The sequence below is a fragment of the Haliotis cracherodii genome, unplaced genomic scaffold (assembly GCF_022045235.1).
Source record: "Haliotis cracherodii isolate W230 unplaced genomic scaffold, xgHalCrac1.p SCAF_6, whole genome shotgun sequence".
In the NCBI taxonomy this organism is placed as follows: domain Eukaryota; kingdom Metazoa; phylum Mollusca; class Gastropoda; order Lepetellida; family Haliotidae; genus Haliotis; species Haliotis cracherodii.
In genome coordinates this window covers 20,705,839-20,947,624 of record NW_027266319.1, presented here as the reverse complement: position 1 = coordinate 20,947,624, position 241,786 = coordinate 20,705,839, and the positions used below count along the sequence as shown (strand labels likewise).

The window sequence follows — 241,786 nt, the reverse complement described above, 5'->3', positions numbered from 1 at the left end:
TGTTTGTACAAGCCCCGGTGATGTAACATAAGATCATGGTTGTTTACAAGTTTTCCTTCTTTCATGTCTAGTAGAATGCACCCGAAGTGTCTTAAGTGTCAGCCGAGTGCCACAACGGATCTAACGTAAACGCTCATTTATGCGCCGTCATCATCATCATCATCACAAAAATAAGTAGAATAACAAGAGTGAAATGCACCGACATTAAAGCGTTGCTAACCTCGTCGTCAGAAATACAATGTGTCCAAATGTTGAACTCTCTGACGCTTTATTTCGGAAAACAGGACACCTCTCCCTGATAGATTGAAACAAAGTTGTACAAATAATAGAAATGTAGAAAGTAATAACACAGATTATGAAGCTTCATTAACGCAACACAGATAAGTAAACAAAACAACAAAGATAGTCTTATCCCATTTGGCGATTCATAGTATATTTGATTTTATTGCTTAAGAACTAAGTATAAAAACAGGATTCGCCCGCCAAATAATTTCATAATATACAGCAGACTAACACGATCCACTTACATAATTTGGAGACCACTTTCGATTTCATCCTAAATGATGGATAACGCGTCCCGCGGGTACAGGTATAGTTTGTATACATACGGCGCATGTTGTGCGGCAACGAGCTAACGGCACAGGTGTTTCGGGGTATTTAGACCCTGGCTACAGATGTCTATATACAGAAGTCACAGCCCACCTTAAAATGTTTCAAGCAAACTCTAGTTAGCAATCACACAAAGGGAATCACTGACGTACTTTGCATGTTAAGAAATAAACTGAGAGGCAAAAGAAAATATACCGAATATATATATATTTTTTTTTTGTATGTAAATGAAAATTTAAATAACTGTTGTTAAGTTTGATTATTTCTACTTAGCCATAACTTATTCCTGCAACAGTTTGTAAACAATAATCTGTGGCTGGGTAATTTTATGTAGAAATACATAAGTTCAATGTTCAAGTTCAATGAAGACTGGAGTGATAAATTAATTTGCAACAACATGACCCTTGTCAAGTTTGAAATGTCAGTTTGTGCATGCCGAAGAAAGCAAATTTATTTATGTTCACAGATAAAATGTCTAAGGTACCTTCAGCAGTTGTGTATTATGCGATTTATTTCATTAATTTTTAAAAAGTTTTAAATCAAATGATATTGAAAGATTAAATCACGCAGAAGTATTCTTTGAGTGCTGTCAAAGCGCCAGTACAGATCTTTTATTATATAATATCGCTAACTTGAGATAGTTTCAATTGAACATCAAACATAGGATACATCCATCTGAGATGTATGGTTTCTTTTGCTCCTCAGTTAAACTCCAGATTTCACACTGAGTTCCTCCATTGGTGCTACTTCATTTATACACACACAAAACCATTATATTTTCTAATTTAAAATGACATTAAAACACAAATGATTACATTTTTAAAATGTCGTGTTGAAATGTGCAATATTTCAGTGAAATGTCACAATCTACACACAAAGAAGTCTGTCAAATTTTTGCTCTCTACCATACTGGGATAATATGATAATCAACAGTTTACCGGTGTCAACCAATCACAGCTGACCTCTGCTGTATATTACATAGTTATCCGCCAACTGTGTGTTTGATACGTTATTTATTCAATAGATGAAGATTGTGAGTGAATCAAATGCTTGTGTACACACACACATAAAAGGTCAGACGGAGATCAGTCACGTTAACCTTTGGAGCATATATACCATTACACAATTTAACCACCCCTGTGCTCCCAACACTAAAGTTCAAGCCCACATCAAACAGAATAACTATGAAAAAAATATCGAATGCCTCTCGCACAAGATTGACAAACAACAAGTTACATAACAACATGGCGGCTAAAGTGTGGTAAACTGTGTGGTGATAATTTGTCTAATTAAGGTCGCGTATTTAGCGCCCGGTCAATTATCGCATTATGTCATCCCAAGGAGCGAGTAGACCCTATCTAGACATCCCACAGACCCCCTATACAGCGTGTTTGTGACAAAGTCCCATATAGCCTAGGGCCAGGGACAGTCGTTTGCCACCAGTTTACTGACAGACTGGTTTATGGCGGTGATAAAATGATTTGTGTGAAAAGAACTCGATGTCTTTAATCTGTCGTATTTCCTATACAGATAAAATACACACACATGATTCACCCACAGACGCCTATATATAGCACTTAAGTAGTTGTTTAGGTTGCGTTTAATATCTGAACGCGCCTGTGGTAATTTTTTCCCAGGGGGAACACATGTGTGGTAATTATGTAAAATGATATATATCATGTATAACACATCAGCGGTGTGTTGATATCAGATAAGAAGACATGTGGTAATTGTATATTTTTGATCACAGACTCCTGTGAAGATTTGATATTAATGAATATGTTTCGGCGATAATTTCATATCATGGAACAAACACCAGCGTCTTTCAACATGTTTATCATGGACACTCATGGTAGTGTTATCAGGGAAAGTTTCGATTAGGAAAACAAATATCCTCCATAGTCTTATATCGGGATATATACATACACAGTACTGATACACTTTATAACATGAATACATGACACTTTTTCCGGGTAGAGAATAGGTCATCAACAACCAATGCTTACCGTAACAGGCTACTATGCTTGTCGTAAGAGGCGACTAACGGACCGGGTGGTCAGGCTCGCTGACTTGTTTGATGCATGTCATCGTATCCCAATTGCGTAGATCGATGTTCATGATGTTAATCACTGGATTGTCTGGCCCAGAATCGATTATTTACAGACCGCCATCATATGGCTGGAATATTGCTGATTACGGCGTTAAACAATAAACAATTAAGGCACTTTTTTATGGAAAGCAACTTCTTTTAATGTTTGTCACGACGTTTCAGAGCTACTTCTTGCTGCTTCGTCTTCTGTTCGTGAAATGTCGTGACGAAGAATAAAAGCACGGAGGGCGGTTTGGATTGTATATGCAATACAGGACAATACGATCTATGCATGGCGCGATGTATCTAGGAGCTGTGCAAGCTTGTGCCAGCAGACTAAGGGTGGTTTAAGTGACCTGATGCAAACATGGTGATGGTTGTAGTGCTTCAACTCCATACTTTAACATAGACTGACGGTAGTTGTTGCGCTTCTGGTGGTAGTTGTAGCGCTTCAACTCCATACCTTAACATAGACTGACGGTGGTTGTAGCGCTTCAACTCCATACTTTAACAAAGACTGGCGGTAGTTGTAGCGCTGCAACTCCATACCTTAACATAGACTGACGGTGGTTGTAGCGCTTCAACTCCATACCTCAACATAGACTGATGGTAGTTGTAGCGCTTCAACTCTATACACTAACATAGACTGACGGTGGTTGTAGCGCTTCAACTCCATACTTTAACATAGACTGACGGTGGTTGTAGCGCTTCAACTCCATACCTTAACATAGACTGACGGTGGTTGTAGCGCTTCAACTCCATACCTTAACATAGACTGACGGTGGTTGTAGCGCTTCAACTCCATACTTTAACATAGACTGACGGTAGTTGTAGCGCTTCAACTCCATACTTTAACATAGACTGACGGTGGTTGTAGCGCTTCAACTCCATACTTTAATATAGACTGACGGTAGTTGTAGCGCTTCAACTCCATACCTTAACATAGACTGACGGTAGTCGTAGCGCTTCAACTCCATACTTTAACATAGACTGACGGTAGTTGTAGCGCTTCAACTCCATACTTTAATATAGACTGACGGTAGTGTTAGCGCTTCAACTCCATACTTTAACATAGACTGGCGGTAGTTGTAGCGCTTCAACTCCATACTTTAATATAGATTGGCGGTAGCAGTTAATGTCTGTGTGTTTAATTTAGCGGTTAGCAATATTTAGCTATTTCACGATATCATATTAAAAAAATACCACCAACCTATATTCACCAGACCTATGCAATCAAGTGTCTTTTAACAGATGAGGTGTACATTTTTATACGGATACAGATACGATTAGTATGATATGGGTTTGCGGACAAAATATAATCAGTGTCTTGTGTCCAAACACAGCCCCGCAGGTAAGGGGAGATAACTTCGACAGTTGAGATCACACTGACCCATCTGTATCCGAACATCGGCAATGTATTCAGCCCGAATCGCATGTACATCTAAAAATCGATATCGGCAGGACTTTGTCATGCACGCACAAATATCTTGTGTTTAGTTGTATTTTTATCTCAATTATCCCCGAGAATGGCAACAAGCTCTTAATGATGTAGTATCCTGTTTATGAATAGCGTGGCGCTGACGACATTGCTTGCTGGGATCAAACTGTATCGTCTTTATGTCTATATCGTGTTCTCTGCTTGGAATGACAGGCAATTCTATAACATATAAGTTACATGTGGATAATGTGAAGCATTTATCGTAAAACTACTTAATACATCATTCTAAAAAATAATTTAAAAATGTATTGCAGTGGATAAGAAGCTATCCGTGGACATTCCTATGTATTAAACCAATATTACATGGCATGTCCCTTTAATGAAATAAAAATGGCGACATACATTCAAGCGCCACGCGCGAGCTGCAGCGGCTTGTATACAAGATGCAAGTGACCCCCATCATATGGTATTGTATTACTGTTATCTCTCGCTGGTTGTTAAATGACACAACTACAAAATCAATACATATTAATTATTAAACACACTCACGGCTACAGTTGTGATGTATCGGATAGTATAGCTTTTGATGCATTGGGTGTTAATCTAAGATTGTCCAATAGCTCAATAATGATAGATGGATAACTGTAAATTCCATGATAAGCAGTTTAAGACCCTTTTTTTCAAATATAGTGAAAGCTACGGACCCCGTTAATTTGAACACCCCTACAATATGAATTATCATAATTCAGGGGGCGGTGGGGTAGCCAAGTGGTTAAAGCGGTCGCTCGTCACGCTGAAGGCCCTGGTTTGATTCCAGAGATGAGTATGATGTGTGAAGCCCATATACGGTATCGCTCGCCATGATATTGCTGTATTATTTCTAAAATCGGCGTAAAACCATATCCACTCACTTTAATAATTCAATACCCAATATAACATAAATATATTTGCTTAACTCAGTAACCAAGAACCACCCATTGATTAATGTTCTATATGCAGCACTGTCGTTCTGTCGTTCACGCTTTAAAAAGACTAGCAACGCCTGTCTCACTGTACAGGTTCCACTGTGTACACAACACAGTACAAAATGGGACCCGTGAATATCCGGGGTAGAACAGGTCTTCAGCAACCCATGCTTGCTGTAACAGGCACTATGCTTATCGTAAGAGGCGACTAACGGAATCTGGTGGTCAGGCTCGCGGAATCAGAACATGGAGGCTTAACGGCGTAGTGCCGTCAGAGGCGACGCAGTGGATCGGGTGGTCGGGCTCCGTGACTTGGTTGATTGGTTGTATCCCAACTACGTGGATCGATGCTCACGATGTCAATCACTAGATTGTCTGGTCCAGACTCGATTATATACAGACCGCCGTCATATAGCTGGAATATTGCTGAGTGCGGCGTTAAGCAACAAACAAACAAACAGAACGAAATGTAGGAAAACGTTGCAATCTTACACGTTAACAACATAAATCACCGATAATAATATTATATGCTCTCATACAGACTAAATTATCTGAAAGCTCCCAAGCAAATCTACAACACTTTGTCAAGCTTAGATATCAACAGTTTCAGACTGCAGTTGAAGAGATTCTCTGACCTCTTTTCTGTTAAATATCAAAAGATATTTAACAACGAATCTTATCAAGGGCGTCGATAAAACAGTTTATGCTCATCCCAGCTTCGAAAAAGAAGTTTTAAAGGTTCCTCGTACTTAAAAATTTCATACAAGATTACAAAATAAAAATTACAATTTAAAATCAAATGGGATTTTGTTCAGTTATTAAAGGCTGGCGATGAGACTCAATCCTCGTGTGTGGTTTTACAAAAACTCTCTCATGGACAAGGAACCCAGTTTCATTGAAGCCCGAGTTTACCTCAGCCTCTACTCCACCTGTACCAACACTCTCTCAGCATAGGCGCTATACATTCTCCGCTGTGTAAAGCCGGGTGGGTGGACTTCTCAAACAGGTCTATGTACCTGGCCCTCAACACTACGATTTAAATTAATTATGGTGTACTTTGATGTATATAAGCTGTTAACCAAACAGGCGTGTTTTATTGTCGAGAAAACCTGCATACAAAGCAATAAATAAGGCTGAAAAAATATTCAGTGCATATACTTTCGTTTACACGTATAACATTCGAGCGATGCATGTACACAATCAGCTTCTATGTGTACAATATACTGTAGATCCTGCCTGTCGGTGTTATATGTATTCACTGTTTAGTTTAATAGGACAGGGGCAAAGTGTGAAGAAGCAACGATATATTGTAAAGGGCGGTTGCCATAAAGGCAAAGTTTCTTATGATATAAGATACAGATTTATAAGATAATTAAACTGCAGGGCAAAAGAAAGTATATTCGATCATGCTTGATGGTGGTTAAAAATGAAATAAGAAAATGGTTATTCGATGGTGATGTATTTGATATGGGTGTAAGGATATATGTTTTAGTGCCTTCAGTTTGCAAAGTTTCAGCGACTGTTTTCAGCCTAATAACGTTTGTACTGGTTTGGTCAAATCCAGTTTTTCAAGGTTATACTTTCTTATTTCTCGATGACAATTTGACGACAAGAGCATCCGTATATATATGCAGATACAATATTGTCGCGGGGTAAGATTGGCCGACTGTCTGTAGTACCTATTTACATCAGCTTTGTTTGTCTGTTTGTGTTTTGTTTACCGCCGCACTCAGTAATATTCCAGCTATATGACGGCGGTCTGTAAATACTCGAGTCTGGACCAGACAGTACTTTGATTGACATCATGAGCATCGATCCACGCAATTGGGATACGATGACATGCATCAACCAAGTCAGCGAGTCTGACCACTCCATCCCGTTAGTCGCCTTTCACGACAAGCATAGTCGCCTTTTACGACAAGTGTACGTTGATGAAGACCTATTCTACCCCGGAATCTTCACGGGTCGCTCCTAACGTAAGATGAACCACGAGCAAACATTTGCAGCCAAATCTAAGTGAAGGTTGCGTAAGTTCTGGAGACAATCAGGTGTCAGCTTTCCTAAGCGATTCTAATAAACGAGCTAATATCCACAACAATATAATGCGAACTTTATTATTTACATTCGGTACAGGCCGTTTCAATTTGTTTTTCGCGATACAGAAATAATATATACTAGTTTAAATGCATTGTGGCGGGAATTTTGAATCCTCAACGTTGATTGGCTGATTATAAAATTCGCCTGACGCGACCTCGTGTGGAAAGTTTGTCCCTACTTCATGCAGAGAGGCATACAACAACAATCATGCAAGCTACGTTAGGAGCCTTTTGGTTAAAGCGTTTGCTTGTCTCGTCGTAGGTCCGGGTTGGATTCCCCACGAGGGTACAATGTATAAAGCCCATTTCTTATGTCCCCCGCCGTGATATTGCTGGATTATTGCTAAAAGCGGCGTAAAACCATACTCACTCACTCACTCATCTGACGCGATATTCTATGAAAGGGTTGTCAGAACTTGACGCATAGAAATGTCGTATCGGCGTAAAATCTGATGTTAATAATATTCGGGTTTCACCAAAGTGCATCGTGACCGACAACGGCCTGCATCACTTTGGGCTTTCCTCCCGACAGTGGTTTGACTGAAATAACGTTCAAAGCGACCTCAAACCCAAATCACTTTAACTTGTACCATTATATAAACAGAAATGAATGAATATACATTTATCTGTATGAAATGAGATGAAATGGGGTTTAATATCGCGTCCAGGACTATTGAACTTATATAGGGACGTCAATGTGTGTGTGTGTGTGTGTGTCCATGACTGCTTGTACTAGGCGAGCGCTAGGCAAGGTCACAAGTACTATCTTGTAACGTCTTTTGGTATGACGCGGCCGGGGATCGAACCCTGGACCTTTCGCTCTCCGGACAGACGCTCTACCACTAGACCATGGAAGCGGTCATATCTGTATGAAAACCGCCCCAGATACAAATTTCAAAGTCTTTGTAACACGACATTTTAAAACAAACATCCATCTGGCTCAAACCCGGAAATATACAGATTTATTCCGAACACTAACTGTTATTGTTTCGCGAAAGCACGAAGCAGCACTACAATTCAAGCAAGCACTATTTAGCCATAAAAAATCTGTCACAATAACAAAAACGTGGACATTGTTATACCTGAATAGGGTCAACACGTGTCATTCATATGTAAATGGAAACAAAGAAACATCAATATCATGAAACCGGGAAAAATAACAACTCTCCATTATTCTGCTGCTCATAGATATCTACTGTTTTAGAAATTCAAGTATTCCTCCAACTGGACCCTCCGTGAAACAGCGTGGCCGGTGACGCATGTTCAAATGAAGCCTTCTCGTAAAGGTTGTCTAAATATGGATTATCCCCAGTCGACAACAATGCTCGCGGAAACTCCTGAGCATTCCGCGAAACATTTAACATTTAATTATTTTCTACAGTGGTGGTCTTCATGTGACAATGAAAAGGCAAAGCACACATCGTAATATAGTAGGTCACATTTAATGGTTTGGGGATCACTAAGACTTTTATCCCCCTTCACTGTGTATTTCTATATCCCGCTCGTCAAATGGAGTCATGCAAAGAGCATGCGCGTTTGTCGGGCATATATGCAAATATGGGAGGTCAAGAGACAAGCACCTGCAGGTCAAAATTGGCTGCATGTCGGGTGTTGTCACTGCGTAGACAAGCAGACAAGGCAGACATGCAGGATGCCCGATAGTATTTGGCAGGTGGATTAAATTGACTAACACACACACTAATAATGATGCTTGCTAACTTGATAGGGGTTTTGATGAGCAAAATCACTTCTAACTTACCTTGCTTGAAACGGTGTTAGAACCTGCACCGAAACGTCGCTCTTAATTGTAACGAAGAAGTTGTTCATCCATAAATTCTTATCCTTACCTACATGTAGGGTTGACTAAAACACAAACAGCGACAGGAATGGAATTGAATGCCTTCTTGTTATCGAACAACCCTCTCTGTACAGATTTCATGGTAAAACGGCATAAAATTCATCATCTTAATTAGAACTTCACATTTCAGAGATTTTGTGTGTCTCATGTTTTGCTTTTGTTTGTTAGTTAACGCCTTATTCGTCAATATTCTAGCCACAAGACGGCGCTGTGTTGATAATCGAGTCTGGACCACATAATCTAGTGATATCATGAGCATCCAACTACGCAGTTGGGATATAACCAATCAACCAAGTCACGGAGCCCGACCACCCGATCCTCTGCGTCGCCTCTGACGGCACTACGCCGTTAAGCCTCCATGTTCTGATTCCGTTTCAGATTACTATATTGTATGAGGTATAATCATTATAAACCCATGCAATGCCTATACTTTATATGGTATAATCATTATAAACCCATGCAATGCCTATACTTTATATGGTATAATCATTATAAACCCATGCAATGCCTATACTTTATATGGTATAATCCTTATAAACCCATGCAATTACTATACTTTATGGTATAATCATTAGTATGATATCCTGTCCCATTAGTGGCACCCGTCACAAACACACGCAAAGGCAAATCAATTGTTCACCTGAAAAAAACCACGGGAATACATGGAAACCATTTAAGTCACTAATGTGTCAAATTTGGAAATGTCCTCTACGTGTTTCCACCTTTTGAAAACTTAACTGAGGCCTTGAATGTTGAGGCCCCGATCAAACAACTTTTGAGCAACGGTCGTATGGCGCTCTTTGAAATTTTCGTAGAAGGAGCATGTACCTTAAACGTTGTGAAATGTAGAGTGAGTGAGTTAATATTTAACGTCACATCGGCAATATTCGTGAAATGTAGACAGCAAAGACTTGAGTCATTGGAATAATACACGACATCAATGGAAGGTTGACTATTGGAAAAGCGTCCCTCTTACAGTCTTGTGAATCTCTATGCACAGATCTCAGAGGGAACCAATGAGGCGGTTTCACTGGTATCCTTAATTTCTGTCATGGCGGTAAATCAGTGGAAGGGAATTGGCTACTTGACTGTTATTGAGGGATATCAGATCATCGATACACCCAAAGCTTAAGTATAAGCCCATGTAATTACTATACTTTATGGTATAATCATTAGTATGATATCCTGTCCGATTAGTGACACCCGTCACAAACACATGCAAAGGCCAATCAATAGTTGAATGTTGGGGCCCCGATCAAACAACTTTTGAGCAATGGTCGTATGGCGCTCTTTGAAATCTTCGTAGAAGGAGCATGTACCTTAAAAGTGAAATGTAAACAGCACAGACTTGAGTCATTGGAATGATACACGACATCAATGGACGGTTGACTATTGGAAAGTTGAAGTCGTCCCTCTTACAGTCTTGTGAATCCTTATGCACAGATCTCAGAGGAAACCAATGAGGCGGTTTCACTGGTATCCTTTATTTCTAGGTCATGGCGGTAAATCAGTGGAAGGGAATTGGCTACTTGACTGTTATTGAGGGATATCAGATCATCGATACACCCGAAGCTTAAGTTAAAATCATAGCTAAAGTTCCTTGATTTGATTTTGACAATCTTATCCCCAAATGTCACTTAGATTTCACGTATTATTTTCTCGGTAAGCTTCAGATGAAATTTGCTTCTATTTTTGATAAATTTGCCCGAACCTTTCACGATAGATATATAACTATTTCTATGGACACAATTTTTTGTAACAAATGGCACATGACAAGTTTTTTGTTATGTTTGTCGTGTGGGATAGTAGTGTAAAAGTTGAAAGATGAAATGTTTTGACAGAACTGATCTTGGTTCTTTTGAACCCGCGCAATGGCCATACTGTATATGGCAAAATCATCATAAACCCATCACAGTGCGTAACAGGCCATATACCATGAGCGCCACTCGTCGATTAGCCTCTAGAGCGCATGCCTGAGATCCGATGACCCTACCAGATTGTTGACAACTTGAACCATCGAATGATGGGCCTGACAGACGAGCTTTAGGCCCCGCCATAAAACACCCGGTTCAAAGGGTATACCATACTCAGGCTTGATTTAAGGAATCATAAAGTCATGATTGAAGACCCAGGGATCGCCGGCTCACGTGCACCCGACCCCAGGGTCACGGACGGTGCGCTCCGTCGCGACAATCATTTTCTCATTGATCATAACGTCAAGATGGCTGTCACGTTTTATAGAGGATGTAAGCGAGGTATACTGCATGGCAGGGGGATTTCCGTGAGATATGAGCAGAGTTGCCTTGAAATGGTCGCTGGTTACAGTGAGTGAGTCAACAGTAATATCAGACAGACAGACAGACAGACAGACAGACAAACAGACAGACAGACAAGACAGACAGACAGACAGACAGACAAGACAGACAGACAGACAAGACAGACAGACGGACAAGACAGACAGACAGACAAGACAGACAGACAGACAGACAATACAGACAGACAAGACAGACAGAAAGACTAGACAGACAGACAAGACAGACAGACAGACAGACAGACAAACTTATTCGGTACTTCAGGCCATCGGCCCATAATACAATGGAAATATACAGTATATACTGTATATATGCAGTGATATCATCAGATATAGGACCCCGTTGAAAAAGATTTTAGTGCGACTGTCAGTGTTCAAATATGGAAGTTGTTTTCTTTGTTTGCTTGTTGTTTATAAACCCCGCAGTCAGCAGTATTCCAGCTATATGACGACGGACTGTAAATAATGGAGTCCGAGGCAGACAATCCTTTGACTGATATCATACAAGTCACCGTGCCTGACCACCCGATCCCGTTAGTCGCCTCCTAAGACAAGCACGGGTTGCTGAAGACCTATTCTAACCCGAATCTTGACGGGTCCGAATATGGAAGTAACCTTCCAGCTTAAGATCGCTTTGAGGAACGGGTTCAAGCCTAATATAAGGCAGGTGACGCAGGGCGTAGGTTCTGATCGGAGCGAATCTTGGTCAGAAGTTTCGTTGCTGGGGTGGTTCGATATTGTTGTCTTTGAGGATATCTGAGTTTAATCACAATGATCAAACTGTTCTACGCTTACAGCATGTTATGCCCAGAACGTGGAAGGGATATCTTTGTGGTATCTATATTAGATATTTTGTACGTGCCTGCTTGTGTTTGGTCTGTGTTGGATAAGCTGTTTGAGTGTTTAAGATAGAAATGTACAGTAACATGTCTGGCTCCGTTTTTATTTCCCCTGGCTACAACCCTGGGCCCCTTTCTTGATCTAGTTCCAGTCTGTAAAATACATGACTGGTGTCCAACCAAGAAGTAGTATCTGTGTAGCCAGGGTAATCATCAACTGCTTTGTTGACGTACTTTGCCGTAAGACCCGTGAAAATCCGGGGTAGAATAGGTCTTCAGCAACCCAACCTTGCCGTAAAAGGCGACTATGCTTGTCGTAATAGGCGACTAACGGGATCGGGTGGTCAGGCTCGCTGACTTGGTTGATGCAGATTATCGTTTCCCAATTGCGTGGATCGATGCTCATGATATAAATCACTGGATTGTCCAGACCCGGCTATTTATAGACCGCCTTCATACAGCTGGATGTGGCGTTAAGCAACAAACATACAAACAAACAAATTACAAAAGAATTGGGCATTCCGCGGCCTGGTATACGCCTTTCCGCCAGCTGATTGATGGACACGGCCACGCTATGCAATGGGATCATAGTGTCCATATTGGGAATCGAACCCGGTGAGGCGAGCGAACACTTTAACCACTTGACTATGCAAACCAGAAGTCGAAGCATCCGAGTCATGGAATGAACCAGGAAAGGGAACTGTTTCAACTACCGGAAAATGATGTAAGTTTATTAAGGAAATCAGCTCAAACTGTTTTCAATTTGATTTTTTTCAGAGTAATTCATTAACGAGGTTTGCAATGAAACGTTTTGAAACAACCTGACCAAGACACCCTCTAACAGTTCAGGAGTTATCTCAACGACTACAACGACTACTGCACACCTTCTCCGACACGACCAACACCACACCACCACCGCAACACGACTTGAGCCACCACGTGTGCTACGTATGTACACACAGTGCAGACAGCCCATCACATACTACAGTACACTACGGTTATAACGATCTCAAAGGGACTACTAATTTTAGTTCGTTATAACCGTAGTTCGTTATAAGCACATATACAGCAGAACTATAGCAAATAGTCGGGACCAAAAAACTAAGTTCGTTATATCCGTCAGTTCGTTATAAGCGTGTTCGTTATAACCGTAGTTTACTGTACTTGCTTTATAACAACTTCTAGTTTACTGCATTTAGCAACGTTTCGATGTTGACCCTTACACCGTTATCAAGCTGGAGTGACCACAACCAAGTGATGAGAGGTATATATATACATGATATGTTGTGGTACACCAGGTTAACATTACCAACAACAGGTAATGGTATACCCCCCTTACACGGAAAGATCTGTAAATCTGGAGCAGTGGCGAACTACATTATATCTTTGAGTGTAATTGTTATTCTTACCCGTTTATTGTCCTAGTCGTCCCAGCTTGTGTAAGTCACAATCTGTTCACAACCAGTAACATTAAGGTATTATGTCCCCTGAACAAATGTATCAAATGTATATTTGATAAGTCAAAATGCCTTTACGAATGTCGAATTCTAACATTGGTCAACAAGGTGTCCATGGTTTATAACCTTACAGCATAATACCTCATACTGTTATCTTAGTGATGCCATTATATGTACCGTGTACCACTGTGGGCTAATGGTGAAATAACCAATACTTTGTATACTACACTCATTCTACTTTTACCATTTCTACTAAACTGCCGGATAAAAGAAAGTATACACCTATGTTTGATGGTTGCTAATAAATAAAACAAACAAGAAATGGTTATTCGATGGTGATGTATTTGATACGGATATCACGGTCGTGTTTTGGACCTTAAGCTTGCAGTTTTCGGCAACTGTTTTCAGCCTGATAACATTTGTATAACGTTTTGGTCACATCAAATGCGTCAACGAAAGTCCGAATTCTAGTTGTTTGTTTGGTTGGTTGTTGTTTAACGCCGCACTCAGCAATATTCCAGCTATATGACGACAGTCTGTAAATAATCGAGTCTGGACCAGACAATCTAGTGATTGACGCAATTGGGATCAACCAAGTCAGCGAGCCTGACCACCCGATCTCGTTAGTCGCCTCTTACGACAAGCATAGTCGCCTTTTACGGCATGTCGAATACTAACGTTGGTCAGTAAGGTGTCCATAGTGTATACCCTTACAGCATAATACCTCATACAGTTATCTTCATGATGCCATTATATGTACCGTGTACCACTGTGAAATAACCAATACTTTGTAGTCTACTACACTCATCCTACATGACATACATTTCATTACTAAATTGCCGGGCAAAAGAAAGTATACACCAATGTTTGATGGTTGCTAAAAAATAAAAAAAACAAGAAATGGTTATTCGATGGTGATATATTTGATACAGTCTTCAAGCCTGATAACATTTGTATAACGTTTTGGTCAAATCCAATTGTCAAACTTTCTTATGCCCGGCAGTTCAGTACTGATTATTTTCGTCTTTTATATCTATCGACGAACGAGCTACCAATATTATACCACGACGAGTGTCACATCGGCGTATTGCGCGTCATCATCTTCGTCACTATAATTATTACGTCACACGTTTCATCCCTACACTGAAGCACGTGTAGCACAAGAAATGTCAGATTTAAAAAACTTTTTTTTTAAAATGTACCTCTATTCACCTAGCAGTGAATGGGTACCCGGTAGGATGATATCTTATGTGACTGTGAACCTTATAGCGGCTCACATGCAGCTTGGGTTGTATACTCCCTAGGTAGCTTAAAAAGAAAATTGAGTGTACGCTGATCGATTGGTAATGACGGTGTTAGCGCATTGAGAATGCGTCGACGGATGGCCTAAAGCGTATTACAAATATCCATTTATTATTATTACTATCCCCGTGTTTGGTTCTGCTTGTTATGGGTAAATATGTAACGCTTCACACCTCTTTTTCCCAAAAGTTAAACAAATATCACTGTTGCGGTGTGACCACATTAGGAATAGAACCAATGGTTACGATGTGACGACCGAACTACTGAGCTACCACACACACCTTCTATACTTGTTCGGAACACACGGAGCTCGCCGGTAAAATGCAATATTCGTTACGGCCTGCTATGAATACATAACACCAACAAAACGCTTTCCAGTAATGAGTGTCAGCCTATCCGTTAATAGCAGTTCATGTTCAGCCCTGGGGGTCGTGCCACTATAGCCGAGGGCGCGTCTCGGTTTTAATCATCGCTGATCTTCTCCCCGTCCCTATAAGTAGGCTTGAATTGTGACACCCTGGACATATAGGTTATAGAACAAGAACAATACAGGAACAATACAGGAACAAAACAGGAGATACCAGGGACATATCAGTTTCCCTAACTACTAATTAGCCTTGGTCATGTTGTGTTCTGAGGAACAACCTCAGTGAGGTAATGCATGTGATGTATGTGGGTGTTGGAATGGAGGGGGTGGGGGGCTATAGTCGTGATTAACCTGGAAAGCGATATGCTTGCTTCACGTGATGTATTCTGACATTCAACAGCCTAAACCTGCCAATATTACCACACGGATTTGACAGTCTGGTACTCGCTTGACTGGCCATGACAGAAACGTTGCCTCCAGTAACTCTCTCTCTCTCTCTCTTCTCTCTCTCTCTCCCTCCCTCTCTCTCTCTCTCTCTCAGTATCACATAAAAACCGTCTACCCTACACAAATACAAGCATCTAACACCTTGCTTCCTCACTGTATACTTTCTGCACTTTTAGCTCCATATGAACGAAAGTCTTTTTGGACACAAAATCCATTCTCACGGTTGCAAATAAATATTCATACATTTATATAAGGACATGGCTCCATTATGACAGGCTCCGCCATCATGCATGATAGCGGAGCTTCAAATTAAGACAAGAGATATTATTGGATGAAATGGTCGCGGATGTGGAGGTACTGGTGGACTACGGCAATGAGCTTAACCCCTGTTAAGCAACCCCAACTGCAGCAACCGCTGCCCTGCAACAACCGTTGCCAAGCAACCCATGTTGCTTACCGATGCAGCATCCGCTGCCCCGCAACTACCGTTGCCAAGCAACCCATGTTGCTTACCAATGCAGCGCCTGCTGCCCTGCAACTACCGTTGCCAAGCAACCCATGTTGCTTACCAATGCAGCGCCCGCTGCCCTGCAACTACCGTTGCCAAGCAACCCATGTTGCTATGCAGCTATCGCTGCCAGGCAAGTACCATTGCCAAACCATGAGCGAGGGCAACTATTGTTGCCAAGCTGACCATCCGCTGTAAAGCGGACACTAAGCCATCTGCTGTAAAGCAGAATGGATAAATTGGTTCCTGCTGTAAAGCGGGTAACCCTATCCTAAATAATTTATAATTTGGGATGTATCCCAAGACGCCAAATGTAACTTGTAATGCAGTCCACCAGCACCCCGCCCATCCGCAACATTTTATTCATGACAACATCATTATTTACAAACATTATGCTCCAGTAAAATTCCACCAATTGACAACTGCAAAGCTTGAATAACTTGGAATTAAGGACAACAGGGTGGGTGGGTGGGTGCAACGAACTCTAGATGAATGCGCGAATATAACTATGTGTTGTACGGCTGAAAGCTGGAGAGCAAGTGCTGCGTGAGCTGATGTCACGCTACAACAGGTCATAGAAAATATAAACAAACGCTCCTTTACCGGACGTGCCAAGAGCGGATCTAGGCCAGAGACGATGGCACCATGCAAAACGGCACGTAGCCGCACGGAATGAAGGTATTTCGCTGTAATAATATTAGCAACTGTGCCAAGCCTAACATAAAGGCATTTAGTTCTAATCACTAAATGCTATTATATAAGGACATGGCTCCATTATGACAGGCTCCGCCATCATGCATGATAGCGGAGCTTCAAATTAAGACAAGAGATATTATTGGATGAAATGGTCGCGGATGTGGAGGTACTGGTGGACTACGGCAATGAGCTTAACCCCTGTTAAGCAACCCCAACTGCAGCAACCGCTGCCCTGCAACAACCGTTGCCAAGCAACCCATGTTGCTTACCGATGCAGCATCCGCTGCCCCGCAACTACCGTTGCCAAGCAACCCATGTTGCTTACCAATGCAGCGCCTGCTGCCCTGCAACTACCGTTGCCAAGCAACCCATGTTGCTTACCAATGCAGCGCCCGCTGCCCTGCAACTACCGTTGCCAAGCAACCCATGTTGCTATGCAGCTATCGCTGCCAGGCAAGTACCATTGCCAAACCATGAGCGAGGGCAACTATTGTTGCCAAGCTGACCATCCGCTGTAAAGCGGACACTAAGCCATCTGCTGTAAAGCAGAATGGATAAATTGGTTCCTGCTGTAAAGCGGGTAACCCTATCCTAAATAATTTATAATTTGGGATGTATCCCAAGACGCCAAATGTAACTTGTAATGCAGTCCACCAGCACCCCGCCACAAGCACCAAGGTGCTTCCCCACAACCACGACCATTCGCGCTCATGTACACCCACCGTGTTATCCTATACTGAAAATGTTTCCTAGAAGCATACCGCGGAAAGGGAGCTGCCAATATTTTGTGTGAAAAGATCAAGTCCGGCCTTATTTTTTTTACAGAAAATCAAAGAAGTGTCCAATGGTGCGAGATACTTTGATGGGACTTTGCGTTTAAGTAAACGGCACTAAAACTGGAGGATATGCGGGCATATAAAGCCCCAATTGTTCACGTGCAGTGTATCACACCTAATAGTGCATAGTCGGTGTTGAGATGAAAGAGAATAGGTTATATACTACGTGTAACGGGAGTGGGAACACAAAGGCCATGCAGTGTGATATCAATACAGTATGTATTTTTAATTGCTCCACGTCTGTGATATAATGTAAGGTGATGTTATAATGGCTGACGGTGCAGCTTCATCGCTTCCAACACTCACAACTCACACCTATTACAAGTAGAAAGAGACTGTGTAAGTTCTTTTTTCTTTTAAGTACAGACGCTTTTTTTCTTCTTCTCTTTCAAGGTTTATATTGTAAAAAGATGTGGCCTCTTAGTTACTCCTTATAGAATATGAAGTGTTCAGTTTGTAAGTTTAAAAGGTTTAACAAGTGAAATGGGAAAGGATTGTTAACGCGGAGTAATGTGCTATTACGCCAGGCACGCATAGCTAGCATCTCTTGTACTAATACATCCAATATAGCACATACAAGTCATACAAGCACATACAAATGTGAAAGCCTATTGCTGCTTCAGAAAATGAAGAGAGTCTCTTGGCTCATTTTTATTATATACATTTAATTCAGATACTTTAAAACTGATTTTGCTGTAAAATATTTTCATTTTAGAGACTAGACGTTAGTCTATGTTATAAGGTTCATGGTAGGGAAGTTAGTCCTATATCAGCGTGTTTTCTAAAGCGTTATACACCGTTGCGTCCCTTCGTCGTGCCATGATTCGCTGATCACGGGTTCGATTCCCCGATTCGCACGGACTATGATCCTCGGCCGCAATACCCGTGATGCTGGGTTTCCCAGATGTGGTCAACGTGTACAACCTGCGCCACATGAAGGCGAGACGATGCTCCTCGGTGTCGTCTCCTCCGTCAACAGGTACTTTGTTTCAGTTTAGTGCCCTGTGTGAAACTGAGATATGCTTTCCATGTATCCAGTAGGGAAGAAACGATACATAGGTCGCGATACGCATATTTACGTCAAATAGGATGAAATATCTTGACTATAAATATTTAGTGTTTAATGAAACCTTTGTTTTTTGGTAATATATATTATATTTCTGAGTCCCTGTTACAGATAAGACCTGACACCTAGGGTAGTGCCTGGCCCAAGCAAGACTAGATATGCAGAAAACACAGGCAAGGTTATTAAATCAATTCCAGGAGCTATTTTTATGCATGTTGATATTAATCGTAACCATTGATATTGGAAATATGGATATTGTGGATTTTTAATATTGGACATTGACATAAAAACTCATTCCCACTCACATTCACTCACTGTCTGTATTACCCGTGTAGATCCGGGGTAGAATAGGCCTTCAGCAACCCATGCTTGCCGTAAAAGGCGATTATGCTTGTTGTAAGAGGCGACTAGCGGGATCGGGTGATAAGGCTCGCTGACTTGGTTGATGCTTGTCATCGATCCCAATTGCGTGGATCGATGCTCATGATTTTAATCACTTGATTGTCTTGTCCAGACTCGATTCTTAACAGACCCCCGTCATATAGCTGGAATATTGCTGAGTGCGGCGTAAAACAGCAAACCAAACCAGTGTCTGTACTAGCCCAAAGAAGGGTTTAATATAGTTACATCAAAACATAAATTTAAGTTAGCAAGAACAATTATACATATGAATTCAGGGTCACTGGACTCCAGATGTAGTCACACCTACATGAGTTAGTTCATGGTGTCCACTTGGTATAGAACTTATCTTGTTGGATTTTGCTTTAAGAAATATCTCTTTCAATGACATACCTGGTGTGAATATAATGTTTATAGTGATTAAAATTGATATTTTCCCCACCTACTATATATTTCAATAACAGGCTTTCAATATAAAATAATGACACTTTCATCCAATTGGACAAAAGATGTGGGTTTACTTATTTTCAACGTGTCTTGGTATTTCTTTATAACTTTGATTAGCCCATGATAATGAAGGACGTTGACATTAAGTTCAAGGGGGTATTGGAATTGCTCAAATTGGTTGGTTGGTTTGTTGTTTAACGCCGCTCTCAGACATATTCCAGCTCTATGACCTATATACTCAGATGAGTAAGTGAGTGAGTATGGTTTTACGCCGCTTTTAGCAATATACCAGCAATATTACGACGGGGGACATAAGGAATGTGCTTTTTACATTGTACCCATGTCGGGAATCCAACCCGGGCCTACGACGAAACAAGCGAACGCTAAAACCACAAGGCTCCTAAAGTGTTGGCTTCCTGTTTAACGCCGCACGGAGCAATATTCAAGGTTATATGACGGCGGTATGTAAATAATCGAGTCTGGACCAGGCAATCCAGGGATTGACATCATGAGCATCGATCCTCGCAATTGGGATACGACGACATGCATCAACCAAGTCAGCGAGCCTGACCGCCCGATCCCGTTAGTCGCCTTTTACGACTAGCATGGAATTGCGCAAGTGTTAGGTAGTTTCCTTCAGGGTTGATAAAGTCTAGTACTTAGCCGACACCTCTATCAAACCATTTAGAGTAGAAGATAATCTCTTTACCAATAGTGATGTCTTTGTTGTAAAAGATAAGTTTTGTAATAAAGTCATCAAATGATTCTGGCTGTATTTGCTGTGAAAACTTTTCAAAGGCAATTGTGGTATCCTACCAAAAAACATTATCGATTCTTTGAACTTTGTAGTTGGAAAAGCGAAAAAAACACAGTTGGGAAAAGAAGTAAAAAAATAATTAGATTCAGATGCATGTGTGATGTCCAACAGTTTTCTCATTCTGGATAGCTTCAGAGAATTTAGACTGGAAAAACTTCAATCATACTATGTCCACCCTCCTTTGCGGGTTTATATATAAGAGTTCTTTTAATCTGATCTGGTTTTCCACAGTTTATTTAACTCTTTCAGAAAATGACCAGGAGGGTTAGGGGATGTAAGAAATAGATAAGTGGATTTTGAAATGAGCAAGACCTTCATAATTGTAAATCTACCAAGAGGAGTAAAGATTCTTTTCTTACATCTGTTTATTATTAATTGAATTTCAAATAGTTTATTTTCAAAATCCTTCTGAGCCATGACACTTGAGTCTGTTGAAAAGGTTACCCCTATTAACTTAAATTATTCTTCGTTTCACGCAAGTTTCAATCTTGGAAAATACCTCACTAAACCTTTCTTCCTAGCACCTATCCATATTACCTGAGATATTTCATAGTTAATTTGTAAGCCTGACATATCAACAAACATGTTGAATGTGTCAACTGTAGCATCAAAAGACTATTGGGAGACCTCTCTCTCTCTCTCTCTCTCTCTCTCTCTCTCTCGTTAGTCTCATCTGCATACTGTGTTTACAGGTACTCTTCATCTCTTATGCTAAGTCCTTTGATATTCACATTCTTCCTGACAAGTCCAGCCAGATCTTCAACACACAAGATAAAGATGCAAGGAGACAGCGGATCGCCTTGCCTGCAACCACGTTCAACAGAACACCAAGGAGACAATGCGCCATTGACAACGAAACAAGATTTGGTATAATCATACAGAATATTGAACCGTTTATGCATCTCATTGCCAAAGCCAAAGAAAGACCCAAGATTTTTTAAAAGAAATGACCATTCAACAGAATCAAAAGCCTTTCAAAGTCTATTCAGAACAGCATCCCACGAAGATTGTTGTTAGATTGTGTATAATTCATTAATTCATATATCAATCTTATATTACCACCAACATATCTGCCAGTTTGTTTGTTATTTAACGCCGCACTCCAGCAATATCCCAGCTATATGATATTTGAAACCAGTTTTATCAATACTAATCAATTCAGGAAGAACCGATTTAATCCTTTCAGCAAAAAAAAGAAAAGAAGCTTGTATGTTAAATGAAACTTGCTTGGACTTACGAGTTACGAATTTGGTCTACCTTTAAGACACGCCGTGATATAGTTGAAATACTGTTCAAAGCGGCGTTAAACCAAACTCACTACCCGACTCACATAACACTTTACTCAACAGTTGTAACCTTGAGCACGGGCCTACATAACGTTGTTTATGTCCGTGCCTTGAGGTATCTACGGAATTTGTCAAAACATTAAATCATTAAACAATCCACCTGGACAGTCCCTGGCATCCCTCACAACAGGTAGGGCCAGTCGAGGGGTACTCTATCCAGGGAACACTTTCTCAGGTCGGTGTAATCTGGTGTGACATAACGTCCAGTCCCTTGAAATGCCGTATCTCCTCATCAGGGACTCCCCCTCGGCCTCGTCTGTATCCCAGCATACTACCTCGGGGTGGAGGACGACTACACACACGCCGCCAGGCTCCGCGGCTGACACAAGAGGATGAGAGAGCTACAGGGGCTCCCCGACAGCTAATCCTGCTCCGCATCAATGTACGTGTCAAGCTATAAGACCCCCGCTGTTCCACGTGTACTTACAAAGAACTTACCTGCTAGACTGACATATTGTCTGTGCAGTTTTATTACATAATGCATTTCTCTCCTCTCAAAAATAATCCTGAGTGGAACAGAGCCGGCCCGGCTTACTTTTTCATAATCAATGCCTATATGAAAAATAAAGTACGAGGTAAGCCCCATTTTGTCCAGTGGAAAATGTTAAATTGGAAACTTACGGATAACTTTGTAATATCGATATGAATGTTTTTAGATAAGTTCACCTGACTGACAAGCATTTTCATTTTCAAGTTCCGTTCGTGAATCGAAATCGAAGACTGGTCGGATTGGAGTGTGGTCTTCATGTTAAAACTGCAGCATGGTATCTCAGTGGGCTAGCACTATAAAACCGGCATTAGTCCGGACTAGTACAAGCAGACGCACGCACGCACGCACACACACACATACACACATCGCTGTATAGGGGCAACGTAGACCCCATGTCACCTCAACTTCATTTGAGTTGAATGGAAATAAGTTTTCTTCTAATATTTACACATGAGGAGTCCTTGACCCCCAGATGATTTTTCAAACGTATGTTTGTGCCGACTTTATCTTCATCCCCATGGATCAAAGACAACATACAAACAATCAAACAAACAAGTCAAAATCGTTCACAGTAACCGCAGCTATCTAAAGGGGCGTGGTCCTGAAAGTCACTGTGTAGTACATGTATTTATAAGATATTAGAGCGGGAAGTAGAAGTTTATGTACTATAGACTCCCCCTGGTTATTGCAAGGGGGTCTATATCCCCCCCCCCCCATCAACACCAGCGTCTTTTGAAGATGTGTGTTCCTCATTGTGACCGTGACATCGGCATGCGAGGGTGTGAGCCGAGGGAAGAGCTGTTCTCACTGCTTGACCAGCGAGGCGTATGTGAAGTTAGCCGACACAGCGGCGGGCGACCTTTAATGTCGTTATAACCAGTCTTGCAATAACATCAAACAGTCGGAGTGGCTCAAGGAGACACCATCGACACGACCAGCGTGATCGCCTACACGTTAGTGCTGAAGGGAAAACTCACCGTGTGCTAATGTTTATGTTAGTTGACGCATGCGGAATAAACTTCGGAAATTATCAAATGAAACCTTTGTCTTGCGGTATGCACTGGTGCGGGTTTGTCTTCGTGAGTTGCGAGAGGTGTCCATTACTGATGGTGCGGTCTAACGGCACAACACACACTGTCAGCACGAGTCTTCCACGTGCTGTGCACAATACGCCCGGTGAACATCTGTTAAACCAGGGAGTCTATATGCGACATCTTCCCGAGGCAAAGGAGTTTCCACACTTGCCGAACGTGGCTGGAGCTCTGGGCCCCGTTCCTGAAAGCGATCTTAGCGCTACGATGATCGTAAGACTATGCTAAGGTATGGGACTTACGATCACCTTAGTGCTAAGATCGCTTTGAGGAACGGGGCCCTATTTTGGACACTGGTGGCGCTACGATATCTGAGTCACGAAATTCCCGCCTAGTTCGGCAAGGGTGGAAACTGGACTTTTGTGGCCAGTTAACACCCTTGCCTCGGGAAGATGATATGCGAGAGTTCTTTGTGTCGTCTCCCTGGTTTAGTATGTGTAATAGTACATCGCAGGTGAGTTGATATATGATCTAAATAAACTATTCTTAAAAACGTGTCTCTTCTCACTTCCGGTATATGTCAAGACATGACGGATTGTTCTGGTATATATGGCTTGTACGAAATAAGTGAAATATATTTATTCATACCTTCAATACGTGAAATATATTTATTTGTACATTCACTACGTGAAATATATTTATATATACATTCAATACAAGCGATAGGGCCGGTGGGGTAGCCTAATGGTTAAAGCTTTCGCTCGTCACGCCGAAGACCCGGGTTCGATACTCCACATGGGGAATGTGTGAAGCCCATTTCTGGTGTGATATTGCTGGAATATTGCTAAAAGAGGCGTAAAACCATACTCACTCTCTCACTCACAAGCGATAATACACATACAACTAAACAAAAAACTACGCCAGCGCTGGGGAAACCAGCGATGACGTAATCACATCAATGCAGCTGCTGAAGTCGATAACGTTGAGGTAAGATAACGCCAGCGTTGGACCTCCTTGCTCCGCCAGCTGATATACACAGTGAGGGACAGCGTGCACATATAAGGGGCGTAACCCAGGAATGTGGTGTAGAATACAATGCAGTGAGGGAAGGGCCCGTATTTCTGTTGTTTAACGCCGCACTCAGCAATATTCCAGCAATGTGACAGCGGTCTGTATATAAAACAAACTGGACCAGACAATCCAGTGATGGACATCATGAGCATAGATCTATGCAGTTGGGATACGATGACATGCATCAACCAAGTCAGCGAGCCTGACCACCCGATCCCGTCAGTTACCTCTTACGACAAGCATGGATTGCTGAAGACATCTTCTGACCCGGAATCTTCACGGGACCCGAATACAGAGACCCTGGTCTGTATGGTGACGCGGGTCTCCCTGATCTTGGACATTTTCAGATGGTGCCATGATGCCACTCCCGTGCCGGGACATTGAGCTCGAGGCGACGTTGAATTGCCTTGCCACCTACGGTATGCTTGTAGTTCACGAGTCTACCAACAGCGTTATTTCTCACATTTTTACTGAGATTTGGCATCTTGACAGTCAGACTGGTTAGGCTAGTATTATTATGCAATTATTGAACATTACGAAATGCCACGCCTGTCCGAAAATGAGCGTCTGCGAGCCATTGCTCGACTTGTTCAGGATTCTCGTCAACAAAACAACGTGAATGTCATCCCCTGGCCGGCTTGTTCCCCTGATCTCTCACCGATCGAGCACACGTGGGATGAGATGGATCGACGTCAACCACGTGTTCCACAGACACTCCAGGAACTTCTAAACGTGCTCCAGCAGATATGGCCAGATCTCCATCTTTGCTCGACGCCTGGTCCATTCCATGAGACGAAGAAGAGGTGGACACACACGCTATTGATTTGTAAATGACATTTTGGCATGTTCATGTGTTTTTGTTTTTTATGAAATCACGCATTTTCTGAAGTCAGTATGGCAAATAAAACCATTTGAACACTTACAGGAGTATTTTATCCGTTGCAAACCGAAATTGTTTCAGATTTGGTAAAAAACATAACTTAGCATTAAATCTTATTCAATGTCACAGGTACGTTTGTTGTTCAGTATATTATTATTGTTGTTGTTGTTGTTGTTGTCGTTATACTAAAGTAAACTCATTCACTCATATTTGACACCTAAATGCATGCTTATTACCGGTGCACCATGAATATACTATTTGTTTGTAAACAATAAATGTCGAAGGGGACGCCAAGCACAGATACCTGTGGGCATGGGCTTGTGCTCCATCTCAATAAGTTATACTCCAACATACGCAGCAGCAACAATTGCTGGGTTGATCCTTTGATGTCCATGTAAACACGTCGATGTTGCTGTAAAACAGGGAGTGATCAGTCTGTCTGGACACATCACTTGTCAGGGATGTGATAGACGAGGTGTGGGAGCGTGACAACAGTCAGTTCATCAGTCAGACTGTCAGGAGAACGGATTCGTGTGCATGGATGGTATTGATTTTCCGATACATCACTAGAAACAAAACAACACCTTGGCCAATGCCCTTGGTCCACCTTCAGAAAACCCTACACACGTCAAACACCCGAACCTGCTTCAGAAAAAATAAAGACGTTTCAATCTCGTACTTTTTCCACCTTCGGGACTGAGGATTCCAGTCGACTATGGAGACGCTTTTCCTTGTGCAGAGTTACGTCCCTTGGTCGTGCCAGCAACCTATGGTTGTAGGTACGAATCCCAGCGTCTCCGTATTAATGGGTTTGTCAGCACCATACCGATGCTTGTGGGTTTCGTCAAAGTGGTAAATGGCTGAGACCTGCATCACTTCCGGCTTTTCTCCCACATCAAGCTGACATGTCGTGAGATAACTGGAACACTGTTCAAAGCGACGCTAAAAACCAAACTGACTTAATCCAACTTCAATCGCCAATCTCATCTGAAGATCAATCATCACAAAAAAACTTCCGTCAAAATCTTACCCCTAGAACAACCTCCACAATACACATTTGTCAATCTTGTCCATCACTACCACCACAAAACACAACCGTCAATCATGTCCTTCGTCAACCCCCACAAAATACAACCGTCAAGCTTGTCCGTCACCAAACCCCACAAAACAAAACCGTCAATCCTGTCCGTCACCAATCCCCACAAAACACAACCGTCAATCTTGTCCGTCACCAATCCCCACAAAACACAACCGTCAATCTTGTCCTGTCCAATTGCGTGTCATCGTACTCCGACGACGTGCTCATATCAATCACTGGATTGTCTGGTCCAGACTCGATTATTTACAGGCCGCAGTCAGAGGCAGGCAGAGTGGGCGGCTTTACAAAACAAATATAAGTCATCAAATTGGAAGCAGTTAGTGACAAATGGTAATCTTGTTAGATGTAACTTATCTATACTTAAAAGACACGGTATATAGAGAATCAACATTTTAAAGGTTATTTGTAATGCTACGTTACCTGCTGATTGCGTGACGCCATCTGCTTCAGTACAGCACGTTATAACAGCAGGAGGACAATCGATTCTCAGAAACATTACCCCGTGTTTCAGTCATGATCATGATTGATGTGGAATAACCATCTTGTCAATTAACCAGGCTTTATTTCAAACATGACGGAACATGCATTATTTATTCAACTAACCATACCTGAAAATATAAGGAGTGTATTATCCAGAGGCGGCTCCATGGTTTTGAAAGAGGGAGGGTGCACATATACCCGGGCATCTTGACCAAGGGCGCTGTTAACATGGAAGGTGTATAAGTTTTAAATGCTTCTATCTTCGAACTGTGTAATATTACTTAGAAACATCTGCAAATATAATACTATATAAGATATTAAATTATGATATATTATTTATGTACCATATGGATAAATCTTTGTGTGGGGGCTAATGACATCATACGAATGAAAGACACGTGACGCTGCATGGAATGACATATATTGCAGATTGTCGTGGGGATTCCTGGTTACAAATGGCCCCCAGCAGTCTATGAGGTGACTAAATGGATAGCATGGTAATCTCGGTGACTTGGTTGGTTACGCGTCATCGTACCTTCGCGACGTGGGACGTTGCTCACAATACCGATCACTCCATGGTTGTCTGGTCCAGACTTGTATACTTCCTGGCCGTGATGTTGCATGATTTTGCTGATTGAGTTAAAAGAGTTTGCTGAGTTAAACAACAAATACAAAACAACTCATAATCTAAGCCAACATACGTCCAGACACTAAAGTTTCTTTCCCATACCTGCAACATGTGTTACAATAGTGAAGAGGAGAATTATCTCCCTTGGCCGGGAACTCGCGTCCAGCTGAACTCTACCCGTACTCGAGTGTCCGACAGAGCCCTATTCCTAACCTCAGAGGAACGATCTTCGAGGCTCAAAGAAGTTTATGGATGTATGTTTCGATAGCCATGCCGGGGATCGAACCCGGTGCTAAGCGTGACAAACTGACACATACCCCAATACACCTGTCAGACACACACGTGGACATTATCTATACACACAGACCCACCAGTAACTGTTTCACAGCCCAGTGTTTCGTGGTAGCCTGTATCCTATCATTGCATGGAAACGCCCCCATTACCAGCAAGACATACATACAGACATTCTGACCACACAGTCGAGTGAGTGAGTGACGTTTTACGCCGCCGCCAACTAAAAGAAAGGGATGTGCACTGGACATAAATGGCCTATACATATTTTTTTCATATTAGTATAAAAACCAGGTCTTCAGCGTGTCGAGCGAACGCTTTAACCACTGGGCCACGGAAGTAACTTCTACCAACAAGGTTTATGTGTATAATGGTGAAGCATGAATGTGTAAATATATATTACCTGCAGACGGATGCTGTCATCATGATATGCTTTTATTCCCAACTCAACGTACAATGTTGATGCATTGTGGTGCAAGTATTACCTCCATTAGAGCAGGGGCGGTGGGGTAGCCTAGTGGTTAAAGCGTTCGCTCGTCACGACGAAGACCCGGGTTCGATACTCCACGTGGGTAATTTCGCCGTGATATTTCTGGAATATTGCTAAAGGCGGCGTAAAACCACACTCACTCCAATAGAGCAGAATCTAGGCCGAACATTGTGATGACAAAGTCAAGCCGTGAAACAGGTGTACCAGCTGCTTGTGTCGCTATCTCTTAGCACCACGTGGCATAAGTCGTATTTCCTGCTTTTATCGACAATAACAATGTATCACCACCATTACAGTCGAACTTCTGATTCACCCCAGACTTTGCTGATACAGCCTGCACACCCCAATCCCCAGGTAGAGATGCATAGAACCAACACCTTAAGTACATTCACTAATGAGGTAAAACCACCTTGACATTTCCGTGTTTGCGACGTGACTGCGTGTGTCCACGTAACGGCAATGCGTTCAGGCAGGAGCGGGCACTTTCTCACCTTTAATTTTTTCGCGATACGGAATCTGCATATTGCTGACAATCAAAACGAGACATGTTTGTTTCTGTTCATGTCGTATTCGTGTTGACATACATAGATTGATATGGGGATATTTTCTTATTAAGTGCCTGGTGTAGTGATAAGTATACTCCCTAGGGAGCTGAGAATGGTTGTTCAGTGCACACTGATCCAGTGACCGGGGTTATAATAGATCTCTGAGCATGCTCCTGTGTTGTGTGGAAATATGCGCAATATAGATGACCTATTATTGATATATCATCATCATCATCATCATCGTCGTCGTCGTCGTCATCATTATTATTGTTGTTGTCGTTGTTTTTTTAATATTATTATTATTATTATTATTATTATTATTATTATTATTATCACGATCATCATTGCCTGCCGCCGCTTCCAGTATGGCTAATTATTACATCTCGCATCCGACACCGTTTCCACTTTCGGGACTCTAAAATCTCCTCGTCATCTGATTAGTGACGCTCGTGAACGAAGTAACGAGATTCCCAGTGTCCATATCTACTATGTAGCGAAACCACAGTCCCCTCAGCACGGGCATGGTGTTGACAAACCAAGATACATGCGCATGGGTTTCTAGAACGCCTAAGGGGCGCAACTCTGCAGAGGTAACTGTGATCTGATATGAGGAATAATTGCATCCGTCATATAGACGCGAGAAAAGAATTTGCAAGGTGACCCTAACAAGGTATTTACCTCACATATTGCTAATCAATCACAGTAGTAACTGGGGGCACAGATGGCCCAGTAGTCTAAGGCCCCGCAATTCGCTGTGCAGAATTGTGTCCCTCGTGCACGCCAGAAACCTATGATCGTGTGTTCGAATCCATGTTCGCCTCGATTATGTTTGTAGGTTTGTCAGAACCATACCCGTGCTCGCGGGTTTCACCAAAGTGGTAAACGTCTGAGACCCGCATCAGTTCGGACTTTCCTCCCACATCAAGCTGCCACGCCGTGATATAACTGAAATACTGCCCAAAGCCGAGTTAAACCCAACTCACTAACTCTCTCAGAAGTAACTATAGTAATGTAGGCGATCCTTGTATTCAATGATTACAATCATCTTGTCCTTGGTAAACTTGAGAGTAACTTTATCGTGAAAGATTGCATACTGATGGCACTGATGTGTTGCAATGATGTAGTTTTGAGAACAAAAACGATTCAGGTTATCGATAACTGAACTTGAAGCATTTGTACTTTCAAAACTACATCATATCCAAGTATTGGCAGTGTGTTGAAAAGTTGATACCTCTTTGCCTATGCTACCCGGATGATCCTGTCGGAATACCAGCGTACATATACTCATTGCTGGAGGCTTAGGCTGTACCGACTGACTCGTAGAGGTCAGAACTTCTGCAGGTGAGAGCAAAGAACCGGGCGATACGGCAGATTTTATTTTGCTTCATACAGTAAAATAGTTTTTTTTCATAAATTCAATAAATTTTGGTTTCCATAACTCGGGTCGTTTGAGGCGGCCAAATTCCCTGTTTCCCAGATAAAAACAATGCAATAACCCTTCAATTTTAGAACAACACAAGAAAAAAAAGTCAGTTTATCATTTTTAACGGCAAGCAATAATAAATATTCTTCTTACTTCCCTTTACCGGAAGTTTTGTGCCACGTTAGCGCACTTCCGTCATTTTCAGAAGTTGGAGAAAATTTGTCGGCGTGTTTATGCTGGCGAAAACGAACACTATAAGAGAGTGGTACATTGTGAAATTGATAGTGGACTTGTTCAACTTGCAATTATGGTAGGTTTTTTGTTTGTGCTGAATATTCTGTTGTACATACTACTTTTATGGTCGACAAGTCGCTTAATCGTTGTTTCTGTACCGGCTGTTCAGTCAGTGATTTAATTGTGTACTAATTAATACCACGCGTCTGTTTACACAAGTTTACTGTATTTTTAAAACAGATTCCACTGAGTTTTCCTACCCTTCTCTGATCTGTTGTGAAAGAAATGGGCTCCATCATCTGTTTAGAAAAGCCCTTCTTTATTAATGAAATTAGAATATGATATGTGTGATATGTCATGTGTAGAGCTGAGTTGGTGCTGAAGATCAGTGTGTATACAATTAATGTGACACAATACTTGAGTTTGTCTTCTGTATTTTCTGTGTGGCTGAAGATAGTGAAGATCTGATCTATGAACTGGTATTATATGTTTGTCTTCTTTATTCCATTTTGACTTTTTGAGGCTGTTTTGACCCGCTCCCCCTGACAGCATATTCAGTTAATTTGTGCCTTGTTCATGTTGTTTGCCTCATGTCTAGATTTGTGGACAAGTTTACTCCTAGTAATCCGCTACAGACTGCATTTTGGGCCGATAATTATTTTGAACAAAACCATGACAACAGTTCACAGTGCATGAGCTTTACCATGTTTGCAGATGAATTTTCTTACTGATCCAAATTGTAATATTTCATGTAAATATAGATTGTGAAAGATTGCTTTTAATATGCAATTATAATTCACAATGTTCTACTCTTGTAAACATCATGAAGGATAAGGTTCAGTTCAGTATGGCTTTTGACAGAGCTGTGAAAATTGATGTCTGGGTACTCACTATTTGGACATTAAAAAACATGGTGTTTGGACATATTTTGATCTAAGCAATGTCATACAAGAACAAAAATCTGCCCTGTAAATGCTGTCAGATTGAGTTTTAAAGGCGTAGGCATGTTATCAATGTTATCGTCAATCACTGCACGTGTACAAAATGCAGTCGCGTGATGTTTTCAAAATTATCAGATTCATAAGTGACAGTTGTGATTTGAAAGGTTTATTTTACATTGTTTTGACTGCTGACAGATTATTTCATAGTTGCAAGATTACATGAACACAGGGTTGGAAGTTAAAACAGGAACCAAGTAGTGGAAGTTACAGAATTGACCTGTATACCCAGGTCGCCCTTCCTAGCCCCAGCTTCTGGACGGTGTGTGCAGAGTATGACCCATTAACAATGAGAGTGAATTAAGTATTGCTGAATACTGTGTTCATGTTAGCTTTTCTGTTTCAGGTGTCTGTCATCAACTCTATCGATACAGCTCATGAAGACATGATTGTAAGTTATTGTACATATCCAATGATAGACGTAGGCTGTGATTCTGCGATATTCTCTCATAGATAATGCATCAACATTAATTCAGTGCGATTGAAAATCGTGTACAATTCAATAATTTATCCGCATTGACACTCTTATATTCACCTACAAACATCGAAAAAGTCGTATTGCTTGAATAAAATTATCTACCAGGGATAATTCTAGGCCCACATTTTCAAATACATTGAGGCAATTTAACAATGTGTGGTATGCACCTCCCTCAGGAATATTTGAAATTTTCACATGAAGGGCCCATGTCAGAAACTTCCTTGAGTGAATGCTGATCTAATGTGCCTGAAAATGTCAATAAAAAACTTACTCGATAGTTTCTTCAATCGTCAAAAGGGGGCACGGATGGCCCAGTCGTCTAAGGTGCCGCGATTCGCTGTGCAGAGTTGCGTCCCTTGGGCACGCCAGAAACCTATGATTGTGGGTTTGAATCCCAGTTCGCTTCGATTATTTTTTTAGGCTTGTCAGCACCATACTCTTGCTTGTGGGTATCGCCGAAGTGGTAAACGTCTGAGACCTGCATCACTTCGGGCTTTCCTCCCACATTAAGCTGGCATGCCGTGATATAACTGGAATAATGTTAAAAGCGGCGTTAAACCCAACTCACTCAATCATCAAAAATTGTCATTAGAAACAGCAATTTGCATACTTGCAACACTGCATGCCATCTCTTACTGTGCATAACTGATTCCTATATCACTGCGTGGAGCTTTGCACTACATTTTTTTATACCTGATTGTCAAATCCTATTTGGTGATCAAAAAGTTTAGATCAATTTGGTAATAAATCCTGTTTCCTTTATTTCAGCATGATGCTCAGTTAGATTACTACGGCATCAGGCTAGCCACATGTTCATCAGACAGATCAATCAAAATATTTGATGTAAGGAATAATCAACAGACTTTAGTCTCGGACCTGCGAGGGTGAGTATACCACGCACACAGACGAACATAGATATATATATGAACCTGTATGACAACCTATGCTGGATGAAATGGATCATGTAGTCAGACTCAGTGTTATGTATGATGCCGTGTCATCACAACCCAACGGCGTGGATTGTCCCTCACAATGTCAGTCCAGACTCATGTCCCAACTGCGTAGGACTGCCTCCGTGGTCTAGTGGTAGAGCTTCCGCCTGGAGAGCGGAAGGTCCGGGGTTCGATTCCCGGCCACGTCATACCAAAAGACGTTTAAAGATGGTACTTGTTGTTACCCTGTCTATCGCTTGACGTTAAGGGGCTAAAACAAGGACTGGTCGGCTCGGAGTCAGTATTCTGTGTCTGAGTGGGGTATTCATGTTAAACTGCGGCATGGTATCTCAGTGAGCTAGCTCTGTAAATCGGCATCAGTCCGAACTAGTACAAGCAGCCACACACACACACACAGACACGTACATGCATGTCGCTATAAGTGCAATAATCTTGGACGTGACGTTAAACCCCATTTCACCTCACCCAATTGCGTAGATCGATGCTCAATATGTCAATCACTGGATTGTCTGGACCAGACTCAATTATGTTAAACAACAAGCAAGTTGTGTCATATTGACACTTATCAAACCATGGTTACCACAAAACTGTTTACGTGAACGATCTGCTGCTTTAGATGGAGGTTATTTCCCCTTGTTCCCTTCTCCCTTGAGGTTGTCGTAAAAGGCGACTAATGGGATCAGGTGATCAGGCTCGCTGACTTGGTGGATGCATGTCATCATATCCCAATTGTGTGGATCGAAGTTCATGATGTCAATCACTGGATTGTCTGGTCCAGACACGATTATTTACAGACCGCCGTCATATAGCTGGAATATTGCTGAGTGCGGTATTAAACAACACACAAACATACAAACCCTTGAGGTAGCCTGTTTTGTATGGGGGGCATGGGTGGCCCAGTCGTCTAAGGCGCCGCGATTCGCTGTGCAGAGTTGCGTCCCTTGGGCACGCCAGAAACCTATGATTGTGGGTTCGAATCCAAGTTTGCCCCCATTATGTTTCTAGGTTTGTCAGCACCATACCCGTGCTCGTGGGTTTCACCGAAGTGGTAAACGTCTGAGACCTGCATCACTTCGGGCTTTCCTCCCACATTAAGCTGACACACTGCGATATAACTGGAATAATGTTAAAAGCGGCGTTAAACCCAACTCACTCACCCACTCACTGTTTTGTATGTTGCTCCTGTTTCAACCTTCTTGTATATGAAGCCTCTGTGTTGCAGACATGAAGGGCCGGTGTGGCAGGTGGCATGGGCGCACCCCATGTTCGGCAACCTCCTCGCCAGCTGTGGCTATGACCGGAAGGTCATCATCTGGAAGGAGACCAGTGGCACGTGGGGCAAGCTGTACGAATACACCAACCACGACTCGTCAGGTCAGCCACCTTCTTGGTTTTTGTCATGATCATGACTTGGACTCCCATTTTCTGTGACTCTTCTTTGAACTAACATAACTGAGTGCATGAGGGGCACACTGTTGGTCTAAAACTCCACACAAGTTGTCTGCTTCAGCTGCACCAGGATCCTCTGATTGTGGTTTTGAATTACAATTTAATTAGATTTTCTCTGACCTTGATACATGTAGGTTTCATCAAAATGGCCAACACATGAAATGTTTATCTTTTGATCTTTCCACCCACACAAACACGATGAAGCTGACAAGCCATGGTTTTACTGAAATAGTGTGCAAAGCCCATCGCCTTAAAATCTGATGTTAGTTCTCGCTACCGCTGAACAAATATCTAGGGACTTCCCTTTACGGGTCACACCTGAAGGACCTTTTGTCCGACCAATCAGATCATCACTGGAAAGTGACAGTTAAATCGTGTTTTGTAATGCTCATTCATATGTACATTATCCTTACTTAGTATCCCAACCTCTAAATGCCTCTCAAAGAAGGTAAATACAAAGTCTGCAATAGATCATGCCTCATGTAAGTGTGGGATGGGATGTTGCAGCATGCCATTTGTCAGCCATCGCCTTCACTGATGAATAATAGGTTTCCTGGGTTGATGTTTCAGTTAACTCCGTGTGTTTTGCTCCCCACGAGTTCGGCCTGATGTTGGTGTGTGGCAGCTCCGATGGGTCCATCTCGGTCATCTCCAGCACAGGTAACTAGGTCATGTCAGCCAGTGTGATAGCAGAGGTCCATCCCAGATGTCGTCATCTTGTTGGTCAGACTAGGATGAGGGAGACAAGGTAGACCGTCCGTGTCAGTATTTCCGAGGTTGATTTGAGAGAGACAAGATAGACTGTCTGCGTCAGTATTTCCGAGGTTAATTTGAGAGAGACAAGATAGACCGTCTGCGTCAGTATTTCCGAGGTTGATTTGTTATATCACCATGGTATGGTGGGTAGCCTAGTGGTTAAAGCTTTCGCTCGTCACACCGAAGACCCGGGCTCGATTCCCCACATGGGTACAATGTGTGAAACCTATTTCTGGTGTCCCCCGAATATATCTAATATCTCACTAAGTGTTAGACCTATCATGTAAGATAAAATATGCTGCAGTTTTTACGTACTGATGTTGTAATCTTCATTAAATGACATACATTTGTCATGTAAAGTCAAACCTAGCTATGTTCGTACAGCTGGTGTGATATCATGGGGGAGATAAGTAGTCAGAAACAACATTCAAATTACCTCCCTTGCAGTTAGGTTCAATGTGTTAAGCAAGGAGTAACTGTTCTTGACTGACAAAGAACATTTTTATCTTTCTTGGTGGAACAAGAAACTGTTTCAATGATAGATTTGGAAATTATTGCTTGGCAAATGTGATACCCCAATGTTTGCTTCCCATCCACCATGTTTGTCTTGGTTAACTTTGGTGTAACTGAAGCGAGGTATTCTGTTTCAAATACAAAATACTACCAGCGTTTGTGGAAGCAGAAGATGGAGTGTGGTGCAATGATTGAGCAATGAATTCATCTGTATTTATGGCACTATCATGATTTTAAAAAATCCCTTTCAGGTGACGGCGCTTGGGACTCGAAGAAAATCAATAATGCACATACGGTAAGTTATTTATGTTGATGTTCAGTCCTCGCTATCATGTTCTGTTATTTTCACATAATGCAAGTTCTCATCTTAAAAAACCTGCTGCAGTTCAAAGCTGCTTCTATTTGGCATGTGTTGTTGTTACCATGACAATAAAACAAACATTTTGGAAATGAATTTTGACGTCTATGTCATGAGTTCATTTCAGTGTCTTCTACATGCATTACATCTGCTTAGACCTGTAAAGATCTAGAATAGAAAAGTTCAGCAGCCCATGCTTGCCATTGGGTGGTCGGGATCGGGTGGTCAGGCTCACTGAATTGGTTGATGCATGTCATTGATCCCAATTACGTGGACTGATGCTCATGATGTCATTCACTGGATTGGCCCAGAATTGATAAGTTACAGACAGCCGTCATTTAGCTGGAATATTGCCAAGTGCGGCGTTAAACAACAAACAAACAACAAAAACATCTGCTTGATAGAAGAATCAAGTAATAACTCTTCACAGTAAACTATCAGTTCGATCAAAAGTTTGTTCTGCCATGGTCAAAGTTGTCCGATGTTTACAGAGTACTTTAGTTACAAACTGATATGGTCCTTCAGGACTTGTTCACTCACTGAAATCAGGGACTGAAACAATCCCTGTCATGTGATATATGGAAAGTGGAAAGTTAATGCTGTTGTGTCCAGTTGCTTGTGTATTTTACTGTGATATCTGTACACTACTGTTATTTATGTGCATTTCTACTTAGATTGGCTGTAATGCTGTGAGTTGGGCTCCGGCCACAGCCCCCAATGCATTGTTTGAGCAAGGAGCTCGTCAACAAGCGGTGAAGAGATTTGTATCTGGGGGATGTGACAACCTGGTCAAGTTGTGGAGGTGAGGAGGACTGAATTCTGGAAGTTCTGGTTCTGTAGGGGTTAAAAAATCTCATAGCTTGATGAAATCGTATGTGGAATTAGTTTGATGAAATTATATGTGGAATTAGTTTGATGAAATCGTATGTGGAATTAGTTTGATGAAATCGTATGTGGAATCAGTTTGATGAAATCGTATGTAGAACCTGCTTGATGAAATCGTATGTGGAACTTGCTTGATGAAATTGTATGTGGAATTATTTTGATGAAATCGTATGTGGAATTATTTTGATGAAATCGTATGTGGAATTATTTTGATGAAATCGTATGTGGAACTTGCTTGATGAAATCGTATGTGGAACTACCTCGATGAAATGGTATGTGGAACTAGTTTGATGAAATCGTATGTGGAACTGATCGTCAGGACGCACTAACTCAACATTATTAAACACCACCACAATAAGAATACCACTATGGACACCATGAAAAAACCTCTGCCACGCTTTGACTGGTAATGTCCTAGTTGTTATGGTAACTAGGAGGGGTGGTGCTGTCACTGTCGACCACTTGTTTGCCTGGCACAGACCTAGTTATGACAGGCTGCTGTGTTGTATGTTGACTACTTGTGATTGCATCGTTCAATCCCTCAAATCAATTAAGAAGCTCCTTGCCATTTTTAATTGAAAATAAGTTAACTGGTTTGTTACTAAATAACTATGATATTATCAACGCAGGTTTTGAAATTAGGGGTGGAGGGTCCTTGATGTTTTCTCCTACAGCATGTGAATTTAGGAATTCCCTCAATCATTAACTTTTAACATTGGACAAGGGATCCTTGACTTTCATGCTCAATTTTGAACTCTCTTCTTGTTATTCACTGAGTTAGTTGTATTTGTCTTCCATCACTGTAGTCGAAACTCCAGGTTACGTATTTTGTATTTACATTTTTGTGTGGCAGAGAGGAAGATGGCCAGTGGGTAGAAGACCAGAAGCTGGAGGCCCATAGTGACTGGGTCCGGGACGTGGCTTGGGCGCCATCTATAGGCCTCCCCAAGAGCATCATAGCATCGTGTTCACAGGTAGGTGTTGCTAGGCCCCCCTTAGAGCATCATAGCATTGCGTTCACAGGTAGGTGTTGCTAGACCTCCCTAAGAGCATCATAGCATTGTGTTCACGGGTAGGTGTTGCTAGGCCTCTCTGAGAGCATCATAGCATCATATTCACAGGCAGGTGTTGCTAGACCTCCCCAAGAGCATCATAGCATTGCGTTCACGGGTAGGTGTTGCTAGGCCTCCCTAAGACTAAGAGCATCATAGCATTGCATTCACGGGTAGGTGTTGCTAGGCCTCCCTAAGAGCATCATGGCATTGCATTCACGGATAGGTGTTGCTAGGGCTCAAGAGCATCATAGCATCGTGTTCACAGGCAGGTGTTGCTAGGCCTCCCCAAGAGCATCATAGTGTGTTCATAGCTCAACAAAACTAGGCCACCCAAAGATATCTTGTTTATGTTGAGCAGTGCTTCAATATGTTCAGGGATAGAAATTACCTGGTAGCACTGATCACTGTTCATGCCAGTAGACTTTCAAGGTTTGTATTGTTACCACTGCTAATGTTCTCGTGGTGGCGGGATGTGTGGTCCTGTGGTCCAAGGTGCTGCAGTTCACTTGACTTTGCAATTCGGGAGGTCAGTTTGAATTAGGATAGAAATATATCTGTCTGTCTGTCTCATCAAAGGGGTGGTCGGGTAGCCTAGTGGTTAAAGCGTTCGCTCGTCACGCCGAAGACCCGGGTTCGATTCCCGACATGGGTACAATGTGTGAAGCCCATTTCTGGTGTCCCCCACCGTGATATTGCTGGAATATTGCTAAAAGCGGCGTAAAACCAAACTCACTCGCTCACTCACTCACTCACTGTCTCATCTAAGATGTGGCAACTAACAGTTAGAATTTGTGTGATCCCTTGACCCTGCCCATTATTGTTCTGTTCTGTTCCAGGATTGTCGTGTGCTGATCTGGACGAATGACGGCACCAGCAACACATGGACATCGAAGATCTTGCACAAGTTTAACGACGTTGTCTGGCACGTCAGTTGGTCCACAACTGGGAACATCCTCGCCGTCTCAGGAGGAGATAACAAAGTAGGTCCCAACTTTTAGTCAATAACATGCTATGATTCTGTTTTGTTTGTGTATGCCAGAACGATTCCTCACTATGGCACAAGGAGCGGTGGGGTAGTCTAGTCGTTAAAGTGTTTGCTTGTCAAGTTGAAGACTTGGGTTGATTCCCCACATGGGTACATTTTGTGAAGCTCATTTCTGTTGTCTCATGCCATGATATTGCTGGGAAGTTTGCTAAAAGTGGCGTAAAACCATACTCACTCACTCACTCACGCACTGTATCACAAAACAACAGTGAATCATTTCCCTGCATGGGTACAATGGGTTTTGTACTTACTCTGCTGTCCCCCGTTGTGATATTACTGGAATATTATTATTAAAGGGGCGATATTCTGCATGAACTTATTCAATCTTGGTGATTACATATCTGCTTGAGAAAGACCACGAGGTACAATATGATGGTACCCGTGAAGATCTGGGTCAAAATTGGTCTTCGATATCACATTCATGTCATAACATCGGATGGTCAGGCTCGCTGACCATGCTGACTTGTTTGATGCATGTCATCATATGACAATTGTGTAGATCGATGATCATGATGTCAGTCACTGGATTGTCTGGTCCAAGCTCAATTATTTACAGACTGCCGTCATTTAGCTGGAATATTGCTGATTGCAGGGTTAAACAAACAAAAAGAACCAACACAATGATGGAGTACTAACCGTGTGTCTTTCACTCACTCACTCACTCACTGTTTGTCTTGTTGCAGGTGAGTTTATGGAAAGAGTCACTGGAGGGCGAGTGGGTGTGTATCAGTGATGTCAACCAAGGTCAAGGCCAGATAGGCGATGGTCAACGACCTTCATCGGGCTAGATTTTTGTGATCATGTGACTTGTGTGTTTGTGGACAGTGGTGCTCTATGACGAGAATTCGCTCATCATCCTTCTCGACTGGAGACTGTCAGACTTTCATTTCACATAAAATTGTCGGTTTCTGTTGCTGGTGGATGAAGACGTGGATGAATGCAACTGGAACTCAGTTGGTCTTTACATAAGATACCAAACAACTTCATGAACTCATCATGTGATATTAATTGATTGCGAATTGAAATGACCCTCAGACTGAAAGCAGTTGATCTGGAAACTGGACAAAAATATGTAAACAGTTTATTTCCCCATGTTGTGACACCATGAATGTATGTTGCTAATTTGGTGTGGTACACTAGTTCCAAAATTAAAATAAAGCCACACTCCAGGATTTTTCAAAAACTATTTGTTTTAGCCTAAAAAAATTGGTTTCCATGGAAACGTTTCTCTTATAACAATTTATCTGCCAGGTTGTCTGTAGGTTGAACCTGTTGGATCATCAGGAGAATGTTACACTGATGCTGTCAGTGTTTGTATATAATCTGAATAAATAGTTGTAGTGTCAGATGGTTGTTCTGTCTTCATTAGGGCAGTGGTTGAAGTGGTCGCATGTTACACCTAATATCAGGGTTTGAGGCTCCACATGGATACATTGTGTGAATACTTTCATGATGCCATAAAAGGCGACTCAGCTTGTCATAAGAGGCGACTAACGGGATCAGGTGGTCAGGCTCGCTGACTTGGTTGATACATGTCTTCGTATTCCAATTGCATGATACGATGCTCATGATGTCAATCGTTGGATTTTCTGGTCCAGACTCGATTACTTTCAGATTGCCGTCATTTAGCTGGAATGTTGCTGAGTGCAGCGTTAAACAACAAACAACCAAAGAAACAAACACAACTTTTCTTGGTGTTCCTGACAAGATCTGGGAGGTATGTTGTCATGACAACATAGACTCTTACTCTCTCACTGTGTTTGACAATGCTGGTACTCTCAGGAAATGACAATTATTTTGGAAACCTCATTGATCTGATGACGTGCAACAAAATGGGGTCATAGCCGGAAGCTGAACTTGTTGGAAAACACATTGTCATTCAAGAATAAAATCTTTAGTTCTTGTTGGGATTGTTTGGGATTTTTTAAATTTTTATTTTTATGCTCCCGGCATATAATGCGGGGGGATATAGCGATCAGCCAGTCTGTCTGTCTGTCAATAATCATTTCCTTTTCAGGCTATTTAGGAATTTTATTAATTTTTATTTTTTTAACCTTTCCATGTCAACAAGTTGGACTTAGGTTCTATAGGGTAGAGTTCGTTTCCGGAGCATAACTCAAAACCCATTCAAAACTTTCTAACAAAACTTTGCATGTCTATCAGACTCATGCTGAACTGGTGCCTTTTGCTATTTAGGAATTGTATAAATTTTTATTTCTTACGTTTCCATGGCAACAAGTTGCATTTAAGTTATAATATAGAGTTGGTTCACGTATGGAGTAAAACAAATAAACTGTGAAACATTTCCTTGCCAAACATTGCATGTCTATATATATATACTGAACTGGTGCCATTTGATATTAAGGAAATTAATAAGTTTTAGAAATGTTTATTTTAGAATTTCCATTGCAGCTTTTTTGACATGGGCTAAGAGAAATGTTGGGTAACTTACCTGGTTTGGGACCATAACGTATTAAAATGGGAGGGGGATATAGATGACTTTGTGACTATACGCTTGTTTAGTTATTGTTTCTTGTAATTTGTCATTTGTTTGCATAAAAAAACAACAGAATACAGAATTGCACATTTACTTGTGGTTACTTTACAGACAGCTGCCGGGGGGATACGTCATCTTTCTGATGACTCTTGTTTCAATATCAGTGTGGCACCTCATCCCTTTAGATCAAAACAAGACCAGTCATCAAGATTCCCATTTTGCATTTGTCAGTTGATTTGCTGGCCTCATTTATAAATTGGGAAAAAACATGCACAATTTGGTAGACTCAAAAAGTGCCACAGCACTTGACAAGGGAGACCTTGACCTTCTTTTCAAGGTCATGAAAAGCAATTTACAAAGTAGCCATGTGTTAACAAGATAATTCGTGATTTTCATTCAAATGCTAAGCAAACCTGTGTGGATTCTGGGTAAGAATATTGGTCGCCATCAACCTATTCATGTCATAGAGGCAACTAAGGGGATCCGGTGGTCGGACTCGGTAACATATCATATCCAAATTGCATGGATTGATGCTCATGATGTCAGTAACTAGATTGTCTGGTCAATACTCAATTATTTACTGTCATTTAGCTGGAATATTGCAGAGTGCAGACAATGAATTTTTATACTGTTATACCAAGGTTCCGTCCGTCCGTCTGAAAACTTTGTCTGCGCGATTTCTCTTAAAACTATTCAGGGGATTCATCTCAAACTTAGTACATATAATCTGTGTCATATGTAGGGGTGCAGTCAAAAGAAAAAAATTATATAATAATATATAATATGTAACATTGAAAGGTCATGTGGGAAAATTTACAGGTTCCACGGTGGGGTAGCGTAGTGGTTAAAGTGTTTGCTCGTCACGCTGAAGACCCGGGTTTGATTCCCGCTCATGGGTCCAATGTGTGAAGCCCATTTCTGGTGTTCCCCACCGTGATATTGCTGGAATATTGCTAAAAGCGGCGTAAAACCATACTCACTCCACTTATTTACAGTGACCTTTGACTTTGACTTAGTTTTCAAGGTCTTGTGTGTCCCGCCTTTGAATGTATGGCCTCCCTTTCTCAAGAAGCAACCTGAAGGTTTCCCTCTTCATTCATAGATAGTTGACACAGGCATGAGAACCCTTTCTATCCAATTCTTGGAGAAAGTAGGCACTAAGCTGGTGCCTCCTCTGCAGCCACTCCTGGTACCAGTCCTTGCCTACCGCCACCTTCTCAACATGACAGCAATATTCCAGCTATATGACAACAGCCCATGAAACATTTAGCCTGGACCAGACAGACCATTGATTGACATCTTGTCAGCTCTTAGGACAAGGTAGCTGGGGACCAACTCTATCCTGCCCTATCAAACAAGTGCATTGTAGAAACAGACACAACAACTGGTTTCGACTGTGGAATGCTATTTATTTAATCTGCAAGTTGAAAACAAGTTATTGCACATTAGGTATAGTTAGTTTGCATATTGATAAATAGTGAACAGGAAGTAAATGAACTCAACAATAAGCATGCCTTGAGAAGGGAAAGTGTAGGGTTCTGAATGTGTAGCTACTGGGGGTGGCATCGTTTGAGCGGGGTTACTGTCTAAATCACATCGCTGCCTAGTACCAGCACCAAGACTCTTCCCCCCCATCAGTGGAGTCCCTGGAGTGTCCAGACGAAGAGCCCTGGCTACCTAGTAACAGAACCAAGGCTCTCATCCATCAGTGTGGAGTCCCTGGAAAGACCAGTCGAAGAGCCCTGGCTACCTAATATCTACATGTAACATACAGGATGACACAGAGAAAGACAAGATATCGTAGCGTGAAGTATTGAGTTACACTATACTGTGCATGACACATCACCTACATTACTATTCCTATATAGTCTCAAGACTACTAGAAGTTTAGAAAATAGAATAATTTCAAACTGTGTGTTGAGAGGTACCAAACCTATAGAAACTCTTGTTCAGAAATTGACTAGATAACATGGTACATGTTTGATGTTTTTTTCTCCAAAAGTTCTCTCATACTGACAGATCATGGCCAACATGATCATATATAAACAAAACATCGAGCATTTTGATATTTGTTTGGTCTTTGATTAGTCAACGAACCAATAATCACACAAAAGATAATTCAGAGCAGAGAGTAGAATAGACACAGATCCCAGTTCCACATCAGGTTCATGTTTAATTTGAGCAACCGATTTCTTTCATACGTTAAAAAAATAAACACAAAGAATAGAGTAAAATTAATATTGATACAAAGGTCAACCAAACGAAAAAATAAAGTCATAAATGTTATGGAAATAACTGTTATATCTTTCAAATTTACAAGGAAGTATTTTCCTGTCTAAGACTCACTGCATAAGGCAATGCTAAGTGGTGACTGATCTCCTCTTCCCCATCGGTATACCGTACATAAATATTGAGATGTAGTACACAGATCTGAATAATGCAATATATTAGAAAATGTATGCATAATATACAAATATATTCAGCCATAGTCAAACTTTCAAACACAATAGTGTCAATACATAAACATTTCTGTAACTAGTAAAATCCTAGATATTTTTTATATTTGTATACTTATCCTGCATTACTCCTTAATGCATATTACTGCTTGTTCTTGACAGAGAAAAGTGTTGTGTGAAGGTCTTTGCTTGAAGAAGTTGTTCCAACTAGCTGAGAGGCCAACCCTATCACGCAGCTCCCACCTGACAAAAGGAAGTGATGTCACAGATCCTTACATTACTATGGAGTCCGGGCATCGTGGGGAGGTAGATCTGCGATGGGTGGGTCCCTTTAGACGCAGTAATGCAGGATAAGTATACAAATATAAAAAAAGGATTTTACTCAATTTTTTACTTATCCTGCATTACTCCTTAATGCATCTTTATCGGACGGAACCGGAGGCGGGCATACCTTCAGATGTGGACTTTCATCTTGTATTTCCAGACTGTTCCCTAGCCAACCCTAGGCTGTGTGGTCGTCTTCGGGTGACCATTCCATGTATGGGAACCTCCAATTCCCTCAGCCTGCCCTCGGCTGTGTGGTCGGCATCAGGTGACCACTCCATGTATGGAAAACTGCGCAGCCAGACAATAACTCTCGGTTAGGTCGAGACTGGAGTACCGAGCTGTATGTAAGTGGGGTATGAACCTTCTAGTCCAGGGCTTACGCCAGGGGAGGTCGAAAGGCTGGCTCTGGACTTGGAGTCGAGGTCAGTGACGTGTAGTAGAGGAGCCTGTTGGGCACTACTAACAGACCAAGTTGTGCGTGCCTAGCACATCCTCCAATGCGACATCTCGCATATGGTGACTGGCGACGAATGTGTTTGATCGCCAGAACACCTCTCCATGATGGCAAGTAGAGCTCAGTAGCTGTTTAGCCATGGTGGAGGCGATCGCCTGGGTCTCATGTGGGTTGTTGGAGCCTGGGGGTCCAATCCTGTGGCCTCGTAGGCCTGGAGAATAAAGGCTCGGGATTTAAATCACTCGCCGATCTTCTGGAACTGCCCTTGAGTTTACACTTGTGACGCAGATGGAGCATGAACTCGGCCAGGATTTGAGGCGATGCAGATGTGGGTTCTTGTTGCTTGCCCCTGCAAAAGCTCTCGGAGGATTGCCACTAATCATTACAGAGGCTCCTGGTGGTTGGGCGATGTGCCTTCTTAATGGCCCCAGCTGCTCTGGCCGAGTAGCCTTTGGCGTTCAGTGCCAATCTGGAAATGGCAGTGGGTTGGGCCGTAGGCGGGGTGCCTGTTGGGCGCCATGCGTCTGCCCAGTGGACTGGATAGGCGTTGTTAAGATAGATGTAGTAGTGGTCATCAGGGAGCTCTGAGTAGAGACTGAGACCATGGGGCCCGACATCATGGTAGTAATGAAGGTCGGGGAGTTGTCGTCCGAGATATCAGATCTGGTTGTGGGCGAATACTTGGATAAGTCAGACATCTGGCACCGCTGTTTTCCTGGCCTGTTGCGTTCTCCGTTTCCTGGACCTATGAAGGTACCGTCTGAAAGCTGTGGGGAAAGCGGAGACAGTCTGTACATCTATGACCCTGGGGACATGTAGATGTACAATTAAGGCACAGGGGGTGGGGATCCCACGCTGACATATTACACCGGCACTTTGAGCATGTTAGCATGATATCTGCAATGAAGCAGTGTAAAATCACAATGCCTCCCCTCCCGATTATGTATGCTATAATTTGTTAATCCCACTGCGTGGGTTTATGAAACAAATATCATGACAAACGTAAGACAACATACAAAACGAAGACAAAATACTTGCGAGGGTATGCCAATGGAGGGGTACAAAGCAAGAAGAGAAGCAAGCCAGTTAATAACTGGCCAAATATTCAAGATGGCTACTTGAAACAACAAGACACCTGGGTTTACCATTGCTTTCTTTCTTAAGAAAACGCCAGCAGGTGTACAAAAGTTATGCACATGTTAAAACATACAATGTTTTTCAAGTTACAAACCGTGTGCACAACACAAGCACAAACGAAAATTAACTCAAGAAGCAAAACACGTAAGGGTTTGAACAAGTTTATGCTACAGATCAAAAACGGGTCTTCTTTCAGCAAGTGACAAGAGTAATGTGAGGATCCGTGACGTCACGTGGGAGCTGCATGATAGGGTTGGCCTCTCAGCTAGTTGGAACAACTTCTTCAAGCAAAGACCTTCACACAGCTCTTTTCTCTGTCAAGAACAAGCAGTAATATGCATTAAGGAGTAATGCAGGATAAGTAAAAAATATAAAAAATACAAAAATAATCACAAACCATTGAAAGAATAATACTTAATAATAAAACTGGATTTCTCGAAAACACAATAAACTTGTATAAAAAATCTACAATTATCCAACAGAAACAATGAGACAGTTGGGACGAGTTAGAGCGACAGTATCTCATCTATAAACCGAACAACGGCTGGACACAAGGTCTAATGGTTTGACGACTCACTACCTTGTAATTGTCTGAACTAAACACTGTACTGAATAGCTGGTTAACATAGCCTTAAACTACAATCGCAGTTGTCAATAAGATTGCATGGCTACAATAAATTGTAACAATATTGGATAAATATCCAGAAATATTACAAATCTATAACAGTACAATAGGCTATTGAGTTATACTGATTAACAAGTCAATATGCACCAACAAGGTCTTCATAGAGAAGTTTGAAGAGATATATGGGTAAGTAAATAATTTGTTACTGGGATAGTATATTTGTGGGTATACTAACGAGTCCCCTACCAAGAGCAACGCGTCCCGAGATTCTGGCTCTACTATATACAAAGACTTGAGTCTACACTGATGGTCGGGTGGTGACTATCTACACTATGTCATTACACTAGGAAATATACAATAATCTACAAATCTTACATAAGTTACATATCATATCTAGGGGCAACATGGTAACAGTAACAGGTGAATGCCTCCAGCTTTGCTAGCTAATCCGGAAGAACCTACCATATTCGCCATATTAAGCGCCCCGCCTCAATTATCACCCCCTGACCAACATCCAGACCCAAATGCAAGTAATGTTATAAGGGCCATGTACAAAGCCCAATGTTAACATGAGTCCATATTTTCTTGTGTATAATACACACTTTTTACAGCAAATACATCTGTGTAGAAAGGAGTGCATATTATACATGGAGACATTGAGCTTGGACTTTCTAATGCCCACGTGAACACAATACCGCCGACATGTTAACACCGGAAATAGTAACAAACTCGTGAATGGTGTTAATAAACGCTTCGTTTGTCAATTAAGCACCTGGGATGCTTAATATAGCGAATATGGTATACAGCATTGATGATGTGTGAATATCTAGAATTTCTACCTGACTATTCTCTTCACAGACATATATCAAGAAAATTGTATGAGTTACTCTCTGAATATCTGACAGCCTAACTGCTGTGAGTGAGCCCATGGAGTAATTATACATAAGACTTTCAGCAGCAGCATCACTCATGGATGACCATTAACTCCATCAATTTTCACCATTATGATGATGCATTTCTAAAGTCTTTGATATTTTTATTAGACATTAGAAGTTATCACATTATGTAAATACTTAGTAATTTATGCTAACGGGATGGCTCATCACGGGAATATCAGAAACATAATTGATGAAGACTGAACTATCTGCTTCTCTTCAGGATCAAATCAGGCTCCTCTTGTTCCAGGTGCAACTTAGGTATGGATTTAATCAATGCATATTACACTTGTCCAAACTAATTCAATAAACTAAGACTAAAAATGGTTTGCAGTCGAGAACATCACACTAAAAACTGTTCCCAGTAAAGAAACTAAAAGTAAACACGGTTACCAGTCAAGAAACTAAGATGGTTCCAAGTCTAGAAGCTGAGACAGTTCCCAGTCAAGAAACTAAGATGGTTCCAAGTCTAGAAGTTGAGACAGTTTCCAGTCAAGAAACTCAGATGGTTCCCAGTCTAGAAGCTGATACAGATCCCAGTCAAGAAACTAAGATGGTTCCAAGTCTAGGAGCTGAGACAGATCCAAGTCAAGAAACTAAGATGGTTCCAAGTCTAGAAGCTGAGACAGATCCCAGTCAAGAAACTCAGATGGTTCCCAGTCTAGAAGCTGAGACAGATCCCAGTCAAGAAACTCAGATGGTTCCCAGTCTAGAAGCTGAGACGTATCCCAGTCAAGAAACTAAGACGGTCCCCAGTCTAGAAGCTGAGACAGTTTCCAGACAAGAAACTAAGACGTATCCCAGTCAAGAAACTAAATGGATCCCAGTCAAGAAACTAAGAAGGTTCCTTGTTTTCCAGGTGTTGCTCATTTTCCACTGGATTTGTGACAGATCTGACAGGCGTGGACATGAAGGGGGCCTATGATCTGTGAGGATGGAATTAGATGCCAATGTGTTAGACATGCAGGTCAAAGTGTGTTGGGCAGAAAAGCAAGAAGCAATGCCTTAAAGGTACATCACCAGTTTGAAGACGGTTGGGTAGACATACACCATACTCACTGACTCCAGATACGACATACAAGCTTTATCAACACATGAAACAGAACAAGTAATAGGGATGGATAACATCGGATTCATACTAATGTCTATGACAACTTGATAAATGTATGTATTTTACCATTGGGGAACAATAATGTGGGAGCAGTATGCACAGTGGCTGTGACAGAGTCAGGGAGTGAGGGAGTTGGGTTTAATGCCAATTTGAACAGTATTGTTAGTAATATTGTGGTGTGGCAGCTTTAGGTGGGGGGAAAACCCAAAGTGATGCAGGTCTGAGATGATTTCCACTTTGGTGAAGCATAGGTATGGTGCTGACAAATGTCTGCGATACTTGCAATACAGCGCCAACATGTCAACTGACAGGACAAGGCACATTCTGCCTCCACTAGGCACCATGAGGCAGGTGGTGTCTCTGTACCTACTTGCATGTTAGGTCTCACTTGTTATATTTCATGGCTTATTGTGTTTTTGCTTACATATAAGACTTCACTTCACATTCATGGGAAACATTGTATGTTTGTCACAGACAGGATATTTTGCAATCACTGCTTCAAAACAAAGATGTAAGAGGGATGGTGATGGTGATGTGGGAGGGAGTTTAGAGGGCTGGTGATGTGGGAGGGAGGTTAGAGGGCTGGTGATGTGGGAGGGAGGTTAGAGGGCTGGCGATGGAGGGAGTTTAGAGGGCTGGTGATGTGGGAAGGAGTTTAGAGGGCTGGAGATGTGGGAGGGAGTTTAGAGGGCTGGTGATAAGGGTGGGAGGTTAGAGGGCTGGAGATGTGGGATTTAAGAGGGCTGGTGATGTGAGAGGGAGGTTAGAGGGCTGGAGATGTGGGAGGGAGTTTAGAGGGCTGGTGATGTGGGAGGGAGGTTAGAGGGCTGGAGATGGAGGGAGTTTAGAGGGCTGGTGATAAGGAAGGGAGTTTAGAGGGCTGGTGATGTGGGAGGGAGGTTAGAGGGCTGGAGATGTGGGATTTAAGAGGGCTGGTGATGTGAGAGGGAGGTTAGAAGGCTGGTGATGTGGGAGGGAGTTTAGAGGGCTGGAGATGTGGGAGGGAGGTTAGAGGGCTGGTGATGGAGGGAGGTTAGAGGGCTGGTGATGGAAGGAGTTTTGAGGGCTGGAGATGTGGGATTTAAGAGAGCTGGAGATGTGGGAGGGAGTTTAGAGGGCTGGAGATGTGGGAGTTTAGAGGGCTGGAGATGTGGGAGCGAGTTTAGAGGGCTGGTAATGAGGGAGGGACTTTAGAGGGCTGGTGATGTGCCTTTAACTAACTATACCTAGGCTAATGAGCGAGCGCCAGGTGACTACAACAGGTAGGGCTACCAGCACTGGGCGTGACATCAGTCAACAACACATGGTTCAGACAGTTCAACAAACATTTCGTACTGCATAACTCATCATCTACAATACTAAAGTGGTTGCATATTTTAAATGAATACTCTTTAATAACCAGTGTAAACCTATGCACAGTTTAACACAACATAATATCAGTTGTTCCCATTGATATCTCTGGCAAAAAGAAAACAAGTACAAAACTCAAATTAATAACTATCCCCACAAACCAGAGCATTTCAAGTAAACAACATACCGGGGTAATGTCTCACCTTTCACAAATCAAACACAAAACACTTTATTTCTCATACGTGTGGTTGCTACTTCTTCAGTTTGCACATAATGTACACCATATTGTTTCACTGAAACCCTGTGGGATGAGGGTTTTCTCTAGAATAATCTACCGAGCAGGTGCTTGCTCTTCATGCAACCACATTATCAAGTATAAATAACTGTTTCTATTTACAAAAAAGACTTTCCACTCAATCTCTATAGAATAAATAATGTAAATTGTACAATTGACAACTGTATAAGGTTATCACGAAGGAACAGAAAATATTGCACAATTCTCACAATCATTGAAAATCTTGAAACTTTAGAAGATAAAATTTTCAGTAAATCAACATAGTGTATTGAATCCTGAGGCAACAACCTTGTGTTAACATGACACCACTAGTACCTCACAATGTCAACACTCACCATCTTGTTGGATACAGGATAGCACACTTGAGGATACCACAGTACTCTTTATTTCCTGATTCCCTTAGGTAATGAATATATACTAGGAGTAATGTCCAGAAACATTAATGAATGGAATGATTTAGAAGATATTCACATCATGGAATTACACTTATCTTGTAGCAAATGTTTAAGAGGGTGCCAAGTTTTATTTTCGTGTTTATCATTGCTGATTAGGATTTCAACTTATAACTCAAACAGATACACAATGTTTTATTTCTTTCACTACAAATCCTAATTGCAAAAACATACTTTATTAAAAAATCCACACACTCAACAATACAGAGTTTTCTCCCTTTAAAAAGGTGCCATGTATGTAACGAGTGTGTATGGTTTTAGCATTATTCCCATGTTGGGAACAAAGACTGGACTATCCCACAGATTTTCTGTGTGAAGAAAAATTTGCAATAATGCTAAAAGGTTCTTTCGAAAGATTTTCTGAAGTTATACGGTTTCAGCAAACACAGGGCTGTCCATAAACCTGAAAACTATAGCCCCGCAAGGAGTGTGGTCCAGGGTGCATGTCGACAGAGGTGTCATGGAGAACTACTAGCTTGTACAATAGAAGAATTTAGGGATCACATGTATCACATTTTCACTCAAGAACACACAAAACACAACAAGTTTAAGGTTTAACCTCAGTTGACAAGGAACTATCATAAAACAGTCAACAAAACATCATAAAAATGCATGGCATGTAACAAAACATTTTCCCAAACAAAGTTGTATATCACTTGGAATGATTATGTTCTATGTAACAACGGAATGGATGCTGGTGCAGTCCGACCCAACTGCGGCGGGAGTAGATCCACACACATCATTACAACTCACGACACAGGAATTCAGGTACAAAACTGTCCTAGAAAGGCCTACAATTCACTTCAGTATACACACATAATCAGTGAAACTATTAAAAAATGACTCTACCAACACAATTGTCTTAAGATGGTAAACAGTTTGTCAATATTACAAATATGTATCTGCGTTCTTCTTGACGGCTAACTGTGTGACTCTTAATGCCTAACTGTGTGACTCTTAATGCCTAACTGTGCGACTCTTAAGCCTAACTGTGTGACTCTTAATGCCTAACTGTGTGACTCTTAATGCCTAACTGTGTGAATCTTAATGCCAAACTGCATGACTTTAAATTCCTAACAGTGAGACTCTCTTTTATGTGCCACTTGCGTGATGAATGACTATATTACTGTGTGAAGAAGGCATTTTGTTCTTAAGCTCTTACCTAGATTCTGAATAACTGAGTCTTCACACAGGTTCTGCTGTACATGATGACCAGTTGATATCTATGGGAATATCAGTACCCTTTCAATGATGTGGTGGCAACACTGCATTTCCAGCCCAATGTAAGGTAGCTGACTTCTAATGAGTGACTTTAACTGTGGTGTAGCCTGAAGGAGCTAGTCTAACATGGACAAGACAGCTGATGGAACGCTTTCGCTAAACATTGGATGGAACACTATGACTAAATAGCCAATGGAATGCTTTGCCTTACTAACAGCTGATGGAACGTTATGGCTTAACAGCTGATGGAACACTATGGCTTAACAGCTGATGGAACATTATGGCTTAAAGGTAGATGGAATGTTATGACAATACATTGTAATATGAAAAGTTGACATTTTTAACAGCCTTGTTCTAACACAATGAGATTTGATACACTTGTGACTTGACGATAATCTACTGAGTGAGATCATATTCCACACACCTTCAGAAGAAAGCACTCAATGGATTGGATTAATGTTATGTGTTTGAGGAGATGATAGCAATTTTGACTACATTAATGCTGAGAGCCGTTAGCATGGTCTGACTAATAGCAAGGACGAATCTACTGCATGACTTTCTTCATCCACCTATTGGACCTTTGTGGCTTGGTCTGTCCAACACTGTGGTGAAGGATGTGTCTGCAGACAGTGCTGGCTGGTGAACATGTCTGCAGACACTCCGTCTCAGTTCTCCTTGTCCATACTGACACATTGCAATAAACTGACACCATATTATCTTTAAGGACAACTTTGTCCATGTCATGGGACACTGCCCAGCCTGACTGTCAGGCGGACCCAAGATCAGAGACCGGCAGCTCTACCATCATGGCGACCAGTCGCACTCATCGGTGTCTAGTCTGACTCATCTCCGCTGTCGTTGTGCACCTTCCCCAGGAATGTTGTGCGACTGCTGCTTTCTGATTGTGTCACCGATTGGGTGGCCTCCTCAACCTATACAATAAAATACACAGTCAACAACCTTGATAAAAAATCTAGCTGTCTGATTATAGTATTAATAAATTTGTTACAAGTTATGTTGTCGCAGTCAGCAATATTACAATCTATCACGACAAAATGTAAATCATCAAGTGTGGACCAGGGACCCATTTGGCACAGAATCCCCATAGGGAGACAAGTATGGACTGCCTGAGGCCTGTTCTGATACAGAATCCCCACAGGGAGACAAGTGTGGGCTACTGGAGTCCTGTTCTGACACAGAATCTCCACAGGGAGACAAGCATGGACTGCCTGAGGCCTGTTCTGACACAGAATCCCCATTGGGAGACAAGCATGGACTACTGGAGGCCTGTTCTGACACAGAATCTCCACAGGGAGACAAGCATGGACTACTGGAGGCCTGTTCTGACACAGAATTCCCATTGGGAGAAAAGCATGGACTACTGGAGGCCTGTTCTGATACAGAATCCCCACAGGGAGACAAGCATGGACTACTGGAGGCCTGTTCTGACACAGAATCTCCACAGGGAGACAAGCATGGACTGCCTGAGGCCTGTTCTGACACAGAATCCCCATTGGGAGACAAGCATGGACTACTGGAGGCCTGTTCTGACACAGAATCTCCACAGGGAGACAAGCATGGACTACTGGAGGCCTGTTCTGACACAGAATTCCCATTGGGAGAAAAGCATGGGCTACTGGAGGCCTGTTCTGACACAGAATCCCCATTGGGAGACAAGCATGGACTGCTGGAGGCCTGTTCTGACACAGAATCCCCATTGGGAGACAAGCATGGACTGCTGGAGGCCTGTTCTGACACAGAATCCCCATTGGGAGACAAGCATGGACTACTGGAGGCCTGTTCTGACACAGAATCTCCACAGGGAGACAAGCATGGAGTGCTGGAGGCCTGTTCTGACACACAATCTCCACAGGGAGACAAGCATGGAGTGCTGGAGGCCTGTTCTGACACAGAATCCCCATTGGGAGACAAGCATGGACTACTGGAGGCCTGTTCTGACACAGAATCTCCACAGGGAGACAAGCATGGGCTACTGGAGGCCTGTTCTGACACAGAATCCCCATAGGGAGACAAGCATGGACTACTGGAGGCCTGTTCTGACACAGAATCCACATAGGGAGACAAGCATGGACTACTGGAGGCCTGTTCTGACACAGAATTCCCATTGGGAGACAAGTATGGGCTACTGGAGGCCTGTTCTGACACAGAATCCCCATTGGGAGACAAGCATGGACTACTGGAGGCCTGTTCTGACACAGAATCCCCACAGGGAGACAAGCATGGACTACTGGAGGCCTGTGTTAGCCTGGAAACATGAGTCACAGGGCAGGTTAGGGACAGCATTTGAGTTGTGGGTCACAAACCTGCAGCCGGCTGCAGATGGTGGTGTAGGTCTTGCAGTTGAGGACATTTTCAGGCACACCTTGCAGCTCGAAGTCGGAGAAACATTTCTGTTAAAAAACACACAAGAAATTGGTTTCAAATAGACAAACAAGAGTCATCAGGCGATGACACATCCCCCCCAACTCCCTGATCTGGTGGACTTTGGAAAAGGTGTTTGACTACTAACACCCAACTTTTGCCTCATTGCCACTGAATACCTTCAGTTAAGAGAAGAAAAATTATTTTTTAGGGTAAAACATCATATCCTGATTCATACTAATTGCTTATCTCTTCTCATTCTTGAAAGGTAGTGGAAACTTCTAGTGCTGTGCACCCATCTCACCCAAATGCACCTTCCCATGCCCAGGCGCAACAGAAGCACTTGACCAAGCTATGTGACTCATCACTCTCTCCATTTTCCTACTCTTTACTGGCCGAACATTACATCAGGGAAAGAAGGGATGGCTAGGTGGGTGCTTCAGTGTATGAGTCAGGGTAAGTATAACTGATATTTTTACCCTAAAAATAATATTTTACCATATCCTGACTCAAAGGGCTCACAGTTGGTGGTGGGTCTCACCTCGATATGTGATTCTGACATTGTCTGTTTTGATAGCAGGGGTGGAGAGACATTACTAAAGGAGTAGAGGCCTACCCTGTTGACGGTCGTGAGACAGTTGAGCTGGTAGGGGTGGAGATACATTACTATAAGGAGGAGTAGAGGACCTACCCTGTTGATGGTCGTGAGACAGTTGAGCTGGTAGGGGTGGAGAGACATTACTATAAAGAGGAGAGGCCTACCCTGTTGATGGTCATGAGACAGTTGAGCTGGTAGGGGTGGAGAGACATTACTTTAAGGAGGAGAGGCCTACCCTGTTGATGGTCGTGAGACAGTTGAGCTGGTAGGAGTGGAGATACATTACTATAAGGAGTAGTAGAGGACCTACCCTGTTGATGGTCATGAGACAGTTGAGCAGGTAGGGGTGGAGAGACATTACTCTAAGGAGTAGAGGCCTACCCTGTTGATGGTCATGAGACAGTTGAGCTGGTAGGGGTGGAGAGAAATTACTATAAGGAGGAGTAGAGGCCTACCCTGTTGATGGTCGTGAGACAGTGGAGCTGGTAGGGGTGGAGAGACATTACTATAAGGAGGAGGAGAGGACCTACCCTGTTGATGGTCATGAGACAGTTGAGCTGGTAGGGGTGGAGAGACATTACTATAAGGAGGAGAGGCCTACCCTGTTGATGGTCGTGAGACAGTTGAGCTGGTAGGGGTGGAGAGACATTACTATAAGGAGGAGTAGAGGCCTACCCTGTTGATGGTCGTGAGACAGTTGAGCTGGTAGGGGTGGAGAGACATTACTAAAGGAGGAGAGGCCTACCCTGTTGATGGTCATGAGACAGTTGAGCTGGTAGGGGTGGAGAGACATTACTATAAGGAGTAGAGGCCTACCCTGTTGATGGTCATGAGACAGTTGAGCTGGTAGGAGTTGAGAGACATTACTATAAGGAGTAGAGGCCTACCCTGTTGATGGTCGAGAGACAGTTGAGCTGGTAGGGGTGGAGAGACATTACTATAAGGAGGAGTAGAGGCCTACCCTCTTGATGGTCATGAGACAGTTGAGCTGGTAGGGGTGGAGAGACATTACTATAAGGAGGAGTAGAGGCCTACCCTGTTGATGGTCGTGAGACAGTGGAGCTGGTAGGGGTGGAGAGACATTACTATAAGGAGGAGTAGAGGCCTACCCTGTTGATGGTCGTGAGACAGTGGAGCTGGTAGGGGTGGAGATACATTACTATAGGGAGTAGAGGCCTACCCTGTTGATGCTCATGAGACAGTTGAGCTGGTAGGGGTGGAGAGACATTACTATAAGGAGGAGTAGAGGCCTACCCTGTTGATGGTCATGAGACAGTGGAGCTGGTAGGGGTGGAGAGACATTACTATAAGGAGGAGAGGCCTACCCTGTTGATGGTCGTGAGACAGTGGAGCTGGTAGGTGTGAAGAGACATTACCATAAGGAGGAGAGGCCTACCCTGTTGATGGTCGTGAGACAGTTGAGCTGGTAGGGGTGGAGAGACATTACTAAAGGAGGAGAGGCCTACCCTGTTGATGGTCATGAGACAGTTGAGCTGGTAGGGGTGGAGAGACATTACTAAAGGAGGAGAGGCCTACCCTGTTGATGGTCATGAGACAGTTGAGCTGGTAGGGGTGGAGAGACATTACTAAAGGAGGAGAGGCCTACCCTGTTGATGGTTGTGAGACAGTTGAGCAGGTAGGGGCGGAGGGACATTACTATAAGGAGGAGGAGAGGCCTACCCTGTTGATGGTCATGAGACAGTTGAGCTGGTAGGGGTGGAGAGACAGGTCCAGTCTGTCAGTCAGCCAGTCACACATCATCTTCATCTGATCACTGTACCATTGCTGTAAACAAACATTACAACACATCAAGCAGGATATGTGTCACAACATTCAAGTCAGACTGCACAGCTGGCAGAGACATAATTTGATTTTCCTATTATCACTTTGTCTTTACATTTACATAATTCTAAGGTACATAACTAGAAGGTACATGATGCACACAGACATATATAACTACCTCAAACAATGTGAGAGTGTAGAGTTCATCAGTGATCTTCTGTCTCATCTGATCGAGGTTACCTCGCATGAAGTCAACGTAGGACTTGCCCAACTCGTCTACAGGTTTCTACAAAACACATTGTACACTCTTGACATCTTGCATGGCATCATATGAATGCAGGCAACAGTCTTTAATTCAAATCAAATCATCATACCCAGTGAGTAAGTTGGGCTTGGTTTGAGGCAGGTGTTAGGTAAGTCAAAAGTGAACTTGGAAAAATACATATATGATTTTAATGAAACCAACAAGCATGGGTACATGATCAAATCTAGGATTTGAAAGAACGACAGCAAATTGAGATGCCTGACTCACCTAGGCCACCCATGCTACCCTACACACTTTATAAGTCAGGCATTGTTATTTCAAGATAGGTATGTTTTAGGGTACTGACTGTAAGAGAGAGAATGGAAGCAAAGAACGTTCCCTCGTCGTATCTGGCCAGCTTGCTCAGTACAGACTCCAGCACGGACAGGAACTGCAACGCAGGATTACACACACATCAACATACGTTATCACACGTCAACATACATCATCACACGTCATACGTTATCACACATCAACATACGTCATCACACGTCAACATACGTCATCACACGTCAACGTACGTTATCACACGTCAACATACGTCATCACACGTCAACATACGTCATCACACATCAACGTACGTTATCACACGTCAACATACGTCATCACACGTCAACATACGTCATCACACGTCAACATACGTCAACTTACCTCATCACACGTCAACATACGTCATCACATGTCAACATACATCGACACACATCAACATAAGGTGGACTTGCTGTACATAAAGATCAAGGGCCAACAAGTACTTGCAATACACAATTACACTCGACATACATCCACATACACTTATAATACCAATACACTTATAATGCTGTACAATGATATCAGTGGCTAGATGTTCAAGTTGATGATACTACAAGACTTATTTATTCATGTATAATACGCACTTGTGTGTTATATGCACCCTTAATCATGGGCAATTAAATCCTGGAAAAATATATATGTCGTATATAAACATTTCAGGTTGTAAGCATAAACCACGAAATTTACGTACTTTCAACTCTGTTTTTTTCACCCAAATAATATTCCAATAAGAGCCCCCTATTTATAATTTTGAGAGAGCCCTGGGCGCTTATTACATCGAATATGGTCAGTAGGATGGTGCTACTATGAGTTTAGAAAGAGTAAAACAGTCTTTGAGTTATGCTCCAGGAACAAACCCTATACTCATTTGAACTGGTTGGGTAACCAATTTCTTGTAAAGAAACTGGACAAAACAAACAAATTGAAACTTGCTAAATAGCAAAAGGCAGCAGTTCATGGCTAGGCTAATATATATGTGCAATGTTTGCAAAATTCATTTATGGACAGTTACATTTGGTAAAACATCTGCATACTACTATTCATTTGGTTTAAGATTATTTAAAGCACTGTTAAGAAACAGATTTGAAGTTAAAACACCCAAATGTAAAGAAACATGAGGGTTAAAAAAAATTGAATCCCATCTAAAAATGGTGGATGCGCAATAGAAATCAAACCCATTGGTAAAATACCCAAATAACCAAAAGCTTATCTGTAGCGCTGGGCCCAATTCCAACCTGGAATCCCCCACGCAGGTGTGAGGTACCAACATTGGCATATATGGCTATTTACCCACCTTCTCCACAAGACACTTGACCATCTGCACCTGGACTCTCTCCAGGAACTCGTCAATCTTGGTGTGATACTGGTGCTGAAACAATATAGGCAATACATGGCAGGCAAGCAGCGTCCCATGCTGTCGATGTCACACACTGTAACCTTTACACCCTCAACAGTCAGGCACGGGCTACTGGGGACGTTAGCAAGTCTGATTCAAGTACATTTTAACAAAATTGTGAAGCTGAGATTGTTGTTGTAAACTTCAAAATATTGTCACAGAGTAGCTCATAATTTAACCCTGTGGTAGCGCTAACTCATAAACACAGTCATAACACAAATTTACTTTCTAAAACAGGGCTGGGAAATGTTTTAATCTCTACATGGTGACTGTCAAATCATACTTACCATATTTGATCCACTGTCCAAGGCACACAGATGAAGAGCCTGAGGAAGAACAAGGTGACATGTACATACACAGTCACTCAGTAGTCATGAAACATCAATACTCATGGAGGACATTCTTATTAGTGTTGCGACAATACACCACTGCATCTGTGGATCTCGATTTTTTACTTCTTTATACAAGTAACGATGACAGTTGAACACTAAGTAAACAGTATCGATTCTTACCTTAAATGTTTTCTTGAATAAGTGTTCTTACCTTAAATGTTTTCTTGAATAAGTGTTACACCAAAAACTAATTACTAGTGAAAATGAGAAGTGAATATGTAAATATTTTCTTCTTTGATAACTTCTTTGATAGGCATCAACTACTGAACCCTAGGACCATGTTCAACTACCCCCTAGGACCATGTACAACACCTCCCCCCCCCTAGGACCATGTACAACATCCCCCTAGGACCATGTACAACACCCCCCTAGGACCATGGCCAACACCCCCTAGAACCTTGTACAACACCCCCTAGGACCATGTACAAACCCGCATAGAACTATGTACAACATCCCTCAGGACCATGCACAACACCCCTAGGACCATGTACAACACCCCCAAGGACCATGTACAACACCCCCCTAGGACCATTTACAACACCCCGCTAGGACCATGGCCAACACCCCCTAGGACCATGTACAACCACCACACACACACCCAGGACCTTGTACAACACACCCCTAGGACCATGTACAACACCACTCCTAGGACCATGTCCAACACCCCCTAGAACCTTGTAGAATCCCCTCACTGACCCTATACATGCACCCAGAATACAAGGACAGAAACAGCCAGAGAGGTGGCAACTAGAGCCTAGATGAGTGAAGTGAACACATACCTTGTTCTTGCAGTCGATGATGACGTTCATCTGGGTACAGATCTCAGAGTAGGTGTTGTAGTCTGTTCCCTTCCCACCCTTCCTCAGCCAGCTCTCAAACGCCTTCAGGGTTCTGTATCATAACATGTAAACAACTTCAAGTTTCCCACATATTTGCACTACTAAGCAAGTTTCATTATTGAACTATTTTGAGTGTCACAGGGTTTTTCTCTCCATCAGTGTGTAAAATTTAAAAAACAGTTTCAAAGATGCTTTAGGTCCAAATTCTCCAGTTCACACAACCAGAGCTTGCTTATCAAAAGTATCATCAGTGAACAGTAAGATACATTGGACTCTTCGGTACCATGTGTGTTTCGTGGGATAGAAAGGTATTTGTTTTTCAAGTGTGCCAGAGAACACTCATAATGATGTTTAGGAGTGCCCTTTGGGATTCAAGTATGCCAAAAGAAGAATACTTTTGATCTACATTTGAACTTGCTGAACGTCATTAAACATGAGCAAGAAAACAGGGACTTGTACTTTATAACAGTTGCCCCTTTCATTCCATGTCACTGACCCTTTTCAATTCCAGATTGCAAGATTTAATTTGTGTATGACACAAACGGTGTTCATATGTTTATTTTCCATGTACTGTATTCGACGTAATAAGCGCCCCGCTCCAATAAGCGCCCAATATTTGCTAATATATTGGCTAGTGAACAATCCCAATAAGCACCTTTTCCGATTGATCAATGTACACAAGACTTATTCATTTGCGTATAATACGTACTCGTCTGTTATATGCACCCTTAATTATGGGCAATGAAATTCTGGAAAAATATATCTGTCGTACATAAACATTTCAGGCTGTCATCCCTGGCCGCTCATTACGTCGAATACGGTATTTGTCCAGTTTACTTGTGTGAAAGCATATTTGGCACTGGCAATACAGGATTCCTCAAAGTTAACTCCAAGAAATGATTCAATCTATGCACTACTAGTCATATCACTTGCGCAGAAAGGTAATTCCACGGTGATGAAATTAGGTTACACCCAACTCTACGTCATGCTACATTCTGCTGTCTTGATGGAAATCTGTGAGTGGGTGAGTGAGCTGCAAGGGCGGATCCAGCATTTTTGAAAGGGAGGGGTCTAAAATATCAAAACACTCTCAGTCAATTTTACTGCCTACAAACACTACATTTGGTGGGGTCCAGACATCCTGGACCCCTCTGGATCTGTCTATGAGCTGGTTTTAATCCCACTTTGAATAGTATCTCAGTCCTAGTTATGTTGCCTCAAAGCACACACACACACAAAAAAATTGTAAATCAGCTTAATTAATGAAAGCATGTTTACCTCTTGGCTGCTGCTTCTATCATGTCGGCGGCCATGAGCTTGAGGCGATGGTCCAGATGCTCAGCGAACACTTCCTCGGGCCAGTGCAGGTCTCGGATGAAGGACTGCAGGGCGTCCAGCTTCCACAGCATGTCTTCCGACGTTCCACACCCATTCCTGGATGCAGCATGATATTTATTACATAAAGAAGCCAGAGTGATCAGTATTTCAATTACATAAGGAAGTGTCAGATGAAGTGAGTGAGTGAGTATGGTTTTATGCAAATTTTAGCAACATCGGTTTGCAAGAACTGCAGCATATTTTATCTTGTGAGTATTGTTTTACGAAGCTTTTAGCAATATTCCAGCAATATCACAATCGGGGACACCAGAAATGGCCTTCACACATTGAGCCCATGTGCGGAATCCAACCCAGGCCTTCTGTGTGACGAGTGAACGCATTAACCACCTGGCTCTCTCCCTGTAGAACATATTTACCACTTGTGTGAAATCCATGAGCATGGTATGGTGCTGGATAATCAAAGGACATACTAGGGCGAATATTTGATTTTAATCCACAGTCAAAAGTTATGGCATGGCCAAGGACGCAACTGTATAGCGAATAGCAGCACCTTTAGTCATTGAGAAGTGTATAAGTGGCATTATCATTTCCTATTCCAGTTGACTACATACCCTTGCTGATCCCACTTCTCCCTCTCGAAGCCCTTGTGTATAGACTGTGCAATGGATGACTCCATGAGGTCCACATACCGCACAACCTGGGGTGCAAACACGTCTCTCAGCTGCTGGTGGAACCGGCCGTTGCATAGGTTCTCTACAAGTACAGACACGGCCATCATAAAACCAAACAAGTCATCATACAAAAAGACACATCCTTAAGTTTTTAGCTGTCCATCTCCATGTCTATGTTTATTTCTTTCTCATCATATTTTTTTCAAAACTGGTAGTTTCAGGTAGTTCGGAACACCTGAGATCCTCCAAGGTAAGTGAGTGAGTATGGTTTTACGCTGCTTTTAGCAATATTCCGGCAATATCACGGCAGGGGACACCAGAAACTGGCTTCACACATTGTACCCATATGGGGAATCAAACAAGGTCTTCGGTGTGACTAGCGAATGCCTTAACCACTAAGCTACATGGGACAGGGTCCAGACTAACAGGGTTTCACTGTATACGGAAAGTGTGGTATTGATGTAGAATATGGGACAGGTCCAGACTAACAGGGTTTCACTGTATACAGAAAGTGTGGTGGTGATGTAGAATGTGGGACAGGGTCCAGACTAACAGGGTTTTACTGTATACAGAAAGTGAGTTATTGATGTAGAATGTGGGACAGGGTCCAGACTAACAGGGTTTCACTGTATACAGAAAGTGTGGTGGTGATGTAGAATATGGGACAGGTCCAGATTAACAGGGTTTTACTGTATATGGAAAGTGTGGATGCATGACTGACCATCTGTCCTCAGATAGTCGTTGAGCAGCTGGAAGAGTGGGAAGCTGTCCCATGTGTCCGGTGGCTGTGCCTCCAGTACAGCATTCATGTCCACTCCAAACAGCGACCAGAAGATCTCCGCATGCTCCACCAGCAGATCACTAAACCAGGCAAATGCCTGTAGAACACACAGTAGCAGTGTTAAAGCTGGAGACTAGTACCATGTCAGAGCATGCTGCCATCTACACTTTCTCCACTGTGGTCAGAACATCTTCCAATCTACATTTGATCTACATTAACATTTAAAAAAAACAGACCTGTCTTGTCGCTTTGCTCATTTTTGTATTCAAACCATTTAGAATTTCAACAAAATCACTAGATAGAAATGTGGGTAAATTCCTTCCGAATCTGGGGAGAAATGATCCACATATTCATAAAAACAAATTTCAGAATAGTGAGGAGTAGACGGCAGGTGTGGTATGAGGTAAATTCTTGACTGGTCCCTGGGCGCAGGCCAGATGTCTATCCACTGCTTGCACAAAGCAGCTCAGTCCACACAGGGAAAAAGGCAGAAGGTGTAAACTCAACACACAGACCATGGAAATACTTAACAAATATTGAAACAATTGTTTCATAAGAAGTGACAAATTGTTATGAAAAGATTAGTAGCTCAGCAAATCGCATCACACAGGCCATCAGAATTTGTGTAGTGAAAACACTCAACAGTCTTCAGAGCTAGAGTAACAGAAAATCGAAAATAAATCCAACACAGTACACTACGGGCAATTTACACACATCTTGTCACTAAAATTTTGCTTTAAATTTAAAACATTTTTCAAAAAAAAAATTAAGAATGAAATTACAAATTGACATAGGTTTTATACTTGATGATGGAACACAGAGTCTAGACGACTAAGAAAAGATTAATTGAAAGTGGGAAGCATGTGACTAACTTCATGCATATGGTACAGGCATCAGTTACGGCTTGTGTACATTCAGTTTCAAGTGCACAGTTTATTACAGCTGGATTATAGAAATGCAGATTTACATGGATGTGCAATAGGAAAAATACAGAGCTTTGGACTTTACCTGCAATATACATAAAAACAATATCATAATTACATTATTTCATCTTATTTCAGCTTACTTCAGCTTTTAGATTTAATTTTGGTCATGCATGTGACTATAAACTTCTAACAACCTACAAGCTAATAAAAGCAAAAAAAAAAAAAAAATGTAAAATGAAACGTGTAAAAATTGTGATTTTCTAGTAAGTAACGCTAACTGCATAAATCGTGAAAATTATTCTATGAAAAATGTGAAATATCTATCTAAAAATGTCTGTCAAAAAACAAAGATGTTTCATAAAGCAGCGCTGTTTCAAAAGAGGAAAAAACAAATGAGCAAGCAAATTAACCCTTTAAGCGTGGACCATTTGACATGGTATTATGTGAGACTCTCCTCCACGCTGAAAGGGTCGTGTTGAAGTAACAAGATGTGTGTGGGACAAGAGCAGGAGACTCACCGATCGAAACGCCTAACAGCAGATGAGGAGAAAGCACAATTGCAAGTTATTCATTGTCCATGCAATATTCAGTTGACAAACAGGAGGTATTGTACACAACACTATTGGGTCTCACAGTGAAGCAAACGCCAGACTTGTCAACTTACTTACAATGTAATAAATTAGGCCTCAGTCTGAATTTGTTGTTTTTCTGTCTCACTATCACCGTTTTGGTTATTTTCATGGATATCAAAATGCAAATAATTGGTTTTCATGATGTTTATGTTTGAGTTGACAAGTCTGTTTGGGTACAATATGACTGGTGTTTGACATGGTACACAATACATGGCAACAGGGCGCATAAGCATGTTGGTCACATGGACTAACAACCTGCCTGGTCACACCATCACATCGTACAGATTAACCCTATCTAGTCCAGGTGACACCTTTACATCACACAGATTAACCCTATCTAGTCCAAGTGACACCTTTACATCACACAGATTAACCCTGTCTAGTCCAGGTGACACCTTTACATCACACAGATTAACCCTGTCTAGTTCAGGTCACACCATCACATCCAACAGATTAACCCTGTCTAGTTCAGGTCACACCATCACATCCAACAGATTAAACCTGTCTAGTTCAGGTCACACCATCACATCCTACATATCAAATCTGTCTAGTTCAGGTCACACCATCACATCCTACATATTAACTCTGTCTATTTAAGGTCACACCATCACATCCTACACATTAACTCTGTCTATTTAAGGTCACACCATCACATCCAACAGATTAACCCTGTCTAGTTTAGGTCACACCATCACATCACACAAATTAACACTAGTTCAGGTCACACCATCTCATCACACAAACTAACACTAGTTCAGGTCACACCATCACATCCTACATATTAACTCTGTCTATTTAAGGTCACACCATCACATCCTACATATTAACTCTGTCTATTTAAAGTCACACCATCACATCCAACAGATTAACCCTGTCTAGTTTAGGTCACACCATCTCATCACACAAGTTAACACTAGTTCAGGTCACACCATCAGATCACACAAGTTAACACTAGTTCAGGTCACACCATCAGATAAGATAAGTTAACACTAGTTCAGGTCACACCATCAGATAAGACAAGTTAACACTAGTTCAGGTCACACCATCAGATCACACAAGTTAACACTAGTTCAGGTCACACCATCACATAAGACAAGTTAACACTAGTTCAGGTCACACCATCAGATAAGACAAGTTAACACTAGTTCAGGTCACACCATCAGATAAGACAAGTTGACACTAGTTCAGGTCACACCATCTCATCACACAAACTATCACTAGTTCAGGTCACACCATCACATAAGACAAGTTAACACTAGTTCAGGTCACACCATCAGATAAGACAAGTTAACACTAGTTCAGGTCACACCATCAGATAAGACAAGTTAACACTAGTTCGGGTCACACCATCACATAAGACAAGTTAACACTAGTTCAGGTCACACCATCTCATCACACAAACTAACACTAGTTCAGGTCACACCATCACATAAGACAAGTTAACACTAGTTCAGGTCACACCATCAGATAAGACAAGTTAACACTAGTTCAGGTCACACCATCAGATCACACAACTTAACACTAGTTCAGGTCACACCATCAGATAAGACAAGTTAACACTAGTTCAGGTCACACCATCTCATCACACAAACTAACACTAGTTCAGGTCACACCATCACATAAGACAAGTTAACACTAGTTCAGGTCACACCATCAGATCACACAACTTAACACTAGTTCAGGTCACACCATCAGATAAGACAAGTAAACAATAGTTCAGGTCACACCGTCAGATAAGACAAGTTAACACTAGTTCAGGTCACACCATCAGATAAGACAGAGGTGTTTATTGCAGGAAGAGGCATCACCCACTGCCATGCTCAGTGGGTGTGTCAAGTTAATATCATCATATCAACAGTCAGCGGTGTAGTACCCACTGCCATGCACAGTGGGTGTGTCAAGTTAATATCATCATATCAACAGTCAGTGGTGTAGTAAAGGGTAAACTGACAAAACCTATTATACATGTTCTTATGATCAAATTATGATATATTTCCTTGATATGTTGATGAATAAACTTTCAGATTTGCTACAAATGATCAAAGGCCACCACAAACTTATATAACTTATTCATTGCTAAGTCAGTGTGAACAGGGGTTTCTCAATATTCTGCAGACAGCACAATAATTCCCCAAAAATAAAAATAAAATCTAAAGATGTAAAATCTTGAATTGACGTCTTTAAACCTTTGAATCAAATTTGTTTACTGAAAAATATTTCAATATTGAATAGAGTATCATTTGCAGCTGGAAAGGTGACAGGGAGAATGCATATAAATACCAAACATGGATAAGAATATGAATTTGTATGCAAAAAAAGAATGTACAGAGCATATAATGGAGATGGTGGATCCCTGTTTACATTGTACACTTTAGACTGCGCCATCTTCCGGAGCGATCTGTCCACATCAGACTACAAAGGAGTGCACACATCGGTTATTTGGGGAGAGAAACTCAGCCTTGTGGCATGAAATAAGGACTCACTTGGTCACTAGGATATTCTGTTGTTAAAATACAAGTACACCTCTATTCTTGTTCAATAAAGTTTAACTTTAACACATAAACAGATGAAAATACGCAGGCAACTTCATCACCATTTAACAACAGAGAACAGACACAATGCCAAAACACACATGTTTGTTATCCTCTGCCTGTCAGTGCCCTCCCAACATGAGTCAACTGTATGCTGTGAAATCCATACACAACTTTCAGAGAATTTTCCTACAGAAATATCTGAATCCATTTCAACAATTCTTCTTCAATTCCTCAGAATTCCCACCCTTTGTAACATATCCATCCCAAATGTAACTGACTTCTGTATTCCCTGTGTGCTACTGACCCCTGCATCCCCTGTGTTACTGACCCCTGCATGCTACTGACCCCTGCATGCTACTGACCCCTGCATCCCCTGTTACTGACCCCTGCATCCCCTGTGTGCTACTGACCCCTGCATCCCCTGTGTTACTGACCCCTGCATGCTACTGACCCCTGCATCCCCTGCGTTACTGACCCCTGCATCCCCTGCGTTACTGACCCCTGTATGCTACTGACCCCTGCATCCCCTGTGTGTTACTGACCCCTGCATCCCCTGTGTGCTACTGACCCCTGCATGCTACTGACCCCTGTATCCCCTGTGTTACTGACCCCTGCATCCCCTGTGTGATACTGACCCCTGCATGCTACTGACCCCTGTATCCCCTGTGTTACTGACCCCTGCATCCCCTGTGTGATACTGAACCCTGCATCCCCTGAGTGTTACTGACCCTTGCATCCCCTGTGTGCTACTGACCCCTGCATGATACCGACCCCTGCATCCCCGTGTGTTAATGACCCCTGCATCCCCTGTGTGCTACAGACCCCTGCATGCTACTGACACCTGCATCCCCTGTGTGTTACTGACCCCTGCATCCCCTGTGCTACTGACCCCTGCATCCCCTGCATGCTACTGATCCCTGCATCCCCTGTGTGCTACTGACCCCTGCATTCCCTGTGTGCTACTGACCCCTGCATCCCCTGTGTGCTACTGACCCCTGCATGCTACTGACTCCTGTATCCCCTGTGTTACTGACCCCTGCATCCCCTGTGTGCTACAGACCCCTGCATCCCCTGTGTGCTACTGACCCCTGCATCCCCTGTGTGTTACTGACCCCTGCATCCCGTGTGCTACTGACCCCTGCATGTTACTGACCCCTGCATCCCCTGAGTGTTACTGACCCTTGCATCCCCTGTGTGCTACTGACCCCTGCATCCCCGTGTGTTACTGACCCCTGCATCCCCTGTGTGCTACTGACCCCTGCATCCCCTGTGTGCTACTCACCCCTGCATCCCCTGTGTGTTACTGACCCCTGCATCCCGTGTGCTACTGACCCCTGCATGTTACTGACCCCTGCATCCCCTGCATGCTACTGATCCCTGCATCCCCTGTGTGCTACTGACCCCTGCATTCCCTGCATGCTACTGACTCCTGCATCCCGTGTGCTACTGACCCCTGCATGCTACTGACCCCTGCATTCCCTGTGTGCTACTGACCCCTGCATGCTACTGACTCCTGCATCCCGTGTGCTACTGACCCCTGCATCCCCTGTGTTACTGACCCCTGCATCCCCTGTGTGTTACTGACCCTTGCATCTCCTGTGTGCTACTGACCCCTGCATCCCGTGTGCTACTGACCCCTGCATCCCCTGTGTGTTACTGACCCCTGCATCCCCTGTGTGCTACTGACCCCTGCATCCCCTGTGTGCTACTGACCCCTGCATCCGCTGTGTGCTACTGACCTCTGCGTGATGCTCCTCGTGCTGCTGCAACACCTCTATACACAGCTCCGCAAGGTGCATGATGTCCTCCAGCTTCTTCTTGGAAGAGATGTCGTCACTCAAGGCATCTACAACAGTGGACTTGGCATGAACCATTAATGATCAACAACACACAACATCTTGCTATCACATCTAGGTATCCTGCCTATGACTATCATACCTTGTTGTGGTCACCTGGGGCGCTGCCTCTGAATGCTTCTCATGCTCTAGAATACCCTAGTTTGAAAATCTAGTACCAATTACCTTTGATAAGTTAACAAACATGCCCACAATGCTACCAATTTGCAATGTTGGCCAATACACACTACACTGGTATTATATCTTGGAAATACGTACAAAATACCCACTGTATAGATCAACTTTACCTACAGTCTTCAATTTGTGAAAGCTAACTTCAAAGTCATAGAGCTCAATGTCTCCTTCATTTTTTTATATAACGAAAAAGGATCATATTTTGTCAAAGCTAGGAGTGAATTGCCACTTTCAACAGTACTTCAGTCACAGAAAGTGCAAACTAACGAATGCTTTCCAGTTCGGTGAGTGAGGGAGTCAGTTGGATTTATCACCGTTTCGAAAAGTATTACAGTTAGTGTTATACTTGATGTGAGAGGAAAACCCAAAATGATGCAGGTCTCAGACGTTTACCACTTTGTTGAAACCCATGAGCACAGGTATAGCACTGACAAAACAAGAAACATAATCGGGCAAACCAGGACTTCGAACCCGTGATCACAGTTTCAGGCGTGAGTTTCTGCACAGCGAATTGCCTGATTTGGGGGGAAAAGCGTCAAAAGACAAAAATCGTAATCCTTTTTAATATATCCAATCCATGAGCAGCGGATCCTTGCAATGCAAAGGACATAACTCTGCATCTGTAAATTGCAGCTAAACTAGAAACATCAAGGTAGGGGAAATCATGTACAGTCACACCAACACAGGCCACACATATAGGTGAGAAACAAAATCTGCTTGATGACAAAATAAAATGTACATAAATGTCAAGAATAACAGCATGAAACTAAAAAATGAGAGGGTAGAGAGAGGTGGTCAGTGTGGGCGGATACCTACCACTGTTTCCTATAGTCATCATCATCAGCAGCAGCAGCACAAGGCAAACATATACAGTCAGACAGTGCAACAAGAGCCTCTAGCAAGTCTAGACTTCATGTCACATCAACATTAATGTTTTCTGGACCAAATAACTTAGGGGTCATCTCAAAAGTTCACAGACAAATGCTTCAACTTATCCCTATACCGTATTCGACGTAATAAGCCCCCGCTCTAATAAGTGCCCATGGCGATATTTGCTAGTATATTGGCTAGTGAGCAATCAGCACCCTTCCGATTGATCAATGCACACAAGACTTATTTATTTGTGTATAATATGCACTTGTGTGTTATATCACACTTAATTATGGGCAATTAAATTCTTGAAAAATATATCTGTTGTATGTAAACATTTCAGGATGTTAGCATAATCCACAAAATTTATGATCTTTCATCTCAAAATAATATTCTAATAAGCGCCCCCTGTTTCTAATTTTGAGAGCACCCTAGGCGCTTATTACGTTGAATACGGTAAATCAGTACGTAGGTATTTTGAGTCCTGTTCATTTTGGCCTTTTTTCTAATGTCATTTAGTTATACTTTTGAAAAATTCTTGTTGATGCTGTCCTGGCTCTTCCAGGAGCATTCAGTTTGATCAACGATCAATGACAAGTTGATCCAACCTATGTACACATTATTGTTAAGCTTAAAAACAGGTGTTAGATATTTTGCATGTCAATATCCCAGACTGGTAATATTCGTAATTTAATTTTGAGAAGATGCTTAGACATGAGACTTATTTTTCTAATTACAACAAAAATTGGTGTCAAATGTGTTCGTGAACATGCTTTATTTATCTCTGTGAAAATGGTGAAAAAATGGCTACTTAATTGCATGATAACTTCAATAATCACTGATGTAAACTTGTGTGACATGTTGTGCAGTATAGCTATAACATGGTGAAAAGTGGTAGTGTCCGATTGACTGATTATCATTATCTAACAAACATTTTCAAAACATATTTTCATGTTGTTGATAAAAAACTAAACATATGGTTTTAGTCATGCATTAAAAAATGAACACCATTTAGTCGTCGTACAAATCTACAGCATGTATTTAGCTAGCTGCATCCTGTCACAGTGACACTTAATCCAGAGATGCCAACGCCAGGGATAATTTTAGGGTGGGGCCTTGTGCATTAGCCCCTAGATTTGAAAAAAAAACCCCATCTACATTTTCAAATACAATGGGCATTTTAACATTGCGCTGTATGGGCGTACCTCTGGAATATTTGAAATTTTCATATAAAGGGCCCATGTCAGAAAATGTCCAGAGTGAACCCTGCAACTCAAGTGGGAGGCAACTTGGAATACTGGGGACAGTTAGTGTTTTGTAATTACAAAAAAAGAACAGTAATCACCAGCAGATTACATATGGTCTGATGAAAAGCAATGATATTATCACCTAAACTCAAAATCTGTACTGTCCAATTATAAGCTAAAACGTGTGATAATTAATTGGTTAATAATTGGTGTCATATGTGGCAATGCCTGTAGTGAAGTATTAACTAGTCTAAATTAAAAAATTAGTGGCGATCATTTATACAAAATCTGTGAGACATTTCACTTAATTATATCGATGTAAATGAGTGCAAAATATTTAAAGGATTCAATCAGCCAAAAGCCTAATGTTTGGCATCCCTGCTTAAAAAGTTCTTTGAAAAGTTAAGGGAAGATCACTGGCACTGGAACCTATTTCATAATACAAGTCTACTGATCAGACAAGTAAGTGAATATTGTTTAATGCTGCAGTCAGCAATATTCCTGCTCTGTGCTCCAGCCTGTTAAGTTCAGAGTAGGCCACTAATGACTTCAAGCATGTGACTTAGGCACGATAACATTGTCAGCCTAGTCACCCAAACTCCATCTCAATATGCATGATATACTGGAGATAAATTCTTCCTCATAAGGGGTAAGACAAGTGTGATGTACCCAACAGGGTAGTGGTGATAAGCCTGATGTACTGGGGACTAATTCTCCCTGGAATCCTAACAAGGCGGTAACAAACACTATTTACTGGGGGCCAATTCTTCCCTGGAATCCCAACAGGGTAGTGGTGACAAGCCTGATGTACTGGGGACTAATTCTCCCTCAGAATCCTAACAAGGCGGTAACAAACACTATTTACTGGAGGCCAGTTCTTCCCTGGAATCCCAAAAGGGTAGTGGTGACAATTAAGCCTGATGTACTGGGGACTAATTCTCCCTCAGAATCCTAGCAAGGCGGTAACAAACACTATTTACTGGGGGCCAATTCTTCCCTGGAATCCCAACAGGGTAGTGGTGACAAGCCTGATGTACTGGGGACTAATTCTCCCTCAGAATCCTAACAAGGCGGTAACAAACACTATGTACTGGGGGCCAATTCTTCCCTGGAATCCCAACAGGGTAGTGGTGACAAGCCTGATGTACTGGGGACTAATTCTCCCTCAGAATCCTAACAAGGCGGTAACAAACACTATTTACTGGGGGCCAATTCTTCCCTGGAATCCCAACAGGGTAGTGGTGACAAGCCTGATGTACTGGGGACTAATTCTCCCTCAGAATCCTAAGAAAGCGGTAACAAACACTATGTACTGGAGGCCAATTCTTCCCTGGAACCCAACAGGGTAGTGGTGACAAGCCTGATGTACTGGGGACTAATTCTCCCTCAGAATCCTAACAAGGCGGTAACAAACACTATTTACTGGGGGCCAATTCTTCCCTGGAATCCCAACAGGGTAGTGGTGACAAGCCTGATGTACTGGGGACTAATTCTCCCTCAGAATCCTAACAAGGCGGTAACAAACACTATTTACTGGGGGCCAATTCTTCCCTGGAATCCCAACAGGGTAGTGGTGACAAGCCTGATGTACTGGGGACTAATTCTCCCTCAGAATCCTAACAAGGCGGTAACAAACACTATGTACTGGAGGCCAATTCTTCCCTGGAATCCCAAAAGGGTAGTGGTGACAAGCCTGATGTACTGGGGACTAATTCTCCCTCAGAATCCTAACAAGGCGGTAACAAACACTATGTACTGGAGGCCAATTCTTCCCTGGAATCCCAAAAGGGTAGTGGTGACAAGCCTGATGTACTGGGGACTAATTCTCCCTCAGAATCCTAACAAGGCGGTAACAAACACTATGTACTGGGGGCCAATTCTTCCCTGGAACCCAACAGGGTAGTGGTGACAAGCCTGATGTACTGGGGACTAATTCTCCCTGGAATCCTAACAAGGCCGTAACAAACACTATGTACTGGGGGCCAATTCTTCCCTGGAATCCCAACAGGGTAGTGGTGACAAGCCTGATGTACTGGGGACTAATTCTCCCTCAGAATCCTAACAAGGCGGTAACAAACACTATGTACTGGGGGCCAATTCTTCCCTGGAATCCCAACAGGGTAGTGGTGACAAGCCTGATGTACTGGGGACTAATTCTCCCTGGAATCCTAACAAGGCGGTAACAAACACTATGTACTGGGGGCCAATTCTTTCCTGGAATCCCAACAGGGTAGTGGTGACAAGCCTGATGTACTGGGGACTAATTCTCCCTGGAATCCTAACAAGGCGGTAACAAACACTATGTACTGGGGGCCAATTCTTCCCTGGAATCCCAACAGGGTAGTGGTGATAAGCCTGATGTACTGGGGACTAATTCTCCCTGGAATCCTAACAAGGCAGTAACAAACACTATGTACTGGGGGCCAATTCTTCCCTGGAATCCCAACAGGGTAGTGGTGACAAGCCTGATGTACTGGGGACTAATTCTCCCTCAGAATCCTAACAGGGGATAACAAACACTATGTACTGGGGGCCAATTCTTCCCTGGAATCCCAACAGGGTAGTGGTGACAAGCCTGATGTACTGGGGACTAATTCTCCCTCAGAATCCTAACAAGGCGGTAACAAACACTATGTACTGGGGGCCAATTCTTCCCTGGAATCCCAACAGGGTAGTGGTGACAAGCCTGATGTACTGGGGACTAATTCTCCCTCAGAATCCTAACAAGGCGGTAACAAACACTATGTACTGGGGGCCAATTCTTCCCTGGAATCCCAACAGGGTAGTGGTGACAAGCCTGATGTACTGGGGACTAATTCTCCCTCAGAATCCTAACAAGGCGGTAACAAACACTATGTACTGGGGGCCAATTCTTCCCTGGAATCCCAACAGGGTAGTGGTGACAAGCCTGATGTACTGGGGACTAATTCTCCCTCAGAATCCTAACAAGGCGGTAAAAAACACTATGTACTGGGGGCCAATTCTTCCCTGGAATCCCAACAGGGTAGTGGTGACAAGCCTGATGTACTGGGGACTAATTCTCCCTCAGAATCCTAACAAGGCGGTAACAAACACTATGTACTGGGGGCCAATTCTTCCCTGGAATCCCAACAGGGTAGTGGTGACAAGCCTGATGTACTGGGGACTAATTCTCCCTCAGAATCCTAACAAGGCGGTAACAAACACTATGTACTGGGGACTAATTCTCCCTGGAATCCTAACAAGGCGGTAACAAACACTATGTACTGGAGGACAATTCTTCCCTGGAATCCCAACAGGGTAGTGGTGACAAGCCTGATGTACTGGGGACTAATTCTCCCTCAGAATCCTAACAAGGCGGTAACAAACACTATGTACTGGGGACTAATTCTCCCTGGAATCCTAACAAGGCGGTAACAAACACTATGTACTGGAGGACAATTCTTCCCTGGAATCCCAACAGGGTAGTGGTGACAAGCCTGATGTACTGGGGACTAATTCTCCCTCAGAATCCTAACAAGGCGGTAACAAACACTATGTACTGGGGGCCAATTCTTCCCTGGAATCCCAACAGGGTAGTGGTGACAAGCCTGATGTACTGGGGACTAATTCTCCCTCAGAATCCTAACAAGGCGGTAAAAAACACTATGTACTGGGGGCCAATTCTTCCCTGGAATCCCAACAGGGTAGTGGTGACAAGCCTGATGTACTGGGGACTAATTCTCCCTCAGAATCCTAACAAGGCGGTAACAAACACTATGTACTGGGGGCCAATTCTTCCCTGGAATCCCAACAGGGTAGTGGTGACAAGCCTGATGTACTGGGGACTAATTCTCCCTCAGAATCCTAACAAGGCGGTAACAAACACTATGTACTGGGGACTAATTCTCCCTGGAATCCTAACAAGGCGGTAACAAACACTATGTACTGGAGGACAATTCTTCCCTGGAATCCCAACAGGGTAGTGGTGACAAGCCTGATGTACTGGGGACTAATTCTCCCTCAGAATCCTAACAAGGCGGTAACAAACACTATGTACTGGGGACTAATTCTCCCTCAGAATCCTAGCAAGGCGGTAACAAACACTATGTACTGGAGGACAATTCTTCCCTGGAATCCCAACAGGGCAGTGGTGACAAGCCTGATGTACTGGGGACTAATTCTCCCTCAGAATCCTAACAAGGCGGTAACAAACACTATGTACTGGGGGACAATTCTTCCCTGGAATCCTAGCAAGGCGGTAACAAACACTATGTACTGGGGACTAATTCTCCCTGGAATCCTAACAAGGCGGTAACAAACACTATGTACTGGAGGACAATTCTTCCCTGGAATCCCAACAGGGTAGTGGTGACAAGCCTGATGTACTGGGGACTAATTCTCCCTCAGAATCCTAACAAGGCGGTAACAAACACTATGTACTGGGGGCCAATTCTTCCCTGGAATCCCAACAGGGTAGTGGTGACAAGCCTGATGTACTGGGGACTAATTCTCCCTCAGAATCCTAACAAGGCGGTAAAAAACACTATGTACTGGGGGCCAATTCTTCCCTGGAATCCCAACAGGGTAGTGGTGACAAGCCTGATGTACTGGGGACTAATTCTCCCTCAGAATCCTAACAAGGCGGTAACAAACACTATGTACTGGGGGCCAATTCTTCCCTGGAATCCCAACAGGGTAGTGGTGACAAGCCTGATGTACTGGGGACTAATTCTCCCTCAGAATCCTAACAAGGCGGTAACAAACACTATGTACTGGGGACTAATTCTCCCTGGAATCCTAACAAGGCGGTAACAAACACTATGTACTGGAGGACAATTCTTCCCTGGAATCCCAACAGGGTAGTGGTGACAAGCCTGATGTACTGGGGACTAATTCTCCCTCAGAATCCTAACAAGGCGGTAACAAACACTATGTACTGGGGACTAATTCTCCCTGGAATCCTAGCAAGGCGGTAACAAACACTATGTACTGGGGGCCAATTCTTCCCTGGAATCCCAACAGGGCAGTGGTGACAAGCCTGATGTACTGGGGACTAATTCTCCCTGGAATCCTAACAAGGCGGTAACAAACACTATGTACTGGGGGCCAATTCTTCACTGGAATCCCAACAGGGTAGTGGTGACAAGCCTGATGTACTGGGGACAAATTCTCCCTGGAATCCTAACAAGGCGGTAACAAACACTATGTACTGGGGGCCAATTCTTCCCTGGAATCCCAACAGGGTAGTGGTGACAAGCCTGATGTACTGGGGGCCAATTCTTCCCTGGAATCCCAACAGGGTAGTGGTGACAAGCCTGATGTACTGGGGGCCAATTCTTCCCTGGAATCCCAACAGGGTAGTGGTTACAAGCAGCTTGTTACAGATGCCAATGTCTCCTTGTCCAGGATGCAGCTTTCTATATGCAGCTGTGGTTCATTTGACATCACTACCATACCATGAAAAATGTAACCAAAAAGGCTATATGAAGAAACTTATAGATATTGACTACAAATAAAAAATATATGCAACTCCAATCTTAGAAAGCAAGACTGACATGTTCATTCTCATAATCTTTGAGAACTTGCTTTGTAAAATTGGTCGTGTACATCTCATAATATTCAGCACACACTACAATTATCAGTTGTGCAGAGAAATCAACTAGAAAATGTTAACACTGATCTATTTCAGCAAAATAAAGGAAAGCAATAGTCTATGAATTGTTTCAACAGAGTGAAATGTATAACACTCTTCACCTTTCTTGCGTCCTGAAGGGTCAATGTGAAATGGACAAATAGTTGTTTAACTTGGAGTGACACATTCAATTTCACAACCAAATTTCAACGGTAAAGACATCAAACAGTTTTCTTGACAGACATTTTACAAGTTGTTATTAAAATAAGAAAACATCTTTTTAAAAAAAAGTCATTAGTTCATTTTAATAAACCATGTCATAACTACCATATTTTCTTGTGTACATCAATGAATACTTCTTATTTACAGAAAATTAACTTTTCTGTACAAAGGTGGATAAAATATACTACTAAAAAAAGTTAAAGAACACCTAGTTCATTCATATTACTAAAATTAATCTGACACAATCAGTATTCTTAACTTCTTTTGAGTAGTATATAAAATCCAACTCCGTATAGACACCCTCCCCCCAGCAAAAATCTTACTGCCAAAATCTTACGTCAACAAATCCATAGTAAAGCATGCCACTTAGGCTTGACACAGTATATTGTCCAGCAATGCCGATCGTGGTGAGAAATAAGTTGAAAATAACCATGTCACGTCAACCTTCATGACACATGTTACATTTCCACTGACGAAATCTGTTCTCTCCCACTGGCTCCAACCAAAACTTAACACAGAGACAATTTGACTGCATACAAGATCACTTTTTACCCTGTTAAACCAAAATTGGCCTGCGAATTGGTGATGCACATTATACACTTGAGAATATGGTAGTTTGATTAACAGTCACCCTCTACAGACTGGAATAAATGTCCTGCTGTTAACTGGGGTACTGGTAAGTGTACTATGTTAGATTAATATGAAATGTTATATAAATACATGACACTTCTCCTATGGATAACAACAACTTTATCACACCCAACCGCATCACTACACCTTCATTGTGTTGATTGCCTTCTCTCCCCAACATTAATCCTACCCTGTTGAAACATATTAGCATGTAAATATGTATTGGTATTGGGAGAAAAGGTACAGGTAATTAACGTGAGGATTGTGAGAATATGCTGGAAATACCCACCTGTGCATAAATTGGACTTGTGTGACATTGCCGAGGTCAGATTCCATTGAGGGAGTCTTCATTATTAAAATTTGGGTAAATATTTTTAAAGATTGTACATTTTATCATCATCCTTAAAGAGGCTGTACATAATGTTGATATCTCTCACAAGAAATAAACGGGTTGTGGTCATTGTTTATCTAAAAAAAACACTGCTGGAGAATAAACAACTTGAGGCTGCACCCCTCATGGTTTACTCTCCCTGCAGTGTTTTATTGTATGAAAAACAACTCATACTTGTCGTTTATTTCCTAAATATATATCAACTCAATACGCTTACTCAGTATTCACCAGATGAAGGGGCAAGATGTAGCCCTTAAACATCATTACAAAGAAGACAAGAAGTTGTTATCCATAAAAATCGTGTCATGTATTCATGTTCTTCCAAATTCTAAATGCCTATCAAAGACTTGAAAAGTTCTATGTAAGGAAAGAAATGAGGCCTGCAGGGCTTCATAACAGCATCACTGCAGCTCATCATGGAGTCTCTTACCCTCAATCTTTGCATATTCTGAGATTCTGGTGTAGTTGACGAGTGCAGCGTTCTCCAGACACTTCTTGATGACCTGGCGAACCTCCTCAGGGGAAACAGGGGTTACAATATCCTTCATTAACACCTGGAATAGGAACTTTAACATCAGGTCAGTCCAAAGTTCTAGCCTACCTCACTACCGGAAGGGCGTCGGTGTGAAGGTCTAAGGGTGAGGTTGGTCGGGCCCTGGGTGGGGTCTCTTTTGTAGGGTCAGATGTGAGTGGTCATATGTAAGGGGTAGATGGGTGGTAGCCGGTAACACTGCATGGACACTAGTTACCCCAGTATATAGAGGCAATATAGGAATGTAGGAATGTCACCGACACTTGTTAACCCAGTATATATAGGAATATAGGAATGTCACTTACACTAGTTACCATAGTATATATAGGCTATATAGGAATATCACTGACACTAGTTACCCAAGTATATATAGGAATGTCATGGACACTTGTTACCCCAGTATATATAGGCTATATAGGAATGCCACTGACACTTGTTACCCCATTATATATAGGCTATATAGGAATATAGGAATGTCAAGGTCACTTGTTACCCCAGTATATATATAGGCTATATAAAAATATAGAAATGTCATGGTCACTTGTTACCCCAGTATATATATGGGCTATATAAAAAGATAGGAATGTCAAGGACACTTGTTACCCCAGTATATTTACAGGCTATGAAAGAATATAGGAATGTCATGCACACCAGTTACCCCAGTATATATATGTAGGCCATACAATAATATAGGAATGTCATGCACACTAGTAACACCAGTATATATTTAGGCTATATATATAAATATAGGAATGTCATGCACACCAGTTACCCCAGTATATATCTGTAGGCCATACAATAATATAGGAATGTCAAGCACACTAGTAACACCAGTATATATTTAGGCTATATATATAAATATAGGAATGTCATGCACACCAGTTACCCCAGTATATATTTGTAGGCCATACCATAATATAGGAATGTCATGCACACTAGTAACACCAGTATATATTTAGGCTATATATACAAATATGGGAATGTCATGCACACCAGTTACCCTAGTATATATATGTAGGCCATACAATAATATAGGAATGTCATGCACACAAGTAACCCCAGTATATATTTAGGCTATATATACAAATATAGGAATGTCATGGACACCAGTTACCCCAGTATATAATATGCTATATAAAAAAAATGTCATGGACATAGCGTTACCTTTGAGCAAAATGCAAATATATCCCTGCTGTGTTAGTTGATAGGATTGTCATAGATAGTTGTTACCCAGCAGTATATACAGTATAGAAATGTCAGGCATTCAAGTAACCTACCATCAAATACCCCAATATATATCTGTTGTTAGAGTAATACGATTTTCATGCACACTAGTTACCTAGCAACAGATATCCCTATATCTCACTGTTAATACAGTAATACAATTTTCATGCACACAAGCAACAAATTTTCAATTATATCCCTGGCAATAGAATGGTCTCACAAACACATTAGTTACCTAGCAACACATATCCCAATATATTCCAGCTATTACAACAATATTCTCGCATTATCATGCACACTAGTTACCTAGCAACAGACATCCAAATATATCCCTGATGTTACATTGCAACTTATAGTTCAAGGTATCCCCTTCGACCTTGTTACCTACTGTTTACCCCTCTGTGTTCATAATTAAGCATGAACGTCAAGGCATCCTTGTCATAGCACTAGCATAGACTTATGTGGTCCTAAGATTCAAATACCATTGCAGAAACTATAGGAATACTGTGCCTTCAACCCCTGGTAATGTTGCTTGTACTTATACAAATACTATTAAAACTCAAAACTACTTTCTATGCTACTACTTCTATAACTGCTTCAATATTTATATAAAACCTATTACTACTACTACTACTACTACTATCCTGCTACTCTACCACTACTACTACTACTATCCTGCTACTCTACCACTACTACTATCCTACTACTCTACCACCACCACTACTACTACTACTACCCTGCTACTCTACCACTACTACTACTACTACCCTGCTACTCTACCACTACCACTACCACTACTACTACTACTACTACTACTATCCTGCTACTCTACCACCACATCGTCACCTCACAATGGCCTGGTCTAACTAAAATGTCAATATTTACCCTTTCCAGTAGCGACAGTGTAGCTTTCAGTGCTCCCTCAGGTCGGCCGAAGGGGAAACAATATCTGGAAGAAGATGTATTATGTCTGCACTGAAAAACATGGTGACCAAAAATAAATAAAATAAAACAAATTTACCATCACCCCAAAGTGACTATGTTTCTGTGTATGTGTGTATCAGGAGCATTCATTGCATTATTCTGTTGGTTATACTGGATGACAGATGATAGTAGCTAAAATGGAACGGCGCCGAAACAGAACAGCCAATATTTTCCTGGTCCATATAAACTAACAGTGGTCTGTTTTGACAAGACAAATGGGACATTATGACCAAATTGGATGGTCCATTTGGGGATGGTTTTAACTGGCACCCGAAGACAATGACCATGGGCTAAGGTACCCAAATTTGTACTGCTGTTGTTAAAAATGTTAATAAATGAAAATAATATCACATAAATTATTCTGCTATTACACTTGAAAACTCAAATACCTGAAGTGGGTGATCTGGTTCTCTAAAAGAATTCGTAGTCGCTCCTTGATTTCATCAAACTTTGCCTTCTCCCGCTGAAGAACAGTGCCTATCCCGTCCGGCCTGGAAAAGTGAGCGAGAGTCAGTGATTTGGGTTTCATGCCGCTTTTAACAGCATTCCAGTTATATCATGCTTGTTGGCTTAAAGTGGGAGGAAAGACCCAAATGATTGGAGTTTATGATGTTTACCACTTTGGTGAAACCCACGAGCACGGGTAATCACAATCATAGGCTTCTTGCGTGCCCAAGAGATGCAACTATGTACATAACTGCAGCACCTTAAACAACAGGGCTATCCATGGCAGATAGGTTCATTCTGCCTCCATGAATATTATGTACCGTTACTTCACAGCAGAGCCAGACACCAAGAATACATAAAGAGTAAGGCAAAGGCACCCTTGACATTGTTGCTGAACAATACTACCATATTCTGGAATCTCTCCACATAGCAGTGTTTGTTTGCGAGAAGTGGCAAAAAGTTTGCATTGCAATATATTGAGATACAGGTAACTGTATTGCAATTCGTATTGTGATATATTGGGAGTGTTTGAAAGCGATTGACCATGATCATATATGCTATTTTATACATACTAAATAAATATTGTGATGTCATTTCAGGCTGAATGATACAAATAATCACAAGACTTGATATATTTTTTAAGCTAATTTACCAGAACATAGACACAATACGTTTGAAAAACATATTACAGCATAAGGGTATACCAGTGTTACTCTGCAGTCCTGGGTGCCGTTGTACAAAGAGATCTTAGCGCTAAGGTGATCGTAACTCCCACACCTTAACATAGACTTACGACAGTCGTAGCGCTAAGGTTGTTTTGTACAACGGCACCCTGAAAACCAAACAACCTAGATACAGTTCTGAACTAACCACAACCAGGTTGCACTAACCTGTTCCCATGAACATGACTTGCGCAGAAAGCAAAGCTGTAGTGGATGAGGGTCGGGTCGATGAGGATGCCCTTCTCCGCTCTCTCCAGCAGGTCACTAAGGTAGCACAAGTGTCGGTGACAACCCCGAACCCCATACCGGGCACAGTACTCATCCAGACAGAACAGCTGCCCCGGACTGAACCATCCCTGCAACAACACGTTTTTTGGGGATGAGGAAATGTATTAAGCATTGTTTAGATGTAGTGCAATCTTGTTGAGCTGGACAGTTCCGTTTATGATGGATATCTGGATTAACGAACAATGGGGACAGAGTACTGTACTTTGTGTATTTGGCGAAGTAGGTGGTAGTCGTCTGGGAAGCTGGTTTGGAGGCTGAAAGGTTTTAACTGTATTGAGATAAACATTGCATATATTGAGATGCTCTTTGCTTGTATTCCAACATCAGTGGGAGTACCTGGAAAAGTTGAACATGACAGCTGTTTTAACTGACAGTGGTCTGTTACGACCTGATGAACATAGGTCAGATGATGACTTGGAAAAGGTTAAAAAGGCTGTATTTGTATCTGACAACACCGCCTTCTATGCTGACAACAGTGAGTGTGAGTGTGAGTGTGTGTGTGTGTGTGTGTGTGTGTGTGTGTGTGGTTATATGTTGCTTTTCGCAGTATTCCAGTAATACCACAGCGGGGGACACCAGAAATGGGCTTCACACATTGTACCCATGTAGGGAATTAAACCCAAGTCTTTGGCGTGACGAGTGTATGCATCAACCACTGGGCTACCCACCACCACCTGACACCATAGTGCTGGATAGTGATGAGCAGTCCATTTGACTGCCAGAAAGGCTGTGTTGCTGATCAGGTAGCACAGAAAAGTAAGGGCCATTCCTTACACTAACTGGTATCAAATCCAGGAAGCATATCCAATCTTTGTTCAATCTTCCTTAAGACATCTTATATCACTTTCAGCGACAAGCCAGGGCCCGGGATCATGAAAGTGGTCTTAGCTCAAATTTTGCTATACAAGCACGAATTTTGTCTTAAGATTTTGCTTAGCTAAGATTCGGTCTAGGACTGGATCTTGAAACAGTCTTAGCAAAATCTTAGCTAAGTCTAAGTCTAAGAACGTCGCCATAGGGACACGCGCACGTTAAACCGTACTACGGTAATCATTGGAACTCTTCAGTGAATGGAGATGCGAAATTCGTGTTGTTTGTAAACACAGCTGTCGCGTGTCGCGTGTGACATGTCGTCTGCAGTAGCTGTCAACCATGGATGACAAGAAACGAAAGGTTAATTGGACTAAGGAAGAAGAGGTGCTTTTGGTGGAGGAGGCTTTAAAAAGGGAGGGCATTCTGTTTGGAAAGCTTGATGGATGTCAGCAGACCAGACAGCGGAAGATCAAGCTTTGGGAAGAGATTTCTAGGATCCTAAACTCGTGAGTTAATTCAAATTTACAGATTGAAAGTTATCTTTGCTTGTAAAATTTGTATCCACATCCTACTCTTGTAAAGACATATACTGTTCTTATGGTCGATGAAACGATATTTGCGGTCATCTATTTATGCAAAGCTACGTCGTTTTACAGCTGATTTACAGCTGATGTATACGGGTGTACAGCAGTGGAACTACCTTATGTCCTCTCTCTCCCTCTCTCTCTCTCTCTCTCTCTCCAAGCTTCCGCCGTGCTTGACAATAGCATATGAAAATTGGCTAAACTGTTACACAAAGCTATGAATAAAGCTTGAATAATCATATCACATAATCCATGATAATCAGGAAAAGGTACATTATTTAACACCTAACATGAAGGCATAAACAAGACATAATTATTTACATGTGAGCCAACATTAGTTTACTGATATGGATATGAAAAAAATGAAATAAATAAAATTGACGGAAAAGCTCGACAGAAGCACAAACCAGGAGGCAATATCACTACACTCGTAACGGTCTATATTTACAGATGAGGCAAGGCCATCATCATTTGAAAAAATAATGCAAACACATGTTGCAATCAGTTTTCATGTTTATTTTTGTGTTATTGACATCAAACAATGGCTAGCAACATTCACCCTCTCATTTCTAAATTAATACTTATCATAATTAGAGATGATGGTTTGACAGGTACATTGACAACTTGGTTCTTCTGAATGCTGTTGAATACACCTTTCCTACAAGTTATTAACCTTGAGCATGTTAAGATCACAATAACATTTGTAAAGTAATCATCAATGAAAAGGTTTATGAAGTGAAATGTAATATTTAGCTTGAACAATGACTTCAGTATCCTCCATTGTTATGATTATTTGTCATTTTCTGTATTGGATTATTCTTACAGAAGAGGCACTTCCAGAAATCGGTCGATTGGGGAAGTGAAAAAGAAGTATCAGAATATTAAGCAGAAAGGTAATTAAATAATCAATTTTACACACTACATACCGTATACTATAGATGTATAAGTCAGTCCAACCTACTGACCATCCAACCAGAGCATACAGATTATGAAAAACTCATTTGTGACATAATAATAAGTATCTGACTTTTTTAACAATTATATTAGGATTTATGACTGTAATACTTCACCAATAACCATTAATATTGGACAATGTTATCTTCATTGATTTTAAGACAGAAACAACTGTCATTAGGAAATTGTCTGATTTCATCAGCTTTTTAGAATAAATTATTCTATATCTCATTAACAAGTTAACAAAATATCCTTAAGACATTTGGAAGACAGTTTATTTCTAGAATCTAAAAACTGTTTATTTTGATGGAATTTTTTTTTTCAATATTACATGTATTAGCAAAGGCAAAGAGGAGTGCTGCAGTGCGACCCCAAACAGGTGACGGTCCTCGTCCAGCCTCACCTACCCTGCCACAGTTGGTGCTGGACAATATGGAGGGAAGACCAAGTCTATATGGCATTGAAGGGGGCATAGGTACTGAAGGTAAAACTGAACTCCATGTCCATAAGATGTTTTGTCTCTCCATGCAATTAATTGAAAAAATATTGATGGCTAAAACCAAATGCCATGCTTATATATGTAGGTCAAATATCATCTTGTAAGAAGATGAATCATCACATGACATTATCACAATAAACCATGTCACAGTTATGCTAGAGGTGTGATATGTGTGAAAGCTGGGAATCTCATCACCCTGTATGAACAATTTCATAATTTTTACCTAAGGCTAAAAAAGAAAAAAGAATTGGTTCTCAGGCAATGGTTTTTGAAAATATAGTGCGGGCGGTGTCTTTTGTTGTTGTTGTTGTTGTTGTTCAAACTAGTATGTGGCCAATAAACAGTTGTGTAATCAATAAGCAATTGTGTAAAATCAACCTGGGAAAGGCATCCCTATATAAATGTATTCCTTTATGAGTAAAATACTGGAATACAGTATTTGACTACCGTTGGATTTGGAATATTTAAGGATTTTTTCATTTTTTTTAAAAATGGATAAAAAACCTGAAACGTGCAGCTATCTTTGCCGCCGTGCCTGAGAAACAAGACTATTTTTTTAGCCTAATTCAAAGAAACTTCAACTTAATCTTCTCATTGTGAATTTTATCTCTCTCTCTCTCTCTCTCTCTGTCCACACAGAGTTGACAGTACAGAGCAGACAAAATTGGCTCAGCTGAAACAAAAATTAACAATCCTGCAAATTGGACAAATTGACCCATTTTTTATTGAATAATGTCCCCATAATGTCATGCCATCTTTCATAATTAGTGCCCACCTGTTAAATTGTTTCATACACAAGTTGACAAAGAAGAGACAATTAATGTGTTCTCTGGCCATCTTGACCTTACAGTATTATTCTCCTGTTGTCGTTGTTTAAACTACTCATGTTTATCTCTCCGACATATGCAATTGTTGTTACTGTTAATCCTCCATCAACACTAAGTATTCTGTACCATGTTCATTTTTCAGCCTTGATTGACAATGGTAAAAGGATCTATTCAGAAATGTCACCCTTACAGTAAATGAAGAAGTTGTTATCCTTAAATTGTCTCTACTGTGCCCACATGGAAGACTGATTTAGGTTGTGGGTTTTTTTCTAACTGAAGTAGCTCTGGGCAATGTGGTCTCTGATGCCAAAACCATCATTTCTCCGAAACTGCTGCTGTTGCTGATCTGGACCCTGAACTGTCTACTCATCTACATGATTAATTACTATATCCTGTTTCAAAATTCCTATATTATGTAGAATTGCACAGGAAACAACATATTTACATGCTCTGGTTGGGATTGGTTCTCAGTCCCAAATATAGACAGGGAAAGGGTCTCTTTAAAATACCAAAAGTTCAATCAATCAGAACATGTGTTCTGCAGAGAGAATAATTATATCTGTCTCTGTGTCTGATATTGCCAGTGTTGTGGTAGGGAGTCATCAGGTATCATCTACAGGGGTGTCCAGAGTCACCCAGCAGGAATCCATCATGAACACCTGAAATATATATGTGTAAAATGTTTTGATATGTTTTTAAACTTAGTTCAGAAAGGACAACTATGATAAGAGCCCAATTTTACCTACAATTTCCAAATATGAAACTTGGTTATGTAGTTATGTTCATGGTAATAGTAATTAGTCTTTGTCTTTTTGGATGTTTTGGACTTGAGTCAACACTGAATATAGATGCAAATATTCATAGAAATCTTTCTAGTATGGTTGACATTTCAGGGAAACCTTTACTGATTTTCTAAGGATATGGATAAAGAATTCATCTTGGGTCACAGAATATCCAGTAAAGTTGGATACCGTATTTGACGTAATAATCGCCCAGGGCGCTCTCAAAATTAGGAATAGGGGGCTCTTATTAGAATATTATTTTGGTGAAAAAAACCCAGAGTTGAAAGATAAATTTCATGGTTTATGCTGAGAGCCTGAAATGTTTATATACAACTGATATATTTTCCCAGAATTTAATTGCCCATAATTGTGGGTGCATATAACACACGAGTGCGTATTTTACGCAAATAAATAAGTCTTGTGTACATTGATCAATCAGAAGGGGTGCTAATTGGGATTGTTAACTAGCCAATATATTAGCAAATATCGCCGTGGGCGCTTATTAGAGCAGGGCGCTTATTATGTCGAATACGGTATATGTGTGTAGAGGTCTACCATGTGAGTAATATCATTGACCACATGTATTACTGTTTGCAAAATGTCTATTGGAAACATATTTACATTCTAATTTGCAGGGGTATTGTTTACTGTATGTTAAGGATTTGTTAAACTTCACTATTCTCAGATTGATCATATTTCATGATGTGTGCTCTTGAGACATAACATTATTTGAAATCAACATCATATCCTGGTTTATGAAATTTATGTAAAATCTATTAGTGAAACTTTACAGGATTTCAGAAGCGATGTTTTGGAGTGAAAGAAGCTCACATAAAATACAACTGTTATTGAATACATCAAGGGAGTGCACTCTTGAATGAAATGAATTTATGTGAGATTAATGTGGATTTGTAAATCCAAAATAGCTCTGTAAAATGTCCAATATCTGACTCACACTTCATCGACCAACATGCAACATGTATTTTTTCACTATTTATTAAGGAAGGTATTGAAATTAATTGTCTTGCACTACCTAGAAAGACAAAATCTCTTATGATTAATTAACCCTCACTTAACCCTCAAATAGTTACCATTTTCCCAATTATCGCAGAGTTTACTCTCCCTGAAATATGCGGGCATCATGGCATGATCCAGGCCAGTGGGCCACACAGTTAGTAATAATAAAGTTGGGGTCGCAAACCATCTATATATAAGAAATATACAATCTGTATTATGAACAATCTTTGATGATATGAATGATTGGTGGGAGAATGGAAAATCATCTTGTTTGTCAGTTTAAAAACTTCCTTCAACATTTATTTTGTGTCAGGCAACATATTTTTCAAAAGTCTGAAGCATAAGCAAATTGTTGGACATTGTATTTGTTTAAAGGGCAAGTTCACACGGAAATGAACCTTTTTTTCTTGTACTTTTTCCACATTAAAAGTGTTAACATAGAAGTGTCATAGACAAAAATATAAAAACATCATATTTAATTAACATATTTTTTGCACTAAAACGATTTATATTTTTCACATTTACCAAGTGTTCTATTTCCATAACAAAAACACCATGGCTTATGTCCCTTGCAATATGACGTCATTGGTGCCAATTGATAAACATTATGACGTCATCATGCTTTGTTAGAGCCGCTTCACGTGGTGTAGGTACAGTTTTGTGATTCTAGCATCTCAGATGCCAGCCAGAATTGTGTTATGCTGAGTCACCACTGCGCCGGAGTGTGTCGTAGACCATGTTGTTTTACCGCAAACTGGTCCTTGATATCTTTTGCGTTGAGAATAGACAGGGACCCAGTTGAATTGGCACCAATTACGTCATAATCTAAGGGGGATAACTCAGGCCTATTTCGCTCGTAAAACGAAGGCCTCATAACGGCATATCACTTTCACACTATTGTGAGCTTCCTACTTTCACTGTGAAAAAAAATGAGTGTATATTTTCAAACACAGATACTAACTAATTCTAAAATTGCGTTTTGTTTAGAAAAAGAAAGAAAGTGATTTTTGCGTGTACACTTCCCCTTTAATGAAACCTCAGCCTGTACGTGTACATACACCCATTGTATTTGTTTAATGAAATCTCAGCCTGTACATGTCCATACACCCATTATATTTGTTTAATGAAATCTCAGCCTGTACGTGTCCATACACCCATTCACAGGTGCGGATTTTATATCAAATTTACCAAAACATATGTTTTGGGTATTGTCAAATTAATATAGCAGATGCTAAAAATTACATACACATCCATTTGAAAGCTTTGTATTTATTTGTGTATTAATAAATTATGTGTCATTGTGAACATGCACCTTGTTTTTAATTCAGTGATCATAAATGCTATAATCTGACCTGTACTGTAGTATCATTCATACACATATTTACAGCGGGTGTATGAATTCAATGTTTATGGAAATTTTTCAATTTACGAAAAATCCTTTTTGAAAACAAACATCATTTGTTATTTCAATTACCTAAACATTCAGAGAATGAAATCCCTTTCTGTTGACAAAGTTAGCCTTGTTGACCTTTGGCGTTTGAATTTAAATCTGTGTGCCGTCAACACAGCCAAGCACATTTGGAAATCCTAAATAAAGTAATTCATTAAATATTAGCAGTAATCTGAGCATGCTTGTGGAACTGAAGCAGAGCAATGTAGTTTCATAACTTTTAGCACGAATACGGTAAAGTAAATTATAGGTGGCACCAGTGTCGTGTTTAGATCAAAATGGCTGCCTCCGGAGACTCGGGGAAAACACCGTATGTATCCTTATCGTGTATGTGTTTATTCAGAGTGTTATATTAATGCTCAAATGTCAATTTTGGGTGTATTACTTACCGGCAATAGCATTGAAGGCAAGTTTCACGTCATGTGATCTTTGGCCTGTCGGGAAAGCGATGAAGCGAGATGACAGCTGCCGGCTGTTGCTTTGCTGATACACAACGACTGAGCAACTAATAAGTGAAAAGCTCCAGTGGCAACAAACTGAAGGAATATCAGAATAATAGGTGGGAGACTGTGGGAACGCTGAGTGGGGTGTGCCAGTTCATCACCGATTAAACCAACGATGAAAAAAATGGTAGAATGACAAATTCTTTATCTCCCGAAGAGCTCTTCGTCGTTGTACAGATCAAGAGGGTTGAATCGGTCTCGAAATGTCCGATGAATTGTTATTTTGTACTTTTCAGCCCTTAGGCGACGCATGAGGCGAACAACCTCCGCCATCTTTCTTGCTACAAATATTGTCTTAAGTCTAGTCAGGTTCAGTCTTAGGACTTAAGATAAAATTTGGTCTTAGACTTAAGATATTCTCATAGATTAAGCCTTGTGATCCCCAATTTAAGACAAAATTTGGTCTTAAGTCTAAATCTTAAGAGTTAAGACAAAATATGGTCTTAAGTTAGTTTCATGATCCCGGGGCCAGGTGATCAAACTGCAGACATAATTTGTGAAACTATTTCTGAAAAGAGAAACACTTAATAAAGTAGGGAAGCATCCAGCTCACCAGACAGGTGTATGCATCGTTGAGTCGGTAGTCTAGTGTCAGGGTCTGCAGTGTCTTGAAGAGGTCGTGGTGTTCAAATATGCAGGGGTTGGCCTGTACAAACTCATCCAGACCGTGTTTCCGAGCCCGGTCCGCATCTGAAACCACAAACGGGTGTGAACATCAGCATGTAATGCTTGGGCTTGAGGAATTCTAGAAATCAAGCAGCCGTCAGAACTGTAAGAGATCACTTAAGTTGGTCATTTAAATTTTCTATAAAACTATAAAAAACTGAATGACATCAGGGAACCTTGCATAAAGTCGAAGCGCTAAGATATCTGTTGAAAGCAGCAACATATTTGATCTTATTTGCAGGGTCTTTGCCTTGTAGATTATTCTAAGGTATCAAGATTTCCTTCAGGAGAGAAACACACCCAAAATGGTGGTTATCAGAAGCACCATATTTCCAATTTTGTAAATTTCTGCATTGCAATTTATCCATGAAAAGATAATAACGTGTCATACCAAAAGAAGTTAAAAGATGGTACTTGTTGTTACTTGCCTGGCGTTTGGCATTAAGGGGTTAAAACAAGGACTGGCCCTGTTCCACAAAGCGATAAAGCGCAACAACTATTGTAAGCTTATGTTAAAGTATATGAGTTATGGTCACTTTAGCGCCAAGATTGCTTTGTGGAATGGGGCCCAATTTCGCTGGGAAACCCAGAACCCTGAAGGGGTCTATTTCTTAGGTGTGTTTCACTGTTCGTTGTTTAATGCTATATTGCAGCTATATGACAAAGTCTAGGCTGGTACCTCCTTGCATTCTGGAGATCTGCGTGTTGCTTATCTTGTTTGTCTGGACAACGGGAGGCGTTGGTTTGTGGGTTTGTCCAGTGGCTCTGTAGATCGCCTGCACCCACAACGTTCTCTCAGACTCATCGTCTGTGGCAAACATCACATTGTCACCCTCCTTCACCAGGTTGAAGAAACACTTGCCGCCCTCCAGCTCTGCAGATGTAGAAAGATGCAGTAAGGTATGTCACTTAACCACATGAAACCCTATCTTGCACCCAGTCAGCTTCTCAGAAGCATTGACAGGGTAGAGGAACAAAATACTGCACTAAAGAGTTGAGGTAATTACAGAATAATTATATATTCTTATTTCCATTTATAAAATCCAAATTCTGGAAACAGTTGTACAATCAGGGAATGATCAGATGTTGTTTTTAGTCGCAGTCATCAATATTCCAGGTTTATCCTAGCGGTCTGTAATTAAACTCTAGGTCAGACACATCTGGGGGTCTGCTTGCATGAGCAACAAACGCTCCATGTTAATGGAGCACGATGACCCACACCGGGCCAGAAACTGTAACCCTCCAATCGTAATTTTGGCCATAACAATTTATAAACTTGGTCAAGATGTCAATGAAGATGAAAATTTTGCCATTAAAGATCATGAGATCTAACTAATAATTTTAAGTATATTTCCCGTTTAGCTAGGTATTTTATGTGGGTCAATAACACGGAAAATGACCCAGAAAATGACCCAGAAATGTGTACCTACATTTTGGTCTCATGATCTATGAGTGGTCCACTTAAACATACCCTAGTAATCAGTCAAAGAGATAGTTTGTGCATTTTGTGGGCATCAAAACTTATTATCTGCGTTTGTAATATGCACCCCACTCTACACAGCTGCATTTTTTTGGTTACAATGGTATTCAGTTATGCACGAAGGTATGGATGAATGCTGTACACACCTGGCAGAGGCTCGCAGTAGTCGACAGTGAAGCCATCCAGTTGCATCATTTCTGTTGGGTCGGGCTTCTTCTCCCGGTAGCTGCACATGGCAAATGTGTACTGGGACACCTACAACCACAGAAAGCAAAGTTTGTTTGTTGTTTAATGCTGCAATCAGACATATTCCAGCTGAAGGATAATGGAGACTGAAACAAACAATCCAGTGATTATCACCAAGCCCTGCTACACAGACAACGGACAGTCCTGGCAAGTGTGATGTAACACACTCAAAATTTGTTTTGTTCACCTGCTAACTGAGAAATTTTAATGCATATATCCATCCAACAGATAACAATCACCCAAATCACACAGTCATTAGACCATCTCCATCTCACATAGAGCATGATTATATGATTATAATTCCTGGAGCATTCTATCTCAGTCCATATTGTGTAATAACATTGCTAAGTAGGCCAACATCAGTGTATGACAGTTATCTCCCTTTGTCAACTGTACTGCATTCAGTGACTTACTTGAACAAGGACGTAATATCGCCTCTTCCACTTCTTCCAAACTGTCTTCCCTAGGCCGTACAAATAACTGAAAGAAATAGTGAAACAAACTAAATATGTAAAAATGTTATTCCATCAAAGAAGAGAGTGAGAGTGGATGAATCTGGATTTACACCAGTCAGTATGTGATGGTGATAAGGCTTGAAAGCTCTAAACACCAAACAAGAGCAGGCTTTGAATGTAAGGGGGTTCTACTTGTATTTAAATCTATGGACCCTGTCATAAAGTAATTGAATGAATGCAATTCAATAATAATAAGAATAGTAAGGCTATTCGCCTATTGCCAATGCTGTGTCCATGTGATGGGGTGTAATTTTGTTTGTCTACAATTTTGTTGCCGGTTCAACACATATATGCACCCGATTTGTAGCACCAAATTCATATTTTTTTATGTAACCACGTGCTGTTGACATTGTGCCTTGCCTTGACTTGCCTTACCTGTATGACAGTGAAATAAGAAACTGACAGTAAATTGTCTTATATTATTACCGTCTTCTTTCAAATCAATTAATCAAAAAGTCAAAACATGTTCCACATGCCTTGGGCAGGAAATAAAATGAGGTAAAACTCACCCGCAGTGTTTCATGTTTTGAGGTTTATCCATGCGTACAGCTATTTTTATTGTCAAGTTGTCAGGGAAATTCTTGGCCGTTGTCATCTTGTAGGTTTCCGCCATGCGACTACTATTGGCTGTTGGTCGAATCACTACCTACAAAGTAGGAACATCTCAGATGAAACGACATCAAAATTTTGGGTCCTTTGCATTGTTTCTGGTCACTAATTCATGTGAGGCGAGGCTGAAAATAGCCTGAAGACATCACCTCGATGGTCTATAGGTGCCGTAACGATACATACCTCACATACTTTTATAATTGTACATGCAGAAATAAAATAATAATATCTAAAATAGACTGCTTTTAATAGTGAAAATGAGTGATTGAGTGAGTGAGTTTGGCTTTACGCCACATTTAGAAATATTTCAGCAATATCACGGCAGGAGACACCAGAAATGGGCTTCACACACAGTACCCATGTGGGGAATCGAAGTTGATCAATGCCATACTCTGCAATATTCCAGCTACATGATTGTGGCCTGTAAATGTCTGGACCAATCAGACTAGTGATGGCTATCATGATGTTGGATATTTGTTGTTTAACGCCGCACTCAGCAATATTCTAGCTAAATGACGGCGGTATGTCAATAATCGAGTCTGGACCAGACAATCCAATTATTGACACCATGAGCATCAATCCACACAATTGGGATCGATGACATGTATCAACCAAGTCAGCGAGCCTGACCACCCGATCCCATAGTCGAATTTTACGGCAAGTATGGGTTGCTGAAGACCTATTCTACCCCGTAATCTTCACGGGTCTGGCTATCATGAACAACGTCCTACCCATTGGGATACAATGATCAACCTGGGCACAGAGTCTGACCACCCAATTCATTTTGTAAAAAGACAATTTGAAACAACCTGAAATACCTTTGCAATTGTACATGCAGAAATAGAATGATAATTTCTAAAAAAGACTGCAACACCCACACTAAATAACAATAGAATCACAGACACTTCAAGTTCATGTCAATCAACAAGTCTCTTGGTAATCACAGCTTTGGCTCTTGTTGGTGAAGTAGTCATGAGAATGATGTTGTTGATCAGGTTCGATTGATGTTCAATGCCATTCTCAGCAATATTTCAGCTAAATGATGGCGGCCTGTAAATGTCTGGACTATTAAACCAGTGATTGATATTATCAGCAACGTTCCACCCATAGGGATACGAGGACGTGAAATAAACCAAGGCACTGAGTCTGATCACCTGATTCACATGGATGCCCAACAGTATGATGGGGACCTGGGACCACTTGCACAAAGCGATCTTAACGCTAAGATGATTGTAACTCCCATCCTTTAACATAGGCTTACGATAGTCTTAGTGCCAAGTTGATCGTAACTCCCATTCTTTAACATAGGCTTATGATAGTCTTAGCGCTAAGTTGATCGTAACTCCCATTCTTTAACATAGGCTTACGATAGTCTTAGCGCTAAGTTAATCGTAACTCCCATTCTTTAACATAGGCTTACGATAGTCTAAGTGCTAAGATCGCTTTGTGCAAGTGGGCCCAGCTCTCCTGTGTGGAAAGGTGCAATGTAATGGAGTCCTCACTTTGCCCAGCTCCTTGTCCTCCAGGCTGAGCATGCCGGAGCTCTCCGTATACAACTTCACCTTCACAACTGGCAGTGGGTGTGTAGTGGTGAAGTCACCCTGTGTATCCCAGCTGAAACAGACAGGGTAGCAGAAGTAATAGCCTATGCTTCACGGGGTGATGGAGATCTAGTCTACCCTGGAACATTCATGCAGCAAAAGAGTACTAATACAGAATCATAACACTTACTCAAACACTACGTATGTCACCATACAACTATCTCCCGATAGCAAAAGAGTTCTAATACAGAATCATAACACTTACTCAAACACTACGTATGTCACCATACAACTATCTCCAGATAGCAAAAGAGTTCTAATACAGAATCATAACACTTACTCAAACACTACGTATGTCACCATACAACTATCTCCTGATAGCAAAAGAGTTCTAATACAGAATCATAACACATACTCAAACACTACAGATGTCACCATACAACTATCTCCCGATAGCAAAAGAGTTCTAATACAGAATCATAACACATACTCAAACACTACAGATGTCACCATACAACTATCTCCCGATAGCAAAAGAGTTCTAATACAGACTCATAACACATACTCAAACACTACGTATGTCACCATACAACTATCTCCCGATAGCAAAAGAGTTCTAATACAGAATCATAACACTTACTCAAACACTACGTATGTCACCATACAACTATCTCCCGATACCAAAAGAGTTCTAATACAGAATCATAACACATACTCAAACACTACGTATGTCACCATACAACTATCTCCCGATAGCAAAAGAGTTCTAATACAGAATCATAACACATACTCAAACACTACGTATGTCACCATACAACTATCTCCAGATAGCAAAAGAGTTCTAATACAGAATCATAACACTTACTCAAACACTACGTATGTCACCATACAACTATCTCCCGATAGCAAAAGAGTTCTAATACAGAATCATAACACTTACTCAAACACTACATATGTCACCATACAACTATCTCCCGATAGCAAAAGAGTTCTAACACAGAATCATAACACTTACTCAAACACTACGTATGTCACCATACAACTATCTCCTGATAGCAAAAGAGTTCTAATACAGAATCATAACACTTACTCAAACACTACGTATGTCACCATACAACTATCTCCTGATAGCAAAAGAGTTCTAATACAGAATCATAACACTTACTCAAACACTACGTATGTCACCATACAACTATCTCCCGATAGCAAAAGAGTTCTAATACAGAATCATAACACTTACTCAAACACTACGTATGTCACCATACAACTATCTCCTGATAGCAAAAGAGTTCTAATACAGAATCATAACACTTACTCAAACACTACGTATGTCACCATACAACTATCTCCCAATATGATCTTGCGATACATTGTCCACGACATGATACATATCGCGGTACTTAATTTGCAGTTATTTTGCATGAATTTTATATTTCATGGGACATCAACACTATTTAAAAAGGCTTGAAACTTTCTGAATATCTGGTCTCATATAAATATCAAACACTACAGATGTCACCATACGACTATCTCCCAAAATGATACATATTGCGATAATTTGTTCACGATATGATACATATCGCATTACATAATTTGCAGTAATTTTGCAGTAATTTTCTATTTCATGGGACATAAACAGTATTTAAAAAGGCTTGAAACTTTCTGAATATCTGGTCTCATATTTGAGAATAGATAGACATTTCAATCAATTGTATGCAAATTTCAGTTAAGACTGGAGTGTTAGTTAGAACAAGATTCATCTGGAGCGGACATATCCCACAGTCTGGTGCAACTCGGAAATGTAGTTCTGCTACTTATACCCCACATTTGGTTCATTGCCATTGTGTACGTTCAGTTCAGTGGAGAAAAATATAATGCTGTTCAGTATTTTTCAAAATCCCAAATCATCAAAAGGCTCCAGTTCATCACTAAACTCAACTGTATAGCAAGTTTCATCCGGATATATTCAATGGACGGATGGATGGAGGGACATATACTGATTACTAAATTCCCCCGTGACATTCAATCTAACAGGTGTTTTCTACCAATTTTCAGTTTGTTTTGATTCTTTTACAAGGGTAGATTGAAACATTTATAAAACATCTCTTTCATTTAATCAACAAATTATCTTCTATTAGGATGAAAAATAAATGATAAAACACAACAACCATTTCATCTTGCAAAGAGCTCTTCTGATACAATAATTTAAACGTTTTCCAAAAGTAATGTTGAGGTGAGGTGAGGTGAAATTGGGTTTTTACGTCGTGTCCAAGATTATTGCACTTATATAGCGACGTGCATGTACGTGTGTGTGTGTGTGTGTGTGTGCATGCTTGCATGTGTGCATGCGTGCTTGTACTAGTCCGGACTGATGCCGATTTATAGTGCTAGCTCACTGAGATACCATGCCGCAGTTTAACATGAATACCCCACTCAGACACAGTATACGGACTCCGAGCCGACCAGTCCTTGTTTTAGCCCCTTAATGCCGAGCGCCAGACAGGGTAACAACAAGTACCATCTTTTAACGTCTTTTGGTATGACGCGGCCAGGGATCGAAACCCGGACCTCCCGCTCTCAGGGCGGACGCTCTACCACAAGACCACGGAGGCGGCTAATGTTGAGGTCATAAGTACAGTGTATGTGTTGCTGACATACCATGGCTTAGATGCCTCGGCCTGGTCTGTCTGGAGTTTTTCCCCTCCCTCCACCTCCATCGTGCAGTATACAATCTTGTTGGGGGCCAGGGACTTCAGACCCTTCACCTCGCTCACATGCACCTGTTAGACACAAATACACACTCTATAACTGTGAGAACTTAATTTTGTTTTAATGACATATTGCTATTTGAAATGAAAGAAACTTTTATTTGATCTCAGTAGGGTGAAACTCACAAAAAAGAATAATTTCTTGGGAGTTTCATTTTATGGCAAGAGTTATTTCCCTTCCCATATGAAACCTGAAGGTTTTGATTATTACTGAAATCTGTTAATAGCGTTTTCAAAAATAATTCTGCTCCATATTTGTATACATAGGGTGGTTGGATTTGTACATCCTTGTGTACTTTGTGGTGTGTTCAGTCTTTGATGTATACACCACTGTGTACTGTGTGGTGTACTGTGTGGTGTGTATGCTGCTATGTGTGCCGTGTGGTGTGTATGCTGCTATGTGTACTGTGTGGTGTGTATGGTGCTATGTGTGCTGTGTGGTGTGTATGCTGCTATGTGTACAGTGTGGTGTGTATGCTGCTATGTGTACCGTGTGGTGTGTATGTTGCTATGTGTACAGTGTGGTGTGTATGCTGCTATGTGTACTGTGTGGTGTGTATGCTATGTGTACAGTGTGGTGTGTATGCTGCTATGTGTACCGTGTGGTGTGTATGCTGCTATGTGTACAGTGTGGTGTGTATGCTGCTATGTATACTGTATGGTGTGTATACTGCTACATGTATTGTATGCTATGTGTACTGTATGGTGTGTATGCTATGTGTACAGTGTGGTGTACTGTATGGTGTGTATGCTGCTATGTGTACAGTGTGGTGTGTATGCTGCTATGTGTACAGTGTGGTGTGTATGCTATGTGTACAGTGTGGTGTGTATGCTGCTATGTGTACCGTGTGGTGTGTATGTTGCTATGTGTACAGTGTGGTGTGTATGCTGCTATGTGTACCGTGTGGTGTGTATGCTGCTATGTGCACTGTATGGTGTGTATGCTGCTATGTGTACAGTGTGGTGTGTATGCTGCTATGTGTACCGTGTGGTGTGTATGCTATGTGTACTGTGTGGTGTGCATGGTGCTATGTGTACTGTGTGGTGTGTAAGCTGCTATGTGTACTGTGTAAGCTGCTATATGTACTGTGTGGTGTGCATGCTGCTATGTGTACCGTGTGGTGTGTATGCTATGTGTACTGTGTGGTGTGTATGCTGCTATGTGTACAGTGTGGTGTGTATGCTATGTGTACTGTATGGTGTGTATGCTGCTATGTGTACCGTGTGGTGTGTATGCTATGTGTACAGTGTGGTGTACTGTATGGTGTGTATGCTGCTATGTGTACAGTGTGGTGTGTATGCTGCTATGTGTACCGTGTGGTGTGTATGCTATGTGTACTGTGTGGTGTGTATGCTGCTATGTGTACAGTGTGGTGTGTATGCTGCTATGTGTACCGTGTGGTGTGTATGCTATGTGTACCATGTGGTGTGTATGCTATGTGTACTGTGTGGTGTGTATGCTATGTGTACTGTGTATGCTATGTGTACTGTGTGGTGTGTATGCTATGTGTACTGTGTGGTGTGTATGCTATGTGTACTGTGTGGTGTGTATGCTATGTGTACTGTGTGGTGTGTATGCTATGTGTACTGTGTGGTGTGTATGCTATGTGTACTGTGTGGTGTGTATGCTATGTGTACAGTGTGGTGTGTATGCTATGTGTACTGTGGGGTGTGTATGCTATGTGTACAGTGTGGTGTAGCTGCTATGTGTACTGTGTAAGCTGCTATATGTACTGTGTGGTGTGCATGCGGCTATGTGTACTGTGTATGCTATGTGCACTGTATGGTGTGTATGCTGCTATGTGTACAGTGTGGTGTGTATGCTGCTATATGTACTGTGTGGTGTGCATGCGGCTATGTGTACAGTGTATGCTATGTGTACTGTATGGTGTGCATGCTGCTATGTGTACAGTGTGGTGTGTGTGCTGCTATGTGTACAGTGTGGTGTGTATGCTGCTATGTGTACCGTGTGGTGTGTATGCTATGTGTACTGTGTGGTGTGCATGGTGCTATGTGTGCTGTGTGGTGTGTGTGGTGCTATGTGTACTGTGTGGTGTGTATGGTATGTGTACTGTGTGGTGTGTATGCTGCTATGAGTACCGTGTGGTGTGTATGGTATGTGTACTGTGTGGTGTGTATGCTGCTATGTGTACCGTGTGGTGTGTATGCTATGTGTACTGTGTGGTGTGCATGGTGCTATGTGTACTGTGTATGCTATGTGTACAGTGTGGTGTGTATGCTGCTATGTGTACTGTATGGTGTGTATGCTGCTATGTGTACAGTGTGGTGTGTATGCTGCTATGTGTGCTGTGTGGTGTGTATGCTGCTATGTGTACTGTGTATGCTATGTGTACTGTGTGGTGTGCATGGTGCTATGTGTACTGTGTATGCTATGTGTACAGTGTGGTGTGTATGCTGCTATGTGTACAGTGTGGTGTGTATGCTGCTATGTGTACAGTGTGGTGTGTATGCTGCTATGTGTACTGTGTGGTGTGTATGCTGCTATGTGTACAGCGTGGTGTGTTTGCTGCTATGTGTACTGTGTGGTGTGTATGCTGCTATGTGTACCGTGTGGTGTGTATGCTATGTGTACTGTGTGGTGTGCATGGTGCTATGTGTACTGTGTGGTGTGTAAGCTGCTATGTGTACTGTGTTTGCTGCTATATGTACTGTGTGGTGTGCATGCGGCTATGTGTACTGTGTATGCTATGTGTACAGTGTGGTGTGTGTGCTGCTATGTGTACAGCGTGGTGTGTTTGCTGCTATGTGTACAGTGTGGTGTGTATGCTGCTAGGTGTACAGTGTGGTGTGTATGCTGCTATGTGTACTCTGTCGTGTGTAGAGTCAGGTTCTGCCTGGAACTGACCTCCAGTGTGAAAGACAGCACCACATCAAGTTTGGACAGGCCTGGTTCATTATCTTCACTGATGTCTAGCTTGGACAAAGAGGAGTGCTGTGCTCTGAAACAGATAATATAGCACACACTTCAAAACAATGGGAAGTCAATACAACACAGCCTTTTATGGATTACGGCTGTAAGGAGTATTTTCCTAGTATGGATTACTCTGGAAGCATAGGATTTAGTCCCTTGCAATTATTCTTGTTCTAAGATCGGTGATAATCAAACAGTGGAATTCTAATGTATAAGAACTCTGAACTCAAAATATAAATCAAGAACACCTTTCTGCAAAATAAACATTTTGTAGATTTAGTGATTCAATATCTCCAAAACTTCTATTAATCAAAAGCATTAATGGAAGATATTAAAAATGATCATATCATACCACACAATTACTTCCAAATATTTCTACTTGCATTCGTCTACCACCATGAGCCATAAAGTGACAGTGGTCAGGAACAGTATACAGGAACTATATATATGCCTGTGAAAACAACATTTCAGTCTACAAACCTGGCCTCATATTTTCACTACAATGAATTTTGATTGTATGGACTATTAGTGGCAAAGATAACTGGACTGAAATAATCTTGTCTAGACCCGGGATTTGGACTTGTGGTGATATTCACTGATTGCTATCATGGCTTATTTAACCGAGAAAACAGGGGTCAACAATCAGAGGTAGGGCTAGTAAGTACTACAGGTCATATCATGCAGCCATTGTGACATCTTGATCCCCCATTACTCGGGACCTAATCTGTTACAGAATCTTCACCGATACCCCCATTACTTGGGACCTAATCTGTTACAGAATCTTCACCGATACCCCCATTACTTGGGACCTAATCTGTTACAGAATCTTCACCGATACCCCCATTACTTGGGACCTAATCTGTTACAGAATCTTCACCGATACCACCATTACTTGGGACCTAATCTGTTACAGAATCTTCACCAATACCCTCTTTACATGGGATATAATCTGTAAGAAAATCCTCACCGATACCCCCATTACTTGGGACCTAATCTGTTAGAGAATCTTCACCGATACCCCCATTACTTGGGACCTAATCTGTTACAGAATCTTCACCGATAGCCTCTTTACATGGGATATAATCTTTAAGAAAATCTTCACTGATACCCCCATTACTTGGGACCTAATCTGTTAGAGAAACTTCATCGATACCCCCATTACTCGGGACCTAATCTGTAAGAGAATCATCACCGATACCCCCATTACTTGGGACCTAATCTGTAAGAGAATCTTCTTCTACTCATTTTGTTGGTCTATTTACACCTTGATTTAACCATAGTGTTGGTCTATTTACATCTTGATCTGGCCTTACTGTGTGTCTATTTACATCTGGATCTGGCCATAGTGTTGGTCTATTTACACCTTAATTTAACCATAGTGTTGGTCTATTTACACCTTGATTTAACCATAGTGTTGGTCTATTTACATCTTGATCTGGCCTTACTGTGTGTCTATTTACATCTGGATCTGGCCATAGTGTTGGTCTATTTACACCTTAATTTAACCATAGTGTTGGTCTATTTACACCTTGATTTAACCATAGTGTTGGTCTATTTACATCTGGATCTGGCCATAGTGTGTGTCTATTTACACCTTGATTTAACCATAGTGTTGGTCTATTTACATCTGGATCTGGCCATAGTGTTGGTCTATTAACACCTTGATTTAACCATAGTGTTGGTCTATTTACATCTTGATTTAACCATAGTGTTGGTCTATTTACATCTGGATCTGGCCATAGTGTTTGTCTAGCCCTGAACCAAGGATGCTGTATTAAATACACAATATCATGCATATAAACCCAGCACCGTGTTGCATCAAAAGTGGATGAAGGAAAAAAGAAGGAGAAATCTTATGAATAATCATAGAAATATCTTTAAAAAGATAAGAACAATAACCACCACAATATGCTTCTTCATGTCTCACAGAAATATTACACAGAAAAAAACAATCCAACTGGGATAGATCTGAAATGAAAATTGAATTAACAATTTCATCACAAAACAGATATGTTAAATTTGCAGCATTTACATTTGATTAACATACTATCTGGAAAATCACAACCATATGATTCAATATTATTCTGAAAGCAATCTTTGAGGGAGTACAATATCACAATAACATCTTGCCTCATAGCCCAGCACGTGGAGCCCAGCCATCGTTAATATGGCCATAATGCTCTACTTCTACAGCCGGTGGATACAGATTTATTGACCTGATTCATAATTCATAACGGGAATATTGAGAAATGTCTGTATTTATTTCCATGGAGTAAACAGTTCACCTGTGCATGACAGGTTAATTATTCACAGCATTGATTGGACTGACCGCTACTAGGCACACCAAGGTGAACACAGTGTTACTGGAGGTGGTCTGCTCCAGGAACAGGTCACACAATGTCGGAGGCATCATGAGAGTGAGTGCATATTGTTTAATACCATAAGCAATATCATAGCTTTATCACAGCACCCTGCTAGTAATTGAGCAAATGCCTGGAAACCAGGGACAGAAAGCATGATCCAGGCATTTGGGCAACAACCAGGGATTGAAAGCATGATCCAGGCATTGGGGTGACAACCAGGGACTGAAAGCATGATCCAGGCATTGGGGTGACAACCAGGGACTGAAAGCATGATCCAGGCATTAGGGTGACAACCAGGGACTGAAAGCATGATCCAGGCATTGGGGTGACAACCTGAGACTGAAAGCATGATCCAGGCATTGGGGTGACAACCAGGGACTGAAAGCATGATCCAGGCATTGGGGTGACAACCAGGGACTAAAAGCATGATCCAGGCATTGGGGTGACAACCAGGGACTGAAAGCATGATCCAGGCATTGGGGTGACAACCAGGGATTGAAAGCATGATCCAGGCATTGGGCTGACAACCAGGGACAGAAAGCATGATCCAGGCATTGGGGTGACAACCAGGGACTGAAAGCATGATCCAGGCATTGGGGTGACAACCAGGGACAGAAAGCATGATCCAGGCATTGGGGTGACAACTGGAGACTGAAAGCATGATCCAGGCATTGGGGTGACAACCTGAGACTGAAAGCATGATTCAGGCATTGGGGTGACAACCAGGGACTGAAAGCATGATCCAGGCATTGGGGTGACAACCAGGGACAGAAAGCATGATCCAGGCATTGGGGTGACAACCATGGACTGAAAGCATGATCCAGGCATTGGGGTGACAACCATGGACTGAAAGCATGATCCAGGCATTGGGGTGACAACCTGAGACTGAAAGCATGATCCAGGCATTGGGTTGACACACAATAAGATAAGTCACATAGCCTGAGCACCCATTTCCTATTTCTGTCGTCTCTCACAACAAGCACTGGGGACCTGCAGTGACCCTGATTCCTAACAGGATTTCATGGAATGAAAGAGGGAGAAGTAGGGTTTGATTGAGATGGGTTTAACACCGCTTTGAACAATATTCCAGTTACATCACGGCGTGTCAGCCTAATGTGGGAGGAAAGCCTGAAGTCATGAGCACATGTATGGTGAATCTAGAAACATAATAGCGTCGAACCAGGATTTGAACCAACAATCATAAATTTTTGTCATTCAGCTCTGCAAAGCTCCTTATGACACGAAATAAGTGTGAGATAAAGAGAGGGTTAAATGCTGTGCCTGCCAATATTGGAGCTGTATCTCAGCATCACACCCAGTGAACCCATGTTCCATGAAGGGAACTGAACTAGAGTTGGAGGAACCAACACACACCAACAACTGGGACAGCCTTTCGGCTTCTGATTAAATACTATGAAGGAAGACTTGATGCTGTGTTGATATGCTGACACTGTCTCATTCCAGTAACTAGTCCTCATAACGACGCCTCTAAGGAAACATTTTAAAAGACATTTCTACTACTGACTACTTAACCATTGAGCAACTTGCATTGGGTCAAAGGACCAGTTTCAACTCGGCTCAATTCATTTCAGCCAATTACTACAGAATGACTTCTTGATTTTCTAAAACAAATGACATACAGACATTTGCAAGATATAATCATCTTTGGAAAGGATGTTTTGGAACATAATGTCCCAGAAAATGTGTATGGTTCATTTGTTTTACCAAAGTTTACCAATTCTGTTTAGACCACAATACCATGTGTTGTTAACTCCAAATAACACTGAGATGGTCCTAACCATGAGGGATAAACACCAATGGCAGTATTCAACAGTGTTGAGATATATGTTCGCACTATCAGCACATGTAAAACCTGTTCTGCTGCTATGAAGTGGACAAGCCAAGGACCTGTAGAAGAGAGTGTGCCACTGACACCAGGTGCAATGTGCCCCTTAAACGCCATCATGCATTGTGTTATACTTATGAATAATATTTTAGTGCATTAATCAAATCACCCCACCTCAAAACTGAAAGCTTCTAAACATGTTGTAATAAACAGCTTTACAACAATGTCTTGGACAAGTTGTAATATTGAATTACTCCAGCTGTGCATTTCCTGACCAATCATGCACGCACTCAGTTAAAAAATATTCATAAGTTTACAAAAAAAGTATTCTTTGAAATGATAAATTAAATTTAGAGTTCCCAAATGGTTAGTATATTGATACAACTATCTGAAATTTCAGCGAACCAACTGATAAATTTTCTGAGTGAATGCAGAGAATGCTCAGCTGAACCCTTGAGGTTTTTCCAATCCTGACTGGAAGGCATCTATTGGAGCCAGTGAAAAAAAAATGCCAGACAACTATGGGTATATTCTAGCAGCAGGACGAACACATGCAGCCAATTTGACTCCCTCCACACGCCAGCCCTAGAGCCAAACACTTGTCTGCAACAACCTGCCATGCCACATGGACATCAGAATTAATCACTGATAAAAAACAATCTAGTCCTATGATGAAATGGAGTATGAAATAACACAATTCTTTTGGATTACTACTTTCTTATAACATAGATGGGTTTTGGCAGATTACCACCAGCTCTTGTAATTCAAAGTTACTCTTGGGACACCAGTTACTTGAGATGGGGGGTTTCGGCAGACTGGTCATGAATTTCCTGTTTTGTCTTACAGTGCTTCAGTTTTTGACACAGCAAGTCATCATGTCTTTGGATTGCAACCTGATTTATCACATTACACAATAAATTTTGTTTGGACAATTTCCCTTTTCTCCAAAAAAGATTTAAATTAAACTTTTCAAATGGGCAAGACAGGTTAAAACACACAATATTTGTCACTTTGATAAGTGAATCCAGTTGGTGATACCTGCAACACATGATGAATAGCCACACCAGGCTGGTGTACCTGAAAGAGAGACCACCCATCTTTCAGATACGCAAAATGATACCTACATCACACATCATGAACAGCCACACCAGGCTGGTGTACCTGAAAGAAAGACTTCCATGCTTTCAGACACACATGATGGTACCTACATCACACATGACACCTACATACCACATCAAGGACACCTACATCCCACATACAGGACACCTACATCCCACTTCAAGGACACCTACATCAAGAATACTGACATCCCATATCAAGAACACCTACATCCCACATACAGGACACCTACATCCCACATCAAGGATACCTACATCCCATTTCAAAGACACCTACATCCCACATCAAGGATACCTACATCTCACATCAAGGACACCTACATCCCACTTCAAGGACACCTACATCCCACTTCAAGGACACCTACATCCCACTTCAAGGACACTTACATCCAACTTCAAAGACACCTACATCCCACTTCAAGGACACCTACATCCCACTTCAAGGGCACCTAAATCCAACTTCAAGGACACCTACATCCCACTTCAAGGACACCTACATCCCACATCAAGTCCACCTACATCCCACTTCAAGGACACCTACATCCCACTTCAAGAACACCTGCATCCCACTTCAAGGGCACCTACATCCCACTTCCAGGACACCTACATCCCACTTCAAGGGCACCTACATCCCACTTCAAAGACACCTACATCCCACTTCAAGGACACCTACATCCCACTTCAAGGGCACCTAAATCCCACTTCAAGGACACCTACATCCAACTTCAAGGACACTTACATCCCACTTCAAGGACACCTTCATCCCACTTCAAAGACACCTACATCCCACTTCAAGGACACCTACATCCCACTTCAAGGGCACCTAAATCCAACTTCAAGGACACCTACATCCCACTTCAAGGACACCTACATCCCACTTCAAGGGCACCTAAATCCAACTTCAAGGACACCTAAATCCAACTTCAAGGACACTTACATCCCACTTCAAGGACACCTTCATCCCACTTCAAAGACACCTACATCCCACATCAAGTCCACCTACATCCCACTTCAAGGACACCTACATCCCACTTCAAGAACACCTACATCCCACTTCAAGGACACCTACATCCCACTTCAAAGACACCTACATCCCACATCAAGTCCACCTACATCCCACTTCAAGGACACCTAAATCCCACTTCAAGAACACCTACATCCCACTTCCAGGACACCTACATCCCACTTCAAGGACACCTACATCCCACTTCAAGGGCACTTACATCCCACTTCAAGAACACCTACATCCCACTTGAAGGGCACCTACATCCCACTTCAAGAACACCTACATCCCACATCAAGGACACCTACATCCCACTTCAAAGACACCTACATCCCACTTCAAGGACACCTAAATTCCACTTCAAGGGCACCTAAATCCCACTTCAAGGGCACCTACATCCCAGTTCAAAGACACCTACATCCCGCTTCAAGGACACCTACATCCCACTTCAAGGGCACCTACATCCCACTTCAAGGGCACCTACATGCCACTTCAAGGGCACTTACATCCCACTTCAAGGGCACCTACATCCCACTTCCAGGACACCTACATCCCACATCAAGGCCACCTATAGTCCGTTAGACTCAGAATGAGAACGATGAATTGCAAAATAACTCGAAATCCAGAAAAGTGCATGAAACATCAATACGGTACTTGACCATGAATACCCTGTTCCAAACAAAATCTGAATTTTGTTTATTTTAAGACCCATGACGGATGAAGTTCTTTAAGAAACTATCATGTAATTTAGTATAGAAATGTGTACATGACACATAGGGGGGACAAACCGTGGAAGGCACAGCGCAAGCACGCATGCACTGCACGTTCTGTGGTAGGGGAAATGACAGAGCGTTAGAGGGGCCGTCTCATGATAATTTCAGTCGCAATCTAACTCGCTCATGCCATAGATCTGGTCGTTGGAACTGCTGGTGCCTGAACCGACTGCCACTATTATAGGTTGGACTGTTGCTGGCCGTAGTCCATCTCATGACCAGAAACATGGCTCTATCTCATCAACGACTGTGGCCACACAATGCCTCCATGTTTCTACTGTTACCCGACCAAGGGATTCCTTTACCAGTTGTTCAACGTCTCGTAATTTGAACGTAGTGTTCTATCGTCAAACGTCGACCTTGACGATGCCCCATACCAACTCGATTGGATTCAGGTCGCAGTGATAAGGTGGCAGTCGTAAGACAGCGTGACCCTGACCCTTGATGTAACTGTCAACTTTATACACGGGGTCAGCTTTCATAGTTTTGATGATTTCATAGAGATGTGGTTTCGTTGCTCGAGAAGGAAAGGTAATGTTCCTCCGTTGCAGCCAAGTAACCATGTCTCCTTTATGGTTATTAGAGGTTGGAGTCTTGCTTTCTGGATCCTGCACACTATGATACGGTGCATTGTCCATGACAATGAGTGACTTGGTAGGCAAAGCAGGGACTGATTTATCTTTCACCCACTCCAGGAATACATTGCCGTTCATTTCTGTGAGGTAGTCCCTGTTGTCTTTGGCCTTGGCTCTAAAGACGAGGTCACAGTCTGGGAGAAAACCCTGACTAGCAGAACCAGCATGGAGAACTATGAGTCTTTCACCCTTTCCCATTGGTAACTTTCTACCAGACTCCTTACAGTCACCACTGGGTACCCACTGACTGCTGGCTGCGTGTGACGCATTTACCCATGTCTCCTCTAAGAAGACGGGCTCATATCCTTCTTCACGTTTCTGCGTGATGGTACCAAGGTAATGATTTCGGTGGTGGACAATGTCAGACCGTTCACACAACACAGCCCTATTTTTCTCCAGTTATCTTTTTGTATTTGTAACCAAATGTATGCAACAGCTGCCATAGTTTGTACTGTAATTGTAACACGTAAATCATGGTCAGTTTCTAGGTGTTTCTTCAAAATTCTTAGGGACAGGTACTTATTTTCTGAGTGCAGTTTAACAATTGCACGTCTGACTTGATCCCTCTGAAAACTGTCTAATTTATCAACCTTGCATGGTTTTGACATGTTCCCTACCTCCTTGGCCTGACTATTTGTATCTCATCGACTAACAACATTTTTAAGTTTCTGAGGGGACATACCAAGAGCTTCTGAAGCTCGTTTCAAGAATTTATTAATAGCATAAAAAGGCTTTGCTCTTTCTGCTTCACTTCTAAAGAAAACATATACATTCAACATCAACTGTTTAACATCTGCTGAGTAACGCATCTTGTCATTGAATGAACACGGTCACTGTGTAGCACGTGCAGACTGTGCTTGCGCTGTTCCTTCCACGGTTTGTCCCCCTACGAGTCATGTACACATTTCTATACAAAATTACATGATAGTTTCTTAAAGAACTTCATCCGTCATGGGTCTTAAATTAAACAAAATTCATGTTTCATACACTTTTCTGGATTTCGAGTTATTTTGCAATTCATCGTTCTCATTTGGAGTCAAACGGACTGTACATCCCACATCATGACAGTGACATACATCACTCTCATATACAGTTACACTGATCTCAACATCACACATGAAAGATGGTGATGGAAAAAAACATAACTGATGAGTTTGAAGAAGGAAATACACTTTAGCAGATGAAGGAAGCAAATGGAAGTTTGAATACAAATACCAAACTGTCTCATAAGCTTAAAAGGATCCTGGCATATAGAAGGAAGATGACGATATCAGTTTTGTGTGCAATAGTTCATAGTTCATATTTTTTCCTTTTCTTAGCTCATCAGCAAGACTAATAACTACCAAATGACAAAAAAACCATCTGAGAGTAATTGAACAGAGCTTTCAGGGTAGATGAGCGTGGTGACTTGTACCACCCACATAATACAGCCAATGTTGTCACATAGAACCTCTAAAGTTAATCCATCACGACTCCCTGGAGAATATCGACCGATGCATTATTTCTTTACTCTTCATCATATTATAAGATAAGACATCGAAACAAAGGATAAATCTTTACAAGGTACAAATATAATAACCAGCGTAGTTGAAACAAGTTCAGAAATTAAGCTCCAGATTTTAAAAAGACATTGATGGCCATATCTTTCCTCTTTATTTACATCATACATTTTGGTGCATCCTGTAGCAGAAATATTGGAGACATGCTGAACTTTAAGAGAAAATCACATAAAAAAGAGACCAGTCTCTCTGAGATAACCGTGTTCAAAGTTAACAGAATCCCCTGTAAATCAATGTGTTGCAAATAATCACCTCATAACACCGTAGTTAAACACAATGATGTGGCTAATGATTTTATCATGTTGCTGTTCCATGATGAAAAATTGTTAACAAGAGATGAGCTGTGTTGGGCAGCATCCAATCAGCAGTGGGATCAAGCAATGATTTAAACAGACATGTTTTACTGGGGACAAAACAGTGAGTAAACCATAAATCAGACTGTGAGAATCAATAAGCTTCAGCCTAAGATAACAGCAGCCCCAAGATCATTAAACCATCCCTTGTTCGTACAAATAAAACACATAAAGACACAAGAGACCACATGTATAAAATGTACCTCTCACGAGATTTAAGGATGTGTACTGAGATGTTGAAAATGTTGTCTGATATAGATTCCTAATTATCTGTGGCTTAAATACGACAGTTATTTGATGATAACAGATGATATGACATGATGATAGCATGTAGAAGGTGTGTGGGTGGGATGATAAGAGTTATCTCCCCTTCACTCCTCTCACAAGAAGCGAGATTTATATGTTGATTGCATGTTTAGAAAATAGAGAGAAGTAAAAATGTATCGCAGATATTGAACCACTCGTGGTTGTTAGTGCCAGGGTGCTTGTAAACAAGCTTAAACCAGACAAACCAAGGATGAATTGTGATTTCTATCATCCCCATTGATGTGATGATACACAATGATGCAGTTTACAGTTCAGAGCTGTTTTTCCCTGGGGGGCCATCCTTCCAGTAAGAGTGTTTGGTTCAACATTAAATATTGTTTTAGTAAAACTGACAGGTTAGTGGAGGAGGGAAGCCCAAACAGACGCAGATCGTAGCCATTCATCAGCATGAGTACAGTGCTGAAAGATCAAGGATCATATTCAGCAAAATTCTGGGACTCAGACCCTGCAACAGTGCATCCTGGCACAGCTAAGGCAGTTAACTCCACATAGCACCTCAGAAATATATCTCCAATGCTCCCTTGTTTACCAAAAGCTGATGTCGTAGTCTTCAATCCCCATTTTATTTGCCTTCTATGACAAGCATGGGCTCCGTCCTTAACTGTCCAGAATGCATGTAGTCCAGTCGCACAAGGTCTCACTGTAAGTCCAATACAATTCACATATACATGACATGATAGCAGTATCCCTGTAGTTTTCTCTACCTGAAAACAATTCCACATGCTCTGTATACACTGACAGTAAGATGTCAAGATTTGAGGGACAGCCTTTCTGACAGCAGGAAGAGGAGAGGTCCCAAATGCCAGAGGTTTCAGTGGCCTGGAAAAATGTTCACTTACAAATCTGTGAAAGAGCTGATAAAATTCACAGCACCGTGAGATGCCATTACTGACATTTCACCTAGTTCACCTAAAATGCTGAAATAAAATTTCATAAAAAAAAGTAATCAAATCTTCTCTATAAGATGGGCAAAAGATAGAAATAAAATCAATTTTATTACCAGTCTTGACATAAAAGATCAATCAAAATTGACCCAAAGTTATTGGCAAACTGAGAATACTCTGAAATGATAATCATTTGTCTTGTATAAATATTGATAACCAAAAAAAGAAATTTGGTCCCTTATACAAATTCCTAACTTGTCCATAATACAAATTTCTAGTAAGTCCTAATACAAATTTCTAGTAAGTCCTAAAACAAATTTCTAACTAGACCCTCTCATACAAATTTCCAAATAATCCAATTGAGAGATTTCCTACACGATGCAGACATTGAGAGCCTGTGGTCCACATTCAGAATCTAAGGCGAGGAGGAGGGCACATTAAGGGTAATGTCACAAGACGGAAATGTCGCTGCTGCAGCCAGTGTGGGAGGAAGTAGGATGTGACATTAAACCCAGTCAAATCATAAAGCTATGAGAACATATTGCTCATCAATTGCCACATCCTCAATGATCACAAATATGGTCAAAGAAGGAGTCCACCCCCATCAAAACGACCTACTCAGTTTATGGCGAATTAAGTGCAATCAATGTCTCTGTATGATGTTAGTGAGGACACAATAACTCCTTGGGTTTATATTATTATTCAGATTTAAACATTTATTGGATGATACTTTTTATATAATCCAACTCAAATAATGAGTTGGAATTGTAATTTTCTTCATATGTTATCAAATACTTTTGGTAAAGTCAAGCATATATACAGTATATATATATATATATATATATATATATATATATATATATATATATATATATATATATATATGTCATGAAAAAATTGAGGGTTCCTTAACTTCTTTTGAGGAATATACCACTCAAAAGAAGTTAAGGAACCCTCAATTTTTTCATGACATGACAGATTAACTAAACTAAATAGGTTGGATGTTCTTTTACTTAACATGAGTAGTATTTATTGGTAAAGTCAAGTCAATATGTGAGACAGTTTAGGCAAGTGACTTTCTTCAAGGTCTGCTTCTGTTCACCCAGCTGTAAGTGGGTACCTCACAGGCAGCATGGGTTGTATACTGCCCAGGGAGCTGAGAATTGAAATCGAGAGCACACTGATCGATTAACCTGGATAATAATAATGTAGACCCATGAGCATTCACATGGTGAATGGAATTTGGCGCATCATAAATGGCCATTTTATTATTATTTTACATAGCATTTACTTATTATTTCTCTGCCGTGAATGTCTATCAAATTAATACCAACAAGTTTCTCTGAAGACCTGGAAGTATCATTTTGCATGCTGTTCCTGTCCCAGGGTTCGTGGCACTGTAATCCCATCACCGTCCTTGTAAACCCCTGCCTAATTCTTTGTCATTCCATGGAGTCACAAAGCTGATGACTACTGTCTGTTGCAGACAAGCATGCATGATGGCACTGACGGTCGTCATGGAAATAAGAGTATGTTTCTTGATTGTTTACCACTTATGAATAAATAGTTTGAATAAAAGATCAATGTGTCAATTGCTTTTTTCATGATAGATTGTGTGACAGTTCTGTATTATACCAAAATACAATTATTCATTCCTGCCTCTTTTACAAGAAAAATAACAATATATTTGAATAAAAAAAAAATATTCCTTTACGCCAAATCAAACTTCATACATGCAGGGTTATTGTAAGAGGAAAAGATAAGATGTTAAAAAATTAGAAGAGAAATTGTTTGTCTCGATAGAATTAACACCTACATTTATCTGCAAAATATAATTTAGTCATTTGAAACCTTTTATTGAAGGTCAGCGGATATGAAAACCAAGCAATAGCATTAGCATGCTCTAATTGCCGTACATATTGAGTGGGACAGGAAGTAGTTCTTTGCCCAGTTGCGGAGAATAATGTATTGGTAGGTATGGCCGAGACTTGGAGAAAAAACCTTTCTCTGACGATAATTACACCACAAATAGCAGCTCCATCTGTCCAGGCAGCACAGCTGAGTCTACAACAAAGCTGAGTCACACGACTCACGCCACTAAAGAGAATTGCACCAGTTTCTTTTCAGAGTTGACAGTTTCATTAAAATCTTATTTTTTTAGTTAGGTGCTTTAAGTATTCTCCTTCTCTGTCAATCTGTTTAGATATCTGTGGAAGAAGAATACATGTCGGACCAAATAGTCTTTTCTAGAGATACACTCCACTAACATTTCATTCATGAAGACAGCCATAATCAGCTTACACCAAGCAATAAATTTCCAAATTTGAATATAGAACCTTCTATTTTGCATGTTCTTAAGAATATGTATGGTAACAAACAAACTTCTCATCCACAAAAGAACATCCCGATATTTGCCTTCCAAAGGTCTTCATTGATTGATCTAAATCATATTCCCCTTAAAACAATTCAAATAAATTTCCGTTTTCTACGCTTGAATATTCATGCATCTCTTTTTATAAAACCCCAAGTATGATTTCTTTCTAGCCACAACATCCATTGTATTTTCCTGTTTCTTTGTCCATTTTATTCCACCAAGCTGACATCAGGTAGAACCACTACAGTCACTAAGAAATGTGAATAATGCCTGACAGAAGAATCGACTAACTGGAGGCAAAATAGCCGTTGGCTGCATATGCAGCTGGAGATAACTGCTATCAATCTGTCTCAGAAGATGTAATCAATGTCAGTTCGACACCGTGTCATGACATTCTTCCTGAACACCCTCCTCATAATCTCCCATACCGTTATGGATCTTTACTCATCAATTAAGTCTAAAATACAAACATGAATCCAATGGATTTCAAGTTCGATGAGCACGTTATTTTTTATGGAAATGTGTGCATGTTTACACCTAGTTTACGCGGGGATTGTTATGTATTGATGAAAGAAGTGCTACAGAACTGTAGCTCAATCTGTAGTCATCGGTCTCAAATGTGAAAAGGCAGTAAATTTACAAAAGTTGTCACCATTGATATTCAAAACATTTCTGCTTTAATATTTCCACTGAAATTTTGAAAACAATATGTCTAAAGATTTCTGGGGAGATGTTGATGTGAATGTGTTGTTTTCACTGAAATAAGCTGCTGTGGATGCCATATCGAATTATTAAAATGAAATGTTTACTTCACCTTTGATCAGGACATCCAGAATATTTTAGGTGATAATGACATTGATATCTTATGCAGCTTTGGAGAAGAAGAGATATTTAGTTTAACAGATGGACAATGTACACTTATGAAATAAGGTCACTTTGAAAATGTCACTGTGAGACAGCAATGGTGGATCATGGTACTCATAATGTTTCTATTGGCTATGCGAGCTCTACTTATAACAATCTATACTAAAGTATACAGGGTAAAAATATGGAATTAACCCAGGCAAAACCATTCACTAGTCCTGGTAGCTATTGTCCATTTATGTTTGTTTGTTTGTTTGTTGTTTTACACCGCTCACAGCAATATTCCAGCTATATGATGGTGGTCTGTAAATAATCGAGTCTGGACCAGACAATCCAGTGATTGATATCATGAGCATTGATCCACTCAATTGGGATTTGATGACATGCATCAACTAAGTCAGTGAGCCTGACTGGCCGATCCCATTAGTTGCCTCTAAAGACAAGCATACCGTATTCGACCCATTAAGCGTCCTGGGCGCTTAAAAATAGCTATAATATATCTGACTATAAAAAGTGTTCTTTGTATATCTGGACTTTTGTTTGTAACTTATTTCATTAATTTTATTCAAAATTCCTTTTAATATTGTTTTAATTAATTTCGTCGGAATCGTGTGTGAAGCGATCAGAAGATCGCACAACTCACCGTTATTAACAGCAACCACGGTCAGATTACCACTATTGACGCCTTGAAACAAACTTTAGTTGACAGAGAATGGATACATTTATCATAAATGCCATACTTTGATTAGTTAAAAGTTATATTTGTTTTTTGTTGGACGATTCTATGTCAACACATAATTCTCGTGATCACACGATCTCGTGCACGGGAGCCTTGACGGTGACTGGTCAGACTGGTTCCATGTAAAAAATAATAATAGCGATCAGCTGCTTCGCTTAGGGTTATTATTATTTTGAATATGTTTAGTAAAAGCTGCATCTAAATTAACAAGATATTGGAATATATTATTCCTGATAAAAAAATAGTTTCAGATACAACTTTTGCCGATCCATGCATTTAAAATTCTGTAAAGTTATATCATTGGGTGTGTCTTGACCGAATCACTGGTAGATTCCAAGAAAACGTGTGTACAGCTGATTGCTGTGTCCGGCTTAGTTTACGAGAAAATGCACAAGGTAATCTTAATCCCTTGATATAAAACAATGCCTGGCTGAACAAAAAATACAATTTAAACGGTAAATCAACATGTCTGGTGATTTTTTTATCTCAAATTTCGAATTTGTACTGAGGAAGTTTCTCATCACCCGTTCGTTTGCCGGACTTCGCTGAAGGGGTACAGTGTAATTTTTTTCTGCGCATAATATTCAAAGTAACAAATATCTAAAATAAACAGAATACAGTCATGCCCCGCTTATACGGACTTCAAATATCCGGAAACCTCGGTTCCCGGACGATTTTCATTTAAAACGAAATAATTACTATTTAAATTTTCGGAACCAGAAGGGGCGCTTATTGGGTCGAATACAGTAGTCGCCTTTTACGGCAAGCATGGATTGCTGAAGAACGAACCTACCCCGGATCTTCACGGGTCGTCCGTTTATGTACATTCATTTCACAAATAATCTATGAAATTTGTCTGTGATCAGTATTGATTGCAATGGCTTCGTGTAAACAACACAAGGGATGTACATACACCACCACCAGCTGTTGCATGTAATGATTATCACATACATGGTCATATGCAATAAAAACAATACTTACAATATTAAGTTCAATGTTAGTGTAATATGGAATGAATAGTTTTCAAGGCAGGTTTGAAATCATTTTAAAACTCAACAAGACAGTCGGGCATCTTCAAAGTTACATGCCTAAATTCAGCCATTATAAATTTTGAAAATCACAAAAACTAAGAGAAAAATCACGTCTTCATTCAGTTGAAATAATGGAAACAATGAATTGTGATATCAGACAAAGTAGAATACATACATACATACATACATACATACATACATACATACATACATACATACATGCCAAAATATGATACATATTCTGATAGTCAAGTAAACTATCACTTTTTCCTATGATGGAGCGAGTGAGATGTTCAGTACATTAGGCTACGGGACATGACACTGTATGTAACTACAATATTACCAAATGTGGTATGGGCCAGACACACATAGAACATGCCAGACATGATTGTGTTAGCAACAAAATATTCACATAAAAAAACTTGTTTTTCTTAAATGGCATGTCATATCTACAATTGGAAAAGTTTCTGTTCTTTGTCTGAAACAAAATTGATCAAGCCATTTGGCATAATTTGGCTGCTCACAGCTTATTGGCCACAGAGCAGGTTTATTTCGAGAGCAGGCAAAACGTCTCAGGACTTTGAAACTTCCTCAATTTACAGAAATAGGGGCTAGGCTAACGAAGAATAATGTTTTGATTTAATTTAAAATTCGCCATTTTTAGTGGTCAAAACGGGTCCATATTCTACCTTGGCCTTTACAGAAAAAGGGTCCGGGTCAATGAAGGAAAATTGCTTGTTGTCAGACATTTGAACATGTCTGTTCAATATGTGAAAGTTTTGTTAAAATTTAACATTTGACACTTTCAGTGATCCAAAACGGGTCTATATTTTACCTTGACCTTTACAGTAAAAGGTAAAGGGGCTGAGCCAAAGAGGGGAGAAGGCTTGTTGTCAAACAATGTCTGTTCAATATTTCTACAAACATAAATTCTGACATTTTCAGTGGTTTAAAGGGTCCACATTCTACCTTGTCCTTAATAGGAAAACGGGCTGAACCAATGATGCCTATACCTGGCAAGGTGGATCTGAGATCATGAAAAGGAGGTAGGGTGTGAGTGTGGGTGAGGGTGGGTGTGGGTGTGGGTGTGGGTGTGGGTGTGGGTGTGGGAGTGGGAGTGAGGGTGGGAATCGGGAATGGGAGCAGGAGTGGGAGTGTAAGTGGGGGTAGGACTGAGGGTGAGGGTGGGAGTGAGGGTGAGGGGTGAGGGGTGAGAAGTGAGAAGTGAGAAGTGTGCGCACAACTCAATTCACAAAATGTACAAAAACACATGGGCTGACAAAGGCTGCTTGAAACAAAGGGAGTTCTCTCACACACACACCCTCCTCTATCTGCAAGGTCCTGGAACTAGCACAATCGCTTTTGAAACCAAACCACTAGGAAATCAACCAATTCTCACAGGCTCGATTACAGCATAACAAAAAAATGAAGGCCAGACATTGTGGGGATTATCTGAAAGCTAGACAGAATGCTGGCATGTATTGATGCCAGTGTCTGTGTCAATACAACAGAACATAACCACTGAATCTCAAGTGTCTCCTCCATCCAACAGGACAAGCCAGTACTGTGGCCAAGTTGCTCCATCCTACAGAATCAATTGATCAATGCTGAATCTATTCTACTGACTAAAGAAAAGTAATGTGTCTTCTTGTGATAGATGTAATCCTCTATGTACTTCAATAAACCTCTATGTACTTCGATAGACTCCTGGCGGAGGTAGACTCCCTGTTCATCAAACCCTGCCCACTTCAAACAGTGTTATTACACCAGATTATCCACCTATAGTCAACACAAAGGCTTCCATTTTGAATGGAATGTTTCATCGGTGGATCAAAGTGTTCTTCAGTTAATACAACCTTTAGTCAACAGGAACCTACACATTTCCTTTTTGTGGAGGAGGTAATGTGAGAAGATTTCTATACTGCAGCTATAGTTGGTAATTTAATAGGTGAACATTTGTAGGTTTCCTCATGGTTATTACAAATGAACTTGTAAAGTTGATTCCCTGGAAAATGTCTGGAGTATTCTATCATACCATTTATAGGTTTAAATGGTGACCTTGAAATAAACAAAGTCATCAGATACCACAAGGTGCTCTTATTTGGATGCTGAGTAGCATAGGGGCAAACAAGCATCTGTATTAACTCATAAATATGACGTCAGTCTATAAATAATCAAGTCTGGACCAGACAAACCCCTGATTGCTATTATGACCAATGATCCACGCCACTAGCGTACAATGATCTGCCATCAACCAAGTCACAGAGGCCAACCACCCGATCCATTTAGTCGCCTCTCACATCCAGCACTGGTCCTGTCCTGCATCTCCTGTCCGACTAGTTGCATTCCAAACAGAAATGGTCTGGCAGGTGAGGTTTCTGGACTAAAGGGGTCCAGAGTAACCAGGGTTACCAGCATCATCATCATTGGATTCATCAAAACCAGAACAGATCTTACACAGTAACTATGTTCCACATCAATCCGAATAAGACGACCTTTTCATCTATGCAAGGTAATGTATGAATTCAAATCTCATCCACCACATTCTTCTTTGGACGGATAAGAAAATCACTTGAATATCATTACCCTAATGTAGCAATATCTAGTCATAACCACTCAGACTCATCTAACCTTGTGTTACCACTCACTGACAGACCAGCTATTTCAGGGACAAACTTCTTTCATACTTGGCGGTGCTGTGAGTTTTACTAAAGGGTTTTCATGTCTATAGTGTATCTATAGCTGTGGATCATTGAAAGTGACATGAACCCAATGCAAAATAAATCCACAAATTCTTGCGATTACTGAATTTTGACATATAATGAGACAGATATAGTGAGTTGTTGACAGTAATAGTTACATATGGTCAGTTTTAATGTGAGTAGGATGTCTGCAGGGATGCAATGTAAGTAATTGGGAGAGTGAGTATTGCATTGATCACACTGGTGGACAATAAGAATAGGATTCAGAGTTGGAACCATATCGGGAATGAAACCTAGGTTTGGTGTAGGGGTGACTATTGGTCTGGAAATCACCATAGGGCTGTGAGCATGCATCAGTGGGTGGATCCAGCTCATTACAAATATCCTTTATAATATATAATATATCCAATATAATATATAATATATTCAATATAATATATGATTTATCCAATATAATATATAATATATCGGTCTTTTCAGCTGCCCTCCTTTGACAGGCAGTTAATGGAAAACCTCGGGCTTATGCTAATGATAATGCCCTGAAAAATAGCGTTGCTGTTATTATAGCTCAAATGGATGGAATTTTTTATCAAATAAAAAGAAACATCAATATCTGGTTTGAAACATTTACTGCTATCAACACGAATGTCACTGAGCCACTTTTACAACTATGGAAAAGTCATGGAACAGACCAGATGACATCACTATTGAACGTATAGTCACCTATCCCTAACCTATGACATCACCTAACAACGGGCGTGATAATGGCCCGTCGTCAAGCAATATGAGGGCATTATCAAGTTACAGTGGCCCACTGATTTCTGATAACATGCGGGTGGTTTAATGATAATTCTATCCATTTTAGCTATAAATATTATTATTAAGAATATATGTTGGCAGTACATTCATATGAACATCAAATGTTATAATAAAAGGGCATTGATAATGCATACCTGATATACGAAACCCTGACTTAGAATGGGGTACTTCTTATGTGTGGCTAACTAGAACAGTGGTGAGTTGTGAGTTGCGATATGAGTACGATAGATATAGTGACACGAAACACTGACTTCCTGAAGCGGAGATTAAATTCAGGAACGTGGGAATTCTACCCACTCTGTGGGAGCTCCACCCACTGACTACTGGTATCACAGGTTTTATTAGTGTCGATGATGTCTTCACAAATTTGTTCCAAATGGCAGCCTCCACTAACAACGTGATGCTCTTTCATAGCTTACTTGCCTAACAATGGGTAATTTATCGACTCACATGGTTATTGGGTGTAAAGTTCAAACAATAATTATGGCAGAACCTTTATTGCTTATGTCTTGAAAAACATGTCACATGTGGTGTCTCCTGAGGCAAGAGACTTTGTTTGAAATCTGCCGGCTCACCCAGCAGTCAATGGGTACCCGGTAGGATGACATGGTAATGTGACAGTAAACCTTAGTGCATCATATGGCAGCTGTGGTTAGATACACTGCATACGCATCATACAGTAGAGGGCTGATAATACATTTCACACTCATCCAAAGACCAGAGTAATAGTTATATTAACAAAGCACCTGATAGAATAATTATAATTATAAATATTATTAATGGAACACTCATCAGCCACCTACTGCATGTGTCAAGCCTGTATTTCAGGTGAATGGTATTTACTTTGTGTGTTGATGTGACTCAACCCCCAAAAGTAGTAGAATTTGCAAGTTACAAAGGAAGTGTTATCCCAAATATGACATTTGTTACATCTGACCACTTTCTAAATGGCATTGTGTATTCACTGTATTGAAATATTTAGCAAGGGAGAACGTCATCCCATCCTTACAGATTGATCATCTCATCTCCTAAAAATATGAACAATGATGAATTACAAATGAAGGAAGCTTCAAAAAGTCATTCCCTCTACCAAACATACAAAAACCAACACCTAAAAATTACGAATGGCTGATGCTAAGATAAATATAGATGTACAAGAAGCTTAAAAATGTTGTAGAAACCATCTCCAGGGTGTCCCAATGGTGCCTTTGTGATATATGCATCAAAATAAGCCTCTACTTTAAAGAGATATAAATCACATTAAAGAAGAAACAATGAATTGTTCAATATTAAAGATAATCATCCAAGTATGGAAATTACACAAAAATAAGCTAAGTAAAAACAGAATGTGTATGGAAGAAATGCTGTCATCCAGAAATACTCTTGAGATAGAATAATGATTGAGTGCTTGAACCTTTGTTGGATGTGTGCTCAACTGGTTTGGAAAAATTCTGAGTGAGTGAGTGAGTACCAGGTTCCATGCCTTGGCCCAGTGCAGATGTAGCTATATGACATTGGTCTTTAAATAATAGACTCTGACCAAACAATCCAGAGATTGACATCATGAGCATAGATCTACCCAAATGGGATATAATGACATGCATCAACCAAGTCAGTGTGCCTGAACACCTGATCCCGTTAGTGGCCTCTTGCATGGGTTGCTGAAGATCAATTCTAACCTGGATTGTTACTGATTACACAAGATAATTAGGTTTCAAAACATGAACATTTTTTTTGGAGAGCACTTATGATAAATTATTATCCCAAAGAAAGTTTCATGCTGTCCTGTGTTTCTAACTTCTAGATGCCAATCAAAGACTTAACATGGCTCCTATTGACTTTACTTGAGAAGATCAAGTCAGGGATGAACTTTCTTTCTGGTCCCATTCTTTCAAGACATCAACCTAAATTCGTTTTGTCATGCCAGGCCAATGAACGGCAACATGCTGGGCAGAATTCTCTGTCCCTTTTATCCCTGATTGAATAGAATCCCAGAGAGATTTAGTATATATTGCATAGAAACAGAAAAGTTAATGACTCAATTCACCTTTTACACTAACAACATCATTAAGGACAACAGACTGCAGGAAACGACAGACATTGCGTGATCCTCTTTACTGCACTGGTCTTTGGACCAGTGGAGTCATTAGCTCATACAAAGAAAATTAATCAACATCATTCAACTTACTGGGAGCATGTTCATTCTGGGAAGAAGAAAAGCAAAAGTTCTGTCATCATGGTAACCATGCTTTCCAGAATAATTAGCAAACAGAACAGTTTTATGACTCACACATTTTTCTTTCGATAAGTCTGGTTCATTCCTCCTCTGAGTTTGAGATACACACATCAGTTTCATAAATGGTGCATTTCTTCAATCAGTCTGTCAGTTGTCTCTCACTTAGTGTAGTGGCAGAGTAAAACTTAACATTTTCCAAGAGAGTCATTCAACAGGCATCACATGTATACATTGTTTTATGCAGCTTTCAGCAGTATTTCAGCTATACCTCAGCAGCAGTAGAAACAAACAGTTTTTGTCCACTAGTCCTTATAATGATAACATATAGCAAAACCCCTTTAAAAGGGCCAATTCCTACTAGTCCTTATGATACCTTAACTATTGGGCACTATAGGACTAGTGCCAATTTTTAACGTTGCCTCAGTGGCCTGTAAATAATCTGGTTTGGGCCAGACAAACCAGTGACTGATAGAAAGAGCGATGCCCCAGACCTGACCAGTATGACATAAAATCACACAAGTCACAGATGACCATTCAAACCTCACTTCTGTCAGCCCTGATGACAAACATGAGCTGCTTGGATCTGTTATGTCCAAGATCATGTTCCACAAGGTGATCCAAGCACTAACACGCCTGTAACTACATATACAGAGCTCCAGATAAGCTGCGTATCTGCGAAAAACACGCATCAGAAATGCAGAAATATGCAGTAAAATAAAATACAAGCGTATTAAATACGCAACTAACATTACAGATACGCTACAAAAATAAAACATGTCAAAATATTGTGAAGTAACCCTGCATATTCGATTAGCAAATCAGCAACATATTTTGAAATTAAAAACGGGCATTCCGTCAACCTTGCTAAACTCCACGATGACAGTTACATCATGATCATTTGCCATCACACCTTCTTGTGGAAGAATCGTGGTTTTTTAGAGACCTATAAAAATCTCGAACCCACACGACAAAAGTTTGCAGGGACTAGATGAATAGTGTTTTTAAATATTTAACTTAAATACCCACATGTGTAAAAACTAGTGGATAACAGAAATTTCAATACCCAGATAGAATTACTGATACCCAATGATTTTAAAATGCATTGGTAAAATACCCACAACACCAAAAGCTTATCTGGAGCTCTGCATACATCTTTGGACTTAAAATCAAGCACTTTTTAAGCAAGGAAACATTTCTGTTAAAGGACTCTTTTCTTATTTGACAACCCACCAAATCCTGTAAATTTAATCCCAATAATGACTGACAGTTTTTCTGGTTACGACTGCTTCGTTTGTGTGACTTTGGTGCACTTTCCCTCATCGTACCAATATCGATTTCCTTCCTGCAGCAGTAACACAATGCCTTGTTTCTGTCTTTAGTTTCAAACATCACAACAATTGTTGTTTCAAAAGCATGCACAACAGTATTCTCTGACATCACACATTACTTCTGCGATGTCTGACCATGTAGGTTCTTGTATTACTTTATTTCTTGGAAGGAACAAAGAGTAATTGTTCTATTCCTTTGGAAATCAACTTTTCAGTCAATGCAGATCTCTCAGTGACAGGAAATGAATGCATATGGAAAGTTGTTCATATTTCTTAAAATATTGAACCAATTCATTAGCATACTCACTTGATATATAATGACATACATCAACCAAGTCAATGTGCCTGACCACCTGATCCTGTTAGTCGCCTTTTACGGCAAGCATGGGTTGCTTAAGACGTATTCTGACCCGTATCTTCACGGGTAAGTGACTTTAAGTGACATCATTTTCAGGCGAGGTGAAATGGGGTTTAACGTCGCTTCCAAGATTATTGCACTTATATAGCGACGTGCATGCACGTGTATGTGTGTGTGGCTGTTTGTACTAGTCCGATTTATAGTGCTAGCACACTGAGATACCATGCCGCAGTTTAACATGAATACCCCACTCAGACACAGTATACTAACTCTGAGCCGACTAGTCCTTGTTTTAGCCCCTTAATGTCGAGCACCAGACAGGGTAACAACAAGTACCACCTTTTAACGTCTTTTGGTATGACGCGGACGGGGATCGAACCCCGGACCTTCCGCTCTCCGGGCGGATGCTCTACCATTAGACCACGGAGACGGTCCTTGTGGTATTAGAGGAGATGTCAAAATATTGACATTAGATGGACAACACATCATGCTGTTTTCCTCACACCAGCCCACTGAGATACCATGCCAGAGTTTAACATGGACACCCCAAACAGACACAGTATGCTGACTCTGAGTGGCAAGACCTTGTTTTAGCCCCTTATTGCCGAGCGCCAGGCAGGGTAACAACAAGTACAATCTTTTAATGTCTTTTGGTATGACGCAGCTGGGGATTGAACCAGTGACCTCCCGGTCCCCTGGCAGATACTCTATCCACTAGACCATGGAGGCAGTTTCTGCCTCACTCAACTTCATATCATCTGAACATCTTGATGAATATTTCACATAATTAAAAGCTGATGCGACATTGTCTCCAATAAATGATACCATAGATACACTGAGATAGACAGATATCATAAATAATCATCTTCAGAATACATTATGATATTCTGTTAAAGTCGTTAAAATGAAAAGTGATTGAATATACATATTCACTAAAGTCAGCATTATTTCGACAAAATGACAGTAGCTTATAGATATTGAAGCCTGGGTCAGACAAACCTGTGATTGATATCATAGTTAAAGACTGGGTGGAGTGATCGATTCCAATTGTCTGTCGGTTGACAAGTGCTGTCTATTGATCTTGCAATCTAAGTTACCATTCAATCTGAATTTGTCTACACATAACCAGATTTCTTTGTGCAAAGGACATTGTGACCTAACAATATACACATGATGCAAGAAAAGCTTCCAGAGACACTGACAAGTGGGGTGTGATGAACTTTATGCTGGAAACTATGAATGCTATAGACCTCGTGACTAACTGATCTACATGGCAATCATACACATACAAGACTGGAGTGCATTATAAACAGGTCTAAAACCTAGGAAAATATTTATGAACTATGTCTTCAAAAAAACATGCAAACGGGTGACAAAATAGTACAATCACTGATCTACTTAAAACATTTTTTTTTATGAGTTAACACAAGACTTTTTTAATCTTTTTAGTCAAACTCACATTTCAGATACATTTTCTGAAATCACTTGGAACCATGGAGGAACATCAATGTCCAAGTTACTGACTTGTTTACAAATCATGGCCACCAGACATAAATCAAAAGAGATCCGCCTTGAATATCAAACAAGAACTTTCACTTAAAGATTTCTCTAGCCCTAATAAAATAGTGTGTATCAGAATAAATACTCTTCTTAAAAACTAACTGTCACTGAAAAACCAAATCCTTATTTATATGCAATGTTAACTAGGTTGTGTGGAATATCTTACCGATTGTATCTCTTAAGTTTCTGCAGCGAGTACTTGGCCTCCGTCCCACCCTTGGACACGGGCAGACTCTCCAGGTTGGCCATCAGCAGGTTGATGGAGGACTTGAGCTCATCAATGTACATGCTCTCCATCTCCTTCACCAGGAACTTCGGGTGACGACGGGTCTGGGTGAGAGAATCATACAATATCAGTTAGTTCTCTAATAACAAATGTTGGCGGGTCTGGTGAATAAAAAGGGTCATACAACATTAGTCTGCTCTCCTACAACAAATGTTGGCGGGTCAGGAGAATATCGAGGGTTATTCAACATTAGTCTGCTCTCCTACAACAAATGTTGGTGGGTCAGGAGAATATCGAGGGTTATTCAACATTAGTCTGCTCTCCAACAACAAATGTTGGCGGGTCGGGAGAATATCAAGGGTTATTCAACATTAGTCTGCTCTCCAACAACAAATGTTGGCGGGTCGGGAGAATATCGAGGGTTATTCAACATTAGTCTGCTCTCCAACAACAAATGTTGGCGGGTCGGGAGAATATCGAGGGTTATTCAACATTAGTCTGCTCTCCAACAACAAATGTTGGCGGGTCGGGAGAATATCGAGGGTTATTCAACATTAGTCTGCTCTCCTACAACAAATGTTGGCGGGTCGGGAGAATATCAAGGGTTATTCAACATTAATCTGCTCTCCTACAACAAATGTTGGCGGGTCAGGAGAATATCGAGGGTTATTCAACATTAGTCTGCTCTCCTACAACAAATGTTGGCGGGTCGGGAGAATATCGAGGGTTATTCAACATGAGTCTGCTCTCCAACAACAAATGTTGGCGGGTCGGGAGAATATCGAGGGTTATTCAACATTAGTCTGCTCTCCAACAACAAGTGTTGGCGGGTCGGGAGAATATCAAGGGTTATTCAACATTAGTCTGCTCTCCAACAACAAATGTTGGCGGGTCGGGAGAATATCGAGGGTTATTCAACATTAGTCTGCTCTCCTACAACAAATGTTGGCGGGTCGGGAGAATATCGAGGGTTATTCAACATTAGTCTGCTCTCCTACAACAAATGTTGGCGGGTCGGGAGAATATCAAGGGTTATTCAACATTAATCTGCTCTCCTACAACAAATGTTGGCGGGTCAGGAGAATATCGAGGGTTATTCAACATTAGTCTGCTCTCCTACAACAAATGTTGGCGGGTCTGGAGAATATAAAGGGTTATTCAACATTAGTCTGCTCTCCTACAACAAATGTTGGCGGGTCGGGAGAATATCGAGGGTTATTCAACATTAGTCTGCTCTCCTACAACAAATGTTGGCGGGTCGGGAGAATATCAAGGGTTATTCAACATTAATCTGCTCTCCTACAACAAATGTTGGCGGGTCAGGAAAATATCGAGGGTTATTCAACATGAGTCTGCTCTCCTACAACAAATGTTGGTGGGTCAGGAGAATATCGAGGGTTATTCAACATTAGTCAGCGGGGGACACCAGAAATGGGCTTCACACATTGTACCCATTTCGGGAATATTCACTTATTAATAATTATTTAAAGGGTAAGTACAGTTGTTGTTGTTGTTGTTTGTTGTTTAACACTGCACTCAGCAATATTCCAGCTTTTTGATAGCGGTCTGTAAATAATCGAGTCTGGGCCAGACAATCCAGTGATTACCATCATGAACATCAATCCACACAATTGGGATACGGTGACATGCATCAACCAAGTCCGTGAGTCTGACCGCCCGATCCTGTTAGTCACCTCTTACGACAAGCATAGTCGCCTTCTACGGCAAGCATGGGTTGCTGAAGATCTATACTAACCCCGATCTTCATGGGTGCAAGTAAAGTGAAAAACATTATTGTGATTTTGCGAATGTGTTTGTTGAAATTCACTACTGAAATCAAGCCCAAAGCCAGATTGTATCAACATGAGGCGACCTCTGACCTCTAATCAAAAATATTTATTCTTATTCATCAAAAGTGTTCTCAAAATAATCATGGGACATCACATTTCACATATCTGATTTCACAATTTCCCCCACTATACCCTGTCAGCAACATTTCCCTGTTTGAGGTAAATATTAATTCACCTAAGAAAAATTCATCAATAACTTCAGGGGAGCAGATGAAACCCTAAAACATCTTCAGTCGAGGAAATAACAGAACCATATCAATTTCAGAATATTTTTGCAATCCATCTAAAGTGTTATCAGGATCCACGATCAGTTTAGGGAATGCAACTTCAAGCATGATGAGATTGTATTTTTTTAGGGGTAGATAAAAATGTAATGATGTGGAAAGAGTCCAAGAGACTTGGCTCACCCAATCGTCCACAGTGTACGAGCACATATTTGGCAGTGTGCCTACACTCAATTGATAACTGCTGAAAAAATCAGACACTGAAAACAAACTTTTTGAAGCCTGAACCAGTCATGCCATCCATCAATATTATTCATAAAAAGTCTGAGTTTGTTCAATTTGCTAAGATTCAAGCATAAAATACTGTGGTAGGATATTTTGAGATGGGAGTGTGGCTCCAAGTATCCATAACCATTGATCAGTCACAGCATCATCAAACTGTCTTCCCCATAACTTCCCACTAAACTTTTTGCACCAAAACAAAGAGTTGTAAGATTCATGATTAGTCAGGGAATGAAATACTTTGCATGATCAGAAAACCAACAGCCCTGTGCCCATGAAGCTCCACTGGCTCCAGGGTACTTAGAGTATCAACTCAAATTCAAATGATTTGAGTCGCCTCTTATGACAAGCATAGTCACTTTTTACGGCAAGCATGTGTTTGCTGAAGACCTATTCTACCCCGGATCTTATTGGGTCAAAATACATGGTTGATGGCATCATTCCTCTTACTGGATATAGAGAGTGAGGAAGTAATTTTGCTTTCATCCGCAACAGAGGCAAGAGTGGCCCAGTTGTCAGGTACTGCAATTGTACAGAATTGCATTCCTTGGGCATGTTTCTAGGTTTGTCAGTACCATATCCATGCTTGTGGATTACACCAAGGTGTCAAACGTCCAAGACATGCATCACTTAGGGCTTTTCCCCCAATATCAAGCTGACATGCAGTGATATAAATGGAGTACTGTTCAAAGCTGCATTAAACCCAACTGACTCACTCATTTAAGCCACATCAGCAATATTGTAACTATTCACAGCTAGTACAGAGAAAGAGGACATTATCCTCTGTCATATCCAGTGGTCAAAATTCAGAGCGGTCCTGGGATCATTGAGGTCTTCTGTGGTACTTGAATTAACTTTTGAAAACTGCACATGTGCCTGGTGTTTTCATTGGTTGAGTAAATGAGTTTTATTGTTGCCACTGTCAGCAATATTCATACCATAACTATAGCCGCCAGAATGTAATCAAGTCTGGACCAGGCAAACCAGTGGTGAGGTGAAATGGGGTTTAACGTGCATGTGTGTGTGTGTGTGTGCGTGCGTGCGTGCGTGGGCATGTGTGCATGCATGCGTGCGTGCGTGCGTGCGTGCGTGCGTGCGTGCGTGCGTGCGTGCGTGCACTAGTCCAGACTCATGCCGATTTATAGTGCTAGCACACTGAGATACCATGCTGCAGCTTAACATGAATACCCCACTCAGGCACAGTCTACTGACTCCGAGCCGACCAGTCCTTGTTTTAGCCCCCTAATGCCGAGGGCCAGACAGGGTAACAACAAGTACCATCTTTTCACGTCTTTTAGTATGACGCTCTCCGGGCGGACGCTCAACCACTAGACCACGGAGGCAGTCGACAAGCATGAGGTAATGGGAACTGGCATGTAAAGTGCAAACAAACATTGGCTCAAGTTTGGATGATAAATGGAGTATTTGATAACATACATCAGGTGTCCGTAAACCTTTATAATATTCTTCAACAATCCAGCGACCAAAAAGTCACTGCATGGGTACCACTGCTCTTATCTAACTTGTCTGCAGTTCATTTAGCATGAGTAGCTTATGTAACAAAACTAGATCATGGGAGAAAACAACTACTTCAGTGTTAGAAATTGGCACTAGTCCTGTAGTCGTTGCCAAACTGCCCAATAGTTAAGGTATCATAAGGACTAGTAGAGTTTTAACATTTTTGAGGGTTTTGCTATATGTTATTATTATGAAGACTAGTGGACTAAATGTTACTTTCTACCTCTGCTACTTCCTCTAAATTTTCACAAGTTGTGGAATTTATATTTTATTGCAGTGGATGAAACATGAGATTTAGAATAAATAAATAAGAACAATATGAAAGCCATATTTGAGTTGATTCATACTCAGTAATCGTATCCAACATTCCCACCTCGTATACACATCCTAAATCTCAGCAACATCAGGGTAATTATAAAAGATATTGCTGGGATTAAGCTTGAAGCAACATTTGATTTTCAAACGAATCAAAACTTGTGCTAGTCATCTGACCCATAGATTTTCTTTTTTTTTGTGCTTGTCATCTGACCAATAGATTATTTTTTTTGGTGTGATTTCATAGAAAATCCAAGATGTGTGCCTGGTGGCAATACTGAATTTCTGATTTTTATTTCTTAATTTCCTCTTGGTAGGAAAGTGTTTCAAAATGATGTGTGTTACTTTTCAAAAGTAGAATAGTTGTAACAGTAAATATTTATTTCCTTGAGAGAGAGAGAGAGAGAGAGAGAGAGAGAGAGAGAGAGAGAGAGAGAGAGAGAGAGAGAGAGAGAGAGAGAGAGAGAGAGAGAGAGAGAGAGAGAGAGAGAGGGAGGGAGGGAGGGAGGGAGGGAGAGAGAGAGAGAGAGAGAGAGAGAGAGAGAGACGCACGTACCCGGGCCTTTGGGATGGCAAATGAATGCTTTAACCACCCACTAGGCTACCCAACCGCCCCTGTTACAATTCGAACCCTCCTTAAGGCATTGAGTATTTGTAGCCAACCAGGAACATAAACTTGATAGCACGAAAATCCAACATGACTGATCACAATACATGTTGATGTTCGGAAAGGCAAATCAGAGGTTTAGATCAAAAGTCATGGACTCATCAAACACAGATTTATCTTGCTACAAATCATGTAATATGACCAATGACATGTCAGCTTTAAATCCCGAAACTGCTTCCCTACACATCATCCAGTTTCTCATTGTTGTGTAAATGCATGGATCTTGTGAGTTATGTCCAAAGTCATTGAAACTGCGGTCGACTTACAAATCGGAAAAGAGAACTAAAAGATAACCAATGCCTAAGTAGTTCACCTCAAATGAATATGCAAACATTCAAGTAAACACAGACAATCATAAATGCCAGGGTTGGGTTTAATCCAATTTGGTTCCTATATATCATCTAGAAAGCCGAACTTGAGTGCTTGTTAATGATGCTTGAAACTTATCATTCACGCAAAGTGTCAGCTTACATTCCTTCAGAGGAGATCTCAGATTTTTAGGCCCTCAGAAAAGATTTGTAGATAGTTGTTATTAATTAGATTTTTTAAAACTTTAAACCAAAATATCTGAAATCTTCTATTTTGATGTCTTGAGGAGATTTGAGCACCCTTAGGATCAAAAACATCTCCATAAATTTCAGCTCAATCCATCAACCAGCTCTGGAAAAGAAATCTCCAAGATCTTCTACAATGGTTGAAGTACTTCAAGTAGTTTGCCCATACACAAATATATACCTACTCATGCTCAAGTAATATTTTTAAAGCTTCATTTGTGCATAACAACAATAAATAAGAATACACAATGCCATTTGACCACTTTCTAAATGGCATTGTGTATTCATAGCTTTCGGCCATGGGAGCCGTGCCAATTTACACTTGTCAGGGGGGTACTCAAAGAACGTGATCTAGACTACCAGTTGTCGGACTTTCATTTTGTGGAAGGCTCGGTGGCTGAGTGGGTTAGATCGCTGACTTTGTGTGCTGGCGATTAGGTGCCTCACCCTGGCAGGTGTGGGTTCGAATCCCGGACGGGACTCAACCCAAAAAAGTAGTAGAATCTGTACTTTACTAAGAAAGTCTTATCCCAAATATAACATTAGTTACATTAGTAACAATAAATAATTTTTTTGAAATTTTTAACATATAATATTATGCTCATTTGTGAGGAGCAAGCAACTATTTTAATTTGATAGCTTGATGAAAAGTGTCCCCTTATGGCCAGGAACACATTCAAAACAACACTATCTGGCTTGCAACTACATAAGCTTATTATGTGGAGACATAACCTAAAATCGTGACATAAGCTCATGAGGCGACATTCACAAATACGGTCTCATTGAAACTCATATCGAGTGGACATGACAAACATGAGATACATATTCAGAGCCCATTTTAATTTTTAAACATTCAGAGCCCATTTTAATTTTTAAACAAAGTTGGAAAAGAAGGAGTTACCCGCGCCATCATCTCCACCATCTGAAGCCGCCCCGTCCAACTCTCGCCGCACCTGAGCTGCCTGCTCATCAGCATTGTCCAGCTGAAACACATAACATGCACAGGTAAAAAAACTATTTCAGGGGTGACATGTACACAACTCATACCGACTACGACCAAGCCACTAACCTGCAATGTGTTAAAATTAAGGGAGCGCCTTGGGTCCTAGCGGTTTGCTCCTACAGTAATGAGGGGGTGGTGGGGTAGCCTAGTGATAAAAGCATTTGCTCATCACTCTGAAGGCCAGGGTACGATTCCCCTCATAGTTAGCAGTGAGAAGCCCCATTTCTAGTGTCCCCCGCCTTGATATAACTGGAATATGGCTAAATGTGCTGTAAAACTATACTCACTCACCCCATAGTAATGAATCCTGGGAGACACTAAATCTTCTGCACTTTTAACATGAGTGAGTGAGAGAATTGGGTTTAATGCCACTTTTGAACATGTTTTCCAGTTAAATCAAGGTATGTCAGCTTGATGATGGAGGAAAGCCTGAAATGATGCAGGCTTCAGATGTTTACCACTTTGGTGAAAGCCATGGGCACGGGAATGGTCCCGACAAACCTAGAAACATAACTGGGGCGAACCAACGATCAAAAGTCTTATGCTTGTCGTAAGAGGTGACTAACGGGACTTGGTTGATACATGTCATTGTATTCCAGTTGTGTGGATTGATGTTCATGCTGTCAATCACAGGATTGTCTGGTCCAGACTCGATTATTTACAGACTGTCGTCATATAGCTGGAATATTGCTGAGTGCGGCGTTAAACAACAAACAAACAAACAAACAAATCAAAAGTTTCTGATGTGCCCAAGGGAAGTAACTCTGCCACCCATTTTTAACATGAGGGTAATAAGAAGGATCCACTGACTTAAATGCTTAAGTTTGAACACTGGAGAGGTACAATTTGTGACTGTCTCATGATTTTTCTTACCAATTCAAAATATAAACAAAGTACTGTCCAGCACATTGAGACCTATGCTCCATTGATTTCATTGAATATAATGCAGTGACAGTGTTAGTCATTGGACTCACTGAAATACTGTTGACAAAACAAATTGCAGCAGACAAAACATTTAGACAATACTAAGTTAATGAAGATATGTTTAAGGATATCTTAGCGTTAGAAATGGGCACTAGTCCTGTAGTCTTTGCCAAACTGCCCAATAGTCAAGGTATCATAAGGACAGGTAGAAATTTGCCATTATTAAGGGGTTTGCTATATTTTATCATTATAAGAACTACATGACTAAAACGGTTAGTTTCTATTAAAGTTTGAAAAGCCTCTTCAAAGTTTCATGCTGGAAAGTACATAAACAGTTCCTATCTTATTCAGAAAATTGTCAAATTTGGCAAAATAGACATTCAGTTACCATTTTTTTCTATTTTGTTATGCCAAAAAGAAGAAAGCTGACTGAGAATGATAAGTGTCCTGTCTGTATTTGCACATTGTAATTTATTGACGAAAATATCTTCAAGGGCAGACACTATGACTACGTTCAACTGGTTTGTTTGAGACTAGCATGACATAACTATATTCAGTGTACAAAACCATCTGTCTAACACTGAAAATCCTAAACTGTGATTGTATTTCTCTTCTGATATTTTGATTTTGATTAATCTGACTGTTTTACGGGACCAGTGTCGTGATGGGAATGTCGGTGGAAATCAAACCCATTGAAATGTTGAAAAGCCATTAATAACTGTCTTATTCAGGCTTGGGTTTTTTTCAGTCATGTTTTACCATATACACAGAGCCATTCATCATAATAAACGCACGAAGAATTCCAGGATCTGCCACCTTATAGCACAAGAGATTAAAGGGTACGCCTGACTGATGTCCAAACGCCGGTGGTCAGTTACATGACTAGCAAGGGACGCTTTTGTTAACCTTACGCACTTTATCAAATATCACAGATCTTTGAGAAAACAAGATGAAAGGGTGACCATTTGGTTGATTGGACAATGACATATCTGAGAGTCTCTTTTCCCGGTGTCTGGCCAGGAGTCCATCCCACCAGCCTAGAGGAGACAAACACTGTTGTCTTGTGGCCATAATTATTGGTAAGGAAGATGTGGCAAGGATATGATATGTATAATATTGGGCTCCATGACTGCGGCCTCTGCACAGAGGCCACAATCCTTTACTTAATCCCAACAACATCCACATAACATGAGATTTACCAGCATGGTATGTTCCATAAATCGAAGGTTTCTCGTCTGGTAGCAAGTCATTGTTTTTTAAGTTTCCCCCAGGATTTCAGAATGTCCACTCTGTGTTTTTATTCTGTGTTATCACTAGGTATATGTTAAGACTCTTCGAGTCTGACTGCACCCTTGTTCTCTTGGACAATTTTATTATATTGGGGAGTTTTTAAATCAGTGACTTTTTATCCAGAATGGGTAGATAAAAAATAAATAATATTTGTCCAAAATGCATGGCTTGACAGCTGACTATCAATTCTGTTTCAGTTTAATCTATTTGACTGCATGGAATAAAAATCCTATTCCTGAATTGACCTTTGGCACTATTGATTCAGATTCCCATAGAAGACAATAATCTTCCTCACAACAAAGATGAGATTTCACATGAATAAATTCAGATCATATGTGAAGTACAATACAAAGACTGTGAGCTAGACGACCAGTTGTTGGACTTCCATTTTGTGGAAGCCTCTGTGGCTCAGTTGGTTGAATCAGTTGGTTGTGTGCCGGCAATTAGGCGTCTTAGAGCCTTAGCCTTACTCAATTAGAGTGTGGGTTCAAATCCTGGATGGGATTCCACCAAAAAAAGTACTAGAATTTGTACTTTACTAAGAAAGTGTAAACCCAAACATATGATACACTGGACCATTTTCTAAAAGGCATGGTCATTTCATAGAGTAGGTTGCATGGATAAGTAATCATATTCTTGAAATGGTCACTGGCACTACTGATAAATGATAAATGTCAGGTTCGTAGGTTTCCTTACAACAATAATGAGTCTTCACTTAAATGCATTCCAATCAACAGAAACAGAATGACTAACAAAGTCAGAGCCACTAGTAAAAGTACATGCAACAGGCGCTTGGTTCACCAATCCAGACTCCCTGTGTTCATTTCACACTTTGTTAATCTCCATCATGACACATAATTCATTGCATAAAAGATGGTCAGAATGACAGTAGCTTTGTCAAATCAAATGTCAATGCCAGAGATAATTCCTTATTACATCTGTGTTTTAATTGTAGATGTCGGCATTGTAGTGGATTGTAGTGGTCTAACCTTTCCTCAAAGTCTGCTCATCACAAGGGTTAAACTGGCTTTTCAGACCATTGTTTAAATCTACTTGATCAAATTTGAAGATCTTAATGACCTGTCACTTCTTCAGTCTGACCCTAAAACTTCTGAGTCTACTAACTTGAATTTGGCTCTCAGCAGCATATTAAGTACATTTTAGTTTTATCATATGGTGAGTGAGTGAGTATGGTTCTACCCCGCTTTTAGCAATATTCCAGCAATATCACAGCGGGGGACACCAGAAAATGGGCTTCACACATTGTACCCATGTGGGGAATCGAACCCAGGTCTTCGACATGAGCAAAACTGCTCCTGTTATTATATGGACCTTTATTAGTTGAGCTTATATGATCGAACAAAATTTTACTAGACTTGGGCTTTGGACTAGTGGCTAAACTCACAGACTGCTTCCTACCAAACAATGACAGTGCATTTCATTGCCAACAAAACATGAAAGTCTTACTGTTGCACGAGTCCATTCTGCACTGAAGTGCCCATGTTATAGCATACAATATATGCATTGATGTAATATTAATGCTATCTGATATCTACTCATTAATCAACACATGTGTCGTCATTATTGTAGGTGAGGTGAGGTGAGGTGAAATTTGGTTTAACGTTGCTTCAAGATTATTGCACTTATATAGCGACGTGCATGCACATGTATGTGTGTGTGTGTGTGTGTGTGAGCGGCTGCTTGTACAAGACCGGACTGATGCCGATTTATAGTGCTACCCCATTGATATACCATGCCGCAGTTTAACATGAATACCCCACTCAGACAAGTATACTGACTCCGAGCCGACCAGTCCTTGTTTTAGCCCCTTAATGCCGAGCGCCAGACAGGGTAACAACAAGTACCATCTTTTAACGTCTTTTGGTATGACGCGGCCGGGGATCGAACCCCGGACCTTCCGCTCTCCGGGTGGACGCTCTACCACTAGACCATTATTGTAAATACTGTGTCTTGTAAAAACCCATACGGGTCATCAGGAAAGCCTGTTTGGATGTCATGACGACATAATGATTGATGTGACGTCCCCTGCTGTCGTGTCACAAATGACCCTATTTGGGTCTACTTGCCCAAACTTAGCTCTTAGCATCATTAAAGTACATTTCAGGGACAACATCTGCTATAATATTCACTGATCTTCCTATGATAAAATTTGACTTGACTCTGGCTTCAGATAAGTTGTTGAGAAACAGACTGATTTCCACACTGACAGCCTGATGGCAATCATATGATACATCCAACCTTCACACACAAATATGTCACCAAAACACTTCTTTATAAATTGTGTTCTCCACATGATAAATTTGCTGCAGGAGTCAATTTCGAAATGTTCATGATTTTGCAGGCTGAACGTTTGTGAACATCTGTCATTGTGAAACAAGCCCAATGAGTTTGAAAAGCCCTGTACACATCTCTACAGACAGTAATTTGACACACGTCAAATAAGTGCAAGCAAACGGTATCTCCTCGTAAGAAGAGATTCACAATTGTGCAAAAAGCAAATCACTTTTACCAGTTCATATGAGAAGGTGCACCATGTATTAAGGACTTAATCACTGAGAACATCTCCTTCTTTGATGTTCTGATTTGTTTAACCAAGGGTATGGAGTGTTTCACACAACACTAAAAATCAGTAATAACCCAGATTTGATACAAACATGCACATGTTTGGTTGACCAGGAGAGATTCAGCCAATCATCTATCTTGATTATCATAGGGTACATCAAGATTAACAAGGAGAAAGTTAAACCATCAAAAAATAGACAGATGTTTAGAAATTTTATTTGGATTTCCAGTGAATATTTTTACGGGGCCCAATTTAGCAATATAAGATAAAAAATGCACTAGTGCAACCTGCTATTGAAAAATGCAACCTTATATTTATGTCAACACAACATCGATCTTTGAACAAAACTCAATACCTCTCAGCTTTATTTACCAGACTATATCACTAACCTGTGAAGGGGTGTTCAATTTGTATGAAAATAAAGTGCGGGGCAAGTGGGAAATTATGATTAAGTATGAAAATCTGCAGTATTAACTTTGAAACTTAAAGATGCATTGTGTGTTTATCAACTGAAGATAAATAACCTGATTAGTCATTTTTCTATTCTGCACATCTCCCATAAGCTGTTAATAAAGTTTTGTTTTTCTTCAAGTTGAAAATCAGGCTGGGCAGTGTATTTGTCTTTGGGCAAGTAGGAACTTTTGGTATTTGATGTGTAATTCACAATACAGGACACAGTCATTAGGGATCCGAGAATTTACTTTTTAAACTACCGTATTCGACATAATAAGTGCCCAGGGCGCTCTCAAAATTAGAAATAGGGGGCTCTTATTAGAACATTATTTTGATGAAAAAGAGCAGAGTTGAAAGATCGTAAATTTTGTGGTTTATGCAGACAGCCTGAAATGTATATATACGACAGATATATTTTTCCAGAATTTAATTTCCGATAATCAAGGATGTATATAACACACGTATTATACACGAATAAATAAGTCTTGTGTACACTGAGCATTCGGAAGGGGTGCTAACTGGGATTGTTCACTAGCCAATATATTAGCAAATATCGCAGTGGGCGCTTATTATGTCGAATACGGTAGTTTATGCATCTATGTTTCAACTTTGATAGATTCATGGGACCAGGACCTTGTCTTGTCTGGTGCAACCAGCGATTGATGTCAACATGCACCTGATGCAAGTTAAAGAAAGTCCTTTAAATTGAATCGTTTTACAAACGCAAAATTTACCTGGCAGCTTAATGTACTGAAGCATGCAAATGGTATTATGAAACCCAACAAACACAATATATTGTTGTGGTAAACAGACATAACTAAACAGGGAATCTTTCAGCAGACCAGCTTCTACAATGAAACGTCTCAATAAACATATTGCTCTGTGTAATTGTCATAGGCTGATCTTTCCTTGTATGTTTGATCACATTGATTACACCTGTCAAAGATGAATTTACCATAAAGTAGAACTCCTACATTTCAGTATTTCAATTTGGAGCGCCCCCGCCTTCTATCGCGATACAAAACTCAGAACACAGTTTGGATCAGATTGCTTTGTCAGCTGGCTATTTCAACATCTTGTCTGAAGCAAGAGTCTTGAGAAATATATCCTTGAACATCGGAATGAGAAAGCTAATAACAATTTTTATCATATAATGGGTAGGTTTCTCGCAGGATAAAGCCAACGGATAAAAATGATTTACGTTGGGGTCATATGCGGATATAGATGCAAATATCAAAGGTCAAGTAGGGACTACTTTTTGTGTTTATAAACAAACATGGCTTCGACCTTGTCATTTGGCAATCGAGTCAGAATTAACCATCGGGAATCTGGGAAAGGGTAGTTACTCCAGCGGACAGACTGATGGATTGCCGCGAAATGCAAGTAAAAAAATTTGTTGTTATGCGTATATTTTGCTTCGCCACTGTATAAGAAACAGATTTCAGTTGGAACTATATTGACTACTGTCACTGTCTGACTGACAAATCACTTACCCTGTGACGTAATAAATATTAATGTGCACATTCCAGGAAAACTCGCCATGTTTAGGTAATGTTTGTGAGAGAGGGAAAGCGATTTTCAAGCACAGAATTAAAGAATGACATTATATGATAAAGAGGTTATCACGCTTGTGTGTTTTGGGATGGTAAATATCCTGTATTACGAATAAACACTATGTATTTAGCTCGCCAAGGCTTGCTAAATACAATGTTTATTCCTAATACAGGATATTTACCATCCCCAAACACACTCGCGTGATAACCTCTATGTATGTAAAGACTGAAAGAATTTGAACAGAAAAGTACATGGTAGTACAATAGACGACCATGTGTTGTTCTACCTCTAATTAATTAGCCCACACTGATTCTTATACTTGCTTTAACGATCTGCCAACTGTAAATTTTGTTGAAATGGGAAAAAACCATAAGTCAGAATTTGCTCTTTTCTATATTCCACTGACAAGCTGATAGCATATTGCAACAAAAAATATTTTCTAAACAAGGATCCAGTGAAATTGAGATGTATTAAACATGGCAGTAAAAATAAAGTTTTTTGTTGTTGTTGTAACTGAAATTGATAGGATGCATGGATCCACAACAGCATTCCCACTTGATTCGTCAGGTTTACATTGCTTAATGCAACAGCTGTGTTGCAGGCTCTCCTTCCACATAAAACCTTTCATATTTATCATTACAGCCGAACTGTAGTGGAAGGAAAACTAAAAAAAATAAAAACATTGAATTGCCTTTTTTCTGCCCACCTTCCAACAGGTATTTTCCTGTAAGAAATCTGTAAAGGAAGTAAAAAACACACGTGTGGTCTTAGGTAAGACCACAAAAAATTGAAATCATCCTTTGCAGATCCTTGTAACACAATAAAATATCATTGTCTTCCAACAAAGCCCCAGAAGGTGCCATTTCAAATCCAGCAAATCATCCTAAAACCAAGGAGTCAGGTGCGTTTTGAGATAAAAAATATATTTGTTCTTCACACATGAAAAGTCAGTAATTGAAACATGTCGTTTGTCATAAGATAGATATATCACGTATAGCCATTACAAAGCCATCGTTTCTTCTAAAATCCTGACAACCACATCAAAGCTACATGACGTGGATTCCAGCTTCACTGGGCTTGCTTCACCATCTTAGAGCCTGGTTCACGATGACATACTTGAGGTGGATGTACCACGACTTACATGCGTTTTCAGGATGTTTGTGTGGCTGCTGCTGCCCACTGACTTCCAAAATAGCATCCTTTCAACCTACGTATGGATCTCAGTAAGAAGGAAGAAACGTAATGAATTTTTCAGATTAACTTGGGTGATTTGTTTGATCAATAAAACTAATTTCAAAGTGGACAAATTGCACACATAAGGGAATTTTTCTGTTCACCAAGATAACAAATTTTATTCGATATACTCCAAAATTAAACAATCACAGAATTTTATCACAGACTAACTCTGCTCTCCCTCTATCATGAATAGGCGACTTGCAAGACATTCGGATTATCGGATCATAGGTTTTCGGACATCATATGTTTTCTGATGGCCATGTTTATCGCGATTACTCGCGCTATAACCGGTGGTGTAGCATCACACAGACAATGTAAACACTCAGATGATGGCTTGTTTTTGTAAAGAACCTTCTCTTTAAAAAGTGAATGAGATGTTTTACAGTTGTTCATGTGATTAAAGAGAAAACTATGAATGTTTCTTAAGTGTCCAAAAACACGGGGATACTTGTTATATCAAAACATGTCTGATGTCAGAAATTAAGAAAATCTTGGCATACTTGAGGTTTCATGCCTTGGTACATGAACAGACTTTTAACGTTCAACATCAGAGGTATCACAAGCCATCCCTTGACTTTCATTCCTTATTTGGAACATCGTATGTACAGCAGCAAAGGCTACAAATTTTAGAATTTTTGTTTGTTTGTTTGTTGTTTACCACTGCACTCTGCAATATTCCAGCTATATGAAGGCGGTCTGTAAGAAATCAAGTCTGGACAAGATAATCCAGTGATTGAAATCAAGAACAATGATCCACGCAATTGGGATACGATGACATGTTCCAAACCAAGTCAGCGAGCATCATCACCCAATTCCATTAGTCGCCTCTTAGGACAAGCATATTCACCTTTTACTGCAAGCTTGGGTTGCTTCACGGGACTAGAATATTTCGGTAACATGTGCCTTAATTAATTACTTTGGCAAAGACTGTTTCAATACCAGTATTTATCAGTCATATTGCAGTGTCAACTTTGTGTGGGAGGAATGTGATGTAGGTCTTTGAAATTTTCCACCTTGGTGAAACCCAAGAGCATGGTTATGGTGCTGACAAATCTAGAAGCATAATCTTGTATCACAAACACAGGATTCTAACATGGGTAAGGGATGCAACTCTTCACTGCAAATTGTTGTGCCTTAACTTACAGAGCTATCCTCAATAATGCTCAGAAAAGTACCAGGCATTGCTATTACAAAGTAGTTCATGCTACAAACTGATGGAGTTATGCATGTCAGGATAAAACCTTCCTCCTGCAATGTCCCTTTAAATTGGTTCTTGGGAGGCAGTCACCAGTATAGAATGTGATCTTGGAACATACTTGACAAAAAACACAGATTACCTCAAAAATCATAGAAAATCAAGATCTGAAAATGATTCGATTGATGAAGTACTGATTCTTCTATATTATGTCAACAAAATCCGGAAATGTGGACAATTTCAGCAAAATCTGATACAGATCTGAGAAGTAGTTGTTGACAACATGTTTTCTGCAAGAATCCTAACATGTTCCATGCAAAGTAAGCAGTCAACCGCCGTTAAGGCGATCACATAACCACAGCTTGGGACAAACACCATTTCTACAGCTTCAGTTCACAGCTCAGGTGTCCTGACATGAGTGGAAATTGTTATCAATTATTTAATAGGATTTTCTCTAATACTTCATCATAACATGGCTAATGGTGAGGTGAAATGGGGTTTAACGTCGCATCCAAGATTATTGCACTTATATAGCGATGTGTGTGTGTGTGTGTGCGTGTGCGTGTGCGTGCGTGCTTGTACTAGTCTGGACTGATGCCGATTTTTAGTGCTAGCACACTGAGATACCATGCTGCAGTTTAACATGAATACCCCACACTCAGACACACTAGACTGACTCCGAGCCGACCAGTCCTTGTTTTAGCCCCTTAATGCCGAGCGCCAGACAGGGTAATAACAAGTACCTCCTTTTAACCTCTTCTGGTATGACACAGCTGGGGGTCGAACCCTGGACCTTCTGCTCTCCAGGCGGGTGCTCTACCACTAGACGACGGAGGCGGCCACATGGCTAATGGCTTGCAACTACAATTTGGTGATATCCAAAACTAAAGGACACCATTTATGTAGAAAAAGTTCTCATCATTGATAAATCATCATTTGAAAACATTTGGATCTTCAGCATTTATTGTCAATGTGCACACAATGCACAATTTAAAAGAATTAATGTAATGGATTAAGAACTGAAACCTGAGATACATTGAACACTTTTAGATACAACCTAACGTAACAACGAGACTAACTGGCATACTTCACTGTTAGAGATGGGTATCTGCCTTACATTTGTATGGCAATTTATTGCAATAATGTTTCATGAATTGTGATAAGTACAAGATAGTGCAAGCATTTTTGTGTGTAATTTGTTATAAACCTGAATAAACATTGACCCATACATCAGACTTCCTCCGTACACTTCTTACAGCTTTGTCTTACAGATGTTGCTATGGTCACAATGCATGCGTAACAGACACATTTTATACAGGAAATTCATAACAAATATTTCCTGATTTCTGAATTTCCAAATTTCATTTCGAATTTTCACTTATGTAAATTTTGCCAAAACAATGAAAATATGTCTGTTTTGGAAAATACAATTGTGTGCCAAAATATTTGAGTCCACTTGCCTAAACTAGACTCTTAGTATCATTTTCAATAGATTTCAGAATTATGGACCATTATCAGCTGAGTTGATTCCCCCGAACAGAATTTTACAAGACTGGGGCTTTGGACTAGTGGCTTCAAAAGTCACAAGCTGGAGCAATATTTCCAATGTGATGGGGAAGAAATAAAAACGCTTTGTTTGGAAAAAAATGTTAATGTACAATCATCATTTTGAAATTACAACATGGCCACAAAATCCCATACCTGTTGCAACCAAAGAATTTGGGGAGCATTAAGTTTACGTCAGTTTGCAGATGACAAATGGATATTAATTTTAATGAAAATAGAAATAGAGTGCGATACCAGAGGAAAATAATGCACATGCTGTTTAAACAATGGCGATTACAGGTGGTCGATAGGAAACTTCTATTTCCACTTTTTGATTGTCAAGTCATAACAGAAATATACTGAAACTTTTTCCATGGACACAGAAAAGTGCATTTGCTCACAGGTTCAGAAAAAAGTCTTTGGCAGTCAACTTTTACACAGAATATTTCAGAACTAACTTGAAAAACAATGGCACATTCTATTCTGCACATCTTCCATTAGTTGTTGCTTCAGTTGGAAAAGTTTTTTCAAGTTTTCTTCTTTTCTCTGATGTAGCAGGGCAAGCTGGAAATTAGGCTGGACAAGTACAACTTGTAAGTTTTGGTATCTGAACACCCCTGATTAAGGTTTACTGTAAATGCTGCAAGAGCCAAGTTCAGAAAGAAGACAAAAAAGTTGTTCGACGAGACTGCCCCACTGGCCTGGTGTGAAGCACTGTGGGCGTCGCCAGTCCTTGCATGTGCCGCTCCATAACCAACACTATCACAGCCAGGTCCAGATCCAAACTAATGCAATTGTCATCATTTATTGATATCCTTCACAACTGATAAACCCAATTAAACATGACAAGTCATGCAGTTGACTTCCTATGCAAAACAATTGGATTCTTTGGCAAACTAGTTCAAAGAGTCAAGGCCGAGTAGAAGTTGTCAAAGCCACAATCAATTACAGGACAAATTTAGCAAGTAAAGAACTTGAAGAATAACAATTACAGGCTTCGTCTTGAGAGCAATTGTATCAAGCCAAAAGGCCTGTGATGAATGCCTGCACATTTATACATTGATTGTCAGCATCCCAGGGCAGACTTGAACTCTCACCCATCTTCAGGTCCTGCTCTAGTACGCAGCAGACGTCGAAATCCACCAATCTGGCCAAATTTACCTCTAATACATGTATTTACCAGAATAGTTAGTCACCATGGAAACTAAATGACCATTTCTCTTGAGAAAATTGTTCAGTAAAGAAATAATGGTAAAGTTTCTTCTGTTTTGTCGGTTATTACATAACAAGTCTTGTTACTTCCCACCCATTGTTCGTGTATGTGTCGAAAAATGCATCCGTTCAATTATTTGCATACATAATAGAGGTTTTTCTACTTAAACTGTGTGGAAATCCATTGCGGACAGAGTTGAAGAGTTGACCTCCTTCACAATAATCAATTACAGAGAATCTGACAGGCAACTTGGAGCTGGGAGACGCAAGGGGAGAGTGATCGAGTGATATTTTACAAAGGGAACGTGGGGATATCAGACCAGATGCCTTCAAGCCACTATTTATACAGAAGTCTCCATGGACCCAACTCTTGTCCCAGACTTTCTTCTGTATTATTTCCACCAATGATTAAAGTTCGGATCTCCCAGTAGTTGGGGCTCAGGATGCATTTGACTCTGTTGGGGCCTGTGTTGCATGACTTGAAGCCAATGAAAGAGATTCCTTGTTGCAACAGAAAGCACCCTTTATCTGCCATCCTGTTCAGGTTTGATCCATAAAAGATTGCTATGTGCCACTCACTGCCATATTTTGTCCAATTACTGCATACTTGGTGGAGAGCCAGTAATGAGTGATGGTCCATTACGGAGGTATTAAGGTGAATTAGAGCAGGGAAATAGAGCCTCTACCTCTCATATTCCTGCCATTAGACTATTATCAGCTCAAACATTTAGCAGGAAAGCATGCCTGTCTGTTTTTTCAGCAAAATTTTGGTGGAAATATTAAATCCTTCTTTTAATTTTCTAAAAGTAGATTCCTGTGGTTCTTCTCAGTGCAGCTAACCACGCCATCATTACTTCAAGACATGTATCTAAGTCACATTCTGTTGGAAGTAACAGTGATGTACAGGGATTGCATGTCAAGACTAGAAGATGAAGAGGCCATAAGTGGGATGAAAATAATTTATTTCTACTATGCAAATGAATCTTTCTGGTGCTTGGAAAACATAGCAAAAGAACAGATGTACTGCATGAGTGAGTTGGATTTTTTAAACCGCCTTGAACAGTATTCCAGTTACCGTATTCGACGTAATAAGCGCCCAGGGCGCTCACAAAATTAGAAAAAGGGGACTCTTATAGAATATCATTTTGGTGAATAAAATAAAGTTGAAAGATAAATTTCGTGGTTTATGCTGATAGCCTGAAATGTTTATGTACGACAGATATATTTTTCCAGGATTTAATTGCCAATAATAAAGAGTGCCTATAACACGCGAGTGGGTATTATATGCGAAAAGGGGTTGGAAGGGGTGTTAACTGGGATTGTTCACTAGCCAATATATCAGCAAATCTCGACCTGGGCGCTTATTAGAGCGGGGCGCTTATTACGTCGAATATGGTATATCACAATGTTTCAGCTTGTGATGCATCTCTCACATCACTTAAGTGAAACCAACAAGAAGGTGTGCTGCCAACAAACCTAGAAACATGACTGGGGTGAACTGGGATTCGATCCCATGATCATATGTTTCTGAAGTGACCACAGTGAAAAGCGGCACTTAAGACGACTGGGTCACCTGTGCCCCTGTCCACTGCATGAAACAGGGTCTTCACAGATACTAAAATTTTCAGAACATCATGAATCATGATTAAGTGTTGAGGAATACATATACACAAAAACAATTTTTTGCTTCATTTTTGGGACACTTCTTTCACACATTTTTTATCCCCCACAATGAGAATAAATCAAATTGCTTGTTTGTTGTTTGACAGCACTCGGCAATATTCCAGCTATATAACAGTGGTCTGTAAATAATCAAGTCTGGACCAGACAACTCTGTGGAATCAGCAAACAAAACACATCTATCAAGGCAGCCTGTAAACAATCTGGACCAGGTAAACCTATGGTTGTCACTGTGACTACCATCCTGTCAGGGCACAGGGACACACTTCACCAGGTCACTCATGTGTTGCCACCTTCAGTTGAATCTGCTCTTAAGCATTGGATAATGGAGGCCTGTTCTCCCCACAATCCTCATTGGTAGGATTCCTTTTCTCCTTTAGTTTGTTTATGACAAGTCAAACTGCCAAATCATAAAATGTTCCTGTGCCTTATTGGCTGTCATAAGAAACTAATTACTGTTAGGGTTGATTTCCAGCGATATGATTCAAGCGTATCTTTCTGCAACATGGTCATAAACCTGTCACTGTAAAGATTCAGGTTAGAATTGGTCATGAACAACCCATGCTTGTTGTTAGGGGCAACTAACAGGATCGGAGGTCAGACTTGGTGACTTGGTTCATGCATGCCATTGTATCCCTACTGCGTACATCGATGCTCATGATGTCAATCACTGGATTATCTGGCACAGGCTCAATTATTTACAGACCACCATCATATAGATGCAATATTGCTGAGTGCCGTGTTAAACAACAAACAACAATCAAACTAAACCTGTAATTAAAATAGTGATTAGATTTATTTCTGAATCAATATACACATAGCTATTTACAACTCTTACAATCATTGATCATGTAAATGATACCTTTCTTTCATTCCAGTGATGAAGACTTCAGTATAAAAAAAAGGCTATTTGCAGCACTGTAACTAGGATCTCCGCCCACCATGAGCTGATGTGGGTGTTTGGTTAAAATACAATTTAGTGATGGGTATCAGTTAAAATTTTGTAATACCCTCATAGAGACAACCAGTTGGCCTTTTATTCAACTTATGACATGTCATTCAGAGTGAGTGAGTGAGTTGGGTTTTACGCCGCTTTTAACAGTATTCCAGTTATATCACGGCGTGTCAGCTTAATGTGGGAGGAAAGCCCGAAGTGATGCAGGTCTCAGACGTTTACCACTTCGTGTCCAAATGAACAGTATTTCAGTCACACCACGGTGTGGCAGCTCCCCAACGCCCCCCTGTTCCTATGGGCCTGTGGGGTGCATTTCATAGTAAGTGTGGCATTACGCTTTGTATTCCAGTTATTTCACAGCCTGTCAGCTAGATGTGGGAGGCAAGCCCAAGTGAGGCAGGTCTCAGATGACACCAACATGCGGGGTATGGTGCTGACAAACCTAGAAACATAATCAGGGCTAGTCTTCTAAGTTTTTGTCAAGCAACTTTGAACAGGGAATTGCAGCACCTAAGATGACTGGGCCACTGTGACAGGTTGAAGGAGGCTAAAAAACATGACAATTTCACAGTCTGAGATCTAGGCCTCGTAAGCACACATCTAAAGAGGAAAATCTTCCAAAAATTATTTGGAAAGACAAGTTCAGATATGTATTTAATTTTGGGATTGATCCATTGTTTTAAACGCTCACAAATGAACACTGTAGTCTGATTAAAGGACACAAATGCATTTTTTAATCACATGATTTATGGATCTGCCTTCACAAATGTTCTGATTTTGGGAACCAATATTTTTCTTATTCATGCAGTCTGTTAACAAATTTAACTAAGGAAGGGAACTCTGAAAATATACCAAAAACACTTCTTTATTTCAATGAACGACTATACTTTTCAGAGATAACTCTGAAACGTGTCATCTTTTTAATGACCAGGGTTTTGAATATTTTTTCTGTGGACCAAATGGTACAAAAGAACCATGAACTTACGCAAAGGATGAGTGAGTATGGTTTTACACCTCTTTTAGCAAGATTCCAGCAATATCATGTCAGGGAAAACATGAATTGAACCTGAGCTTTTGTCGTAACAAACAAACACTTTTCCACGAGGCGACCCCATCACCCAAGATATGGAAAGTCTATAGCAGTGCAGACAAATCCACAACCATAGCCCATGGTGTTCCAGATGGTATGATTGTCCACATATGTTACCAGTGATATCAAGACAATCTGACATGCATGTGCAGTATTGACACAGAGAGGAATGCTGGAGGAGATCAATACTTGAGCCTACAGTACTTAGGCAAGCCACTATCAATCTACGACCGATTACTGTCAACCTTCCAGTATGAATAGCAGGAACTGACTGTTGCTAGTGACCTAAGCTGGAAATAATGTTTTCAATGGCCATCTTACTTAGTGAGAAAAGAAGATTATCATTCAACTATCATCAGACTGGTTTCAATAGTCACTTCCTCACTAGTAAGTCAGGCTTCCTGCACAAATGGTTTCATTATCGTAACCCCCAAATCCAATTACCATAATTACCAGGCACTGTTATTTTTGTTCTTGAAGGACGACACTGAAGAGTCTGGTAGTCTTCTTTGCGACCACATCCTGGTTGGAGCAACAATAAATAACTCTTTGTTTGGCATGCATTTGTTGATGCATTTATCAAAAGATTCAAGAAATGTTTTAAGTCATTTTAACAATCAAAGTAACTTAATCCAAACTGCGATTCCTCATTTCAAATTCACTCATACTCTCTAATCAATATAACCACAGCAGTGACATTAGCCACCTGTCTGTAGCCAAAGTCTAGTAAAATTTCTTTTAGTCTGGTAAGCTTTGCTAATGAAAATGTCCTTACATTAACACTAAATACTGTATATCGCTGTGTATAAGGCGACCCCACAAATAAGACAACCCCCCTGTACACGCCTTCAAAATCAACCCATAATCCTATACTCCGTGTATTAGGCGACCTGGAATGAAGCACGTCACAAGTGCGCACACAAACCTTATTTGCAGAAATTATTAAACTTTATTAAAGGAAAAGAGATACAAATCATGTTTATGTATGGAAATAGTTATTGGAACAATTATTTAGGACCAAATGCGAAGTTTTATTGTCAAAAGCTGGGCTGGCTATCGGACACCGGTTGACATCGCCAGTGGAAAAAAATCTGAGATCTTCGACTCCGTGTATAAGACGACCCCCCTTCTTAACCCCCTCATTTTAGGTACGAAAAACTGACGCCTTATACACAGCGATATACGGTATCTGCTGACCCGTGAAGTTCCGGGGTAGAATAGGTCTTCAGCAACCCATTCTTGCGTAAAAGGCGACTATGCTTGTTGTAAGAGGCAACTACAGAATCAGGTGGTCAGGCTCACTGACTTGGTTGATGCATGTCATCGATCCCAATTGCGTGGATCAATGCTCATGATGTCAATTACAATAAAAATTCTCTGGTCCAGACTTGATTATTTACAGACTGCCGTCATATAGCTGGAATATTGCTGAGTGTGGCGTTAAACAACAAGCCATCATCCAGCCATCAACCAATATCTACTAGAACTGAAACCCACAAGCACAGGTAGGGTGCTGACAAACCTAGGGACATAAGGGGGGTGCACTGGGATTCAAACCCATAATCATAGGTTTCTGGTGTGTCCAAAGGACACAACTCTGAACAGTGAATTGCGGCGCCTTAGACAACTGTCCACCCATTCCCCCTCTCTGAAGCATCAATTTCCCAGGGCAATAGTTATCAATCAATTACAGTAATGAACTTGATTCATTATTAAAGGAAACCATGCAAGCTAAACAGTGTTCTCATCTTTCCTCCACTACAATTCCCACCTGGAGTTCCAGGCTTGGGACGTCATTCCTGATGGCGTAAGTTCAACATCCACAAACACATTCTGTAAATCATCAAATTAATGCAAGCATGAAGTAAATGAGAAAAATGTGAGTGTCCCTTGCCCATATTAATAAAATGACACAATTTTATCTTGAAATATTGGAGATTCACTTGGTGGAAACAATGACTGACATGTTTTTATCAAAACTCACAGACAGCCTTCGTGGTCTAGTGGTAGGACGTCCGTCCGCAGAGCGGAAGGTCTGGGGTTTGATCCTCAACCACGTCATACCAAAAGATGATAAAAGATGGTACTTGTTGTTACCCTATCTGGTGCTCAGAATTTAGGGGCAAAAACAAGGACTGGTTGGCTCGGAGTCAGTATACTGTGTCTGAGTGGGGTATTCATGTTAAACTGCGGCATGGTATCTCAGTGGGCTAGCACTATAAATCGGCATCAGTCCAGACTAGTACAAGCAGCCACTAACACACATACATGCAATCATGTCGCAATAAAGTTGCTATATAAGTGCAAAAACCCCATTTCACCTCACCTCACCTCAAAACTCACAATAAATATTAGATTTAGACAGTGTGTCTCACTAAGTACCGCATCAAACGGAGTATGAAAGCATGTTTTTCCACGGTAAACTTGTCATCTATTCTTACAATTACAGGAAAAACACTGCTCTCCTGTGCTGTGAAAATGTCCAGTACAACAGGAGCAGTCGTACAATTTCTTATTTGACTATGTGTTATTTCATTAATTCCATTCTCTGTAAATTTGAGGGTGTCGTGTAGAAATTTCCATTGAAAAATGCATATAATTTCTTGTGAATTATTATGTTACAATGGTGGGTCAGAGTGTGTGAGTGAGTCTGATTTTATGCCACTTTTAGCAATATTCAAGAAATATCACGGCGGGGGACACCAGAAATGAGCTTCACACATTGTACCCATGTCCGGATCTTCGACTTGACGAGCGAACGCTTTAACCACTAGGCTACCCGACGGCCCGTGGCGGGTCAGAAGACATTATCTGTAATTGGTTGACAAGATAATAACACAATGAGATAACCAATGGCAACTGTGCTAAGAGTGATTCTGGTAGTATCAAAACTACTGTTGCTTGGCTTGCTGTTTTTATATCAATTTTAATATCTTTGCATAGCCTATTCTTGAAAGTTAGAAAAACATTGCTGTAGTTTCGAAAATTCAAGTCTTCAAAAGTATTATTGAGCTAGCTATAAGCCTATAGAAAAACATCCTTGATTAAAGGCCTGCAACGTCCGCTGCATTCGAGTGACATCACATGTTTGGACGAACTGATTGGTAAGGTACTATTGCAGGATTTCCTTGGATGAACAGTCTTGTTTGTGGGCACAGTTCTTGACAATCTTGCAGGTCTCCATTAAAACTCAAAAAGTAAACCTCGAAACCTATTCACAAAATATTAATGAGTCTCAAGTTATGCTGTTCACACTATTTTACTCTTCCTTTTTATCATGACCAAAATTGGCAGCTTTTGATAACATCCCACCTCTAGTAATAATATGACAAATCACTATCAATATGGCTGTTCGAAAACAAGTGTCGTACATTGTATTTTATCTTTTATGAGCAATCAATGGACAGGTAAATTTTAGCCAGGACCTATTTTTTTTTTTTTACAACAAGCCAACATGACCGGAAACACTGGTTATTTGGAATTTCGTACTTTTGATTTCAAGGAAGTTTGATCACAGGTCAAGCCGCTGAAGTTAAGTTTGTGAAGATATTATTCACTCGAACACCTATCATCCCTTACTATCTCATTGAAATCTATTTCTAGTCATGGTGATATCGTTTGCTGTTTAGTTATTGTAGTACAAAGTCATGACTCACATTCCTTTAATGACACATTTTAGAGCAGGTGTTGACACACTAATTTGGTGACCCATTCATTTCATGATTTACAGTATTACATTGATTAATCATCCAATGTGTAATTATTGGCAAGGTAATTTGACAAGCATGTGTTGTATATTATGGCTATTGACTTGCTGTTTAACGAGTACCTACCTTCAAACTGGGGCAACCGTGAATGAATGAGTTAATTTTGTTTTGGGATGCAGTCACCAATATTCCTGATAAGTCATGGCAGGTTGTGAATAATCAAGCATGTGTTGTATATGACTGGTATATTTAAACTGAATCCTCGCGCCGCTGCAAGGAGCTAGCAAAAACGTTCATGACACAGACAATAAGTGCGGTTATACAAGTTTCATTGCAATCGGGGAAACTAGGGATCGCGAAAACTGTAGAGACAATGTCAAGTTAATTTAAAACTATAGTGAAATAACGTGAAAGTTGGAAGCATTTTATAGGGTAGGTTGGATCATTTTGAAGGGAAACATCATTTGTGAATGAATTTCTGTGTAGAGTTTAGGTTAATTGTTACAAATAATAACGTCACTTGTTATATTTTTTTGTACCCAATATACTGGTAAACAGAAAATATTTTTCAATATGAAATGTTTGGAGAGCGTATTGTGGTGTACCAGTAATACTGTGCAGATCTAGACACTAAGATCAAGGAATTAGTATAAGAGACACTAAGATCAATTAAATGTTTTTGATGAATTTTGATCAAGGAATATGTACCGTACAGTACGAGAGACACTGACATAAGGAATATAATAACATATAGACAAGACACTAAACTAAGATCAAGGAATACGTTCGAAAGACACTAAGATCAAGGAATACATTCGAAAGACACTAAGATCAAGGACTATTTACGAGCCACATAGATCCAGAAATTTGTACAAGACACCGAGATCAAGAAATAAGATGCATGAGGCCCCAATCTTCTCAACTTCTTAGAATTTATGACCATGAAGATGTTCAACTTGCTAGTTGTCTGCCAAAAATACATTATCGACAAAAGTATTCATATCAATTTTGTCTGGAGGATTTGCTAAGTAGAAATTCATACTGGTTGCTGCTGAATATTATCAAAAAATCATGTCTATGGAACATATCTTGTAGAAAAATGCTGATTGATACAACAAGCTTAATGCCTCCTCGGTACAGAAGATTAGTCCTCACCAACATACATCAGTCAGGAATATTCCTGAGGTGAAACCTCACTATCGTCCCACACATCATGGCTGAAAGGTCAATAGGATTTTGCTAATGAAGCCGAGATGTGTGCGTCTGACGAGACGGAGAGTGACTATGACAGTCACAGTAGGTTGCAGTTTCCACAGTAATTGTGTCGTAATAAACAGCACTGTGAGTGGTGATGGTGTTGCTGACACTGGGTCTCCATCTTGTAATACTCAGCATCAACTGCATGCTAGAGACATAACAGTCACATAAATATGTTCATCAAGCCACAGTGTGCATCACCTTTGCTAGGTTGTTGGACAGAGGCTACTGAAAATTCACAGGGCAAATTAACTTCTGTTTTATTTGTTTGAAACAAAGTATCTTTAACATGATCAATTAATGTGAGAGCTGTAAAAGGCTATGTGGATATTGATGCAGAAATAAATCTAATCATCATCTCAATCCTAGGTTTAGTTTGATTGTTGCTTAACGCTGCACTCAGCAATGTTTCAACTAAATGACAGAAGTCCGTAAATATTCAAGTCTGTTTTGTGGCTGTTTTGTTTGTTTGTTTAATGCCCCAGTCAGCAAAATTCAAGCGATATAATGACAGTCTGTGAAAAATTGAGTTTGGAAAAGACAATCCAGTGTTTGACATTGGATGAGCATCCATCTAAGCAATTGTGATACAATGAGTGAGTGAGTGAGTGAGTATGGTTTTACGCCGCTTTTAGCAATATTCCAGCAATATCACGGTGGGGGACACCAGAAATGGGCTTCACATTGTACCCATGTCGGGAATCGAACCCGGGTCTTCTGCGTGACGAGCGAACGCTTTAACCACTAGGCTACCCGACTGCCCTGTGATACAATGACATGCATCAAACATGTCAGCAAGCCTGACCACCTGCTCCAGTTAGTCGCCTCTTACGACAAGCGTAGATACGAAGACATGCATCATCCAAGTCAGTGAGCCTCGTCACCCGATTCCATTAGTCACCTTTGATGACAAGCATGTGTTGCTTAAGACCAGTTCTAACACGATCTTCACGAGTTAACTTCTGTGGGACACTATTCTATTTACTAGCTTCTTTTCAAAGCTAACCTCTAATTTTATTCCATCGAACAAAGAAGATGAAATCAAATATATACACACAGTTCAAACTTCAACCTCTACATCACATTAAATCTATTTCTTAGCTGAGTATTCAGGGTGCAGTTATCAGGCCCCAAACAAGATGAAGTTCAGAATTATGAAATGTCCTTCTCAGCTGCGAAAAGAAGACCTTCCTTGTCCTAATTATTGATTAAATTTCACTTTGCTTGAAAGTGCTGCGTGCAGTATGAGACTGGAGCATTAGATATTAACACAGAAGCATCATTAGCCTTGCTGGCTAGTAGTCTGGTAGTCGCTCATAAACATGAACTTGTCCTTGTTATGTTTTATTGTTTAGTAGTAAAGTGAGTCTTCTCCTATTGTTCGCTAAATGTTTCAAGAGAAGCGTTTGGTTAAATCACAAATTTCTTGACAAAAGTTTGTACTACTCATAATTAGGGCTGGCTATCGATGTAGATCATACAGATCGATAATCACTAACTACATATCAATCAATTATCAATAAATATTGGAGAAGGAACTTATGCAAATATGCAAGAAAGTCCAAAAAGAAATCAACAGATTTCACACCACAGGTCAGCAGTGACATATTTATGCATGGATTATTTTGTGGACATTTGAGATACAACAAAAACAGGTGCTTTCTGTCTTTGACAATTGACATTCGGTAAATGTAAACTTTATTTCATCACAATAGTTCATGGGAGTTATTATCGATGACAACAGTTTCATAAAGAAAATAGTTAATATTTCTTGCCATCGATGATAATTCTGATTATCAACCTTTTTTGCTAGCCCTAATCATAATATTAAAATTCACCACCAATGAAGATATTCATCTATCAAGTCCAAGCATACCACACACAGATGAATCATGAAAAGAATTCTTACATAAATGAAAAGCCCTCAGTTTCAAAATTCACAGAACAGTGACAGGAGCTATCCTATTTAAATCACCAGTCCTAATCGTGAGCTAAGAATCTCCTAAATTTTGGTCAGTCCCATTGATACATAAACCATTGGGAAATTTTGGTGTGGGCAATAGGACAAGCATCTTCCCGAGGCAAGGGAGTTATCTGAGTATTAAAGTCCAGTTTCCGCCCTTGCCGAAATAGGCTGGAATTAAGAAGTTATATTTTAGCTGGACTAACGAGTCTATGCATAGTCCAATCAAAATTGTGTAGCAAAATCGACAACTAGTTTGCAAACTGCAGTGCAGACTTCGGTTGATTGCAGGATTTGCAAAGCATGTGTACTGCTAACTCAACGTCAAGAAATGTTTTCCAAATCTTGTCATCCTTTTCAGGGTTAGAAGCTAACAGTTTTCGTCCACTAGTCCTTTCTAACGCTGCTTTTACTCAAGGTGCTCATATGATTTGATGCACTTAGCAAAGTAACACCCCATTTTATCACAATACAGATATTGATTATCGATCAGATCATCTTTACTGGGCGCCGCCATTTTGTTTGAAGCAAGTGCAAGTAATCTGATTGGTCAGTAGGAAGGACATAGAAGGGACATAACTCATACTAGACACTGGTGGTGCTATTATCGAGCCCAGAAATTCCAGCCTTGTTCGGCAGGTTGAAACTAGACTTTAACAGTCAGTTACCTCCCTTGCACTCGGAAGATGTAGGACAAGTGACACTGCTGAATATCTAAAGCTTAATCCAGACTCTTTTACTGATTGTTGTGTACGCTGCACTCGGCAATATTCAAGCTGTATGATTGCGGTCTGTAACAAATCTGTCTGGACCACACAATCCAGTGATCAATATTCAGAGCAACAATCCATGCTGTCAGAATACAATCCGACTACAAGCCTCTTTCAACCAGGACAGGTTCCTTGGAACCAAATGGAACCCCAAATCCACATGGGGTCACAGGAATATTGATTCCTTTGAACCTTTAATCAATAGCAAGACCATAATAATGTTCTGCTAAGTACCACCTGCTACACATGCTAATGGCATGCCCTGATATCAATTGTAACATTGGAGGGTAATATAACAATTTCATCCTATCCATTATATATTTGGAGCTGCAGACTTATCACAAAGTAGTGGATCTTCACCAGCTTATCATGCTGAAAAGCATTTAATGAATCGTCATTTCATAAGCAAATCCAAAGTTGTTCACAATTACCATACAGCTGCAAGTTGGATTTTCTCTTACCACACAAGTGGTTGACACTGTTCGAGATTAAGCAAAAAAATCAAGCAGTCTCATAAACTAAATGTTCTATTTTTTGTATTTCTTCGTTTACAGAATAAAAGATTATAAATGACATCAGCCTCAATTTAAGTACCTTTGAAACATCCAAGTTGTGAAATGTCTGCTCAAAAGACTTTTGAGGTTTTTTTCAGCAAAATCTTTTTTGTTTGTTTGTTTGTTGTTTTACGCCTCAGTCAGCAATATTGCAACTATATGATGGTGATCTGTAAATGGAGTCTGGACCAGACAATCAACTTATCGTTTTGAGGAAAATCAGCGTTAGAAATTGGCACTAGTCCTGTAGTCCTGTCCAAACAGCCCAAAGGTTAAGGTATCATAAGGACTAGTAGACATTTGCCATTTTTAAAGGTTTTGTTATATGTTATCATTGTAAGGACTAGTGGACTAAAAATGTTAGTTTCTACCACTGGGAAAATGAAGGTCAATTTGAGCAAAAAGACTTGCAAAGTAATTTTGATCTTTTCTTTTTTTTAACAAAAAAAACCCCAACAAAATATATTTGGATGTGTGATCTGTCAATAGAAATAAATAGAAGTGAATTTGAATGTATTTCCCCCCACTTTTGATGACAAAATGGATCAGCAACAAAAACAATGGCTTTGTCTATCTATCATGATTTTATCAAATATTAAAAATCACACACATAATTGCTATTATCATACTCATTACCCATTTGGATGTTTTGTAGGTCGCATACACATATTGAAACCCATGACATGTTTAATGAATTGACCCATTTCAGCAGCTTTGTCTGTAAGTTGTAAATTAAGGTTCAAGAAAAGCCTATTTAAGGCATCCTACATGAGTTAATCTTTCCGACCTCATGGCCTTATGAGTTATAGAGTAGAGACAAACTCTCTGCCAAAATCAATTACACTTATTCTGTTGCTGCTTGTGACAAAACGTTCTTTAAGAATGCATTGGAAATAGTCCTGAATTCGTTAGTGCACTGTGATGCATTTGAATGCAGTTGATCAGGTTAGAACAGCTTCCTTGACTATTGATCAAGGCTGCAGTAACACTTGTATTTTTAGAAATAACATGGGACCGCCTGCCATGGTTAATCAAAGTTTGATTGGCCATATTACCATACCACTGTCTCGCAGGCACTCTGGGAAACCAAAGCAACTGAGAGGATGGGCAAGGTATGATTAATGGGAGACAACTCCAATCATCCCATGTAGCCAACTCCAGGACATGCAACAAGCAATAATTCAACATGTGACGTTTCTTTTGCTGAAACAGTTTTGCTAAATAAAACTCATTTGTGTAGTTTCTGAGTCAAATATTGTAAACAGTTTGTATTCTTTCAACATTATTTAAAGTTTCAAGACTTTAACATACCTTCTACCGGAAAAAAATATCAGGGTTTGACGTGAGACAGGATTCTTGTGCATTTGATGCTAGTTACATTCAGAATATTCCTAATCATATTTTCCAAATGTCACATTTGACATATTTTTATGAGTACCAGTTTATTTTCAGTCATCAAAAGTATCTTGTAGAATAAAAATTAAACTTGTGCAACTCTCTAAAAGTAGCCATGAGTGAATGCGTCCGTCATTCAGTTAGGTTCAACGCGGCTTGTACAGTATTCCAGGTATATCACGGTGTATCAGGTTGATGTGGGAGGAAAGCCCAAAGTGATGCAGGTCTTAGATATTCATCATTTGAAAAAAGCAGTCATGACTCAAATGATCCTGTAAGCAAAGACCTTACAGTTTATCTTCATCTTAAATTTCCTAACAACACTTCTCCTCCACACATACAAATCAATACTCTTTCAATTTCATCAACAGATGTATGGAACATATATTATTTCCATGATTTCAAGTATCACATTGATAACTTGGTTCTTCCATTCAGTATCAGTTTTCAATACGAGTTCATGTGAGTATCAAAATCTGGATAAATTGCATTTGCATGTGTCTATTTCAAAATTCTAATGTTAACACAAATCACCCCAAAAAGGGAAGCGAAAGAAAAACAGTAACTGGACTCCCGACATGAAATAGTCAAGAAGCATATCAGGTACCATAACTCATGACAGTCATGTTCCGTAGGGCAGAACAAACCAATTTAGTGCTAGTGTTTTAATGCACTGTTTCAAGTTACGCATGTGTGAACGGGACCTTGTCATAAGCCTGTCCTAACATAAAACAAGGGGTCACGAGGTTCAAAACCAATATAAATTTGCTGCAGCTGAAAACTACTCCTGCACCATCACTGCGGAAAATAAAAGACAGAAATATAAACATGATAAAAAAACATATTTCCTGTCAGAGGACGTCGACATGGTCAAAATTACTTAATATTCATTTTGAATTGGTTTTTCTATTACAAATCTTTACTGAAGGTACAAAACTGTTAATGTGTGTCAAGTACAACTGTGAAAAATAATGGTTGGAAAACCAAGGAATGTAGTGTGTGGGGCTAAAACTTAGGTAGGGTTTGGTAACTTGGTCATGTGGTGACTTTGCGACAAGTTTAAACCAGAGTACCCTAAATTTCGTAAGCCTACAGTCATTGATAGAAATCTGCTGAAAAAGATTCTGAAAGACAAGTTTGGACAGCCCACTATTCATTTTAGGCAGTTAATATTTATCTTTCTCCACTCAAAATGGACACCTGTCAACATTGGAACTGGTTATTCTATTTCTTTTGTGCTTAGCTTGCATCACCGGTTTTGACACACTTAAAAGTAAAGTACAATGAAAAGGTAAGCAAACAATATTATTCACAATGAAGAATAAACTACATTAATTACTGTATTCATCTCTATACTGGTAAAAAGAAAACTTGGCAACATCATCCCCGACCAATCTGAATTAATATTTGCACAGCTCAAAAGTGCTTGTGTGGCAGATATTGGAGTCACAACAACATTGCCACCTGTCAACAGCACCTGGCGCTGAGAGTCGTGTTCATGTCACCACTCTCATACATCAGTGAAATGCAATCCTACTACAACAACAGCTTTCTGAGAAAACCAATAAATATCCCAATATTATACATACAAGTTACTGTAATGGTCGTCCTAAAATTTAAGTGAATATTCCAAATCTTTCTGTCCCATTAATAAGGTTTTTATTAGGTAACTTAATATAGGTGTTTATAACACAGAGAACTAAATTCTTTGGGGTCATATCAGTGAAACATATGGGTATTAATATCTGTTCATCATCTATTTCTTGGAAATAATATACATGATAAAAGAAATCTGTCACAGAACTTCTGCATTATATGAGAAGAGATATAAAACCTATCACTACAACAGGGTTTTGCTTGGTCAATAATAATATCATAACTCCCAATATATAAGAATCCAAGTCAATAATATTATCATGACTTCCAAGATATTAGAATACCTGTAAAACATAAATATTTGGGATCAGTTACTGTCATCATGGTGTCTTGTGTACAAATCCCTTCCCGGAGACCATATTACATTGCCACTATATAGATTTGTATTGGGCAGTGATTATGGTTCAGACAAACATCAATAGGACATTTTCATGATATTATCAATTTTTGATTGACAGTCTTCATCACAATTTTAATATAAAAAAGAAGAATATTTAGGACATAATTGATAAAAATCAGTCAATGTTCTTGAATTTGAACCGATGTAAAATCCTGTTGGGATATAAAAACACTATATTTCAGCAGTCTAGTAGATTTTATCAAACACCAGTGGAATGGTGGTCCAGCAACCTAGTGTTATTTGGGAAGCACTGTTGATTATTTCTTTTTGAATGGGAACAGAAATCTGGTGAGGACTCAATCATCGACCTGAACCACCAGCCTTCATGTTGTATTCTTTACTTTCTAAAGACAAACAGCTGATATTGTAGATTGGGTCAAGCGGTCTTGCTTGTCACATCCTCAGGGAATTGTAATGAGATCCAATATACAAACATGATATCAGCATTTTTAATAACTGTCTGACTTTTAAAGTCCAATCTCCAAATTGAAATGGATCACTACTGAAGTTAATTAAAAGACACTGCAAATAAAATGACATGTCCGCGGTAGAACCAATTAAGGCAGAAATCAAATAAAAAAATATGTGTGGGGGCACAGGTATTAGGCCTCATTATTAGCTAAATGGACAGTGGGTCCTGGGGCTTAAGATTTCCTTCAAAGTGAAAATCTTTTAATGATACTTCAATAATAGAGTGAACACCCTTGACTTTCAACCTTAATATCTAACACTGAAATAACAAATTTTAGTAATCCACTTACCTGACAAGCATTATATAAAATTTGATGCTCGTATTTTTTCACTCCCAAGATATTTTGAAACATTTCATATAACTGTTCTTTGCTGAGGATGAGCTCTGAAGCAGCAGTGGCCATGCGTTGTGGTTGCTTTCTAGGATCCTCCTCACCGCGGTATATTGCATCAAATTTTGCCATCCAAGAACTCAACACTGTTTCCTTACTTAAACCATCTATCTCTGGCAAGCTGCGTACTCTTTTTTCAATGTTGTTTTTGAAAACTTCACGGAAATCATTAGCTGAGCATCCACCACTTCTAACCATGTTTGCTACACGATCACTTTTCAAAAACACTTCATAATAGCTCTGGACTGCATTTGTAAAGGCCTCATCAGCGACAATACTTGTTTCGCCACTGAGAAATGCATGGAAGCGTTCTTTTATAGTTTGTAGCTGTTGTTTTGTTACTTTAGTTTGTCTTCTTGCCATATCAGTTGGTTGCTTTGCATTAAAAGGATAGGCTATACATCTCATTACAAACACATACAGTTGTAACCTCTTCTTTCTCTCTTCTTCCTCCTTTTCGAGTTTCTCTGCATCTTCTACAGCTTTCTCTCTATCACTGATGAGTGAAGGACTGGGACTTGACGGACGTATGCTATTAGATCTTGAATGTCCCCCCATCACACTCAGGTTATCCCCACTAGCTGACAGGCTTCTCTGTTCAGCACTGGGTAGGCTGAGAACGTCTGAATTTTCATCTTCGAGGGTCTCATTGTCAGACTCCTCTTCGCTAGACGATGGGTCGAGCATAGTAGAAACAAACTATCACGTTTTCAGGGCCCGCAATGGTAAGATTGTTCCGTAAACATTGAAATTCTAAGTTGACAGATGCCCTACTGCTGTCAAGTCCCTAGTCTCATCAATCGGGCATGCGCACTTGCTAGCAGACGACGGAAACGAACGATTTTACAAAATATAAAAATATGTACTTTTTTACATTTAAGTCAAGTTTATGTAGTTTTTAGATGTAGTAAAAACATCTGTAATGTATAAGTATAAAAGTATTGCAATATTTTTATCCCGACCTACGTCATGTCGAAAGAGGTGCCCGCTCGTACTCAAATTGTAATCCCCGCAGAAATTGACATTTCATGGCCGCCATGATGGAAAATGGACGGTGAAGAAACAAACGAAGATATGGCTGTGTTTACGGCATGTCACTCGCTCCAATGGGACAGAGTGCAATTCTGGATACACAGAAAACGTGCATTCTTACGGATTATGTGTCCAAAGTTTTCGAATATGGAATGTTGACACGTTAAATGTGTATTTTATGCCCTGTGACCGGTATAAACAAACCGGACCAACTGTATAGACTCTTTTATGTATCAAAACATTGGATGTTTTCATTGTTTTTGCTGCAATTTTAGACGTTATCCAGACAATTTTAGCATTGTATGACTTCATCAAGTGTTGACTTATTTGTTGTTGGTGTTGCATTTTGGATACAGAACCATACACGGTAGGTTTTTGGTGTTCTGTTTTGACATGATTATCGCGGACTATTTGAAGTCTGCATGAGTCATGTCGTAGTTTCGTTACATTTTCTTTTGACAACCCTCTCAAAAGGATGTGTGCATACATTCTGTATGTTAGAAATGTTTTCCCTCAGATGATATAATATATTTGGGGTATATTATGATCATCACTTTTCTATCTGACAGGTCGATCCCGAAGGTCGCCGCCGCCATTTTTATTGTCGAAAACCGAACCGGTTATTTGTTCCTAACCTTCTATAACGGGAATAATTCCCACTGAGTTAATGATATCGTAAGATTGCAAGGCATATGAGAGGAATGCAGTAGTACTACACCCAAACGTTTGATCATGGCTCACTGAGCTTGTCAATTTCGTCCAGTCTTTTGAGATGCAAAATTTCCATGATGGCCGACTGCTTCTGCTTTTTGCAAAAATCCGTCATGGTCGCCATTTTTGTAGATCCAGACTTGCATCAAATTTTAGTCAGATCTGGCAACATACACTTGCACAAAACTTTATCTTCAATGAACTGTCATTATGAGCAGAATGTAATCATGCTTGGGCTTTTAAAATGACAAATAAAGCATTTCTTAATCTATACTTTTCCAAACACAAACAAAGCATAATTTATTCACCTTACTTGCAAAATGTTGAGGCTGTGGCCTTTACCAAGTAATGAATAATGGAATCCCTATTTAATCCTACATATATTTTGATGCCAAGTAGGTAGTGATGATTATATAAAGAACATGACACGTTGGAAGGATTAATTAATATCGAATGGTTCCTTCTTGAGGAACAGAAATGGAAAGGCCTCGTATATATAAGGTGTTTGCTAGGCTATATCATAATTGTATGACAGAGTGTTACCAACTATATCATGCTATATATTAACAGCATTTATTAAATTTGAACTGATAGTTAAGTCTGATCATTGCTTGATTTGTATTGTTTGTGTAGAAATCAGAAAATTCTAATGGAATCAATTTTTTCACGTACAACTGAAATGGTTTGCCCTTTTGTTAATCTGAACCAAATGTGTCATATGGATGTAGTGTACAGAAATGTCTCATAACTCACTACTTATATGTGGATATAAAGTATTTTTGAAGCACAGTTTTATGCTTGTGGTGTACATGATTGTCATGTTCTGTTATGTGTCAGTGGAGTGCATAATTGGCATGCTGCAGGTTTTAAATGGTCATGGCGCCCCACGCTATGTTGATATGGTTATTAGATTTCTTTTTCACTTCTCATATCTGGAAATTAGAAACTAGTCGTTGATACTTAAATATTGGGGTTTTTTAAGACAGAAGCGGTAAATAGATTGCCTCTTATCCACCGGATATGCTTGTACAGTAGATGGTTGCACACTTTTACACTCCACCATGACATGCTAACATTGCTTATTTGATAGGCTTGTGATTAGTTTTCTACAAATAGTGAACTGTCGTTATCGCTAACAATGCTTTCTCAAAGTATTGGTTCAAGCAAAGTATTGCTTCCAGTTTTGATCGATTCAGTTCCCGAAATTTACTAAATTGCCTTTTCACTCCTGTATCAGTTTCGAAAACTTTCAGTAATGTCAAGTAGACGTCTATAAAACTAAAAGTAGTGCTTTCAGTTTTGATCGATTCAGTTCCCTAAATATACTGAATTGCTTTTTCACTCCTGTATCAGTTTTGCAAACTTTGAGGAATGTCAAGTTGGCATTTTTAAAACTAAACGCTTTGGTTCTGATGTCTTTTGTCACAGCTGTCATGTAATCTTGGGAACAACTCACTGCAGAGTTGTGTCCCTTTGCCATTGTTGCCTGCCAAAGTTCATTGGTTATGAGATTAGATCAAAGATGCACCCTTTTCAGAACTGGTTTCTCTCTTCAAGTACAGCTGAATTGACCATTTATGCTAGCTGAACATAGTTTTTGGAAACATTTGTCTATTTGAACCTTGTTTGTGTTAATTGTTAGTTAAAGCTAATTCTAGCTCATCTGTCCCAATCCTCAGTTTTTGCAGCCTGTTTCTGCCAGTAACTTTAAACAACACGCCAGATTTGTAATAGTGAGCTTTTATGATGTACAGGTATTTATTATGTGGACTATAACATGCATATTTTCATCACATTGTGACTGTGAGGGCAGGGTTGGCAAATGCACTACAGTTCGTTGTGCAATATGTTCTTTAAACATGCCAGAAACCTAAGATCGTGGGTACGAGTCCCAAATTTGTCCTGATGTTTCTATCTTGATCTGCACCATACCAATGCTCATGATTTCCCCCAAAGTGGTAAATGACCAAGACCTGCATGACTTAAACAGTCTACAACTTTAACCACTAGTTCGAAACCATTGTCTGGTAAAATGCTTTTGGTTTTGTAAGCTCTGTTAAGAATAATCCATATTGTAACACTAAAATGTACTAATAATTATGCCAAGAGCCAGATTCAGGCAAGTAGGCTCAAAAGTTTTTGGCGCAGACTGCTCCAAGCTTGCTTCCTACATACCATGATATAACTGAAATACTGTTCAAAGTGACTTTAAACTAAAATCAAAGTTAATTGCTCATATTCACTGGTGAATCTATGGTTATTATAAGAGAGATACATTACCATTTTGATGATGATTACACCTAGCATCAACATGTTGAACTTAATAGTGTTGGATAGCTTGGTAGGTTTGATGATTCCAAGGGAGAACATGCAAATGACAGAGGGTATAAAACTCTGTATTTCCTGTCATATCTGGATTAAGAATATAGTTAACAGAATCTTAACACAATGAGTATGACTCAGATATGAGCTCTTTCTTTGTTTCTTACAGCATTGACTCTTTAATCATTAATTAATGTCACGATAACTTTAACAAACCTCAGGGGCAAGTGAAAAGAATGACTTTTATCAAATTGTATGTCATTATTGCTTGTGGTCTTTTCTTTTGTTAATGAGAGAAATGTCAGGACGTTTTATGAAATTTTTCGCTGCCCCATCAAAAATATTCAGTTAGAATTAGCTGTATAACTTGACCACCCCATTGATCAATTTCTGATCTAATCATTTTGTACAGATACATTGAATTTTGAAATCCATAAAACGCACACTACAATCTTATGAACAAAGTTTGATACAGGGTATTTGTTTCCTTGGATGTTCTTGATTTGAACAGAATTGCCTATGTGAACTAGAAACATGAGCATGAGTGGAAAGTTGTAATAGAACACTGTAGTAATAAATACACAATGCCATTTAGAAAGTGGTCAAATGTAACTAATGTTATATTTGGGATAACACTTTCTTAGTAAAGTACAGATTCTATACTTTTGGGGGTTGAGTCCCGTCCGGGATTCGAACCCACACCTGCCAGGGTGAGGCACCTAATCGCCAGCACACAAAGTCAGCGATCTAACCCACTCAGCCACCGAGGCTTCCACAAAAATGAAAGTCCGACAACCGGTAGTCTAGATCACATACTTTGAGTACCCCCCTGACAAGTGTAAATTGGCACGAGCCAGTGGACATTGTATTCCTTTACAAATTCTTTGTTGTTCTCGCTAGTGTCTTGGCAGTGGTGTCAGAATATGATCGTTTCCTGTCATGTCCTCAGAGATTTTTTTGTCTGCTTAATGTTTCAAGCATTATTAAGATTCTCACTTTCAAAAATGTCATCCCTCTTTGAAAAGGGAAACTACATCTGTTGGGGTCCCTGACGAAATGATTTGTTACAATGTAGCCAGGATCCAATGCAGGCATATTAGACTACTATTATAGTTGTCACACTCACTAGTGTCTTATCTGGCTTGTCAAAAGACTGCCAAATACACGTTGAAAGATCAACTCACTAGTTCTATGTCCATATCAATATAGACAGATGTGTATTGTCGTTATACTAGGTAAATTAAAGTTTTCACAGTTTGAACAATAGTGTGGTTAAAATTTGAGTTTTTAAGACAAATCTGAGTTTTAGAAAATAATAAGGTTGTTTCTGGTTGTAAGTGAAACATGCATTTTCTGGTTACACATACTTCCATCTGTGCCAACATTCACTGATTCAGTAAATTGCTTTCAAGCATTCACTTTTCAGTTCACCGTATAATGTTCCAAATGTTGAATTTGAATCTAAATTATACCAAGAGACACGATTTGAGATAGCAGACTGTACTAACAATGCTTAACTATTCTAAAGAAGAGACAAATCAGAACATTGAATAGGTTAATTAGTGTATTATTGTAGATAATATGTTGAAACCAACTATCATGCAGATAGACAAGATGAGCATTTAGAAACATGATAATATGGAATTAGTAGGGATGTCATCATATGTCGAGATGTGACAGCAAATAGACTTATTATTAAATTTATTATTAAATTTTGTATTTTGTTGACATTTTGACTATTAGGTGTATTAATTCATGTTCATCATTGGTATTATTTGTTCTGTTTTCAGTTAAGTGTGTGGTACAGAAGACTGTCATGCACAGCCCTGAGGCTGCTTTTGGCAGCCCCAATTTCATCCTTTCAAGAATTAATGTAGAGCCATCAGGATGAGCATAATAGTGCGCATTGGGGCAGTCCGAGGAATCGGCGGCACCAGTGGGAATGAAGTCCCCTGGTCGTCACAGGATGAGTAAGTGTTTGTTAAAACATTTTATACACATAAATGATTGTTTCTTCGGATTTTGAAAGTCAGTACTTCTCTTCATTTTCTATTTGTTGCCATTCAGGTTTAGTTGTTAGGGCACATTTGTTAGGGCTCCAGTATCTCAGGGAGATGGCCAAATGGGGATAGAGTGTTCTATTAATGAATCAGTTCTGTTCGCCATGGATGGTGTTAGTAGTTGTGCCCACAAGGGTGCTAAGGGCCATGAATTGTATGGGGATATTGTTCGTAACATTTGAAATGAACACTGTAATATCTTGTTTGTTCCACAACACAATTATTCATAATAACATTGTGATATGGCAGAAATATCACATGTCTTTATTTTCTATAAGCAATAAATGCGGACTTCTGCAGGCCTTGGCATTATTTCAGAATAAATCACCTGAGGAAGAACTGTTTTTGTTTCATTAGTATGATTAGTCTGATCAATCTGTATGTTGCCCATTATTTGATGAACCCTAGAGTCTGACCCAAACTGTATGAATTATGTGAGCATGGATAATTGTAGGCTGGGGCCGTGTGCTTTTAGCCCCTAAATTGAAAAAAAAGGCCAACATTTTCAAATACGATGGGGCATTTTAACATTGTGCTGTATGGGCGTACCTCTTACCCGTGAAGATCCGGGATAGTATAGGTCTTCAGCAACCCATTCTTGACGTAAAAGGCGACTATGCCTGTCGTAAAAGGCGACTAATGGAATCGGGTGGTAAGGCTCACTGACTTGGTTGAAGCATGTCATCAATCCCAATTGCGTGGATCGATGCTCATGATATCAATCACTGGATTGTCTGGTCCAGACACAATTATTTACAGACAGACGTCATGTAGCTGGAATATTGCTGAGTGCGGCGTAAAACAACAAACGACACCTACTTCTGGAATTTGAAATTTTCAAATAAGAGGCCCATGTCAAATAATTCCCTGAGTAAACCCTGTGTAAGTATGGGATATTATGACCTAATTAAAGATCCTTATCTGTATCACAAGTATAATTGAGGTTTATTACAATTATTGTCAAACTGAATTCATTTATTGAACATGAAACTCTTTTCATTGCAGTGACACTGTTGAGATACCTCCTCCTCCTGAGGAAATGATGCGACCGCCTCCAACTGTTTATGCCAGTTGCTATGGCTTGCCGTATCAAGTAAGGTCTTCGGTTTATAGTTTGCTACAATTCTACTTTTTTTGTAATGACTTCTGTCTTTTTTCAGTTTTAAAGAACACGATTCAAATTAAAAAAAATAGTTACATATTTGCAGAGTTATAATGTGCAATGTTATTGTTTCCAGGATCACAACTATGGAGCTCCTCCTCCTCCTACACCCCCTCAATCTCCTCCTCCCCAAGTAAAGGGGGTCATCAATGGTCATGTCCAGCTGGAAGAGGTGGTGTCCACGACCAGTACAGCGGCAGCAACTGCTATTGTGCCGCTGCCTAAAGACGACAAGTTTGATGACAGCATCACACGCTGTGTTTGTCAGTTCCAGCACGATGATGGCTACATGATATGCTGTGATAAGTGCAGGTACGTGAAAATGCCAGTGCTTCAGAGGTTTAGTTTATCTGGGAGTAGATTGGTAATTGTTACAAGTGAGGGTTCAATGAATATTTCACTGTTGTAAGCTTTTACCCTGTAAATGTCCCAATAAAGAATGAATGTATACATTTGTCCACTGATATTACACGTCTTTGGTGAGAAAATTCTGAAGTTTGTTCATTTCCTTTATGATAATTTAAACGATTTGTTTTTTGGACAGATTTGATTTGTTTCATTGTCTGCCATTTGATTTGCTTTTTTTTCTAACTGTAGTAGAATGCGAGGTGTTCAGACGGGTGTACTTGTATTGTAAAGATGACATTATTTTTTTGTTAGTGTATGGCAACACATTGACTGTATGGGCATCGACCGCAACAACATCCCAGAGAGCTTTTTCTGTGAGTTGTGTGAGCCACGTCACATTGATGTGGACAGAGCAAAACTCATACAGATGAGGAAGCGAGAAGAAATGACAGGTGAGGCTCTGAGAAACAAGGGAAGATAACTCTTGTACGATACTGGTCTCCCACTCTAAATTGAATAGTGATGGGCATGTTTTAGTGACGTATTCATTAAAGATAATGGCATTTTTGACTTGGCATGTGATTTTGAAAGTCCTTAAAATGGTCAAGGCTTCATAGCCTACAGAATCTTACATGGAGAATGTTATCAAATATGGCTCTGAACAATGACTTTATTAAATTTATTACATGAAATTGAATCATTATAAAGAAACAAGACCAAATAAATAATTTAAACTGCATAAATTAAAGAAATCCAACTGTAACTTGTTCCCCCACCATGTTTCTGTTGGAACGGCAGATCTTGCCATTCTTTGAACATTCCGGTTTTCTATTTGAATGTTAACAGATACTAGTGCTACTGATACGGATCCAGATGAAGCTGCTAATCATCTGGCATCCCTGAACAAGAAATCCTTAACACCAACAAAGGGGAAAGTTGTCAAGCAGAGGCGGATCTCTAAGCCTAAAGAAAAGGTCTCGCCAAAGAAAAATGTAATTAAAAAGGAAAAACGGATGACAAAAAAGGAGAAGGAAAATATGGGGAAAGATGGGAACAAGAAACAGAAAACAAAGGTATGTAATACTTGTTCTATTTTTAGAGATCTGCCCAGAGAGTGGAAGGTCTTGGGTTCAGTCCCTGCCCATTTTATACTAAAAGACTGGTTGAGTCTGGCATTAGTCCTGGCCAGTACCAGCACATCGCTATAGAAGTGCAATAATCTTGAACTTGACGTTAAACCCCATTTCACCGCACCTCTATTCTTAGAATCCATTGTTATTAGTATTATCATTTTTCATAAATCCCTTGATGTTTTTCAATTCCATATCCCCTATTCATGTTTTATATTCATTAAACAGACTGCTTTTTAGATGGGATGTCATAAGATCTGAAGTTTACTTATGTCATCCTGTGAGGATTCTGGGTTAGAATATGTCTCTAGCAGCCTATACTGGCCGTAAGAGGCTTCCAAGTGGATTGGGTGGTCAGACTTAGTGACTTGGTTCATATCGTGTGATCGTACCCCTATGGTGTGGATTGTTGCATATGATTCCAATCACCTTAGTATTACATGGAACTTGTGTATATTTTGTCCTTTAAGAAATATCCAAACCATGCATTTTGCAAAGTGACAGTGTTGTCCATTCATTCACCAAGTGCAACTAGTTCACTCTTAAGATCCCCAAATTTTCTATGGAGGAATCCCCATCAACCCCCATCGAACGCCACCATCATACGTACCTCCAAACATCCTCAGAAACACTATCCTTGGGATTTGGTTGTCCTGATGAGAATATCTTTACAAATACTTATTGTAGTTTGGCAAAGTTGGCAGCTGTGCAAAGTCTTTCAGTGTCTATATGTTATATGTTATTTTTATTTTCTAGATTGCCAAAGACAGTATTCAGAAGCCTGTAAGAATTGTAAAGGTATGATGATTCATTATGATGTTTTTATGATGTTTTTAATATGTTTAAGAAGTGACATCTACGTTGATGGAAACTAGCTGAAAATTTTCACAAGAGGTCACTGAGTTTTGGAAATTGTGATCTTGTCAGTTATAAAAAACATTCAGTACATTATATACAGTAGGGTAGTCATCTGATTTTCAGCTCACATGACAGAAAGTCAAATGAGCTTGTGTTGTGGCCTGTTTGTTCTGTGTATGACGTCCATCAATGAGATCTTCAGTTATAAACATTCTTCATCTCAAAAACCACTGGACCGTTGATTACAAAGAGTTCAAATGCTTGTTCATACCAATGATGACGCTCCAATTTGTTTAGCCCATTTTTGTACTAAATGTAATATAAAATGGTATGTGTATAGTAAACAGTGGGGCTCAATTTGTATGGTCCTTTTTTTTCTTGTGGCCATATTTTGAACTTTGCTCTTTGACCATACAGAAAGCAGAAAATTCTTATGGCCAATAATCAGCCATTTTCTTTGAAAGTGTTATTCAATTTTATGTATATATGTTCAACAAAATTCTTCCTGTTTTTCGTATCTGTAAATAGATGTTACCATTGTCTGCAGTTTGTCCAATGTTTGTGATATTTTTTACAGAAAAGGAGGAAGACTTCTGTCTCAGTTGCTAATGATAATGGTGACCCATGGAACAGTATGTTCAGGTGAGACTATTTATTCAGCCTCCACCACATAGCAATCAGGGAAGAGGAAGATGTCTCTCATTGATAGTGCACTGTTTTGTAGCATGATGGCACACTAGCCATACAGGGACGTTAGTTGATATTGACTGGTCCTTTGATAGCATGATAAGCTTTATGTTGTCCAAAGAGGATGTGTTTCTGTGCTGTGAGCTTTTTGAGTATAGTTTAAGCTCTTTAGTCATTGTTTAAATATTCCTTAGCATGATCTTTTGTGTACTTAAAGGGTCGAAAAGTATTATAGGCTCTATTGTGGGTGTTATCTGTGCTAGTTTCAAGGTCTGCTTTACAATATGCTGTTCTATCTTTGTATTAGATGATTGGCATCTTCCAGTGGCAAGGGGGTTCACTGACTATAAAAGTCCATTCTCCTCCATCGACGACCTTGGCTGGAATTTCTGAGTTATATTTTGGCTGGACAAACGAGACCATGCCTAGTCAAAGCAAAATTGTGTAACGAAATCAATGTTCTGTTTGTACACAACATGGTGATCGCTGCACATATTTTGGTCGATTGCAGGATTTAAAAAGCATGTGTGGGGTCAACTGGACATCGACAGATATTTTCCGAAATTTTCATATTTTTAACCAACGAATTCAAGTGTTGTGTCACAATCCACATGCACTTGGTGTCCGTGAGGCAGGAAATGTGAAACTTTTCTTAGATTAAATTTATCAGACCATTTTGATAGACATTTAGTTTGAAGCAAATGCAAGTGACATGAGAGGTGGAATAGGAGGGACATGGAAGGGACACAACTCATAATAGGTACTGGTGTCAGAGTCATTAAAATTCCAGCCTAGTCCAGCAGGTGGAAACTGGACTGGAAATAAGATTCTAATGGCGTCAACAGTGCCATCCGTATGACGGAAAAAATACACTATTGGCTTGTGACGTGATATGACCCTAGGGCACATATGATATTTATGAACCCCGACATGTTTGCTCTCATAGGTAATGAATATGTTTATTATGTTTAGCCCATGGGTGGATTCTTATGAAGTAGCCAAAGAGAATCACTATAGTGCTGGAATGAGGGACCTGCTGTCCTTGACAAAAACCAATGGAGTTTTGGTGAGTAAATTTTCTTGAACTTTCAGGATGCATATTTACCATGTTTACTTATGTCGAAAGATTCTTGATAAAAAACAAATGCTGAGTATGTTCATGTGGATTTGTTATGTCGGGATGAGAGAGTAGATTTCTATTACACCATAAACAAATGCTCTTTATCAGTAACATTTATGACATTTTGGATTGCTGTTTTGTTGATACTGAGTAACATGACCTACATTCTCCCTTGCAGTCCGACAGTCCGGTGACAGACAAGCTGCTGGTTCAGCAATGTGTTGTCACTGAGGTCAAGACAAATAGAAAGGTGAGACTGAGAGTTGCAGTTCTGGTCAATTATAAAATTCAATGTTTTTCTTAATGTTATTGATAAACAAAGTTGATGAAGCTGTTAACCAAAACCTATAGTCTCCTCACTGGATCAAACAGTGGACAAATCATTGATGTCCTTGGTTTGGTTACAGTTTCTTTACAAATTAAATAAGACTGGTTCATGAAATAGTCGTTTGAAATAAATCTGCTAGTCTGAGACAAGTTACACTCTGGAAGGACTAATGACATTTCCTTGTTGTCTACCATTTTCACAGCTGGGTTGATTGCAACCTTTTCGCATATTATTTTTCAGACAAGAGAAAATTAAAACCAATTTCTTCCTATCTTATGCTCTTCTTAATGCTTGTGCTATATAAAGTTTACGTGAACACATAGTTCTTGTTTTAAGTTTATTGATTGTTTCATGTATGTCTTACTTGTGATTTTGCTTCTTTGACAGGGTCTTGTTGCCAAGGAGTTGATTCCTCAAGGTCAAGCTGTGATAGAATTCAAGGGAACTGTCATGCTCCGAGAGCATCTGGACATAGAAAATGTCATGAAGACGTAAGACCAGTATTCTATTCGTCAGTACCCTGACTGTACCATGTTAACTGTTATGTGTTGTAAAAATATCACTAAAGTTAAGTCCTGTCGCCACAATGACTGCTGAGTATAGATAGTGAGTGACCACTGAGGATGAGAATGCTTTTCATCTGTGACCACTTGATTTCCTGGTCCAGTTCCAGCTGTGAGAGGTCCTGGCAACAGAAATTGTTTTTCCAACCTGTTGTGTGGTATACTCCCTCCCCCAGCTACCACGTGACAGGAAGTGGCAACATCACATATAATCTCATCACTGCTAGTCATCGGACAGTACAGACGTTAGAGAATAAGGCTCCCCAGATTAAAGAACCAGATAGCAGCCTTTGATAAACCAATATGTTCTCATTGTCGCTCTTTCTCACGCTTCCTTTGCGCATATTTTTCCATCCGCCATCTTGCTTTGCCATGTTGTCATGTTTGCATGTCTTATGCTTTCAATATATCTATCTTGGTTCTTGTTCATGTGCTATATATGTTTCTATTCTGGGCTTTTTAAGTGTATAATTGAACGTTCTAAAAGTTTGAGTTATAATTATATGCCCATCTATCTTTGATGACATGTGACAGTGTCTATTCTGCTTGCTACTTTTGTCTATTTCTTTTGTCTGAAATTATATGTAGTGTTGCTCACAATGCCGGGGCAATAAATCAGCCAAGGATCCGCACGCCTTGTGTGTCGATTGTATGTTCTGTGTTCTACTTAGTGGTGGTGCGAGTTTTGCCGCTCTCTCTCCCCTCATGACTTCACTTAATACCTCTGGTTCTTGACAGAATGACACACCCATCATGTCTGACAAGATGGCCGACCACAGGGACACTTCTCTAACTTCGGAGGTCTCCTAATACGTTGGCACAGGTGTTATTATTCCCTACCAAGCCTCAATCATCACTAATGGAGCAGTGCCTCTCCCCACCTTCGTCTACTGCATTCACGCCCACTATGTCCACATCCACGATCACCTCTTTTGTTGTCTGTGCAATAGGTTGTGTAGGCACGGCTAGCACTGCTGCCTCACATGCCTCCTGGTTTCAACTCATTCTGGATCCCACCTGGGTTCACTGGATGCAATCCATGTACACGTCATTGATGGCTCAGGCAGCTCCTTCGGCGCCTTTGCCACCGGTCTGCACCATTCTCATACCAACATCTCCAGCCCCATGGCGTCCTTGGTGCCTCCGGGGTTTCCATCATTAATCAGCATAGCTCCGGCATCTACAGGTCCGCGCCTGTGCTAATAGCTCCTCTTACGCAGCATATGCATATGCGTCTATTGCCAATAACTACGACTACCTACCGTCCTTGGCTCCTCGCCGGCCTCATACGCATGGCTTTCTATCCCAGGTCTTCCCATTATACTTCCAGATCCACTCCAGACCTCAGTTCCGTATTTGTTCCGTATCTGTATTCCTTCCTGCTTCGTCGACAATACGATTATCCATCGGACACCTTGACGAGCTTAGATGGCTTGTCTTTCGAGTTGGAGTTAGACACACAGCTTGGACTTATCCAAGGGCCACATAGGATTTCGGACAGGTTGGCTTTGGTCGTTCCCTCCTCGGGTCCCCGATTTGGTCCTGCCCATCATCCATCCCATTTGTTGAGACTGAAATTAGGCTGTCCGTAATGGCCTCTACTGTCAGAGTTATTGATATGGATGTTACTGAGGACAATCTTCATTGTCGATCATTTATGTACTATGATGTCATTTCAACAACGTCAAATGACCATCTGTGTATTCATCTCCGGGCGGCTGTAGTGGAAATCACCACAACTAGGCTCCTAGGTTATCTTGCCTTAGTGGATTAGGATTCTAATGTTCAAGAGTCAGCCAATGTCAGCCGTGGAGTGCATCCTCGCTCTTCAATTGCCCTATGATCTTAAACTCACACACGTCTCCAGCTTGCCTGTGATAAAATGCCACTTACAGCATTGGAGCTTGTCTCCTAATAATCCGAATTTTAAACATCTAAGCCAAACAATTAACAGCGCAGGCATGCCTCTTTTGAGGCTTCCCCCAGGCTACCTCTTCCTTTTGTTCAAAGCCACAAGGTAATTCACAAGTCCATTGGTGGTGATTGGTTCACCATGGGTACCAGCTTTCTTTTATAGCAGCTCCCATGGAGTGGATGCTCAATCCCAATGCCTTCCACCAGGTGTGCCAACAGTTTGACCTATTCACCACCAGACAGAATTATCAGCTCTGTCCCTACATCTCCCCGGTCCTGGACTCTCTGGCTTGGGCGGTCAACGCTTTCAGCATCCCCTGCGCAGACCTAAAAGTGTAGGCTTTTCTGCCACCTGTACTACTTACCAGGGTTCTGCAGAAGATAAAAAACACACCAAATCTTTCACTGGTTTTGATCACGCTTTGGTGGCCGGCACAGAATTGATTCGTGGATTTCCGAGAACATGCCAGTTGCGACCCTCTTGAACTCCCAGGGTGGCCACATCTACTGGTACATTCCCACAGTCAGTTGCCACACCCATCCCCAGACAAGTTTCTTCTGCACACTTGGTACATCTCCACCAGGCCCTAGAAGCCAAGGGCTACTCAAAATAGACCTTCGACACATAATCTGTATGTTGACAAGTGGTGTTACTATGTCTAAAGTGGCCACCCATTGCTTTGCTACCTCCCCGTAAAGTTTCAGATGTTCGTTACTAGCAGTGATGTGATTATATGTGACGTCGCTACTACCGGCCACGTGGTAGCTGTTGGAGAGAGTATGCCAAACAACTGGTTGGTACAATTTCTGTAGCCACAGTTCTGTCTTCCTAGTCAAAGAACAGCAGTAGAAGCATTAAGGTACTAATGCAGGATAAATATCCAAGTGTAAGCAAAAAACATAGATTGAAGTTTTGTATTTTACCAGTACGTTAGGCTTTAGACATGTTAGACTCATTTCCTTATGTGCTGTATCCTGATGAAGCCACACAAGAATGTTTTTCCTGCAGAGTTATATTCATGTATGTTTTGTTTTCCAGACTTCATCCGTTTGTGTTGTTTTACTCCAAGTTTGAGGACCTTGACTTATGTGTAGATGCAAGTGCTTATGGCGGTGATGCTCGATTTATAAGGAGGTCATGTACGCCAAATGCTGAGGTAGGCACCATTGTTACATTTCATATTGATGGTTATGTACAGTTCTATACTTCTTTGGAGCATCTACTCAGTTGCAAAATATTACATTGAGATAATCTTCTGATGAAAAACTTGTTTTATATAGATTCATTGTTTGCCATATCAAGACTTAAGCAGAAATAGTAAATAAAACATGTCTGCTTTATTGCTCATATGCAGTGCTCACATGCCTCATGCTGCCATTGTCAATCTTTGTGAGTTTTAAATAGTCTTAATGATTTGTTTCAGGTTCAGCATGTGATTGAGAAAGGTAACATTCAATTTATTGTCATCTCCAAGAAAGACATCCCAAAAGAAGGAGAAATTACTATTCCCTTTGATTACAACTATAAAGAGTGGTGAGTAGTATTTCCATACAGCCAAAGTTTTATATTGTTGCTAATTCTTACAAGTGGTAGTGTTTTTGTGTAATTTGAGGACACTCTTCCATATTCTCAGACCTGTAGCAGATTCTTGTTGTGACTTGACGTCATGTTTGCAATAATGTCTTATCCATGAATGAACAATCAGTTCAGTTATTATTTTGACGTCCCACTCCTTGCATGTTATGACGTCATGTAAGTTTAACATCTATTACCGATAGACACAGCAATCAGTCGAAAACTATGGAGCAAGACCATAGAAAATAAAGGTTTTCTTATGGCATATTCAAACCAGTATTGAAAGACCCTAAGACCTGATATTTGAAAAATCCAAAAAGTTTCACTTGTAAAAGCTCTGAATCCCATGTGAGGAAGCATGAAAAGATTCAGCATGTTATAATTCCGACCAATGAGAGGATGGTGAAATGATAAAAATAATCCAGAAACATCACAACATTGATCATTGAGAGTCTGCCGCTATATATAAGTATCTATGTGCTATAGAAGTTATATTATTTGACAGCTGCCATAGATCTTTGTGTGCGCCAATATATGCCCTATTTGTGGAATCTGCCATAGATCTAAGTCCTTTGTCCATTATTTTTATGTGTACAGCCATTTAACCTATTTAGGCTAATGTAATTGTCATATCTCCTTCCAGCTCATTTAGTGTGGAATGTACTTGTCAAAAAGTCACTTGTCCTGTCTCAAAGTTCGGGAAGAAGCTAAGGAATTCTCAAAACAAGTAAGTTGTTTTTTCTTGGTTGAAAGGAAAATGAATCCTGTTGTAACTATTGATTACCTTAATAATTCACAATAAAATGTGATTTATGAAGGCAGGAAATTGCAAGGAAAAGGCACCTGTCCTTGATGATTTTGGATCATTGTTACCATACCACAGTAAATATTTTTAGCTACCATTGCCTGATGTACACTGTAATCATCTTCGTCACCACTGTTTCAGGGAATCCCAACCGCGTGCTCCTGCACCCACACCAACACCTACTCCTGCCCCTGTGCCTCCGCCACCATCACCGGTCAAGGAGAAGAAGAGAACCAGGAGATTCAGTGCCCCAGAGAGAGAATCCACCCGAACAAAGGTTAAACAAACTCCCAAGAGTCCTACAACACCTGTTGCTTCCCCTGTTAAGCCGCCAGCTGAGAAGAAGGTGGTCCATCTTGTAGAAGTGAGTACTAGTGCTGTCATCTTTATGTACTTAATAATAAATTCAAAATCTAAAAGGCTGAGTCTGTTCAAGAGATGAGAAAATTGTCTACTAAGGGCATTGGATCTTGATATAAGATGTAAGATCTGCTTTGGTGAATATTCTGTGATTTTCTTTTTCAAGGCAATGCAATTAGGGTATTCTGGAATATTTCCATGATTTTTAACATTTTATTAAAGAACATTCCTCTATATATTATTTAGCATGAATCTTAAAGAGAAAAATAGGTTGATGTTCCTCAGTGTGAATCATTCAGAAACTCTGGTTGAATCACTGAATGTTTTATCGTTTTAGTTTTCATTATAATGAAATGTACTGAACGTATTGCATTGTAGGAGCCATCACCAATCAAGAAAGAACCAGTTGAAGTGAAACCTGCTACTGTCGTAGCACCTGCTTCTGAGCAGATGATTGATCTCCAGGCTCAGCAACTGGAAACACAGCTGTCTTCTGAGTCAGAGCAGGAGGCAGCAGAAAGGTGTAAGAAGATGGTGAGGTTCAACAGCTGCTGACTGGCTGAAACATTACACTTTGTCAAATTATGATATAAGGCATTAGGTCAGGCAAAACATGATGTGACAGGATATCTACAGATAAAATGACTGTATATTCTATTATAAAAATCAACTTGTAGAACACAGCCAAGTTTCAGATAATTTAGTATTCATAACTGGCATCTTTGTTCTAAGGTTTGTCCAATCTAAGAAATTGCTTCAAAATGGTGCCATTAAATCATGTTTTATATCCTGATGCCATAGAAGTACTTTGTCACCATTCATTTGGGCATTGTTTTGATTCACTGGCCCAAAGAACTAGAAAGCCTATTGGCATATAACAACAATGTCATGATACATCCTTTTATTTCACTATTTTATTGTCAACTTTGCTTTATCATGAACACTATAAATAATGATAATGTAACATTCTCTGTCTACGATGTGTAACATCCGAATGCTAATGTTGGAAATAGTTTATGTAACAATCCTTTGTACCTGGTTTCAGACTCGAGAAGAAAGAAAGATGGAGGCTATCATGAAAGCATTTGAGAAATTGGCCAAGAGGGAAGAAAGACGGAAAGAAGCACTAGCTCGACTTGAAACTACTAAAAAGCCAGATGTAAGGGTTTTCATATATTATTACAATTAAGTATAAGAAAGACATTGATTGTTCCAGTTTGAATGTGTATTGAGAAATGCTGTTTATGAGGAGGCATCACTATGTGTTGAATAAGGAAGGTAAAGGAATTTGATATGAGGCCTGAAGTGTTTTTCTGAATGCATGCTGAAAATAATGCCTGAGTGAGAATATAGATTTTTGTTTGACAAGGGTGCTTGTTTTATGTGTCTTAATAACAAATGATAGGTTGGGGCATAGAACTTGGTAGGGTCAGAAGTAGACTAGATACAGTTTGAAGCAGAATACAAGATAGGGTTGGAAGCAGAATACAAGATAGGGTTGGAAGCAGAATACAAGATAGGGTTGGAAGCATCAACAACGATTAGGATGGGTGCCAAAAACTGTTCCTTTTCAGGAAAATTGTTCCTGCAATGCTGGAGTTCCTTCTTTCCCTCCTTTGTGTCCGAGTTGCATGATGAAATGAATGCAGACCTAGTTAAGGAGGAACATTAATTCATTACATGTTACAGAGAGCTTGTGATGAGCTGGATGTAACATATTATGAAACATGGCTATAAGTTGTACATCATACATATGGTAGGGTCCGAAGCAGAAGACTGGGTAGGGTTGGAAGCAGAAGACTGGGTAGGGTTGGAAGCAGAAGACTGGGTAGGGTTGGAAGCAGAAGACTGGGTAGGGTTGGAAGCAGAAGACTGGGTAGGGTTGGAAGCAAAAGACTGGGTAGGGTAGGAAGCAGAAGACTGGGTAGAGTTGGAAGCAGATGACTGGGTAGGGTCGGAAGCGGAAGACTGGGTAGGATTGTAAATGGAAGACTGGGTTGGGTTAGAAGCAGAAGACCGAAGTTGTGTCAAGAGCTGGCTAGGGTTTCGTTGGGTTTCTAATGACTCTTCCCACTGTCAACAAAGCAGCATTAAAACCCAATTCACTCACTTCTCACTCCCACTATAAGCAGCTGTTTAATCTTTCCCTCCTTTGTGTCCGAGTTGCATGATGAAATGAATGCAGACCTAGTTAAGGAGGAACATTAATTCATTACATGTTACAGAGAGCTAGTGATGAGCTGGATGTAACATATTATGAAACATGACAGTGTGTAGTATACATTATATGTATGTGATGTGTTCATGTGGCCTTGGGGGTCATGGATGGGTTAAAATCCTGGTTTGCCCACATCTCTATGTTTCTCAGTTTGTCAGCACCATACTCATACTTATGGATTACACATCTGAGACCTGCATTAGATCAGACTTTCCTCCCACATTAAGCTGACATGCCATGAATAAACTGGAATACTGTTCAAAGCCATCTTAACCCAACTCACTCACTTACTCACGTAACTAAGTTGATAGGGACCTGCAGGCTTGTAGATATTCAGTTGATTACATGCATGTTACATTTCAGGTGGAGGAAGTTCCTCCCCCACTGCCACCGCCTCCAGTGAAGGAGGAGCCTGAAGAAAAGCCCAAACCCGAATCTCCAACTAAAGCAACCCCAACAAAAGGGTGAGGCATCATTGAAACATAGATCAGATTTATGATGTTGATTAGTATAATTAGTAAAGCACATCATAGGTCGACACGTCCATTTAAATTGATCTTGCTTAGTTTCCAGAAAAATATATTTCAAGTACTCTTGTTATCTTAGATTGATAAAATATGGTACCAAGGTGAAGGCATTAAACTCTTTATGGATTCACTATCAGAAACCACACTGATATCTTGTATTGTTGCCGGGTTAAAGTAAAAAATCTTTTTGCAAGCAAATTATGTGATGTGATTTTGATCAGATGGTCAATGTGTTTGGCTACCTGGTGTTGGTGATCTGACACCCCTACTTCAATAATGGTATGATCCAGTTGTCCAGCAGTATCTTTCCTGTGTGTGAATAGACTCTCCCATTGAGCATGTGGATTGTGTGCTGGCTCATCTCAAACCATTCATTGTGTTGCACAATGTGCCTAAGTTTTTCATCTCATTTCAGCTTGAGATTGTATTTGTGTGTTTATTGTCAGATGAAGAGCCATTTTTCTAGAAAATGTTTGACAAAACCTGTGTGGTTGCCTGGTCTCAGGTGCAAGTAGATAGTTCCGAAGGGGAGTTTGAGGGCTTCTGCGAAGCTGATATTATCAAGGCACTGTCAAATCTAGTGCTGAAAAAACGTGAGAGAAGGCACATCAAGCATGTGGCCGCTCTTAGAAGGTGACGCAGTTTTGTTTTAATTGTATAAGATTTCCGCCAAAGCAATATGTGAAAAATTTACAAATATATTAACATAAGCTTTCATTGTTTCAGGAAAAAAAACAAGAAACATGCCAGGAGGTAGGTCCACCTTTGATTTTCCTCATAGCTGTTTCACACTAATATCACAAAGTGATACCATATGAATATGTGGCCTCTTAAACTACAAGCCTATACTATCCACCAGTAATGTGTTTGGACACATACTGTATATCTGAATTATTTGTTTTTCTCAGAAGAAGTAGGGTCAACAGTGCTGCAGCTATCATGGAGATTGTGTCGGCTGATGAAAACAGCAACACAGGATCAACCCCAGGTACCCCTGTGCAGACTCCCACGTCGGCAGACATCGTCAGTCCCAATGCAGCAGGCTTCAAGTTCCACAAAACTAAAAAGGTATTGATTATGAAGATTCCATTTTCATGTCATTAAAATTAACATGCTTAGCTGAAGTGCTTTTTCAGTCGGTTTCAGGAAAATAGTTCCTGCAATGCCTGAGTTTCTTCTTTCCCTCCTTTGTGTCCGTGTTGCATGATGAACTGAATGCAGACCTAGTTAAGGAGGAACATTAATTATGTGTTACAGAGAGCTAGTGATGAGCTGTATGTAGCATATTATGAAACATGGATATACGTTGTACATCATGAATATGGTAGGGTCCGAAGCAGAAGACTTGGTAGGATTGGAAGCAGAAGACTGGGTAGGGTTGGAAGCAGATGACTGGGTAGGGTAGGAAGCAGAAGACAGGGTAGGGTAGGAAGCAGATGACTGGGTAGGGTTGGAAGCAGAAGAATGGGTAGGGTTGGAAGCAGAAGGCAGGTAGGGTTGGAGGCAGAAGACTGGGTAGGGTAGGAAGTAGAAGACTGGGTAGGGTTGGAAGTAGAAGACTGGGTAGGGTTGGAAGCAGAAGGCAGGGTAGGGTTGGAAGCAGAAGGCAGGGTAGGGTTTGAAGCTGAAGACTGGGTAGGGTTGGAAGCAGAAGAATGGGTAGAGTTGGAAGCGGAAGACTGGGTTGGGTTGGAAGCAGAAGGCAGGGTAGGGTTGGAAGCAGAAGGCAGGGTAGGGTTGGAAGCAGAAGGCAGGGTAGGGTTGGAAGCAGAAGGCAGGGTAGGGTTGGAAGCAGAAGACTGGGTAGGGTTGGAAGCAGAAGGCAGGGTAGGGTTGGAAGCTGAAGACTGGGTTGGGTTGGAAGCAGAAGGCAGGTAGGGTTGGAAGCAGAAGGCAGGTAGGGTTGGAAGCAGAAGGCAGGTAGGGTTGGAAGCAGAAGGCAGGTAGGGTTGGAAGCGGAAAACTGTGTTGGGTTTAGAAAAGTTGTTAAGAACATATGGTTTGTTGAGTTTCTAATGACTCTCCCCACTGTCAAAAAAGCAGCATTAAAACCCAGTTCACTCACTTCTCACTCCCACTATAAGCAGCAGTTAAGTCTTTCCCTCCTTTGTGTCCGAGTTGCATGATGAACTGAATGCAGACCTAGTTAAGGAGGAATATTAATTCATTACATGTTACAGAGAGCTTAGCGATGAGCTGTATGTAGCAAAGTATGAAACATTTGCTTGTACAATCAGGTTAATGGATAGGTGCAATAGTATAAGGGCATCATTGTTTATTTTTTACCTAAAGTAAGATGGCTTTTTATTTCCACTAATTGAACATGCTTTTTCATTTAAGGAAGTGAAGTGTGTGTGTGTTTCATGAACAATTAACTGGGTGTTTCAGAGACGTTAGAATTTGTTGCATTGCTTATGTGTGATATGATGATATACCAAGTACTTAGTTCTTAGTGCTGTTATTCACTGAATACTTTACATTGACATTAATTTGATTAAGACTCGACAGAAATTGTTTTTGCAATGCATTCAGAAGACATTGTAAGCATCTTTCCGATCTACAAATTTCATGAGGATATTTCTTCTTCACGTGGGGATATAGCGATCAGCATATCCGTCCACCATCCATTTTCTGTTGCCGGAGCAGAACTCCTAAACTGTTGAATATTACTTCATGAAACTTGCCATGCACAGGGCTGTAGATAGGCTGCATATTTGTGTAAAATATGCATTGAATAAACCCAAATACACAGCCAAATCAGATCACTAGCATATCAAGTACGCAACAAAAACTATAAAATACTATTGAAATATGACTAATGTGTATATCACAACTGTTGGATGAAACGATTGCTTATCAGCCAATCGCAAAATTCCCAACAAATTTACCAACAGTACCATTTAGTAAAACGTGTTAACTACTATTCATTTACAGGGATTGTTACGAAACAGGTTTTCAAGTTAAAATATCAAAATGTAAAGTAACATGGAAAACAAAAATTTTGAAAACCCACTGAAAATTGTGGATGTCCAATAAAAACCAATCCCAAATAAGCAAAAGCTTATCTAGAGGCCTGGTGGTGAACTGGTGCCTTTTGATTATTTGGGATATTGAAAAATACTTAATGGCATTGTTTCTTTCATCACTGAACTGAAGGTATCCAGTGGCAATGAGCCAAAAGTGTGGTATTGGTTGCCAAACTCTGTATTGCACCAGAGCAGGGGAATATCTTGTTTTCCATGTGAAATATTCTAGAGATTTTCTTTTCAGCACTTGTTTAATGAGTGGATGAGTGAGAGGAGTACGGACGTTAAGCCACCAGTGCCAGCAGGAGTGGGGAAGACAGAGCCCTTGGAAGTGAGTGTAGACGAGACCATGTTTGTCACTTGTTTACCAAGTCCCCGCAATGCCATGGAGCACATCCCTCGTCGCAACAGCCAGAGTGCCGGCTCTGCTGCTCCGCCAGCTGTCATACCTCAGCCCAAGAACAGCAGTGAACACAGTATTGGGTCTGCAAAGAAGGTATGCAGATTTTCTTTATTTTGTGCAAACATCTTTTGTTTCTAGTCAAAGTTGCAATGTCTGTGGTCAAAGAAGTATGTGCACATTCTTAAGATACTTTGAATTGGGTTTAATGTGCTTGCTATGCATAAAATATTTTAGTTCAGTGTAAGCCTTTCTGAATTCAGATCATATTTGAACATTTATATTATATTTATATTACTCAACATGTGCTTCCTTCTATCTATTATCAGTGTTGAATCTTTGTTCTCCAGCGTTGGTTACGACAGGCAATGTTTGAAACTGGCCCCCCATCTAGTGACAGTGGCAGTGCATCACCTGTACACGGGAGTGCAAGCCCCAACCCAACAGTGTGTCTGCCAAGTCCTGGAGGATCACCACCGGCTGGTAAGTTTGTTTCTTTACATTTCATGTAGGACAATCCTGCAAGATTCCACATCTTTTCAGCTTAAATGTGTTCCTTTTCACAAGATCCTGGGATGTAGTTTCATGTCACATTTTCAATTGATTCTGTGAACATTTCATTATTAGTACAAGTAACATCCTTATTCTTATTTCCTGTGTTCATATATTCCTGGTTCTAGCCTTTGTAAAGCAAGGAGAAAGTGACCCTCAAAGAAATCTGATGTTTTAGTGTAAAAAGATCTGTGTGCATGTAACATTTTCAAGTGCAGACAAGATTGAAATTGATAACTGTATGTGTATTGTAGATTTTGTGACTCCACTGAAGAAGCGTCGTCTAGCACGGGAGTCCATGTCACAGGAGCAGCCTCTGACTCCCACTCCGTCCACTCCCTCTCCATCAGTCCTGCAGCCAGGCGCTGGTGGGGAGCTGGGACTGACTGCAGTACCTGGCTCCCCCCAGGCCGAGCTGGAAGAAATGCAGAACAAGAACGGCATCAAGCCTCTGCTGCCACACACACCTGTCACCCCTGAGGACAAGAATGATCAGGTAAGTTTACCAAATCCGGCTTGTTGTTTACTAATTTTACAAATGGTCGCTAGTCGGAATGTAAAGTTGTTAAAGCAACTGATGGTTTTGATTAGTGGTCTTTTTTGGAGACACTAACTCACAGCTGTCATTACTGCATCTGTCTGCTGGTGGTATTTATAAACATTTGAAGACAGTTCAGTTTCCTTGAAACAAATGGCTTTAGATTTATATTTTTCAACATTGGATAGAAACAAATTCTTATCCCTCCATTTTTATCAATAACTATAAGTTTGAGAAATGAAATTTGACACGCTATTACTGGTTATGATCTTCAATGAGTTCGAAAAATTTGTGTCTTAAATTAATTTTTTATGGCCCTTGCTCCATGCAACAAAGTGCTTAGTGCCCGCAATGGTTGCATGCCTTTCTAAGAGATACTTGTCCAGACTGCGAACATTGGTCCTGTAAATATTTTTCCAGAGTTACTTCCCATAATACATGTATTTAGATTGAGCATACTGTTACGATCCTTGATCCATTTTATTGTACAAAGTGCATATTTACTGCCATGGGGGCAAGTTTTCTTTTCCCAATTTAGGGAAGTTTCCATACTCATAGAAGAGGCGCAGTGCAGATTTTGAGTTTGATATGTGTCTTCTGAAAATGTTTGTCATTTTGTGAACTTAAAACAAAATTACTTCAACATTTGTGCGACCTAGAACATGAAAACAATTGGGGGTACAGTTTCTGTACCAATAGGAGAGGATCAGTGTGAAGTTTGTTTTCAATATTTGGATTTTCTGAAGAAAAAAAAAAATACAGCTATTTTTCATGTAGAATGTTTTTACTGGAACATTTGTGCGAAAACTAGAAAACTACTTCATAGATGATCTTTTCAAATTTAGAGAACTGTTTGCATCCCAATAGAAGAGGTGCAACAGTGTGCAATGCAAAATTTATTTTTCATGTGCATATATTGTGAATTAAAAAAAACTATTATAAAAATATTTTTTTCATGTTTTGAATAATTTTTGGCTTCAACATTTGTGCGACATGTAACTTTAAAACTACTTCATGGATTCTTTTCCAATTGGGGCTACAGTTTCTACATCAATAGGAGAGGCGCTGTGCAAAGTTTGAAGGAGATTTTCTGACAGATTTTTTTCTTCATGTTTTCAACTTAGAAGTATATTGGAGTCATAGTTTGGGTTTTAGTGAGCCTGGTCTCTTTTTGTCTTGTTTGTGGTTTATATTTACTACTATATGAACAAACAAAACTCTGATGTGCCCCATGGCGGCTGATAGTGATAACACTGTTTTCTTGTTTTTTTATTAGACCCTGCACTTAACGGTTCATGATTTCATTGTTCCACATATTATTAGGAATAAGTTGAAACATTTTCCTATTCTTCCTTTCAGATGTGTGGACCGCCATCAAAGCGTCAGAGGAGAGAAAGTAGCCAAAGGGATTCAACAGACATTGATAGTGATGCTTCGGAGTCTTTACTGCCACCCCCATCAGCTTGTCCAGGGTCTGAAAGTAGAAACAGTACCGAAGAAATGGCCGAAAGTAGCATTTTGTTTTCAGAGAAAGACACGTCCTGGTCAGAAGCTGCAGACAGTAGTATGGATGTAGAGGAACGAGTGACTCGGACAGATGAGGTTGTGGATTTGGTCAAAAAGACTGATCTTCCTACGGGAGAAGCAGATGCTCGGGAAGTGATGGAAGTGTGTGCAGAAGAGCAGTCTGACAAACAAGATCAGCAGATGGAAATAGTTTCGGGGAGGGGCCTGTTACCGCAAGAAACCTCAAATGAGGAGAATTTGAAAGAGCAGCAGACGTGTGATTCTCAGCAAAGTGAATGTTTAAGCCAGAGCAAGTTGGTCACTGAAGCAGGGAAGGATTCTCCCATTGTAGAACATGGTTTGTGCTCTAAGGATGTTGCAACAGAACCTTCAGGGGAGGTTTCTGGAAGCTTAGGTTTCGAGGTGTCAGAAATTGACTCAAAATCTGTTGGGTCACCAGAACATTTGGAAGGGGAAGTTGATTCTCCAGCCAAAGCTGAGGCAAGGACTAGTGAAAGTGCTGAGAAAGCCTCATCCTCTGCAGAAAAAGACTGCTTTGTATCAGATTCTCATGAAATCGTCTGTGATTCGGCATCAAGAATAGATGCAGGTGCTGCTGTGAGTGAAAATGACACTAATGAGCCTCGGTTGCCGCCTCCTCCTGAGGAAGGTATGTGCTGTGTGTCTAGCACTGAGGAAAACAAGAGTGAGATCGTTCCGCTGACACCAGCTACTCCACCAGATGGAGATCAGATAGCTGTGGCAGCTCCAGACTCTCAATCGGGGCCTAGTGAAGCAGCTGTAGGGTACACTAATCATGTAACTGATAAAGACAATGCCATGTCTTATGACGACATGGCGACTGTTTCATCAACAAGTGTTGTAGATCCACACTGTTCGCCTGCCCCATTCATGTCACAAGGTGTGTGTAATGACTCTCATCATGTTGGTGAAGGGGAAGCAGGGTGTGTGAACCCTCCCCTTCCACCTGGCCCCCCTCCACCGCCTCCCGACTGTTTGGAGGTTCAGCCACCACTGCCACCATCGCCCCCTCCCCCACCACCAGAGCCGCCAACAAAGAAAAAGGTAGGGCTGCCTTATGTCCAAGGGTTTTAGGAGTATATTGAACAAAATAAGTGAAGGATCATGACTATTTTGGGGGATACTTTATGTAGTGAAGACTGAGCACACAATTTCACAAAAATCCCACAATTATTCATGATTCCTAATTTATTTCATTCAGTACAGAAAAATTCAAATAATGAGAAAAAATGTCTCTCAGATATTAAAATCAAAGGACATGCTTGGTTTTTAACAATTCACTATTTTCTTACAACACAGATTCAGGGTTTCTGATAAGGAAGCTATTGTAACCTTGTACATTGATCACCTTGATCATAACATAAATAATAGTAAATCCTAATTCAAATTTTTGCAAGCTTTCCAAGCAGTTAGAGATTGTTTTGCCTTCTAGGTTAGTCTTCTAGAATATCGCAAGAGGTTGAAAGAGAAGGTGAAAGAGCCCTCATGCGGCAGTTCAACTCCCCCGCCCCCGCCTCCACCCCCAAGGTCTCACCACCATGGAGCGAGAAGGAAATCATCACGGTCGTCATCCACACCTCATGTTCCCACACTTGCTCCACTTCCACTGTTTGAATCAACTAGCCCAACTGGCAAGAAAGGTAGGAATGGGACAATATTTTGAATGCTATTTTTAAAGATTTATGAATTTACAAACCGTTTATAGATCTCAAACAAGAACATATTTGCTTTGGATTGAAAAGTTGCCATGTTCATGTTAAGTTCAAATTGCTTTTGAATTTCTTGCAATCCTGACTCAATGTTTTATTATTTCTCCATGAAACACAGATAAAAAGAAAGAAGTGCGGAAGCCAATGAGTCTGACAGAACGACTTCGTCAGGAATTTGGGCTGGATGACACAGAAGAGGAACAGCCAGCCAATAAGTCAAGTAGGTTTTCAGTTGGTCCTCCAACTTTAGTGTTACTGCTTGATTGATGTAGCAGCACGTGTGACAGGTGCTTTGCTTTGACCAATGTAAATACATTGTGATAATGTTGCATTTGTTGGCTAATATACACCATTTTGCATATCATACATCATTTCACTGTAGTATCATGTTTTGTGAATATGTACCTGTTCTGGTAGAGATTAGATACGAGTTAACTTGAAATTAAATCATTCAAGCATGAATAGCATCATAACTGTTTTTTATTGTAGTTATGTAGAGGATACAGCTCAGCATGTGAAATTGTTGCTTTTCATATTTCAAGGTCATCTTTCATTACACATAATCACATAATACCCTGTTGTAGATACTGAGAGGGAGTCCTCAGATACCCCTCCTCCACCACCACCTCCCCCACCTGTGGGAGTAATGCCCCCCTTAACTCAAAGGGGGTCAGTTGAGGGTGAGTGTCAAAGCGGATCGGCTAAGATGTGCCGCTCTCTGCTTTGCATGCTGCAACCTCTCTAGCTAGATCTTTCATCTTTTCCTCGACTTGACACCACATCTGATCAGTTGATGTGGCAGCTGGCAATATTGTTGTAGTATGAAGTAATCCAACTTTCTGTAGTCATGTAGAAAGCTTTTCTCAATTTCAGCACTCTATAGTTCTCATAACAATTAAGTATTTTTTCTTTTTCTACAAGTTTCTTTCTGGATTTTTTTCAATTATTCTTCAGTATTTTGGGTACAGAATTAACAATTTTAGAAGCACTAATGCCACTTACTAACATCTTTATTTGTCGCGGATAATCTCATAACTTGCAATGTTACTTTTCCCAGTCTTTCACAGGTTTAATATGTTTAATTGTTGGTTAAATGTTGAAGAAAGTAAAATAAATGATGGAATAGTGGCACTTGTCAGAAAATTTAAACTTTAGTTTGAATATTCAGACATGCACTAAATTTCAGGTGAAGATGGTCAGCACAGTCCTGATGTTCCACCCCCTCCCCCTTCTGAACCCCACCCAAGTCAGCTGAAGTCCCGCCCGGTTCTGCTGCCTCATCCTACGGGCCCAAATGGTGGACACATCCCCTCTCTTATGTCTCTGTCGACCTTCCCAGCCAGGCCTGTGCAGACTGGACCACCAGCAAGGGTTGTCTCCCCTGTTCCAGGGACCAATGGGCCAGCCCATCCAGCTCATAGGAACTATCAAAGTAAGTCACTGGACTCACTACTGATCTAGCTTTGTACACCAGAATATTTACTGAATTTGTCATGTTTTGTTAAACATAAATGCATGAAGAGTATTATCAGATGAGAATGACAATTGTTCCTTAATGCAATAACACACGTTGTTTACAAGCTTAAAGAAAGTTATAAATATGTTTTTCAATTTGTATTTCAGTGTTAAATGGTACTCCACCCTTGGGTCAACCTGCACCAGTTCCAGCTCCTGTGCTACCACCAGTGACCCAACAGGTCCCCACCCCTGTTCCACCACCCCCTGCTGGCTACCATCAACCAATCTCATCAGCCAGTAAACCCTACCTGGCACCTGCAACCAACATTGTGGGGTCGCCGGCTACCTTCTCGGGCACCTCGAAGAGTTCAGGGTACACTGCTGCACCCCAGACCCAGCCTCCACCAACTCCACCTGGCCAGCAACAATCAGTGCAATATGTTGCTCAAGTTCAGGCCAAGCCACAAAATCCCATGGGACAGAAATTTGAGTACAATCACGGCCTGCATGTCAAGCCTGTGCACTCCCCTCCACCATCATGGAACATGGCATCAAGTTCACATCCAAAGCCTCCTCCTTTCCCTGCACACATTCAGCAGACAACTAACAACAAAGACAAAGGCTACCGTAGTCCTGTATCCAGCTACCCCAGCTCCTCAAACCACTACTGATGCTACTGATAGCAATCTGTTCTACAGACAAATGTGATGTGATCTTGATATAGGGCAATGTGCTTGTGAGCGTATTTTGTGGTGGTTCTGTGTTCGCTGGTGCTACTAGAACTGTCAGGACAGAAGCAGGGGTTGTGGACAACAAGCTGTGTAAATTGGTGTACATAACTCATTGCTACATGCACAACATACATGTACATACATACGTCTGTCATACACACATTTACCCACACAGCCATCTCTAGCAAACATACATACTGTATATACGTTCATGTCATGCATTTCATCTAGTGTTGTACATTTTGGCTTCATTTGTCAGTTGGCTCACTTGTGTAGTTCAGTATATTTTGTGTAAAGACTTTTTATATTGTGAAAGGATCACTAGGTGAAATTAGATTCTTGTACAGAGTATATTTTCTGCTGTTTGGCAGTTTCTGCCACCACATTTGTGCCATGCTTCCCCAGCCGGCCGACTGACTCGGACTCCTGGCGTCCCTGTGCTGCTGCTGCTTTTGTCTGTCTTACCACTTGGTGGTAGCAGGACCAATTTGTTAAGTTTCATGTTACATCCTTTTCAAGACTGCCACCATGTTACATGTTTAATTGTTTTTCCACAGACGCATTTATGATCAGAAATGTTGGAGAAATCATGCCACTTCTTCCAAGAAGATTTTGTTGGTCTGATGTTGAAATGTTGCATTTTGTGAGCATTGGAATCATGAAATGATAATCCGCATATCACAAGGAAATAAATCTCAACACTACAGCATTTGTGCTGATACATTAAACAGCAAGCATTTCACATTTTGTTTATGCTAAGGCACTTGTTTCATGTTATTGTTTTTGAAAACCTAAGAATTTTTTTGTATTGAAAACAGTTGGATAATAGTGTGATTATGATCCGAAAAAAGTCATTATTTAGGTGAATGTAATATATGTTGAAATGTCTTCTCATGCATTGCAATATTGAGATCGATTGCATTATCATAGCAACAGAAGCAAGAATGAGAACTTGTCTAACTGGAAAAGAATCCTTTCGTTCTCACGATGTTTAAGGTCTTAAAAATGTCTCTTGATTTAGGCATCCTTTTACTGAATGCCCACGTTTTGGCGTGTTTCAAACTGAAATGCATCTTGTTTGAGCCTGAGTAAGTTTGTTACTTACAACAAAATCTGAATTTCTCATGTTGCTGAAGCATTCTTCATCTAAAACACAATACACAACACTTGTGTATCCTTCAGAATTATTCACAAAAGGTTTAAGAATTTCATTTGCATATATCCTTATGCAGGTACCTTGAATCAGGTATGTGTGTTAGGGAAGCCAAAAATTGTTAAGATTGAATAAGAGCTGTGGAAAATCTCTCCTTTGTTGTTAAAGCAATGCTGCCAATGTTAGTGCTGCTATGAATGTTGCATGTCGCCAGTAGCCACCGCCACGATGTAGTGTATGTGCCGGAGTCCGGTCAAGGCCACAGTGGGTCAGAGCAGAGGTCACAAATCGTGGTTGCTTCTAACATGTCTAGTGCTGTCATATTTAAGAATTCCTCGGGCTGCTCTACTTATTTCTGGTTTTTGTAACCAGATCTCAATGTTAAGTTTAGTACCGATTGAAGTGTATAGCATGTACAAGTAATTACTTGTGCAGTTTGCTGCAGATGTAAACAAAATAAAATTAAAAGAATGCCAACAAGTTAATAAGACTCTTATTATTTTTTAGCTCACCTGACTGAAAGTCAAGTGGACTTATATGGTTGTAGGATGTTTTCAGGCAACACCCACGTAGAAATTGAATATTTAGGAGCAGTTCAGATTAGATATTCTTTCCTACATTAATTGGTTGGAATACAATAAAAATTCATCAAACCTTTTTTGTAAACAGGTATGTGTTTTGTTTGTACAGTGCACTGATGCAGATGTGGTTTAATCTTTTGTCAAATGTCTGTTAATATGGCCATTTCAGTAGTTAACCATTCTGTAAACAATATTGGTGGATTGTGTCATGGTCATGCTAGTAGTAGTTCTCATTCTATTAATTAAAAAAATAGGGGAATAAGCTCAGATCTGCACTCCAAATTGTTTTCACAAGAAAAATATGAAACATTTCGTCAAAATTCCGCCTGTTTTCAAGGTGTGAACATCTATTTGCTTAAGCAAAATTGATTCTGTACTCCCGATATACCTTGGTTATTACAAAACTGTTGTTCCATAATTGCTTTAAAATTGTTGCAGCTTACATTTGGAGCCAGATCTTGCAGTAATAGAACAGAAAGCATGAATGTGGTGTGCTATTTCCCTTTCTCACGAGATTCCAGACAATGCTTAAACTAGACAACTCACAAATGACAATCCAAGATAACTGTCTGTCTCACACTCAAATCATGTTGCAGTTAGCTCTTTTAAGTCCTTTAGAACCAAAATAACAGCTTAAAGTCTTCTTTGATACTTGTCGGTGGATTACAAGATAGACACAATTTTATGGATAACAACTTCTTTAATACTGTGAAAAGCGACGTTTCTGTATAGATCCTTTTATGGTTGTCAAGCAAGACAGTCTTGCTTGACAACGGTATGCCACAGTTGTCTATGCAAGGTAATTCAAACAACTCCACCAGAGATTAGTAGCTTGGGATAACCTGTAAAATATATTAAAGCACAATCAGTCAGCTGTTGTTAGGTACTTAAATAGACATAGGGCTACAGACACTGCAATACATACAGAAAATAACAATGATTGACCCACATCTGCTCACATTACCAACATCATACCTAATAATCATGCCATTTTCCACAAAATTAGTATTCAAAAAATGTTGGAAAAAACAAGAAAACACAAATACTTAAACACAATTTATTGACACATGAGGTAGTACAGATTTGTATGTATAATTCAAGACAATATAACAGGTAAACCTTTTTTGTGAGGAAGTGTCCACTTGACAAACCTTTAGATACAATATTGAGATATACCTTGAATTGAAGAGCTATGGCTACTCTCTTATGCTAATGTAGTAACATGTGATGTATATTTGAATCCTTACAATCATTCTTCATCAAAGTTAGTGAAGATATAGGCTGCACAATATAGCCAAGAAAGTTCACGTGTTTTGTGGCCATTGCTATGGAAAAATAATCTTGCGCCAAATGGAAAGTTGACGTGTAGTAAATAACTTATGGCATTTTAACCCAACATGGCCATGGTGCTAACCATGACACAAGCAGGCCGAACCGTCCACATGGGTCTGGAACCGTATAGGAACCGTCATTTGATATGAAAACAAAATAATTGCTTCAGCTTGGGATGAGATTATATATATTGCTATATATGCCAAATTTCCTCTATTAAACGCCGAACCTCGAATATACGCTTGGCTTCTATTAAAGGCCCTAAAATGCACGGAATTCTACCCATTATTATATTTTTGATTTAAAACCGGAGGTAAAGAGTTCATGGAAGATATATACGCCCGTTTTATAGAGAAAATAAGTTACGCAGGGATGTTTGAATTATCTTATCCGACAATATTTCGTAGCTAATCACTAAACCCAAAGAATCACATGCGTTATGCCGTATTTATCAGGCGACTCTAATTCTTCTATGGGTAGAAAATAATTATTGCAAAGTAGAAAACCTTTATTGTAAAGAAATGTTCATGTGAAATATCAATAGGTTCTTTATCAACCTAAATAGAACGTCAGTTTTCACAAGGCTATGCAGCTCATTACAACATCTCAAGTCCCTTGAAGATTCCGGGCCAGTATTGGTCTTCAGCAACCCATGCTAGCTGTAAATGGCGACAATGCTTGTCGCAAGAAGCGACTAACGGGATCAGGTGGTCAGGTTCGCTGACTTGGTTGATGCATGTCATCGTATCCCAGTACCGTGGATCGATGCGTATGATTTCAATCACTGGATTGTCTGGTCCAGATTCGATTATTTACAAACCGCCGTAATACGGCTGTGATGTTGCTGAGTGCGGCGTTAAACAACAAACAAACAACATCTAGACATAAACAAACGTCAAATCAGGTTTCAGGCGTTGTCTATTCCACGCAGGTGCTGCGAGCTTTGTCACGTGGGGTCGCGATGACGAATTTAACCAATCAGAGCTCACTTCCGTTGCACGAGTTTCAGATTCGCTGAATGCAAGCAGACGTAGAGAAAATTAAACCTCACCGGTAGATGTCCATTTAATTCAAACAAGGTGGTGAGAATTTGTTGAAAACTGAACTGAAACTGAGTTCAGACTATTTATATTTATACTATATACGCGCTGATAACATGTCTTTATTGTCATTTCTTGCCATAATGTGGTTTTCTTATTTTAAGGAATACCTGAAACGAAAAGGTAAGTGCAGACCTATGCAATAGAATAACATATCTGTGGCCCTATTATGTATAGGCCTGCCTAGCTGCGTTAGTCGTATCTCTTCACGGTGATAGGTTAAACGACTAATGTATGCCCAGTGATGTATCAAATATGTACACATATAATGGATATTCACTGAGAAAACATTTGTTTTACTTGTATTAGAGTTTAGCATTCTTTCCCTGCACACGGGCGGTCGGGTAGCCCTGTGGTTAAATCGTTCGCTCGTCACGCCGAAGACCCGGGTTCGATTCCCGACATGGGTACAAAGTGTGAATTTTTAGCCCATTTCTGGTGTCCCCCGCCGTGATATTGCTGGGATATTGCTAAAAGCGGCGAAAAACCATACTCACTCACTTACTTCCCTTGCACTGCTGCATGTGCGGCGCCAGGCAACAAACAAACACTTTCTTTTTTAATGCACATTGTGTGGGTGCTACTGGTGGGGCAGGACATGCTTACCCTTTTCGCCTAGATCTGGTGTCATCGCTGATTTTCAGTGAGCCATTTATGTAATTTTTCGCAGGTGTTTTGCCTTTAAGTCCCAAAAGAAGCTGTTTCGGGAGATGGTCGAGACCATATTTCACGGATCGCCTCTACAGCTTGTAAATAGCACCGCTCTACAATGATCTATCATTAGAAGACGCTGGTATGTTATACATATATTGTGTAAACATGTATTTCATTAAGTAAGGATATGGATGATCAGCTTCTTTATGGCAATTTGGAGCAACGTTTCGGTGGAGGTTCTAACACCGTTATCAAGCAAGTGATGTACAGAGTATGTATACAAGAAGGAGGCAGTGTTTATACAGAGTAGATATCAGATGTAGTTACAGTGGGGTGTTATGTAATGGACCAAATTCCCGAATTCGTAGTTCTGTTGGAATTATTTGCAAAGTAATAACATTTGGTGATTTCGCTAATGAATTCAATGGAATATTACATCTTCTCCTCACGAAGACGTCATACAACTTTCGTTTGGATAGGTGAGACGTATCCATGCAGAGGTCAATACTGTAAATACTAAACCTTGGTCGCGTGGTTCGCAGCTGGAATAGGGAGGTGGGTTCAAATTTCCCCATATGGGTACAATGTGTGTTTCCGTCGTGATATTGCTGTACATTTGATATTGCTCCAAATGTGGAAGTATATATACTAAAAATGAAGATCAAAGAAATTTTCTTTTAAACTTTATATATCTGCAATTTAATTTGCAATAAAATGTGTTGTTTTAAAGAAAAGTATTGTGCACCATTATTCGATAAGAAAAAAACATGTTTGAAATCAGTCTGTATGCATTAATATAATAAGTGTATTTATGATAAGGCCTGAATAAGCGTATGACTAATCTTCTACTTTATTGACAATAAAATACTTTCCACTCAGTGCCTACCTTTCGATAAACAATTGCTGGTGTATCAGTTCCAACCACGGGTACGAAACCAGAGCGGACTTTTTTGAAAGCACGATAGTTGAAACGATTTTCAAAAAGAACTCAAAAGGTTTCAACTTAAACTTGAATAAAAGGCTCACTTGATTTCATATAATGAAGTAGGCAATGGAACCCCGTTAATCCAGATGATATATCACATTAGACGATACAACGAGGGAAGATCCGTTTTAGAATTGGTCTTCAACAACCCATGCTTGTCTTAAGAAGCAACCAAGGGGATCGGGTGACCAGGCTCGCTGACTTGGTTGATGCATGCAATCGTATGACTTAATCGTATATCGATGCTCAAGATGTCAATCACTAGATTGTCTGGTCCAGATGCTATTCTTTACAGACTGCTATTGTATAGCTAGCAGATTGCGGAGTGCAGACAATGGCAGTTTTACTTTGCCGTTTTGCTGTTTCTTTGTGAAATATCTCAGGACATATGTCATACATTGGGGAGAATTTTACAGATTCCTCTGACCTTGACCCTATTTTTCAAGGTCTTGTGTGTCTTGTGAGCGCGGGCGTTAAACAACAAAATGGGACGATACAGCTTTATTGACTTGGTAGAGTCGTAAACACCAGCACGACCTTATTCGATATATACACATGCACAAAAGTTAAGCGCTACCATATTCATAGTCTCTTGATTTCACGTGTGGGAATCAGAAATACGAAATATGATGATGTATGGCTGAATTAGGCTTCCATAGTTTCATGAACCCAAGTTTGTCCACAAGGAAAGCGTGCTTTACGTGTTGCTGCAGTTCCCCTACACTATAAATAGTGTAATTCAAGTTTCAGACGCGTGGTTGCATTTTGCTCCTGTGTGAGATTCCCCTTCCAATAGAGGTTGAAAATCAGCCATGGTGAGGAGAAAGTTAACGAACGCTGAAAGATGGCAAGTGATAGGCATGAAAAATGCTGGCATGTCATGCAGGGCCATTGCAAGACAAATGTTATCACAGTGTTATCACTCGTTTGATTGTCAAACATGGTCAAACCAATGATGTCAATGACAGGTATAGGTCTGGTAGGCCAAGAAAGACCTCTATCAGAGAGGATAGACGTCTTTTCAGAATATTCAGACGAAATCCATTCGCCACTTCAACAGATTAAAGACTGCAGTGGATTACCCATCAGAGACTATCGACGACGACCGTAAGGCGTCGCCTCAGAGCGGCTGGTTATAACGCCAGAAGACCAGTAAAACGTCCTCAGGTGACTGAGAGGCACTTGCGGAATCGTCTGATATGGTGTCGTGCCCGTAGTAGATGGAACTTGGCCAACTTGAGAAGGATCCATTGGTCTGACGAGTGTGGAATGCTGCTACGAACTGTTGATGGTCGAATACGTGTTTGAAGGCAACGTGACACTCGTTTTGCACCAAGGAACACCCAGAAGACCTTAGCATGTGACGGGGGGTCTGTCATGATATGGGGTTGTGTTTCCTTCGGCTGCAAACTTCCGCTGGTGACAATTCTTGGAAACCTGAATGGCCAACAATACCAAGATGCCGTTCTTTGTCCAGTGGTAGTCCTTCATTTTGACAACCACCCTCTTCAGTATAGACCTGTTTACATGGACGACAATGCTAGACCACACAGATCTCGGGTAGTTTTGGCTTATTTGCGTCAAGAAGCTATTGCCACTCTTCCTTGGCCGGCCTGTAGTCTGGATCTTAATCCGTTTGAGCATCTCTGGGACATTCTTGGCCGGAGAATCAGACATCGTGATCCCCCAGTTCAAAATCTCGCTGGACTTGAAGTCGCACTTCATGAAGAATGGATCCGTTTACTTCAGAGAAGCATTCAACGACTGTTAATGAGTATGAGGCGGAGGGTTGAAGCTGTGGTCAATGTCCGTGGATCATACACACGTTACTGACGTTTCTGTCGTGCAATAGACTCAGCACTCCCTAGGGTGTCTATGTGGCACCTGATATGGTCTGCTGATATCATGACAGTTGCATGACAAAAAAAGTGTTTCAATGTTTTCTAATCCTTCAATTTCTGGTCCTGGGTAAAATTCCTTTCTGCTCATATTCTTTTGGAACACAAGATAAACTTGCTTTGGGACAACTTTTGCATCACATGAGGTTTACATATACGGCTTATAACAATCGTACATCTCGTTATAATAGTCATCATTAAGTGCCAAAAGTAACACATAAATATGGTGGGTGGCGCTTAACTTTTGTGCATGTGTATTCTTTGTATATCCCCGGTAACTGGTATTTAACCAGTTTAACCCTTGTAGGCTATACCTGGACTACCGAGGTGCCTCAATCTCATTAAAATCAGATCTTAGTTCCTGGACATGGGTTACACACTATAACTGTCCGTGGTCATGTGGGCTCCATTCCGAGAAAGCCATGTTATGCTGGACTTCCCTGTGAAGAATGTGATCAGTAGATATAGGGGTGTATTTTGTTGGTCAGAATGTTCCGAGTAGCAGGGAAAGTATAACCTTCCGCGTTCATGGTGAAGTGTACGAATGAGGTGCGGGTGCTGTCCACACCCAATGATACCCCTGTTACCGTAGAAAGGCAGTTGTAGTGTCAGCTGAGTTCGTCTGGAAGCAATTATCACATGGTCAAATTAAACAAAAGCTGAAAATGTTCTCTGACGTTTGTCTCTACCAAAATCACTGCTTAAATGTTAAAGGGCACACATCTCGGTTACACACCAACATAAACTACTATCGAATAACTTTTTCTTTTAGTAAATCATTTCTTGTTTTTTGCTGTTTTCCATTCAAGACATCTATATTTTAGCAGTTTTTAAAACTTTGTACAAGTTGTACTGCCGCATTCGCGCTATCGTGTTTGGCCTGTCTGTCTCAGATTTGGGGAGAATTTGTGTATACCAGTTCGTCGTTATCAGTGCCGCTCGTCAGTTAAGGAGGTTGATGAGTTCACAGTTAGATAATATATATCTAATTAGTAAAAAAAGGGAACACTGGTTCAATACAGCATTTGTATTACAAAAAAGGGATTTTTACAGCAACAATTACACAGTTTCAGATGAAATTTTCATTGCAATCAATAGCGGTTATGTCCCCCACGACTGTTGACAACAGTTTGGCATCGCAATGGCATACTATCAGATTACGAATTCTGTAGGCTGGAATTCGACGCCACTCTTCTTGAAGTGCTTGAAACAGTCGGTCCAAATAACACGGAATGTGTGTTTTCTACTCGTTTCCCCACCAAAACCCATACATGCTCAATAGCATTCAAGTGAGGACTCTTTTAAGTCCAGGGTAGGACTCTGATGTGGTGTTGGTTTAGAAAATCAATTGTCAACCTTCCCGTGTGTGGCCTGGCGTTACCTTGTTGGAATTCACAGTTTGGACCCTACTGTATGAAAAACGGGCGTACCACCGGATCCACAACTTCGGTCATGAACTTTTTCATACAGGCGAATTAAAGGCGTGCGTCGGCGGTAAGAAACTGCTTCTTCAGACCATGACGGATCCTCCTCCAAATCTGTCAATTTCCGGAGTTGTAGCCTGACTAAAACGCTCATTACGTCGTTACAAAACCCTACGTTTGTGTTGGGGCGCTTTCTTACATCGACTTAAGCATTTTTTGCTCGGAGTGTACCTGCATGTTGTGTTTTGTGTTTAGAATTCAAGAACATGTTCATTTATTGAAAAGGTCAATAACCTCAACCCATATCGTCCAGTACATTGCCATTGTGAAGTCAGGTTGTCCCTTATTTTTTTTCACTGACTGTATTTCGAAATTGTCAACAAGAATTGTTAAGAAAGAGGATATCTGCGAAATAGTTCACTATTAAAATATGTAAAGAACACTTAAACCACAGATAACCATATAAAGTAACTTTAGGTATCTATTGAAACCATGTACCAGATTAATTACCATAATGTTGAGTTCCGAAGTCGCGAATTGTTTCATGCATTTTTCCTCGTTAGAAATAGAAGGCGAAGGGAGATAACTCCTTTATGCTTAAACCTGTTTTGCCATAAATAGCTTTGTAATCTGATTAATAGTTTTGGCTCAGAGTTCCAGGATCGAGGCTTGTGTAGCAATTCCTTTTCTTGCAGTCATTAGCTGTCACCACTTAGGATGTAATTTCCAGCTTTTTCAAGTTTGACAGGTGTTGGAAATATAAAACTACAACTTTATGAAGTCTCATAATGCGTGAGTGATACTAATAGTCGAGATTCAACAGTTACATGTATGGGATGTACTGTAAATATATTTGTAATGTATAAAATATTTTAGGTTGATAATTCTATTTTGGGTATAGGGATCCTGTGGTTATCGTATTCGTGAAGGAAGTCTGGAATGGGTATGGCTGTTTTATACCATGTGCTTTAGGGACTGTTAGAGATGCTGCACTATCAAGATTTATATATAGTGTCATACACTTGTTGCTATATTCCAGTCACCTGGTACTCACATATGTTTAGGCCAATCATTTATCTTTACCACGGTTTATACATATTTGTTCCTACAGTCTCAATTGTCTAGAGGTACCAGTGTGTTTATTTTTGTGATAGCGATGTACAGTTTGAGAAATATTTTATATACCGCAATAGCCACCTACAGTCTTCCTTTTCTCAAGGACACTTACATGTTATTCCAATTCATTAATAAATTTATGACGTTTGTAACTCTTCAGAAGTTATACACATAAGGAAAGGAGTAGGTACATACTCCGGAACGCTGGGTTCCTCATAGTAAATATGTTGACATCCATAATTTCTCTTCCTTTTGTTACTCTTGATATTTACACAATGACCTTGGCAATTCGTTAAAAATAATTGAAAGTTAAAGAACATCATCTTTTTGTTCTAAAATGAATGAAAGTACAGCTTGACATAAATTGTTATATGATAATTTGCATCACCAAACGAAACATTCCAAAGTCGATAAACATTTTGACAATAAAGTAGTGTTCCAGAGAATCTAATTCACCCCGAAAGATCACAAACTTTGCGATCTTCAACATTTATCTTTTGAATATATTTTTACATTTCATTATATTGAGGAATATCTTACACTGTAATTCATTTTGTTGAGGTGAATCCAGGCCGACTTCTACAGATCCACTAGCCTGCAATATGTTGTAGGAAGAGTTGTAAAATCCGCATTGTATCATGTGTAGTGAGTGAGAATAGTTTTTCGTCGTAATTTCGCAACAAAGCAGTAAGTGACGATGAAAACGGATGTGATGAATCTAAACCGGACCTTAGGAGCAAACGAACGAACGCTTTAACTATTACGCAACCACCCCAAAATATCCCTCACGTTGTACACAGAGTTCCCTCCCTTGGTCCATGGGTTCCTCTCTGATTGCTGGTGAGGACAAAGGCATTCACGAAGAACTCACTACACAGTATTTCAACGTTATGTTGCAATGTAATCTGAATATAGTTGAAGGGCGATTGTAGCCATATAGTCCATGACTGTAAATGCGGGGTTATTAAACCCGTGAGGAGTCCGGGTGAGACATTAAGTCCAGCAACCTAAGCTAGTCGTAAGAGTCGACTTAATGGATTGGGTGGTCAGGCTCGGTGATTTAGTTGATTGCATGTCATCGTATCCCAGTTACGTGGATCAATGCTCATGACGTCAATCACTGTATTGTCTGGTTCAGATTCGATTATTTATGCAGCGCTGTCAAATAGATGGAATATACATGGACTGCGGCGTTAAATCGTTAAAAACAGGGTTGTTAGTTTGTATGTTTTTTACATATACATACTCTATAAGTGGTGTTCAAGAAAACGTGACTCAGCTGTCAATGTAAATCAATAGAAACGATTTTAGTTAATTCCTCGGCATGTTTTACAAACGCCACAGTTACTGTGATCTTACCTCACTTAAACAATACGATGAACATGACTAAGCATACTCAGTGTTAGTTTATCATCATTTAATTTATTCCCTCACACTTTCGTGAATTCTTACTCCAAATACATCAATGACACAGTAATGCAGTGATAAATTAGTACCTATTGCTTAATCGTGTGCTAGACTTAACGTCCCTTATTCTGATTAAATACAACCTGCTATGTGACACGTATTATACAACTTGCAAAATCACACGTTATAGAACCTGCCACAACACACGTTATACACTGTGCTATATCACACATCCTGCTATATCACACGTCACACACCTGCTATATTACATATGTCATACACCTGCTATATCACATATATCATACACCTGCTATATCACACGTCATGCAACCCGTTACATCACACACGTCATACAACTCGCTTATCACATGTCCTACAACATGGTATATCACTCACGTCCTACACCCTGCTATATCACACACGCCATACTACTTTCTATATCACACACGTCCTACACCCTGCTATAACACACACGTCCTACACCCTGCTATATCACACACGTCATACTACTTTCTATATCACACACGTCCTACACCCTGCTATATCACACACGTCCTACACCCTGCTATATCACACACGTCATACTACTTGCAATATCACACACGTCATACACCCTGCAAAAACACACACGTCCTACACCTGCTAGATCACATACATCACACACCTGCTATATCATATACGCCATACACCCTGCTATATCACACACGTCATACACCTGCCATATCATATATATCATACACCTGGTATATCACACGCGTCGTACATCCTGCGATATCACGCTTCATACACCTGCTTTACCACAGGCGTCATACACCCTGTTACGCCACACACGCCACGCACCCTGCTATAACACACACGTCCTACACCTGCTATATCACATACATGTATATCATACACCTGCTTTATCACACACGTCATACACCTACTATATCACACACGCCATACACCTACTATATCACGCTTCATACACCTGCTATATCACACACGTCATACAACTCGCTATATCACATACGTCATACACCTGCTATATCACGCTTTATACACCTGCTATTTCACACACGTCATACAACTCGCTATATCACACACGTCATACACCTGCTATATCACGCTTTATACACCAGCTATATCACACACGTCATACAACTCGCTATATCACACACGTCATACACGTGCTATATCACGCTTTATACACCTGCTATATCACACACGTCATACAACTCGCTATATCACATATGTTTTACACCCTGCCAAGACTTTCTGCATACTGCTGTATCTCACGTCATACACCCTGCTATAACACATGTCACACACACTGCTATATCGCACATGTCCTACACCTCTCTATACTAGATTTGTTATATATCCTGCTATCTCACACATGTCACATCACGCATGTAAATCTAAAACTGAAACGTATAAACATACACCTTGCTATATCACATGTCATACAATTTGCTATGTCACCCAAAACATACAGGATTCTTATCTCACTGTATTTGGTCTACACCGTCGCTCTATTAGCAACATCCTCCTATGAGTTGATGTAAAACACATTGTGCTGTTATGGCTCTTATGGGAGTGGGTTGATGGAGGGAACAGTGTTTGCCGTGCTGTAGCGCATCGTCTCCTACCATCTGTATCTTATAAACAAAGAGCTTCAGTGAAAACCAAGTCTTAATTTTAATAATAACTGAAATAGGTGTTTCCGAATGATATGTATGATACATGCGTTCATACTGTTCCATCCCAGATCTAAGGGATCCCATCCCCTAGTCAGTAAATCAGAGCGAGAGTCATGATTGTGCCTATCTCGCGATGATACATGGGCAATACATAACCCGATACAATACTTATAGCGTACATATATATGTAAATAAAAACACACATTGGGGATTTTCGCCCTAGCCTCGCTGACATGGCTTCATTTTTACGAGGCTTAACGTGCCTTCTTGACACCTCGCAAAGGATCTTCATATTTAATCTTTGCTTTGGTTTCAAATCATAATCCTGGACCCTGACAAGTCAAAAGACTGTCTTCATTTGTAACGGGAAATAAATCATTGCGATGTGTCAACCGAAGTTGACGAATTTTCCTATCTGGCGATCAAGCCGTGACAGGAAGAACCTCACAAGATGAGATTTTTCCCCTAGGCTAAACTTTATTAATTTGATTGTCATAAATCATGAGATATCCTAACTCGGCTAGTACTTGAGCTGGAGGAACTCACGAGCATGTCACATGACACAGTTTACCTATACTGTTGGTACGTCACAATCTGGAGATGTGTGATATACCCTGCTATGATGATGTAAGGTGTGGGTGTAGGAATGGGATTCAACATAGTTGCACCAATTCCACGCGCTATGTTTACTGTGGGAAGAACACCCGAAAAAACTTGACCTCTGTTTCTATAGCGCTTACGACTGTCGTATAGAAAAGCACAGACGTAACGTCGGTCGTAGCGCTAGAAACGGTTCGTGAAACGACGTCCACCAGGGCGCAGCTGCACAAAGCGATCGTTCACCAACGACTATTGCAAGTCTATGGTCAAACATAGGAGTTACAGCATTTGTAGCCTATGTGTTATCTCCCCCGCCATAACATTTTTGGAATATTGCTGGGAGCGGCGTGAAACCAGACCCACTCACTCATTTACAAAAGCATCCATAGAGTTCCGGTCGCTTTGTGTAAGTGGGTGCAAAAGCTCCGGTCAATGGATCAGTGTGATGTCGAATTTCATTCTCCGCTCCCTGACGAGTATACAACCCAAGCTGTTCTAGAACAGTAAAACCATCACAGGGAAAGATGCTAATTTCGAGCAAAATCCCTTTAAGTACACCTGAGTCAAGCCTGCTGGATATGTCCTTCACTCACCCATCCACCTACTCTCCGCCAACAACATTGTACACAGACACAACACAACGTGACAACCACAGCATACATAGTGAGAAAGTAAATGTTTTCATCATGCTATTGTTTTACTTTAAAGATAGCGTTACAGCTGATGCAGTGCCATCGAAATAGCGTTTGTAACACTATGGCAATACTGCTGCCATGGTGTAATCCCCCACACTATCCTACAAGAGGGTCTGTTCCCCACGGTCTGGTGCATGTTACACAGAGAATCTCACTCAAGTGTCTATTGATATGAAATATATCAACTCGAGTCCATAAAAGTTTATACTTAGAGCGTGGTTCTTTCATTTAAAATGTCTTAAGTGTACAGCTGAACAGCTTCACTGGTGGAGCGTTGAATTATGTCATTTGATTGTGATGTCATGGTAACCGATGGTGTCAAAATGTTCTGCAACGCATTGTGATGCAATTGTAGCGATATATCCTTGGAGATACCATTTGAGCTCACCCGTGCGATATCTCCGTGGAAGCCAGTTTTAGATTACAAATTGAATTACATAAAATTTCAGTTTGCTGGGACGGCCAAATCTCCCTTGCCTAGTCTCCCTTTCACGCTCATTAACAAATTACAAACATTTTATCTATCATTTTGTTATGGTAGTTTGAAAAGTGTTATAGAAATAACGTGTTCGGTTTACTTCAGCAATATTGTTGGAAAGACATATGTGAACATTACTGTACGTATGTCCCATTCTCCTTTGACTAGAATCAAGGATATTGGCCACCACACTGTTTCACTGTTGTAAAGATAAATCCACAAGGCATCATCGCAATGGTTTCGCAAGATAAGGTATAAATGCATGCTCATTTATTACAGGGGGCACGGGGTTCTCTGTGCAGAGTTGCGCCCCGTAGTCGTGCCAGAATCTGATTATTGTGAATACGAATTCCAGATTTGCCCTGATGATGATGTTAACGCCATGTCCGTGCTCGTGGGTTTTTACAGTAGTAATTGTCAAGGACCTCATCACTTAAGGCTTTCCTCCCACACCGAGCTGACAAGCCGTTATATAACCGAAATACTGTTAAAACGCCCTAAAGCCCGACCAAAGCACTCATATATTTGACTAATGAAGATAATATTCTGGCCAATGTAATGTTTGAAATCGTAATGTTGAAGAGACGTTTGAAGGCCGTTGAGCATATATGCAGTCTGTGTCTGTGTCTGGTTAGGTTGTCGGGCCCACAATGGCCAGGTGCTTCTGTTTACCGCTGTACAGGCAGTCAAATTGCAATTTGTGTGATTTACTGCTCGTGTTGATATGAATTGACAAAAGCCTACAAATATCGAAATGACATATGACTGCATAAAATACAACGCAATTTCAATTTACATCACTTTGAAATGGAGACTTTTTGTATCCGTTTTTATGAAGACATTATACAGTCAAAGAAAGTCTACTCCGATGACACATACAATGATGTAAGTTGATCTTTTCATACATTTCATTAAACAGGTTTTAAAGTCAGTCTTATAATTTTCATAGGCTACACATGCCTTTTAGGCCCACAACACGTGTTCAAATTTGCACAAAGATCATGCTAGCTTTTATTAAAATGTTTCAAATTCCATGGCTAAAACGATTAAACATCTAAAGCCATATCATACACAATTCTTTCTTTTGATGGTTATTCTATGTCAAATCCACGATTAATATATCTTCCAATTAACACCGTTGTAGGTTTGCGGCCCCCACCTCGAGTTCCTCGCTCCGCCGCCCGCCCCTTCAGATTCCAGTAACTTAAAATGACAGCTATTCTCCTCATTTGCCATACAGCGGCACATTTCCTTTGATCTTATTGTCGACCCAGGTAAGCGAGCAGGTGAGAGAGCTGATTGGGTATTTAATATGAACACACATAGTCGGCGGGTCAAAATTCACTACGCAATTAATCTGAAGACGTTTTACACGCCTGATTTAAAATCTGACATTATATAGGGCTGTTTTATGCTGTCCCAGTTGATGCTAAACCATTTCGCTTACACGTTTATAGTGAATCACGAACAACCGTTGTATTCACGATGGTCTGATGTTGGCTGATTGCTGTAGGCTTCCAAAACATGTGTTGTTGAGGTTTGTAGGGAGGGGGCACCTACTTTATTGGGCGTACAAAGAGGTTACACGAATGTTGTTGAGGATTAGAGGGAGGGGACTTGCGTTATTGGGTGTATAAAAGGGGATGACATTATTGTTGTTGAGGGTTTGTGGGGAAGGAATCTATGTTGTTTGGCGCATTTATGAGCGTTACTTAATGTTGTTGAGGTTTGGAAGGAGGGGGTACTTAAGTTATGCCGCGTACAAAAGAGGTAGCACGATTATTGTCCCGATTTGGAAGAGGGGTTACTTTTTTGTTTACGGATGAGGGTTTCAGTGGTGCTTTTGAGGATTAGATGGAGGGGCACTTATGTTGTTGGACACGAGGGTGAAGGCAAAGAAGGGGCATTTAGAGATAGATTATGACTCGTGCTGTACAGTTGTTGTGACATATATAATGTGGGGGCGTACTAAACACTTGTGTTGTGTGGGCGTACAGAGTGGCTGTTGTGTGGTGTACAGAGGTGACTTGTGTTGTGTGGTGTACAGAGGTGACACTTGTTGTGTGGTATACAGAGGTGACACTTGTGTTGTGTGGTGTACAGAGGTGACACTTGTTGTATGGTATACAGAGGTGGCACTTGTGTTGTGTGGTGTACAGAGAGGGTGTTGTCTGGTGTACAGAGAGGGTATTGTGTGGTGTACAGAGAGGTGACTTGTGTTGTGTAGTGTACAGAGAGGGTATTGTGTGGTGTACAGAGAGGTTACACTTGTGTTGTGTGGTGTACAGAGAGGTGACACTTGTGTTGTGTGGTGTACAGAGAGGTGACACTTGTGTTGTGCGGTGTACAGAGAGGTGACACTTGTGTTGTGTGGTGTACAGAGAGGTGACACTTGTGTTGTGTGGTGTACAGAGAGGTGACACTTGTGTTGTGTGGTGTACAGAGAGGTGACACGTGTGTTGTGTGGTGTACAGAGAGGTTACACTTGTGTTGTGTGGTGTACAGAGAGGTGACACTTGTGTTGTGTGGTGTACAGAGAGGTGACACTTGTGTTGTGTGGTGTACAGAGAGGTGACACTTGTGTTGTGTGGCGTACAGAGAGGTGACACTTGTGTTGTGTGGTGTACAGAGAGGTGACACTTGTGTTGTGTGGTGTACAGAGAGGTGACTCTTGTGTTGTGTGGTGTACAGAGAGGTGACACTTGTGTTGTGTGGTGTACAGAGAGGGGACACTTGTGTTGTGTGGTGTACAGAGAGGTGACTCTTGTGTTGTGTGGTGTACAGAAGGGTGACACTTGTGTGTTGTGGTGTACAGAGAGGTGACACTTGTGTTATGTGGTGTACAGAGAGGTGACACTTGTGTTGTGTGGTGTACAGAGAGGTGACACTTGTGTTGTGTGGTGTACAGAGAGGTGACTCTTGTGTTGTGTGGTGTACAGAGAGGTGACACTTGTGTTGTGCGGTGTACAGAGAGGTGACACTTGTGTTGTGTGGTGTACAGAGAGGTGACTCTTGTGTTGTGTGGTGTACAGAGAGGTGACTCTTGTGTTGTGTGGTGTACAGAGAGGTGACACTTGTGTGGTGTACAGAGAGGTAACACTTGTGTTGTGCGGTGTACAGAGAGGTGACTCTTGTGTTGTGTGGTGTACAGAGAGGTGACTCTTGTGTTGTGCGGTGTACAGAGTGGTGACACTTGTGTTGTGCGGTGTACAGAGAGGTGACTCTTGTGTTGTGTGTTGTACAGAGAGGTGACACTTGTGTTGTGTGGTGTACATAGAGGTAACACTTGTGTTGTGTGGTGTACAGAGAGGTGACACTTGTGTTGTGTGGTGTACAGAGAGGTGACACTTGTGTTGTGTGGTGTACAGAGAGGTGACACTTGTGTTGTGTGGTGTACAGAGAGGTGACACTTGTGTTGTGTGGTGTACAGAGAGGTGACTCTTGTGTTGTGTGGGTGTACAGAGAGGTGACACTTGTGTTGTGTGGTGTACAGAGAGGTGACACTTGTGTTGTGTGGTGTACAGAGGTGACACTTGTGTTGTGTGGGTGTACAGAGGTGACATGAGTAAATGTTCATCTCAGTCGTTGTAATATATATTGCCCAACACTATACTTTATGATTTATGACTTCGGGTGTCGTTCCTTCAGGTAACATACCACTGCGGTCATGTCTCAGTTAGGCTCGCGAATGTTCCTGTTCTTGGAACAAAATGGCGTTAAATTGCAATGATGTCCTTACGTGTGGGCCACCCAGTCCAACTAGATGGAGACTTTAGGGACGGCCCGGTAGTCCCCTCCCTTACCCACGTACTTCCAGGGTGGGTCGGGAAAGGCAGCTAGGTAGCCCGAAGTCAGATCGCCCCCCACCTTTATGACAAGCTTTTAACAAGCCGTCAGTAGACCATGATGTTATTTTCCACACCACGAGCTCTGTGTTGTCCGTGCACATGATGTTTGTTTCTATTCAATTGTAATTAAGTATTTAACCCCTTCCCTGCTGAGCAACGAGCACCCTTATAGAGTCATCTGTTTGCGGTGGGTACCTCGCCCCTCACCTACTGTCACCCTGTCCAGCGGTGGAACTTCTCACACACCCGATCATGCGAAAAGCTTCGTGCCCGCGGACAATAACCCCAGTCTGGGGGCTTGCTCGCATTTGTTATGTCAAAAAACCCTGATGGGCCCCCGTGAATTGCCGCCGACTGGATGAATATCTCATTAAGACACATAGCTTGATGTGTGGCCGACCTACCTCCAAATCGACTTTGCTCTACACAAAAGACAAAGAATTCCCACTGTTAACTTGTATGTCACGCCTGCCGCCACCCAGGCTAAATGTCAGCTGACTTTTGCTGGACTTGTCAAGGTCCGAAAACTTGGACCAACCTCCCCCTTCACTCACACAAAAACAAATACAATATTCATTCTACTACCGACTGTGCTCTACACCCGCCTTCCTCACTTCACCCACGTTCCTTCGTACATCCACTACTCCCAACTTCATCCGCCTCTTACTCTACACAGTCCACGACATTGTGGATACTATTTATAAAGCAGGTTCAATACCCTCGTCGTGTGTCAAGATGACCACAGCACGTCTTCAGCATACTGCCTTTTTGTCGTGGTCTCCACGTTCCTCCTAAAAGGGCACTTAAACAATGTTTCCAACGTTCTTTTTGAAGCCCCTAGTGATTAAAGGACTATTATAATGTCAGTGTGATCACGTAGTAGTACCCGTAGTGGCTGTCGCTGTGCACGAGCACCTCATTTACCATCATGGCAGTTCACTTTTTATTATTTAAAATGATGTTATTTTGACCATTAACAAGATGAAAAAGGCCTCAAATCACCAATCGGAACAGTGGTAATTTTACGCGTGTGCGTTGAACTTTTATTAAGTCTCGTTTATTATAACGACATAATGCCTGTATTTTAGGATTTCGACATATGTAGTCTCAAATTACGACATATATATCCGGTCATTAATATAAACCAAAATCATATTTACGACGCGGATACTTTTATTGTAACTAAGAATAAACGAATTGTTACATTATGTTTAGCGGGCTCGATAAATGTACATGTTTTCTCCTCATCAGTCTGATGTCCACTGACTGAGGCGTTTTACCGCTATAGCTGCAAGATTCGATTCCCTTGCCATAGATGTTTTTATGTATCCCTTGGACGCAGCTGAAACAGTTGTATGCCATCTTCTACATTACGGTTTCTTTAAATCACTACGACGCATTTTCTAACCAAAATACTTTCGACCAGACCCGTGAAGATCCGGGGTAGAATAGGTCTTCAGCAATCCATGCTTGCCGTAAAAGTCGACTATACTTGTAAAAGACGACTAACGGGATCGGGGGGTCAGGCTCGCTGACTTGGTTGATGCATGTCATCGTATCCCAATTGCGTGGATCAATGCTCATAACGTCAATCACTGGACTGTCTGGACCAGACTCGATTATTTACCGACCGCCGTCACTAGGACAAAAATAAAAACAACTACGACCGGCTTTGTGTTTGAATCACTTGGGCACGACTGTTAGCCAAACTATATTCGACATAGCTTTGTGCTTGATTTCCCGGCCATAACATTTAAATAAACATCTACGACATGACTTTGTTTTTTAATCATCTTGACAAAATTAAACGCAGAAAGACCAAGACCATTTTAGCTCACATTTTAGCTCATAACATCATCCGTCGTCATCGTCGTCGTAAAAATCTTCCCTCAGAAACCACTGGACCACTTAAGTTGCCATGCATGTTCCCTCCAATAATGACGCCTGAATTAGCTCAGACCTTTCGAATCCGACTTTCAGTATGGCCACAATATTGGGTCATGCAGGTCACTTGGTGTGTTTCACCAAATTAAACAGTTTTTCTGTCATGTCAATGCAGCCAGATGCACAATCGTATTTGTGGAGTACATCGTTTTTACAGGATTTGCTATTTTGCTATATTTTTACCTTTTGTCAAAGAACTATTTCTTCTGCACTGGACCACCTCCGCACGCACGCACGCACGCACGCACGAACACACACACGCACGAACACACACACACACACACACACACACACACACACACACACACACACACACACACACACACACACACACACACACACACACACACACACGAATAGTGCAATAATCCTGAATAATCCCCATTTAACCCCACCTTCCTTAATATTTCTGTTCTGCGAAACAATATTGTTCGAACGCGATCTGTTAAAATGAATCAACTTTAAGCCAAACCAGGGTAGTCCCTGTTTACCGCAACAATGCACGTCACATTCGTTTTATTTTGGAATTGCGACATTGTATCTCTCTATTATCTGTTTTACTGTTATGTATCATAACATTGGACTTGGCTGACAGAAATGTGGAGTTCGATAAACTTGACTGCTTGTTTAATTCAAAGCCTATTCCCCACCAAGATGAGAGGAGAGCCCTCATGAGGCGCAGCTTGAAAAATTTAATGAAATCCATGAGTACGAGTTACACACGGGGGATGCTGCCGCTAATTACTTCACACACCATAATATACTACAGTTTCCGCTAAAAGTCAAATATATGCCAGATGGACTAAGGGTACAGAAAACGTTTATTTCACGAAAACATCCATATGAAAGTAATGTTCTATAAATCTAGATTGTAAAGAAGCAAGACGTTGGCGTGTTACCATGGTTATACTCCATAACTAATGCGCCATAATAAAACGTGTCAATGTCTTTCAATAAAACGTGCTCTACTTGATATTTTATACACATGTATTTAAAAAAAAAATGGCAAGAAAAGTATAGATTTAAATTACCAATTTCTGTAAATGAAAAGTCGTATGATAATGTCGATGGCCTGATCTAATGTCACAGAAGAGTAGCGTATTCACGAGTCAACAGAATTGTGTCTAGCGGTGATGCACAGTTTTTGTGTTTGTTTTATATCTACAATAGATCAACATGCGCGTGTTTCGATGCCATCTGATATTGGCATATGGACGTTTTCAAACATTTCAAAATGTTTGAAATCGATACTTTGATGTTTTTCCAGCGTTGTTTTTATCGACGCTGTATAATGTTAGTAATATGATTTCGTACATTCATACATGTGCTGTTTATATTTCATCAATAGCAATATTAATGTTGAAATACTGTTTTTGCTCAGTGTACCAAGCACCTGGTCTCTACGCTACCCACGTCTGTGATAAGTATGTTGGAGATATGCATGTATAATTAATTGTAATCCAACAAGTAGACTATTATACACAGGCCAGATCCATCATTATGTCGCAGTGACATATAACGCAGCGCACATAATGACCCTCAAATAACCTATACGATGTTGCATAATGCCCCCGACTTCAAGAAGCAGGTATACAATATTTGTCCGATCTATAATATTAGCCAGGAATAGTTGTTGGTTTGTAAATACTCTTAGTCGGTGTCTATAAATGGTTTTATCGATCTTTAATGGTCCCCCAGGGCGATCATCGATCTGTGTGTTAATCCTCATGGAGAATAAGATACCATGTACTTGTCTGGCAGCAACCCGCCACCATCGAGAAGACGCATATACCCGTAAGAACACAACAGAAGAAGCTCGCCCACGCTCCACTACCATCGATTCAATGTCGACCTATTGGGTTGTCTATGGAAAAAAAGATATGAAAGCTCGAGTTTATTTTCTAGTCACGCCAATGTGTAATTTAGTCCGATCGGCACTATGGCTGTGTGTATAAGGATCAATAAGCAAACGAAGGGGTGCTTCGTACCTGGGGAGGGTCAACATTTTAACATATCAAGGGGACAACGAATAAGAAAGATTAAGTGATTTACCGTAGCAACTTGGGAAAGTCATCTATCAAAATAATGCCTAAAGTTCTTGTACATGAAGTGGTTTATATACTCTACCCACATAAATCTAGAAATAGTTGGATTCTTTTGTGTCTGCATATGGGCCTCGTAATACTCCGCTAATCCATCAAAGCGTCAGTAGTATTTTTTCATTTGATAAATACACGATCAACGACATCGTGTTTAGGGTAACAAGTTGGTAAAACCATGAAAGAGATCCCAATCAACGCCGAATCCTGCACTCTGCGAACAGTTCCAGGTAAAAATGTCGGAGGAGCACAAATCTGCGAAAGCGTTGCGTTGTAGGCGCGAGGCAGCCGCAGAGATGTAAACTGGATGAACCCACAGTATCCACCATAGTACTCGATGTGCAGGTTATATAGATGGAGACTGGTTTGACACACGGTGTCCACCATAGTACTTGTTGTGTAGGTCATATAGATGGAGACTGGTTTGACACACGGTGTCCACCATAGTACTTGTTGTGTAGGTCATATAGATGGAGACTGGTTTGACACAATGTCCACCATAGTACTTGATGTGTAGGTCATATAGATGGAGACTGGTTTGACACACGGTGTCCACCATAGTACTCGTTGTGCAGGTCATATAGATGGAGACTGGTTTGACACACAGTGTCCACCACAGTACTTGTTGTGTAGGTCATATAGATGGAGACTGGTTTGACACACGGTGTCCACCATAGTACTTGTTGTGTAGGTTATATAGATGGAGACTGGTTTGACACACGGTGTCCACCATATTACTTGTTGTGTAGGTCATATAGATGGAGACTGGTTTGACACACGGTGTCCACCATAGTACTTGTTGTGTAGGTCATATAGATGGAGACTGGTTTGACACACGGTGTCCACCATAGTACTTGTTGTGTAGGTCATATAGATGGAGACTGGTTTGACACACGGTGTCCACCATAGTACTTGTTGTGTAGGTCATATAGATGGAGACTGGTTTGACACACAGTGTCCACCATAGTACTTGTTGTGTAGGTCATATAGATGGAGACTGGTTTGACACACAGTGTCCACCATAGTACTTGTTGTGTAGGTCATATAGATGGAGACTGGTTTGACACACGGTGTCCACCGTAGTACTTGTTGTGTAGGTCATATAGATGGAGACTGGTTTGACACACGGTGTCCACCATAGTACTTGTTGTGTAGGTCATATAGATGGAGACTGGTTTGACACAATGTCCACCATAGTACTTGTTGTGTAGGTCATATAGATGGAGACTGGTTTGACACACAGTGTCCACCACAGTACTTGTTGTGTAGGTCATATAGATGGAGACTGGTTTGACACACGGTGTCCACCATAGTACTTGTTGTGTAGGTTATATAGATGGAGACTGGTTTGACACACGGTGTCCACCATAGTACTTGTTGTGTAGGTCATATAGATGGAGACTGGTTTGACACACGGTGTCCACCATAGTACTTGTTGTGTAGGTCATATAGATGGAGACTGGTTTGACACACGGTGTCCACCATAGTACTTGTTGTGTAGGTCATATAGATGGAGACTGGTTTGACACACAGTGTCCACCATAGTACTTGTTGTGTAGGTCATATAGATGGAGACTGGTTTGACACACGGTGTCCACCGTAGTACTTGTTGTGTAGGTCATATAGATGGAGACTGGTTTGACACACGGTGTCCACCATAGTACTTGTTGTGTAGGTCATATAGATGGAGTCTGGTTTGACACACCGTGTCCACCATAGTACTTGATGTGTAGGTCATATAGCTGGAGACTGGTTTGACACACTGTGTCCACCATATACTTGTTGTGTAGGTTATATAGATGTGTATAAATTTAAATTGATGTGTATAGATATATATAACCTACATAAGTACTATGGTGGATACTCATTATAATTAGCTTTTCTGGGTGATAAATTCCATTATCAAAGAAAGTAGTTACGTGAGTCACTGTACATATTTATTTTATTTTTAAATCGACACATCTTTTATCCGGTGGCTTTTATTACGGGCAGTATTTGCTTCTATCGTGTCTCATTACTGTCTATCACTGTCAACCGACACTGAAATGCTGATCCATCGTTCGGTAAAAAAATGGGAAAGAAACAATCATGTACTCGATAAGAATGAAAGTCTGAGTTTTCTTGACTGTTTGGGGGCGGTCGGGTAGCTCGTCACGCCGAAGACCCGGGTTCGATTCCCGACATGGGTACAATGTGTGAAGCCCATTCCTGGTGTCCCCCGCCGTGATATTGCTGGAATATTGCTAAAAGCGGCGTAAAACCATACTCACTCACTCACTCACTTGACTGTTTGCTATGCAGGGGGCAATTGTCAGGTTGCAAGTCAACTGGCGGCCATGTTTTACAAGATAGCGTCGATGGTAAGCTGTCTGAAGGGCCTATTGTCAATACAACCTGTGTTCTGAGCGTGATTCGAGATACACTGTGTAAACGCTATTCGAAGCATAATTTGAAAATAAACATGCAGCTAATGGTCTTAGTAACCGATGTATTGTCCTATGTCACAGACGCTGGCGTTTGGAAACGGCATAGGTGACGGCGTTGATGTCGTGACGTGTAAGTCTACTTGAAGTGAGAGGAGAGGAGTGTGTGTGTGTGTGTGTGGTGGTGGGGGGGGGGGGGGGGGGGGGGCTTGTGTTGTTCTTGGCTTGATAAAGAGATGAGTGACCTGTGCAATTTCACTGTGTACAGGTAACACGACAATGTTCTTGTATTCGGTGTAGGACGTCAGTGAGGAAAGAGGCAAGACTAAAAAAACTAACGCAAATTCAGCACAGAAAATCAGTGTTTTCCGAAGTTCGTTATTGACACATAAAAATTAACGCTGATTTACTTGTCCGTTTTGGTTTTGCTTTGGTCTTAAGATATTTCGTCCATATGGTATGACTGCAATATTAGGGATTCCAGGTTACAATTGGTCCCAGCTGGGTATGCTGGTCGTAAGAGGCAACTAAATGGACCAGACGTTGGGACTCGGCGACCTGTTTGCTTGCGTGTCATCGAACTACGAATGCATACTCATAATATCAATCACTGTTTTTTCCGGACTCGATTACTTACAGGCCTCCTTCATATAGTTTGACTATTGCCGAGTGCGGCGTAAAACAAAAGGCAAATGAACCCAGTGCGGTTTTATACACTGCATCACCAAGCAGACCAGGCCATACATTGACATACAATGCGTATTGTCAGTTAAGAAGCGTTTTTTACAGAAAAGATTTGGATGCTGTCACGTGATTGTTCTTCCGGTTTGTTTTGTGTATGTACTAAAGACATTATTGAGTGTGTTATCTGGATCAGATAATCCAGTGATTGATAACATGGGCATCGATCTACGCAACCATGTCAGCGAGCCTGAATATCTGTCCCAAGCTTCCTAGCAGGTCGCCGTGATGTAACTTTGTCATTGCTGATTTCGGTGTAAATAATCATTGGTTCTCTTACCGCAGAAATAAGGAAACGCCACATTACGGGGTTTTGTTTGTTCCAGAAGTCGTATCCGGGTACAACGTAGCCAGTCAATTGTTACCACTAAGATTATGGGATTTTGAACATTTTCAGTTTGGCCCCAGCGCAGGCGAGTACTCGGGTCAGCTTGTAGCCTGTGCCTGCAGCAGCTACCCAGTTGTCACCAATTGTTACAAATAGTGTGTACACACATAGTTGTGGTTATACATTATTATTACTATTATTATATGTATCTTTTGATGATCCAAATACAAAAAAGTATGGCGTTGGTGACACTTGGCGTAAAGGGATATATAATTTACAGAAAACTATTTGTCCACGTCACACTCACCCGCTTAAGATTGGAGTATGATAGATATGGTAGATGTCAAAGTGTAAAGATAAAAATGTCGATAGACCCATGAAGATCCGGGGTAGAATAGGCCTTCAGCAACCCATGCTTGCTTGTCGTAAGAGGCGACTAACGGGATCGGGTGGTCAAGCTCGCTGACTTGGTTGATGCATGTCATCGTATCCCAATTGCGTGGATCGATGCTCATAATGTCAGTCACCGGATTGTCTAGTCCAGACTCGAGTGTTTACCGACCTCCGTCATATAGCTGGAATATTGCTGAGTGCGGCCTTAAACAACAACAACAAACAAACAAACAAACAAACAAGAATGTCGCTGAGACTATTTGTTCTTGTCATTAAGGAGGATGAATGTCACGCCCTTTTAGGTGTCCCAGGATTAAACATATAAGTGACGGATCGGCTAAAAAGTGGTTAAAAAAGTTTTGTGTTGACAGTGCTGTAGCTTGTCCGTCAATGCACCGATTATTGATAATCATAATAATCTATGAATTGGTCATTAGCGTACTCTTGAAGTATGTCTGTTACTATTACCATTCCTTGCCACTACAACTTGTAAATTTGTTACAAACCTTGTATTAATGGAAAGGTTGGTCAAGTTGGTCATGTCATAGAGCGGCGTCATGCATCAATCAGGCAAACTAACAAGACAAATCAAAATCTCATCATATTCTAGGACTGCCACCTATCCAAGTCTACCCCGAGGTCTAGCTGAAAGTGGTACCCACCGAGAGTCCACGATCTCCCAAGGTTCCGCGTGTTCTCGCCCTCCCCGGCTGCTGGGAAACAGGGACATGGCCGACGCTCGTCAGCATCAAGAGAGGAAGTAATTGTCCAAGTGGTTATAACTTGCCATTATCGTAATGATAAAGTAGGATTGCACAAGGTTTCTTTTATGGATTAAAATACCCTTGTTACTAGTCTGGGCTGTTGAACAAGTCCGGTCTCAATGATTCCACACACGTACCATGGCCTTGTAAACACCATCAGGTGTGCTTTACTTAGAAGGCCAATTGTTTCTTAATAAATGAAAGTGAAAAGTTCAATATGACCTTGTAGAAAATATCTCAAATTTTCAATCCTATCAGCGGGTTTTTGTAAAATTGTCACAGCTGTTGACGTTATGTTTTTGTAGAATATTACAAATAGATATGTTCGTGTTCAGAGCTGGTCACGTGGCGCTCTGTAATATAAGAAATGATAGTGTTTTGAATCATACCTTATCTTTTATTATGAAAGGTTGAGCGAACGGCTCTATTCCAGGAGCTGTTAGCCCGACTGGTTTTACAGTTTCGTGATTACGCTGACATTTTAGGGGGAACTGTACATGAATATTTTCAGGCAAACATATAAGGTTATTATTAGTTTTATTACAGTGCTTCAGCTATATGCAACGACGAACTTCATCGACAGTTTTAAGGTTCGATAAAGAATAAAAACCCTTTAAGTTTACATTATTGCTTTTAAGGGAATGCTAAAATACCGGAATTAAAGAAAATGATGACTTCGTGTTGAAATTATACTTAGTAGGTATATGCTTAGACAAGGGAATGTTGAGAACAGTTACGAAGAGATCACTTTGTCCGCCGCCGTTGGCACAAGCATTCCTTACATCCCACCCGGAATTTACTGGTAAGCACCAATGTACTGACAATGACATATTGTCTGCATATCAATGACGGAAACGAAGGCTTACTGTTGATTGGCTAAGATTTTTAACTTCTACACTGACCGGGTTGACGGATACATGTGTTAATACCCATATTCAACCATTATTGTTTGCTTCAGCTAGTATCAGCTTATATTCTAGGAGATAGATCCGTGAACAAACAGACGGTTTTTGATAACTTGAAGTGGCTAATTCGATTGACGTAAATGAACAAAATCCGTACCCCTTGGTTCTCTCCCGCAACACGAAGTTGGTCAAATAATTTCCACTTTAAATAATCTTATCAGCTAGACCTACAGAAAGTGTTTTCCAAACTTGACTTCAAAGACACCATTAGCCAATGAGACCCGTGTGACATATCTGGAGTTGTCCCATTGTAAACACGCCTTCAAGGTTTTAGTATACATTTCCGGCATGCCGTACACTGTTATCACGATTTGTGATTGTCGTAAACCCCGTGATAGTAGTCAGAGTAGTGAAATGATGAATTTATTATGTTGTGCTGTGATTATAAGGCTAAATACCCGCAAATATTTCATTAAAACCTGCCTCACACGACGGTTTCCTTTAGACCATTGTCGTCTACACGTGGAAGCGGAGAAGCACGTGAGGGAAAGAATGAACAGTTAGTAGTAGGGTATAAATCACTTACTTGCGGGGTATATGGTTTCGTTGTACGCCACTGTGGGTTTGAAGCAATATGTCAGGAAGTTATTGTTTTACGACTATCACGGCCGACATTGACACTAGTCCGGGGGCCGCATCGAGGGAACACTTGCAAAGTTGTAAAACACCCTGTTGACATCATAGCTGGCCAAACAGCTATATTGACCATCACCAACCAAGCTGATTAACATTTGTTTGAAGCATGCCTGATTGAAATGCAATACATTTTCTTTGAAAGCTGTTTCTACCATTACATTAGGAACAGTCCATAATCATTCTATTGTCTCTGCAAGACACATTCACAGCAATGGGTGGAACGACAAGTTAAATATTAACATTTACCGGAACAGTTTTCTTAGATATACTCAAATGACATTTTGTCGCTTTACATCCAGCGTGTCCGTTACCATATTCCGGTACGTGCGGAGCCAATGGTTTAGTCTAGCGTGTGTTCCGTGTTGTCAGATTATCTTTTGTCTTGTTATGATGTTGGACGTCTCTGACACAACTGAATCAGGATGTATCATCATTATTTGATAGTGATTCATGAACATATGCCGGTAATATAATCGGAACCGTATAATGGATTCTGCTTCCAGCAGAGATTTCTTAGGGAGCAACCATTTGATTTACAAAAACATGGTGCTCAACATGTTTTAAAAATAAAAACAGAACTGTATTCTTTTGACCCTTTATTATTTAACTAAAATGAGAGGCACATGTATTGATTTTCGGTAAAACATGGACCTGATTAAAAAGTTACCCCCAAATTCAAATGATTTCTTCTTTATGATAATGGAAAGAGTCTTGTCGCTTTTATGTATTCTATATTGTGCGTGGGTAACCTAAGTTTAACGCCGCTTTGAACGATATATCAGTTTATTACCGCGTGTCAGCTTTAGATGTGAGACATGTTTATCATATTTGGACAAGGGACACTACACGGGTGGCCCAGTCATTTAAGGCGTCGCAATTCGCTGCGCAGCGTTGCGTCCCTTGGGCACGCCTGAAACCTATGACCGTGGATTCGAATCCCGGTCCGTCCCGATTATGCTTCCAACTTAATCAGCATCATTCCTGTGCTGACACGCCGTGATATAACTGGAATAATGTTCAAACCGGCGTTAAACCCAACTCACCAACTCACTTGGGTCAACTCACTGGCGAACCAAGAACCATTAGAAGGGTGTATCAGGGATTCGAACCAACGATAATGTGATTGAGACATGCCTAGTATGCCTAGTACAACCCGATTGGGTCACTGGTGTCCCCGTTATTAGAGATAAACAACATCATACGCTTAATATTGTTTTATAATTATAGAATGAAATAATATGATTTTGAAGCAGAATATGTTTTCACGTGAAGCTACTTTTTAAAATAATTCTTTTGTCCGAGTTCTGGTCCCCAACCATAAATACGCATGTAAAGCTCCAATTTCCTAGAGCCATTATGGTCTTGATATAGGTTTACATGAAAGAAGACTCCACCGTTGCTATTTTGTTTGATGTTAAAGTAGAGAGATCGACTACAACATTCGGTTTAATTTTTTAAAATTGTTACGAAACCATTATTAATCAGACATAAGTATACATTTGAATTGATCACGTTAAACACCCAAGGCTATTATCTTTCTTCTAGGAGGGTCACGTTAAAATATTTTCCTTGCAATATGGCGCTGTTTTGGCCAAACTTGTCTCTTAGCAGAACGTATAGCTGTTTATTTTTATTCATGCCAGTTTGGAGACAAGGTAAACCAGTGGTTGCTATTATGAGCGATGACATGCAATCATTGAAGTAACCCAGCCTCACCCTCGATCCAATTCCATCGCTGGGGACCTATCCTAACCCTAGCCCCTGCAGACTGCCTGTTTTGCGTGGCCAGAACGGGACACGTATAAGGGTCTCAGGCGCTGAACTTAACTTGCGACAGACTGTTCTTTTTGTATTCAGTTATATCAAGTTTACACGACACTTGTAATTCTAGAGTAATTATCGGAGGACCAGGTAAACGTGTCTATTTGGTGAGCATCGAAAAATTAATCGTTAATCTTTTTAGTCACGTGACTGCCCACACACGGCACCCATTGTGAACTTCTAATCAACTTCGATGTCGTCGCTTGCAACATGTTTAGTTAACAACATCAGACCACATTGGACTCTGATATGTTAAGCCTTTTGAAAAGTTATGATTAAATATTTGATATATTTGACATATATGATAACCTAGTATAGGGTAACCTAGTGGTTAAAGCGTATGCTCGTCTCGTCGAAGACCTGGGTTCGATTCCCTACATGGTCACAATGTGTCCTCCGCCGTGATATTGCTGGAATCGTGCTAAAAGCGGCGTAAAACAATACTCACGCACTTTAACGTCATCTTGAACAGATTGACCCAGATTCCGGTTCTTGCTATCTCCAAAGACAGGGAGAGATGTTCCGATGTCTACGGACACTAATTTGTTATGTCTTAAAATTAAAACACCTGCGATTATCATGTTTCTCAAAGACCACAAGATTGTAACGTATTAACTCTCAATGTTATAGCCAACCTTCAAAGGTCCGTATGCTGTATAATGAAAAATGATTCTAGCGGTATACTTCATGAACTGTAACATAATCACAGGGCAAACCATTTCCACCCATTACAGTGTTCCAGCAAACGTCAAGACAACACACTTTTAAATGTACACTTGATATAATGCTTTCTGTCAGTCTATTTTGCAATGTTTCGCAATTCCCCTTGACCAACCTTGAAACAGGTTCTACGTTAGCAAGCCACATGAATCAGGTCGACATACGGAGGAGGACTGGCCCGACGGCAATAGTTTGTCCTCCCCCGGAAATAGCATATCAAATAAAGTAATTGTATTTCCTTGGTATCGACACGAGGATATTGCTATGTCCCCTACCCAGACCTGGGTAGAGATCCAGATGGAAATAGCATCCACATCCCACCCCGAAGCGCCACATATCGGGAAATTGATGTGGTTATACTCTGATGTCACAGCTTCTAAAAGCGTCCGTCAATTTGTCAGATCCTGGTATCGGGTGTTTACGCATACCAAACCTCTGGACACTCATTAGCTTCAGCGTACTGAGTCCATCGTGAACCCACAAGAGGGTGACGTGCACACTCACGCAAATAAACCGGTAGCTAACGTAGATACCACTCCAATTTTACTCGACGTCATTCTGTTATTAAATCATATAGATTTTTCTACCCTTGGGTGATTCCATATATTGACTGCAACTTCGACCCCGCACTCTTTTCTGGCGTACGCAGTCAACATCACGTAATAGATTGATTAGAAATATGTTCCCAGCAAAGGGACATCACCCACGTGGTTAAAAGGTTCCGTTACTTACGCAGATACCGCCTATCCTTTTCGAATATCGTGTGGTATATCATAACTCCATTATCAATATTTACGATTGTCGTTGACGGGAATGGCGAATGATCGATAGGACAATGGTAGAATAACCCTAGGGTAGGAACAGGGACGATCAGCGGCTTGGTATTCGAATGAAGCCGACTTCAAACAAGGTTGACATAGGCATGTCTTCAGAACCCCTTTGAGATGTGCCATTAGTTTGACGACTTTATATAAAACAAGAATGTTTAGACGAAATGCAAGAAGAACATTCTATCATGTGATAAACTTGATACAGTATCTCGTTACGTGTTTCCTTGTCGTGATGGGGCTGTATTTTATATACAAGATGATGTGTCACGTCGTCATGATTAAGTTAAACCATATGCTAGACGTTGGGGCAAATGTATACTGAACTACAAAAGAAACGTCACCATGGACAGATATATGAGAAACCTTATTTCTCCAAACACTGTAAACATACTTTGAGATATATTTAAGCGATGAAACTTGGCAAAACTGATCATCAAGGTTGAAATTAAAGTGTCAAATGTTCTTAAAGTGAAACACAACACTAGTCTCTGAGAAAATGGCATCACAAGTCAGTATCTCGTGTGTCCGTCATGTGCATTGATGACTGCCTTGCAACGTCGATACATAGAATGAATGAGGCGTTTGATGAAAGCCATAGGCACTTGAGCCCACACTCTGAGGAACGCCTGACGCAGTTCAGCTGCAGTTGTCGGTCTTGGTCGGACGTCATTCAGCCGTCTTTGAATCTCGTCCCACAGGTGCTCAATAGGATTTTAATCGGGACTGAGGGCAGGCCGATGCATGGTTCTGATGACATTCCGCTGGGGAAGTCTCTTGTTGCTCTCGCAGTGTGGGCACGGGCGTTATCATGCTGAAACTCGTGGTTGCGGCGACGTGCCAAATGAGGTATGGCGTGTGGTCTCAAGACTTGATCAATGTACTGAACTATTGTGACACCATTTCCTCTCCCTGGACCGATGTTCTGGAAATCCACAGGGTTGACCCTCTGTGAAAGACCAGTTCCACCCCACACCATGATGCTCGGACCATCCCATGAGTCTCTCTCAACAACACAAGCGTCCGAATAACGTTCCCCACGGCGTCGCCAGACTCTCTTTCTCTGTGCCATCTACTGTAGAGATACAGAAACGGCTCTCGTCTGAGAAGAGGACTCTTCTCCACAGCTGGTAGCGCCAATGCTTGTGCTGTGTTGCCCGCTGAAGACGGTCCCGGCGATGACGTGGTGTCAGAATGGGTCCTCGGTGTGGCCTGTGTGTGTGAGTGTGTGTTGTGTTTGACAATTTTGACATACAAAACGAGGAGTATATAGGGCATGTCATTATGTCCATGCATGATATGCAAATAAATGAGGTGTGTTGTCATGGTGATGCATGGGATATATAAAATGATGGGACATGTTGTCATGGCGCTTCATGTGATACACAAAACGATAGTGCATGTTCTTATGGTGATGTATATGATATACAAAACGTTAGGGCATGTTGTCATGGCGATGCATGTGATATAAAATGCGATGATGCGTGTTGCCATGGTGATGCATGATATATACAAAACGATGGGGTATGTTGTCATTGTGATGCATGTGCTATCCGGATGACAAAAACTATCTTAAACTGTATGGTTACACTACAAGTCACTAATGTTCCCATTTCTTTCTGACAATGCACCCATTCCTTCTGACTTTTATAAAATTCAGTGTGTGCATGACCAGATCGTTTTACACGTGTATCTAAATACATTTTGCCAGGGCTACGGTCAAACGTTTCCAAATCGGACAGTTTGTACCTATCTCTAAATATCTACAACGGGTACCCGGGTAGGGTCGGGTAATAGGGTGATGGTTACCCGGGTAGTAAATTTTGACTCGTCCCAGCCCTTGTATATGACGTACAAAACGATGGGGCATGTTGTCATGGTGATGTATATGATATACAAAATGATGGGGCATGTTGTCATGGTGATGCATGTTATATACAAAACGATGGGGCATGTTGTCATAGTGATACATGTGATACACAACACGATGAGGCATGTTGTTATGGTGATGCATGTGATATACAAGACGATAGAGCATGTCGTTGTGAAAGGATGCTACATGATGCTATATTGGTGCATGTGTTAAACGAGAGGGTGGGATATACAGTTATGATGCAGCTCATGACGTACGAGACTATGGGATATATTAATTTTGTAATGAATAAGATAAATGTTTTTTTTGGTGATCAATATGCTATTCTAGACGACAGGGCATATATTTATGGTGATGAGTATGATCTAATAGACGATGGGGCATGTTGTTATTGAGTGTGTGCTGGTCTCACTGAGTGCACTTCCTCGAGACCACCACTGAAGCCACTGAGCCTGCAGGGGCCGCAAGGATCGCTTATTTATTGACACATGACAAATCACTGACGTTAATTACACGTGCCGAGACTGCTGAAAGAAAGTGTTTATTTTTAATCTGCTGCCGTAAAACGAGATTGATCAGGTTTGCATACCAGCCAGGTGCGATGACATGTAAAGTTATACAGTTTAATAATGCTTCAGTGTACAAAGACGATAGATGAAACAATTGTAATAACGCTGCATTCTGACGTCATTATTATCATGGCCTAAGAGCGGAATATAATCTTTCATTGTAATGATGATTTAGTTTTGTTGGCGTGGTACACTCATTTAAAGGATGATCCTTTATTACAACACAAAGGCATACGAAATGTGCCGTATTTCCTATTATATGCGCTATAGCGTTTATTATTTTTGAGCCAGATTACAGACCCAGCGGTAAATGTAGAGGGAGGCCCGGCGTTTATGATTTCAAAAGTTAAATTTCGCGCTACATAAACGTTTCAATGCTACCTTTGTTGTATTACCCGCCTACCCTTGCCGTGAAGAGGACAAGCGGTAGTCTTGTGGTAATAAGGCTCGCTCGTCACGACGAAGTCACTGGTTCGATTCTTCACATGGGTACAATGTGTGAAGCCCATCTCGGGCGTCCCCCGCCGTCATATTGCTGGAATAGTGCTAAAGGCGACGTAAAGCCACACACTGTACCCATCTGCAGAACGAACCCGACCATTTTGTCTTACTATGAGTACCAATACAAGGTTAGATGTTGGTTTGGGGTTTAATATCGCATTCAGAAATATTTCGGCTCGGAATCATCGACCAATGATCAGCCCAACTAGTCGTTTAAAGGTCCTTGAAAGGCTTGGTTGGTTGGTTTGTTGTTTAACGCCGCACTCAGCAATATTCCAGCTATATGACCTCGGTCTGTAAATAATCGAGTCTGGACCAGACAACCCAGTGATTAATATCATGAGTATCGACCCACGCAATTGGGATCGATGACATGAATCAACCAAGTCAGCGAGCCTCACCAACCGATCCCTTTAGTCGCCTTTTACGACAAGCATAGTCACCTTTTACGGCAAGCATGGGTTGCTGAAGACCTATTCTACCCCGAATCTTCACGGGTCCCTTGAAAGGCATTTAGAAGTGACACACATAAGGAAGATAATTTATGGATGTCAACTCTTGTTCTTGAAACGTTGTGTTCCTCATAATAAAGAAATTGACATACCATAAAGTATCTTCCTCATTGGTAAATAGCATGATTAACTTCGCGTGCCGTCGGGTTGCGGTTAGTCTGTCATACAGACCCTAAAACAAATATATCCAATACAGCCCATGCAAGTCTGTACTAGTTTGCCAGTCTAGAGAGTCTCTGAACTCCTTCCTTTTTTTATTAATAGAATTAAACAACTGTTTTTTGTGTAAAATATTTTAATTCAGAGACGAGATGTTAGACTAGATTGCGACGACAAAAAGTAGCCAAATCACCGAGCATGACCACCCTTGACATCAATGTACAGACGGAAAGCATAAATATCTGCATGGCATGGAGAGCAAGATGTCGACTTACCACCCGCTGACAATGATATACAATAAACCCCTTAAACAATTCTAGAAGGGGTGACTTGATTGTTATAGAAATATTTTATCAATATTACATCAAACGTGACACAGGTTTCCTGAATCTGTACTCATTCGTAATAAAACGTCATATATCCACGCCCACACTGCTTCCGCATTAGTAGTTCGCCACGGTTACACGTGATCTTTCCTCTTCATATAACACGTTAAGGGTAGTATTGATGTTCCACCACCCCCAACCCACCTCATCTCAACACTACGGCTGATAACACTAGGATGTAGTTACGTCATAATTGCGTAGTGATACCTAACAGTGACAAATTGATCCTTAACATGCGCTGGGTCAAGTACTTGTAAACACACAATCGGATTAGATGAATTATTTCATGGGAGCCACACGCTGTGTTGACATTTGCGTTTTCAAACCGCTTGAACAGACGTCAGTGATGATAAACGTTACCAAACAACTAATCTTTGACCTAACGTGTGTTATTTGTCGGGCTTGTATACACAGGAAATACAGATGCATTAAAAAACAAGTGAACCATTTGTCACAAAAGATGTACAGTTGGCCCAGAACCTCTTAACTTCCTAAAGATCACTATTCGGAACGGGTAATTAAAAAAAAGTATATTCCGGGTGTTTAAAAGAAATAGTATTCCTATGTTACCGTTTTCCGTTAATCATGACATCTTTAGTCTTGACCTTTTCATTGAGATTGAAACCTTTTCCGGTTTAATAGAACTTCATTGTTCACGTACGTCCGCTTTTGATGAACGCCAATGCTTGTTGTGTTTGCTGTTTGAACGCTGCACTCGGCCAACGTCCAGCTTTATGACGGCCTTTTGTAAATAGGAGAATCTGGACCAGACAACCCAGCAACTCCATTCTAACTCGGACCTTCACAGATAGAACGCCAATAAGGAGAAAATGAGGTATAACTCCGAGTTCAGAATGAGTGCGCTTACACAGCGAAGTGCATGCACATAGTTTTTGCCCACTGAGATACCATGCTGCAGTTTCACATGGATACCCCACTCTGACAGTATACTGAATCCGAGCCGACCAGTCCTTGTTTTATTCCCGGGCAGGGTAACAACAAGTACTATCTTCGAACCACCGACATCCCGTCCCCGGACAGACGCTCTACCACCCGACCACAATACTGCACCAATTAATTATCAGTTAAAGGCAACGTTGGTTAAGGGCATATTGGAAACAATAAAACACATCTAGACGTTTTCATTAAGGACGATATCGTTTGGATCCACGGGATTTCAATGTCCATGTACATTTTGGTGAATTTCAATGATGATGAACAAGTTCCCTTGATGTTTACGTCAAGCCAAGTTTTGTCAATCGTATATTGGAAACAATAAAAACATTCGCTAATAATTGTAAAAGCGCCTGGAACGGAATGTCATAGTTCCGTCGTTATTGTGTTGACCCACTCCTTCTAATAAAGCCAATGTGTCACATGATTTGACCTCTGGGCTGTGTGGGAGGATATCAATAATGTCAATCCATCAGTTATCGACTAGTGGTGTCTGTCTCTCAAAGACAATGGCTCCTTCATATTGCCCCATAAATGAAGTGAAATGGATGGCGAATTTACAGCCCAAGTCTTTTAATCCTCGAGGCAAGACGTATCTTGACATTTCGTAACACTTGTAAAAACACCATGGGGAATCAATAATGATTCAATAAACAGCTTAAAAAGTATGCTTAATGTCATGTTCAAAGGCGCTTTTGTTATTTGGTAACTAGCCTACTCTTTGACGCTAGATTGCGCTTTGAGACGGAGCTTTGCAGAGCTAGTTTACGTGATAGAAAACTGGTATCATATATACATAAGAAAATGCTTAATAAAACTGTGTAACTAACATCGAAATGAAAACACATAAAAAGGTAAGTAACGCGTTGTTTTTTAAACATGCCTGAATTATAGCGAAATTTATATTTACAAAACACTGCATGCAGTATCGTATAACAAAGACCAAATACAGTATATTTCCGTAGCACACCTGCAATTATCAGTTGTTTGCCTTCGATTATATAAGATTACGAGTAAGTGTTTTCATTCGAAGAGGTCAGTGTGTTCGGACACCACCCTGTTATGGTTGCAAGTCTGTTCTGTCCTGGTGGTGAGTCTGTTCAGTTGATATGATTGCCCTTGTGGTGAGTCTTTTCTAGTGGTGAGATTGTTCATTTGGCGAGTCTGTTCTGGTGGTGAGATTGTCCTGGTGGTGAGTCCGTTAAGATGGCGAGAATGTCCTGGTGGTGAGTCCGTTAAGATGGCGAGAATGCCCTGGTGGTGAGTCTGTTGAGATTGCGAGAATGTCCTGGTGGTGAGTCCGTTAAGATGGCGAGAATGTCCTGGTGGTGAGTATGTTAAGATGACGAGAATGTCCTGGTGGTGAGTCCGTTAAGATGGCGAGAATGTCCTGGTGGTGAGTCTGTTGAGATTGCAAGAATGTCCTGGTGGTGAGTCTGTTGAGATGGCGAGAATGTCCTGGTGGTGAGTCCGTTAAGATGGCGAGAATGTCCTGGTGGTGAGTATGTTAAGATGACGAGAATGTCCTGGTGGTGAGTCCGTTAAGATGGCGAGAATGTCCTGGTGGTGAGTCTGTTGAGATTGCGAGAATGTCCTGGTGGTGAGTCTGTTGAGATGGCGAGAATGTCCTGGTGGTGAGTATGTTAAGATGACGAGAATGTCCTGGTGGTGAGTCCGTTAAGATGGCGAGATTGTCCTGGTGGTGAGTATGTTAAGATGACGAGAATGTCCTGGTGGTGAGTCCGTTAAGATGGTGAGAATGTCCTGGTGGTGAGTATGTTAAGATGACGAGAATGTCCTGGTGGTGAGTCCGTTAAGATGGCGAGATTGTCCTGGTGGTGAGTATGTTAAGATGACGAGAATGTCCTGGTGGTGAGTCCGTTAAGATGGCGAGAATGTCCTGGTGGTGAGTCTGTTGAGATGGCGAGAATGTCCTGGTGGTGAGTATGTTAAGATGGCGAGAATGTCCTGGTGGTGAGTCTGTTGAGATTGCGAGAATGTCCTGGTGGCGAGCCTGTTGAAATGGCGAGAATGTCCTGGTTGTGAGTCCGTTAAGATGGTGAGAATATCCTGGTGGTGAGTATGTTAAGATGATGAGAATGTCCTGGTGGTGAGTCCGTTAAGATGGCGAGATTGTCCTGGTTGTGAGTATGTTAAGATGACGAGAATGTCCTGGTGGTGAGTCCGTTAAGATGGCGAGAATGTCCTGGTGGTGAGTCTGTTGAGATTGCGAGAATGTCCTGGTGGTGAGTCTGTTGAGATGGCGAGAATGTCCTGGTGGTGAGTCCGTTAAGATGACGAGAATGTCCTGATGGTGAGTCCGTTAAGATGGCGAGAATGTCCTGGTGGTGAGTCTGTTGAGATTGCGAGAATGTCCTGGTGGTGAGTCTGTTGAGATGGCGAGAATGTCCTGGTGGTGAGTCCGTTAAGATGGCGAGAATGTCCTGGTGGTGAGTCTGTTGAGATTGCGAGAATGTCCTGGTGGCGAGCCTGTTGAGATGGCGAGAATGTCCTGGTTGTGAGTCCGTTAAGATGGTGAGAATATCCTGGTGGTGAGTATGTTAAGATGATGAGAATGTCCTGGTGGTGAGTCCGTTAAGATGGCGAGATTGTCCTGGTGGTGAGTATGTTAAGATGACGAGAATGTCCTGGTGGTGAGTCCGTTAAGATGGCGAGAATGTCCTGGTGGTGAGTCTGTTGAGATTGCGAGAATGTCCTGGTGGTGAGTCTGTTGAGATGGCGAGAATGTCCTGGTGGTGAGTCCGTTAAGATGACGAGAATGTCCTGGTGGTGAGTCCGTTAAGATGGCGAGAATGTCCTGGTGATGAGTATGTTAAGATGACGAGAATGTCCTGGTGGTGAGTCCGTTAAGATGGCGAGAATGTCCTGGAGGTGAGTCTGTTGAGATTGCGAGAATGTCCTGGTGGTGAGTCTGTTGAGATGGCGAGAATGTCCTGGTGGTGAGTCCGTTAAGATGGCGAAAATGTCCTGGTGGCGAGTCCGTTAAGATGGCGAGATTGTCCTGGTGGTGAGTCTGTTGAGATTGCGAGAATATCCTGGTGGTGAGTCCGTTCAGTTGATATGATTGCCCTTGTGGTGAGTCTGTTCTAGTGGTGAGATTGTTCATTTGGTGAGTCTGTTCTGGTGGTGAGATTGTCCTGGTGGTGAGTCCGTTAAAAAGGCGAGAATGTCCTGGTGGTGACTCTGTTCATTTGATGAGATTGTCCAGGTGGGGAGTTTGATCAGGTGGTGAGAGTGTCCAGGTGTTTAAGCTGTAAGTTTGTTAAGGTAGTGAGATTATCCGGATGGTGAAAATTATAATAATCAACCCTGTTCTGAGGTGTTGATGCGAAACTACAATTTCGTAATATTAATATATATTAACGCCGTATTAAGCAATATTGCAGTTACGAGATATGACGGCGATCTGTAATTAATCGAGTCTGGACCCGACAATCCAGTGATTGACATTATACACATCGATCTAAGTAACTGTGAAACGATGACATTCATCAGCCAAGTCAACGAGCCTGACCTCTTACAAGCATGTGTTGCCGAAGACCAATTCTAACCCAGATCTTCAAGGAATCAGCCATACATTGAGCAGTTGACGCGAAGCTACACTTTCGTTGTGACTAGCACTACATTGAACTGCTGGTGGGAGCTACATTTAGTTAGTAAACAACCCTATTGAACTGTTGATGTGAAGCTACTTGTGTGATTTGGTTTAGACAATCTCTTCACTATAAATCGGAAATTCGTAAAATCTTTAATCTATGACGTCTCATAATACGGATGTCGTTTAGGTATGTATGACGCGTATGCTAATGACAATTAAGACAGATACGACACGTTTACCTGTATTGATAACGCTGCTGGTATTTGGCCGGAAGAAATTGTTCCACGTGCACAACATTCTTGTCGGAGAGCACTCAGCATGGCTGTCGTATATCCTGTACCACTACATGGGGCTTGTCAGGCTGACCCGTTATCACGGCAATAACACGTTTACAAGTCTGTGACACACCTGAGATACCGTACCTCTCATCATTGCCAGGCATAACACAACACATACAGTAGCCACCTTTGTCTTACACACAGCTTGTTATAAGGGTATGCTACCTAAAACAAACCCTCAGTTTATACCTCTCATGTCTATTCGGTGTTGGATAATAGGTTTCATGCTATCATATTTAGAGAACACTTACCAGGGCCCACTCGTACAAAGCAATCTTAGCGCTAAGATTATCGTAAGCCTCTAGTAAAGTATGGGAGTTACGATCATCTTAGCGCTAAGATCGCTTTGTGCACGTGGGCCCGGGTTAAAAAAATGAGAAAAGGTGAGTATGTGGTTGAAAGTGAGATCAGGGTTAAACTGTTAAAATTGAATTAACGAAGGTTCTGGTGAAATAGGTAATGAAAATGAAACTTTCTCTAATGAAAACTTAGTATTGAATAATGCTGCTATATGTACTCAGTATTGCGGATAATCTTGATAAGTTTACAAATATCTGTACTTTTATGCATCCTTTGGGCTACAATAATTGTCTACTATCACCAATAATCTAACGGTTGTTCGTAAGAGTTTATTTTTTTATTTGCTTTTAAAATCCATTTTAAACCATTTATGACGGCCATTTGGCGTCATATCCTGTACAAGGCATGATATCAAGAAACATTCCTTTGTTTAGAAGACGGTATTCCAACAGAACACGCAAGTGGATCGCGAGCACAACATATCTGATCTCCGTGTCAGAGAGTGGGCTCCCTCCCGGATGATAGCTCGGCGTATTGACTTTATGTTTAACCGTGTCACCTTCACGGCTGAGGGTGTTGGAGCTTAAGGTAGAGAGAGCCTGGCCGACTACGGCCATGTGTGTCCACCACGGGTACATCCACCCTACTATCGCCATTGCATACGCTGAACTTGCCTCATTGCCTGATATACTACCTACCCTTCCCTTGGTACGGTCCCTTGTTTCATATAAACACCTGATAATGAGCACCCGTTACACATTATCTTAACACACCACTCTCTCACTCACACACAGACACACAGACACACACACACACACACACACACACACACACACACACACACACACACACACACACACACACACACACAGAGACACACACGCACACGCACGCAAACACGCACGCACGCACACACACACACACACACACCTAAACCAAAATCTAAAGGAATAACCAAAAACAACATGTGCCCTTGCCCCATGACACACACAGACATCCACAACACCCACCCGACTACAACACCCACCCACCCAGACACATGCACACACGCACACGCGCATAAGACAGACACACACACAAGGGCACACACGCACAGACACGCACAGAGAGAGAGAGACACACACACACACACATGCCCGCGCGCGCGCGCGCACGCACGCACGCACACACACACACACACACACAAACAGGTATTAACAACAACCCTTAAGGAAAAAACAACCTGCGCACTTGCCCCATGCCGGCTATATTTGGGTTTGCTAGTCCTCTATACAGGAAGAAGGAAGTACAGTTGTATATACATGTAGGTTGTTCGTGTGACAGGGCCACTTAAAAAAAGGGACCGGTCACGTATTTTTGTGCTTGAAAGTGAATGGTGTTTTAAGTGTACAATTTTACGGATAACAGCAGCTTGTTAGTGAAAGGCCAACCAGTGGCTGACGGCACAACCATCCACGCTGTGGACAAACGATGACACATTGTCATAAATTGGTTCGACGCTTATATCATGATTGGGGCGCGATATTAGAATCCACGAAGGCATCTTTATAATATTTAAATCACAGCCTTATAAAGTAGTTCCACTCCCTAGTTGTATCACGAAGGCGACGTGGTAGCCTTGTGGTTACAGCATTCGCTCATCGCACCGGAGACCGGCGTCGATTCTCCACATGGGAACCATACGTGAAGCCTGCTGTTAAGGCCCTGTTACATCCCTTAATGTAAAAAATACTCTTAACGTAAAAAGATAATACATTAAGGGTTTGCGGGTTAATCCTGGTTGAGATCCTTAATGTCAAAAATACTCTGCATGTAAAAATGCAGGCTTTATAAAAAAAGGTTTTATGACCCTTAACCCTTTTAACCGATTTCTATCAAACTTACTGTTTTACAAAGGTTATCTGTCGATACTCTGCAAGGTAACCTGCTTTCCGTTACTATACTAATACCGTAACGACGGAAAGAAGGACTCAGACCAAGTCGTAGATGGTGGTGGGTTGTTAGAATGGTTCATTTACAGAGTTTTAGAAATACAATAATGGACATTTTGAAGCAGTATTACGGATATGGCAGTGGAGCATACACCAGAACTATATGATATTACAAACGACAGGAATTCGTTTATCTTAGTATAAAATAATTTGAAGTAAAAGTGAGGCGAGTATGGTTTTAAGAACCTAACAGGACCGTCAACACCTTTCTTGCCTGAATTGCAATAATATTGAAAGCATTCGACATCAGCAATCTTTTTCTAAAATACAAGCTAAGATAACTGTAACTGTTACTGTTACTAACTGTAACATAGTAACTACTTTAACCGCATTTCCATCATAATACCATTTTCTTAACTTGATAAACCTCCCCCAATTTTAAAAACAACTATTTTTGTTTTCGATAGATTGACTGACATTTCCCATTCATAACAGTACTCATGCAAGATATTCAGCTCCATTTGTAAGTTGTTGACAGTATTGCAAAACAAAATAAGGTCATCCGCAAATAGAAGAAGAAAAACATGAATAAATTCCGGATGTAACTGAACAACAAAACGACAATTTTTTTCCATTTCAGTTACGAATTCGTTTATATAAAAAAATACAATGTGTGAAGCCCATTTCTAGTGTCCCCCGCCGTGGAATGGCTGGAATATTGCTAAAAGCGGCGTAAAACCAAACTCACTCACTCACTCACTTTATAAAAAAAAAAAAACGAAACAAAAAGGACAAAGCATACACCCTTGCCTCACACCCATGAAGTAATCAAATGTACCAGATACTCTGTTGTTTGAACGAAGACAAGCCTTTACATTGATAAGGGTGGATTGTAGCATTTTACCCATACTAGCACCCAAACCATTTTTGTACAGTAGCTTCCGTAGATGACGCTGAATGGAGTCGAATGCTTCCGAGAAATCAATAGATGCTACATACAATTTACCTCATTTACGTGAAAGATAACGCCGAATGACAGAGTTTAAAACAAAACAGTTATCAATAGTTGAATAACATTTTCGAAACCCCGATTGACATTCAGATATTTTATCAAGTGTAGCAGCCTAATACACTAGTCTTCTGTTTAAAAAAAGATGTAAAGACTTTACTGAGGACACTCAAGAGGATTATAGCCCTATAATTATCAGGAATAGAGGCGTTTCTTATGCAATTAATTGATGTTAAATATGATTTCTAAATAAGGTATTCTTGCAGCAAGGAATATTTTAGATATTCACTAAGAATGTCGTCAAGAACAGTTGATATATTATTTTTCTTGGCACTGATGCTGTCAAAAAGCTCGGATCTGGTGATTGGGGAATCTAATATGTCCATTATCAGTTCTTGCACATAACCTGGACATGTCACTATGTCCTCCACCTCACCAAGATTATCCTGAACACCCATCTGTTCAGAATACAGTGACGAGAAATAGTCCCCCAGTCTTGTGTATCAATAGGGTTGGGTCGTTGCGGTCGTCCAGACACACGCTTTATGATGTCCCAGAAACGTTTACCGAGTCTGACGCTGCTGCATTTTCTGGGTCACTCCTTTTACATTGTGCATAGTATTCCTTATACTTAATAAGGTATGCATTATCTTGTTACTCGATGTTACTCGATGCTAGAACATAATCTATCACACTGCACCCTCAATGCCCAACAAATGTACAGTAACTGATTTGATAGTCATTTCCAAATCTTCCATTTACAATATATACATGTATGTTCAGAATTAGACACATTTCCAAACTAGTTTTCAAAAGTTATATAGTAATTTATCACATGAATATCTGTCCATCTCAAATTGTGGAAATAAATCTAATAAGTAATCATTACTTTCAACATGGTGAATAACATCGTTTTCCCTATAGTCCGACGTCACTTAGGGTCTACTGTTCATGTCATCAGCAACCAATGCTTGCCGTATTACGCGACTATGCTTGTCCTAAGAGGCAACTAACGGGATCGGATGGTCAGATTAGCTGACTTGGTTGATGCATGTCATCGTATCCCAAATGCATGGATCGATGCTCATAATGCCAGTCACCGGATTGTCTGGTCCAGACTCGATTATTTACAAACCGCCGTCATATAGCTGGAATATTGCTGAGTGCGGCGTGTATCAACACGCAAAGAAACAAACAAATCCAAGTACAATAATAGAAACCGCTGGATACTCTTCCAGTGTACTCAATAAAAAATATAGCATAATCTCTACCCCATTTTGTCTATCTTTGTTATCATACCAGGTCGATCTCTCGGGCTGGATATATGTAAACAAACATAATATATCTCTACTGAAACCAAACATACTTTTATCCAGTAGAATAGTAATATCATTTTCACTGTATCGAACATCAATAACATATCTTACCAGTGAATATTTGATCAAAACCAGTATACCTCCCGAACCTTTTTGTAGCTGGTAGCAAAAAAGTTTATATTCTGGAAAAATGTCACTAAAGTAATTTTCTATTAACTATGTTTCATATAAAGTAGCAATGTCATGTTGAGATACAAAAGAAACAAAGCCAATATCGGACAGTTTGTTGGTTAAATCTTCTATATTCCTTGCAATGTAAGATATGCTTTTGCCTGTTGACACTGGCTAACCCTGGCCACCCTGTTATTTCCCTGAGGCTGAGTTAAGTTCCACTTGAGTCGCGATCTGCGACTGGAGCCGACAACTGATGCTCATCACCTTCCAGAGTAGTAGCTGGCATGTCGTCAATAACGAGCCTGCCATTCTTATAATAGCCCCTTTTGTTCTCAGATCTGAGCAAAGTCAGTTTCTAAAGCTGTCGCTTATTACGAATAATCACAAGAAACCGAGCGAAAACAATGAAAACTGTGAAAATAGCAAAAGGTACCCTATATTTCCAATCAAACTTTGTTTATAAGAATCTTTTACAATAAAGGGCGATATGAATGATATTAACCCTTAAGGTAAAAAAAAAATACATTAAGGATTGCGGGTTGTTACTCTTAATGTAAATGTTATACATTAAGAGTTAACATGTAACCCTTAAGGTAAAAAAAAAAAAATACATTAAGGGTAATTTTTACATTAAGGGTTGTAACACGGCCCGCCTCCCGGTTATCTCTGGAATATTGCTTATTGCAATATGTACAAGTTTATTACTGGTATAATAATGTTGCATTTATATTTATTGTTTACATCAACAGTTTATTGCTCTTAGCATCTCGTTTTGATTCATAAACACATGCTTATGATATGGTCGAAATCGTACAACGTACGAGGTTTCAGGTAGGGCAGGACATGCTTACCCTTTTCGCAAAAACCTGGTGTCTTCTGATTTTCAGTGATCCATTCATGTATTTTTCACCGCTATTTTGCCGTTTGCTCCCAATGGAATCTGTTTCGGCGGATAATTGAGAATGACATTGACGTTACATAGTTATAACGTGGTCCTGTGCACAGCGCACAGATCACTTATCAGGTAAGTTAAGCAACGTCGGTCTCGGAGAGTAAATGGATGGGTGAGCACGTTCAGCAGTTTGACTCCTGAGAGTTTCTAGGGCTTCGGTCCTGCCCCACACTGAAGCACATGTACCACATGTGGTGTCTCCTTTGGCAAGTGCCAAAATGTGCCTCTGTTCACCCAGCAGTGAGTGGGTACCCGGTAGGATGAGATGGTATTGTGGCTGTTGACCTTCTTGCGCCTCACAGGCAGCTTTGCTTGTATACTCCCCAGGGAGCTGAGATTGAAAATCGAGTGCTCACTGATCCATTGACTGGGGTAATAGTGTAAGCGCCATGACCACACGAGCTGGTATGGAGATTGGCACCATACAAATGGATTATTATTATTATTATTATTATTAGGGTGTTGCTGCTTTTCTAAAAGCGGTAGTAAACTCATTCACAAACTCCGGTGAGATAAACATGGTGACATATCTCCGTTAGAGAGAATGACGACAACATTCCTGCGGATGGCAGTATGATACGCCTATATGTATCTATTTGCTGTCTCGGTGTTTCGAGGCAGGCACTAGGCGTGTTGATAACCCTTGGCTTCTTGTCCTCTCCAAATTATCGGTGAGAATGACACCGACAATCACAGGCGTGATATATCAAGATCAATTTGACTTGAACAGGTTAATTATAATGTTATATATATAGAGATTGACAAATTCATGGTACCACAGGTAATTGTCAGCTGATTACAGGTAATTAAATATGACGCTGCGTCCAGAAATACCAAGAGTTCTTCCTGGAAAAGGCGTGTGATCGACACACCAAACGTATGCCCCTGAAATATAACCTGTGACATTCAGACATGACTATGTTTAGTTCGTGCAAGACAGATACTAATATAGATTGGGGATATCGCCACATATAACACGACGTTCTAAGCGTGACGATTTCGCACCTGATTACGGTGATTTTTATGTGTATACATGTATTTGAGGACTCAAAAAAAGTGTTGATTCATTATTTACGTTTAATATCGTTGATTACTGATGTTTAACAAAAGATTGTGATAGTTTATCAATGCAAACTGATAGGGCAGACAAGGATCCCATGACACAGCGATCCTGGCACAACGACCTAAATACCTCTGTTAGACCTAAGTACCACATAGACTTACGACAATCGTTGCGCTATGGACATCGGAATACCACCGTTGAACACAGACTTACGACAATCGTAGGACCACGGACACTGGAATACCACCGTTGAACACAGACTTATGACACAGACTTATGACAATCGTTGCGCTACGGACACCGGAATACCACCGTTGAACACAGACTTACGACAATCGTAGGACCACGGACACCGGAATACCACCATTGAACACACACTTACGACAATCGTAGGACCACAGAAACCGGAATACCACCGTTGAACACAGACTTACGACAATCGTTGCGCTACGGACATCGGAATACCACCGTTGAACACAGACTTACGACAATCGTTGCGCTACGGACACCGGAATACCACCGTTGAACACACACTTACGACATCGGAACAATCTCCCACTGTTTAACACAGGCGTTAATATATGTTCTCCCTTAAATAATACCAGGGGACGGGGTGATAAGGGCCCTTTTTGGATAAGATCGCCATAATATAAGAAATTAGCGAAACTTTTAGAAAACGCCATGAAAGTTATGTAATATCTTCATATGAATAATAATTGGACTTGATTTCGTGTGTTATGTACTGTGTTCATATAAATAACTTCGTTGATTTCGTGTGTTATTTAAAGTGTTCATGTGAATGATAATTACACTTCCTAGATTTCAGGTGTTATTCAATGTCTTCATATGAAGGATAATTAGTCTTCGTTGATTTCGTGTGTTATTTAATGTGTTCATGTGAATGATAATTACACTTCGTTGAATTCGTGTGTTATTTAATGTCTTCATATGAAGGATAATTACACTTCGTTGAATTCGTGTGTTAGTTAACGTCTTCATATGAAGGATAATTACACTACGCTAAATTCGTGTGTTACTTAATGTCTTCATATGAAGGATAATTAGTCTTCGTTGATTTCGTGTGTTATTTAATGTGTTCATGTGAATGATAATTACACTTCGTTGAATTCGTGTGTTATTTAATGTCTTCATATGAAGGATAATTACACTTCGTTGAATTCGTGTGTTAGTTAACGTCTTCATATGAAGGATAATTACACTACGCTAAATTCGTGTGTTACTTAATGTCTTCATATGAAGGATAATTAGTCTTCGTTGATTTCGTGTGTTATTTAATGTCTTCATATGAAGGATAATTACACTTCGTTGAAATCGTGTGTTATCTAATGTCTTCATATGAAGGATAATTACACTTCATTGAAGTCGTGTGTTATTTAATGTCTTCATATGAAGGATAATTACACTACGCTCAATTCGTGTGTTACTTATGTCTTCATATGAAGTATAATTACACTACGCTAAATTCGTGTGTTACTTAATGTCTTCATATGAAGGATAATTACACTTCATTGAAGTCGTGTGTTATTTAATGTCTTCATATGAAGGATAATTACACTACGCTCAATTCGTGTGTTACTTATGTCTTCATATGAAGTATAATTACACTACGCTAAATTCGTGTGTTACTTGTGGCCTTCATATGAAGGATAATTACACTACGCTAAATTCGTGTGTTACTTGTGGCCTTCATATGAAGTATAATTACACTACGCTAAATTCGTGTGTTACTTGTGGCCTTCATATGAAGTATAATTACACTACGCTAAATTCGTGTGTTACTTGTGGCCTTCATATGAAGTATAATTACACTACGCTAAATTCGTGTGTTAGTTAATGTCTTCATATGAAGGATAATTACACTACGCTAAATTCGTGTGTTAGTTAATGTCTTCATATGAAGGATAATTAGTCTTCCTAGATTTCATGTGTTAGTTTATGAGGTCATATGAATGACAATGAAGCTTCGTTGATGTTAATATTTCTGACTAACATTGTACATGTGAGACTAAGATGTATGGAATAGGAGGATTCTAAACACCCAAGCATATATAGAGAAAGACTGTACAAACAATTGGTCATTTTGCTTTGGAGATTCGGCACTTTTCACACATTTTAGCCATACTCCTGGTCACAGGATCAAAACTTTCAAATTTAAACAAGAAAACAAATTAAACCTGTCAGTAATTTGAACATAATTTCCGTAGATTTCAAAGTAGAAAGGCAAGTTAGTTTAAATTAAATGTCGCACCGGCATTATTTCATCCATACAACGACGGTAATGGGCCTATTGGGCCGACTGGCCATTAAATTTCAAAAGCTGCTGAAAACTGAAATATTGGAATGAAGAGTCCCATGTTCAAGTGGGTGACCATTGGCCTTGTTTTATTCTAACGTTTCGACTTCTTGACACTTCTTGAACTTCAAAAGAAAACCAAAGTTTGGGCAAGTACGGAACCAAAATGTTTTTTTACCATAATTTTGTAATGTTCCTGTGTATATTATTGTTGTTGGTGAAAGACTTGTTCGTGTTCAAATATTTGGAAACACTTATTGAAAACCGCTAAAATCAGCCATTTGACACATTAACGCTAACTTATGCATTCAATTTTGTCAAAGGTCCAAAATATGCGGCTGTTGAAATGGACAAAGTTTAGATTTTATCTAGTTGGCCAAAAAGGGCATATTTCCTACCGTGGCCTTTACATGTCAAGGGGCCCAAAGGCGACCCGCATCAGATCACGTCCTTTGCGAATATCCTAAATATATAACAATATGTATCAAAATCGTATCCCAAGGATTTGCTTCTCCTTCATGTGTGGGGGGCACGGGTGGCCCAGTAGTTTAAGGCGCCGCGAATCGCTGTGCAGAGTTGCGTCCCTTGGGCACGCCAGAAACCTATGATTGTGGGTTCGAATCCCGGTTCGCCCGATTATGTTTCTAGGTTTGTCAGCACCTTACCCGTGCTCGTGGGTTTCACCGAAGTGGTAAACGTCTGAGACCTGCATCACTTCTGGCTTTCCTCCCACATTAAGCTGACACGCCGTGATATAACTGGAATACTGTGAAAAGCGGCGTTAAACCCAACTCACTCACCCACTCACCCCTTCATGCGTGAAAAGAACCACGAAAGTTTATTCACAGGGAGTCTCCCAAGTTATCACTCTTCTCATGCAGCAATTCTGAAGAGTTCACGCCTTTTCTCGTAATTTCTCGCCTCGCCCAACCCGATAGGATTGAGTTTTTCCCCAGTATCTGTTACAAACGTTTGTATTGCTGCAATTTGTCTCCTTGAACATAGTAAGTGGGTTTATCTCTGCTGGATGCCAAATCTCGCCCTTTTCCCTCCGATATCCTCGTCTATCATGCTGCGGTAGGCCGATAGACCTCTCCCACTGTTCTCGCATTGACGGAGGAGATTTGTTATGTTTTGTTTATCAGGAAGTTAATGGGTCATGAAAACAATGTCCAGACCATAGGGCGGAAATGCGACAGCTGATAAATGTTGTCTTATAAATATAAGATTTTAGTATTACAAACTCATTTTTATCTCCTTCGTCACTGAAAACAATTCCAATGGAATACGTGTGAATGATTCCTCGCATTGGTTTAGTTCCTTCTGTCATTAACTTAACTTGATGACTTTCGGTTTTCGACTGCAAGCATTATGTATACAGCTTGTACGTCGACGGTAACGCCATAAACAGTTTAACATGTTCGTTTGTTACGAACAAAATTATTGCGATCACGTCTCTGCGAATCACGCACGTGCGTGCGTGCGTGCGTGCGTGCGTGCGTGCGTGCGTGTGTGTGTGAATCCCTTTTGGTTTGCGTGCCTAGGCCCAACGACCGCTACCAACTGAACT

At 40.7% G+C, this 241,786-nt stretch overlaps 5 protein-coding genes and 1 pseudogene across 6 annotated transcripts; 4 read left to right on the top strand and 2 right to left on the bottom strand.

Moving 5' to 3' along the window:
* Positions 1 to 30,500: 30,500 nt before the first annotated feature.
* Positions 30,501 to 40,391, top strand: LOC139444964 (protein SEC13 homolog). Its single transcript, XM_071225994.1, has 10 exons — positions 30,501 to 30,631; positions 31,900 to 31,944; positions 32,800 to 32,915; positions 34,207 to 34,358; positions 35,004 to 35,093; positions 35,954 to 35,997; positions 36,735 to 36,862; positions 37,799 to 37,919; positions 38,837 to 38,980; positions 39,729 to 40,391. Exons 1-10 carry the CDS (start codon positions 30,629 to 30,631, stop codon positions 39,831 to 39,833), a joined length of 948 nt encoding a protein of 315 aa, XP_071082095.1. The 5' UTR covers positions 30,501 to 30,628; the 3' UTR covers positions 39,834 to 40,391.
* A 5,843-nt stretch (positions 40,392 to 46,234) lies between these two features.
* On the bottom strand, positions 46,235 to 160,745 carry LOC139445747 (calcium-dependent secretion activator 1-like). The gene is given in 29 exon segments (XM_071226951.1): positions 46,235 to 52,837; positions 54,230 to 54,316; positions 56,566 to 56,670; positions 56,846 to 56,953; positions 57,279 to 57,362; positions 58,575 to 58,649; positions 58,964 to 59,002; positions 59,848 to 59,959; positions 61,186 to 61,341; positions 61,857 to 61,998; positions 62,638 to 62,794; positions 64,142 to 64,153; positions 68,529 to 68,635; positions 78,203 to 78,326; positions 80,414 to 80,477; positions 80,902 to 81,003; positions 81,850 to 82,037; positions 89,952 to 90,088; positions 90,744 to 90,938; positions 91,691 to 91,799; positions 92,204 to 92,270; positions 92,815 to 92,951; positions 94,417 to 94,528; positions 97,114 to 97,235; positions 100,090 to 100,183; positions 125,194 to 125,357; positions 131,565 to 131,597; positions 131,599 to 131,646; positions 159,848 to 160,745. Coding segments are annotated over 29 exon segments (3,768 nt in total). The 5' UTR covers positions 160,637 to 160,745; the 3' UTR covers positions 46,235 to 52,738.
* On the top strand, positions 47,886 to 48,401 carry LOC139446305 (S-antigen protein-like). The gene has a single exon (XM_071227654.1). The coding sequence runs from the start codon at positions 47,886 to 47,888 to the stop codon at positions 48,399 to 48,401; it is 516 nt and encodes a 171-aa protein (XP_071083755.1).
* Positions 83,122 to 85,841, top strand: LOC139445248 (myb/SANT-like DNA-binding domain-containing protein 4). The gene is made up of 4 exons (XM_071226389.1): positions 83,122 to 83,288; positions 84,192 to 84,259; positions 84,661 to 84,795; positions 85,789 to 85,841. The coding sequence occupies exons 1-4, from the start codon at positions 83,122 to 83,124 to the stop codon at positions 85,839 to 85,841; spliced, it is 423 nt and encodes a 140-aa protein (XP_071082490.1).
* Positions 85,752 to 89,671, bottom strand: LOC139446121 (putative nuclease HARBI1; annotated as a pseudogene).
* Positions 160,746 to 160,980: 235 nt separating the features above from the next.
* Positions 160,981 to 191,354, top strand: LOC139444645 (inactive histone-lysine N-methyltransferase 2E-like). Of its 2 annotated transcripts, XM_071225567.1 has the most exons (29): positions 160,981 to 161,348; positions 165,805 to 165,984; positions 167,080 to 167,167; positions 167,313 to 167,548; positions 167,897 to 168,036; positions 168,431 to 168,657; positions 169,471 to 169,512; positions 170,150 to 170,214; positions 171,232 to 171,325; positions 171,558 to 171,629; positions 172,095 to 172,198; positions 175,224 to 175,341; positions 175,609 to 175,718; positions 176,404 to 176,487; positions 176,707 to 176,929; positions 177,304 to 177,459; positions 177,971 to 178,084; positions 179,507 to 179,607; positions 180,397 to 180,423; positions 180,579 to 180,738; positions 182,941 to 183,192; positions 183,447 to 183,579; positions 183,903 to 184,144; positions 185,546 to 186,778; positions 187,167 to 187,374; positions 187,562 to 187,663; positions 188,028 to 188,123; positions 188,630 to 188,875; positions 189,067 to 191,354. In XM_071225567.1, exons 2-29 carry the CDS (start codon positions 165,902 to 165,904, stop codon positions 189,570 to 189,572), a joined length of 5,262 nt encoding a protein of 1,753 aa, XP_071081668.1. In that variant the 5' UTR covers positions 160,981 to 161,348; positions 165,805 to 165,901; the 3' UTR covers positions 189,573 to 191,354. The 2 variants fall into 2 exon arrangements, with proteins under 2 accessions (XP_071081668.1, XP_071081669.1); XM_071225568.1 differs by lacking the exon at positions 188,028 to 188,123.
* Positions 191,355 to 241,786: the final 50,432 nt, after the last annotated feature.

Bases quoted from the DNA above. Each gene is read 5' to 3' on its own strand.
- LOC139444645 (XM_071225567.1), top strand. From the start codon at position 165,902: ATGAGCATAATAGTGCGCATTGGGGCAGTCCGAGGAATCGGCGGCACC. The intron at 168,037-168,430 runs GTGAGGCTCTGA...GAATGTTAACAG, and splicing joins GAAGCGAGAAGAAATGACAG to ATACTAGTGCTACTGATACG. The intron at 188,124-188,629 runs GTGAGTGTCAAA...ACTAAATTTCAG, and splicing joins TCAAAGGGGGTCAGTTGAGG to GTGAAGATGGTCAGCACAGT.
- LOC139446305 (XM_071227654.1), top strand. From the start codon at position 47,886: ATGGTTCCAAGTCTAGAAGCTGAGACAGTTCCCAGTCAAGAAACTAAG.
- LOC139444964 (XM_071225994.1), top strand. The intron at 32,916-34,206 runs GTGAGTATACCA...TCTGTGTTGCAG, and splicing joins TTAGTCTCGGACCTGCGAGG to ACATGAAGGGCCGGTGTGGC. The intron at 35,998-36,734 runs GTAAGTTATTTA...ATTTCTACTTAG, and splicing joins AAATCAATAATGCACATACG to ATTGGCTGTAATGCTGTGAG.
- LOC139445248 (XM_071226389.1), top strand. From the start codon at position 83,122: ATGGATGACAAGAAACGAAAGGTTAATTGGACTAAGGAAGAAGAGGTG. The intron at 83,289-84,191 runs GTGAGTTAATTC...TTATTCTTACAG, and splicing joins ATTTCTAGGATCCTAAACTC to AAGAGGCACTTCCAGAAATC. The intron at 84,260-84,660 runs GTAATTAAATAA...TACATGTATTAG, and splicing joins TCAGAATATTAAGCAGAAAG to CAAAGGCAAAGAGGAGTGCT.